Source organism: Plutella xylostella, chromosome 5 (assembly GCF_932276165.1).
Source record: "Plutella xylostella chromosome 5, ilPluXylo3.1, whole genome shotgun sequence".
NCBI lineage: Eukaryota > Metazoa > Arthropoda > Insecta > Lepidoptera > Plutellidae > Plutella > Plutella xylostella.
The window spans coordinates 2,576,910-2,820,702 of record NC_063985.1 but is presented as its reverse complement, the minus strand read 5'-3'; the positions used below and the strand labels follow the sequence as shown (position 1 = coordinate 2,820,702).

The following is a 243,793-nucleotide window of genomic DNA, read 5'->3' as shown; positions in this document are numbered from 1 at the left end:
GTATTTCTCTAGAGGGAAAAACCGCACTTGTTTTCGTGCCTGGAGGCGGCCGAGGAGGCGGGTTAACAGCTGATCGGTACATCACCGACATTCTACTCGGTCATGTTGTGCCCTATGCAGAATTTGTCGGTGAAGACTTCGTGCTAATGCACGACAATGCCCGCTGCCACACGGCACGAGTCAGTCGGCAGTTTCTGAGAGAGAAGGAATTGCGCACGATGGACTGGCCTGCGCTCAGTCCTGACCTGAATCCCATCGAACACTTATGGGACGAGCTCAAAAGAAGAGTTCGGGCCAGGAATCCAGTCCCTGCAAGCGTGGACGAGCTGAAGACAGCTTTATTAGAGGAGTGGGACGGCATTCCTCAGGAAACTGTCAAAAAGTTGATAAGGTCTATGAGAAACAGGCTGCAGGCTGTAATTAGGGCAAGAGGGGGCAATACAAAGTATTGATTTAAATAAATAAATTTTTATCTTAACATTTTTTGTTTAATTTGTATAATACGATACCCATACCCTTTTTTCCTAAATTCCCGTTTTTCCTACAATTGCGTTCAGACATCATTTATTTCAAAAATGATGAATGGATTTCAATAATAATGATATCAAATTAAAGCTGACATCTTAAGCTTTTAAATGACATATCATTTTTATTATTTCTATTCATAATTTTACTTGTATTAATGTATGTTTGCGCCGTCAAGGCTTGAGTCGATTTGGTTGCTCGCGAGTGTAGTTTGCTAGATTGATAGAAAATAAGAAATATATTATTTACAGAGGTTAAAATAATTATATTTTCCAAATATATTATGGTTCACATATAAAATGAATAACATAAAGTTTTAAATAACATCCATATATTTTATGATTTATAGGTAGGACTTATGTAACTTTAAATAAAATATAGGACATAAACTAAACAGTACTTAACTTATACAATTGTTGTAAGTAATATAAATACAACATTATTTAGGATCTGTAAACGAATATCAAATGCCGTCAGGAGCGTTACTCTATACTGACGAAAAACGAACGAACGAGAGCTGTCATGCCATCGGCTCGTTTAACACGACGGGATAGAGTCGTGGCTCGCGCAGCAGCGCTCCGAAACTTAGTTTTTCATCATGTAGAGTGACCCTTCTGATCCGTTTCTACGCCATTTCATGCGTCATCAGCCACCATCCATCGACCACTTCTGGCCAAAACATCCGAAGCTTTGTACTGCCACCGCTATAAACACATAATACCTTACTCAACACAATACGTTTATATACGGTGGCTTACAGCGCAGCGTCGCATCTACCCACCTGCAACACAAAACCTCCACCCAGCTAACCTCAGTCTTCCATCCAGCTTAGACTTGCAGCAGCAACCCCACCCCCGCCAGGGTCCACTTGGCGGGCTTGTCCTTGGTCTTCAGGTTGAAGGTCCACACTGCCAAAGATAAATACCTAGGTACTCAACTAAAATGTATGGAGCAGGAGCAGGTGTTTTCTTTTCACGATTTTTATAATGGCCTGGCAAATGGATGATTTGTGACGAAATTTCACGTAGTTAGCCAAAGAAATTGATGCCTTCAGAGCCCATGGCGTGGCATATTTATCTACGATAATAAACTCGTATAGAAGACAAATTGAAAAATCGCAGAAAAAAAAAGATTCCGTGCTTGAGATCACTATATATTCATGCATCACCTGCAACTCAAAACCTCCACCCCGCTAACCTCTTTCCTCCACCCAACACCAGCTCAACAGCACCATTTTACACTTGCAGCAGTAACGCCACGCCCGCCAGGGTCCACTTGGCGGGCTTGTCCTTGGTCTTCAGGTTGAAGGTCCACACGTAGGTGGGTCCTCGGGTTCGCGTCTTATACACTGGACACTCGTACATGTTGCGGAGGTCCTGCTTGTCTTGGGTTATTGCCTGGAGAGGTAAGGGGTAAGTTAACACATTGAATGACGACTACGCAATATTGCGTAGGTACGTACCAGTGACACGAGGTACAGTCAGCTTCATAAGTTGCTATACACATTTGAACCTTGTCAAACGAACAAACCGCCTATCCATTTATTGAAGCATTGACGGTTCGTCAGTTTGACAAGGTACAGAAGTGTAAAACAACTTATGCAGCTGACCGTACCTTCGGCACTCAATTAATGGGTTAACTGCCAGTTTCTATACTCTATCTATCGATAGCTGACAGTTACTATCACACGATTTTGAGACATAAAAATTTGCATACAGGAGGCATACAGTCAAAATCGTATGAAAGTAACTTTCAGCTATCGATAGATAAAGTTATTGAAAATGGCAGTTAGGGTTAGGTGAGATAAAGAGATAAGTTTTCAGCCTCAGCGCGTACTATTTCGTATTACCATCAAAGATAATGTTTAACCAATTAAGACTTTGCCTATTATATGAATACTTAAAATAAAGAACCTACATACTATGTAATTGTATTTTTTTGTTGTTGCAAAAATAACAATGATAATATAAAACATATTAAAAACCTGATTTGACAGTTAGGTGGTCACCTACCGTACTAACAGTTCATTTTTACAACTTTAATTACAAGAAGAAAAAAGCGTCAAACAATAGAATAACAGTCTAGACACAGAAATACAGTTAAAAGCAAGGTCGAGGTCGTATTCAAATGCAATATATTAATAATTAGGTACCACGCATCACATGTTACTGTCTATCATTAATCATTCAACTTAGCACCAATATGTTATATATTGCTGTCAATAAACATGCCAATACTTTTTTTGTCTACATTACTTTTTGCACGCTCTCGTTTTTGCCTACAGTACCTTTCGAAGAATAGGATAATAGTGTAATCAAATCTAATAAATCCTTTAGTTTGTGCTTATTGGAATGATGTTTGTTAGTAAGATGACCTAAAAAGATTAATCTGATGATGATCACAGAAGTGACGTGGTTTTAATTAATGACTGACTGATTGCCCATTCAAATTCGAGTCAGTTAATATAAATAGTTGACTCTAGATCGACCCAATTCGTGCGTCATCGTTATCATAGTCCAGTAAATATATTATTAGTTATTGTGTAATATGAAACTACGTAATATTTATTGATATAGGGAACTTCCTACTTTTATGACCGAAAACATCCCCTTCTTTCTTTAATTTGTTAACAGAAAAGTATTGTTAAATCTCGTTGAAGTTAAAAAGTTATCGTCACCAGCATTATCTGTGATCTGATAACCAGTCAATTTTCTGTCATAATAGAAAATATGTGCTACGAAAGTTCACCCAAGTGGCACTGATTTGTATGGGAGAAAACTATAACTTTCATTGACAAATTATACTGTCCAACTTCTAGAATATAACGTAGGTATACCTATGCGACCAAGACACAAAAAACCGTTGAAAACAAAATAAAGTCTCACCCTGACATTGATAACGGGCATCGGAGGAAACAACTCCTTTAGCCGAGAGTCCATTATAATGCCGGCCTGGCAGTCCCATCGCGCACCTTCCATTAGCAACCCGTGGACATAAGCGCCATCTTTCGGCGCTGACCTGGAATCAGCAATCCTGTAGTAGGACATACGTCTCATTAGTACTGATAAACTCCGGGGCTGAAAAGTAATACATTCATTTCATTGTTACTCTGTCTACGTGCGGCCCGCTACGATGCTGCTTCTAGAAATTACCAAAAATAAAAGTTCAACTTTGATCTCTGATTGCGGGTTGTAAAGTTAGAGGTGATTTCAATGTTGATGCTGAAATCATCTGCCAATTTACTGCTCGCAATTAGCGACCAAATTTTAGTTTATTAGTGCCTAATTAGTATGATGATAGAAGTGATGTTCAAATTGCAAAATTGGGAGCCTTTCTACCGAAGACGTAACCTTAATAAAATAGATAACTAAGTAGAGGTGGAGTTATTAAAACTACTCATTTATTAGTTTAATTACTATTAAGGGTTTAGTATTAATCATGCTGGGAGTACAATGACTTGCTGGACTACTATTAATGATAATATTGATAATCTTGCTTAATCATCGACTTAAACTTTAACTGCCTACTAAAATGAGTGATTTGAAAGGGATCCAACACTAATTCAATCAATGACCTACCTAAAAGTCTTCATGCTTCAATCCAATACGGTCCAAGCTGTATAATAACTATTCGATTACCATCATAATCAACCCAACTTCTAACCAAAATATACCAGCTCTAATAATGTGCCCAAGAATACAACTCACGTGAATTCTTCCTTGAGTTTCTTGGTGACGTCACACTGCAGACACATCTTGTCTAGCGGCAGCTCGTAGCGGCGCGCCGTGCTCTGCATGATCGCTGTGAGCAGGCTCTGCGGGTTGAAGAACCCAGCTAGCCACACTGATGATGGTAGCTGGAAGAGGACATCATTTGTTTATTTACCTAAAGCTGTATAGAGGACAGAATATTTTTGCTAAGCAGAATGAAATAGGTAAAAGTAGCGCGGCTGTCCCTCCATTTCGCAAGACTAACTGTAGTAACGTTAGTCTTTGGTGAGGAAGGTCAAGTCCTGACGGTTGTAAAGCCTTCTTCTTCATAATCTAGGGTTTGTCATCGTGGTGATCAATGTTAATTGACATACAATCATGATGTACCCGTGTAGTTGTATGTAAAATTGTATGATATCTCACAACAAAGTCAGTGGCCCAAGTCTCGAGCTCCCGAAGTCTCAGCAGCAGGTCCACGAACCAGGCGGAGAGGCCCAGTAGTGATGGATACGCCCTTTGCGTCCAGATGGCCGGCACCTGCAAATTGTATATTGCTGAAAAATTGGCTTATTAATACGAAGTCATTCTGAATAGCATTGTCACTGTGGAAAATAAGAATCATGTATTCTATGATCGATTTTTGGGTTGCATCCAATGTAACATTAGTATGTCAATAATAATTATTACAAATAAGTATAAGTCTTACACATTTAAATTTCATACTCACTTGATCCAAGTATAAGTCTTACGCATTTAAATTTCATACTCACTTGATCCAAAAACAAAGCATTTTCCAGTTCTTCCATGTCTGATGTTATTGTTAATTCACCCTAAAAAAACAAAATACTGAGTTATATTTTTTGTGGTAGTGGGGTTTTCTTCAGTTCAGTTATCGGGTTCTATTGTCGGGGAGGGCATATATTTGTTTAAATACATTAAAATATAGGCACAGGTCCATTTCACTTCGAAAACCTAAGGTAGTACAATAGCACACGGTATTAGTGGTATTACTGGTATAGTACTACCGTGTGACTGTTCAATCTGTTCATGTTACATCGGTCTACTGTATCTACGGTACCTTCAGCCCCAGGTCCAGTTCCCTCAGCGACCTCTTCATCTCTCCAGTCAGGTTGTTCATGCGCTCGCACTCCTGGAAAGCCACAATGACGTACGGCGTGCGCTCCTCCACCTTTCCCATGATCTCCGCCATGTTGAATTCTTCTGGAAGCTTCTCCATTATCTCGTCGAGCATTTGTTTCACCTGGTGATTCGAAATAATAAATAAGGTAGGTATACCAACGCAGTTGTTGAAGCAAAAGCTGTTGGTCAGAACAATGGCGCTAGAAGCTAAACAAATAATTATGGCCAAAGACATTGCAAAAGGAAAATGATATGTATGCGGATTATTTGAAGCTATTTCGAGTTTTCCATGCTTATCTGTCCACGAGGTAACCAATAAGGAGGAAAAACACGAACCTTATCCTCCCTAGTAACAGTAGTAGCCCCAGACGCCTGTGCATCCCTCGGCTGCATCTCAAAGATGGTCCTAAAGAGATTCTCCGAGGTGGTAGTCAGGAAGCCGATCTCAGCGTTAGGGTGTAGTCCGTAGAGGTAGGGCGACTCGGCCGGCATGGCGTCCTCTATGTACTGGTGGTAGCCCGCGTAGTCTGTGTTCGGAGGGGCGGAGAAGCCGGGGGCTAGTTGGAGCTCTCCGTCCACCTTTACATTGAGAATGGGGTAAAAATACACATTAGTGTTACCGAAGAATTCGCATTGCACTTGTTCCACTAGATATTTACATACATTTTTTGTGGCAGCAATTCCATAGAAACTATATTGGTCACGTGACTTTTTACTATGGAGGATGACTTTTTTTTCGCGAATTTTGAAATTCTGATTTCATTTTCTGGATTAGATATACGATGCTGCACATGTAGGTTTCGGCTTAGTATACACTTTTTGCAACATCCTGTATAGATATTTAGGCACTTACAAGATCCGGCTGCATGAGCTCTTCCAAATAGGCATTGCAGAGTCGTCGGTCCCAGTCATCGGTGATGTGACCTCCGTACATGATCTCTCCGAACAGATAGCGCAGGTCCTCCCACGGCACCTTGGAGTTCGCCTCCAAGTAGTTGTATAAGACGAATACGCTGATTGTTAGATCACCTATAAAAAATTATGGGTAGTTTGACGACGGTGTATTCTGTTCTTTTTACAAAAATAAAATGGAAAACACAGGAAAGTCACTGATAAATAATAATAAATTTGACACTCTCCACTCTTTCTCTCTCTCTGACAGGCTCCAACATCACAACACGCTATCAAACAATCTTAAAACTATGCCGAAGACTTACCAACATTAAAAGGGTAGATCTTATTCCATCCCTGAGGACCAAACTTCCTCCTTTCTGCCACGACGGCGTGGAAGTAGCAGAGAGCGAACAGTATCGCTTTGAACTCCGCTTCCTTGCCGCACATTTCCAGGGTTTCCTGGTTGAAATTGTCCAGGGCTTTGTGGATGTTCGCCTGTGGTAGTTAAAAAGGTAGTAGTATAGCTGAGTAATGCGTTTTAAAAAAATGTATGGTGATAGATAGAGGCGATTGGACGTTTACGTAAAAGCCTTCCTGGCAGGAAAAGTCTAGTACAGGTTTGATAGTTTATCGAAAACTATAAAAGTTTACGTTATCTCGCAAACAAAGTGGCGCCTCTAGCGGAAACTATGATTAAACTTTTGACAGACAATGTATGCAGATGACAAAAGGAAACCTAAACTTTTTTCGTTTTCAAAAATTGCAAAACTCGTACTAGACGGTAGGGGAAAAGGGGTAGTACCTGGCCACTTCAGCACCTTGGCCACTTTACGTGTGTGCTACATCTAAATGCATGATCTGATTTAGGTGATTTATATATCTAATGTTTCACTAGATCCTGTTGATTGATTTTTTGATCAATTTAATAATCAATAAGAACTATTTATTTAAATATCTTTATTTTAATGAAAAGTATCACTTTTGTGTAGTAACTGGCCATAAATTTTAGTAACTGGCCCTCTTATTTTGCAGTAACTGGCCACCTAATATAATTAACTAAAATGACAAGTTTTAACCTTATAACTACTGCAAACATTATAAAAAAACCTATTACAATTAATGTGTTATGACGTAGTTAATGTGTTAACACTTAATAACGAGAAATATCTAATATTTCTTAACAAATAAACAGTTCATCATCATCATCACGACCCCATCTGCTGGAGCACGGGTTTCCTTCCAATGAAGGGAGGATTTTCTAACAAAAATACTTCTACAATTTATTTATTTATTTATTTCAACTGGAACACCAGCAGCTTATACAACTAACATTTTTAAGACAGACATTAAAATTATAATTTCGTTATACAAGCCAATTAAAGGTGTACACAACATTCTTAAATTATCAATGACAACTTAAAATAAAAATTTACATAAAATTAACAATTTTTTAAGTTAAATAAAATATATAAAAGGTTTTTCTAAGTACTAAGTACAGAGATCACAGTATGAACACAAATATTTTTATACTTTAAATCTAAAACAAACAATTAGGTAGGTAAGTACTTTTTTTTTTTTTTTTTTTAAGAAATTGTTATCACTCCACAGACTTTATGTCCGTGCCTTTTGAAGAGTGGTAATTTTTATGAGATAGTTTTTAATTCTTTTATCTACTTTCTACTCGGTAAGGAAGTTTCATTTATATATAGGTATATATATTCTATCTTTTATATATATATTGTTCTTTTTTTTTTTTCTTTTTCTTTTTTCCCTTTTTTTTTCCACTGCTGGGGGAAAATCCACATGGACACCTGGGAAGAGGACCCAGGTAGTGTCGGGCGTTAACCGACTAAAAACCCCCAGCCGTGTATCTCATTATACAAGAATTTTTTATTTTTATTTTTTTTCTTTTTTTTTCCTTTTTTTTTAAATTAATGGTTTTCAGAGTCACACATACATTAGTAATGGCAACAAACTTAACAAGGACAGGGCCAATGCCAGCTGTCTTCGGAGAAATTAGTAGACACCTGGCAATTACTGGCTGTTACTAAACCCTACTAAGTCTCAGGCAATTGTAATCGGCAGCATGTTGAACAAGATAGATTTCACAGCTGCTAGAAAGGTCAGGTATGATCAAACAGACATACCTTACGTATCATCCGTAAAAAATTTAGGCGTGATCATGGACATAACCCTCTCTTGGATCCCACAGGTCGACGCAGTGAGCAGGAAAGTATTTGCATCTTTCCACAGTCTAAGACGCTTGCAGTACTTTCTACCGTTTAACACCAAAATTACGCTGGCACAGTCTTTACTGCTCCCGATTCTCGATTACGCTGACGTAAGCTATCTTGACCTCACTGAAGAGCTACTCAACAAACTCGAACGTCTCCAGAACTTATGTATCCGATTTATATTCGGTTTACGTAAGTATGATCATATTTCAGAGTATCGTGCTCAATTAAAGTGGCTCCCAATTCGTCTTCGCCGGAATACTCACATTCTCAATTTGCTATTCAATGTATTGAATAATCCAGCTTCCCCTGAATATCTGAAGTCAAAATTTTCTTTCCTAAGTTCGCATGGACGTGCGTTGAGATCTAATGAGAACAAGATGCTCAGTATACCTGAACATAACGCTGCCTCTTATGGCGATTCCTTTGCTATGAAGGCGGCGTGCCTGTGGAACAGCTTACCTGTGAGCGTGAGGATGTCACCATCAATTGCAACTTTTAAGAAGAGTGTGAGGAATCATTATTATCAAACCCTAGGTTGGTAGATATTATTATATATTTATGTATTATTATGTTTATGTATTAAGTATATATTTATGTATTAAGTATATATTTATGTATTATATTATATTATACATTGTAGGTATAGGTATGTATTATAATTTAAGTATATTAGTAATTATTCTATTTATTGTAATATAGGTAGCTGTTTAAGGTTTAGGCATTAATTAAATTATAGGTAGATATCCCATTTTGTTAGTTTAAATTAAAGTTGTTATTTTTGTTATTGTTTACATACCTAAATTTATTATTGTACATTTTAAGAGCTTACATTACATACTTTCGATAACCACCAATCAAAGGTTGGCTGGTAGAAATTGCTTTTTAGCAATAAGTCCGCCTTTGTGCGCAAATTATAAGCTATGTTTTTTTTAAATGCTTCTGTGTAAAAATTGTTTTTTTGTGTGCAATAAAGTGTATATAAATAAATAAATGGCTCGGCCCCTCAGTCGTTATAGGTCATGTTTTGCCTGATGTTAGTGTGTGACTCTGTTCTTAAAGATAACTTATTTTAATTGTTAGTTATGATATAATAATCAATAGGTTATTTATATAAATTATTTTCCCAATTTGACCTATATTTTGCGCTCTTAACCAAAATTATAATAATGTCCTCCTAGCCGAATTTCGACCACGGCGGCCAATCTCAATTGAGATCAGCCATCTACGCAGGAGTAGATTATAGTGCCCAAGTGTGTGCGCAGTACACAGGAGCACTCTCTGTTCCATCACTCTCATAGCCCAATGGGACGGATTGACCGACACGACTGGAGAGAGCTAGGCGCAGGACCGACTGCTTTACATGCCCATCCGACAGCATGGATCGTTTCACTGTTTCGGACATCAGGTGATCAGCCTTCTATGTCCTAACCAAACTTAGAACCACAATTTAGAAACACAAATTGATGGTCCCACCCGGGAATCGAACCCGGGACCTCTGGGTCATGAAGCGAAGCTTCTGCCACTAAACCACAGAGGCAGTTTTTACGACAACCAAAATTATATTTTATGATTTATTCCGCCCCGTTTTGCCTTCTTAACATTTCCCCAGAAAGTGCAATGACCTCTTCGTCTCGATTCTTAACTGCCATTTTTAGATTGTACTCGAGGATGCGTTTCTTTGGCGCTGTTATTGCCGTTTTAGCGAGGTTGCCGATAGCGTCCTCGGTGTCATCCGCATAGTAGGTGCAGGCGGTGGTGTGCCTCGACAGCGCCACTACTGCGTGAGGTATGCTATCGTGCAACTTTATTTTATCTTTTGTTCTTATGATAATAACGGATTCGTACGTCAATCCCTGTGCTTCGTGTATGGTTAGGACGCGTGAGCCCATTCCTTCACCATACCCTTGGCTGGTCAAGGTCTCTTTTTCTTCCTGTGTATGCACCAGGAACAGAGTGTTGGTTTGGGATTTGGGAATTACTGCGTCTGTTAACCTTTTCAGCTGCAGGGATTGGATGCGCGCTGTGGCTGCGTATATGCCTGAGTATACTTCCTTTAGGGCGTATGCAACATCCATGGGGTTTCTGTATGAGCACAACAGCTCCTGGGTGATGTTTGCTACCAGTGTTGGGCGATTGTACCTAAGCTCGAATAGGTTCTCTCTGTCGATATATGGTAGCTGATTGATGTCTCCGATCAGAGCAATATCACAGGCACGAGACAGGTGGGCGGCCATTACGATTGCCCCGAAATGGTTCATCAGGGCTTCGTCAATTATCAGGCGTTGGCAACCGACATGTTCTCTAAAGCCGTTTACCAGGACTGATGCCATCGTACGCACCCTAGTTTTGACCATGTCACCAATACGATGCGCTAGCCTGTTTCTTATGTCGATGGCCGCCTCAGTTGTTGTTGTGATAATGGTGTCTTTGCTCACATCGAAGTTATTTATCACCCAGGTTGTCTTCCCACATCCAGGTACCCCGTTCACCCAAGTGATAGTGGGCATCGTCCAGTGATTCCAGTTGGCGTTGATGGTTTCCACTTTTGCTAGGATTTTATCCTCTAGCATAATCCTGGTGCACTGGGCGACGACCACTATTTGGTTGTTGTGTGGCACAGTAAATTTTGAGGAGTTGCATTCCCAGGGTACAAATCCGCTTTCCTCGCTGTAAGCCGCCATATACGCTCCAGTCATTTTGCCTCTGAGGACTTGGCAACTACTGTTATCGTATATGCAGGCTTCGGCCTCCTCGAGTAGAATTTTTAGCCGGCCTTCGTTTTCTTGCCTGTAGGTCTGCATGATGGTTTTGCACGACAAGAGGTTTACCTGCTTTGTGGCGGTTGTTATTGCCACAAATTCTATGACGGCATTCTCCAAATGCTCTTTAGGGGAGGTTGCTGTTTTTAGCTTCGGTGGGACCACCTGACCCATGTCGGCTCTTGTTATGGTTCTTTGGGCCGTTCTTTTTCGGATGGGGCCTTTGGGGATTTGGCGCCACTCAGGTGTCCTCTGTGGTTTCCCCATAAGGCTTTGGGCAGCTGATTTGAATGCCTGAAGGAACCCTTGTGCGCGCCCCTGCGAGATTCTGCTCTGCATCCTCATATTTATTTCCTGCTGTAGGTAAGTACTAAGAACATTTTTGCATACATTGAATTTTTTTCTTAAAACAATAATAGGAATCGTGAAAAATGTCAAGATTATTATCCAATTTGTTGCTATAAATGTTATGAAGATCACATAATAAGTAATTAGTGTAACAACGTCACAATTCACATATTATTATGACAAAAAATAAGTTTCTTATCTATAAATCATCACATACATCTTTATTAACAATCATATTGAATTATTTCAAGTTTATATTAAGTCAAATTCTTAAATCTTAGCTTCTTCTTGAACTAATTTTAAGATAAGCACGGACACTGAGAGAGGACGAGAAGATGGTGTAACACGAGGTAGAGCTGGGCAAAAAAAATAAGGACATCTTAGGGCTATCGGAGAGCGGTGATGCGGGTTCGAATCCCGGTGCTGACATGTACCAATTAGTTCTTTTAACTTAAGTACAATGTATACCATCACTCTTACGGTGAAGGAAAACATCGTGAGGAAACCTGCATGTCTAGATTTTGCACATCTAGATATGTGAACCCACCAACCCGCAGTGGAATGCCAGCATGGTGGGAAATGGTCCAAGCTTAGAAAGACAGTTTAGATCTTGGGGTTATGCACAAAGATTCCATTCGAGAGAGCCAGGTGCAGGCACTGACACCCCCACACAGAATATACTAGAATAGGGCTATCGGAAATCCTTAGAGAGAGACACGATGACCCTGAAGTCTGGCCACATGCTCTACCATCGGGAGGGTAACCAACTGTCCCAAGGTGGCGTAGGATTTCTTGTCAACAAGATCCTTGTCAACAAGTTAGTGGAGACCAGTAGTGTGTCGAATCGGGTAGCGTACCTTGTACTTAAACTAACCGAGAGGGATTCCTTGAAGGTCGTACAAGTATATGCACCAACCTCGACACACTCTGACAGAGAAGTCGAAGCAGTATAGTTACGAAGATATCTCTAGGGCTATCAAGTGTACTGCTAAGACCCAATACACCATTGTGATGGGGGACTTCAACGCCAAAGTGGGAGTACAAGAATGCAAAGAATTGAGGGTAGGACCCCATGGCTTTAGTAGCAGAAATCGGAGAGGGCAAATTCTTCTTGACTTCCTCGAATGAGACAGACCAGAATGGGCTGTACTTGAAGAATTCTTTCTATGAGAAACATCCCCGGAGGAAGTGAACATGGTCAAGCCCCGATGGTGTAGGACGAAAAATGAAATTGATTTCATTATAACTGACAAGCGGCACATATCCAGAGATGCCTCAGTGATTTACACAATATGATTTATACATTTTAAACTGGGAGTAATCACCGACTTCTTTAGGCACTCTGAATATCAACTTCAAGCCGGAGAGAAGACTGATGAAGCAGGCCCTTCGTCCCACGCTGCACCAAATTGAAGTTGGCATGGCAGCACCAGCTTCCAAAGAGAACAACAGAGCCGTTTATAGTGAAGTGAAGGCTGTTTGTGGGCTGGGCCACCATTATCTTGAAGAGATTTTAGCATATATCCTGAAACATAAAATAGTTCTCAGTAACTGACCATGTAGTAACTGGCCACTAGAATACCTATGCCAGTTACTACTAAATATTGAACGATTTTTACAAAATTTTTACCACAGAAAATGCTATTTAAAACCAAGGTAATAAGCTGTATTTTAAGTTAATTTACTTGCAAGTGTAGCAAATTGGGGTAACTGGCATAGGGGGGCCAGTTACTAAAAATACTATAAAACTGGAACCAGTAACTGGCCAAGTCGAAGAATGCAATAAAAAATCAAATTAAGGATTAAATCAGTACAAATTATAATTGCTTACCTCAAAATCTATCGTTGTCACTATTTAAAGTCACTCACAGAAGCTGGGGACAAAAAATATCGCCTCTCGAAATAATGTCTTCGCTTAACGTTTTCTTAGCGCACAATCATTAAAATTTTAACAGACGCACTGTCGCCGACTGTCAGAAAATTGCGGGTATTTTGAAGACCAATCCTTCAAGCGGAATGAGTGTGAACTAAAATGAACGACAACTTACTAATGGTTAGTGTCAAGCTGTAACAGATGGCGTGCTGTCATCGTATTTCTTATTTTAGGCGAATAAAAAGCCGTGTGGCCAGTTATTGGGGGTGGCCAATTTCACCAGTGTTTACCCTATGTTTATTCGGCATGAAATTACTTGTCACAGGAACTGTTCGAGTCAAACATTATTAATGCTTGGCTCAAACACTATAGGTATTTGATGAAAATATCGATAACGCTCAACATTCACGTGTTTGTTGAGAGAAAACATCAAATTGAAACTATAATATGAGTAAAACCAGAAAGCATACCTCCACCAAAGGTTCACAAACCTGCATCCCAGTAGGCGGTTCATTGGTAATCTTGATCGAAGACTCCAGGATGCCCTGCGGTATGATGTGCGCGGCGGGCGTGGCGGCCGGCTCAGCCGACATGAACAGACGGAAGTCTGGGTGGCAGCCCGTCTGGAAACTCTCCATCTTCTTCTCGAGGCTCGGCAGCCATCGGTTCACTAAATGGATGTTCTGGGAACATTTAAAATATGAGGTTAGTTAATCACCACTCCTCGAGGTTGTAAGAATCAAGCACCTATCCAAAACTGCCTCAGAAATTTACGAAATTCGACTCAATAACGATTATATTTTCCGAAAAATATTCATTGTATCGGAAATATTATAGTATTATTACTATTACATAAGCAAAAAATACTTACCCTTTCTTTGCTGCAATACTACTAATAATAGTAGTATTGCAGCAAAGAAAGACTAAGTTTTTTTGCGTTATCCATAATCCATATTATTTTATTTACAGAATATTTACCTGCAGTACAACCCAATGCCCCTTCGCAAATGCCTCGTCCATGGCTGCCTCAGCCACAACCTCCTGTCCTTGTCCAAGCGACACGTTGTGAAAGTTCCCATTATCAGCTGTAAAGCCCATGACCTTGCCTAGAGCCTCCACGTCTTTCAGAGGATTCACTCCAGGGGATAGAATGAAGAATATTGGAGTAGACGAACTGGTTTCCTCGAATGACTTGCTAAACTCTACCGTGCGGTTTTCCACGTATTTTCCACCCATTTTTTCTTCGATGAAAGCTCTGGTAAATAATAAAATTCATTAATAGGGAATAGATCTTGGACATGAAAATATACTGTATGAAATGGAATAAGAACTACTTACGCTACAGCGTATGTCATTCTATCAGGTCTCAAAGCTCTCAACATGCAGAGTCTTTGAATTGCTGTTTTGTTCTTCCATTCCTGCGTAGCCAAATAAAATAATTGAGATTGTAGGTCCCAAAATACGCCCTCATGGCCTTTTATGGATGACTTATTATAAAAACTACTAATTTCAGATTTACATTGGTACAGGAGATTTTATCTATTACAGCTTCATTTTTTTACATTTAATTTGTAGATTAGGCTACAAAATGTAAGAATGTGCGGTCAATGATACTTATATGATATGGCATGCGTGGTCTATGATAAGAACTATGTTTTGTCTCTTATCAATTCATATCACGCATTATCTACGATAACATTTTTACAAATGTTTTAGGCGTTTTTTAGTAGTATCACATCACTCAAATCACTAAGACCGGTTGATCAAGTGAAACAATCAAGACTGAAGCCCAAACTATGTCTACGAGAGGAATCAAGTTTAACACGAAACACCTAAGAAAAGGTGATCCACTCCCACCCTACACTGGCAAGCTTCGTCTGTACAACATGCGCTACTGCCCCTTTGCTCAGCGCACTGTGCTCGCACTCAACGCTAAGAACATCGACTATGAAGTCATCAACATTAACCTCTTCGACAAACCCGAGTGGCTCACCAGCAAGAGTGCATTCGGCAAAGTACCATCGCTAGAAATCAAAGAAGGCCTGTCCATCTACGAGAGTTTGGTAACAGTGGAATACATCGATGAAGTGTACCCTCAGAGACCCTTGCTGTCGAAGGACCCCGTGCAAAGAGCTTTAGATAAGATCATTGTTGAAGCGAGCACACCGATTCAGAACCTGTACATCAAACTGATCAGGTTTCCCAAAACTTTCACAGAGGATACAGTCACAGCGTACAACAAAGCCTTAGAATTCCTTCAAGAACAGCTGAAGATCCGTGGTACGAAGTTTTTCGGGGGGGATAAGCCAGGGTTCGTGGACTACATGATCTGGCCCTGGTTCGAGCGAGTCCTATCTTACCAGAAGATAGACTCCAGGGCCAAGATCGACGCGGAAAAGTTCAAGTTATTATTGGATTATTTGCAGAATTTGAAGCAAGATCCCGTCGTGAAGCAATATTTGATTGAAGAAGACGTTTTGTTTAAATTCCTGGAACCATACAAGACCGGCGGCGAGCCTGACTACGACTTAATGTTGGATGCATAGACTGATATTAAACTGTGAGAACTATTTTGAAAGAATAAATCATTTTTATTAATATTCATTAAAAGTATTATTCAGTTATATTTCATACATTTCAGCCATTACTGGCAATAGGAGAATTGAATGTTACAGGCTAACTATTTGTTCTGTTAACTAAAATCACCTGAGGAAACTTCTCCCGTTCCGGACAGTCCATCTCCACAATCTTCTTCCATCTCTTTTGCGACGTCTCTATATCCCTGTCTAGATTTCTAAACTCGTCCTTAGTGGCTAGGGAACAGATGCCACCCCAACTGGGGTTAGACAGAAAGTCTACGGGACTGGTCACGTGCGGCTTGATCGGGAAACGCAGGAAGAAATCTAGTTCTACAGGGGATATCTCTTCGTTCATTAGTAACACCTGGAAGTTCACAGATTCGTGTAATAACAATGGTTTAACAGTATCAAGAGGTTACAGCATTCTTTAAAATGTAACATTGCATTCAGAACAAACTGTTCTTTGACAGATAGGGAGTTCAATATGTAAAACGTCCTATAACTTTTCTATGAAAAAGGGGGTAAGTGCATAAATGTGTTTTTCTCACCTGGAATGTCATTTGAGAAGCAAAAATCAGCTTATCACACTCAAAGAGACCTCTCGAAGTGTATTGAAATACTGAATAACTAATGCAATCAATAAGGTTTTTTATTCTTTGGCTGACTTCCTCAGCTGGTTCGGCTCTGGATATCGCCTTTTGGAAAACTACACTGAAAGCCTGTCGAAATAAAATTAACCATAAATACAGTAGGAAACTCAAAAAGGCTAAAAATTATATATGCGTGAGTGAAGAATCTTACCTTGAGGGAAAATTGGTAAATAGGGTTGATAGTATTCAAGTCGTTCAGGATGAAGTAGAGCAATGACGCTCTGGCGGCTGCGGGCCGATAGAATTCACGGGCTAAATCTATCTTCTGTGATGTTATTTTAGCTTCTGCCACCTAAAACAAAAGAAAAAATAATGTTTCTGTACAGCGACTTAAAAAAAACACAAATGGTGATTGGCGAACAATAGGTTACGAAATAAAACGGTATGATTATAGTAATAGTAGGTGTGGTGTTATCACCTTTCTTTCAATATCAGCAGCAGTTTTCTTCGTAGTCTCCAAATTCTCAACTAAAGCGGTATCACCGAGAATATTTTCACCAGCCGACGAAAGTCTTGAAAGGAGATCATCTTCTAACCCCTTAAGTTGGATTTTAAACTGGTTTTGCTGTTTTGTTAACTCCGCTTTTAGCTCTTCTAAATCTGGTCTTTCTGCCTTGACTACTTCAGCTAATAGTTGGTCTTCCAAGCCATCCCTGGTAACGGTAAAGTTAACCAGGGTAGTTTGAGCTTGCATTTCGGGCTTGTAATGTGGATTCGCTAACTTCGTGTGGAGTATTAGCCTGAAGTTCGTGTTGTATTCTATTTCTTTGTCACCTATCTTTATAGCCCTAGAATATGATAAATAATATCAATAACGAAACTCTTTTTCCAGATTCCAAGAGCCATCAGTTAAAATTTTATGACTATAGGTACTTTAAACACATAGGAATGATTATCTATTATCTATCACTTACTTCCCCTTTTTAATGAGATTTCTTCCCAATAAAGGATCAAGTACAGGATCGACGGTTTCCCCAATATTCTCAAACAATACAGTTTCTCCTTTTATGATAGCCTTTTCTATAGATTCTAGATAGCCTTTTTGACCGAGACGAATTACTTGCAAGGCGTCTCCGTACTTTTGTTTGATCCATTTTACACCTTGGAGCTGGAAAACGAAGGATAAATTTAGTATTGGTTGGAAAACTGAGAGATTTGATGTACTGCTTCTTGGGAAAGCTTATGCCTAAAGTGTCTAATTACTGAATCATAATTATGAAACAAATGCTAGTCTTCGAGATGATTCATACATACCTGAGGGTCGATCATGAGCGGCCATCGATCAGAATTAGACAGTATAGTAGCGTTCTCCGTGCTCATCCTATCTGACGGTAGCCCTTCGTTCTGCCACACCGCTATCGTCGTGTCATCTGTCAGCATGTTTAGAGGATCCAACCCCTCTGTTATGGGAATTGGTGGCTGAAAATATAGATTTCAGCAATAGTTACCCTATGTGCAATCACTTTCACTTGGAATTTAAATACTAGCTAAAACATCAGATGAAGTTTCTTACCTCGAGAGTTTTCATGAAAACCAGCCAATTTTTATGTAACAGATCCAATCTATATTGTTTCGTGAAGCACCCAACGTATGATATGAACGCGCAAACTAGCAGAACATCTCCCGGTAGAGTTGTATTTTGTTGCATAAAACTGTAAAAAAGGTGTTTGGAAACATTTATTAAATGCCTACTTATGCCTACAAAAAACGGTACACCACGCTTTGCTCCTTTAAATAAATAAGTTTAGATTTGTTATAAGCGTAACGATAGATGACGAAGCTCTTAAGGTGTATTACCTATATACGCATCTGCAACTTACTTAGAAACGGCCTCAGCCCACCGAACGTTTTCACTGGCCAGTCCGTTGACGAGACGATTGGCCAGCTGAATGGTTCTGTTAGTCGCATCGGCTTCTTGTTGACATTTCAGTTTCTCAGCTGTCGCCTTCTCGAAGTCTGCAGTCAACGTTGCTAGTTGCTCTTCTAGAGACTAGGGTGGATAGTAGATTTATGCATTTATTAGGCAAACTTTAGAAAATAAAATCAGAACAGAAAGTGTTCTAGGATATAATACTTCGTAAGATATAATATTAACTAAGTCTATTATAGGGAAAGGTCTTTTAACTAAACGCAGTTCAAAGGGAAAACTTACAGCAACTTTAGACTTGATAGACTTGAGTTTTTCTGTAGCAGCAGCTAATTCTGCGTTTGCTGCAGCCAAAGCCTTTCTTTTCGGCTCGACGTCGCAAAATACTTCAAAAAACTTTATAATGTTGATAACCCAAGCGCAAAGACCTGCGGCAGCTCCGGATTTCGACCTTATGAACTCTGAAAGGAGAAAATAATTTTACTGATCATTGTAATTGCTATACACCTAAGTATTACAAAATATATAAGTCGTATTTGTTTTTAAAAGTAAATAAGAAGTAGTACACGAATTATGTTATCTGTGTCTACCTGGTTCAAACTCAGCATCCTTCAGATACGGTTGTATGGCTTTGATGACATCAGGATGTATGTTTTCTTTGTCATAGTTAATTAGAGTTTCCAGAAACACGTCTACTTTGGCCATCATCATCTGCAGAACAAACATTATGCTGATACAGTTATCATTGTCACACTTCAGTTATTATTATTTAGATCTTGTATTTCGTACAATAAAAAACCTCAAGATTGAAAGCAAAACAAACCTTAGCAGATTTCCAGCTCCGGTCCTTTGGTATCTTACCGCCTGGCGCCAATAGCACCATGACAGCTGCGGTAACATTAGTCACAGCTCCAGGAGGGGATCCGAAAGACTTCAGCTCAGTCAAGTTAGCTTTGTTCAGAGTGTTCAAGGCATCTTGTGCGGCAACCAATGCCGGTTCCGCTTTTATTAAATCTTCTTCGCAGTCATGCTGCTTTTTAGATACTTCCTCGGCTATCACTGCTACTTTTTCTTCTTCCTCGTCGGCTGAAATGAGATCGAAATATGTATTTAGAATATGGTCTTAGGTAACTTAGCAAAAGTATCAAAGGCTACTGTCAGTATTATGGGGGACACAATCTATAATGATGTATCTCGAAGTAAAAAATAATAAGGTATATCAAGAAACATACTGTCTCATTACTGACACAAAGACCGAAATATCATAAAAAATAAGGTTTAAATCCAAAGCTTTACCTAGAGCTTTTTCGCTCTGCACCTTAGCAGTCTCGACTCCAACTCTCTCAATAAGTTTATCCGCAGCTTCGTTCTTCTGCTGCAACTCTATTTCTTGAACTGCTAACTTTGCTTTCAGCTCATCTACTTGGCAAGCTGTACTGCGAAGCTTTTCCAGACCATTTTCCAACCTAGAATTAAAATATATATTTATGTTTTATTTTATTTCAGTCGCAATATGCAGTACCTTATCGCCAACACTCAATTCTGCAGGTCATTTGAAACTTACCTAACAATCTTAGCCTGTAGCTCATCAGTTTTATTCCTCACAAGTTTGGAATACAAACTAATCTGTTCCAAGTAACTTTTTGGCGTAGTGTAGTTGTATCTCCTTTCATTAGACAAGTACGCTTTAGATATTGTATTCACTGACGTGTGAACATACGCCATGAATCTCGATACTGAATCACGAAGCGAAATCTAGAAGAAAGTTATAATGATAAATCACCCAGACAAACACAACTCTAGTTGATAATTTATGTTAAACATATACGACGACCGAATGGCGTAGTGGTTAGTGACCCTGACTACTGAGCCGAAGGTCCCGGGTTCGATTCCCGGCTGGGGCAGATATTTGTTTAATGACAGATATTTGTACTCGGGTCTTGGGTGTTGATATTTATATTTAGTATGTATCTACCTATTTATTTGTGTAGATATATCAGCTGTCCGACACCCATAACACAGGTTCTGCCTAGCTTGGGGTCGGATGGCCGTGTGTGAGATGTCCCCATATATTTATTTATATTTATTTTGCATTAACTTACAGGTAGAACCAGCAACTCTTCTAAGAATCTCATAGATACAGAAACCAGAGCCTCTTGTGGCCATTCGTGGAACCAATTGATGGAAGTGCAGTTGATCAAGGCTGGGAACTTTCTGGACCTGACGCGAAGAGTTGATCCAACGGGTGAGAAACAGAGGACGACCTTCAACTGTTTCCTCACACGGTCTATGAAGAACTTCCAGCAGATTTCACGAGTATCTGGCAGGCCAGCGCCTTTTACCTGTTGGGAAAGAATCATGGTCACCACCAGTAAAAATCCACGCAACCTTACCTGTGTTCTATACGTAGATAGAGAGAGGCTTTGTAAATCCATCGTATCCCTGTTTCAAGATTTATTTCTGAACATTTATTACAAACTCACCTCATTCCTCACACCAGCAATAATTTGTTCAATTTCGTCATCAGGGAAGAGATCTGACACCTCTCCAGATGCTAGCAAATCGTTGATAAGCACCAAGAACTGTTCATTGGCCACCTGAGCATCTGTCATCAGGAACATGATTCCAACATTCTTCAGACCAGTCTTGATGTAGAGTCCGGACAGTTCTTTCTAGAAAATAAATGTAAAGATAAAAATGTGAAATTAAATTCGCATCAAATAAATGTTATGTGATGACTTCATACCTTTAAGTCTGTGACACCATATCCCTTCTTCAACTGTATCTGCAACACTTCTAAACTTGATATAAAAGCAGCAAGACGAGACAATGATTGTTTTCCAGAACCTCCTACACCGACAAGCAAAGCACTGCCTCTGGGACTTTCTAGGATACGGTTTATTCTGAAAGAAAGTAAAGGATAAGTTACGAGATTTAATTACACCTTTATTTATTTCCTTCTTTATGCTTAGCAAGAGTCATTTAGAAGCTATAACATTTGGCAAGCCAATTATAATTGCCATACATACTACAGCTGCACTTATATTTTCTTACCTGCAAATATGCATCATGGCGTCTTCAAAAAGCACCAAATTCATAGCTGCAATGAGATCGTTGTAACTTGCCATGGCCTCGGTTAATAATTTGTTAAGTTGTTCCCAGGACAGAATAGGCATGTATTTAGGTTCCCCGATACCACCGGCGAAGTGACAGAAGATGTTTGGACGCTCAAATACTGTTCCTTCGTCGATATCCTAGATGAATATGAAATATTAGTTAGTTGAATGAGTTAGTTAATGTACTAAGTGAAACAAATAATAATGTTTCGGTGAGGATCTTGTTATTAGATTCAAACGAAGCAAATACAGTTTTAGAAAACAAACACTTACTTCAAAGTTCTTTTTACAAAGATCAACCTGCATTTTCAGGAATGCATCAATATCTTTGTCTTCCGTCAATTTGTCTCCGTACACTCTATGAGTCTCATGAAGCCATAGACGTATCAGGTCTGATGGATTCTCTAGACACTCATTTGTACTGAAAAGGAGACCCTGAAAACAACAGAATAAGAAAGTGAATTCCTAATTTATATTTAACAGCAGCTATGACTAATGGTCATCAAACCATGCCTAGCTCTAGTTACTCTAATTAATTTTGCTCTATGGTCAATAAAATGATTTAGAATAACTACAACTAGGCATGTTGGCATGGTTAGATGTTTGACTTACTTGAAAGATGTTAGAAAGGTCCCGCAAATTGAAGATGTAGTGAAACTTTATGGCAGTTGGTAGAAAAACTTGCGATACTTTGTTGTGTAGCGCTATTGATGCTACCACAACATTATCTGAAGTAAAATATATTATGTAAATTATTTTATGTATGTAAGACTAAGTAAATTGTTATAATGTAATTACAAATGGCAAAAAAAACTCACCTGCTAATTTAATAACATGAGGATTAATCTTCAACTCCGGATTAGTAACATGCTGACTCAATATCGAATGATAGATATTCGTCAAAGCATCTGAATTAGGAAAGCTTATTGCAAACACGCAAAAATGTCTTTGTAGTCTTGGATTTATTGTAAAACTTCCCGAAGTTGGGTTCATACAGGATACATATTGCGTATTATGTATGTCTTTGAGGGACAGTTTGGTACGGTCATACCAATGATTGTAGTCCATATGCTGCCTAATGATAGTGTGTGGTTGGACAGTGCCATAAGCATCTACTTCAGGCATGTTCATATCGTCAATGAAGTAGATAAGGGTTTTGCTGCCAGGAGGACCGTAGTTTCTACCAGCTTTCTTCTCCAAAGGCTTCTCTAAAACTTTTTGCAGCATTTCTGATGATGTGTAAAAGTTGAAAGGCACTGACTGCACAGCGTAGTTTTCGGGAAGTCTGAAAATTTTCATCAGAATTAAGTAATTATTTGTGTATTATCATGGTATAAATATATATATATAAATATATATATATATATATATATATATATATATATATATATATATATATATATATATATATATACAGGGTGTTAACTAGAATGCGTTTGAGCGGGAAATGGGGGTTAGTATTAGTCTAACCAAGCACGTTTCTAAGAAAAAAAACATCAGAATCTCGAATATTTATGTTTAAAGTCTAAAGTAAAGTGGAAAGTTTTACCTTAATCAAAAACATGGTCACCCTACACAAACACATAACCAATGAGACATTCGATTGCAAAAGAACACACACTGTAAATTTGTTATCAACTTCACTTTTCATAATTTATTTGATGTAACTATGATTGTAATTAATTACACAGTAGGTAATAACAATTGTTAAATAAAATTGAAATTATTCATGGTGATTAATGATATACTAATCAACAATTAAACAGCTGATTGTCATAAAGTTTGATAGATCGTACAGAATATAATTTATGACTTTCTAGGAGCTCAGAACAATAATTAAACCTTTTTACTCAGAATAAGGTAAGCGTTTAGTATTCACCCTTGATACTCACCACATTTTATTTTTCTTTTATTACCTAAAGATGCGTACAGACCGGCCCAACGAACGCCCACCGATGGACATTTATCATACATAATACAGGGGCAGATTGATAAAGATAAAGATAAAGATAAGATAAAGATAAAAGATAAAAATTTATTTATTGTAAACATGGGTATACAAAATGCTGTTACAAAAATATCATAGGTAGTTCTCCATGCTTTGCACTATACAGTACGTACAACTTTTTGCTTACACTTTAAAATTCATGCAAATTGAGCAACGAAGGTCAACAAAACCCGTTCGTTGGCGTTCGTTTGGCCGGTCTGTATGCAGCTAAAGATAAAAGACCACTATGCATAACAGGATGATAACAGGGTCTACTTCAATGACGAATTGGTTTACTTACACTCGCTCATCTCGATTTGTGTTGTGTACTTGCGATTGAGACGTCTTTGATGACGAATAGTACGGAAATCCTCATAATAAGTATGGCCTCACTTTAAATACCAGTAGAATAATAACAGTCTTGCGTATCATAACCATCGAGTATTTATGATAGTCATTACCTTCTCTGTGGATCTAGTCTGTCAGTCAGTCATTGTTGTTTACTTGTTTACAATCATTTTTTACAATTATTACCTAAAAGGGAAAAGGTACCTACAATTCTATCTTTTGATTACCAAGCCTTGTTCCTCATTTCGTTTTATGTTGTGCTGTGCTGTGAATACGTGTGACCTATGTTATGAAGCATAAAATGAAAATGTTCTGTATTCATAAAAGATAATTGTGTATCAATAAAGTGATACTTATGGAGTAAAATGAAATGTCTACAATGGATTGGGTACTTTGAGTACCCAAAATCTCGGTAGGTACCTTGACGATGTGGCTCCACGAGTGTGGTGCAGATGCACGCATACTTTTTTATTGACCTTGGCTTTGAATTGTTTGGCCTTGATCTTGGCTTTCAAGTTCATGGTCATTCTGTCAAACGTACCTAAACCTGAATAGGGTGACTATGAAATTTTAAAATGTACTAAATAAAACTGTTTTATGTTGGTCAGCTTAAAGCAAATAAAATACGTTTTTTAATGTCTTATCGTGTTCAGTATCATCAGCTGTATCTACCATTTCCCGCTCCAACGCAATTAAGTTAACACCCTGTATATATATATATATATATATATATATTATTTATTTTGTATGGTATAGTACTTATACTTACGTCTGCAGTTTTTCATTGACCAGAACAGTTTTGCCACATCCTGCACCTCCTACTAACATGACTGGATGTTTGTTTTTCATCAATAGGTCTAAAAAGTATCGTATTCTGATGGTCTCCGCTGTTGGTACCAAAACAGCCTAAAACAAAATTCATAATTTTAAGTATGTATCTAAGGGCGACTTACACCAAAGCTTTAAATCTAGATTTAGTGTCTAGTCAATCCATATAAATTTATGGCATTAATCGAGATTTAACGCTAAATCAATTTAATATTTGGATGCATGTCGCCCGTAGATAAAAAAATATAAATAAAGTATGGATATACTATAACGGATATATATATAACGGATGTTATTAATTCTACCTGCAAAGGTATATCTGGATCGAGTTCGAATTTTGGTACCTTTTCGGTCCAAGGTACAAACTGTTTGGTTTCAGGATCGATGTAATAATCGAATACTGTTCCTCCGGTTGGAAACTTCACGTACTTGAACTCATTTACCCACCATTTAGTGAATTCTGTAAACGATTATCAAAATTGAATGAGTTAAGAAAATCCAGGTTTCCTTACTTTACCAAACTTAGGTGCTTAACCAGATGGGACATGATGTTATGTTATATCAAATAAACGTACCAACTCTGTAATCTACAGCTGTATCTTGAAACATGGCTGACCCGAACGCCCAAACACATGCAAAGGCAAAGTAGATATCGTGCCATTCTTTAGGACAATCTGCTGGAGTATTCTCCGGTACAAAAAGGCAGTGCAACAAATGGCATAGCATCTGGACATGGGCCATTTCCGCTATCGGCGTGATCTTTTTGAACCTCGTTCTGACAGTTTCGAGACATTGCGGAATGTATTTATCGAATAGCATCACTAGGTTTGATTTTTCAGATGGTATCTTCCTTGTCTCTACCCAGCTCGTAACGTATCTAAAAAAAAAACATTGAATGTATGTATTACTTATATACTTTTCCGCCAGGATTTGATAAATCAACCTGTAGTGACTCTTAACTTATGTACTTACGGATTCCATCCCAAATCTTGAGGATTGATATACAAAATTCCAGCACGAGAAACTGTAGCAGGTGTAGCAGTTCTAAGGTTAGAAATCTCGAACATCAGTCGCATAGTTGGAGTCAATGCTATCCTCTCATTGCTTGCAAGTGTTAAGATTTTATTATCATCCATCACTGTGTTTAAAGATTCAATCCACATAGGATCTATGTCACCGTCTAAGACTATCCATTTCGGATTTTCCCCAACTAAATTTGCTTGATCCCTCATAATAACTGAGAATAGCCCATCTTTCCACTCTCTGGTTGCTGGATTGATGATGCCAAATAATTCATCGTTGGTCACTGCTTTAGGATTAAGATCATTAAACATTGGTTTCTTTCGTAAATTTTGATATGTCTTGAATAAGGTTTTCCACACTTGTGTCTTGCCGGTACCTGCATTACCAACAATAAAGATTGAATGTCTAACTTCAAGTAGCTCTTCAAGCTGAACTACTTTAAGAATGAAGTTGTCCTCTGGTTGGAGTGACAAGTCCATTGCAGCTTGTTTGACAGTTCTTTCAAACTCCAAGTCCCGCTTTCGAGGGACTTCCAGAGCTGGGAATAGGTCACCAATAAGACCCATAAACACTGGCATATCATCTGTCACTATTTTGGGAATATTGAAGTCTCGTAAAGCTCTCATAAGCACTTCTTCTTCTGGTCTTCCAGGGTCACCACGCTATAACAGAACGGGATTTATTTATCTATTCTTTATTTATATATCTATTTATTTAACCGAATATTCATATCATATTTGGATGCATACCTTCAAAGAACCAGCTACTACCAAAACAGACTTAATAGCTCTTAGACCCCAATCATAATGGTCTTGTTTTGACAGCAACTCTTTACACAACGTATACAAAGTAATGAACTTCCTTGCAAGAATTCTGGCTTCCTGAAACCCTTCAGCCACCAACATGATTTCACAGATGAGTTCGAAATCAGGAACCACCATAGCGCATGGACGGAAAAGAGCCTTCAAATTCTCTGGAAGTTCAGTTCTGCCAGCATAACCAGGGTTCATTGTAATAAATATTCCAACTGAAGGGACTAGAGCTATAATTTCTCCCATGAAATTGAATCTCTCTTTTTTATCCCTGAAATATTCAATCACACATTGAAGTTTTAATATGGCGACCTTGGAAAACAATCATAAGGTTTTCCCTCAAACATTACCGTATAGCGTCTTGGACTGATTTAACTTGTACAGCAACTACAGACAATACTTCCACTGATATCCTATTGAACTCATCAAAACATCCCCAAGCCCCAGTTTGCGCCAATCCTTTATAAATGTTACCACAAGACTGAAAATGATCAAAATGTCTTAATATCGTGGTACAATATCAAAATCAATCAATTACAAAAACAATTTCTATGAAAACAAAGACTTTTAGATAGACTAACCTGATAGTCCATCTGTTCCGAACAGTTGAACACATAGACCATAATACCTAATGCTCTGCCCAAATCTTTTGTGGTTTCAGTTTTGCCAGTACCAGCCGGGCCCGCTGGGCCTCCACCCATGATGAGATGAAGAGACTGTAATGGACACAAATAAATGTTATGAAGATGTAGTTCTGTGAATCATCTTTAATTTATGGACTAGTACCCACGTTCAAGATTAGATTTTGTACCTGAGTCAATGTAATGTAGCAACGATCAGTCAAAGGAGTGATTACCAAGCGAGGAGTATTACCCAAGTATTCATAGCTGTATATGAATTGAGCGTCACAAATGTTGGCAAAGCAATGGTATTCTTTCTCGTCCCATCTGTAAAATTACTTCATAATCAATCAATTACCTAAGTCAACAAATTATTATAAAGGTTAAATTATTGGTCTCTTAATTATTATAATACTTAATGCCAAAACGAAACATGACAATGATCGTGATTAAGATGAACATGAGTAAAAATAACCTTTAACAAAAATGTGCTGATGACATCTACTTCTAGGTTTAAAACCTGTGTCTCAGTTGCGATTGCCACTGGAACGCTGATCCAGCTTCAACCTTCGCTTGTATCATCTTGCTCACAACATCTCTTGAATGCACATCTATGGTACAGATTGTCATAATTTTCTGTCGGTCTTGCTTACTAAGCTCTCCAATCAGAAGAGTAATCAAGGTGCTGAGCTGAGCAACTTGTTTTTTGTAGTAGTCCTTTAAAGCATTATCATAGCCTTCTTCTAGTCTGGCAAAAGCTATATTAACTTCAGTGGTCCACCAGATCTGAGTGCCACAAAGGGAGACTTGGGCCATGAAGTCGAAGAGCCATTGGTCGCGAGGCTTCTCTTCATATGTTACGATAGCTTCTCCAAAGTAATGACGTATTGTCGAACGCATTATGTCTTGGAGTCTATTTAACCAGATCTCTACCTATGGAAGTACATATTTATCAAGGAAATTATTGTGGTAAGTATGTTGGAATGTTCATCACTATTTCGTTAATAATACATGCACACTTACTGGTCCAGTGCAATCACAAGTACCATGAAATGGCACTAATTCACCATCTTTTGCTATCATACCGGACGCTACTTTCTCAGCCGGATTATCAGATTCAATAAATTTCAATTTTGCTATAGAATCAAATAGTTTTGTGAGATGCCTGTAAAATTATAAGTTAATAGTTAAATTATATAGTTGCAGATAACTGTCCATGAAAGTAGACGCTATAACTTACCTAATAACCAATTCAGCTTGGTTACCATTAGACAAAATATCCAGCAGATCAGCAGACGATACAAAGTAAAATCTGGGGAAAGCTAATCTCTTGGTTTCCAAATATTCAGCTAAAGCTTTTTCGCAAATGATCAGGTCTTTTTGTAGACCATCAAGGTTTTCCACCAAGCCCTCTTTGTTTGTGGCTTTCACTACATTCGGTGTTTTCGACATTTCCTTGGAAAGGATCTAAAATATAATTATGAATTGTGACATGTCAATTAATGTAAAGTAAAATCAATCTGGAAGACATTAGAAGTTTCTTATAAATTACCTTGAATTCAGCATCAATTCTGTCAAATCTAGCTGAATCATCAGGAAGCTGCTTTCTTATATCTTCAGAACTCATAAAGATACTTTCTAAATGAGTCCAAGTTCTTTGCACCTCAAACCACAGTGATATAACTTGATCAGCCACAGATAGTTTTTCTTGCCAACCAGAAACTTCTTCCAAGAAGTGCGCTATGAACTTCGATGTTATTAAATTTTGGAGTTGGACCTAAAAAATCATAGAATTGATCAATTTCATATCTTCAAGAAAATCATATCTTAACATGTAGAACTAAAAGAAAACAAAAAATACTAAAGCATTTTCAATAAACCAAACGTTACGAAATATACCTGGTTCTCTTCCAGGGTCTCAATCAGCTCTTCACTGGCTCTCAACAGAATGCATTGGGTTCTTGGATGAACGTCTTGTTCAAACTCCATCCCACTCCAAGTGTTGTCCAAGTCTTTTAGAGTCTTCTCCATGGACATTTCCTTGACGGCCTTATCCACAATGTTCTTGACTTCTTCTTCACACTCGTGCAGGTTTAAAGCTAGTAAGTCTGCTAGGGTGGTATTCGCATCCATAACGATTCTTACCTAGGTAAGTAGATGATTGTGGATGAAACATTTAAAGCAAAAGATTTATGCAGTTACATACGTATCATGTTACAAATGATCAACAATACGTTACAGATGACAACGAAACATGAATTTATTTACAAATCAAAATATTTACTTTAAAACTTTTAGTAAACGACTTTTTTTCTAAAAGAAAATTATATCTAATTTCTAATTTACTAAAAATAAGATAATATGAAGGATAACATGAGTTATGAATATTTTATGAATCACATTAATAATAATAATATACAATCCCATTTAAAATAGAGAAAGGTGCTACTACTAAAACTAATCAAACATTTAACATGCACTTGAAACATACTATTTATATCAAATACATCACACAAAGCTAATGCTAAACATTTGTCCATACTTACAGTGAGCTCTGGTGGCAATGCGGCTAAGCTCTGTGAACCACAAACATATTCACATTCCCCAAACATGTTCATTACAAATCACACAAACACAATGCACCATGGTTCATAATAACGCAGCCAATTTTACAGCAAAATCAAGTAAGAACTGTACAATCCAAAAGTTTCATGGAAAACACATGCATACTTTATGGTATCATGCTTGCAAGTGGCATGCTATTTTTATAAGTATGTTGTACATGTACATATTATAAATAGTATGGATGCATAAGTATTATTCTCAAAAACATACAGATATACAGAACCCAATAAACAATCCAATCTCGGTGAGCAGTCCGTAAAACAGTCGTTAGAGAATAAATGTACAAGTAAAATTGATATTTACAAAATATTTTGGAATTTTGTACAAGAGGTACCAACAAGATTATGTTACAAATATTCCACAATTTTACCTTAGTACTTCTCATTAGCTGATCCCAATGCCGTTCCCGTATAGCAGGATTTTGTAGTTCACCAACAGCTCTTAGCGAAGTTAACATGTTTTTTACTGTTGCTTCCAAGTTGGTGTAAGTATCCCAACTAAAAATACATTTATGTTCATTCATAAAATATACCAATCAATTCTAATAGAAACTAGTCGAATATGACATTTCTACGAACCTTCTCATTTCTTTATCTAAAAGACGGATTTCTTTTGCGAATTTCTTACATTCAATGTCCATGTTTTCTACATCAATTTTCCTCCATGGCGTCGTCTTCCAATCCTCAATGCTAGTTCTGACTATGCATACATAATCCCAAAGTTGCTATTCACAAAGATATAAAACGTTTATTAGTATACCTAGCAGGTATTGTTTTGTTTCATTAATAAATTTAAGTAATGTTGGTTGCAGATGGTTACCTTTAACATTCTTAGTTCTTTTCTGCACTGCTTCAGTAACTTAAATTCTGGAATGTTAACTTCGAATAAGGAACCGGATTCTTGTATTCCCTTCATTTCATCCTCAAGATGCGTCAGCTCAAAGTCAACTCTGGACATTAGAGCGTAAGGATCTTCACAATCATATTTGAAGAACTAAAATATATTTTATACATTACTATACTAAAATATATTTTATACATTACTATACTATATCCCCACTGCCCCAGCAGTGGGGACGTAATGGGTCGTGATGATGATGATGATGATACTTAAAAAAAATGAGACATTAATAAGTTTTTTGAAATGTATACATACTCACATCATATCGTTTAAATACTTCTCGGTAGTAAATGATATGAGAATCGAAAATGGCAATCTTTTTCCTGATACAAGATACTTCAGCCGCTTGCAATGGAGCCACCTGCTGCTTTACCGTCAGAGCTAGTTTCTTTGTAGCTTGCCATTGCTCCGGTAATTCCTAAATATGCAATACATTCGTGTTATGATAACACTTTTTTGCCAAACACAAACATACACATTAATTATTTTTAATATTGTGTTTACCTGCAAAAGTACATTAACCTCTTCCGGTATATCCATGTCATAAAACTTCAACAATTCAATGGTCTCTGTGAGAGGTTGGAACATATCATCAGTTGTTACTGCTCTATCCTTGACGTGCATCAGATATCCCATCACCGTCACTAGGGCCTCGTAGTCACCTTCAGGCACTGGCTGAAGTAACCCTAGAAACCCACGACAGTTTTATGCATTGTAATGTCCGATAGTTCTCCTTTTTTTCACTACAGTGACCAACCCTAGTCTAGCTATTTTCTTTATTACCGACTCGATAAAAATATTTTTTCACTTATGACAAAAATAACTTTATTGGACCTAAAATACAAAAAAAAAATACTCGCCTTCGTCAGCCATCCTAATAAAGTTGCCGAGGTCAGTGAGACTAGACGTGACGTTGTTGACCAAATGCTCCTTATACATGTTGCCCCATTTCCTCACAGTATTCAGTAAAGCTTGACGAAATGGTCTGACGTCCACCTATATTAAAACAAAAAACTTAAAACATCACTTTTTACAAAAGGTTCAAATGTAAAAATTATTTTAAATGTTTGTAAATCTTACTTGAAACCAGCAATTAAATATTTTGAAAGGCTCCATCTCTTCAATATCCATGAAAAGGTTTTCATAATGGTCGATTTGTTCCCTAAAAGCTTCCATCTTTGGAGTGTTCGGCTGAGGTCCTTGATAATCTTTATCATCCGTGCCAATCTTATCGATTTCATCCGGAGTTAAGATCCTACCGTATGTAAGAAACATTTCCATAATAACGTCACGTTCTTCTAGCCAAAGGTAAGCATAGTTCTCAAATGTTTTACAGAAGTCATTTGCATCTTCTATAACCTGTAAATAACCATATTTTATAGTATTCTATCTCAGTGGCGTGAGTGGTGAGTGTTAGTTGTATAATGCCATCTGTGATATTACATCTGTCGGCATAATAATCACTACTTACTCTATCAATCCCGTTAAGAATATCTTCTTTCATGTCATTTATGTCTTCACTTCGAACTATCTGCGTCTCGTAAGAGTCTTTTTCTCGAGGATTAATTCTTTCAACCAATGAAGACATCTTTACTACATCGTTGATCAAACTTTTGACCATGGCCATGAAACCTTTCTCATCAGTTGGATCTAGGCTTGGTGCAAACACCATGTCTGGTTCTAATAATTCCAATTGGGCTTGGAAAAGAGGAGCTAATTTATTTTTGGGGTCCATGTGTTCACAAATGTAACCCAAACTGTAAATGGTATGAAAATATTTATAATATGCAATCAGACTCTATGTTACGGAAAATAGGTGAGTATAATTATTTAAAAAAATATAACCTGCAAGCAATACACTTAAACAAAGCTTCTTCAATCATCTTATCGATAAATGCAACATAGTTGATCCATATCTCGCTGTCCTGATTGTCTTGCATATTGAAAAGTTGCATGTTCTCATTCAATAGTTCTTTGATACGAGCTGCAGTAGCTTGAATATCTCCATAACGTTTAGTTGTTCTATCTTGTCTTTCGTCTAAATTTAGTAATGTTTCCTGAGACAAAATAAATAAGTTATACTTAAAACTAATATTGTGGAGTAGGTCGACGTCAAGTTTTAAGCAGATATGAGACAGAATCTTTATGATGTGCGCCAAAAGGTTGTACGTACATGTATCATGAAAATTACTTTGATATCTTACCTTTTTACCTTCTTTTCGTTCGAACAAAGGAAGGCTAGACCATACAGTCAAGTCAGACTTCATTTCTTTCAGATTATCCTGAATTTTAGACATTCTGTCATAGAGGTTGCCGACCAATTTATGAAGCTCTTGGAGATAGTTCCACAAGTCTGAAGAATAAACAATATAGTCTTAACTTCTGAAATTTTGAACCAGATGTATGTATTTTTGCTATCCAAAGTTTAGACTTACCTTGAGAATTCCAATTTAATTCATGCTGAGCCATCTCAATTCTTTGGTCTATAGCTTTTATTTCATCTTCTACGAGATCAAACTCCACTTTCTGGCTATCTCGTCTGATTTGGTTGTACCAATCAATAGTAATACCCAGGTTGATTCTATACTGACGATATGTTTCATATTTATCGTACAGTTGTAAACTTTCTCCTGATAACGAATTCTCGACATCAGGGTTTGTTTTTAGATGGCGGACTTCTTTCATAATGTCTAGCAGCTAAAATATTTAATTATAGTTAAGAAAACGAAGTTATACCTACTTTCAATCTACCCAATCGTAATCACTAATATTAATTTTACATACCGTTGGACTGAAATTCAGAACCAAATCTCCACCTTGTCGAGATAAAATCATTTTGTTTGTATTTTCATCGATCAATTTCGGAACATTAACGGTCCAATCGTTGAAATACTTCTTTTTGAACGCGTCTATTTCCTCAATCAAATTATCGTACCTCGTAAAGATTTTCTTCGCCTCATCCGTATCTTTGATCCTAGAGGAAAAATGCTACATCGGAAACTTGTCTATACAGCAGTGGTCAAAAGTGAGCGCACCCGTTAACTACCTACTTTAAAATATATACTGGATTTATTAAAATTGAACAGGTGCCAAAACAAAGAATACGTTACTGAAAAGTCTCAAACTACTCTACACTGTGATAGCAAAGTGCTCAAGAATAAGAAGGGAAAACCTCACAGTGGAGTGGAGACATTAGAAGATGGCACGATATTTCATAAACGGGGGAAGATTATAAGCAAATACTCAGCTTTCGCAATTGCCCCACCCAGATACACTTACGGGTGCGGCAAATTGCGAAAGCTGACTATCGGCTTGGTGATCCTGGCGGCCAGGGTCGTCATGTACAGCAGCCCGCCGGCCACTGGGTTCAAGTACGCGTCCACTTCCATATGGCCATATTTTTCCAACCGGTGCGATTGCTCTCGAAATAATTCCTAGAATAACACATTATTTTGTAGAAACTTTATTTATGGTCCAGTCAATCAAAAGTAAAATAGAGTATCAGTCTTACTTCACATATTGCAATTTCCTGGTCCAGCATGTTGATTATTTCGACGTATTTTGCAGTGAATTCGTTTTTGATCAGAGGTCGCTCTAGAACTGATCCCACTATTTCGATTAACTGGAATGAAAATGAGGTTCAGGGAAGCTACTAAATAAAACAATATTAAGCAGTTAATGTCACAGATTATATCTAACTGTACCTTGAAAATGGCTTCTAATGTTGATGCATTATCGAACGACTCTACCAAAACTGTTGAAAGCTTCAAGTCTAAATCAACAATGTTATCCTGAAACTCTTTGAAATCATCATTGAATCTGTCATCATCAGGATCTAAGACATCATAAGATTTGGAAGCAAACGCATGAAAATACCCTTCGAATTCTGCAGAAATGTCTCTAATTTGTCCACTCAAGACTCTGCCTTTCATGCCACCGATCTCTATCTTTTCCAGCTTTTGGAACTCTAGAACTGTTTTGAAAAACCACTGTATTGTATTGAGCCGGGCGGAAAAATTATTCATTCTCTCAAAAACTGCGTTAGGGTGGAAAGTCCAAGGTATAATGAGTCTTCCCTCAAAATACTTGCTAAGGTTTTCTTTGAAAAAGTCAAAAGTGGTTCTGAATCTTTTTATAATGTTGATGGTAACTTGTATTCTTTGCGTAGCTTCATCAATATCACTATGAAACAAGGTGCTTGGATCTAAACATTTTTTAGCCTGTAAATATAACATAAGAAATTATAACAATTTCATGATCATATTATACAACCTTTGATATACGATATTTTTACCTAGAATCTAGCTACTTACCTGATAAATCAGCAGATTACATATCTGCTTCAACAAAACCATCAGTTTTGAGGAGCTACAGTAATACTTGGAATCCCTCCACACCATGCAAATAACGTGAAACAGTGGTCGGAAAAGCGGCTGACATTCTGTAAAGTCTGTATCTTCTAACGCCTGAAAATGTTTGACTAGCGTCCTAAGATAAAGGTCGATTTCTTGCGCTTCGGCTAACGCTGTAAGACAAAATGTTAATTTACTACTTTTCTCAGTAAGGTAAATAATATTTTGGTTTATTAAGTTTGTAAGTTAACCTTACCAGACACAATATTCTTGAAGAGCCGACTGAAGCAAGGGTAGTAAGCTGAATTAGTCTTCTCCAGTATAACTGCCATGCAGCGAACTCTATCGCTCCGGAGTTGATCATAAATGTAGTTTAGATTACTTAGTCTAGATTTCCAGAAGGCTATCTCTGAAATTAATTAAAATAGCATGATAACTAGGTATGTAGTACATCTACAGTAGATATAAAACCTAGCATAGAAGGTAATTTTCTTTTTGTACACAATTCACTAATAGGTTGAGATGTTAATTTCACTTCTATACGTTTCCCAGATACGATCGAAGCTTTTAAAATCATTTAAGTATAAAAACAACTAACCAACAGTAGGCAATGGATTCTGTCCATTCTCGAAGGCTTCCGCCGAGTCGTCCATCATGACGTCATTGATCTGCTGGGCCCACTTGATGACCACACCCTCGATGGCGCTCTTCAGGTATAAGTCCACCTCTTCACCACGAAGTAACTCCTTTTCAGCTTCGTATACCAGCTCTACGCCTACCGGCATTGGTAGGACCGTTTGACCGTTTACTTTGCCTTTTACCTACGTTTGAACACAAGAGTTATAAAGCGCATTTGTGAAATTTCAGGCGTAATTTTAACTACCCAACCTGATTTTATTTGGTAACTACCTATGCATGGGCAGGGGGGAGGAAGATAAACGTGGATCGCCCTTTTGCACGATAAACAGTAGCCTTACATAATTATAACACCTATGCAATGTTGAAATTCGTTCAGAACATACCTACATGAGTTTCTTTTAGCTAGTAACTACAATACGTACATTAGGTATCATAAGAATTTAAATAATTACAAATAATTCATAGAAACTGCAGCAATAACTTACCTCATACACGGTACTTTTGAGGCTGTGTATCTGTTTCAGAATATCCTGGGAGACCACGAGCGGCCATCCTTCGTGGTTTAACGGATTCGACAGTAAGGGCACGAAAACTTCATCTACTAATGCCGCCAACTCATCTATGAGCCTTGGCGCTAGATCACCTATTAGGTACAATAAATAATACTCTAGTAATATTGCTTGATATACAAACACCATACAAACCTAAAATAAATTACATGTAACTTTACTTACCAAAGATTACAAAGTCAGAACAATTTTCCTTCGGGATAACATCAGCGCGCTTCTTCACAAAGTAAACAGCTTTATTCTTCAGGTAACAGGGAAACGATACGACTGGCACCAGCTGGGCGGCGTGGGTCAACACCACCACCAACAGTATCGGCATTGGCTTGTCCACAAAGTCCTTCAAAGTGGACCGATGCTCCTCTATTCCCAACACGCGCGTCCATTTCTCTGGCTTTAGTTTCAAAGACTTTACAGCGTAGGACCCTATGAAATCGAACCGAGGGTCCTGGTTAGACGTCGAAGGACCGGCTTGGTCCATGCTGAAGATTATGTAACTTTCATTCGCTAAAGGGTAGTGTATCCTGCGGTGGTCGGATTGTTATTGAATAAACCGCTGTGGGTAAAAGGCAGAGGCAAGCAAATGGCAAGTCACGCGAGTCGCGATGGCATGCCATTAGAGCGATGTCTCCTTTGTAACGAGCTACCGGTACAACGACGAAAATACACGTAGGGTTGGCAAATAAATTGGAGTTTTAGAAGTTCAGCATAAATGATGAAATTGTACCTCGATAGGTCGTTAGGTAGGTAGAAGTCTCTAAAGGTTGATTAATCACATTCATACAGATAATGCCTTGCAAATATGTTGCTTATCTAGATTTCTCTCCGCTTCCGCATAAATAACGTCCAATAATAGTGCAAGTGGGATACAGATCGGACCTTAGCCCATTACCAGAAAATGACCTGCCGAGATTATAATCGGATTCCATCAGATATTGCATTTCAACATGGTGGATATTATGTGAGATTGCTGTGCGGTTATTGGCAGAGAAAGTTGACACAGCATTAGATTATATTGATCTTGTCTGATCGCCTATTGTATTGTATTACAGAATTGCATTATTGGGTAACTTACGGAAACGTATAAATTTAGTATCACATACTACAATACATAGGGATAGCAATGCTGCAACTTCCATATTCTACTTGTTTAACCAGAATAGTCACAATCTGATATGGAATTACGTTATGTTAAACAATCAATAACGACTTCTGCTAAAAACCGATCAAAACCTTGCAAAATCGAGCCCAACAAATTCAACGGCAGCAAGTTTACGAGAGCTGATAAAGCGATTGTCAGGACAGATAGTAGCAGTCCTACCCTGGGCGCACGCAAGTTGCCTGTCAACCGTACCGGGCTGGTGCGGTGCCAGCCCGTCCCCGCCCCGGCTGATGACACTCACCGAGTCCCACCGGGAATAAGGTCAAATGTCACGCCGTATCGTGACCAACCTCATAGCTAAACTTTATTGGCCCTAAGTAAGTCTTTCGCGGGCCGTATTGATCCGCTGCTTTGCTGTTTTATTTTAAGTTTTCCTTCGATTCGCGAATATAAAAGCCGATTGTGGCCTGAGTTATTGGATTGGATCATGCTTGAGCTATTTGAATTAAACTGTAGTTATCTAAGCTAAATAACCTACTCTAATCGTTTGTCATGCATAATGCAAATCTCTCTAAACTACATATGAATAGTTTAATAATGAATAGAAACAAAATAATGTTTTATCATACATTTATTTATTGATAATGACAGCGATGGTTGACTCGAATATGCTACTTATTGGCAAAAAATATTTCCACTAGAAAGTGAACTATTTTTGTATTTAAATATTAAAATCTCTTTACTTCATAATGCTTATGTGTACATGATGAAAAGATGCAACCATCTACGCTACAACGTAGCTGCCTATAACTTCACTTATCACATAAAATAATTAAAAATACATTTCATTTGTGATCTATCATACACAACTTCAAACTGGCAAATTAATTACATCTGTTCTAATATTTTTAAAAACATGCGAGATGATTAAACATCAAAAAAATATTCCATTGAATAGAAGCTCACATTTTGTTGAATTGACTGTAATAAATAAAAAAGACTACTTGTTGCCATAAAATAAAATAATAATACAAAACAAATTCATTTACTTAAAAACAATTATTTAAAACAAAAGCACAGCACATGGTCAGCTTAATTCTAAATTAGGACCTAATAGACGCTGCTTTAAAGGTCACTATTGCCTAAACCTACGAGCCCTGGTGCTATCCCTCGCCACGCCAAAATACTTGCTAGTTATTCTCCTTCTGCCTTCTCTACCTTAACTACTGGACCGAAGCGACACATTGAGAATTCAAAGGCTTTCCTACAATATCTGAAAATACTTTATTTACTTCCTCTGTACTTGTAACATCGACTACTCATTGAGCTGTCTTAGGGCCAAACAAAACTAGTCTTTATCCAACTGACTCCTCGACTCTTTAAATTGAAATGCAAAATGAATGCTCAAAGTTGCGTCTGTTAATAAAAACCTAACTTATCCATATGACTATCACTACTGAAATCGGCTAGGATGATAAATGTAGAAAAAATGCTATTAATGGAATGTTTAAGTACAAATTGTCTACTAAGCGTTCGGTAAATATGAACTACCTGAGGGCCATACCTTCGCATACTATTCATGGATCTTAAAGTACACATTTCTTGTACTACAGTTGATTTATCGTAACGTCGGAAAGCGTGTGACTAATGACATTTTGTTTCGTCTTTTATTTTAAGACCGATAAGATCACTTCCTTCAAAATTACGAACGTAACAATTTATTTCAATGTTGATTATGTAGTATTACGAGTAGTCTTTGAAATAGTATACGAAGTTTGGAACCCCACTAAGTTACATGATTGAGACAAATACAACGTCAGTCAATTATTAATAAATACATACGTAATTGAAAATGCTGTTACTTCGAGTGCTATTTTGTATGAAGCCGTTATTTTTTAAATATTTTATCGATTGTTACTTATTCTTATTATACAATGGTTACAGAAATGAAGGCAAGTGGCGGGGTACATGATAGTGAAATTAATACAAACACTAACAATTAACGAGGCGTTATTATCTAATTGTGTACTCAATAAATGTACTTACGAACAATTTTCTAAGAGGATGGAATATACATTAGTGATTATAGACCGCAGGCGGCGACTGCCTGTGGTCATTATGGAACTACCATTGCTTTTAGATCTATCAACGTTTTAACATACTTTACCATACTCAAGTGATGTACGCACTAGTAATGTTAAAACTATAACAGACATTATTAGGACATCGCGCATGCGCTACGTTTCACTATAGTTATACATTTCTGATATTAAATTTAATTTACCAAAAAGATTTAGATATTAGGCAATATTATTAAATAAATCTAACTACCAAAACATACATTCCATAATATGGAAATACGCACAAGTATTTGTACCTAAATAATTTACATTTCTCATTTGATTTATTGTTCGAATGTGGATGGATATAATAAGTTGAGGACATTACAATTATTGCGAAACTTTTATATTTGGTTTTTTTATTTATTTATAACAAGTACAAGTTTACAAGAAAGTTGCGTTTACATTAAGTACGAACTAACATTTACAGTGTTTTAACAAGCGTTATTAAATCCATTTGGCTGATACAATTCTACACAACCTTTGCCTAGAGCTTGATTTACCACTGACTAATCCGTTTTCTCTTATTGCTCAAAATATACGGCCAATATATTTTTAAACAAAATGGCAGATATCAGATAGTACTTGTAATTTGCAAGACAGGACCATCTCGTCTTTAAACAAACCGCACGGAATGTCACAATACAGTTCATCTGATCCACAAATATTATTGAACGTCGTGAACGTGTGATGTCAGCGTACTAAGTACTGTAAGTCTTTGACAAGGACGAAGATGTAACATTGGACGATACAGATTTCAGTAAAAATGTCTAAATTCAAAAAGGGCAAACCGTCACCGGCGAGAAATTTAAAAATACAACTTCTTTTTAGAATGTGGCAAGAAGCATATCACAATTGACAATGGCAAATTGGGTTACGAACACAAACCAACTGAGCAAGGTGTCAAATAGGACGGGGGCGAATAACACGTTTTATAGTTTAGTGAAATGTCATAAATCTGTGCGATTCATAAGCGAAATTCACGTGGAAAGCATTGGGCAAAGTCAGCTATAATACAGAAATAAGTTAATACACCTAACACACAAACTATACAGTTGAAACAAGTCTATACACACCATCTTCTATCTCTGATCACATAATTTCATTGGTTCTAAAATAATAATACACGTAAAATTCACATATGTACAACAATTAATTAAATCAATATAAAAATAAAATTACATAACGTAATTTCGTTATCTATTTACATAATTTTCTCTTGCATCGTCAGTAATGTAAAATTGTAAATAAACATGAAAAATCTGGTGTTCTCATTGTAAATATATTAACTAGCAAACGGTCAACTGTAGGAAACAATTGCAGTCTCTGCGACAATTTCTTGATACTTGTCAATAAAAGCGAGAGACGTTTCCTGCGCATCACCCGTCCATCGATATAACAAAGAACATTCAAACTGAAGGCGTAATATTGCTTGCTGATCACTCGATAACTTTACTGGCAACCAATCAAACCACAGCAAAATGGTATAATAGGAGTTGAGACTATATTATAGATAACTCTTATAAATAAAATTGACGTAAAAACGAAAACATTGCATTTGCTGCTCAGAAACGACGTGCGTGTTCAGCGTCAAAAATCAACAATTACAATACATATAAAGCACCATTAAAGTTACAAGACTGCAACGAAAAAGACAGTGTCATACAAAGTGTATGGTGTGTTTGTGGACGTTTACATAAATTCGGTATCGATACATGGCTGGTTTATTGAGCGAAGCTTTAGTTTTAGCGTTTAGCGCCACGAATTAGTTCACATTTCTGCCGCCAGTCATCTCGTGGCGCCACCGTTGATTGTATCGTCTTCGCCGTAAGTTATCTCGATAAGTTGTGGGTACGCTACGGGGCGTCTCTACCGGTAAATTAAATGTGGTGTGAAGTATTGATTGCTTATTTGCTCCGAGTCTTCGTTCCGACGGTGTTTATGCTGTCGCCGCGACTCCGCGATCTGTGCAGGTTGTTTAGACCCTCACCTGGAAGAAAACTTATCATTATTTACATGATTCTGTTTTATATGGATAAGTACTTAAGTACTATTAGATCTACAGTATTATCTATCTACGTCTAACTACGAAATAATAATTTGTAATTACGAAATTAAATAACTTAACTGTGAATTTTGAATTTTGAAAGGATTTGTTAATCGTTTTGTTAGTGTTTTCTAATCTTCTGTTCCGAAATATATGTTCTTTAGAAAGGTCTTCAGTTGGTGTAAAATTGCCGTAAGAATAAAAAAACTCATAAAAATATAATGATTATGTTGATGAAGGTGCCAACTCAAGACAGTTTGTCTTGAGTTGGGTTTTCTTTACAAAAAAAAACACCATAATATGCTGAAATCAGTTTGTAAATAAAGTTTGGTTTTCCTTAAAAACAAACAAATGACAAATATAGAGCTTCCACTATGTTTTGTATTTTTGATGTTTCCTTATGTCTGGTAAGTAAAGTAGGTTTTCCTTTTCAGTTATCAAATATGTATGGGATTTCGAATGTCAAAAAACCAATAATATAATGGACAGAGTATAAATAAAATGTATGAAGTTGACAGCTCAGCTGTCACAGGGCTCATGCTATATTTTAACAAGTATTTTTTCTGAAAGACCTTTTCTACCGGACTAACCTTTGCTAGCCGACTTCTGTCGCTCGCTGTACGCGCGGGCGGATCGGCCGCGGCGGTCCTGGCTCAGCTTGTCGGGCCGCACGAAGATGCCGTGCCGCGGCTTGCATTCGAAGTAGCGGGTGCCGCCCACTGAACCGTCGTTCTTGCCTGAAGAGAAAACATGGCTTGAACATAATATATAATAATAATATATATAATAATAATAATAATGTTGTCAAACGGGCCTCTACATGTTGGCTTCGGCCCCATGCACGCCTTCCAAATGCCCGGGACCCCATGGTCCCGTGATGGTAAAGACACAACATAATAATAATAATAATAATACTCTTTTTTATAACTCAACACGTAGCTATCTTTATTTAACTTCAGCCATCTTAATTGGTGACCCCGACGTGATAAATCAAACAAAACTAAAAACAGTCAAAACATATTAAATAGATTGAATGAATGCCGTTTAAACGTTTTGTAAAGAAACTAAAAAAAACTTTTCGGTAAGGCGAAAAGTAGATACATTATTAAAACACCCAGTAAATATGTGAAATGAGCTATCATTTCATTACACCAATGTTGTAAGTCGGGTGCGACCTGTGTCGTTTTAAAGTAAGTCACGATCCTAGTGCATTATACACTCTACGTCTATTCAGGGTGTTGCGGTTAGGTTTCGGCTTAGTATTCCCATTTTGCAACAGCATGTAGACATAAGATACATATCTCACCAGTAGGCGCATCCAGCTCCACTCCGACCCACAAGCCAGGCGCAAAGTGCGTAGAACCGATATACGCCACGATGCCGGTGCATTATGTAGCTTACTACTCTATACAGGGTGATTGGTAAGTGGATGTATTCCTTTAAATGGGTTGTAGACGAAGGCATTTCCAGTCAATTGAACCCCATAATGCATTATCCGAAAGTTAACCATTTCTGAGTTATTTAAGTTTTAAGTTTTTTGAGAATTTTGGCAAAATTTATGTTTAAAACCAAAATATTTCAAAAACTATCAATTTTTAAAATACTTTTTTGATTGTTTTGCATTGGTGACACCTAAGCCAAGTAATTATAATCATTTATTGCGCAATATTTAACTTAATTTAGAGACAGTGCTCCAAAATAGATGAATCGTTAAGAAAATGTTACGAAAGGTAAAAACTAAAAAGCTAAATTAAAAAAGAATTTTATCTGACAATTTTTCAGGCACTACAGCTTGAAAACATAATCAATTTATAAGCTTTAAAATGACATATTCCAATCTAAAATCGATTAAGGTATGACCAAGATATAGCCAAAAACAACCGCATAGGCAGACAAATTTCAGTACAGAAACCACCAAGATTTTGCTCCAATTTTAAGGTAAAAAGTACTGTAAATGGACTTTGTAGAGATCCAAACCGTTTACTAATTATTGTGTTCAAATAGTGCGGTTCCTCAAATGCACAGATCTAGGACAAGGTTGCTTCACCGAAATAATGCTTGTCCGATTACACGGTTAGCCGATTGTAATTTTCAATTATGATTGGTAAAATAAAATAATTCTTCACAACCCGGTTCACCAAAACTACTGTTCGACGACGGTCAATTCGCCGAAAACATGATTGGCCAGTAGCACGTGACAATAGCACTGTTTGACAATTATTGTTTTAAATTCAACGTGTTCAAACACTGTGCCAAATGTTTTAGCTGAAAAGTTTCACCGAATAGTGTTATAGGAGAGAGTGTTTGGTGGTTAAACAATTTGACAAACTGTGCAGTCGAAAAAGCATTATATCGTTGTACCTATCGTCATCGAAAAGTACTTTCGGCTACCCATGTTATCGGACAAGCATTATTTCGGTGAAACAACCGAGCAGTCGATCTGTGCTTTTGAGGAACCGCGCTATCGGAGAAAAATAATTAGTAAACGATTTGGAGCTCGACAAAGTCCAGTTATAAGACATTTTACCTTAAAATTGAAACAAAATCTTGTTCGTTTCTCTACTGAGATTTGTCCCCCTATGCGGTTGTTTTTGCTATATCTTGGTCATACCTTAATCGATCTTAGATTGGAATATTTCATTTTAAAATTGATTATGTTTTGAAGCTGTAGTGCCTGAAAAATTGTCAGATAAAATTCTTTTTTAAATTAGCATTTTTGTTTTCACCTTCCGTAACATTTTCTTAATGATTTATCTATTTTGAAGCACTGTGTCTAAATTAAGTTAAATATTGCGCAATTAATGATTATAATTAGTTGGCTAAGGTGTCACCAATGCAAAACAATCAAAAAAGTATTAAAAAAATTGATAGTTTTTGAAATATTTTGCTTTTACACATAAATTTTGGCAAAATTCTGAAAAAACTTAAAACTTAAATAACTCAGAAATGGTTGACTTTCGGATAACGCATTATGGGGTTCAATCGACTGGAAATGCCTTCGTCTACAACCAATTTAAAGGAATACATCGACTTTCCAATCACCCTGTTTACAAGTTATATATCTCACCAGTAGGCGCGTCCAGTTCCACTCCGACCCACAGGCCCGGTGCAAAGTGCGTAGTTCCGATATACGCCACGATGCCAGTGCATTATGCATACAACGCTATAGACACAAGCTGTACTACCACAAAAAACTTTAAACACTGTTTAAGAAGTGTCTAAAACGAAATTTGACAGTTTTTGTAGGCGTTTGACAGCACTAAACACCTGTTAAATACTGTCTAAGTTTTTGTGGTAAGGCCCAAGGTATATATCTCACCAGTGGGCGCATCCAGCTCCACTCCGACCCACAGTCCTGGTGCAAAGTGCGTAGTTCCGATATACGCCACGATGCCGGTGCTGCTGGTGAGGCGCAGGTGTACGCTTTCGCCTAGAATCAGCCAATCGGGGGGCAGATGCTTGCCGTTGCCGTTGTCTGATGACTCGTCTGTGGGAGGGGTTAATGTGATGGAATTAAAATAACCAAAAATTATAGATAGATAAGTACAGAAGGATTCTAGCACCCTCAACTATGGCATTTCTGGGCTCCTTCTGAGAAGAACTTTGGTGAGGGCATAACCTAAAATACTACACACATGGCCCAACTCAGAGACTAAATGCTCTATAATGGTCAGAATTATAATTAAGGTGTTTTTGATGGATCTGGATACTGGCAGGTTGATGAAGTTTGAGTACATAATGTTAAACTCCACCGAAGAATCTATGCCTATCAAAGGCTAATAAATATAAAGTTTACCATCAAGCATTCGCTCCGATGAAGAGTTGGGCGAGCGTCTCAGCGAACATTCGCTCCGTCCGCTCGGGAACGACGCTCGATTCGCCCTGTTGCCGCCACCGCCGGCGCGACGTCGGACCACCTGCAAGGGAAAATATACATAATTATAACTTAAAACGTGTATTTTTTACTGAAATCAACAAATTTCAACAGTGAAAGTCCGTTGACTATGACGCTGGGTTAACCATCACGCAATGACCAATACATCAAGTCTTTCTCATTCAAACTATTATCATATGAGGGCAGATCTCATGTATATAAATACATACAAAATAGCTAGAAAACGAGACTTCTGAAGTACGCGCACTTTTCTAGTGCTGCTCTATATTACAACCTTCCTGCAAATCTTTAAATGATTATTTGAATGCATACCTTCCCAGCAGCCAACTGCGTCTTGACCCGGCTGCTGTGCGACGAGGGACACTCGCAGTCGCCCGACGACTGGCTGCGCGCCGTCGAGTGCGTCGACTGTTCCGAACTCACTGACTCTACTTCATCCGCCATTTTACGATAATTTGGCAGTGTTTATAGCAACTCGTTACAAATATCCACGTGTTTATTCCGGCTGTGTCGTTTAGGTAGGTTACGTTAGTTATCTACAAAGTTCATATGGCCACGTTCTGGTTTTGTCATCAGCTCAGCTCCATATTACGATAATTTGCCAGTATTTATAAAGGCTCGTAAAATAAATGATTCTTACCTTCCCAGCAGCCAACTGCGTCTTGACCCGGCTGCTGTGCGACGAGGGACACTCGCAGTCGCCCGACGACTGGCTGCGCGCCGTCGAGTGCGTCGACTGTTCCGAGCTCACTGATTCAACGTCGTCCGCCGTTGTGTCTATCGATGTAAACGAATATTAAAGTATAGCATTTAAATATACTGCATTTGACAGCTGGGCATAAAGTTACATTTGAAATTAGATTAAAATAGATTTGACAAAAAAATTGTTTTTGTTTTTAATTTGCTGAAATGAAATGAAATCGTTTATTTTTTCGACGTAGAATATTAGAATTACTTGTCAAAAGTCATAATCTACCACCATTTCACAAAGGCCCCGTCATTAAGGAGGAAAGAAATGGCGAAAGAAACTCCTCGAGTATCTTTTCAACTTTATGCTTATAACTAATATATTTTTACTTATATCTAGTTTATACAATTTTACTCAAACATATCCATTTAATTTTTCCAAATGCCTTAGCTGAGTTGGACAAGACCACGCGTTTTTGTCGTTTAGATAATCATTTATGCTATAATAAGCTTTACTAGCTAGATCGCCTTTGCGTCTTGGAAAACAAAACGATATTGGTATGTAACCGTTTTATCAAATAATTAAAGCTTGATTTAAAAAGGTTGAAGAGTTTGATCCTAAAAATAAATAAAAAAGATACTAACCAGCAGAAATATCATGCGAGACGTCACCATTAGACACCGACATGACAGACACATCAGCCACACCCTTGTGGCTCATCACCACATTATTCTCCACTGGAATCGCCCCCAACGGATCCACCATCGTATCATTCTTAGCCTCCTCACAATCCTTTAAAAACGGGTTGATACGATTCCGCGACCCTGGCGTCAAAATCGGAGTCTTGGCCACTTTCTCCATTGACGTTTCGTTCAGTTCGTTCTTTGACTCAACTATATCGTTCTTTAGTTCAGTGATGTCGTTCCGCAGTTCGGATATTTCGTTTCGCAGGCCGACCACGGAGTGTTTTGTTCGGGAAAGCGTGTAGTCTTTGTCGAAGTCTGGTGTTTCGTCGACGGACATGCTCCGAATGGAGAGCGTGTCGTCGTTCGTCAGGTTAGTGGAGGATACCGCTTGGGAACCTGGAAGTGAATGAATTGAGTGAATGTTACAGACGCAGCTAAATTAAATTCTAATTAAATTTCCTATCACTATCATCACTATTCGCCTCTGTCTGTATGATGTATGTATAGTATGCATGCTTAGATGCTGTGTTTAGTAAAAGACAGAGTCATTTAAAAGCAAGGTTTATAATTATGTACTTTTTATTCCGAAATTCCCACGGAAAAACCTTTCTGGGCAAGACGGAGCTCGCTGGAAACGCTTTAAATGTAATTATAAATAGCAGGGTCGAAACAGGGTGGATTGAAACTTACCATAGCCACTTGAAGAAATAGAAGGCGAGTTCTTGCTGGGCAGGCGTTCACAGGCTAGCTCGTGCAAGGAGTCCAGAGTCTTGGAGGTCGGCAAGAATCCACGGCCAGCACCTCGAGTTTTTGATCGCTGAAAAAGAAAAAAAATACATTGAAAATATTGAAGGCGCCTATTGGCTATGAATAAGATAAAAAGGACCTTAAGTGTGCTGAGGTGACTACTGGGGCAGATTCTGGTGCCTTTACACGAATTTTCATTATAATTTTGTTGTTGTAGTCCTATGGCACCCGAGAGGTGTTGGAGACCCCCACGAACTTCTGCCATTTTCGCTTATGTACTTTTTGCCTCGCTCCAGCTAAGAGTCGGCCTTGCGTCCCGGCTCCTCGTGAAGCGTCGTCATACGTACGTGAGATCGCGGCGTAGTGACGGCGTCCCGGCTCCTCGTGAAGCGTCGTCATACGTACGTGAGATCGCGGCGTAGTGACGGCGTCGAGCGGCTCCGACTGCGAGTCGTCGTCCGCCTTGCGTCCCGGCTCCTCGTGAAGCGTCGTCATGCGGAGGCCGAGTTTGCCGCTCGCCGGGGATGCTGTGGAAATGGAAGGCTGGATGAGTATTTGATGGAGGAAGAGTTCATTTGTGTGATGGTGAAAAAAAATATGGTTTAGTGATTATTTTGTTATGTCTTTAGGTATATTTGATTGATGAAAATTTTAATTAATTTTGAAACTATGAGGGTGGGTTGCACCATTTAACTTTAACAATTACAAACGTCAAATCTCTTGAAGATTGACCTCTCTCGTTAAGGGATTTGACGTTTGTAATAGTTAAAGTTAAATGGTGCAACCCACCCTAAGTGTTTAAAACAATAATGATAAGTTTTTGTTACACTATAAAATGAGTCATAATCATAAATTAGGTGTAATGAGTGAAATCATAAGTCGAATGATCCATACAATAGTGCAATTATGTTCAAGCCTACCAGTGCGTTATTCAAAATAATTGCATAACCAAATCTTAACCTATGCCAAATTTGCTACAGAAAAATAACAAAAAACAACCAAAATTCTGCTTATTCGAAATCAAAACAACAAAAACTAAAAAACTCGTCATCAAGAAAATAACTAAAAAAACTTTACCCCTGATTTTATAAAATTACAGGCATATTTAGACATAGAAATAGATTCCTACAGCCTGTAATAACTGGTTATAAACTAGGGGTAAACAGGTGATTCAATTACGATTTTCTTTGTCCATGCCATTTTTATGTGCCTCTTCTGCCACTTCATAAAGGCAGAAAATTCCAAAAAACGCCATAGACAAGTCGCATGTACTTCACCAAAAAAAACTACAAAACAAAACCAAGCGAACTCATATTCTACTGTACTACTCGTATTACGACGTACACTTGTTCGGAGTCTGGAGCCGCAGTGAGTTCAAATTCAGGTTAAGGTTCAAGAACGTCGGTCGTGCTGCAAGAGAACGGTGTTAGTCACATCAGTACCGGTTAGTAGGGACATGGAGACTTGTACTCAATGTTTAATGCTTTTTAGTACACGTCTGCCAAGAAGACAGGTAGGGAAAATCTTGGAAAAATGTTTTGGACTGATGATAAACGCATGAGAAAGAGATCTAGATATTCTTGTAAGCTGGAGTAAAAAAACCCTTTTTTAAACGTAGTGTAATTTAAACTCACTGTTCCAGTTAACACTTTAGCATTCCAAGATTTTCTTAGACACATAACAACATCACAATTTTGGCTTAGATATCACATTGTTACAGGAGCACCGTACATAACTGAGAGCTTCTAGCTAGACAATCTTTCCAAATTATCACAATAGGTTACACTTCTAGACCATGCTTTACTCCATTTGTACTTTTATTATCAGTTACTTCTGTGCCAACACAGTTGCAAATCACTACATATCACATGCACTTGTTTACCTAACACACATACATTCCTAGATACATAGATATATGACAATACATATGCTACATTATTCTACTGGTACATTACACTCAATATTGTATACATAGATATAAACTGTTTCTGAAGTTTTTTTGTTTGATAAATCAAATTAGCGTTGCAACAAGATTATATTTCATTGTTTTTTAGATGTGACCTACGTTACGCTAATAGAGTATCGTACAAAGTTCTTCATCTTTCTACAGTCAGTTTGGTAGAAGCAAGAAGTTGCCTAAAGAAGAGGTCCTTTTTCACAAACATTGCGTAAATGTAATTACAAGTCAAACGTTCGCAGTTAAAAAATCTTTGCCGAAAAGTAATGATAATGATTACGAAAAGCGTAATGTTCGATTGCAATAGCGGTGATTCGGCCTTGCAGCTTTAAGCTTTTTATTAATTGGAGGTCCAATAAAATTTCATCTATTATATATTTTTAGACTATAAATTTTATCTTGGTTGGTATTGTATTGGGTGCATACACATGCACCGCCATGAGGCCAATCTAATAGTTTGTCTTGTATATTACATAGACAATACGATACTTATTTCTTTTGTGAAATAGGGCTCGGACATTACGAAGAAGAAGGGAAAGGTTCAAATAATCACAAGACATGCTCGGTCCATGCAAATAAAACGAACACGCAAACAAAACATACTTCAAAACAACAACGAAACTCGCTTGATGCCCAAAGCTTGCAATTCGTCCTTTATTGCCAATCCGTTCAGGACTAATGCTGAACAATCTTTAATGCGATTTTGCTTGATAATCAGTTTTAAGTTTTTATTATAGACAGTTGATATACAGTTTGTTTTGGGAAGAATCACTTCTAAAAGTGATGTTCGATAATTTTGCATTACGACGACAGCCAATAACATTGAGGAGAAAAGTTCATAACAGTAAATCTAGACAGGTCCAAATTAAAACATTCGCCTAATACAATTTCGGTCATACAGTTGCCATTCCGACTCAAGACAATATTATTATTTTCATTTTTACCTGATAAAAATGAGCCTGCAGGTTGCGAGGGGTCAAGATGTAAGAAAATATGTTAGTCAAGCTGGGAATCACTTGTGAGTCATATGTGAGAGATAGAGAGAGAGGGGAGATAGATGAGAGAGAAGTAGTGATGTCACTGTCATAGCTAGAGCGTTGCCACAAAGCAAGTTGTAAAAAACAAGTGAAAGATGAATGTATTGAAAAAGAGTAAAGATGAAGGCATTTTATTGTATGAATATGGTACTATACTAAAAAAGCCTAACCGATATTTTGGTTTGAGTTACAATTTGATTGTCATTGTGTTACAGTTAAGAGTTCGTTCGTACAAATCTATTCTATCTACCATAATAATGACCTATTTAAAATCCGTGCATTTAGTTATGTATATACATACGCTAAGTTAATACCTAGACTAGATAATGCACTAACTTCTGTTACAATATATGTTCAACTCTGTACATTCTAGTCTAATTTGTTTACAGAACTCACTATCAATTATATGCAATCTCGTTAACAATGCATGGTGTTACATGATATTATGTTTTTCTTCATAGAGTAGGTATTAGTATCTTAAGCATGACATAACTGTGAGTGAGACAGTAAGAGAAGATGAATGTATCATATAAACAGAGGTGAATTAAATAGTGTTTTGCAGCTATTTGTGAATTCTTCCAACTGAAAACAAATAACTTTTAATACAAATACCATGTTAAACCTATAAGTTTAGCGTCGAAGCACAACTTTGGTGATACACACAGTTTAATTGCAGTGTCAAGGAAACCCACACAATACACACTCAGACCATAAAGTATAGAAAGACGGAGCGTAAACAGCGATTCAAAAAAGCGAATAATATAAGAATACATATAAGTACAGCCAGCTTAAGTTATTTAGAAGAGTTAAAAATAATTCAAATTAAAACAAAGTTAGTGTTAAATAGTTGAATTTAAAAAAACTCGTAATTCAATTCGCACACGCATGCAGGATATTACGATCCACAAAACCCAGGGGTCAAAGGATGACAAAATCAACCAAAGAGTTTACTTTCAACAACTGTCAAATTTAAAAAGGATCGAACCCGAAAAAAAACTATTCCAAATCCCAGCTCCATCGTTCTTTCTTTCCGGCCAGTCACCCCAGCAAAGATTAATATAAACTCACCCAGTCCGAACGGCTTCGTCGGAGTAGTATCGTGATCGTTGTGCGAGGGCGCTGCGTAGGAGTGGCGGTGGGCGGGGCGGCGGCCCGTGTCTTCAGCAAGGTCGGCGACACTGCCTGATCGTCCCGAGGCGAGCCCGACTAGCGACTCGAATGAAGAGTCCAGACGCATTATCTGTGTGGATTGGGGATAAGTTAGAAGTAGAAGATGGAGAAGAGTAATAGAGAATTGTTGGTTACGGTGCTGACTACTGAACGTGCGTCTTGTGATTGGTGCATTTTATTTGTATTTACAATTTAACTAAAATGTGTCTACTGAATACAACTTATATCCACGGTCACAATATGTACAACATCGAAATTAAAGCGATAAGAAAATAATTATGTTGCCACATCCATTCCGTGCCTTAGAACATGGTATATAAATACGTAGACCGCACCTGTAAAACTAGCAACTAAAATGATGCATCTAAGGAAATATACTTACACCAACTTCACAGAATATTTATACAGTTTATTTACAAATTAGGTACATTGAAGTGTCCTCAGCTAAATTAAGGGCCAATTTAAATTACAGGAGCACAAGATGTTTCCAAGGCGCCGACTAATATCTGCTCATGCTATTCTAATGTAAATCGACCCTTATTAACGTGCTTTGGATAACGCAAACAAAAAAGATTTCGATTTCATTCTATCATTTATTTTACGAAAACAACCGCTAGGGGCGGTGCGTTACAAATTATGTATAATGCAAGAATGCAGAAAAGTTGCTCTGTTTGACCAAAACAATACAACGTACACTTCATTTAACACAACAAGGTTGAGTAATGTTTAGCGGAGCAGCGCTCCCAAACTTCGTTTTTCGTAAACAAAGCGGCGCCCCAAAGACTTTTTCGTTTGCGTAGACCATGACTAAAACCTCTAGGCATACTGTACAAGTCTAATACATAGATACGACAGTAAATGCGTGGACTCACGTTGGTTCCGTTCTTGTTGGCATTCTCGAGCGCTTGCGACAGCTGTCCGCGATCACAACATAGATGTTAGCAAGCGTTGTGCACAGTTAGGGAATGGTTTGCTGTTTAGTTTTAGTTATGTAATCATATGCTAGATTTTTTTAAGATAAAAGTTTTACATTGAATTGTAAATTGATTCCGAAGTGTTTCTAGTTTTCAGTTTTTCTGAACCACTAGATGTTGTAAGATTTATAGACATAAATAGCATTTGTTTTAAGTAGCATAGTCTGAAACGTTCAGTTATCAATGTTAGAAGTAAACTAAACAGCAAACCGTATAATTTTATAGCTTTTCACACAATTAAAATTAGTATTGGTGTGTTAAAATGTTAGTGTACTAGGTAATTAGGTATATTAGTGATGCGGCTAGCTATTAACTGTTAGTGTTGTTGAAAGCTGTTACAACATCTATAGCTGGTCCGCTAGTCAAACCTGTGGTGGTCGCTGGTGGCTTAGCTTAGACCTATTTGTAGAATCTAGTGCCGCTATAAATTTTGAGCTCTAATTTGGTGATGTAGCTAACTGTTGTGTGTTCAATGACTACAATTATTAATTGAGCAAATAGTCGCATCTTTGATACGTCTAAATAGATTAATTTTCTGGCAATATATTTTTCCCATCCCTTTCAGCGCTACAACAGACAGACACACGTCACACACATATTTTCCACCGCAGTTATATATTTATACAGTTTAACTGGTCCTATTCCGTGGAATTTCACTACACAAATAAAATCCACTATTTTCCACTAAAAACTCCTCCAAGCTTCTAGGTCTATTTCCTTGAATGTTCATTAGGTCCACTTCCTCGAACGATCATTCGTCGAATGTCCACTTAAGAAAAAGTTAGTTCCCTAAATATCCAATATTCACACAAACGAATCGTTACCTGCGAGAAGTTAGGCACGGACGCGGTCTTGCGCATCGTGATTGGCTGTCCCCTAGCCTGCTCCAGTTCTTTCACCGCTACACTCTGCCGCAGCCGGTCTAGTGTCAGGATGCTCTCGACTGCGCTCACGCCGCGAGTGTACTTCTCTGTAAGGGGTGGGGTTGTTTGTGAGAGAAAAACAGTTTGATAGTGCTGACAGTAAACTGATTTTAGCTAAAGAAAAATGGCCCTATCTATCATATAGGATGCATGTGACCAATGGTCATGCATGTGTAAGGTTCCCTTTGATGAGCAGGCGGGATGCATCTAGATCGATTGGAGCACAATATATGCCGCTCGGCCGCTATTCATCTATTGTGGTACTGACGATGACGCGTTCTGACTGTTCTTCTTTTGTCTTTTGTTCTTCATTGAACTGTTTTCTTTTTCTTTGCTACTGCTACATTAGAGTTGGACTAGGTTTGCCGTCGTAGTGATGAAACTTATCAATCTTTCGATGCCGCGAAGGTTCCATGCATGCACCAACTGAACTATAATAAGTGGTGAAACGTACCAATATAAGTTTCTCCGTCAGCGGCGGAGGCTTCCTCGCCGGTGGCGGCGATCTGCGCCAGGCTCTCGCGCTCCTCCAACTCCTCGGAAGCCTTCGGAATGTTCGAGACCACTTCGTATGTCACGCCGGTTTGGGTCAGCTGGTCCGTCCTGTTGGGTGGGGATTAGGATTTATAGTATAAGTGAGTTAATAGCTAAGATGTGGAAGAAGGATAACTACCTATCGGTTAACGGTAGATAGAGTAATTCACTCTGGCCAAAAGAGGATTATTGTGAGCGATACCGCAAACAGGCGAATAGAGTAGATGTCACGGTAGCGGTAGCGGCTTTATGGGAAAGACCTAAGTCTAGACATACCTTTGGCACTCCTTCCAAGAGACCAACACACAGGAATAGACGATTATTGCTGACAAGCTGATCTCCGCCAGCTCATAAACCTTCATGTTTATAATATTAGTAGGATTATGGCTATATACCTGACGATCCGCTTCCGTATCCGGTCGGTGAGGCTCTGCCGCTTGTAGATGTTGATGCCGAGGCGCTTGCGCAGCACCAGGTCCATGGGCGCCGGGTGCGACAGCCGGATCGTCGTCTTCAGAATGAGGTACACGCGTTCGTTTGCTGCAATAGAGTAATATTTGAAGATTATATGGGAACTCTACTGCGAATAATAGTGAGAAAACAGATTCTGTAAATAAAGTTAAGAAAATCTTAGCAATAAAAAAGTAGGATGTTTTTTGGACTGTCTAAAGTAATTATAATGGAATGGACGAATTTGAAAAGTGAACCTCTTGAATGCCGGGTCCGCGGAGTCTTGGTCTCATGAAGAATTGTGTTTTATATGTGAGGTACGTATTATATTGACCTGCCTCCGGGAAGAATACTTATAAAATTCCAATTGTAACACCACACCAATACATAAGTTTGGAGCTACAGACTGTCAACGGCCATCTCTTTTGTTTTAGAAGTGGTTCATATAGTCCTTATTATGTCTTGGTTATGCAGTATCAGTTATCTGTACCGTGCACAGTGTAGTTTACCGTCAATGAGTCTATGACACACTATCTGTACCATGCACAGTATAGTTTACCGTCAGTGAGTCTATGACACACTATCCTGTACCGTGCACAGTGTAGTTTACCGTCAGTGAGTCTATGAGACACTATCTGTACCGTGCACAGTGTAGTTTACCGTCAGAGAGTCTATAAGCCACTATCTGTACCATACACAGTGTAGTTTACCATCAGTGAGTCTATGAGAAACTATGCTATACCGTGCACAGTGTAGTTTACCGTCAGTGAGTCTTTCATATACTATCCTGTACCATACACAGTGTAGTTTACCTTCAGTGAGTCTATAAGCCACTATCAGTACAGTGCACAGTGTAGTTTACCGTCAGTGAGCCTGTTGAGATAGTGCGAGTCGTGTATGCTGGAGTCCCAGCTGGCTACCGCCGACACGTCCTTGTCGTGGTGGTGTAGTATCTGCAGCTCGTGTAGTTTGTTCCCGTGCTCTTTGGGCAGGATGGAGTGGAGGCCGGCGACTGTGACCTCTTCGCCTGATGGGTGGGTGGTTAGGTCGTCCGCTGTGGAAGAGGTGTTATGGGTTAGGTCACTAAATTAACCGAGAAAGATTGCAAGTATGAATGGGTGGATGAATGTGTGTTAATTTTTCACGGGGAAATGGCTGGAGAGATTTTTATGAAGATTTTTATTTGTACGTAAGAAGCTGACACCCTGGATTAAGTGGAAAAGCCAGTATATATTATAGCATGTCCTTCGCGCCGTTGAGAGGACACCTGAACAAAAGTTATATAAGGAGCCCTAGATTTCTTCTTTACACCTTTGTTGCTTCATCTAAACGTGTCGGTGGAAAACACTAGAGCTGGTCTAGGGTGAGTCATCTTTGTGAAAGTATTGCCAGCCAGTAATACTGTCAGTCGCTGACTGTTCAGGGTGTACCGAACGTGTACAAAGTACAGGTGGACACGTCACTTTGTGAGCTCCCTTCTTTTACTCTACTCTATGATAGCAAAACCTTATTCAGGGTGTTACAAAAAGGGTATACTAAGCCGAAACCTACGTGTGCAGCATGTTATATCAAAAAATCCCTTTGTAAAAAAAGTCACGTGGCCAAAAAAGTTTCCCCTTTTGCAACATCCTGTATAGTTTTCAACATACCATTGAGATCAAGGAACAGCACGGGTATATATGCTGCTCCATGCAGGGCGGCGGGTTCCAGGCGGCCGGCGCGCCCGGGATAGGGCAGATTGTCCTGATTGTTCAGATTGCCTTGACTAGATTGTCTAGGGTACGCCGGACGTTACTGACGTATACAAAGTACAGGGGATACGTCACCAGAGACTCCTTTCGTGCACTCTACGTGTATATCTATGATACCAAACCTCATCTAGATATATTATGTTTAAACCTGTGATAGCGAAACCTCATCTAGCTATATTTCAACATACCATTGAGATCAAGGAACAGCACGGGTATATGCTGCTCCATGCCGGGCGGCGGGCTCCACGCGGCCGGCGCACCCGGGACAGGGCAGATTGTCCTGATTGTTCAGATTGTCTTGACTAGATTGTCCAGGGTGCGCCGGACGTTACTGACGTATACAAAGTACAGTGGGTACGTCACCCGAGGCTCCATTCTTGCACTCTACATCCTTACTAATATTATAAATGCGAAAGTAACTGTGTCTGTCTGTCTGTCTGTCTGTTACTCTTTCACGCCAAAACTACTGAACGAATTTGAATGAAATTTGGTATACATACGGTCTAGACCCTGGGAAAGAACATAAGCTACTTTTTATCCGGGAATTCCCACGGGAAAACTTTTTAAGACGAAGCGAAGCGCGCGGGAACAGCTAGTAATTTATATATCCATTGTAACTGTATATCTGTGATAGTAAAACCTTATCAACATACCATTGAGATCGAGGAACAGCACGGGTATATGTTGCTCCATGCCAGGCGGCGGGTTCCACGCGGCCGGCGCGCCCGGGATAGGGCTACCGGGGCTCGGGACCAGCACCTGCGAGAGTGGAGCTTAGTGTCAGGGGGGAGAGGTGGTATTGGAGTAAATTATCTGACGTACTTATTATTTACGACTTATTATTATCTTCTGTACCTCCTGTAGGTTGGCTGGTAGAAAATGGTTTTAGCATCAAGTCCACCTTTTGTACACTTATATTTCATATTTGTGCAATAAAGTATCAAATAAATAAATAAAGGCAAAAGGCCGCCATTTTACTAACGAAACCTACAACACACCCTCGGAATAATAGGGGCGTAACTCAAAAATAATCAAATTTCTAGGAAATCGCAAAAACTTATTTGGATTTCTATAAATTTTAATTTTGACTGTCAAATTTTTCTCATTGTTTTTAATGTTCTACATATATCTTAATAAAATAATAACAGTAACTCACAGCGTTCCGCTCCTCGGTGAGCGACACCCACTGCTCGACGAGCGACTGCTCGCGCTCCACGTCGCGCTCGCTCTTGAGAGACGGGGACATGTTCACCAGTTTCTGGAGGTTAGGGGAAAGCGCATTTTAGTAAATGTAGGTATATAATGTAAACTTAGGACTCATCATGAGCAATATTTATGGTAGAAGATTTATATCACGTGATTAATGAAACAATCCCTCCACAAGTTAAAATCGGTTTCACTGAAAAATCTCCTTGTAGCAACATTATAAAAATTTTGAAGTCACGTCACGTCATAAAATGCGACGAAGGCGCTCTCCGATACTTTTCTTTCCGCTTGCAATAATTACAATCTTTTACTGTGACGACATTACAAAACGGAAGCACTAAAGTCCAATAAACAATATAAGAGCCTTACCACACAAACTTAGACAGTATTTAACAGGTTTTCAGCGCTCTAAATCTGTCAACAACCTGGCGACGTTCTGTGGAGAATGAGGCAAAAGTTGTGGGAATGAAGTGGGAGGATCTCGCAGCCGCTGCCCAAGATCGAGACAGATGGAGAAATCTACTCAAGGCCCTTTGTCCCTGCTGAGGGACGTCAGGATGGATGTATGTATGTATGTAAATCTGTCAAATTTTGATTTAAACACTTGTTAAACGGTGTTTAAAGTTTTTTTATAGTATCACAGTAATTATTTTAATAGTTAAGAATATTATAATTCATTTCTCACCTGTAGTTGACCGTGCAAGTGCTGCCGTCGCCTCGAGCGCACCGCCAGGTCCTACGAATCCAGAGGCTTCTGGAGACGCGACCTGGAATATCATTATCATCATCTCACCTGCAGTTGAGCGTGCAAGTGCTGCCGCCGCCTCGTCAGCGCGTCGCTCCAGCGCTCGCGTAGAACCGCTAAGTCTTCCTCCTGATACGAGTCTAGAGGCTTCTGGAGACGCGATCTGCAATATCATTATCATCAACTCACCTGTAGTTGAGCGTGCAAGTGCTGCCGCCGCCTCGCCAGCGCGTCGCTCCAGCGCTCGCGCAGAACCGCTAAGTCTTCCTCTTGGTACGAGTCTAGAGGCTTCTGGAGACGCGATCTGAAATATATAGGGTTGTGTTTAATGCTGTTCCACATAACCATTTACCGCCAAGATTGGCTACATAAGCCACATCCGGGCACACCAACGAACCCTAAATCTCCACTAGCAGTCGCCGTAGCCGTATCGGCATGGAAGACATCATCATCATCATCATCATCATCATCATCATCATCATCAACCTGGAGTAATTCCACGCTGGCCTAGTGCGGGTTGGTGGACCCCAACACAAGCAAGCTTGTGCTGGGAGAGTTGTCGGGTAAATGGGCAACCCGACAGATGTTTTCAAGCTGCCCGAAGCCCCAAGGTCTCTGACTAGGTGTTGGCAACATGAATAAATTGTCATAGCCTTGTTGGCCACATTCATTTGAAAAGTAAATAAAAAAGTTAATGCACGGCAAATTGTACCAAGCGGCGAGTTTCATTTTGCTTCTCACTCAATTAATTACCAGCAAATAGCAGTAAAGCCCTATTTCGTTCATGGTCCTTCGTACCGGATATGAACCCAGCGACCTATAGATATACCTACAGTCCACAACCCTATTTTGTTCACTAGGCTTAACGACTCAATAGGTGAATATTTCATTGTAATCCTGACCTGACGCAAACAGAGCCCAGCTCCACGGCGGCCACGTGCTGGCAGATGATGGGCAGCGTGCCCGAGTTGTATACAATGTGTGAGTCACACGCGAGACACGCACCTGACGCACACGGAGCCCAGCTCCACGGCGGCCACGTGCTGGCAGATGATGGGCAGCGTGCCCGAGTTGGCGGCGGGGCGCACCCGGACACGGACTCGGCGCTGCTGCCCCTGGCGGAGCTGGTACACGCCGCCGGTTAGCATGTCCGAGCGGGGCGTCACCTGGGGGAGGGAAAGAGAGGGAAGGCTTGAAAGGACGGTCGTTTTTTTTATTTTTCAGGCATTGTTAATTTACATTCTATTTGAACTATTACTCGTTGTGTGCAATAAAGTGCTAATAAAATGTGTTGTTATTAAAATGTAAAGCTGTCAAGCTCTTGGGGAAGCGCCTTTATTTTGACTGCTACTGTTACATGTGGCACTAAAATAACCATTTCCTATCTAGCGGTCAACTATTGTTTTTTTATTACCTATCTAGCGGTCAACTATTGTTTTTTATAGCGAGTTCAGCGTTAACCTAACAGTTTCAAACATAGCTAACCCTATAAAACATCCCAAATACATAAACTAACTTTGTAGACCAAGACAAGCATACCAACTTACCTCAACCGGCGCGTATTCTCCGTTATCATTGAGCTCGTGTATCTCGACCCACAGCTCGATCTTCCTCGTCAGCTCGGCCCAGCGGTCCGCCAGCGACCTCGCCTTGGCCAGCTGCTGTTGTTCCACCTCCCAGTTGCCGCGGCCGCGACTGAAGCCGGCGGAGCGGTGGCCCCATACTTCGATTGAGAGGGCTCCCTCTGTAGGTTAATGATAGAGAGTTAGATTAGAGAAATAAATAATGTTTTTTGTTGTAAAATTACAGTATTTTTTATGAAAGTCAAAATGTAGGTTGGTCTATTGTCTTATTTATTTATTTATTTAATACTTTATTGCACAAATATGAGATATAAGTGTACAAAAGGTGGACTTAATGCTAAAAGCTATTATCATGCTATTGTATATTGTGTAATTACGATGTAAATAAAGGTCGATTAGGTGGAGTATAGGACGTTTTGAGGCCACATAGCAGGATGAAGGAAGAGGCAAAATAACTCGACGAAGTCGTATCCATGGCAATATACATAAAAAGACCTTTATTTACTCTGTACAATATTATTATAAGGCGCGCAGGTAAGTGTACAATAAAAAAATGGCGGCCAGACCCATGGTTACCTTATCCTACTCTTAAATGTCTTCAATACCCTATACTCAAATTGCGCAAATTACTCACCAGCACAATGCTCAATAAACTCGTCAGTCAGCGGCACGGTAAAGTCCTTCGAGTGATCAAATCTAAACGCCAGTTGCGGCGCTCGCGGCGACGACGGCGGCGGCGGCGTGTCGGCCGACACTAGGGGGGGTACCACTACTGGTTCCCCCCCCCCGAAGACGGAGTACTGGCAGAACACGAAGTGGGAAAGAGAGGGCGGCAGGCCGGACGCTTGCTTGATCACTACGCGTAGGGTCACCTGGAATATTAATGGTGTGTTAATGTTAAGGTGGTAAGAAATTTAAAGTCAGTAAAAAAATAGATTGTTAATTATTTTTATCAGTGCCTCGATTCGATATTTCGTTGTGGTTTTGTTACTTGAATTGAGGTCCATTCCATCACTCAGCTGTCTATATCGCACGTAATCGCGCTATCGATAAATTGATCCGTGACATATCGAGGGATCGATCGAATACATAATTATGACGAGCATAAAATGCTTACGAATTCATAACAACCAGACACTCTGTAGGCTTACGAGTAAACAGTTTGACAGCAATACTTACTTGTTGTGAAGAGTTGTCACTGCCTTCGTCTTCGTCTCTCATGTCTCCCGAACTGTCCGAGGCAGCTTCACATATACGGTCTTGAGGAAACTGGCCGCCAACGCGACTTATTTCCACCTAGAATAGAAATATAATTATAATAGATCATGATTTGTTTTATGAGCATAACTATAATATTTGTGGCTAGTTAAAACGTTGATTCGGATCTTAACCCCTAAAGTTTTACACTTCCACCTTTTTAACGTCCTATAACAAGATATAGGTTTCATTAGATAGACCACAATTTCCAAATTCCGCATCACATTATTTATTGCCCATCCTATGTTGTTCTTTTCTGTGCGCGTGATTATCTCTTCCGGAACATTTTTAACGGTCCAACATTGCTATCGCCTTTGATGACAAACTAAGAACTGGTTTTATATTGACTATGATTTAATCACAAATCTCTTTACCTGCAGCCGCCCAGCCACTTCCCCCTGCTGGCTGATAATAGGCGTGTGGTAGTCGAGCGTGACGTCATGGAACAACGCTTCCAGGAATATGTTCGCGACTCCAATCAGGTTGTGGTTCTCCTGCGACTCGTAGAACGGGTCGTGCGCTTTGGCTGGCGGGTCCTGGGGGAAGGGAAAATAGGGGTAAAGATTAATAAAGTACAGATACTTGAGATCCTTTGCGGAAATCTGCTATAAAACATAAAGATGTCTAAATTTATGCTAATCTTGAATTTCGGATCTCTCTGAGAGATATCATCCGAACAGCGGCAGTGCACTATGCCAATCGAATGCGCAGGCGCAGAAAGCCGCCATTTTTAACCATCATATTTGTTACCGGGCGATTATCTGGCGTTTCGCTAAGCTGATTTTGACGCGGTTTTTAGAAACATATAGGTTTGTTTGCTATTATCTTTCATTTAGCTGAACCGATTCCGACGCGGTTTTCACAAGCACACAGGCACTACACCCACCTCGTCGACGACGGGCTGGTCCTCGGCGCGCTGCTGGCGGCGGCGCCACTCGTCGTACAGCTCGCGCATGTCCACCAGCTTGTTGTCCAGCTTCTCCATGGACCACACCTGCGCCGGCCGCGCGGGACGCTTCACCATTATGGCCGGTTCGGAGACGAATGCGCCTCGCTGTGGAGTGATAAGGATGTTTAGAAATAAGCTTGGCAACGGACAATGATGGGAAAGAGTTCTTAAAGTACCTAACCAATAAACAATGCTGATCAAGTTAAACAATGGTCGCTGTTCCATCTCTAATAAGCTGTCTGCTGGTCCGTCGACCTAACCAAGGCAAATAGGATAGTTGGTTAGATCAATGCTGATAATCGTAATTATGACTGCTGTTGATTCCTCGAAGGAGGCTATGCTACATTATTGTCAAATCAGGGTGTTATTTTCGACAGCATTCAATACACAATATAAAACCTAACATTATACTTCACTCACCTTCCGATTAGGGCTCAAGTTCTGCGGCGGGATCTGCAGCGTGACACCTCGTGTTCCTCCGCATCTCCTCGGCCAGGAAGTTGGCCTCCGGTACTAAAGCGTTGGCCCTCAATATGTCCGCCTTGAGTCGGCCGAGCGAGCGCTTGAACGTGTCGTACACTTCACTCACCTTCCGATTAGGGCTCAAGTTTTGCGGCGGGATCTGCAGCGTGACACTAAACCGTGTGTTCCTCCGCATCTCTTCAGCCAGGAAGTTGGCCTCCTGTACTAAAGCGTTCGCCCGCAGTATGTCCGCCTTGAGTCGGCCGAGCGAGCGCTTGAATGTGTCGTCGCGTTCGGCCGCCCAGCGCTCGACGCGGGCCGCTGTTGTCGGCGTGCAGGCTGTCATTTTACCTGGAATAGCAGTGGGAGATTGAAATATGCCGATAGAGGAAGATAGTTGGGGGAGATTGCCGTACATTTAAACGATAAGACCACCGTTTGTAAAATCGTCAATTACTTAAAGAAATTGGGATTATTTGCTGTTTAATGGCCGCCATTTAAAACTAGCCTTTGACATACTTGACTAGCGTTTAACGTCCAAATACTATTATATGCTGCATTTTAACATCCTCATCACCTAGGGCCGTACACAAAACTGGAGCACTTACTACTAGTAAGAAACGAGCTATGCAATGTACTCATAAACTCACCTAATTTGAGTGGATCGTAAGAGTAAGGTGGATACGGAGTGGACGGCGACAGGATGTTTCTGAGCTGCTGGAACTGTCTCTCGTATTCTTGACGCTGCTTCTCCAGTGCCACTGTAAACAAATTAAAAAAAAAATTGTAGATTGGCATTATACTTATATGGTTAAACTTACGCTAACTTACTTGATAAGGTAACTGAAGCGGTAAACCTCTCATTACAGTCAGCTCTAATACCAATGACCAAAACTGAAATCTGTCAGGTGGACACTGTAAACCGGTGGACGATGGCTGGTGATGATGATGAGGAGCACTTGGAAGTGCGGGGTGACAAAGGGTGGAATGTGTCAAAACTGCACGACGCCATTGGCTATGCCGCTCCGTCGTTATTGGTCGCTTTAACCTACCGGCAGCAATTTCAGTAAGATGTACTGACCTTGTTTGTCTTCCTCGTGCTGCTTCTCGAGCCGGTAGATGGCGGTCTGTATGGGGTCGTTGCTGAGCTCGTTCAGCATGATCTCGTCGCGAGCGAAGTTGTAGTCTATGGGCTGGGCCGGCGTCTGCGGCTCTGATGCTCCCGCTGGAATATGTATTACATGGTTTAGTTTATGATTCGAAGTATTGAAAGTGTTTATATTTTACCTCAGCGAACCTCATTATAGGGGTCAAAGCTGGTAAATGTTACCGAGAGGTCGCTAAAATATAAAATGATTTGACTTGTTTGGCGAGTTCTACTGCTAAGTAGAAGCTAGGTCTCCGGTAGACAACTTAATTGGTGAGCAATCATGACGTAATTTCTATAGGAAGCTGAGATTCCAAATGGCAAAAATGTCAGCGAATGCATTAATACACTAACGGCAATGGCAGGTGGTACTTTTTCATTGTTCTCGAATGTATATACTAACGTCAAAGTATTATTTTCAAAAACTCACCGCTGCTCTTCGGACAGTTAACCCTGAAGAAGTGATGGTTCCCCCACAGTATCCTATCCCCGTGTCCCAATAACAGCCTATTCACCACGGGGGCTCCATTCACAAAGCATCTGGCTCCTCTCAGCGGCTCCAACTGCAGGCCGCCCGATTCCACGTCGATGATGCAGTGTTCCGGTTGGATGCCCAGGCCTGAGAGTTGGATGTCCGCTGAGGAGTCCGCGCCTACTAGTGTGCGGTCCTGGGGAGGGATGGGTTGAGTTATGTTGGTGTTGGAAGATAGATGTGGTAGGTTAGTGATAAGATAAAGAAGTTTATAATTTGAGAATCGGCACTACATTAGTCACTTTAGGTAAATACGTTACTCACTAATATTATAATGATTCATTGATATGGTTTCATAGAATATGTAACTAATACATAAAAATATAATAGCGAACAAAGGATCCGGCACATAGAAAAATTCATTTCCAGACAGGAGTGAATGTTTATTAGCTTCTGATGATGCATCAGGCCCAGGCCGTAAGTAACCCTTTCCTCTACTTCCCTCATCCACCCACAAAAAGCTACCTCTTCAAGAACGGCGATCCAACGGGCCGGAAAGCGTCCCTTGCCATGCTTGCCTGTTCGCATGGCGCATACCGATCATAGGTTAATCATGACCAGCCCAATACCACTTCAAATTCCCTAGTTCAAGAGGTAAACCCATACCTTCAGATAGTACACAAGCAGCTCATTCAACGACGGGTCGGCGTTGAGGTTGACGAGGTAGTACTTGTTCTTCTCCACCTTGATCCCGCTCGCCTGCACGCTGATGCCCATCTTCTCTAGCGCTTGGTGACGCTCGCTTTTTATGCGACCTGGAAAATTATATGTTGAGTAAAATAGCTAGGCTAGCTTGATTTAGATATTATAGGATATCACATAACGCTGTAGTCTAATATTATAAAGATGAAAGTTTAACATTAAGTTACCCTTTCATGGAAAAAACCCAATGAAACATATTTGAGCATATTTTAAATGTAGGAAGCTGACATTGTAGCAAAACGCATAATTTTACTTTTATATCGCATTTCCCATCGGGAAACATTTCAATATCAAGATCTAGTGTTACATGTAAAATTATTTAAATTCTCAATATTTAGTCATCTAAATAATGTTTTAATACGAAAATACGATCTACGTTTAGGCATGAATAAAACATCTTGTACGAGTAATCACCTTATTCACATCAATCATTCAATGTCTTTATGCGCAGGTAACATTAGCCTCACAACATCTACTGAATACTCATCAATAACCTATTTGTATTCTCATTATTTTGTCCGCACTTTCCCTTACAAATGTTGTAAATTGTAAAACTGGTATAGTAAGCCGAAAGGAGGTAACCCAGGTCATCATTCTGAATAAGAGAACTAAGTATTGGAAATAAGTAAAAAAATACATCTAAGTACTAAAAATACTAGAACCATCAAAAGAACTATGAATAATCTTTTTACCCGACTGCCGAAGGAGGAGGGTAATGTTTTTCGATTGTATGTTTGTATGTTTGTATGTATGTATGTATGTATGTCTGTTTCTTTGTTCCCTCCTGTAGCCTAAACGGCTTGATAGATATTGACGATAGATTATTTATTATTTATTTATTTATTTATTAACTCAGTTACTTACCAGTTTCGACAAGCTTCTCCTCCCAAGTCCTGGACATCTCCTTCATGAGGTGCTCGCTCTGCGCCAGCTGCTCGTGCACGTCCTCGCCCACCGGGGAACCCTGGAACATTAGCAGATGTTTGATACGGAACCCAGATAGCATCATCAGACATTTTATATAGAACCAACATAGTTAAACTTTCAGTAAATATGGAGCCCTGAAAGTTTATTTATTTAACTCTTTATTGCACAAATATAAGATTTAAGTGTACAAAAAGTGGGCTTAATGCTAAAAGCATGTTTTACCAGCAAACTTACAGGAGGTACAGTAAAACTAGTAAAAATAAAAAACTTTAAAGTTTAATTTAGTACGGAACACTGGAAATTAAAATTTCAATTAATACGGAACCCTGAAAGTTAATCATTGATAGCCTACTATGTTATGTAGGAAAATATCGATCCGAGTAAGGTTAAGGTACATAATTGCAAAATTATGCCATTTGTTATTTTGTTCAGACTTTCTATGTTACTGAACTGGACGTAATTAATTGATTTTGCTAAAACTCTACTACATACTCATCCACAGCAGGTATCAGTCGAACCATAAAAACCTCAATGCCTTTATCTTTTTCATCAGGTTTGTTGGCGAATGGCGTAGTGGTTAGTGACCCTGACTACTGAGCCGATGGTCCCGGGTTCGATTCCCGGCTGGGGCAGATATTTGTTTAAACACAGATATTTGTTCTCGTGTCTTGGATGTGCCCGTAAAATGGCAATAGGCCCGCCCCCTATTACATTGGGACTAACATAACACTCTGGCGAAAAGTGGGTGCAGCAATGCACCGCCTACCCCGCGGGAGTACATTAGTACAAGGCGTGAGTGCGTGTGTGTGATTTTTTGGTTTTTTTGTATAATAATTTTCGATGCTTCATAAATAAATAAAAAAATATAGCGTGTCGGCGATAAACACTAGAACTCCTCGTGAACTCTGCGCGCGGCAAACTATCCAATATTGGCAAGCGCGGCGGCCGTTGCCGTACGCGTGTACATTAGCTAGAATTACCGTGGCGTGCTTCAGCATCTCCTTGAGCGCCTCCACCTCCTGGCGCAGCTCGCGTATGATCCTGGCGTTGGGGTCCTCGTTCACCACGGCGTGGTTCACGATGCGCTTGGCTCGGTCCGCGTAGCGCAGTGTGGAGAGGGTTTCCTCATAGTTGTCGGCTGCTGGGGATACTGTCGCCACCTGGGGTATAGAGATGAATTTATTATTATATTGTAACTGATCATGTTTTGTGCAGTCTCTGAAGATGGTAAAAGGCTTAAGGGCAGGCATATTTGACTAGAGGAGACGATCAACTGGGAGACTTAGCGAGGGGACCAATAACCTAAAACAGTTAAGTAGTGGTTGAATAAGAACGACAGCGGACAATAATTGACTCATGATGATCTTCTTCTGGTGTCTGTTCATCACATCCTCTTCTGGTGTCTGTTCGTCACCATGGTGAAATTAGCACAGAGTAGCCATGGAGCTGATGGAGCGCCTGACTCACACTAGTGACACAACAAACTCACCATAACAGTCTTGCTATTCCCTCCGAGGTTGTCCTTCAGCAGCCACGTCAGCACGGAGTCTCGATACGGCACAAACTTGTCCTTGTTGGGACGCGAGGACGACTGGTCCGCCAGCTTCGATATCACCAGCCCAAGTGTTGTTAGCGATCTGGGGAGAGGGATGAGAGGGTGAGAAGAACGTATTGCAAGAAATATAATATGTCACGGGGGCGATCTATAGTATATGCTGGACAGTGGACAGCCATCTTCTAAATATATTATGTATAACCTTGTCAGTTGAGAAATTAATATTCGATAGCATTGTAGAAACTATAAAGATTTTCAGCAGAAGGGCATTGTTATTTATTCAACTGTGCTATCCAAGAATAAACAGAACTCCAATCGCTTAGCCAACATATAAATCCAATTCCTCTTTACTCTCTTACAGACACACTCACTTGTTAATATTAGATCCTTCCTTCAGCCGGTCGCCTACCGCACCCGTCTTCACCGCCCGCTCTGACCCAGCTAAATCCACCAGCGACAGTCTCGCGACCTTCTCCCCGGTGACTCCAGTAGCTGTGTCACAGAGGGTCTGCGTCAGCACCACGCTGAAGACAGCATGGGACCGCGAGGATTCGCTGTTCATGTTCGTGGCCGCGACTGTCCGGGATTTGTTGCCTTCAGTCATCAGGTTGTCGATGTCCTGTTGGTGGGAGGTAAGGTTTAGTTAAGAATTGTGGATTGGTGACATGTTTATTAGAATTCCGCAGCTGGTTACCAAGATTCGTGTATTTGTTAGTTCTTTTGCTCCATATGAATCATTTTTATGCCTCTACTAGGCATAAAAATGAATTTGTAGTAAGAAAATGTATCTCTTTCCTAGACGTGTGTTCTGGTTTAATATATTTTATTGTTTATGTACACATATTTAAAGATAGTATAAAAAATGTGTCTACAAGCCTCATTATTTTATTATGAGGGTACGTTACCCTTTAAAAGAAATGCGTGCAATGTAAATTGAAGAAAAACGGTAATTAAAAGACCCAGCGAAAAGGACCGGAATAAAACTAATTACAGAAAGAAACACGAGCCATCTGTCCTGAGCTCTTTATGAGTGGCTTTTAATTCTAATTATGTATTTTGCTTTATCCAACCGTAGATTTTAGTGGCAACATAGAATCTATTCAAAACAATTTAACCTATATCATGTCTTCTATTTTCCAAACATAATTATTGCTAAACATATAGCAGCCTCCTCCATTAAGCCGCCAGACGAAGCTATTAATCTAAGCGCGAATTAGAACTAGTTTAACTTGTCAACGGGCGCTTTGCAACTTTCAAGAGCCCACGCGCGTAGGCCCTCCAGAAATAGCTGAGCAAACCCAAGGAAGGCAGCCGCAAACAAACTTGAAACCTCAACTTAAACGTCCCGAAATTGAGAAGCTTTGCAAAGCGAAAATTAAATTAAAACCATTCATAAACAAAACAATTAATTGAAGCGGCAGATTAACACGGCTTTGTTGGATAATTTCAGTTCGAGTTTGTATCCAAGATTAGGTTCCGAAGAGACTGTAGCATTTCCACTTGGTATGGAGTAAGGCTATCGAGGTTTAACAGTCTTCGAGATTAGCTATTAGGAAAGACGTGAAATTTTATGGCACGACTTAAAACTCGGATTGGCTCCCTCAGAAAGCGGCTCGCTGTACTTCACTCGGAAAGTTGAGGTTTCATAGCGCCTTCTGCTACATTTTCAATGATTCTCTCAAATGAATACTAATGCAAAGATTTATTCAGCCTGTATGAAATATTTCATTTTCTCTGGCAATTCGGGCGCGATACACAGAGCCGTGGGTAAATCAATTTGAATATAAGCCCCGTCATTCATTTCGCAATGAGCTTTTTATCCTTTTAGATATATAATTTCAGCATTCATATTTTTTAAGCTGTGACTGACCCGAATCGGGAATAACGCTAATGGATATTTTCATTGAATCGTGACAACTATTGATCCGATAACACGCGATGAAAAATGGGTGGCTTACTTTTGATTCACCTCTAAGCTAACCACGCCGTTGATAATGGTAGTATGTAGTGCGCATATTATAGGTATTGCAGACATGAATGAAACTCGGAAACGCGAGTGGAATACGAATACCAAAATCAAGTTTCCGCCGGTCCATTAAATCTAAATCTGTAGCGAAAGCGAGCCGGTACCGAAATACCGTGTCGGTTTCAGGCGCGCTGTCCATTTCAGTCACCCCAACAAGTTCAAGGGCAGATCTGACCTGAACCGAACCCTCCGAACGAACCGCTACGTAAAATAAGAAGGGTCCAGGAGGGTCCCTCCAGATTTACGAAATACGAAAATTCAGAGCGGTGCTGCGCAAACCACCACTCTATCACGATGCGTTAAACGCACCGATTGCATGTCAACTTTACGACACTTCGTATTTCGTCAGTCAAGAGTAGCGCCTCTGCCGTCGACGGGCAAACGAGCCACCACGACGATCCTTGTCAAACGAGCCGACAGACTTTGTGCCACAGATTTTTATTTGATAATTCGCACAAGAGTGCTCTTGATAAAAATTTAAGCACTCAAGATCGGGGACGCTGATAGAAACCCGTCAAATGGTTGAGAGAAAAGTAGGAAGTGGAAGAGCTTTTTAGGCTTTGAAAACTCATCATATCTACGAAGCAGTAATATTGTACAAACATCGATCTTCCGAGGTTTATGTAAGAAACACGCAATGATTAGATTGTTAGTAGATGGATTACCCGTCAATGGGTCAAGCGGCCTAATCTATCAACCCTGAGTTACTCGAATACATGACGCGACGTGAAATACTGGAGTTTGGAAAATATTACTAAACATTGCTTTTATGTTGTACGGGTCAGAACAATTTTTATATAAATTATTATACGTGCTGATTGCCTATTTGTTGTAAGTATTTAATTCTGTTGTTTCTATTTTCAATTAAAACTGTTTCACAGGAATCATGAGTCGGAATATTCAAAATAGGGCTGCTGAAAGTTCAGCCGCGATCTGAATGATAAATTTCAATTTCACAGAATTTGAGATTAGCTACTACAGCGAATATCTAATGGAATATTTAGCTATTGTACAGATAGGTATCATTTACCTTAACAGAAATTATTTGCTGATAATAATAATAACACCTTTAGTTAGTATGCATGGTATGAGACATTAAAATACATGTTATAAAATTAAAAATTAGAAATTAATCAACTTAATAATCTTTTTTTATTAAAACAACTTTTAAAAATAAGATTACGCCCTATTTCAGGACGTTCCAATCACGGATCGACCAATGGAAAAGAAAACAAGAGCACGGAATCGTTCAGGGATCGGTTTAAAAACTATTCCATTTTTAATTAACCCTCCTCAAAAGGCTCCAACTCGCCAGGTACAATATTCATCTAAGTTTGCGGCCAGCGGCAGCGGCTGTGCTAACAAAACTTCGTACCCCTTCTTTTGCCGGCAACTACACTCAACTTCCATTGGGGCGAAGTTTCCTAAGATTTTAATAGAAAAGGAGATTAATCTGTACTTTATTAATGAGCCACTTGGACACCGGAGTCGATGAAACGAGCAGAGTTTATATCTGAAACAATGGCTATTCTTCATGTTTTATTAAGCTTCTTACGGCTTTCAACGATCTATTCGTTTCGGTGGGAGTCCGTAATAAAAATACGTAAATACATTTAGGGTTGAAGTTGGTACTATTTATGAGTACAGCGAATCGATCTTACTGAAACCGCTTAGATAAAAAAATATTCGAACAAGATGGAGTGTCACATACAAAAACAAAATCCGCATTTTGTTTACTGTCAAACCGTTTTAAGTTAAAACTAATAACAATCATTGTACCAATAAAAGGTCATAAATCTACTAACCGGGCCAATTCAAAATAAAATCTCAGTGGTAGAAGTGGGGTCCTGTTTGTCGAGACGTTTCTTTTGCACTGACACTCCATCTTCTTCGTATATTGTTAATCTAAGTGAAACCTTATCTAATGTCAGAGTGGACGCACTACCAAATACGGTTAGTGACGGCAATCAGCGTGTGTACTGTGGACAAACAGACATTATGTCTATATTGCTGCCGCGCTGTGGGATAGTTCCATATACCAATCTATTTCATCGACTATTGAAATTCAATAACCACTGATAAACGGCTCCAACTCGACTGAAATTTCGTTAGAAATTCGTAGAAGTGTGTTTACTCCGCCGCCACCGCTATAACACGATTAAGACCATCGTATATTTTCTAACAACTTTCAGTGTTTCCACGAAGTTACTTTCAGAGATAACAAACTTCCATTATTCCAAAAATGCTCGTTTATCAAAATTAAGGTCAAACAAAGTAGCGAACGTTTGACATAGGATTGCAATTAAACAGGGCTACAGTCGGAGCAATTAAAACTCTTAATTAAATCTAGACTGAGAGTAACAAGCACTTAGCCAAATTGTATAACGTGACTGGGAAAATACTTTGTGGATCGAAACACCGGAAAATTTGGTTATACCATTATTCTATAATAGACTGAAACTCATTGACCTCTAGACGATTATTATCGAATATATGTGCGTAGCTACCTATTATTAATTATGGATTTAACGGCCAATGAAAGCCTTGAAGGTCGATGGTGGGTTCCGTAATCCTATTCGGGTCAAAGTTTTATTTCTTTTACGGGACTTCCTCAAGTAAATGTCGTGAAAACGGAGTAAGTGTCCCAAGTTCGAAGACTGAGGGGCCGCGAGGGAGCGACTAGGGAACCTTTCCGTAAGGACTATTCGGCTCTAAAATCACGACGTGCTTAGTTAGCAAAAATTTTATAAGTTCAAAAATATATATTCGAATAACAAGTGAAAATAGAGGTACTAATAATTATTTAATATTAGCTCATTTATTTAAGTATGTGGAGCGGAGATTGGGAATAAGTAAGTATTTAAGTATGTAACATTACATAATCTTTAATCTTTACCAACAAACAATAAGTAATCCCTCATGTACTATCGGATACTTTTTACCCCAAAACATCCACGGTTGTTCGGACAACTGTGTGTCACCGTCGGCATCACTGTGGCGTAGATTTGCCAACTTACACGCGGGGCACAAATCAGTGTACTTTTAGCAATCATACGATTCGGGTGCATTCACATCAAATTATTAGAATATAGCATAGTATTTTCGGTATATAGTGTAAAATAGTTTATGTATTATGTACCTGGAACGAGGTGACAGCCAACTGCGACAGTCCGTCCACGTAGGGGTCGAGCACGGCGTGCTCGCGCACGCGCAGCGAGCGCCGCGTCGTCTCCGGGTCCAGCAGGTCGTGCACGCGCTCGTTGTAGACCTCCATGTACGACACTGCACCTGTGCAGCAGTAGATGTACCTGGAACGAGGTGACGACGAGCTGCGAGCCGCTGGACATAGCTCGAGCGAGGCCGGAAGTACAGCTGAAGTTATGCGGACGTTAGTGGAGACCCTCTGCACATCTGGGGTGCCATAGGACTGCAACAACAACAACAACATTTACCTGAAACGAGGTGACAGCCAACTGCGACAGGCCGTCCACGTAGGGGCCGAGCACGGCGTGCTCGCGCACGCGCAGCGAGCGCCGCGTCGTCTCCGGGTCCAGCAGGTCGTGCACGCGCTCGTTGTAGATCTCCATGTAGGATACTTCCACCTGCGAGGGAATTGAATGGAATAAGTATACAGACCATAAAGTTAAAATAACAACCGCAGTAAGAGAGGGTTGAGCAGTATCAGGTGACAACTGAACATCAGCATTCAGCATGTAAGCGACTGTGATACGCATGCTTTTAATGCGCATCTTTGCCAAATCAAAAGTGTAACCGGAATTATTGGGGTCTTTTTATACAGTACATAGATATTAATAGTTTAGGTTTCACACAAGTGTTGTATGCCAGCTGTAAAAAGGTAGCAGTGCGAAGGTTTGATTTCATTGTAGGGGAAATCGGTGTGAAAAACTGTATATACCTATGATGAAATAGCATATTAAATATCAAATCAGTCCATCCAAAATGGAAGCCGATGGCAATCGTGTTGTGTGGACCTTTCGTCACAGAAAGGTAGTCGCTAAGACGTCATTAACGTCTTCCATTTTACCAAAATCTACGTTTAAGTTATGGCGTAACTCAAACAGCACACAAAAACTACAGTTACTTCCTATTCAATAAAGGTCGGGGCATTTCCTCCGAGAGCCTAAGTCGTTTACCGTGCTCATTAAGATCGTATTTGCGGCTCACAAGTCGCTGACCCATTTCTTCTCGGACTCGGCCCTCGTAAGATAAACCCAACTTTACACTGTTGGGTCAAGGCGGTTGTACTGCCATTTGTTGAGGCCGGACGCTGGAGAGACTGAATTGGTTCAATGGGAAACAAATGAAAATGGACAGTAAAGGGATTCGTGGAGGAAGAACGACCGTCACATGATATATCCTTTACAAATAACGCAGTATGGTATCTCAGGTCCAATAACTCGATGACATTCAGTCCGATGTGTACGTATAACTATGTTAAGGTAGACTTACATTTCTTTTGATCCTGTGACACGCGTTCGCCCATAAATATGTTTAACAAAACAGATTCTACGCTATTCAATTTCAGGCTAATATTTCACCCGCAACAACATACCCATACCTAAATTACAAATGCAAAAACCATATTTTCAAAACCCTTTACACACCCGGGATTACAAAATTGGATGTTCGGAATTTCCCCAACCGCGTTTTAACATCCCAAAGTTGGACGAACAAAAATAATGTAAACAATGTTCATCGCATCGGTATTTCTCTATTCCCTGCGGCGGAACTTAATAACCCTTGAATTGGAATCGACGGCGATAAAAAAAAAACAAACAACTTCGTCGGAATAATACTCCAATGGAACAATAAACTTTCTCGTATAACTTTTAAAGGACAGTTGGCGAATGTAAAACAACTATCAAACTAGATACGGAATACGTCAATAGCGTGAAAGCAATATATTACCGACTTACTTCTGTAACAGATACAGTACAAACAAACTCACTACAAGCAAAGTTACTCATTGATTGATGAATAGGATGCTAGTAAACTGATGTTCAGCTTCTTACGAAAATTATGATAAATTATTTTCCAAGAAACTGTTAGGAAATTATTATGTACCTGCGCTGTATGACCGCTTGTTTTTTTTCATCCCTGATACGTGAATAAATGCGATATGGCTTGGACAATCACAATGTCATTTCAATCGAGCTATCGGGCTGCTATTGCAAATATTGTGGCGCAATTTTCGGTCAAGCTACTTAAAACAACCCCCTTGTCCACATTACCTTGTAGGTGAGAGCCGGCGGTGACTGCAGCACGGCGATCCTCTCGAACAGCGTGTTGCAGAGCCGCGGGATGATGCCGCCCTCGGCGCCGGGCGAGCCCATCATCGTGTACGACTTGCCGGATCCTGCGACAAACGAAACGTTACGGTTAGAAAAAAATACACGGGAGTTTTACCTATATTAACCCTTAATGGGGCATAGCGTATACTATTGGTTTTCACCATCAAGTTAAAGTGTCAAAGGTAAAATCAATATGCGAGTCATATACGCATAGCCTTATTAGGATTAAAAGATGTTACAAACATGTGCTTCCGACCAATACATACATGAATATTACGATTTAAAGAACAAGACCTACACGAACATAATACAGAGATAAAATTTTCACTGACATGAAAAATATAAGAAGGGACGTCCAGCGGGACATGGATGTTTTAAATGAATTGTCTTCTTCGTCATAACTCCATTTTGGCTTTCAACTTTGAAACATTATTAATTCCCAAGAGTCATCTCCTGTAACGTAATAAAGTGGCTGGCATATTTTATTAAGCCATTTTACTGTTGCTAACTCATATTGTTGTTATAAGCCTTATTTTAATAATACGTCATAACATGATACAATATGATTCTTTCAGAAAAACATCGAAACACCGAATAATATAATTTCTAATAAAAACACTGTGCCATCAGAAAACGATCAAAGGATTCCTGCCGGGCCCAACACAGTATGCATGTAAATGTATCGCATTTACCTACTCTGTAAATCGAACTGAGATAAAGGAACGTTTAGATTCTGACTGGGTAATCTTTCTCTACGGTGACATATCCTAGAGCAGCTGTATTGTGTGTTACCATAATGTCCTCCTAGCCGAATTTCGACCACGGCGGCCAATCTCGATTGAGATCAGCCATCTACGCAGGAGTAGATTATAGTGCTCAAGTGTGTGCGCAGTACACAGGAGCACTCTCTGTTCCATCACTCTCATAGCCCAATGGGACGGATTGACCGACACGACTGGAGAGAGCTAGGCGCAGGACCGACTGCTTTACATGCCCATCCGACAGCATGGATCGTTACATTACACTGTTTCGGACATCAGGTGATCAGCTTTCTATGTCCTAACCAAACTTAGAACCACAATTTAGAAACACAAATTGATGGTCCCACCCGAGAATCAAACCCGGGACCTCTGGGCCATGAAGCGAAGCTTCTACTGTGTGTTACCATACCACACACGTAACTACAAGATCAACCTATGCGACTGTGGTACCGCCCCCCAGACTATGGAGCATTTACTCTCCTGTCCCCTGTGCCCTTCCACCTGCACACGGGAAGACTTACTCCAGGCCAACCAGAATGCTATCAAAGTTGCTTCTTTTTGGTCTGGACAAATATAAAAAATCGCATTTCACTGACACGAAAGAAGAAGAAGAAGAAGACTACAAGATAGGATCATATTTCCAGAAAATATACACGACGACCGATGAAGTTATAACAACAAATAAGATGTTTTCAAGTCAAAGTTTCATTTGTTTCAAAGGCAGTAACCATAGAAGCCGTATTCAAACAAGTTTCTTAATTGCGAGCGGCAGCGGCGTCTTCAGACAAGGTAGAGGTGTTCATAGAAATCACGACGCCAAAGATGACAATGCAATCAAACTGGGATTCCAACTAGTTCTACAAAGTTTCGAGCTGTCGCGAATACTTGTGAAACAATCAACAACTGTTATTGTTGTGGAGCCTTGTAACTTCACTTGCGATCGAGCCAGCAAAGGAATTATTATTTTTATTTACTTCATATTACGTAGCTGACACTGAATTTAGAAATTCTGAAATCGGTTGTCCCTCATAACCCTTATCACCACGACTCCATAATCCGTAATATAGCATAAAAATACTTGTATAGGTATATAGTTTACGACAAATTGACTGCCTGAAAACTGCGTCACAGCTTTCAGGTAACGCTGCTGTAACGGTGTCGGGATTGTTAATTAACCGATGTATTCAGTAACATATACGTATTTTTTCCTCACTTTTATTTGTAAGTTTGTGTTACGGCTAAAGTACATTCACACATTTCCCAGCAGCTGACTGTACCATGCAGCATACTCAGAACAGTGAACATTATGGGCACGCTCGTGAACGTCTAGAATGTAAAGATTCAATATTTCATACAAAAGGTGGAACCGTACATGAATTTATGGTTAAATTATACGATACTTTAACAGGGCACGACAGGGCGGGGACAAAAAGCACCTGCCGTCTAACGTGATTACGATAGTATGGTTTGTAAGTATACTAAGGTTTTTAAAGGAAAATATTTTAGCTATTGATAATGTACCTAGCGCGAAGTGGATGCCTGAGGAAGGCTTAGGACAACGTTTTGTCGCTCGGTGCGAGAGGCCTACGCCAGCAGTCGATGATGATGACACCCAGAGACATGTAGACTTAACTTTACAATAATGAAAAATCCACGCTTTCAATTCAGAGCGGTGACATCCAATTTCGCGAGTAAACAAACGGAATCAAATATTTTCATTTAATAAAACCCCAGCTTATATTTATTCATATTATTCATAGCTTCATTCACAATATATGAAACAACGAATAGCTAGTTAAGCAACTGAATACATTATTTAATTCCTACAACTGGAAAGGTACATATTTTTTAAACCCAAGCGAAAAAATGTGTCTGTGTATTTGTGTGTCTACCCGTCCGGCGAGGGATGCGGATGGAGCGATTCGAATAACTATTTGTTATTTAACCCTTTATAATTGAAACCAGTTCATCCGTTTAAGAACGATGCCCTAATTTGTTATCATAATTAATTGTTAGTTTTAAGACTACGACTGAAAAATCTCGTCTCAAAATTGCATTGCACTACCATGATGTTGGTGCTATTAAGGGGCCGTCCATTAATCACGTGAGGTCGTTTTTCTCTTTTTTTGGTTTGGGACTAAACCCCCCTCCCTCCCCATGGATCACGTGTATTTTTTGGAAGTCTATGTAAAGGATATTTTTGACTAGAAAAAATATAACGAAAATTGCAACCACTCAGGGCGGTCTTTCGCGGCGCGCGGGGAGTCGTTGCTTAGCAACGGCGGGCGAGTCAATCAAGGTCATACTAAAAATCGTTCAAATTTTTGGTTCAGAAATACCTAGCGGTTTTTGAGAAAAAATTAATACACGTGATGTCTAACGATACCCCCCCCTCCCCCGTCGTGATGTTTCGTGAGGTTTTCCGTACCCTCTCCCTCCCCCTTTGAGCCTCACGTGATTAATGGACGGCCCCTAAGTACAAAATATGCAGCTTTGGTAAAATGAAGTAAAATTACATGACCGGTCCAACTTTAACCAAGTAAATCCAATTGGCAGTCATGCATATTAAAGCGCGATTTCAGAACTGCAAAGGGATAAATAATGAGGCCTGAGATTTGCATGCTTTTTCCTGGAGCTAACTAGAGCGTAAGTTTTCTTTGCAAAATCCGCGGCAAGGCAAAGGCAACCAACATTCTATGTTCTTTGCGCTGTTTGAAGTTTGTTGGTTTTCACTGCGAGGCAGGTGGCATCACCGCGACACTGCAAACGGGGATATTAAGTATGACTTTATATAACACATTTATGGCAAAAGGTATTAAATGAAAACTATACATAACATTGACAAAATGTGTGGGCAAAAATGCGTGTTTTTGGGTATCCGAAAGGGCAGAGCGAAGAAACTTGGTATCACATTTTTAACGACTTGTATGCAATATTTATTTATCAGTCAGCAACCTATTTACTTTGTGTACCTACATAACAGTGCATCAACCTAATCTCGCACATTCAATTTGTGCGGCTTCAGTTACAATATCTAATCCATTTAACCTGGTCGCAAGACAAGTGAGTCAGGTTAACATGATGTAAGAAAATTAATGTTGCATCAGAGCGACGCACCCCACAGCTTATAATCGGGGAAAGCCATAATGTTATTGCGAATAGCTACACCATACATCTCAAAAACAGATAGACGGGAGTAGGGAGTAGCCTTTTCAAATTCCATTACAAAAAAAACATAAAGACACCGTGTTAAGAGGACAGCTATAGGCTGCAGGTCAATTTACAAACCCATAAGCTAATCCCTACGAATAATCTCAAAATCTCGACATAAAAAAACGGACTATGAAGGAGCAAAGTGAAAATGTAAATGCGAGCCGGTGAGATATGGCGATGTGCGGCTGGCGGGCTGCCAGCAGCACTCGGCGTCACCGGCGTCATTGTCAACATGTACCTAGCAGATAAGGGCTGCTGGCCTAGAAAAATTATATCTATGGCATGTAGGCGAGGCTCACCGATCGATATATTCACTGATAAGGGTCGTCATTTTATAGACCTAAAAAGGTCATTTTATGGAAACGCGTAGCTAATTCCGAGTTGCAGAAAGCAACATTAAGGTAATGTTATCATTAAGTATATGTCAGTCTCTTTCTGTCCGTATACTGTCAAAGCAAGGCAGCATTGCATTAATGCTGACATTAGCTTTAGTTCCTTGCAACCCAGTGTAAGCCTCATTTATTTGTTAAGCTTCATTATATCAGAGAAGAAAAGATAATGATTGTATATTTATAGATAAGTATAAGCAGTAGAAAGATGAGGCTCGGCATACCATTGTCGATTCCAGGTCACCGGAACTAGGTTTTGCCCTAGGCACACTCATTGTGGTATACCGTAATGTAGAGAAAAGACAAGGAACGACCTTATTTATGGTGGCATAAAGGTGGAAATTGTTGGGGTGGCTATAATGAAATGTGTTAATATTCTCGTAATAAGCGGTGAATGTTTTGTTTGTCCCATCCTAATCCTAACTTAATATTATAAATGCGAAAGTAACCGTGTCTGTCTGTCTATCTGTTACTCTTTCACGCCAAAACTACTAAACGGATTTGAATGAAATTTGGTATACATATGGTATAGACCCTGGGAAAGAACATAGGCTACTTTTTATCCCGGAATTCCCACGGGAAAACTTTTTAAGGCGAAGCGAAGCTCGCGGGAACATCTAGTATCAAATAAGGCTTCTATGACGTATGTGGACATTAAACTTCTACAGAAAAGCCAAACAAAATAAAGTATGTACAAAGGTTCCGTAAATTCAGTTCATATTTGTTTTGCTTTAATCTTAGTATTTGCACTAAATAGTAAAATTAAATTATTAACGAATGTTTGTATGTGACAGTGTTTTGTGTCGAAATAATTACAAGCCCATATAAAAAAAGCTCTCAAACTGTGCGTGTGTGAAGTCGAACCTAAACGTTAGGTATCGCTTAAGGACCTGAAGTTTGATCGTAAAATTTTATGTACCTACTCTCTATATAAAACATAACACTGGCGAGATTACCGGAGACTTCCAAGTACTCTCAGCTGAGTACTAAGAAGCGAGTTTGTTTTACCTACTTCGTAACCGTCAGCTGAATGATAAAAGTTGCAAAGGCGCTAAATAGAGTTATAAACCAGAGAAAAGTTTTATAATAACGCAGCTGAACACACAAAGAAAATAATTCTGAAAGTGACCAACACGTTACTTTATTGCACTCGAATACACCTACCTATATATGGTATATTCAGCCATACATGACTTCCACTTCGGCTAAACTCAACATAAACTACCAATTAACCTAATTTAGAAACAAACCTTAATTAGTTCTGGAACTGAGTTTCGAGATGAGAACTCATGCGCTCGGCTGCACTCCTGGTGCCCACCACTGACACCACTGATCCCTTGGAGGGGAACTATACTGGAGCAGTATACAACTATACATACATTTGTCCGTGCACCGTATCGAACACAAGACTACTTAGGTTAGCAAATAGATTCATTTTAAGCTAAAAAAAGAAAGGGATATCAACGAATGTTTCATACAATAGCTAACTATGCTAATTTTTCTTTTTAAACACGGTGAGCATATATTTTTAATAATACAGGTAATTGATCATGATCACTGAAGGTCTGCTAATTCCTCATATATTTATGTTAAGCTTTAGAATACAGTCAAGATCTAAAAAACATGTAGTACAACCCTTTGAACCTTCAATACAAATCTCAAGAGGTGTTCATACATTATTTTTATTTCCAGCCTACATTAACACAATATGGGCGCTAAAATTAGGCCGCAAAGTGGCGGTAGAAGTGATGGGACAAAGCTCCGGTGACTTTTCTAGGTCGCCTCGACACCGCAAAGCCTGTGGTTCTGTGGTTTCATTATGAGGTTCGAAAACTAAAACGTTTGCCAACAACAATAATTCATCGTCGTGTTAAATATTTGCGGTTAAGGGTTTATACAGAGTGTTGATAAAGAGGCGTGGAGAGACTTTTATGTATTTTCAATTCAAACCTTTTTTGGTCCTTTCGTTCAGGAACTATAGGAAAGACATACCCACACACAAAATTATAACATCTATTAACCTGCCTGTGTTTGAATCATATGTACTCGAGGTAGTGGCAATTACTATTTTACTAAGCTACTGGCTAATCCTTTCACACAAATGGCAGACCCCTAGTATTTATCACCGAAACGCTAATAAGAAAAAGATTCGATGAAAACCAACAGAGAAAGAAACGTATCGCTTGAAAACCCCTGACGTTTTAACCGTGCACTGTCCTCTAACCGCTGAAAGTTTCGTGAAGCGAACAAAACTGCAATGAAGACAAACGAATATTGCAATAGGGGTGACGCTAACACGGGAATGCACTTACAAGCGGGAGACATTGCAACGGAACGGGAGGTTACAACTGTGGATCTGTGCTGTTCGTAACTTCGCACCTAGAGGGTGGGAACATGGTAGCTATTGATTTTTCAACTAGTTCTAGTACTAGTGGTACACAGATTCTATCGTAATACATATTACAACGAATGAATACTACACGTTTGCAAACTTCACACTAGTACATACTACCAAACTAAGTAAAACAAACTACTGAAGCCAACTTGATATTAGTACAGTAGTTATGATGGTCTTAAAATGTAATCTAGAGCTGGACGCTGGACACTGAACTGAAAGCCTACAAAGTGAAGAGTGTAATAAAATGTTTATGCATAATTGAGAAATATTCTCAAGATCTGCGGCCCGCCAGAGCAATCATTCACAGACAATTAACTTAACTGTCCTTCGTCAAGGGGACCCTTAAATTAAAAGGCGGTGAAATTGTACGCACAAACCGTTTATTTTGAAGAGCCATTTTGCTATCTTATTTTATTTCGTTGAAATCATCAAAATATTTATAATTGCTTTGCAATCCGAAGGTCTTGCTACTTTGTTACGATCAAATCGGATATACTGAAATATTATTATGGAAAATCTTAGAAAACTGTTAAAATGCTTATAAAATCACTGTATATATTTTTGAAATGCATCCTATGGAACCAAATAACTCATGAAACAATAACATTGAACCGTCGAACAACGAGTTGGAACTACAGTTCACCTCTGAACATTCACTCGGTAATATTCAACCATCGTTAGTGTCCGAACTTCATCAAATCCAACATAACCAGCTACCAGTAGCGACGTGGCCGTCCCAAACATTGCAAAATCAATTTCCCACACCAGTATTCCCTGTCGGCTGCAGTTTGATCAGGAAATTAAGCAGTCACCTTTATAAATTGCTGACGTTAAATTCAATTCGTGCTAAGTTCACGGTCGGAGCTCGCAAAACGATTAGTGCAAACTTTGCGCAGTTACCCAGTAAATAGCACCTTTATTACGCTCTACGTATAGGTCAATTAAGATTGCTTTGAGATATCAGATAACTTTTCACGCAGAATGACCAGTCCAATTCTAAAAAGCTACTGCTACTATAATAACTTTTACTGTTACCCGCGAGGTCCTTTAAAAGTTTTCAAATATAGCCTATGTGTTAATCTAGGGTGCGTCCTCACTGCAACATTCATATTTTTTATTGAATCAATTCAACCATACGTTGGTTTCAGCAAACAGTTGTAGAACAGCAAAGATATTGTAAAGAGAGCTGCTTAAAATAGAAACTGAAACAAAACTGATAATCAATATCTGAGTGTTAGCGAGTCGACGCTAATTTGAATATCAATTTACGAATACATAGCTGAATTCAAGGTTGGAATGGAAGTAAATATCATACATAATAACCTGGTCGTCGTATTTTTATCAACAAATGTTAATGTAAATGTGAAAGTTGTCTAGTAGAAAAGCAAAAAGAAATACTTTTTAGCTATGTAAAATTTTGTTTTAACTGTATCCTTGAAATCGTAATAATATTATTCAGAGGGCATTTTAAAAAGCGTACAACAACGTATCTCGCAGTATTTATATTTCGGGACCCTCTACCATTAACTTGATACATGTGACGTAAATTGCGCATTTTCACCTTATTATATTTTTCAGGCGCAGTAATGCGAGAGTGTGGCAGTGTTTACGACGTTAGTTAGTTACTGTGCCACATAAGGCTGGAGTTGTAAAAACTACAGTCCCACAAAAGCAATTTCAAGCTTAAATAATTTACTTCATAAGCGGTAAAACAATTTATTGAAGCGCGGGCGGGTAACGACGCCCACGGTAATCCATTTCTCTTTAACGTTTGTTTTTAACACCTAGTTGTGATTTTCGTTAAAAACTGTTTTAACAAGAAAAAATACGGCTGTTTTCTAAATCTAATTAATTTAACCACTGACTTTGAAAATAATTCAATTGAAGAAGTCAGTTACGTGAAAGTTTCCCTAAAAAGCTTGTTTACATGTAATGGTCGAATGTTAACGGAAATAGAGCGATCGAACCGGTTTGTCATCAATAGATAAAGTGTACAAAGTGGACGAAGTGAGAAAGTGGACGAAGTGGGAAAGTGTACGAAGTAGGAAGTGGACGAGATGGGAGCAATAAGTGGGCGAAATGGGAAAGTGGTCGAAATAGGAAAGTAGACGAAGTGCCCCTGAAGGATAAATAGAAACTAAAACATCATCCATGATAAGAATATCTTATCTGAAACTCTATCATAGTTTTAGTACAATAAACGTACCTATGGCCTATAAAAGGTGAGAGGAGCTTTTATCTATATCTACCTACATTTGTGTTTCAATACTATAGGCACAACAAAGTTTACTTTTAATTACCGACCTAAGCCTTTTCACGAGCCATTAAAAGAAGAATATTATACCAGCTTCTAAAAGTTACGTAAAAATAAATATACCTAAATTAAAATATACAGCCCTGTTAATCACGGGAGCGCTAATAAAATTTTAGCACAAATAAAAAATAAGTAAATTTTAGCCTTTCTGCAAAGAACCGGAACTTTGTTAAGATTAATTGAATACACAAAAGAAAGGAATAATATTTTCGTCCGGAGAAAACGCTATAAATAAGATTAAAGTTACACGACGAGTGGGCTGGCGGCCCAGAGAAATATATTTCAGACCCTGTATTCGGTCTGTAGGGTAAATATTAACTATGCACTTCAGATATCCGGCACCGCAATAGATCCTAACATATCGAATACCGCGTGTTCATATATTGTGTAACAGAAACATGTTTCCTTCAGAATTTCGGGAAAAAAACTTTTGTTTCTACTCCAATAACGCAATGGCCTAAACCGGGCTGTACTCGCACAGTCCTTTGCAATTTATAGTTCCGGATGCCAACGCACATAGAGTAGAACGTAACTTGTTTACGACTCAACTCCATTCACTGAACTACGTCCCCCAGCTCTACAAATGTCCACACAAAAACGGACACTACTGCCTGTGCAAAACGAGCTGCGATTTCTTATGCAGAGGTTACAAGTTATACGGAATGATCAGCTGCGGAGGAATTGGCAGCGATCTGGGAACAGGAGCCGGCGACGACTTCCCATTTTCCTGTTTTGGAGACTCCGGAGAGCGTAAACGAATCCAATACGATTCCGCCGTGATTTACCGGTGGCCGTGTAAATATTGCAGAGACTGTTTTATTTATCCATTCCACTTCGTATTTCTTTACTTCATATTTTATCCTTTAGATTAGATATTATAAGTTGGATCCTTAATGTCATTGTGTCTAGAGATATTGTTCGGTTCGGTGTATATCTAGCCAAAAGTATAACACTGACCTGTCTGTCCATACGCGAAGATGCAAGCATTGTAGCCGTCGAAGGCGTTGTCCAGGATGTCTTGGCCGAGACACTCGAACACCGTCTTCTGAGAGGCGAAGTTCGGTAGCGCCGAGTCCAGGGAGTAGAAGCAGTGATCGAAAGCGAAGGTCTTCGGCTGTTTTCTGAAATAAAAACAGGATCCGTTAGGCTAATGCTAGAATAGGTTTGTTGAAAAGAAAAAAAACTAAACGGTCCCTGAAGCAAGAAAGTTAATTTGTACGCTTAGATATTGGCGTCACGTTCAGAACACTATTGGTCTACGGAAAAACGCTGGCCCGCCAACTTTAACCGCTACAGTCAGTACAAAACCATTACTCATCTAAAAGTTGGATTGTTCGCAACAAGTAGGGACAAAAGGCTGGAGAGCTCTACAATTTGTGTCCGGTTTTTACTTGTAAAAACTGGATAAAACCGCTTCCAATCGGAAAAAGGCGGAACATTGTGACAGAGAGCACTTTCAGGGGTCGTTAGGCCTCGGGCCCGGTCCAGCTATGCGGGCCGAGTCTGAAAACCCCTGCAATAGCAATTTCGCCGAGCGTGCCAAACATGACATTATAACTACGATTTATTGAGCTAAATGTCTTACTTAACGCCGCAATGGTAGAAGACAAAATAAAATAGCAATTTCAGAGTGCAATGTTCTTCGGGAAAGAATTGTATGGTGTCTCCTAGTTTGTGTAATATTTCTTCTGGGTGCTGGTGAGTTTTAAGTAACTTCATGATTTTTTTATTTTGACTTATATTGGTAACAATGCAAGGGTATAAATAACCTGAACATATATAGATACTGAATGAAACATAGAATAGAGCAAGAATAGAAGAGTGAGTTAGAGGCAATTGTGCAAATCACGGAACTCAGTTTGGCCGCGCGACAACTTGATTAGCTCGCGTTCGTAATCAACTTAGAATCATTCCACATCGGCGAACCTCAGTTCATGCCATGGTGTCGGCATTATATTGGCTGGAACTATATAGTTCGCTGATGTAAGGCACATTCAATCTCTACTCAGATATAGTAAGAAAAGTCATCAAACATCAAACACCTATGAAGTTGAAGGTGCAATGTTTAAATTATGTTCATAGTCTCTATCTATGTATTTGTGTTGTGTATAAAGTCAAAATAGATGAGAAGTGCAGAAGTGAAGAAGTGGGAGAAACAATAAACTTGAAACAACAACTTGGCACCACCATGCGGGGAAATTTTATGATTCAAGTCGGACCCAATAACTTCTCAAATCTCATAACTACGAGTACTACCTAGATGTGAGGGTTCAGTAAATCTTGTTTACTTTTTTAGCTTTTTATACTTACTACTTTAATTATTATTTTTATTATATCGTTAATCTCGAGAAACTCGAGAAACGTTTTGAACTGGATCAATTTGGCAAAAATTCAGTTTTGAATTATATATGGAATTCCAGATAATTAATAAAAGAAATAAAGGTAAGCAAAATATTAAAAAGGCTGACGAACGACTACTTATTTACTTCACTGGCTCGAGACCCAATGTGGGTGTTGCCCTTAGATACTGTTTTTAGTCAAGGCGTTCCTAATAGAGTGTTAGTCATAAGACACGATAAAGAAATGGCTACATCATACCATCCGTGGCCTTGTCACTATAAATGGATGCCTAAAAGTGTGACATTGGAAATTAAAGAGGTGTAACGAAAAATTCACCGTAAAAATAATACACGCCGTCGCACACGTATCATACCTTGCGTGGCAAGACCAGTGAAGACTTATCATATTTAATTTCTGTTATTGCTTACACTCACATGTTATCGTGACTTCAAACCGTTATACTGGCGAACACTTTTCTCGTAAAGTGGGAGTAAGAATCATGCAGAGTCTAAGCCTGCAGAAAGGAGCAGTAATAAACCCATTGTGATGGACCTCTTCGGGCCAAACTACACCTTTATCACGTAGATTTACGATCGAAAACCCATTCCCAACTCTATTTGCAGGGAAATTTACTTACTCGAGGTCCTCACTTAAAATCTACGAGCCCGTGACTAGAATATGATGGGACATTTTGTATAATTTCACAACCTTGCCTAACCATTACCCAGTCACAAAGTAATACGATAAATTGAAAGCGAATGATCCTAATTCCCTAAAGTGCTTTTCATAAATGTAAAAACGGCAGGAATGGTAATTTCATTACACGAACACCAGCATTGTGATAATGTGTGTACCAGAATCTACATACTTTATAGTAGAAATATGTTTTTTAGATCTACGATAACTACCATAACTGTGATACAATACATAACAAATTTATGCAAAGACCAGGAATGCATGTCCGGATCCCAGCACACCGGAAGGCTACGAAGTCGCTATGGAAGAACTGGCTTATTGCCAACTACATCCATTCACAACGTCGTCGAGCGGATTGCTAAGAACGCCAGTCAAACGGTTTGATGCGACTGCTAGGTATATGCAGTTATAGCAATCTGTACTTAATAGTCTACTTAATAATTTATAATCTATAAACGGGCTATAAACCTACCAAAACCGTCACGCTGAACTTTGTGAATTGAACAAAATATGTACACTCGTGAAAGCAGCACAGTTTTATTTATAAAATTTATTTTCATTAGCAGAAGGCGGCACGTACGTGTACGTACTTTATCTTACAAGACGGTCTAATTCAAACATATTGTAGTGATTTTTCTCACCTCCTCGTGAATTCATCGCCGTAGCCTTACATTCCAGCGGCTTTCCCTACAAAGAACGGCTCATGAGCCTCATGACATATTTACGTACAAGAGAGGCGAGAAGATTCAGGGGGTTACTTTATGCTGTCGAACGAGAGCTGTTGTGAAATCGGCGAGTTTAATACAACAAGGCAGAGTCGTGGCTCGCGCAGCAGCGCTCTGAAATTTAGTTTTCCGTCTTAGAGAGCGACCCCCTGTGAAGCCTGCGGCATTCACGGATCTAACGCGAGCGGCGCGACGACGCGACATATTATGTACATTTTTCGCAATGTCATCTCAGACTATGTGGTCGTATTAACATATTGACTCGTATTTTGACGATAGTGATAACCATCCCGTGTAGTTCGTACTTTCCTATAACTCCATTTATATAGAAATACCTAATATGGCAATTTGTGCCTACTTTCCTAGAACTCGATATATTTGTACCTCAGGGTAAGTGCAGGGTATAAATAAGTGAAATATAAAAAAAAATGAACTAAAAATGAATAAATGGCTGGTATCAGATAGATATGTAGTAGTACGCTGATGAGGGACATTATGTTTCATGCATCGTCCTTCGAGATTACATAACATGTAGTAGTACGTCTAGTGCTTACCATTGCCACGATATTCATAGACAAAAAAGAAAAAAACTAAATCTTGTCTATGCCCTAGTCGACCGACACTAGCGCCCCCATCCGGAAATACTTCAATTTACGTTTTCGTGCGACGCCATTGCACACGCTCAATTTTCACTCCTGCAAATAAAATAATTATAGAGGTGATAAGCAATGCCGGGAAGAAGATCGGAGAGGCTGAAGAGGCGCAGACTACCCAGCTCTGATTCACCTTCTAGCGAGGAAGATCCCATTCCAAAAAATCGACGCCGGTTTTTTCCCGTCCTTGACTCGTCGTCGGAGGACGAAATAAATGATAAAGGACAAGAAAATGAAGACATCGTATCCCCAGGTACTATTTAAATATTGATATCAGTGATTGATTGCATAATCCCGAGCATGAAGGGGGAATATACATTCATTTTTCCTAAATGCTCGCACATGTGGCGCTCAGTTTGAGGTTATGAAAAAATATTAATTTACTCGCATAACATGCTATTATGTTATGAATTAATGATAGTTCAAGTGAGTCTGAAAGACTCGCCTACTAATCAGTTAAGGCGACAGTTCAAGTGCAGTCTTGAAGGCTCACCTACTGATAGAGCCTATTTGCGAGGATTCAGGTGTAAATGCTCTTTAAGACGCAATAACACTAAAACATAGTTTTTTAAATACTGTCCTAATCAGTTAAGGCGACAGTTCAAGTGCAGTCTTGAAGGCTCACCTACTGATCAAGCCTATTTGCGAGGATTCAGGTGTAAATGCTCTTTCAGACGCAATAACACTAAAAACATATTATTTTTTTTAAATACTGTCCTTTTTTGTTACAGAGGACCATCCTCACAATGATTTCTGCAATCTGTTGGGGGAGGACCCCTCAAATATGAGGCGTGGGGAGGACCTACACCTCCAACTATGTAACCGGTGGAATGACACCCTCACGCATGGTTTAAAAACCCTAAAGAAAGAAATTAAAGAAAAATATTTGTTGCCGGACAATTGCAAGGCTCTTGCGGCACCCATCTTAAATGAAGAGGTCAAGATCGCCGTGAACGATCCAGCACTTAAGAGAGACAGAATTCTAGCTGCCAACCAGCAGCAGTTGGGTATTGCCCTAACTGCCGTGGGACAGGCCCTGGGCCTAGCCTTGAAGGACAAGAATCCAACAATGATAGAAAAACTGAGTGATGCGGGCAGACTACTCTGTGACCTCCATCATCAACAGACGGTATCAAGACAGAGGTTAATAACGAATGGGTTAAATAAAATCACAAAGGAGGGGTTGAAAGATGCCCCACGGGATGAATACCTTTTTGGTGAAAACCTTAGCGAGAGATGGAAAAATTATAGGAACTTAGGTAAAACTTGTCAACACTTCTATTATTTATACACATTGGGTACTACTGTTTATGTATAAGGTATTTATATATATTTTATTGTGTATTTTAGGCAAGTCAGCTTCCGAGATGAAGGCTTATCAGCAACGACCTGCTCCTGCACGGACCATTTCTTTACCTCAGCGGCCGGGAAACTTCAGAGGCCCACCTCAAGCTTCACCACGGCCACAAATGAAGCCGAGTGTGGGCAGGCAGAACCAGTTCAACCAGCAGTACAGGCCTCAGAGTTTCAACTTCAAGCAGGGACCACCGAGACGAGGCAATCAATTCAACCGGACACGACAGAGATACTAAACCCACAGGTATTTGGGGGCAGACTACGTTTCTTTTATAAAGATTGGTGCAACATTACAAATGATCCTGTTATTCTATCTTGGATACAAGGTGTACATATACCTTTTACATGCTCGGTTCACCAGCAATCATGTTCTAAAGCCAACATTGTTTCCATATCAGATGAAGTTTACATGGACACTGAGATACAGTCTCTTATTGGAAAGGGTGCTGTGCAGATTTGTTCTCCTTCACCCAATCAATATGTATCCCCAACTTTTTTAGTTGATAAGTCCAACGGTGAAAAGAGGTTCATCTTAAACTTAAAGGGGCTTAACAAATTTATTGAAACCAAACATTTTAAATTAGAAGATTTGAGGACTGTTATCAAATTAGTAAATCCTAATTGTTTCATGTGTACATTAGACTTAAAGGACGCTTATTTTTTGCTGCCTATAGCCGCACAGGACCGCAAGTACTTAAGGTTTAATTGGAAATCTAATTTGTATGAGTTTTTAGTCTTGCCGTTTGGTCTTAATGTTGCTCCATACATCTTCACTAAACTTTTGAAACCAGTGATGAAATACCTGCGTTTGCTTGGTTTCATGTCTGTTATTTATATCGATGATTTGTGTCTTATAGGCAACACATATGAAGACTGCCTTACGAACCTTAACATAACTAAGTCTCTTTTACAGTCATTAGGGTTTATAATTAACTATCAGAAAAGTAACCTAACTCCAAGCACATACTGTAAATTTTTAGGATTTTGTATTGACTCTCAATCAATGAGGGTAGAGTTACCCTTAGAAAAGAGATTAAAAATAAAAGCAAAAATAATAAAAATGATTCATACTTCACATTGTACAATCCGAGAATTTGCACGGTTCCTTGGTCTTATTACTTCAGCTTGTCCTGCAGTTTCCTATGGTTGGGCCCACACAAAACACTTCGAAAGAATTAAATATTTAGCCTTACTGAAGAATGATAACTATAGCAGTAAGTTAAATATTCCTAGATCTATTCAGGGTGACCTTTACTGGTGGTTGCATAATATTGACACTGCAACTCATCCTATAAGAGGGAATAACTTTATATTAGAAATATTTAGTGATTCTTCTAGAACGGGTTGGGGCGCAGCCTGTGGTAACGATAGAGCTAGCGGAAGATGGACGGAACAGGAACTAGATAATCATATCAATTTCTTAGAGTTAAAAGCAGCTTACTTTGGGTTAAAGATATTTGCTAAGCACATACAAAATTGTGAAGTACTTTTACGCATCGATAACACAACAGCAATCTCATATATCAACAGAATGGGTGGTGTCCAGTTTCCACATCTAAACCATATTGCACAAAAAATCTGGGCTTGGTGTGAAAAACGACGTATTTTTGTATTCGCATCATACATTGCTTCGCAAGAAAACTATATTGCTGATGCTGAATCTAGAAAAGTCTCTACCGATATTGAATGGGAGCTGGCAGATTATGCCTTCAGCAAAATAAAACGGAGATTTGGCACTCCAGTCATTGACCTTTTTGCAAATAGAATAAATTCAAAGTGCAGTAGGTATATTTCATGGCATAGCGACCCCTATGCTTTAGCTATAGATGCATTCACAATCAGTTGGGCAGATGAATATTTTTATGCCTTTCCTCCATTCTCTGTAATATTAAAAACATTAAGAAAAATCGTTAATGACCAGGCAGAGGGCATTGTGGTTGTACCTAACTGGCCTAATCAGCCTTGGTATCCCTTGTTTAAAGAACTGCTTGTATCTGATACAGTAACATTCAAACCAAATAACAAACTCCTATTGTCTCATTCCAGCCTTCAACATCAACTCCACAGGAGCCTGTCCCTGATTGCAGGTGTATTATCAGGGAGGCGTTTGTGAGGAGGGGATTTCCCTCTGATGCACTTGACATCCTATATTCTTCTCTTTCGCAGAACACACATAAACAGTATAGTCATTGTATAAGGGAATGGTTCATTTTTTGTAAATCTTGCAATTTTGATTGTTATCAGCCATCTATAGCTAACGTTATTGCATTTCTTACTAAGCTATATCAACAAGGCTGTAATTATAGTTCGCTAAATACATACCGCTCAGCTATATCTTTTCTGGTGGGTTCTGACATTGGAAATAACTTAGATTTAAAACGTTTTTTCAAAGGAGTTTTCAGAAGCAGACCCCCTCTCCCAAAGTACGATCTAACTTGGGACCCAGACCCAGTATTAGACTATCTCAGTAGCTTATATCCAAATGATAAGTTAACTCTTGAGATACTTTCTAAGAAACTCATCACATTACTTGCTCTAGTAACGGCACACAGAGTACAGACGTTCAGTTTGATTAAATGTACAAATATTAAAATTTTAAGTGATAAAATATTAATAAAGGTTCCAGACTTAATTAAAACATCTAGACCAAATAGTCAGCAACCACTCTTAACTCTGCCTTTCTTTGTAGAAAAACCTGAGATATGTCCTGCAAAAACTTTAATATGTTATATGTCAAAAACTAAAAATTTAAGGTCAGAAGAAGAAGGGTTGTTTTTAAGTTTCAGGAAACCTCATTCTGTGGTAGGCACCCAGACGCTTAGTAGATGGATTAAGTTATCATTACAGAATGCTGGCATAGATGTTAGCATATTTACTTCACATAGTACCAGACATGCATCTACATCTAAGGCTAAGAGGTTAGGATTAAACATTGACCTGATCCGGAAGACTGCCGGATGGAGTCAATCTTCACAAGTGTTCGCTAGATTTTATAACAGAAATGTTGTAGACTTAAATAATGATAGTAATCTATTTGCTAGAACAGTGTGTTCATAAGTATGTTCCATAAAAGTATGTTTTTTATGTTATAATTTATAAAAGCAGGTTTGTTAAAGATACAACATAAGTATTATATACCATGTTTTATTACTTGTATTTTTGAATAATTATAGTAATCTATTTGCTAGAACAGTGTGTTCATAAGTATGTTTTATATTATAATTTCTGAAAGTAGAAGAGATATAACATAAGTATTATACCAGGCTTTCTTACTTTTATGTTAAATCCGAAGAGGGTAAAAATATATGTAATGTTATAAGGGTATGTTTGTTAGAGATTTAACACAAGGATTATATTTGTATTTTTTAATAAGAGGTACAAATTAAAGATCTCATATATGATAATCTTATTGGTTTTATTTATTTCACGTAACTCTAAACATCCTACATGTTATGTAATCTCGAAGGACGATGCATGAAACATAATTAAAAATCAAACGAACTTACCTTACGTGAAGTTTGATGTTAATTATGTGAACTGCATCGTCCGAGAGATTACAACCCACCCTAGAAGCCCACGTATCCTAGGTATAGATAGGTAAACCAGGATACTCCCTAAATAGTGAAATAAATAAAGGACTCTAAACTTATTGAAGTATTTCCGGATGGGGGCGCTAGTGTCGGTCGACTAGGGCATAGACAAGATTTAGTTTTTTTCTTTTTTGTCTATGAATATCGTGGCAATGGTAAGCACTAGACGTACTACTACATGTTATGTAATCTCTCGGACGATGCAGTTCACATAATTAACATCAAACTTCACGTAAGGTAAGTTCGTTTGATTTTTAATAAGCGATCAGATCGATAAAGCAAAGTGAACGTCCTCACGTCACGATGAAATCGTAACATAAACTGTCTGCGAAAACTTGATTTCACTAAAACACTAGATAGGAAAACAGTAAGGTCATCATCCGATAAGAAATACTATTTACCTTATTTTAGTTTTTTACATCCATTGCCACTGTGCTGTACCGTTTGTTTAAATTAAAATACTTAATGAGAAATTTAAAAGAAAAAAACAGATAATAAATAAATAAATTTTAAAGAAAAACTCATAATGCCCAACAAGGACAAAAAACTGGATACAAGCTTAAGTAAAAACAACTCAAAATAACATTAGGATAATACGTAAAGCCACAAATAAGATTAACCCTATAAAAGGTTTACTTGGATCGGTCGGATGAAAGGCTGAGATGAATTGAACCGGTATTTTTAAAAAATCATTTTTTATCGAAAGATGCTGTTTCTTTTAGCAAATATTTTCGTCACGCAAATTTCTCTCATGTACATGATAACAAACATCTCTTATTAGACAGTACACCTACTTTGTTCCAAATTTCATTAGCATCTGAAACCCCCCGGTAAGAGTTGAGACTGAAGTAAAACGGGGAAACTTTGTCCATCGCCAGATCAAACTTATCCCCGGGCAGGTGAGCCTTCGCACCTCCCAAATGTAATATACTCGCGGCCCGCCCCGTATTATGTTGTCATAGTCCGCAAGTTATTCTGAGATCCGCAGATATTGCTTTTCGCCATAATACCCCTTTTCAATTCGAGTTGCCGAGGCTCATTTCACATCTTTTCCAGAAGACGTAATCACTATTTAAATAGTTACGTTTTTCTGCGACACAAGCACGGGGTATCAACGATCAAGTCACTTTCTAATGACTGACCGCGTAATTTTTTCGTCAGAGTCGTTACCGTGACGACTGTCGCCATTTTGTCAACCAGTTCCCATTTTATTGCCACAAACCTCTGTTTCTGCCCGCCCACTTGGAACTAAACACTTTCGCTTTAATATACGACGGATCTGTCCTACTTTATAGGCATTCTCAGATTTATTTAAATGCTCTAAGATACCGAAGAACAAAAGGTAAAACCAGAAAACCGGCAGGTGTCCAAACTTTGAGACAAAACAAGACATCCCTTGGGAATTACCGATAATGGTTGTAATGACTAAGAACTGGTAGATATAATAAATTCAAGACCGGTTCTGCATACATAGTATAACTGGGTTGCGTTGCGACTTCTAAAACTTCGAAATGGATTCACTCTAGTTTGGAAATGTCAGCGTAGTGTGTAGGCGAGCAATCGCAAAGGCTAACAGACTCAATGTGAGCCTTCCTCTACTTCGTCTTTCCAAAATGTATGGATTTATGTTCGTCAAGCCATCCCCGCGATGCCTCCACCACACTACCCCACCACAGTTACCCATAATCCTTTTCCGCTAATGCTTACATTCGAATCAGATTCAAACAGAAAAATTCACGTAGCACTGTAAAGCAAACATTGCAAATAATGCTTGGTTTCCCGCTGCATAGATAATGGGCAAGCGGAGTGGAGGGTGCGGTGTGTGACGTCACAGGGCGGGGCGGGGGCGGCTCAGGCAGGCTTAGCCTGAAACGCTCCCCAGATGACGGTGCTACACAATATGCTTCCTAAGCCCTAAATTATTTCGAACCTGACAGGCGTCACAACACATAAGAGGCAGCATCACATGAAACACATTCGTATTCTTACCGCATTTCGAATTACGGCCGCAAAACAGCGAAAAGTAATTTCTGATACAATTCGGAATTATCACGTATTCGTCGCTTTCGCTGCGATCGCGTAATAACATATTTTATGTAATGTAATGACAGTTAATTTCGTCTCGACAACAACGCGGTAAGAATATTGGAGTATACTATACCCCACATAATATGACAGGCGGAAATGTAATCTTTGTGCTATTTGTACCTGTCTAGCCAGCTTAACCCTACGTGTGCCGTGAACGTAATGATAATAAATTGTAGCCTCTGTGGCTGATCCCGTACATTAGCCACTACAATAAGGCTAGCGCTGGCTCCTCGCTGCTCAACACATGTAGGGATGCCTTTGTTAGCAGATTAACCGTTGATCCGCCATACTCGCTACTTAAATAGGATCAACCTAATGTCTCGACAAAGGCCGTGGGAAAGTATTGAACTGCTTAAGAAAACGTAATTAAAGGACAAGGGAGTTAAACAAGAAGCGACTGCTGGAAGGTCAGGGTCGTACCTAAATGAAGTTAGGGTATGCTTCAACGACAGACTATCAACAACAATAATATTACAGTAAAGTGTATAAAGAGGAAGAATGGCCCTTAAAACAGGTACCACTTAAACGATATTTTTAGAAACTAATTACAGGTGGCGATTAAAGAAAGTGGTGAATAGAATGAGGCAATTAAAACAACAAAGACGTGTCAACAGCATCGCACGGTGACAATAGCGAAGAAAAACTCGAGACTATCGATCGACCCATTGATAGTGAAAGCATTTCTGAGAATACCTTTGAAAGAGAAAAGCGGTGTTTAAGTTATAGTCAACAGAAAGTTTACTCTATAACTGCTTGGTCTGTAAGAAAAACAAACGAAAAAATATGCCTTTTGGAATAACTGGGTTCAGTACCTAATGTAAAATAAAAATCGTATTTAAACAAACCTGTCTTATCTGCCTGGGACCTTTGGCACAGCATAGTCATCATTCATATTTATTTTAATTTCAAACTGAAACTGTAGCTCGTGAGATTTACCCGATAGAGCTTTATGATAGACGACATACACATAATTAACTTTTTTTTTCAAAGTAGTACAGATGTCATAAAAAGGTGAGAAAGACGGAATTCAATATTGTCCCGAGCAGAGATTGAATGAAACAACCTGTAATTGTTTTAGCCATAATAGACAAGATTATCTATAATTAATAGTAGTCGTGTATGTTTTAACATCATAACAGTTCATAATACCAGTAATTACATACAATTGACAAGGAGATGGCAGAATCTTTCTCACGTTTGCTAGCGGTACCCTGAACCCCAAAGTTGGCACTTCACAAATTAAAGGGATAAATTAAATAGCTCAGAGACGGGGAATTTATATTAATTTGCTCTCCCACACTGCTGTATACATCCTGGGGAAGCCTTAGTATAAATTAGCGTAATGAGTCACGTTTTTCAAGAAACAACAAGCAAAAATTTGCAAGTGATGTCGATTCTGAAGGCAGAAATTCTAATTTTAGAGCTGTCAAAACCTTAATTTCTTTAATTAAAATTCGCGTCTATCATCCGTGTTCACGTAAATGTAATTTTTTTGCTAGCAATTTATAGTTTGACAGCTTCAAAATTTCAATTCTTTCTTTCAGAATAGCTGCCAATATGTATGTAGGTATTAAATAAATATTATTTATTTTATGTATTTTGTAGGTATTTAGGCGTATTATTGGTTTATTTATATTAGTAAGTAGTAGATACACGGCACTGTAATTTCTTTACTTTTTTCTGCAAATGACGATTATCTGTAAGAAATCGGACTTAAGAGTAGAGTATAGCACTTGCTCGTCCATACAAAAAGAGAAAACGTTTTACTACTCCTAAATATTATCCAATCTCCATGATTTTTTTGTATGTTATTGACACAACGAATAACTAGGTTTATAGCTCTTTCTTTTTTCGAAATTTTTTATAGATTCAAACTTATAGGCACCTCAAATAACGTAATTTTTGTGTGTTGAATGAAGCCGTTTTTTGAACAATAACAATTATAAGTATTTTTTAAAAGAAAGCGAAACCTATAAACCTAGAATATATTATGCTGAAGCGATTGACACCAAAAACTAAGAGATTGGTTAATATTTAGTTAGTGTAAAACGTTTTCTCCCGAAACCAGAATTTTATAAAAAAAAGTACCTATTGTCAGTCGCGAGCTGCAGTGCATCTCTATCGCATCCGTGCCCGGGGCATGAGAGCGCAAGTGATAACAAATATTTTCCTAAATACCTATTTCGCTAGAATCGCGAAGGTATACTCTCCTCTTAACGATAAGGACGGATATTGTTCATTGTGTCTAGTGTATAAGTATTTTTTGTAGGTACCTATGTTCTGTTATTTTGGTGACCAATAAACATAAGTATAATATTATTTCACTTTAACTACATTCTATAAGTCCTACGTAATTGGTTTACTATATCGGATTATTGCGGATTAATTCTCAAAAGAATGACCGAAATTCAAATATCCGACATAAATTTCACCAAGATATTCTCTCGGCAAACTTTAATACAACTTCGCAAGAATTGAAGAAAATGTACTTGCGGTTCCATATTCTAACATTTGTATTAAAACTTTGGGAAAGGATGAGCTGAAATATATGTTTCAACGTTCTTATGGCCAGCTGAAAACCAGCACTGTGGCCTCACTGTCCATAGCATATGCTGAGCTGGTGCCGTTTTGACACTCTGGACAGCAACCTTTATTTGTTTTGTTTGTTCTGTATTAAGTATTCTCTTTATTTTGTTGTTGTTTCTTTTTCTTTTTTTGTCTTATTATTCTGTCTCAGTGTGTCAAATAAATGTATCTTTCTTTCTTTCTTATCTAGCATAATACGCTGGAAACATTAATGGACCTTGAAAAACATCGTCAAAATACTTTCAGTGTAATAGATGGTGCGACGACACCTCCAAGTGTACTTTGCGTTAATGGAAAACCGCCACCATACATATATACAGGGTGTCCCAAAAGTCAACGTCATCCCTTAAAGGGCTGATAGGTCAGCTCATGAGAGGCCAGAATATCACAATATGACCTTAGTAAAAACTCGATAATTTTCGAGATATTGACACTTTTATAAATTTGCTGAAAATCGACATCGATCTTAAGACATAAAATCATATGTACTGAAAAGTATAACAAAAGCATGTACATTGTACACTTCCATTTACGAGTAATAATGTCTTATTTTTCCGAATTTTCGGTCCTAGCTTTCAGCAACCGCAGTCTATACAAACTCACGCCCAATATGAGAAAATGATAATGGAATACAGCATTCCGCGGTTCAATTAAGCCTCAGCAAGGATATTGCGAAACGCTCGACACAAGCAGGCACGATAGCGCCGAATATATTGAAATTACCTCCCAGCCCAGCTTATACGATGATAAATTCTAAGCTAATCTTAATATTTTGCAATTTAGGAGATAGGATTCTCGATAGCGGAAGTTGATTAAGATTTAAAACGGCTATCATCTGCAATTTGTAGAATTTACTGGGAGGAATATATTTACTGGATGGAATCTTTTTTTAGGGATTTCTATATCCTCCTTGTTATTTATATTCCTCTAGTCGTCGAGTACAGGTTTTGCAACATGCGTAAACGAAATAAATTCACGTTTTCTTTTGTCATTTGCACGCATATCTCCCCAGAATTAGATAATAGTTACCGTTAGAGGCGCCACTTTGTATTCAAGAAATATAAACGCTTTTGCAAACTATCAACCCGTAGGTACTAGACGTAGGTAGGTATTGCTTGTCACTTGCGATACCGGTCAAACACAAAATAGGAAACGGTAATTTGTAGTAATCGAGGACCTTGCTCGTTGCGTGTCAACCTGACCGGGCGGCCATTACTATCGACCCGTCAAAATATTCCGCTCCTATCGTCATTATTAGATACACGCGAAGACCTACAAAGACTACGATTTTATGAAGCTTAGTCTTTCTGTTGACTATCCCTCACTTTAGTCTTTCAGTATCGTACGGTTTTATTAACCTCCGTTTGTTTGATTATCTGTTAGTATCCATAAAAGTATTGTATTCCTTGCGTGGCGCCTATTTCCAGCAGTAGACGATTATCGGCTGATGATGATGATCCATAATAGAGCACCTCATCCTATTCTACCTTCCATATTCACTAAACACTTTAGTAAGTACCTGAAACAATAAATACAATGTTGTTAATAGAATGCTAGCACCGCTTACACAGTATCTACTGTTAACACTCGTACATTGTACGTAACCGAGTAATCTTCAGTCCCTCCCCTCACCTCCTCATCAGAGACGAGGGTGCTCGAGAGCGACCGCACAGGCGGGTGTATCCACCACCGCCACCACCGCCGCCGCCGCACAATTACAAACTTCTCCGCCCTACTGTTACACCTCTTGTTGCTTAGACATGAAACCTGAACTGCCATGAGAACGTATAATTGAAAATATTCTAAACCAAACCTACTTCATTATGAAACTAGTAAACAATTGGGAGTTTATTTCTAAAACATAATTAGACTGTTTGTTTAGGTAGTTTGTTCATATACGAAATAACAGAGAGGACAAACATAGTTAAATACAAGTTCGTAAAGATGGCATGCTGCTAAAAATAAACACAATGCGAAGTAGTTTACGTATTCCGTTTATACTGAAACGTGGTGCCATGCCAAGCGGCTGTAGCTGTAAGGCGCTACATTTGGCTTCGCTTACATTGTATCTTATTGTTATGTGAAAATCTGCAATATTGTTCCCATTGTAGTGAATAAAGTGGAAGCTTCTATACAATACGTACTATAAAAGACTTGCGCTGCATCTCTGCAAGTTATTTTAACGATGAAATTATCTTTGTTAATTTGATTATTTTATATTTCAGTTTATTCATGTATAGTAATTAAAGAATTGACATCGTTAACTAACCTTTCACGGTTATATATATACCTAACTATAAATGGAAAATATAAAACAGAACCTAACTTAGAACGTAAGTTTAAAAAACGAAAACCGATTTCGTGATACCCGACCATAAACTTAAAGCTCATTTCCGTACCGATACGCAAGAACTTTAGAAGTTCCAGCCTAACCATAAGAAACCTCAAGGAGTCGACAGTTGTGGCCCCAGTAGGGATATAACTGGCTCGGTCGCCTAGAGACGCAATTGTACACAAACAGTACGTGTACATACTATAATTCTTCTATACGTAGCCTTTTATAGCAAACCAATCGATTGGTAAGGCGCATCGACCCCAAACAAATGTATTTGTGAGAAAAACTACCACTGAAAATTGGGACTATTTAGGGAAAACGTATATTTGAATGTTTCTTCAATGTATTATATTTTATTCTATGTTTCGTAAGAGACAGATATTTGCAGAGAATTTGTATCAAACGAGCTTAATAAATTGCTTTCATTAAATTGAAAATATTCAGCGCCTGCGTTTGCGAAACACCAAATATCCACTTCCACCAGCGATAAGATGTTACAAACTGAATGTAAGGTAACGCATTGTGCTTCCATTGCCCAACAGTGCCCATCACTTTGGACCAATTACTAATTCGTGCAAGGCCTTGCAATATGGACGGAATTGAGGCCAACGTTGCGACTTGATCTAAATACTTTGGGATGCTTACTTGTTATCACATAATGTAAATTTAGGTATACCAAATTCCTAGTAATGCTGCAAAAATACTTTGATCCAGCTCAACGAAGATGACGCATTTGGTTGCTACTCTTAAGACGTATTATAACAATCCTAATCAGAAATCTGACGTAAGGTAAACAAAGGCACATAGAGCTAGAACAACAATGTAACCTGATACAACAATCAACATCAAATCGGGCTGAGACAAATAAGAGATAAGCCAAGCGTGAAGAAGGCTAACCTTTAGGAATCAGAGAAATCAATAACTTGATATCAATTTACGAGGTAACCAATAACATTTAATAATTTACTATTTATATTCGGTACCTATAAATCGGTTCAACGTACAAATAATATAGTCGTATAATAAAATAAGATTGCTACTTTTTGGTGTAAAAAAATGCATTGTAAGAAGACTGAAAAAGATTCAAGAGAAAGACATTTCTATGTGTAGTCCAACTTAGTTGGTAATTATCGCCGGCGCAGTCGTAAACATGTCGATTAGCACTTCCCGGGAATTCTCCACCGAACATGCGAGCGTTTAAACTGTCTGGCTGCTTTAAACCTTCCTCCGTTCTGTATCCCATTCTACGAGTGAACTTATAGCAAATGGAGTTAGAGAGAAGCGTAATTTGCTGTTAAACTGCGCTTTTGGCTGCGGTTTCTGATCAGCATGGTGAAAAACCACACGTCATAATCATATCAGCCCGTATTAGTCCACTCTTTCTATTAAGTCTTAAATACAAAAAAGAATACTTAATTTTACTAAGTGAATTGCATGGGTTTTTATAAATCGAAATCCCAGATCCGTGGAAAATGTCTATTCTATACCATTTTATTATCTACTTTGAAAGTTATTTTGGTGTTATCTTGTAAAGTTTCATATAAGTACTTACGAAATAGACCCATTTTACTGAAAATTTAAGACACTGTAGTAGTCATTTCAGTTCTAATATAAAACCCTAACCATCCGAAGTTGATTCCAAGCAGGATTACAGCAAAATAACTTTGAGGATCGCCTTACAGATGATAGCACAAAGAGTGTAATTCTGTCTGTGAAGATTACAGATGCTTTATTTGTTACTTACATAAAGTTTGCCCTTCTAGATTACTACCCAGCCTTTTGTTAGGAGTTTCCAGATACTTGTAAACTAAAGCTGTCAAACTTTGCGTTATTTATAAGAAAATGTTGCAGTTTCAACATTCTATAACGCAATAACTCATCTAGGATGAAGGTAAATTTACATGGTATCAGGAGCGCTTCAAATTTAAATAGTTTAACATTTACCGTAATGCAAAACTAGTGCTTATTTGTAACGTTAAAAACAGTTAAATTGTTACTATGTTAACAGTCAAGTTACTATGGTTAACCTCCTTCTACTATTACGAATCCGTTAAGAAAGGCGGGACACAACGAAACCTGCTATTAACTTGACCATATCGCTACCTAATAGTAGCCGTGTAGCAGTGAACAATATAACTACCAGTACAATAGTGCTACCTGCAACCTCAGAGCCTCTCCCTCCTCGTGAAGGCTTGAAACGGCCCTGAACCGAACACACCCTCATAGAAAAACTCATTATGAAAAATAAACGAAAGGGGAGACAAGCGTTTATTCACAAAAATGAATAATGATATGTGACTAAGTAGCTACTGCAGTTATTTATCGATCCAGTGCTGGTATGCTAATGCTAAGTGTAGATAACATACCTTTAATACATAAAAGGTTTAATCATGGCTGAAGTACTAGACTACTGTGTAGATAGTTATGTGTTATATTATATTACCAGTTCAGCAAATAATAGAGAATAGTTATGGAAAGTAATTAATACAAAGTGACGTATGACAGCTCACAGTAACAGTCGGGAGTGGCCTAATGAAACGCAAACACGCGAGCGACCGCCCGACGCGGCGCCAGTCGACACCAAACTTTGCCAAATGTTCGGGAAGCGTTGGCCTATGCTCCCAAGAATACATAAAACTGGTTAATAAAGAAAATGGTAGCTCGTATTTACTAGACTCGACACAAATATACGTAGTAGCCATGATCTTCACAAGCAATGGCGGCGTAATAAAACAGTGCACTGAAACAAGAGCATCGTGCATCGTGCGATTAAGTAGCATAACAGCTACTAAAACCATCGTAAGATTTATAGATAGATAGATAATAGTAATATTTATTTATACCCTCACCAAAAAGAATAAAATTAACAAGTTATAACTTAATCAGGGTACAAAAGGTATAACACAAATACGAAAGTTTCCAAGCAACCCATTGAAGACAGCCGACGTGTTTATTTTTTCGGGTTTGGAGACAAAAGCGGGTGCAATGTGTGTGGGCGCCTATACCTCGGCGTTCCGATTTATGGCACAAGCGATACGTCCCGGGACGTCCTTCAACAGATGTGTCCGGGCGGAGATAAACAGTTTACACAGAAGCACCATTTCACAGGAACCAGAAATAAACGGCGAAAGGAACAACAACTCGATAATTGCGGGGGAAGTCTCTGCGGGATGAATTGTTGACAGAAAAGGTAATTGGGGCGGGACAAAATTACAAACAGCCGTACATCTGGTCTGCATCACGTAGCCTAGATTCTAGGACAGCTAAATAAACACTCGTAAATTAAAGACGGATATCTAAATATAAAAACGGATCTTTGCAGGGCTTGCTGTATTTATACCCTCATAGCTATATTAATAAACACTGTTTTCTTTACTAATAAAATAATAAAAGGATAGGATCAGAACATCAAACCCTTTCAGCCGTAACATCCCTAGAGTCCACAACTCTCAACTCAACTCAACGCCAACAAAATTCTTCCAACTCTTTCCCTAACAAATTTCATTTAGAGGTGTACGTGCTACGGCGTTGAAATGCGTCCTATTTCCAGAGGGTCTAGGATTTAGGTGCCAGCTCTTTCAAACTTATTCCGACGAACGAGTGCTACAATAGCAGAGCCTCGTTGGCCCGGAATTGAAATTAGGACCGCCGACCTATATCACTTCAGAGTAAGCCGTTTCCTATAGCCGTAGCTCTACACGAGGAAATAAAACTTCTGTGTACAATTCCATCCCGCGTGGATCAGTGTTTCGAGAGCAAACCAAATTCGTAAGTTATTGGAAAGATTTTCGGTACTGAATTTGCCTCAATTTATCAAACTGGTTACGCTCAAACAATGGGAATACAACAAAAGCGTGCACAATGGCGCGACCTTGGTCAAAGGTAATGTCTTTGTGAGAGCAGATTATAGCGATCCCGCGAGAATAATGCAGCTTTACTTCCATTGTTACGACTTGCATTTCCAGGCAAGTGTCGCAGCTTGTGGATTCAACACCTGAGACTTGAACATAAATATTAATAGTATTTTCTACTTTGAAAATGGTATGTTCTGTAGAAACAATTTTGCCATAAAAGCAAACTTGTGTTAGACCACAGAGTGCCGTTGACTCACTCCAGGGTTGCGTAGGTGCCAGCTAGTTAGCACACAGACTCCTTGAAGCACTACCAGCTGCCGCATAGAGGTACCTATTGTTGTTCACGAATATTGCGCAAATTTTCTCCAAATGGCAATTAAGTAAGCCAAAAGTGCAGTTGAGAAATCAACTTAGAATATCCAAGCCATTGCTTTCGTATCCAAGTTTAAGGACATGTTTAAGCTGCATTTTAGTCATTACCGTCAAAACTTTTGTCATAAATATCGAAGTTAGCATTGCGGTTATTCGGAAGCTTTGTGTAGACGATATTTTATGGAAATTTTGTTTGTAAAGCTTAGCTTTGAAATGCTAAATGTAACGCTGAGTTTGAAGTGAGATGCGGAGGAGGTGGGATGTAATTTGAAATCACAACTATTTTCCATTTACACGTATCTTCTTGCCGTGGGCGGACCAAGGTGGGAAATAAATATGCAGATTACTATCTCGGCTAACAAGGTATAGAACTGGATAAATTCGTGACTTGCCATAAGGAGGCTCAACGACATGTAAGGTCTAACGACGAACGTCTGCTTTGGGAATTGGATTCATTTCCATGTCAGTTATAAATTACGAAGCCGTGTGACGAAGATGCTTATTTTATTTTATTTATTTATTTATTTAAGGATCACAAAACAGATAAGTTACACTTTTAAAAACAATTTAAGAACTAGAGTAAAATTATTGTAATGTGTACTTTCTAAATACATGTGACCACAACACGAGTAGGTAAGTAAAGAAAACTTAAATGTAAAATAAACAGACTTATTTAACTAATTAGCTGTGTGTATATAGCTAATTTTTTAAATTAACCATATAACGGGATAAGGGATCATTGAACTAAATAAGGAATGGTTCGAGTTCAAAGAATCACACTCAAATACCTGAACAAAAGTGGACACGTGCACAGAAGGATCCAAAAATCGATGTTAACATGTCACGTGCCCCCAAACATATCCATACAAACATGACATTTAGCGCTACTTGTATCACATCACGTGTCTACACTATTCTGGGAGTGGAAAGCCATTCTGTAGCAAATGAGAATCCGCATAACACATGCTGGGGGTCGTTGACTGGGTTCAGCTGAAGACTGCAATAGAATCGTTTAGCGAACGAGAATACGTCAGGTCTTGAGGTGGTTTCCCGCCTACGTGAGCTAAGCAGCCAGGCTGGCTGGCTGCCTGCTGATTCACTTCAACTGGCTTATAAATAAAAGATAGCCATTGTGCCATTGGCGAGACAGTTTCAAACTGCATAATAGTAATTCTGAGATAGTTCGTGGCTTTAAAGTTATGCATATTATAGCTACGAGAAATAATTTAAAAAGCCAAGCACTAGACCATTATTATTATGAGCTAAGTCTTATCTACACAACTACTTATCAGATTCAGGATGATTAAAACACAACTTAATGTCAACTGGTCAACTTGTCGAGATAATCATGTCATGAATCAGATAATCATAAAAAAGTTATGTACATAAATAAGTTGTAGCACCCTCGCTACAACTTATTTATGTACATAACGTTCTCCTCTCAATGCCACCTAGATACCAGAAGTGCATGAAAACCATAATCATACACTATATCATTTAGAAGCGCAGCCCGCTACACCGCCACCGGCTGGTTTGACGAGCCCCGTTGATTGGACGCACTGATCCGTTTATAAAGAGCTGGTTTCCATACCGGGGACAGGGCACAAGTTATAGATTATGTTGTAGGTATAGGTTCGGAGAAATTATAGAGACGACATAGGTAGGAATAGTTTAACAATGGACAAAATGTTTTTACATTACCAAAGCCAACCTTAATCAAACTAAAAATGAACTTCGATAGTAACGAATATGGACTAAGTAAATTGTTTGCTAAACAAACATAAACCAGCTCAACAAAAACAATAAACAACCAGTGCTCTCGCCACGTATCTGATTATTATCAGCTAATAACGCTAAAAGCATTATTAACATGTAATGGTGTGATTATAGTACAGAACGGTTGATTACACAACAGGTACACACAAGAAGCAAGTAGCTATTACGTATATGTCATGCAATAGGATGGATGTCGTGTTTCCGACATCGCAATATACACAGAGTACCTAATGTTTATACACACAATATTTTTTTACAGGAATCTGTTAGAACTGCTAAGATCTAAGTACCTACCACTTACAACTTAATAGAATCAATATGATTGAGCGTAACTTAGTATACAGGCGCGCATTCAAAGGCAATATCAATCTTTTTATTACCACGACCAATGCCTTAAATAGGCAAGAAATCTTGGACCAGCCAACTATCGCCTTGCAGACTATGTGGAATGTAGAGTTTTTATACACCCCGTTATTTTCGAGGTACACTAGATGGTGTCTTTAAGTGCCAATTCGTTATTTACCCTGCAGAGAATCTATTGATTGTTTATATTTAGTAAAAAAAAATGGATGTCAATTTTACTCTGGTACTTATGAAGTACCTACGTGAATTTTACGGACACAATCATACGCTGATAGCAGGCTAATTAGATGGTATCAATCAACGCCAATTATAAATCTGTGAAGAGCGTAAATTGCAGTAACCATAGCAAGGTCATGATAGAGTAGGAGCCCCACTACTATGGTGGCGTGGTGACCTCCGACCGATATCAGAGAATAAAGGGTCGTTCTTTACTTAGTGTGCGAAGGCCGATTTCCAATACATTTCTCTTATTTATCAATATCAGGCTTTGTTGTCAATAGCAGTGTGAAAATACAAACAAAAAAGCTGATTGTTTTGTTATTGAACCACAAAACTCATTGTTTAAATTTGGTTAATAATGATTTCAGTATCATCTTTGAAGTTAAATTGTACAGTATTTTATTTCAAATTATCAAGACGAAAATACTAAGCAGAAGCCTGAAACAAGTTATAAATAAATCCGCGCGGCGCTGAAATATTAAAACTGCCATCACAATGTAGGGTAAAGGCAAGGTCGTGACTTCGAGAGGCTTTCCGCTCCGATAAGGCCGCTGAGCTCAATAATAAACATTTGCATAATATACACAGAAGCCTTATTACCAGTAGCAAACAGCGTAAATTGGTGTAAAACGGCCATTTACGCGAGTGACGATGAATCGAAATTCACGTCACGAAGAAAACTCTTCGTGTTTGTTTATGTACAATTGTACAATATATTATGTACTCGTAACATAGCAATATCTGCAACTAAGTTTAGGCGACAACTAAATAATACCAACAATCCAACATAAAAGTATACTTACTTGTTATTACTAGGTACCTATAAATCATTAGATGAAGTCGATCGACTACTATTTTGTATTCGACGCAATAAAAAGGGTGGTACTTATATGAGAGTGAACGTGCACTAAAAGTATATCAACGTCAAGATTCAGGAGGGCGACTTTTCACGTAAACGATATTTCGGATCACTGCTGTGCTAACCACGACTTTATCTCGTTGCTTTACACGTACCGATTGCATGGCAGCTCTCCGAAACTTCGTATTTCGTCAAACAAGAGTATCTCCCCAGTTCCCATGTGAGTGAACGCACGTTCCCAACATACATCATTCACTTACTCGGATACACCGAACGGCACACTGATAGTTTTACAGCTTCATACGAACGCGACCGAGACGTTGACTGACTGATACCATTCCACTTGTCTCTTTGATCAAGTGACGATGTTTCTTAATGGAATGTTTATATGAATTCAAGTGAATTTGATAATCTGCCTGAGAGATAACACGAGTATTTTTACCGTTAATATTTGTGAATTCTATTTACCTGTAAGGCATATCAGTATACTTTCAAGATACACTTACTAGTATTAATAACAAGTGTAAAACATTTGTATAACGGACACGGTGACGCTTTCACGGTAGACTGTATCTGTAGATAACACTCTTCAGTCCCCCGACCGGTGCACAGCTAGAGGCAATCCTCAAGAGAGCGGGTGCATCGCTCCCCATTCCGCCGTCTGCTTATCTATTCAGTGGGCGTCTACTCGAATGATTGTCTTGCAATAGCAGATAGCAATATGCACTGCACAGCCGATCACACAGTTTCTGTTTGAACATCGATTTCCACTGGAAAGTTCAGCGAGACGTTTGCTAAAGGAAATTAATGCGGTAGCAGCGTGGTATTGGAATCTGCAATTTTATTGAGCAGATGAATATGCGAGTGGATAAGTGGGTGCAGTCCTGATATGCTCCGGCTAGACTATAATAGTGCGAGTAGTGGATGACTCACAATGGTCACACAATGGGTTGTAGACTTTGCTATAAATAGAGTGCTACTAGTAAGAATAATTACTTGTAAGTGCGTTTACCTCTACTAGATGAATATATTTACTTTTCTCGTTACCCATAAAGAGAAACTAGCACAATGTAGCTTTAACATATGGTTTGTAGAAGAAAAACCCACTACAATCATGTAAGGACCGATACCAATAATGGCAGACGCACGTGTCAACAGCAGAACGTTGCATGAAGAGTAACTTATTGTACTTTCTTAGTTATTTAAAGCTAAATGTATTTTTGTCACCGACACGCTTAGAATCAGTCAACATTATTATTGTTATTGCATCCATATCCAATCCATACACTAGCAGGAGATTAATTGTACTGTTGTTGATTGAATTAATCATCTGGATTGAACGTCAATAATAATCTTGGCGAGTGCAAAGCAATCAAGTGATATACAATCGAATCCCAGTCAATCGAATGACCATTGATACGAGAACTCGTTCCATTGTTTACGGTGAGCAAGTTTAATCAGCGACACTGCTCCAGATTTACGAATTTGGGCCGTTATCCTATTGTGTAACGTGTTGTTTACTAAGTAGCCATAGCATTGTATAGCATAAGCATAATCGTACAGTCGGAGTAGGCACCCAGCGTAGTTTAATGCGGCGTGAATGAACGCATCCATTGAGTTACTGCAATCGCTTTATTCAGTTGTAGGCGGTTGTGCTTTCTGGAACTAGCTGCACTTGCCTTGTCAGACGCGCAGTTGCGTGGGGAAAGTTTACATCTAGCTGCGTTTAATTTATGGCTTCATTAGAGAATGTTTCCTAGGTAATGCCGCTTTTTAGACTCGACCATTGTATAACAATAGAAATATATCATCTTTATCGTTCTAAATATCGTACGCTTCCCCGAAACTCATAGTTGTACTGCTCCTGTAACTTTCAGCATACATAACTTAAAAGTGAGCGTGGTAGAAATATTTAAACTCTGTGAGGATATTATTCTAACAACGAAAACAACCGCTAGAAGCTCACAGACTCATAGACAACAAACAAATAGGCCCATAACTAACTGGTCAGCCGGACATCTTTGTTTGAAGAACAGCCATTACTTCGCATGTCTGCCGAGCGTCTAGAACATACTCTGAGCGACCAGAAAATGGGAAAATATTGACACAACCTCACTGTTAGAACCAAATTATATCTTCTAAAGATTATGCCGAAGTTTTAAAATGTTATTCGCTCTTATACATAAGTGAGTGACTGTGCTAAATGATTAATTACGTTAGGCATTACGTTATGGATTTATCTATCAAACCAGAATATCTAATCAGATATTTTATACTCAGCCTCTGTAAACAAGTTACTTAGCATCTGGAGTCTGAAGGGCCGACTAAAGAGTAAATATTGAAATAGCATCTTCGATTTTGTTTGAAATTGAAATGAAACTATCGCTATTTGGACAGCCGCCATTACTTGTCTGGCGCTGGTCTACCAGACTAGAGACCAACAAACAAACTAATATTGACGTTGCATAAACTCCGCTACTTCTATTTTCTGGCTAGTGTTTGCGCTAACCTTAAGAATATTTTCGACGGTAACTTACAACGAATCTGACTGGCTAATCCTTTCACCACAGTGGCAAACCTCATTAAAATGCTAAGAAGGACCCATTAAAAACAGCCGTAGACCAACCTTCAAAATTAGATTATCCAATCATTGATCGACCCTAAATAATGTACCAATACAGAGGTTATATGAAACTCCCGATACGACGTTATTAACTCGTATAACTTCCTACATAGCCTTGTTTATTCAACAGCGTTTCCCAAGCCAGTCTGCGATGCGTCTGCATCGATCTAACCTAACGGCCCAGACACGCACGGCCCCGCCGCACGCCAACAACGGAAGATATTCCTATATCACCTCACTTCATGCTATATTTCGTACCACATTGGTTAAAAGTAAAGTTCAAGCGAAACAATGAGTCATTCTTGAACAGTTTTACGACCCTTTTATTATTTTAAACACAACATTATTCATACAAAACGAGGGTTTGCCGCAGGAGACTGACGCATTCGACACAAGAGTCCACACGTGCTTAGAAAACAAAAAAACCAAGACCGACCCCGAGCACTCAACTTGATGAGAACGGATGAGAGTGAAGCACTCCACAATCTTCATAAATAATTCCAATGTCTCAGACCTGATGAATAGTTGACGGCAGGTCGGAATCAATGTCCACACTGCCTACTGCATCGTCCACGCAACCTTGATACAGTACCGTTGTAGAATACTTCAACGATCTAAATATAAATGCCACCGCAGCAGGATATCTGGACCGTAAAGTACTGCAAATATGTTGCTCATATCCTCCGCGTTTCAAGTGCATTTCCGTTTCTATTTGTAACTGAATAACAAATATATATTTTACAATATAAACATTTTGTTTTATGTAACTAACCAATTTTGATGAAATAGCTACATTATTGTAGCCACTTCATAATTTACAAAAATCCTGTCAGTATTGATTGGTCCACCCGTTTCAAACAGTTAAAAATAAAACCAAACAGCATTGTCGAAAACACGGCTAACATCATTTATCTTGTTTGCGAACCGAAAACAGCCATTGCTAAGCCATTAATTTTATCAGACCCTCTGAAATTTCTCAAATAGAGACCTTTTCCAGCACATGCTGAACCACATCGCACCCAGCTTGACTATTAATGAACGCAAATAAATCGATTTATTAGGGCTACTGGTAATTTACAGGGAAAATGGCTACTAAAGGTCGAATTTCGTTCGCACCAAATTGGATTATTGGGGAATGAGAATTTAATGAGATCGTTCTTTGAATAACCTCTTTGACTTTTTGAAATCAGGCCCTCAGTGAGTAATATTTTTTGATTCAACGCTTCATAAAGACGAAAGCCAAAATAATATCAAACATTATTTTACAATAGCTTTATGTAAAGGAGTTTAAAACGTTATAATTTAACATTCTAAATCAAGTGGCGGTACTTAAATGCAGGTGAAGTATTTGCGGAGCTAAATTAATTTCGAAGCGCACACGCTCTTCACGTGGCAAGTACATAAGCACCAAGTTTACATTCAAGGAGCTGGAACTCGTTAGGTACACACGGGGATATTAGACACTGCGCTCATATTATAATGAACCTAGGTGGTCTAGTACCTCCACCGTGTACCTAGACGGCTGTTATGTATGTTTCCTACAACCATAAAACCAGATGTTTACGAGGCCGCAAAACTCTTCGACTCAGTTTTATGTTAATTAATACGTTCAAAATATGTTCTGGCAGCAGGAAATTTAACTTTAGTCGGTGTCTCTCTTAAAATAAGATAGTGGAAGACTTCATGCACAACTGCAGTTCCCAGAGAGATCATACAGCTGAAAGTTCCTCTGACTGTGACAAGGTATCACCATTAAGACCATACTCTACAAAATGAGGTCGGGCTGAGACAGTTCGGTCGCCCTCCTCAGAAAATACGGTCTCTGCTAGATAGGAAAAAATACGGAACATTCTTGAATATGACATCGCCATTAGCCAGTTTACAAGCTAATTTACCAGTTTCCTTCCCACATGCATATATTATATTCTCGCTAAAGCCATAATTTTGCCGAGATCTAATTTTCTGACACTTATTCCAGCTCGAATACGCAATTAACTTTCCAGAAGGGAAAATTAACTCTATTGCCATGTCAAGTTGAGCGTAATTAATTCCGCTGGCAACCTCGACCCGAAGACAACCTTCTAAATGTGCGACTAACAAGGAGTGGTGGAGAAAACTCTTCAGATAAATTAATAATATACAACGTAGGAGTAAACACGGATGTTCCACTTTACCGATACGTTATTAATATGGAATTATTATATAATTTTCGCCGTAATGTTTGACACAGAGCCTGATTGACGATGCTGTCTGGATAAAAGTTATCTGTGTGATTAAATTGTACAAAACATAATAACAAAACGTACGAGACAGCCAGCATTTCTTTTGTACAGCATAACATCTAATATAATTTTCTTCTTATTATATAAGAGGAAAATTATGTACATATTCATTATTTCCTTTGATACAATTTACTAAATGTAAATATGTATTTTGTGTTTCTTATATCTTAATTTATTCGCTAACACAGTGCTAAGATGAAAACGAGGAAACAGTATGTCTGAAGACACGACTCTTGGTTGTTGTTGCAAAAGAAAGGCGAATGAACCACTCCACACTGTGAATAAATATTCAAAAGTATGCGTGTGACACCTGCTTTGAAGATTACAGGCTGGCTGAATGTGATGTCACGGGAAAGGAGGTCCTTTGATGGTAAGCCATGAACTCGTGTATTTTATAATAGCTATAGTATTCAAACTTTTTATAAAAAATACACTAGATTATCTATGTGTAAAAGGGTTGGGTAGAAGGAGGGTAGAAGGTAAGATTGTTATTGTCAGTGGTAAGAAGGCCACAGATTACAGCTTTCTCGCAACTTTAAAAAGATGCACCCGCTTGCTGCTATTATATTATCGCTTGACACTGTTCAATTGAAAAGCAGAAAACAGAGCAAACATTTTACATACCCGACAAATACCACGTATTAGAGGTGGCAAATGTAATAGAATTCAGGACATTCGCTGATCCGGTCCTCGAGACATAGAAATGTCTGGAACATCCGTGGATTGAATACAAAGAGGCTTTATTCGGAACATTGTTTAAAATCGTATTAAAATTTGCGTATCGAGATAAAAGACGAATTTAAGAGAAAATTAGCGAATGTTCATTGTTCATTATTTAGATTGTTCATTATTTCAGAAAGTTTGTTACTAGTTTATCCTTATTATTGCACGAAATACCTATGTATCGAACTATTTACGTAATATATTTTTTAGTTCCTACGACTAAGGGTGGATTCGACCAACGTCGAGTAACTTTTTACTCACGAGTAAACTACCAGTTACTCGGGAGTAAGCAGATTTTGCATTCTATCAAACCTGATAGCAAGATAAGTAGCTTATCCCAAGAATAAAAAGTTATACCGCCAAGATTTACCGTGTAACGAGCTTATCTGAGAGTAATTTTGTAATGGCGGCGGCACATCAGTACCCGTATCATGAAAAACCGCAGCATATTCTATTCGATAGTCTATTCGAAAGTGCTGTCAACCTGTCAACAACAAAATGGCGGTGTATGAGGCGTTTGTTAAAAAAAAAAAAAGTTCCTTTTTGGAGAAATAGATGGCGTTGTCTGGGGTTGTACCAACTTTCAAACCCTCAGAACACACTCAGATCACAATATGTTATTCTGTGAGGCTAACGAAATGTGAAAGTGACGTAGGTAGGTAGAATTGTAGTATTATTTTCTCTATGATGTCGATGTCACTGTTGCTTCAGCGTTCAGTGCGATTGTGCGTACAGCCGTTCTTTTCAAGTTTTCTCAGTTTCCTTGTGTTTCTCCTGTATTAATTGAGTTGTAGTTGAGCTATCTGCTCCTCCTCCCTTGATACTGTAGAGTTAGTGCACTTGAGATAGTGACTCTTTTGAGATAGTGACTCTAGTGAGATAGTGACTCTTGTGATAGTGACTGCTATACTGTAATAATGCCTAAGGACTATGGATCATGGTCCCTTGCCAATCTGAAGATAGAGTTACGAAAACGGAATGCCAAACTAACTGGACGGAAAGCCGGTGGTAGCATTCACAGAATACTTAGCACTATCCCAAGCCACATGCAGTCTGAGCCTCGGAAGGATGGCTCGCGCTACCACCCGACATTTAATCACAACTAGTGAGTTCTTATTCTGAGTTTAGTACTCTTTGCTCTCTATGTAATTTTTGACAGTTGGTACACTGCGTTTTCACGCCATCTATCGGCTTACCCAAAAGCTCTACTGACAGCTGTCAAGGAAAACGGCTCATTGCGGTGTACAGATTTGAGAAAGTTTGACAGCTATCATTCCATAGGTCATTGTCAGAATAATATTATGTACTCTGTGGTCATTCTTTTCGAAACTCATTCGAAAGGTAAAAAGTGTTCGAAAGTGCTGTCAAGTTGACAATAGTCGCACTCGCATTCGATTCTATTCGTTAGCTCGAATTTTCATGATACGGGTACAGCTGATTAGAAAACCGTCATATGACATATAAACAAAAGCACGTTAAAAGGCAAATTCTCAAAATAACAACAGCGATTCAAATATTAAAACCTTATTACAACATAAACAATTTCATACTATTATAATCCATTCAAACTAAGTTGGCATGTCATTTCTATTGTATGCTTTGAAAACGCAGGTATTTTTATTTTAGTTGCAGTACAGTTTCGTTCCTCGTTCATTCAATTAATCATGGTATAACCAATATAACTTGGTAGAATGCAAATGTACTTATCCCAGATATTTACTCGCGTATAAATTTTATTCCGGTATAGTTATTCTCGTGTAACGTGATGTTTGGTCGAATCCACCCTAAGTGCAATGGTGATTTATTAATGATGCGTAGGACGTTACGTCTAGATTGACTCATGGAGATAGGATATCATCGGAAACTCTGATATCAAGAGACGGAAATTAAAAACGTATGCATGTACGTATGAAATTAAAAAATTTCAGCCCATGTTGATTTTTCCTGTAAAATTACAATCATGAATATTCTTCCACATCAACATTTATTATAAACAGATGACATTTTGTTGAAATAAAAATGTTACACTATAAACACCGGTTTTTCGACTCATTCGTCTCAGATAAGGATGACATCAGCAATACTTTATTGGTCTGAGCCGTTCTTATACCTCCTGATACTTAGTATGAGGCATCGAATGTAATACTATTATTGTTTTGTTTTCCAACAGTATAAAAGCTAACCTACGCGTTCACGGCAATGAAAGTAATAAAGAAAACAAGGAAAACCTTAACAAGTATTCCAAGTAACCCGCTGAAGCCTGAAGAAGGTTATCTTTTGGCACCAAGGACGTACCCGCCGCTTATGTATGCATGTACATGCTACGTTTTTTTGGAATTCTGCATTTGAATTATTTTTCAATTTGGCCAGGACGTGGTGAAAAAGTTAACTTACTGTTGGCTTCAGGGTACCCGTGCCGTGTTCCTTTTTCGAATCCTGCATTAGAATTGTTTTTAAATCTGGCCAGTAAGTACGTGGTGGCACAGTCAGGGAGGCATTTGGGTCAATCGATACAACGGCTGGCGTGTCGCGAGTCCGATCGCCGGCCGACGACACGTGGGCCGCCTCATCAACTATTCATTGAGGGCCGATATAAACTGTAGCACCGGCCATTGCTGATCGTTTATGGAGCCGCATTGTTGACATTATAAAACTAATAAAATAAAATAACGGAAACAGTGTATGAGACATTGTAATAAATGTTACCTTACAGAGTAGTCAAAGGCAGTTCAATCTAAAGGTTGGTAAATACGTAAACCCAGTAAATCACCAAACAAAGCCTGAAAAAGAAATGTCCTAACGTGTAATTAGATAAATTACCGGAAAAGCAAGAATAGCTTTCTTCGATATCCTGGCAGACGCGAACTGCAGACGCCAGAAACGAAAGAAAGATCGATGACCTACGAGAGCAGCCAAAAACTACGTACAAAAAATATGCACTAACTTTAACATTGAACATACGAAAACAGTTCCTATTGATACTTTTAAGCTAAACTAGTCGGGCAACTATAATCCTTACCGATTAATAAAGCCGTTAGAAAGAACAATGACCTTTAAACAACAAAAACGAGCCTTGAATTTTGGTTAAGGCGGTGGTGTTTAATATACAGTCTTATTTTACCGCAAACTCGCCAAAAGGGATTTGCATAATGCGGGTTGCAGCAGTACTTCTGGCGAATGAGCTTTAGGATTCATTTTAAAACATTTGTCGGAATCGTAAAGTGAATGAATGAGTTGGTGGAAGGGTCTAAATCAGGACTAGGTCAAAGAAATAAAACGATATATTTCTACCTAAGTATAAAAAGTACCTGATAACTTTTCTGTACTCCTCGAAAAGGTCTCATTGAACACCTCTCAACTTAATTGAGCCACTTATAGTGTCATCCAGAGAGCACAAGGTTTATTCGTAGACGCCGCAGGAAATATGATGGATGTGGAAGAGCGAGTTGGTCCACAAAAACTGGAATAGCCGTGTGTGTCAAGTTTCGTAGAGCACTCCGCAAGAACCTGTTTACACGGGCCAAGTTTGTCACAAAAAGTGCCAAGTTCGAGGAGCTTCTAATAATAGAGACAAAAACACTAAAGAACGGACCACCTTTGACTTCCTAAACTACATTTCTATTCAAATCTAGTCCCCAAATATTCTGGATTTACTTTTTCCACGGCTTTTATTCAAATCCAGCGGTGGACTTTTCTCCTTTACTAAACTGACGCTAAAAATAAAATGTATTTTCCTGTCCAATGCAAGAGAGTGCAAAATGCAAAAAAGTATTCTGGCACGCGGCGGCGGCGGCGGCACGCTGCATGTAAACTCGCTGTATGTTCCGCCCGATACTTTTTGTTGTACAGGAAGTGCCCGGTTTTAGTTCACTGGACTGCTTATTCTCTATAGCTGTACCCGCGCGCTTCGCTTCGCCTTAAAAAGTTTTCCCGTGGGAATTCCGGGATAAAAAGTAGCCTATGTTCTTTCCCAGGGTCTAGAGTCTAGACCGTATGTATACCAAATTTCATTCAAATCCGTTCAGTAGTTTTGGCGTGAAAGAGTAACAGACAGACAGACAGACACAGTTACTTTCGCATTTATAATATTAGTAAGGATAACTAACCACAGGATTGCTATTGTACTAAAGATGCGCTATTCTCGGAAGTAAATTAAACTTCTCTTGTGAATAAATAGCATAATAGTATTCATATTATATAGGTTAACTACTTATATCATAGTCCCGTGAACTAAGCTTATTTAATGAATACATTTGTTTACGCACTGTGCAATTCAGATACCAGGGTTATACATACCTACATACTTATTTAAAATATTAAAATTGTTATAGGATCTCTTCGTAACCCAGAATATATAGCGGACCGAATAGATGTGAAAACTGGCAGGTAAGTTAAACCCACTGCCGGCAGAGGCTATTTCATTTCGGGTATGTAGAGTAAAATACCTGCAGTCAAAGTTTTACCATTCACATCAGTATATTATTTATAGCGTACAGTGATGAAAACACATGTAGGTACTCATATTTTTTGAGTATATTATGTGTATGTATATACATACGCTGGCTATGTATAGTGCATGCAAATTAGTCTCCATATTCATCCACAACATAATTTTGCTTGTCTCATTTCAATAAAATAATCTTTAAATTAAATAGCCTTATAAATTATGTGCACGCTTAATTATTTTGGATTGCAAGCAATTTGAAACAACAAACATAGATGTTTTCCTATTTTTTTGAAGTCGGTTAAATATACCAATAATCTCGAAGGATGCAGCCAGACTGTCGGAATATTTACATTCCTCGCTGAAGAGAGGATAACGCCCACCTAATATCGACCTGGAATTACCCTGAACTACTGAATAACTTCTCACTAAAACCTCAAGTCGGTCCTCGGCTAGGAACGAAATGCAAATGTATCTTTTGAGCTTTTTGCCGGCGCTGTATAATGGAGAATCGGAAATCGCGGAATCTGGACTTTTTCCTCGACTGCAAGCGGAGCCTAAATGGCTCTATTCTTTAACTTTTCTTTATTGCAGATGGCAACAGCAGTGCTCACAGCCAAGAACATACTAAGGTCCTCAGACAATACTTTAATGATGTGATACAAGATCATGTTGCTTCCATGTGCACGACCGGAACCATTTTCATTCAATTCATATATTATGATAGCATCACTAATCTCTGCCGCATCAAATTACCGCTATTTTATCCTTTCTGATCAACCTTACCTGTTTAAACTACAATTACAATGAACACTCAATTAATAAATCAGCACGCAAGGTATACACAGTTCGATACGGAAGACGCAATTCGGGCTGCCATAGACAAAGGCTAACGATGAAGCCTTCACATATTTCCGCCGGCGCTAAACGGAAGCCACTCTCCGCCAAGGCCTAAGCAATTAGTGCCAGCGCTGAGGAGCAATGGAGGCTACTTTCATATAGGCCAAGACGCGCCTTCAATTTCTAGAACGTTTCAAATTCTCTAAATCGGCCTTTGTTTATGTACGTACCTACTGTGGCAAAGCTCATATCAATACATGTATACAATTTTGAAAAATCCGTGGTATCATTCAAAGAAAGAATTAAGTTACATTCATCTGACAATCAATATCCTACACATTTTTATCTGTTTCTAGCAATTTGTGGGTTTCATTCGTCACGTAATAGTTGTCCGGCGTTGTTTTCCACAACAAACAAGAACGATTGTTTATTTTGTTAGTTTTTGGGACAGTGATCATCGGAAGATTGCACAACGGCGGCTGTCGAGGTAATATCTGCTGTAATTGGAGCGTGGTTATTCGCGTACTTGATATATTGTTAATTTGGCAACCAATTGTTGCGTACTTAAGCTGAAAGTTAAGCCACCATCCATATAAATTGGAAAGGACACATTTCAGAATTAGGTAAAAGTAATTAATGGAATAACTAACAACAATAACAGAAGAAACGGAGAAAATAATACAAACCGACAAACAACGCTTTCCTCGGCTATCAATCACATCTAAAAGACAATTAAATTGTATCAATCACGAAAGAGGTCAATGCAATATTAACTGCTCACCACTGTAATTGTGCAGAGAGCGTTATAATTATAATTCAGCAATTAAATATCCGTGAAACATGTTCCAACCTCTTGTCTCTTTGTTGTACAGTTACGGAAGCGGGGCCTTGGGAAATGCAGTGTTTAGTGTTCAACGTTTAGTGCTAACATGACTCACGATCACGCCAGTGTTAAGTTAAGAAGGACGAGGTTCTATTCTAGCTCATGCTACAATTGCCGCGTACATTTGTGCATTATTTATTGCAATGGCTACTAATGGTGATTAAGTAAATGGTTGTTGTACCTGTCCTTGTCGTGTGGCGACTGCGGGTATTGCAGGATGGTCTGCTGACCCTCCATTTCGATCACACATTGTGTCCCGAGTTCGAGTTCTGAAAAATACAAAAAACTATTAGTAGGTGACTACTGCATGATTACAAAACGTGGTTACTTTGCGTCCATTCTTATTGTTATCGTTGCGGTAAGAAACACTCTAGCTAGTAGAGTTTATCACCGTGGTGAAAAGATTAGCCAGTCAGATTAGTTGTCAGTCCCCATCAAGCCCATTGAGCTCCTTTTCCGTGGCCCCCGTGGGTATCATTGACAGTATCCCTCGTGTCGCAGCATGCAGTCTTACTAAATGTAAAAGGATCATCATCGCATCGAGATCGAGCTTATCACCTAAGATTCGCACTTGCACACGCCGTAGTCACTAATCAGTTACGCGTGCTGGGCGAGTCTTCGACACTGAAACGTAGACGCTACAAGTCAAGGTGAGGCCAGACGGTATGTGTTACAAATCCGGTTGTACCCATGTACCTATGTGCCGCGACAGATGTACAACTAGCCTTATTAATAGAGCTTACCATAAATGAAATTAACACGTTTATTCTAAGTGCTTTCGTACTTTATTTACATGTCCATCCAAAAGGTGGACGAATGGATTCGTTGCACCTAAATTAGGATACTATGTGCTGTAAGTAGATCTGATATAAATGGTGCTGTACAGATTTAGTTAGCAATACATAACATAACATGACGCACCTCGATTCCTAACTTAAGGTTATTCCACGTTAGTGACGTCGTACACGTACTTACATAGGTATAGAAAACTAGACACAATAGGTATCTGAGGGCATTTTGTACATTGAGTGACAAAGAGAAGGACGGCTGCCACGCCATCATGTCATTCGCATCCGAGAGCGCTCAATACACAATTTCTGGTGCTCACGGTACCCTAAAATCGTATCTGAAATTGACACCTGTATCCGATAAGGGCAAGAATCCAACAACGATAGTAATGATCTTTGAAGGACTTGCGCGTAAGTAAATAATGCAATGTATGTTAGATGTGTGTACTTTACAGGCTACCGACAAATGACGGACTCTCTGCAAAATCACTATCATTACATCATTATGCAACTTCAAATTGATCTTATTGCGACCGCCACTGCAACCACTATTCATCGCCGACAACCGACGGGAATCGATTTAATCATTTGAGTGTAAATTACGTAAAAGACATTACATCGAAAGTGGAGCAATGCTACAATTCTCTGTGCAATCACACAAACATCGGAAGAGCCGTAGCGTGACGAGTGAGTCGCGAGCGAGTCCCTGCAGTGTAGAGTATGCTTGATATTCACAAATGCAAATTAGTAACGCTGAATGTCGTATCATTTCTCAGTCGGAACAATGTGACCATGATTTTCAGAGCGTGTCGGCTTGATTGACGCGTTCTTCTATTAATTGATAACACTTGTTACATTCTTGTGGCAGGTAGAGACTGGATGTAAATAACTTCTGATCACATCACATTTCTTAGACCCTCTGAGGAGAGCAGGCATATTATGTTTATGTCCAGCAATGGACTGAGATTGTCTGAAGACAGCAATATAATTTTACACAAATTTTGTGTTATTCATATTTATTTGTGCAAGATATAGGTACATACGTACATATTACAAAATTTATGAAGTTGATGGAGTTAAAGTGTTGTAAAGTTAGTTACTTTTTCTTGGTTTCCATAGATATATTTTGTCATTACCTACATAAGAGAGAATCTTAGTATGAAACATGGTACTTACTAGCATTTTTTACACCAGCTATTACATTTAAAGCCGAAATTAGCTTAAAGTCCCTTTTTTCAACTCGGTATATGCATGTTTACATAAATCTTATTCTTTATAAAATATTTTTTTGTTACTTCAGAATAGACATCATATTTATTTATTTATTATTATAGATACACCAACATTCTACAGCATATCAGATCAAATTCGGTCTCATGAAAATTTGAGAAAGAAAACTTGTAGATAGTAGCATTTGGGCTGGTATATTTATGAATACCCAATTAAAGGTTGTCCTGAAATAAACACTTTAAGTGATAAGACCCTCATTTTTGAACCAATCTGATAGTACATACTTAACTTCTTTTGTTAGAATAAATGAGTACTAGTTAGTTGCAATGAGAATTTATACCTATTCTTATTTTTATTATGTTGTTGACGTGGAGTACAAGGGAGTGATGCAAAAAAATATATGAAAATCAATACACAAAGGCATCAATGTTCTCATGCTCAAAGTTTTTTGAATTATGGATGGCCACTGTTGTCCTACATGTAAATGATTTTTGAGAAAATGCAACTTAAGGATGTAAGCTTAAATAATTCAGTTTTAAGAATCTTTTGAGAGAATGATGCATCACACCAGTAAAAAATTGCTATACAGTAATGCTTCATAGCATGAATGTCCTATGTTCTGTGTTTGGGATGGTGTTATGCTATGGGTAGGTATTTGATTGGTTGAATACATGTTTTCTAATATAATATTCAAAAGCTAAAATCAATCCAAGAGGACTATTATTATTTGAACTTCATAGTTAGATAGATACTGATAACTTTTAATGGTAAAATTAATTGGCTTCACACAACACATAAAAATATATTTTAATACTCAATTTGATCATAAAAACTGAATAATTGTATAATATTATTCTGTTTTGTTATGGTATTTTATGACAATGGCTTGATTAGCTATGTATCAATAGTGGGTGACAGGGGTAAACAATTATGGGTAAAAATTCATGCAGAATATTCCCAGCTTTATCTAGCTACTTAAAAACTTATCATAAATAACTTGTTTTTGTAAATAGTTGTAGGTACATGGCACATAAAAACTAATATAAACCTAGACGTCCAAAAATATTAACAAAGGGTTTACAGTTAAACCGTAACATACATTGAATATGAAAAATAGTGAAAATTAAAAGTTAACATGTGAAAATTTAAACAGAAATAGGTAAATCACAAGACTACGAAGCCCAGTTCAAAGTAAAGAAAACTCATCATAGCCTTGCCCTACTGCAATTTACAGCTGTCGAAGCAAAGCCACAATAATGTTAATCTTTTATGCTGATAAACCTAAACGTAAGCAGTACTGGAAAGATAGCAAATTATTTATTAGAAAAAGATCTGGTGCTGCTTACCTCGCCTGTTAAAGGGTCGAACTCGGACGGCTACTTTTATCTTATCCGAGGCCATTTTAACACTAAATTCACAAATTCAATTAAAACACAACACTTTGCACATGAGAGTATGATAAAATTATTGCACTTGATCACCCATATTCCAAAATAACAAAATCCATTATTTCACGTTATGATTTCGTCGTTCCCGAATTGACACTGGCGGCCATATTGTATTAACTTTTTTTCTGCATTCTACTCCTGATAGTGATGTGGTAGTAACGAATTATAATCGATAAAATATATTGATTAAACATGAAAAAATACTTTGTCTATTATTCTATGAACTGTTGTTTGTCCATATAAATAATAAATAAATAAATAAGACTGTTTCAAGGGTAATGATTGCAATTTTTTCATCCTCTACATAATCACCAACACGCCCATGAAGACCGTAAGCCACATGGTAGAAATTTTTACTGGCTACACTGGATATGTTTCATTCGACGTAATTTGTTTTACATTTTTGTGAAGAAAATAAAAATAAGATGACTGATTTTGATGTGTTGAGAGGTCGAGACTCAATAAATTTATATAATTTATAATGTAGGTAATGAAATGACTCTAATGCCCTTCCTTATGTAAATGTATGTATACACAAACACAACAATCAAACGTCGATAATTTACATGGGAACGGAACGTTATTATGTTGTTTTTATTTTATTTGACGTTTTGAGAAAACATCAACATGACAATCGGTTTTTTGTAAAAGTTCTGTTGCGTATTTTTTTCATTTTCCTAAAGTTATTGAAGATGAATTAACTATTGAATCTTAAAAATCCATTCCGATAAGTGTATGACATAGACAGCTTATATCTAATCTTAGTAAATCAGGGATAAAGCAATCTATGTAAAATGTCGGCGGACCCACTTTTTGGCTGGGATCTAACTTTCAAGACTGTTGAAAGAGATATAAAGAGAAGTTCAGATGTTCTAGTTGCGTTTATTCACTGGAATTTGACTAAGAGAGGATTTCGTACAATCGGTATAGGTGACGAGGTAATATTTGTAGTTTACCCTTGTCAATTAAAATGTATCATAAAATGGATTAAAAATATATAACTTTATTACAATTTCAGAGGACCCTGACTGGAGATGAAGATAAGAGCGAGGTGCTTCCTACAGGGTGGAACGACAATGACAACTACACCCTGCGCTATGTGCTGGACGGGAAGCTCTACATACTGCATGGACTGATTACTAATGGGAATCTCATTGTCAACTTAATGGTGGGTTCTCTTTCTATCCTTGTTATGTTAGGGTCCATTCACACAGGATCCATTTAATTAGATGCACTTTATTTATTATTTATTTATATAGGTAAACTTACAGCAAACATATCTAGACAAATCAAAAACTATTCTCATACTACTAATAAACACATATATTTTAAATAAATAATATTGTATGTATAATTTTTGGATAAGTTAGATAGATAGAATATTCTTTATTTGCACACACACATGAAATAAACTTACATAACTTAAATACTAACACATATGTAAGTTAGAAATATTTGTAAATCACACTTTAAGCCATAATCACAACTTTCCCTCAAATGTTTCAGAGATCTGAAGATTTAGCCGTGTCAAACTTGGCTGTAAACATTGAAGACACTGTTAAGGCTATGTCGGGGTCCATCGACAAAATGATACCCAACCACAAGGAATTGATGTTCAATATCAAAAGGGACCTTATAGGTTCCATTACTGACCGTCCAACAGCCACTGTCGAAACACAGACTTCTAGAAGTGAGTAAAACACCTTTTGTATAAGCAATATCTACCAGATAATGTTGAATAAAAGTAAAAAACAGATGATGATTGATTATACTAAACACCATAGTCAGAAATCCGAATTAGTTTACTTAGATAAGTTGTAATCTTGTGGAAGTTTGGCGTTGGCTAAATGCCTGTAAAGTGATGGTCTGCATACTATCCGAAAACATAGTACATTTGTTAATTAATAAATGATTTGGTTTTTTTTCCAGATGAAAACAACAGAAGGCCACCTGATGATCCTCTGAGGGTGCCTCCCCGGCCCGGTCTACGCCCCGAGAGCCCCACCAGGCCAGACCTGTGGTAAGAATAAATTATAACAATCACTCTCAGTATTCCTGACTTAAAAATATGCAGCTGTTTGTGTATTCCATTATAGGTACACCCAGTGAAGCATATTGCATTGCATAGAGATTATGGCTAAATTCCAAGTTTAAGGTAAGGTAAGGTAGTATTATTTTACAGTCTAATAATTTGTATTATTAATTTATAGAGGATAGTGTTATTTTAAATAGTAGCCAGTTGTTTCATGTCACTCTCTGATTTTAAATGCCTATAGTTTATTTGTGGTGTTCAATGCTTTCATTAGCTCTGTAGTCATCACAATATCAATAGGCAAATAAATATGTGTAACTTAGTGTATATCCTACCACATTCTAGTATAGACATATACAGTGTAATAAAAAAATGAGCCTTATACAACACACAAACATAAGCATTCATTTCTGCTATTGTGCTTCACCAATCTAGGCTGGTACTAAGGCTAACGAGAAATGCCATTAATTATCGCGATAATATAATCAATATTATTGATGGTTATATTATAAAACAATGGAAAATATACCCTTGTAGCGTTGTTTATACTTGTAGGGATAAAATTATACTTAGGAATAAACATCCAATTTCGCGATAATTAATGGGAGTTCTCGTTAGTGTAACCCCTGCATGAAGGGAGAAAGTAAACGATCATATAAATGAATCTCTTTTAACGTTTTACCACACACTCCTATACCTTATATACCTGCCATACTTATACTTAGACAAGTCTGCTGCCATAGCATCATGCTGAGCTAGAACCCATTTCGGCACCGAGAAGCAACATTCATGCTCATTTTTTATTTAGTTTTATTACTTTTTAACCTTTTCCTGTAAATGTATGTGTTGTTTCTGTGTGTGTTTCAAACAAACGAATTTTCTTTCTTCTTTCACTTCATTCCAGGCACATGCCAGAAGTGAACCCGTACAACGTGGGCCGCAGCGACCTGGACCCGTTCGCGGCGGGCCCGGGCGTCGGCGGCGGCGGCGGCATGCTGTTCAACCCGTTCGGCCCACGTCGCGACCCAGAGAACCCCGGGCTGGGCATACCTGGAGGATTGCCCAGGTTTGTGCTCTCAACACCTTATTGTTTAGGCTCATTTATAGTATACTAGCTGTTCCCGCGAGCTTCGCTTCGCCTTAAAAAGTTTTCCCGTGGCAATTCCGGGATAAAAAGTAGCCTATGTTCTTTCCCAGGGTCTAGACCGTATGTATACCAAATTTCATTCAAATCTGTTCAGTAGTTTAGGCGTGAAAGAGTAACAGACAGACAGACAGACACAGTTACTTTCGCATTTATAATATTAGTTAGGATTTTTTTAACAAACGAGTACTGAAATAGTTTTACTGCGTTGCGATTGGTCCACGAAATTTATTACTGCGTTGCTATTGGTCCTAACAATGACCCATCACACTCTGTCAATACCAGAAATGTGTGAGAGCAGTATTCGTATGTTAAAAAAATTTGCTTGTTTTCTTGGATGGAATTAAATGTCGGAAACAAATGATTGCAAAGACAACTCTGTGGTCTTAGATAAACAGCATCATCTGACTGATTGTTCTCTGCTCTCTGTTCGGGCAAATTTAACGCTACTTACCACATCCTTGGCTCATTCCATCACCACTCTGCTTTCCACATCCACTTCATTTCCATCCTTGGCTACGCATGCCTGTCTATTTGATTGATATGTTGGTTATAAATATGCCTGCCTATTACCGATTATATTGATCTGTTCCATATCTAAAGCTGCGTACGGACCGGCCCAACAAACGCCCAAAGATGGATATTTATCACACATAATACACGGAAGATTCCAGCAATGAAGGTCAACGAAACCCGTTCGTTTGGCCGGTCTGCACGCAGCCTAAAACATGTTTTGTCTCTGCCTTTTCCAGGGGTGCAGTGCCACCGGGAGCCAGATTCGACCCATTCGGGCCGCCGGGCGCTCCGCCAATCAGAGGCCGAAGACCGCCGCCTGATGCAGACCACTTCCCGCCGCCCGGGAACTTTAATGACCACATGTTTATGTAGTCTATATGAATTAATCATTGAACACAATATAATTTCCATTAACGTTTAGTAAGTCATGGGATTTAAATGATAATAAAATGTTTTGTTGGTATACTGAACCAGGTTTGGTTTTATTCTATTGTTCACAACCTAATTATAATAATATGGCATGAATTATAATAATATTATGTAAGCTTGAACTAAAATATTAATAAATATGTACTATGAAAATACATAATTAGGCATTTTTTTCAATATTAATGTTAGGGTTAGCTCGGGTATGCAACAGTATGCAAAGGTAGGTGCGTCGAGGGAAAGGATCTCTGAGCCAGGACCCGACTTTAGCTAGCGCGGCGACGACGCACGGCAGCAATGGGCCTTGCCCTTATTTATGTCATATCGTACAGCCCTTTGTGGTTAGTGAGTATTAAGGTATTAAGTATAGCCCAGGGAAGTAATAAGTACCTATATACAATACTTATTACTTCCATTGTAGAGGTTAGAGCTAGACCCTCAGAATAATAAAAGCGAGATGTTCTCCCTTGGTCCTCCACCTCCTTAAGCAAAAACTTTGAATTTATTATTCTGAGGAATGTTCTTGGGGATACCACCACACATTAATATTTTTTAATGCCAACATATTTTAAAATCTACCAACATCTACATCAAAATCACATTGAAGAAAGAAATCGCAATGAGGTTTTAGCATGGAAGTAATAATACTTGTTGTATTATTACAGTGAAACTATAAAGTCCTGAAATTAAATGAGGGCGCAGCCATCTTTCATGTAGCAACCCTATATAGCGAAACAAAACTGACTTTGATACTTGAAATTTTGCCTGTGACTACCTACCCTATTTCTGTATTTAAAAACAACTTACCATCCACAAAAAAGCTCATTATTAAAGCTAGAAGGTGTTAATATGTAGGCTAATAGTGAAACCAATAAATATTTATTTAGATAACGTTATTACAACTGTATAAAATATCCGGATTTGTTGACGAAGGGCACACACATATTAAAATCATCAATTTCTCTTTTTAGACGGCCTGTTCTGTTTCTTCCATGAGTTAGAAATATTCCATTATAGAGCCCTCTTTTGAAATATGCCAGAGGGTACTGTCCGATACTCCTATAAAATAAAATAAAAATACTTATTTGAAACTACCCTTAAGTTAAGAAAAACAGAGTTACAGAATGAGAATTTAGTAAGTAAACAAAAAATATAACTTCAAGTATCAAAATGTTATGGTTTGACTCAACTTAAACCAGCTCAAACCTACAACCAGCGGTATGTAAACAATGTTCGACTTGGGCTCTAAACCTAGGTTTATCGATAAATGAAGCTTTGGTACTGATAAAAAATGAATTATTACAATTTGTACACTTATACATACCCGTCATAGACGCTGTACGAGCGTAAACATCCTCCAAATTCGACAAAATGAGTCCAGCTTCATGTTCCGCAAAACATTGTAAATAAACTCGATAAATAACTTCCCTAGCTTGACTACGAATATTTTTCTTCTTCTTCCTAATTGCAAACAAGCGTAAATAGTTGTTTTTATCTAGATTATCCTAATAATTAATAAGAAAATTGAAAAAACAGCCAACCGCCAACTGCCATAAACAATTGTTATGACTTTTATGTTTCTTTTCTAATGGTGCCAGGCTCCTGAAAATTTTAGTTCCTCAAACATTAATTTTATGAATTAATAGTTTCACTGTACTTCCATGGGTTTTAGAGATGGATCATAGAGAAAAGAACACTACGTTTTATCGGCCATACAATGAGAAGACACGAGTGTAACCATGCTGAAGTTGCTTTCGAGTGGCAGCCTGGCGGAAGAAGGAGACCAGGTGGAGAATCAAAGAATCAAAGAATAGTTTATTTCTTTCTACAAATTCAGTAACAAAGTAGTGACCAGAGCCTCACTTGTAAGTTAAAAGAAATCTGTGCCAGTGGGGCCCCGTGGAGAAGGTCCGTGGAGGCGGAAATGATGAGAGCAGGTGTATCGTGGGCCCAAGTGAAGGAGGTGGCTCAAGATAGGGAAGCCTGGCGAATAATTTCTGTAGCCCTAAGCTCCACAGGGGAGTAACAGGACTATAAGTAAGTAAGTATAACATCTACTTGCTTTTGCTTATTAAATTTCATGTGGATTGTCACAAAAAAAATTGCAAGCAGTGAAAGGCTGTTTGAGACACTGGCAGCGGAGGGGACAGAATATCGATTTATGAAACACACGAGATACAATACAATCCACTTCGGCGCTTTTTTCTTGTATTTTGGTTTGTTATCTGCATATTTGATGATGTTTTTTGCGTAAAAGGTAGAATATTTTCTATTCCAACTGGCAATACGGCAAATATGGCGGTTGGCAGCTTAAAGCTGGCAACCCCAATAATCAGTTTTGTCAATTTTTTTGTGCCGAGCACACGTTTCTGGCGTGTGTGGTAATTTGTGTTGAGGTGCCTACGGCTACACCCGTCCAAGTTTTATTCAATGTGTATGGCTGTGGCGGTAAGTGAAGCAATTTTATGATAATATCAATTCTCTTAAGTGTAGCGCTTCATAATTTCTTGTCAGGAGCAGCCCCTTTGTTCAATGCCCGATGTTACCTACCTACGCGCACGTCACTTTTAGCCACGGTAAAGCGATATGAAATTCCACTTTTTATGTCGATATCATTTATAAATAACTGGCGTAAAGTATGTATTTCATTAATATTATTCTAGTATTCTAACAGACCAACAGAATTGTTTAAATAGTATGTAGGTAGATTTCGATCGATTTTGTGCTCGCGTTACTTGGTATCTTCAGTAAAAATAAGGTCAGCAAGACAGTATTTTCAGCCTTTATGTTTAATTTACCACTATAAATACTTACCTAAAGTGTAAAGTAGTCGATTGGTTTCTAGCAAAACCAGGAAACTTTATGCGTTATTGGTTATTGAGCTGGCAATAGGTTAGGTAAATCCTGAGTAATTTTTGCTACCCGTGGTCTACAAACAACATTAATAGATCTAGGCATCACCTAAGACTATTCACTTACAGGAATCGGTAATTTTGCTTGTCAATTCCTAAACAAGAATAATCATAAGTTGATTGTGGATAAATCTTGGTAAATTTTCTATTGCTTGCTCTGTCACAACATTTTTGTGCTATTTCTAAGCCAATGAAATCTACATGATTTGTGATGATGCTTGTAATTCATGTAGGCACATAAGCTATTGTCTTTGATTGTACTTGATTCAAGACAAAGAAAAGCAATGACTTTTGATCTTATTAACCAATGTGTAGGTAGCTACCCAAGTACTTATACAATACTTGATAAGAACTATGGTATTTTGTCAATCATTATTCAAACTAAGATTACGTAGGTATATGAGGGGAAACATTATAATTATGTAGAGGTATGTTTCCAACAAATAAACTTGAATGAACTGTGGTGGCCTAATGGATAAGAGTTCAACTCTCAATCGAGTGGCCAAGTCTCCAAATCCTGGCATTTATGTACCAACAAAATATTTCAGTGCAATTACTTGCTCTTATGGAAAAAAAATATGAGGAAACTTGCACATCTAGATTTCTAGAAGCTACAGGAGCCCTAGAAGCTAACATTTTATGTATAACATTGTGGTAAATATACTTACCCAGAAATATATATCATTGTTGAGGATTGGAGAAAGACTTCAATGGTTGGTGTTCAAAACAATCCTCTGTAAATGTAAATTTATGGTAAAAAAAACCTAACATAAACATCCTAATCCTCCAGATGTTTTCTTGTTATTATTTCTACCTGCCTGCCCTTACATCCAACCTTATTTTTTTCTTAAAGCAGGTAGTTTATTTGGAAAAGAATGTTGCTATAATAATAATACTAGGATCAGACAGATCTATGCAGGATTTTCAGTAGGTATGGTGGTAAATAGTAGTAGTTTAAGACTGATTTAAATCTACCAAAATTTTACATTATTGGATTGACATAACTTAAAAGGGTTGTTAAATTTTTCATTTTTACTACGACCATAAATCCATTGAGATAACTTTAAATATAAAATTGTTGTATGTTCAGGCCATGGCCTTCCACAGGATAAAAAGTTGCATATTATATGTAGTACTCAGCTATCAATTTATTATTTGGTACCTACTGGTTGATGTAACCACACCATCTAATTGATTGTTATATCATACCTACTAAGTACCCACAATGCAAACCATTTCAAATATATTATTGTAAAAAACTTCATTGATTAACTGTTTATTAACCGGTAGCTGTAATTTAAATAGGTTTATTAATGAAATAAGTAATTTGCAATTTGATCACATTTCTTTAATGTGTTATCATTTATTTTTATTATATAACATACAATTAATAATTATGATTACCAAATAAAAGTAATTCATAAGTCAATAACATAATTAAAATCATCATTCATCAGTACTGTTTAATTTATGAAAAATATGCCAACTTTTCTGGCCATCCACTCACTCCATTGACTGTCTGCCTGAAAGCATTATCCTTGCAGTATCGTGCCCTATGACCATCTGGCAGGTTTTTTACCACTGCTCCTCCTCTGTTCGTTGGTTAAAACCATTATGCCACTATCATTGTCAAACTTAGAAGGGTCCATCCTACCATGAGAGAAATTGATAGAATTATTTCTATAATCTTAAAATAATAAAAAGCACTTCCTCAGTCACATAGGAACAGAACTCGTCTCTATTTTTGGTCGCTTGGTGTTGTGTCGTAGAAAACTTGGCTCCCTTATCACATCGCACTAATGTGAGTGTCCACAATAAAAGCGGCCGCGTAGCAACCGTTGACTTTCAGTAGTCTTTCGAGTATTAAGGCAAGGCAGTTCAGAGCCCTGGAAATCTATGGCTAGGGCGTCGGCCGGCCTTCGCGGGGGGTGTTGACCCTGCGCCGGCGCACCTACCGCCATCACGTCCGATCGTTCGCGAAACGTGAGGATCGCCACTCGCCACGTCCGCCATTTTGATTTTATTTTGGTTATCTACTTTTGCTTCGGCCAAAATATTTTCGTATCGCGACGCTACTGATATAATACCTACTTACATATCACATAAATGATTATGATTGTTATCTAAGAATTGAATCTTCTTGTGTTTAAATAAAAACATACTGGTGCGTTACTTCGTTTTTTATGTCGTTGGTCGGAGGAGGCCAGCATCAGCTATGTTGATGTCAACGAGTTAATGCAATACACAAATAATACACAAGAGCTAATATTCATATTGTCAAAGTCAATCATACTTAAAAAGCTTAAAATAGTCATCATCATCATCCTTGATCCAAGAGAGGCATTTCCCCGCAACAGGAATATCTTATCTATCTATTTAATTCAAATTCAAATGGTTTAATCGACGTAAAATTTTACAATTATTTGTCGATAGTCATCTACCACCATTTCACAAAGGCCCCGTCATTGAGAAGGAAAGAAATGGCGAAAGAAACTCCTCGAGCATCTTTTCAACTTTTTCCTTATAATCTATTACAATTTTTACTTATATCTAGTACCTACAATTTTACTTAAGTACCTATATCCATTTCATTTTTTCAATAGCCTTAGCTGAGGTGGACAAGACCACGCGTTTTTGTCGTTTAAATAATCATTTATACTATAGTAAGCTTTACTACATAATGTAGCTTTAACATAATTCTTAAATTTTTGCTCAGTAAGGTTTATTGCTTCATTTGATAATAATTTATTATAAAAACGTATACAGTTCCCCATGAATGATGTGTTTGTTTTCGAAAGTCTGAGTGTGGGGAAAAGCAACTTATTTTTGTTTCTGGTCTCAATACCGTGAGTGGCTCCTACTTTACTAAATGAATTTAAGTTTTTACGAACATACATAATATTTTCATAGATATATTGGCATGGAACAGTTAGTATACCTATTTCCTTAAACGTATCTCTTAATGAAATTCTAGACCCTAATACATATATGGCTCGAATTGCTCGTTTCTGCAGAACAAAGATTTGATTAATGTCAGCCGCTCGTCCCCACAATAGAATTCCGTAAGACATAACACTATGAAAATAACTAAAATACACAAGCCTGGCTGTATCTACATCTGTTAACTGTCTAATGGTTCTATTCTAACCGCATAAGCTGCAGAACTCAATCTACCGGCTATCCTCTCAATATGGGGTCCCCATTGCAACTTTGAGTCAATTGTAATACCCAGGAATACCGTTTCATTTACTAACTCTAGCTTATCGTTATTCAATGTCAAATATGTCTCTACTTGTCTTACATTAGGCAAAGTGAATTTAATACATTTTGTTTTCTTGGAGTTAAGAGCTAAATTATTTACAGTGAACCAATTAGCAACTATGGAAAGAGTACAGTTTGCATTGTCAAAATTGACTTCTTGTCGCTTCAACTTAAATATAAGTGAACAGGGTGTCCACTTTCTGGAAAGTCAGGGATAGTCAGGGAAAAGTCAGGGAAGCTCAAGGTGGTCATGGAAAGTCAGGGAAATTGATGGGCCACCTGGAAAGTCAGGGAAAAATGACTATTAAAGCATTTTTTTTTGCAAAATTGTAGTGCTTTCCTTTACTAGTTATTATTTTTATTCTACCATTTTCAGTCATAAAATAAAATCTCGTAAGCCAGATTCCAGACTCAGTTCATAGATTCTTAATTCAATTTCTTTCAAAAAAGTGTGACTCAGCTTGCCATTATGAACAACTTTTGTTTTAAGAATTTTAGGAGTTTGTGATGGAAAAATAAGTCCCCATATAACGTGTTTTTGTAGACGCGCTTTATCGGCGCTAATTTCATCGATCAATTCTCATACTTTTAGCCGGCAGCGGGAGCGCATGCAGAAGCGCTGCCTCCACGCGGCACCTAATGAAAAAATTTAAGGCGTCGCGCCAATACGAAAATATTTAATTTCGGGTTTGTTTTAATTAAATTACATACATTTATGCTCACGACTGTAATCCCCAAAAGGGGTAGTCAGCACTTTTCGCTGTATTTGTACTCACATAAAAGGTCGCAAGCCGTATTGCCGTTTTTGAATGAGTACAATCATACAATGCAGTGAAGTTGTCGGGTGAGTGGGAAACCCGACTGTCAGATGTTCTCAAGCTGCCCGAAGGCCTCTGAGGCTTTACGACTGCAGCCGAAGCAGTAACCGGGACCCACGGCTTAACGATCCGTCCGAAGCACGGAAGCGTCCAGAAAAGAACCACTTGAAATCCAGTGCCAGTTGTTGCTTAAAGTCAGTGATCAGTTACGATAACTGAAGCCAGCTCTACACGCTATATACAAAGCTAAACAAGCTTTATATATTGTGGTTTTGAAGACCCTTACATAACTATACCCCTGGCACTAGTACAAGTTTTATACACCAAATTATAAAGTTTATTTAATTTACCTGCATAAAATTCTCTTTTTCTGAAAAATAAAATGAGGAGGCGTACTTTCAAAGCACTCTGTACTAATCCTACCATCAATACGTGTGCTTTAAATAGTTCTAATTAACGTCTTTTGCAATAATAACCAAAATTTCAAAATTAAAATGTTTTTATGAAAATTAAAAAATATTTCTCTATTTTGCGAATTCAACAAAAGAATTACACGTTGTGGCAAAGTAAACGTATTTAAACTTTGTTGTACAAAAAATCAAGTAGGTACTTATTTATACTTCATTTATCATTGCTTTCTATGTACAGAATGTTGCAATAGGGGTAGGTGTACATAGCCGAAATGGGGTGACACAGGGGGTCACGCGAAACAACTTTTGTTCTACGAGATTTTGAAGTTCGCGATTATTTATATTGTTTTCTCAATAGTAAAACTTCACCTTGCTAACATAGTTTGTATGGAAACGAATTTAATGTTGTTCAAAATGACCTGCCTGAGTCAATATCGTCTCTTTCGGCTTAATATACACTTTTTACAGCCCCTTGTATAAATATTTTACGCAGTCGAAGTTTTTTTAATAAGGGTGAAGTGTGAACAGAAAACTTTAAAATCAAGCTTTTGTTTATTTTGATCTCTGGTCAGGGAAAAAATCTATAATGGTCAGGGAAAGTCAGGGAAAAGTCAGGGAATTTTTTGGAGCATTCTGAGTGGACACCCTGGTGAAGTATCATCAGCAAACAGTACTATCTCACATAATTTATCTACCAAAAACGGTAAATCGTTAACATATACAAGAAACAAGAATGGTCCTAAAATCGAGCCTTGGGGAACACCCATACTGACAGGACAGCCAGCCGAACGCACTCCATTTATGTCAACTAGTTGAGTTCTGTTGCTCAAGTATGATTCCAATAATGTAAGAGCTTTGCCAGTTAGCCCATAATATTTAAGTTTCATAAGTAGAGTGGCATGATCCACACAATCAAATGCTTAATAATAATCATCGTTTCATTTGAATAGTATTGAATCAGTAAGGCATATCTAAAATATTTTTTTTTAAATTAAGTCGCTTAAAACCTAATTGTTATCAACCGATAAAAAATATCGTATGTTCCAAACATAGGACGGTTGCGGTAGGACCTCGACCGGTTGTCTATCTATACGCACTATAGTTATACTACAAAAAAATACGCGAGCGGTTATTCAGCAAGGGTCGGGGTCGTTGCTCCATGCTCTTTAAGGATCCCGAGTTCGAACGAAGGGCGACGCGTGTCGTAGGGCTACTCTAGTTCCACAAACAACGAACGAACGAGAGCTGATATGCATTCGGTACGTTTAATGCAATGGCACAGAGTCCTTGTTTGTGTATAAGCGCTCCGAATTTCGTTTTTCATAAGCGGGAGTGATGCCCTTCGGCTTACGCATGCATCGCACTTTCTTGTCTCATTTTATGAAAATAAAAACTATTCAAGACTCGTTTGTAAGAATTGTAACTCACAAAAAGTTGTCATAATGTGGCTAGACCACCACTAATATTTTATTGGTTTATTTATAAGAATAGTGGAGATTAAACGTAGCTCCTATAATATCTGTATAACGTATCTGTAATTGAAAAGTTCACTCAATTACCGCGCAATTTGCTATTTGATATCGATGGATTTCAGTGATAAAACTTCAATACGAATTATAATTGATGACGGTCGGAACTGGGTATGCAGGTTACAGTGCCGGCCACAGAATTAGGACAAGCTGACCCAGCCTAGGTCACCGGTCGGTGCCGCCCAGACCTAGTTCTTGCTACTTGGTACCTAGTCATAATATGTAGGTACGGAACCTAAAATAGGTAACACACTTTAAATAAAATACCATACATTTATACTGTTGTGATTTCATTTCAAAAATATTCTGGTCCTGACCCAAATATCTACCTTCAAAGTTATAAATTGGGCTGTAAATGTCTTAACCTAAAATTGGATGCCAAGAACGGCTCCGTCTTTTAGGAACTTTACCCAGAAATAGAACAATTACGAGCTCCACTCGAGGTTTATATGAAATTCAAATGACGAATCAATATTGAGGCCTCCTTTCGCCGCTGAATAAACAGATTCCTTTCCACGAATAAGATTCATTGTTACGCAACATATCTAGAATTCTAGGTATTCTATTGTTTCCGGTGACGTCATTCCTGCGGTTCTGCGTCACCAATGGATGCATTATACAAAATCCTGATAAGGTGCTTTGATTGCAAAATCTTGAATAAACATTAATTCATTAAAGTTATTGATTGGACAGACAGCGTTCGTAGGAAAATAATTACTTTAGCTAGTTGTCCGTAATCGACAAATTGCTGATAAAAAATAAACAAAGCACCATCCATCACGCATATCAAAATTATTTATCGAGGCTTCAATGAAATTCAGTTTGATTTCTCAGAAACTGATAATAACGATATACCTAATGGGACTTCAGATAGCTGAAAAATCGGTAAAACTTTCTTATATATTCAGCTACAAGCTGTTTCCTTAATATTGAATGACTTTAAACGTCGACAGCAGGGAACTTTCCAGCTAGAAAGCGTGAGATTTATGTACCTATCTATATTATGTATCAGTAGATTTATGAGCAAAGTTCATCAATAAACGAGCACTCAACGTTATCTAGACATTGGACGTTGCGATACTCATGATTCTAGGTAGACCAGTGACTTGTTCACTATGACCTTAGATGATTGCGGCCCCTTGAACTTGAACGGGCTGATATTCCATTCTTCCGCGCACGGATGAAACGCTCGCCTCGGAAAGTGAAAGAGACAGTGCTAGCCGAAGACGCGGGGGTTATCCTGACGTGTTAGTGGACCCCGAAGGCGCGGCCTGGAGTCGATGACCGAGTATTGATCCCGCAATGTGGGTCGCGACCCGCTCCGCTGGTGCACTCCCGGTGCACCCCTCGTCCTGAACCTGAAATAGCGGTTCTAAAAAAAACACTACACCGACCCTTATAAACCTGTTACTACGTCTTCAAAAGCGGTGAATGTGAAGCCAACTTCGTGACAGAAACAAGTGCGAACACCAAAAAAGATCTCCCGTCTTCTACTCGTTGCACTTGCAATATCTGTATTTTAAATGCTTGCAAAACTTCGTCACTCAGCTCAGATTTCCTTTCGTTAGTGGGCGGTTGTGGATAAATCAGGTTATCCCGTTTCTCATCAGAACGTTATATTGGTTTTCGAATTGGTGCTCAGAAATTCATAGCTTTACTAAGCTGAATTTAAATTCTCCAGATTGCAAGGTAACATTGTAATGTGTCAGACAGTCGGTAGTTTGGCATCCGAATATTTGAAAACTTTGGTGGGCAGTTGCCAACTACCAAGATGTTGACTGGAGTCAACATGCTGCTGTCTCCCTCTGTCGCATGCTCTAGTATCTGTACTAGGGCATGCAATACCGTAATACCGGTTTTCGTAATACCGGTATCAGGGACAAAATTCACGCTTTTTTCAATACCGGTATTGAAAGTTAATACCGGTATTGAAGTAAAACCGGAATCGGACTTTTTAAGGCTATAATAAAGCGATTAAAATATAGTATTCCTATGTACTGTGAAAGCGCACTTGTTTCCAACCGTTTGATGCAGTTTTCGGCCGTTTGATATCTACTGTTTTCCATGCGTAAACGGACACTGGATGTAAAAATAATAATTTATTGCAAAATTTAAACTCTAATACTCAATTCTCGTAAAAATCTATTACAAAAAACTGAATTTCATTGCTTTTTCTCAATTTATTTTGACCTATACGACCTTTAATCACAATATATCCAATTTATTACAAGGATATCTAAAACCGGTATTAATACCGGGATCCCGGTATTGAGTTGCAATACCGGAACTCAATACCGGTATTGAAAATAGTTCCGGTATTGCATGCCCTAATCTGTACTTTGTTCTAGTACAAATGTACCTACCGGCAATTATGTAGAACAGAATTGCATATTGCATTACATTCTAGATTGTTTCCCGGAAACTGGTCTAAGTCGGTCTGGGCTGGGCCACACCGAAGCCACAGTGGCTTAAGTACTAAAATATTCTAATTGTTACATAGTTTCTGCGTTTCCTATTATAACCGTACAAAACCTACGGTTATTATGATAAGGATCTAAACGATTAAGGGAAGTCCAATTAAAGTTGGCTCGTGCCATCGACTAATGACAATATTAGTTTAGTCTAAATATACATTCCTCCAGTTCTACAATTAGTATAATGTTTACGACAGACAGTAATTTGTTTCCATTAGCATTCTAAAGGTTCGAGGATCATTACAGTATGGTACGACCTTCAGGCGGTACCGGCGACCGCGCTGAAAGTCAGGGTATGACAATTTCGTGATTTGTCGTACCGGCGGGTACCACGGGCCAAGACATACGCCGGGTAAATATTATTTGACAATGCTAAAAATAGAATACTTTTGGTTCCGTATGGAAAGGAGCTCATTGCATTTTGTGCTCTAAAAGAAGTAGCTTCTTGGGATTGGTTGTTCTGTTTCCAATGTCCGTTCTAAACATGTACATATAAAAGGATATTGAATTAACCAAATTAATACATGGTAAGCAAAACTGGTGCTTTAAACGTGTCAATGTTAATTTGCGTGTTTGTGTAGTGGCCTGCTGCCTCGTGATTGGTCGAGAGCGAGGGCCAGTACAGTGTATAGTGACGTATATACAATGTACATGTTGTTGTCGTGAAAGTAGATTTGCACTTGGTTCTCCCACCACAGCACTTGCAGTATGGAGAGGGATAATGCACGCTTGGTTTTTCACTTTCCAATTGATTTTCAATGACTGCATCTAATTGTGGCTCTTCGTCGTCGCTAAGAACAACAATTGTATCGTTCTCGAATTTGATTTACGTGGAAAATACCACGACTTATCACTACAATTCGGATTTATATCTCCAGTTAGGTACCTAATCTGACACCAAAATGAATTATTCCCATACTTATCTGTTTTTTTATCGGCAGCCGGTCGATTCTAGAAGGAATTCAGACGTCATCACATCAGTACGCTGAAAATAACTCTTCTTTGGGTTTGCAGCCGTTCGTTTTTATTTAAATAGATGTTCGTTTGACATTGCGGATGTTATTAACAAAGACAAAACGTAATAATCCAAATATTTACTTCAACGCGGGACTATTTGTCGAATGGCTTGCCAGTCTTGCCACACACGTTCCAATTAAGCAAATTGAATTTATTATGAAACAACTCGACTCTTGATTCCTACTAAGTATTTTTCTTTTTACCTGAAACTCCCGTTAATCCTATAAATTTTCCTCAGGAAAATATTGCGAAGTTAAAGCCATAGTTTCGATAAAAGCTTCCTTTCCTGCCAGTTTGTCAGCACGTGTTTCAGTTCGAACACAATAGGAAACTTTCAACTAAGTCTAAACACGTTTTACGTGGGACTTCGCCCTAGAAACAATGGCTCCATGAGAGAAGTAGAGTTATATGGTTGGCTACATTGTAGGTACTGCAGGCTAACACGTGCAGCGGTCACGTGACCCAACTATCGAGAAATCAGTTATGAACGTTCGTTAGTTAGCTATATGAAAAGTGAATTCATTTATTTGCCATCGCCTGGTACATGTTAAAGTGAACTGATTTGAAATTCGTTCAGATACTGCGTTTGTGTAAAGTATCTCTGCCAAAAGAGCTTTGGACGGCACTGCTAAAATATATAAATCTGCAAGCCCTAAATTGGCACGTGCACCAGCAGCAATAACCCTGAACAAAGTTACAACGTTTATAAAAGTGGTTTCAGAATACCTAGTGAAACTATACGTATAATATCACCGTGAAGCAATCTCGTTATCAGTTTTAATAAGCCTTAATGACCTGACATGTTATCCGGCCTCATAAAGCGTGTGTGGCACACAGCATTAACTGTTGCATTTAACACTCAAATTGCAACGCGAGTCGGCAACACTGCAGGCAGCGGTCCTATTTGGGCCACAGCGCTTTCGAGATCACCATCTATATTACAGACACCACTTATCTGCTTTATTTTCCGTCGTATTTAATTAAGTAACTGTCGCGAATGTTAAGGCATGATTGAAGTTGCAGTGGGCGATATTGTTCCGTCTAGATCTCAGTCTATCCTCCCTCTGTAGAGAATCCAATTTCGTGGGTGTGTTACATTTTCCTGTCTACTGGCTCCAACTAACGACTGCGTGGGCAGTAGTAGGTGACGTCTTTTGAAATGTATTTTTCTCTATGCCAAAGTGTCTTTAAACCAGTAAAACCTTATTTTTCAGCTACGGGGTTATTGAAAATACATAAAATCACTCTTTATTCACTCAGGATTTAGTATCATTAACTGATGGTATTTGACAATGATAATGATTGTAAATTCTTTTATTTTATTTTATTTTATTTTATTGGGAAAAGCAAACAATTGTACAATATATAGCACTTAAATAACAAAGATCAAATAAAATTAGGTAATTGTACAACCAGCACCGCTTTCCACAGTTAAATCATACACAATGAAATACTTAAGATACTGTTTTTGCTACAACAACAACATAAAAGAATACATCAAGGTTGTTTCATAAACACTGTTGACTAATTTATTATTAGGTAGGTACATCCTACATCCTCATTCAAACATATAAGCTAAACCACTGTTTATCCCATACGTCTAAATGAAAATGCAGGCTACTTGTTAGAAATAATGTTTAATATTGCCAACTTGTATCTACCAGGAGACAAATTAATTATGTCAACATCGAGGAAATCCTCGTTGTAGGAGTGCACTAGTCTATACAATGGAGCTCTCTTGCCTGCATTTGTTCTGCATAGGTTGGTCACAAACAATTGATGAGGATATTTGTCTCTGATGCGCTGGGAAGTACTGGGTATTCTATAGTATATATTGTTTGTGATGTAAGTACAATCAAATTTATTGTGCGTTACGTTGTAGAGAAGCATACAGTCCAAAAGAAGTCGTCGATCTTTCAAGGAAAGTAAAGAGTACTTAATAAGCGAGTTGTGGTATGAAATTCTGGAATTATGACATCTATAATTTACAGAACGAATGAACTTACGCTGCACCGATTCAATACATTCACTGTACTTATCATAGTAGGGGTTCCAGATGGGCGTGGCATATTCTAATTGAGACCTAATTAAGGATTTAAATAAACTTAGGTATGTAGTTGAGCGTTTAAAGTTATTGCATGTGCGCATTACAAAACCGTATAGCTGGAAGGCTTTATTAATAATATTGTTTATGTGTGCATCCAAGTTAAGCTTAGTGTCCAAAATTATGCCGAGATCCTTTATATCTGAAACCTTTTCAAGTGGAATGTTAAGTAAGCTGTAGGTATATTTTACTATATTTTTCTTCTTTGTAAAGGTTATAGTTTTACATTTAGGTATGCTAAGCTGTAATCTATTTTCAGTACAATAAGTAGACAAACGGTCAAGATCTTGTTGAATCAATAGTGAGTCCTGATCTGTATAAACCCTACGGTACATTTTATTTATTTGAGATATCAGGAGTTTTTACAGTGGTTATGCTATATGGTGTAGATAACTAATAAGGAATATATCTGTTCTTTGCAAAATATGGCTTGTTCCCATATAGGTTTTAGTGCTATTTAAAAAGCGTAGGCGGCCCATGGGTTTTCCTCATTTAATTTCGTACTATTTTTAGAATCTGAAGCGCTCGTCTGTCTTAAAATGAAATTGCAGCTGCGTCTCGAGTTTCTACCACATTAACATCATTTGCATCGTCCAGAGCACTTTTAACGATGTTTATTCTTTAATGACCGTCAGTGTCAACAGCCTCTGTCGAGACGTCTCCGATATCAGCCCGGCCTATAGCGCCATTAAATGGTCTGTTTGAATATTAGTGACAATGTTTGGTCTTGGAGCAGTTGCTATCTGCTTCTATTTCACCGCTTTTCTGTAAAGATTTTGAAAGTTGTAAACAATTGAGGAGCAGTTAGGGGGGTGGGCGGGTGTGACGCGTGGCGGCGGCGGCGGGGGCGGGGGCGGGGAAGCGGCGCCGGCTCGCCCGCAGTCCTCGCCTGACCACGATACAGCGCTGTATCGAGCCGTTGCGATGTGAACGCCTAACCTCCTCCACTGTCTGAAACGACAGCTTTTGTTGCGTGTGCACACAAGTTTTTTGTTATCGGCACCAGTTTATTAACTTTTCTGTTGGACAAAGTTTCCCCCCCATCCTAGCCCATGTGAGTAGAGTTGAAGTTATTTGTGTCATTGTTAACGGCTTCTGTGTCCCGCATTACTGACACATTTGGGACGGGGAAATACTTGTAGTGTTGGTCTTAATTTAGTAGCAGATAATATGATACGTACTTCAGAATTTATGAAGCTTCATTTATGGAATATAACATGGAAAAAAAATCATCGGTACAATAATAAATCTCAAAGAGTCCTTCACTTTCTTTGCTTCCATATTCGACTAATAGGTATTGAACTATCCTATCAATCAATCAATGTTTAAAGTGGCTCAAAATTCTCGATCCTCGTACACTGGTTATTATTAAAGAATATTCCATTCATCTTTAAATCTCTATATCAACAGGTGGTTACACAGAAGTGCTTAACATTAGAACCTGTCGACAGTGGTGAATACTGGCGACTTGTAGTACCTATAATTTGTTGTAATTATTCTAAATTCCTACCGCTATTTGCGGACGAGCCGCCATCATCGTGCAGTCAATGAGTCTAGAAAGCGTATAGGTAACCTTTGACGTCATGGGCAAACTCGCCAGTGTATTTAATTATTGTATGCTTCACTAATTGAAATTAATTACACACATTGCGATGGGTGCGGCTCATCCAACTGTTATTACCGTTTACATTATGATCTATCCCTGTGGATAGGCTGTTGCTATGCCAATTTCATCGAGTATCGTTAATGTAATTATTGGGGCATGTAGTATACAAATATCGACTAATTGTCTCGCTATCGCGTTTGAGTTGAACTTGGGTCTGTTGAAGCCATTAAGAGCCAAAATAATTAATATTGACTTTTCATGTATCACAAGTATTTTGGCATCAATGAAGGATACTATATGTATATTTTACCAGGCACCTAATTGGATTTATTGAATCAAGTCTTAAGCATCTTTAGACACTTCTATAAAACATTTTTTTAAACTTCACCGTGTTATTTAACGTTCAATAACTACATGACTTTCCAACTTTGTTTACTTTGTAGTTGAGGACAGCTCTTCATTTAAAACTTATCCAAAGAGATTAGCTCGAGCACCTACAACGATGTACTTGAAGGATATCTGCTATTTACTGTCCCTGTCCATGAATCGCTTTTTTGACCCTGACTTCATTATCAGCCAGACTCTGACTTCTATTGCTCCTCGGGATGTTAATTCACCTGGAATGGAACCTTTATGCATAAGTCCTAAACTATAGATAGTTCTTCTCTAGTGATCTTTCTTAGCTTTGATTATTTTCTGCCCTTGGTTTGCTGCTGCTTTAGCTTCTCCCGTAATCGCCAAATTCACAAAGTACTGTACCACTCTTTTGAATTCTGTTTGACCAATTGAAACAGCCATTTGTAAACTTGTTGCTAGCCAAGTCTGATTCATAGCCAGACACGATCCAATTTATTTTATATGACCCTTTAGTGAATAGTTGTGTAAACATATTTTAGTCTTCCGATTGCGTTACTGGTTTCCATGTCAGTGTATAGTATAAATTAGTTTCTATAAATAACATCCTTCCTAGAATAAGATACCACACCTAGGTTCTCTATTACCTAGCTGGCTAGCATTTCCTATTAGCCTACATCCAAGTGGAGCCCTCTACGAGCCTTAGTCACGCTACTTTGTCCCTTGCGGCATCGATTAATAATAATAATAATAATAAATAAATCTTTTATTAATCCCATAAAAAGTGCACAGTATACATGATACCCCAAACAACACAGTTGTTTCTCGGGGTTAATTAACGCTTCTTATTTACTTATGTACATTCACAAAATTTTATGTAGGTACTTATATCATGTTAACACTTATAGTACTTAGCAACACTAAGATTAAGATCTAAATTTGCAAAAAATGGTTTTTTAGCGCAGTGTTTCTAGCTCTGATTTTATTTGGCATAACATCTTTTGTTAAAGTTGACATCACATTAAATATTTTAGGCACAACATATTCTTTAGTTCGATTACCATATACATTATTAACTTTAGGTACAAACAACCGTCCCTCAGTTACTTTCCTCGTATTAATTTTGGATTTAGGTTTAGATTTAAAAGTGTCCTGCCAATACTCAGCCTTAGCAACTTCAAAGGAGTATTTTTTATCAACAGGTAGAATTTTACATTGTTTAAACAAACACGTGTATTGAGAGTACATATTGGAGAACATTGACTAACTGCGATATTGCAATTAATCTGAAACAAAACTTACATCACATCTCAACTGACGCAGGTAATCAGACTAATCAGCTTACTCTAGCTTGACAAAATGTAACGAAAGTTAGCCGTGATCCTTTTGTCGATACTTTTGATACAAGTGGTTCCGCTTGACCCCCTAGGTTCTATATCGCCACATTTTATCGGTTTATTTACACGGCAAAGTATTTCGATATTAATTAAGTTACGAAAGAATGTATTTAATTCATGACAGATTTAGATAAAATTCTATATCTACCTTAATCCCTTACCGCAATTATCCGTAAGCTTATATTTTACAAAGCGGTTGTTATCCACGTGTAAGCTTTATAATATGCTACGGTGTAATGTAGACTCATTATAGCTGACATTGCCGAGCTACAATCAAAACAAACACCATTGTTCTACGCTAATTGTAGATAATTGCATAGGTAATGTTTAGTCAACTCAGTCTTATTGTATCACTATGGGGTAGAATATCAATGGATGTAAAGTTAACACTTAAATCGTTAATACTTAATCTTCATACATTACAGTTGAAAAACGATCGTCTAGCGTTTAAGTTCGGCAGAAGGTTCAACAGATTCCCCAGCTGCAAAGTCAGCAGTGCAGGTTATCGACCCTCCGTCCGTAGTCGTCTCGACCTCGTACACATATTCTCTAAATTTTATGCTTTTTACCATAGTCTAGTTAGGTAGCTAGCTAGACCATTCCACTTTAAGGTTTTTAGGGTTCCGTAGCCAAAATGGCAAAAACGGAACCCTTATAGTTTCGTCATGTCCGTCTGTCCGTCTGTCCGTCTGTCCGTCTGTCACAGCCGATTTACTCGGAAACTATAAGTACTACAGTGATGAAATTTGATGGGAATATGTGTTGTATGAACCGCTACAAAAATATGACACTAAATAGTAAAAAAAAGAATTGGGGGTGGGGCCCCCCATACATGTAACTGAGGGATGAATTTTTTTTTTTCGATGTACATACCCGTGTGGGGTATCAATGGAAAGGTCTTTTAAAATGATATAAAGTTTTTTAAAAAACATTTTTCTTAAAGTGAACGGTTTTTGAGATATCAGCTCTCAAAGTCGTAAAAAGAATGTCCCCCCCCCTCTATTTTTATAACTACGGGGTATAAAATTCTAAAAAAAATAGAGGTGATGCATGCTAATTAACTCTTTCAACGATTTTTGGTTTAATCAAAGTATCTCTTATAGTTTTTGAGATAGGTTGATTTAACTGTAAATTATATTTGCTGCTACGGAACCCTTTGTGCGCGAGCCCGACTCGCACTTGGCCGGTTTTTCTTTAAGTTATATCGTATCATGATTTTACTCTCGGTCTTTGTTAGTTATTTAATAGTGTTTGGTTTATCTATTTCGTTTAAATCTTTAAAGTAAATATTAAAAGTAAGACTTGTCAGCTCACTCAGCAAGTTGGCAAGAAATTAAGTGTGGCTGGAGTTTGTCGACCGTCTCGTTTGTAAACGAAGCTCAGGTTGCAGAGGTTAACACAGGTTCAAACGATGTTTTACAGAGCTTGCTCATTTCTGGGGACATAATTGAATAAATTATTCAAGGCTATATAAAGGTGGCTTCAATTAAATACGTAATTGAGTTGTTTGACGACGTTGTTGCGCGATAAAGGTCCAATAGACGCGAGTGTTGACCTCGCTCTTGGCCATGTCGATGGTCTTGTTATAGCGAGCTCGCTAACACTGCGCATAACGAGAAGGAAGTATGTAAAAATATATTAGACCAATTCACACGTCTACTTTATTTTAAGAGCCATTAAATTCGTTACGCACCTAGTAATTGTTTTAACAGTTGACGAGCCTCTGTTATTAAACAAAGCGTTAATTATTATTGCACGGATTTCAGCGTCAAAAAAAAGATGTAGGAATTTTGGTTTAGAGGTTTTAGGTTTGACTCTTCATGAGACCGGATGCTAGTGTTATTTCGCTAGATTTAGCTGAAACAAACATGTGTGAGTTAGGCCGATTGATTTTCCTCAAGAGTCTGTAGTACTTTCGATCTCTGGAAGTCCGGCCCGTGATTACAGGCAGAAAGCCAAAGATAAACGTAAACACATGACGCGTCAGTAATTCCCACGCCCGTGTCCCGTTGCCAAAATCTGTTGCGTCGTCGACCTTTCGAGTCCCATTCCCGGCGAGCTCGTATCTCGTTGTCTTTCTCATTATTGCGCTTAAATTTTTGTTTTCGTGTTGATTCACCTCTTTTTGCGATTCAAGAATGATGCCAATATTGTGGATTCTGGGGACCGGACCGTTTACCGCTGCACAGTCCTCGCCGCGTACTCGGCTGTAGGCCACTTCGTGACGTTCTGCCATGATATTCAATTCTTCAGGAACATTATGATTAGCGCTTGAACATTTTACGTGCCAGTTCGTTATGTAAGTGGTGATAGCATCGGTTTGCGAGCGTCAATGCACGGCTCCGAAATGATAAGTGGGCGATGGGATATCGTTATCGGGTAAAAAGGTCGTCAATCATGTAATGCTACGTGTAATCGGATTATCTGTTATCAAAATTATTCTTTTGTGAAATAACTGCTACCAAGTTGAAAATCCTTTTTTACCTAGTCCGGTGAAGTAACGTGTTTGTCTCTTTGTCCACAGCTGGAGATCTCTTCTGTGGCGACATTGATGGAGTTCCGCTTGGACAGTGCGGAGTATTGCCAGGCCCAACACAAATAAACGCGCGGCGGAGCGAGGACCCATGCGGCCGGACACTCGGCACACGCACCCCGCGCGACTATCGAACTCACACCTACTGGTAATTATTAATCGTTCATCAGCTTCTTGTAAGCTACACACCCATACATTCTATTCGTATATGTATAACTCATTGACACCAACACAACGTCCATGATAAGAGACGAGTATGCCTAGGTTAGAATCCGGGACCGTCCACAGTTGGACCAGCTCTTTAAATACTAGATTTTATCAACCCATGCACCAACGAACCAATATCCATCAAACTTCAACAGTTTCACCCTTACTAGAAATACAGCAAAATTTTGGAGTATTAAAAGCTTTTTTACAGTAAATCGTCTGATATTGGGGATTCCGGCAAATAACGAACGTCTGGTTTGAAGTGCAGTCTCGCCATAGTCGCCATTGTTGTCTCACCCGTGTGCCGAGGGGCTCCAGTCCCAGCCATTCCAAATATTCATTTTGTTGAAAACTTTCGATGGAACATTTTAATTTTCCACTTTATGGTTACGATAAACTGAGTTTCATTGCTCAGCTGTCCAATAAAAACAGTCTGGAAACCATTAATCAATTGGGCCAGGGATCAGAAACAGATTTGGTAGAGAAAATATTATTGAAGAGTAACGAGCAAACTCGCTAAATAAACGTTTTCAGTTTGAGCCCAATATTTGCACAGACTATCAATTCGTTGGTATTTATAGTGATTTCGATAGGGTGTTTACCATGACAGTTATCGGCACATATTTGCGCAGTGTGCATGCAGATCTAATCGAAGCGCTAACTGATGACGTAGCTGCCTACGGCACGCCTTGGCACCGCCAGTGCCGCGCATACTCGCAGTATGGACACTCCTCACTCACATGACCCAAAACATCTCCACAAAAAATACACTCACATCTATTTATAAACCTTGCTTTTGTACAGTCTCTGTTCCGATCCCATTGCGAAAATACAACAACACAATGATGCCGCCAAACATAAATCTGCTCGACTCACACGAGTGTTCACGTAGTGTAATAAACTTTGTATTTTTGTTTCAGTTACCCTAAATTCGGAGCCCCCGGACGAACGGAGCATATCATTTAGTTGCCGAAGTGTTATAAACTTATGTTTTCCGCATAATTTTCTGTTAGTTCATTCCACATTTCAAGCTTGCGCGGAGCCGGTACCGTATGCGCTCGAGCGGTTGAAAGCGCTATCCATGCGGGTGGTTCTCTTTATATAATTGGACCTTTTCTAAATAAAAGTTTGGAATCTGCGGTGTGTTGTGTGGAAATAGAGTGACAATTTGTCTGTTGAAACATTGACGGACTGTTTACCTTTCGCGGACGCGAGTGGCCATAGAGCGAGTGTTTGGAAGTGTTGCGCGCGCGCAGTCTAGTCGTCCCCGAGTGAAGTGCGAGCCGCCATCATGAAGCAGAAGGACATCCGGCCGGCGCCGTCGCTCATCGAGTACAAGACCATGCGGTTCCTCATCACCGACCGCCCCTCGGACGTCACCATCCAGTCCTATCTCCAGGTAACATACTATTTACTGATCACCCTTATTTGTAATCGTACCACCATCGACCATTAGTAATCTACAATTATTATGCAACATCGGACGGATGTTTGACAGTGAAGCGATGCTGCGGATTATTGATTGCTTATGTCTCGTTCGCTCGTTGGTGTATAGGCAGGTGTTCACCTTAACTGTCCAAAAACGTTTGCTTTCTTCCTTTCCTTTGCACTATAAGCGTACTCCCTTGCAATACTAACATTGCTGCATTGTTGTTATAAAAGTTTTATGGGTACGAAAGATTTGATTTATCGTTGCTCATTGTAGTTAATATTCCTACCTGGTACGGACTGACGAAACAGAATATGCGGTACTGGTACTACCGCATATTTAAAGTTGATATTGTACCTACACTAACAAGTAGCCTTATTTTTTTTATATTTTGTTGTTTTAAACAAACGAAGGATACGGATCAGTCATGAATTCTTTTGTCATAGCGTTTGTTTATCTGTCAGAAAAAGGATCAGATTAGATAAAAGGAAGGGTCGAGAAATCTGTTCCCAAGTCCACGAAGATAAGATTGTTGAAGTAATCTGAATGCTTACCTAAATATGAAGACATTGAATATGCATAATTAAACATAATTTTGGAAAACATTATTTTTTACTGTGCGTAACTTTTTATAGTTTAAACCTGGTGATGTTATCAGCTTGATGATTCACTGAGATGTAGTTTGACCTACACTAAGCTATCATGAGTAAACACCTCTTATCAGTCAATGATGCATGCGTTGACCATTTCTGTGCACGATTTTTCCCTAGTGGGATAAAAAACTATAGGTACGTATAGTTACCATCTTTACTTATTGCCATCGTCTTAGTTAATAGGTATAATGAGGAATGATGTTTATGACATTTGATTTGATTCAAGCCTTATAATAGTACACCTTTTTTCACACACACACACACACACACACACTCACGCCTCACGCAAAAACCTGCGCCAGTAGCGCAATCATTCGCCCAAAAAAACTGCCAAAACAGTCGGTCTTTTTGCGATGCGACGTCACAACGTACAAGCCCATACCCCTTACTCCACAGGAGCTCCTCCCGTATTCCGTGCTCACCAGGTGCTGCAAAAATGCCTTCACACTTCTACCAATGTATTTTTTCTAAAACCACCCCTCTCCCCCACTCCACAGGAGCTGCGCAAGCACAACGTGTGCACGGTCGTGCGCGTGTGCGAGCCCAGCTACGACACGGCGCCGCTGACGGCCGAGGGCATCGAGGTGCGCGACCTGGCGTACGACGACGGCACGTTCCCGCCGCAGCACGTTGTCGACGAGTGGTTCGAGATCCTCCGAGACAAGTGAGTGATGTCACTATTGTAATCATCAATGAATGTTCGGCTAAACAGCTGATAAACCAGCTGTCGTAGTGGTACCATGAGGATTTCCACCTGGAATCTTCAAAAATCTTTGTGAGATATGTATTTGTACCCCAGAATTCTACATACATACAGTCCTGTTGTCATTACGCAATAGTAGAACCATGTAATAAAAAAACTGGCAAAAGGTTTGAATAGGATAGATTAGTGTTATAATGGCCAGAGAATGTAATAGATGAGGGAATTCTACGAGTGAAACATGCGTTTAGGGATACACTGGACCGAACCGAATATAGAAATAGTGTGGAAAAATCACTAGAATTATGTGCACAGCCGCCATAGCAGCGCGATAAAGACTTTAATTCGACATTCAATTTGCCTGAAAACAGAGTCCTAATTGAATTTACATCGCTAGAATTTGACCTTGTCTATAGTCCTTTATGTCCGATCTTTAATCGTCCGCTGCCGTTGTGACGAAGCTGAGAGCTTCATTGGTTGGAATTTCAATATCGTGAGCGACAAATAACTTTGCCTCCCACGTCATTCCATCGTAAATTGATACTAGCTACCTACTCTTGGGATCAATTTGATGCGAAGTTTGCTTCACGAAGTATATTTTTGCCATTTATAAACATAATTAGTCCCTAGTTGCAAATACCAACATGTTTTCATTGTTATTGTACCTACTAGCTATTTCTTTTGCTTTCCTTAAAGGGCATAAAGGCAGGATACAGACCTTATTGATTCTCCGCCTCATAACTATTGACTATGTCCGCACCACACAAGAAATCATCACAATAGGTTGCGGCCGACTTTCGCACTTATAACAAACCCTAACTCATTTGCAGTACCTAGGTATAGATAGTTTATCAACTCTTCAATGGACTGTAAACAAATTGAAAGGCATGCCCCTCATCACTTCCCAATTGGATGTCATCAAACAGTCATTAAAGTTACCCGTGCGCGCGCTGCGGTCGTAAGTCGTAACCACTTCCTGTAGACCACTTCTGTACTCGATCTGAAGTGACCGCCGCCATATCAAGGTTTCTATTACAGACTCGTTACCTTGCCTAGGACATTAGGTATTGTGCATATAGCTAGTTGTTTCCTAGCAAAATCTAGGCATGACCTTGTATGCGCTTTCCTTGATGAAATTATTATGTCTTTGAAATGCGGTACCCGTCGATGCATGGGTGTTGAAATAAACAAGTAAACTGTACGAATAGATTTTCTTATTATTTGTAGTCTTACTTTATTATTACTTACTATGTTAACTTATACAAATCTTAAGTATCTTTATCTGAAGTTTAATTTGCTCAATAAAGTAGTGATAATTTTATCACTATCGTAACATTTAACTATTGATAACAATTAATAATGAATAAGCTATGCGAATCTTCCTGATGGATGAAGATGATGTCCCAGTTTTAAAACCGCAAATCTGGTTAAGTCTTGGTTGCACACATGTGCCTGTTGCTTTAGTTACCAAGACTATTTACGTACCACACTCTATGGTTACACTATCAAGTTAATACGCAGTTTCCACATGCTCTCAAGTGCACAAGTACCTACAGCTGTGACTGACGCAAATAGCATCACTATCTACACCTACATTTACACCGTGACGCAAACTTGCAGGTACATGAATTATGTAGTTGAGTTGCAGTATCACGTCTCCATATTTTCAGTCTTGAGGTAAACAGTTTTCAATTTCTGCGGACTTTCTGCTCTTACAATCTTTTGCTATCGACGTGGTGATAATGCATGATTAGATAGTAATTTGTATTATTGATGAACAAGCTTAACTTTGATTATGATTATGCATATAGTTTGTGTTACGAAAGAAAGATGTTTATTCTGTGCACTGGACACATATCCAACACAAAAAACTTATAAAAATCCAAATAAATAACAATAACTTATCACATACAAAAACAAATAAGTACATATCTTTTTTTACTATAGGGCTGTGTTAGCGGTGGCATGTAAACCTTCGAAACTATACTTTCTTCATATCGCAAAATACATAAACTCTCTCTTGACTCTGTAACTTTCGCAATAATCGTGTGAAACTGGTTGAATTGACGGTAAAGGAACGTTTGAATCGGTATAAATTCGAGTTTATCGGACCTGATATCCCTAGGCGTGGTAATAACTTATATTAAATTACTTAGAAAGTTTAAAGCTATTAAGTACAGGTAGGTACTAGATAGGTCTATCTACATCTATAGGTTTATGTTATCATAATAACATAGATATTGCGGCCGTGGAAGCATAATTATTCTAGTCCTTGTATAAAATTGATCATGTAGGCGTTGAAGCATAATCATGATATTCATGATCCACAATATTGCACTGAGGTGGTGCAATAACACACATGACGTGCAGTCGTGATTTGAATTTGTTTACATTCATGGTCAGCCTATTGTCATGTCTGGCATGGTAGACCGAGCATCATAATTGCATGCTAAGGTTCCTAATAAAAATATACAATAAGAGTACTTCTGAATAAGTGTTATTGATAAAGTAAATGTTAGGCATATTGGCCAAGCTTATTCTCATTATTATTTATAGTCTCTTGTCTGTTTTGGAATTCTATTTTTTTTAAGTATTCGTCTTTACTGGTCGGTGACAAACAAAACAGCTGCAGCTGGTCTTACTATTGCTGAAAGGATCAATGACTCAGATTAGCCTGGGTCGCTGACTGTCTAGGCAACCCTGACGCATAGACGATACAGTGACAGCTGTTGATGATAGGTCCCCTCTTTTCAACCCCATTTAGTAGAGGCCCCATTGATGCGTTGCGTCGTCGCAGCTTAGTCGCTGCCATTTTTTTATATGAGGACGCAACGCACCAATGAGTCCTCGCTCTTATTTGCGCTTAGCAATACTTTCTGCGATTCCCATCTACTCCCCCCCACTAAACCATTCCTTTCTCTCTACCCCAGGGCCCAGAACAAGCCGGAGGCGGGCGTGGCGGTGCACTGCGTGGCGGGGCTGGGCCGCGCGCCGGTCATGGTCGCCATCGCGCTGATCGAGCTCGGCATGAAGTATGAGGAGGCCGTCGAGACTATTCGGGAGTGAGTATTGTGCTATTTTTTATTTCCAATTTGCAAATATGTATATATAACTGAAAGAGGCAGCCACGGTCCAAATAGTCTCTCGAAATACAAGACGCTTCTTTTAATGTGACCAATCGTGACTAAAAATCTATGATTCAGCCAGTCTACTAGAAAACAACTGCCCACGCGCTCCCTATACCCTAAAAATATGATGAAATATGCACGCTCTATTGCACCATTCCTGTATTTAACTGTAGCTTTAGTGGATCTCTATTTACTTAACCGATTCATAAATATTCATAATATTGCATTGCATAGTTTTTACACAAAAAAGATCCCCATCAACTACTACCTACTCTTATTTTAAATTTTACAACCGTAATATTGAAGTTCATAATTTACAATTAATTAATTATTTATTTCCGTCCTCTTCCAGCCAGCGCCGCGGGGCCATCAACTCCAAGCAGCTGTCGTACCTGGAGAAGTACCGGCCCAAGTCTCGCCTCAAGAAGAACGGACACAAGAACTCGTGCTGCGTGCAGTAGCGGCCGCGAACACCGTCCCGCCCCGACAGCGAATGTAGCTCTGCTTTCACACACACACTCACCCACGGAGCAAACGTACATGTAAACTAACGATAAGTTTTAAAACGTAGTCGCCCTTTAAACCACCCGAGCAATTTGGTTTCTTTTTTATGAGGACCGTATAGTAACCGAAATCTAGGTACTAACAGCAACATTCCCTTTGTTACTTTCGGGTAAAGGATCTGGTTATGATGACGGAAACCTCGGTTTTATTCATTTGACTTTGATAAAAATATCTCGAGTTTTTTCTATGATTCGGAAGCCTTATATTGCTATTGTATTGTTCAAAGTAAAGGTATATAACCCTTGTGCTGTATTGTGTATTAGAGGAACATGTAAAATAGAAGCGAGCCACAATTTGTGTTCATAGTTGAAACAGTTACTCGGGTATTTATATACTTAAAACATAATAAAATACAATATCCATAATAAATACAATGCAGTCAATGTCGAGCCTTGTATATTTATAATAAATTGCTTTCGATTCCTTTTTGTTTGTAATCAGTTGAAATATGAAATCATGTTTATAGAGTATTGTTTTCATTTGTATGCTATTATTAGTTTTAATGAATACAGACATAATAGTGGAATGTCTTAACGTTTTTGTGTTTCTTCAATCTGACATAAATATGTATCTTTATTGACGAATTAACCAATTTAAGTTACGGAACTTCACATAATAAAATATTGGTTTCTGTAACATTTGACTTATGTACTGAAGATGAAATAATTATAATAATATACTGTTCACACATTATGAATATTGAACTTGACTCACTTTAATGTTCCAATATAAAATAGCTCTTTGATATTATTTTTCTATTTCTAATTTTATGACGATTATCTAAGTTTGTGATCGTGTAAGGAGCAGTCACATTCATAAATAAAATGTTTATAAGCTACACATCATTCTTTATTTTCACCAAGCTGTAATCCCTTGTCTCGTAACAAAATTTTGAAGGAGCTACCTAGCGAAGGGATTTGCTCCTCTTAACAGTCTGAAAAGGTTTGGAGTAATTTGGACCATTGGATCAATTGGATGCTCGAGCGTTCACGGATGGTTCACGGAGACTATAACTATATTATACATCGAGTCACCCGCGTCCGCGTTCTGTATGTGGAAGTAAGATACATGGTAGATTAATTAGGCGCTCCACCCTCCCACCCATTGCTAGAGTCTAGTCGTTTATAGCTGTAACTGCCTGGTAATATACTAAGTCTATGGTAAATGGCAAACTGGCAAAAAAAACTACTAAACGGAAACGGATTTTTTTTACTTTCATTTATAACTCTTGCCGGAAAACGGAAACGGAAAATAATATTCCCTCGTCCTTTTTTATTTTCTACCTAATAAGTCCTTCTTATCTACTGTTTTCTACTGCATTCATAAATTTTTCTTGTCTGTGGCTACTCTGTACAATCTGTCACTGTCAAAATCAACAAAAGCAGCCAGCGCCAAGCAAAGCAAGTGATTTGTTTTCGTATGTTGATTTTAAATAATTTAATTTCACTTGCTAAACGTATCCAATTTGTAAGAATGGCTTCGTCAGCAAAGAAGATTAAGTTATCGGCCCCGTCTGCATCTAGTGGATCCGAAACCGGCACGAATGTGGAAGAGTTTATGAAAAAAATTCAAGCGAAACGCGAGGATACCGCCAAGTCTATTTTAGACTACAAGTTTAACAAAAAGCGTGTAAGAATTATATCAGAGGAGCAGCTGGTCCCTGAAGGATGCGAAGGGATTGTTTACTGGATGTCCAGAGACAGCAGGGTTCAAGATAACTGGGCGTTTTTGTTCGCCCAAAAACTTGCTTTGAAAAATGAAGTTCCACTGCATGTGTGTTTTTGTTTGATTGCAAAGTATTTAGATGCTTCCGTGAGACAGTTTCATTTTCTTATTAAAGGTAAATACTGTTTTGTTTCATAATATTATTCTGTTAATCCACCTATAACCTATTAGGTGCATGAACACTGAACACAAATCCTCCACCTCTCTTTCAGGTTTAGAAAAGGTTGCAGCTGATTGTAAGAAACTCAACATATCCTTCCATCTTCTCGAAGGCAGTGGGGCTGATGCCCTGCCTCAGTGGGTCGTTGACCACAAGATTGGGGCAGTGGTCTGTGACTTCAACCCTCTACGGGTGCCACTGGGATGGTTGGATGGAGTTAAGAAAAAGATAAAGAAAGATGTGCCTCTTATTCAGGTAGTTATTTTTTACACACTTTTTAATGATGTTCACATAAATCAATATACCTAATTATAAGAAAGAAGTTTAAAACACTATATGGTATCCGCTAACCACGTGATTATGGTATCATTTACTGTTTCTGGTAAATTTTAAGTGTGCTCTTTGACAATTACTCATGCAGGACCTGTGACCACTATGCTATAATTTTAAGTAAATTTTCCATTCTGTAATTCCAGGTGGATGCCCACAACATAGTGCCGTGCTGGGTGGCTTCCGACAAGCAGGAGTACTCTGCCAGGACCATCAGAAACAAGATCAACTCTAAACTAGATGAGTTCCTCACTGAGTTCCCGCCTGTTATCAAACATCCTTACACAAGCAAGTTTGAGCCTGAGGTAAATAAAAATTTTTTTTGTAACTTACATTAGATAGAGTAGAGGTACTCTTTATTTGTACTCACACAGTACAGTTTAGTGTATGTTAAAATATATATTGAGTCTAAGCCTCTCCAACAGTGGAGTCTAGCACTAACAATAATAGTCCCATGCAAGCACATTGCCATATAACATGGTTTGCCGCTCCGGATTCATCCCCAAGAAACCAATTCACCCTGTGCAACAGAAACCCTTGATATAAGTACCTCTGCGATAGATAGATAGATCCAGTTTCCAGCAACACAAAAACATTCTACAAAATTTCATCTTATCTGTATCCATTTCCAGCCAATAGACTGGGATGAAGCCATAGAGTCAAGAGAAGCGGACAAGACAGTGGGTCCAGTGGAATGGGCCAAGCCCGGCTATGACGAGGGCATGAAACAGCTCAAGAGCTTTCTGGACAAAAGACTCAAGATCTTTGCCACAAAGAGGAATGACCCCACACAGGATGCTTTGAGTAATCTATCGCCATGGTTCCATTTTGGTAAGAATTATGTATGTACCTACCTAGACTTTGGTGTTTTGTAAATACCTTGAAATAGCCACTTCTCTTTTGAAATCAGTGGGCACAGTGAAAACGAAGTGCAGAAGATATTTATAGATAGAGCAAACTGAGGGTGAAAATGTGTAATTATTTAACTGATATAATGTAAACTTATTGTAATTCTTAACTCTTCCATTTTCAGGCCAAATATCATCGCAGCGCACTGCACTCTGCGTCAAAGAGTATAAAAGCAAGCACACAGAGAGTGTAAATGCATTCCTAGAGGAGTCCATAGTGCGGTGTGAACTGGCCGATAATTTCTGCTTCTATAATGAAAACTATGACAGCATTAAAGGAGCCAGCAACTGGGCACAGAAAACTTTGGATGACCATAGGTATGTATTCGTAAACATTGTTAGAATGTCCCATCTTCGAAATTTGGTTGGTGTATCAGGTAAAACCTCTAGCACTCTAGAACATGTAATGTAATACTCTCAGTAATAAAAAATATATCTAGTAGGTACAAACTACGAAAAGTCCTCCTTATCATCCTCCTAAAACGTTTCACAGAAAAGACAAACGCACACACATCTACACTCTGGACCAGCTAAAGAACGCACAAACACACGACGAGCTATGGAACTCCGCGCAGATACAACTGGTGAAGGAAGGCAAGCAACACGGCTTCCTGCGCATGTACTGGGCTAAGAAGATCCTAGAGTGGACGCCCAGTCCTGAAGATGCACTGAAATACTCCATATACCTGAATGACCACTACAGTATAGACGGCAGGGATTCTAATGGATATGTCGGTATGTATTTGCTTTTTGTTTCTTACTCTATGGCTTTTGTTTCTGGATTATGTGTATTAGCTATTTTATTGCTTACAGATTTGCTAATTAAATACCAAAAACACAATAAAATTGATTATGCTTACTAAAAACTGCCTACTAAAACACTAAACAAAATCCAACGCTCATCCCAAAACACATCAAAACAGAAACCGCACATTCCACCAACCACCTCAAAAACCCGCTAACAAAACACAAAACGCTTCCACATACCACAAAACTCACGACAATTTCTCCAATAAAACGTGACGCAATACATTGCAGGCTGCATGTGGTCGGTCTGCGGCATCCACGACCAGGGCTGGGGCGAGCGCGCAGTGTTCGGCAAAATACGCTTCATGAACTATCAGGGGTGTAAGCGCAAGTTCGACGTGAACGCGTTCGTTGCGCGGTACGGGGGCAAGGTTCATAAGTATGTGCCGCCTAAAGATGCTAAGTGAGAGGATTTAGGGGGTTTTAAGCTACTCCTACTGTTGTTTAGTGGGTGAATTGTGTTGAACATATTCGTTTCGATTGTCTAGTTTTAATCCTTTATAAGGTTAAATAGTATTTCAATCTTAACTATCATGGCCTAAAGTTCAAAATATTTATATCACTGCCTGTAAAAGGGTTAAAGAAGTGTCCAGCCAATAAAAGCGCGTTTTAAATGTATTTAGGATATCAACTGTTGTGAAATAATAACGAAAGTACAATCTCAATTTGAATAGAAATTTAAGGCCTACCTCATAGAATTATGTGTAAGGATGTTTGTGGTCGATATTGTGTGATTTTAATACAAGTATCTTGTTTAGTAATGTTTATCGATGTTTACGTAAGTTATTTTATACCTTAATGCCAGTTGTTAATTTAATTAACGTACTTAACTTATACTTAAATATAAATTCTTATTTTTACGTATTGAAATTATGAATACGGTACCTGAATAAGAACATTTTGAATCTATTTTTCAATGAAAATAAAATACATATTTTCGCTTTTAATTCTACATTGATGTCGATTCTGAAGGCAGAAATTCTAATTTTAACGCTGTCAAACTAAATATTTTTTTAGCATAAAATGACATTTACGGAAACAATCATAGAGTCTAATTTTAAACAAACAAATTAAGGTTCTGACAGCTCTAAATTTAGAATTTCTGCCTTCAGAATCGACATCATTGTCTTATTTATTTACAAGGGTGACATAGTTCAAATTATCTCCTGTTCGGGAAATAACTTTTGTTTTAAATATTCACTGCAAGGGTGGCAGTTAGGTCTTCCGCAATTAACCTCAAGGCAGTTTAAGTTACAGAAGAACACTAGGGAACAAAGTTCGCATCGAATTCTGGACTCTGGCAGTGGCAGGTAGCATTCGAAACATACGTTAAACTTTTTGTTCTGTAAAGAAAATGAAATAATAATAATAATCATCATCATCATCAGCCTGTAATCGTCCACTGCTGTACATAGATCGCAAAAAGAGCGCCACTGTGTTCTCGGCCGTCCTCATCTAGCCAAGTAATTATTAATAATGAAATAATTTAAATTTTAACTGTCTGTCTACCAAGAGATTATAATACGACACTTTATTATAGTATAATACGACAGCCTATTTACCTAGGATACTCTATTGTTTTATCGCAAGGTCTCACCTTACTAAACAATTCCGGTTTAACGTAATGTTGTTGTAATGCCGCTTCGTTAGGTACTTTGTTCAGTGCGTTATGCTCTTTAATGAGACGAGATACTGTGGACTCTATTGCTTCCTTCTCTTGTATAGTTATCTTTTGGCCCTGAAACATAAGTAGGTATGTACTTGCAATAAACAAATAAAAGAAGAGAGAGGCTACATGTGTGTGCATTTTTGTGGTTTCAGGACATATAATTATAACTATTGCTATAAAAGAATTATAACTATTGCTATAAAGACTGTGTTGCTTATTCAAATACAATATATGTTGTTAGCTTCTTATCCTTCAATCATGGAGCAGGACTTTCAGACATAATTATCATTATATTCAACTAAAAAGTACATACTTGGACATGATAATACTGCACTATGCACATCGTATCTCTGAATACACCATTATCACTGTAAGTATTGTTCTTTGATGTCCGCAGAATGTCCCAAATGTCCAGACATCGCTCCGTCTTCAACCAGAGGCGGACTTGTGTTCTGTGTTTGTGCTCCCTCATTTTTAAGTGCCAGGGACGGTTCTTATGTCTACGGAAAGTCTAAGTAATTATCATAAGTACGACATTATTAGCAGTAGGATAAAAAAGGCCAAGGATATCGTAACGAAGGCCAGTAAAATAGGTGCACATAAATTATAAAGCAAGATATCGATTACCGAATCTTGTAATCTCTGCCATCAAAAGTAAAAGAAAGCTCCAAAATCCAGCCAATGTCTACTCACTTGGCTACTAGCTCAAGTAATTTCTTCAAGAGATTAGCTGCGATCCACCGCACATGTAACACCCTGAGGCAGTCGGCTATCAGGGCAACCGAAAGTTTGTATTCTGCCCTATAGTCTATGTGTTGTGTGCTTTTGCGTGGCTTTATATCTTTCCCTTTCTTGCTCTTCTCCTGAGCTATTGGCTTGGCTTTAGCTCTAGTTGACTTGCCTTTAGACTTCGTGGACTGTTTTTCAGATGCGGGAGCTAAATTAAAATAAGTTCATTATAGTAGACCTCTAAAGGCTAATCTAACCGTAATCTTTAAGTGCTTCGGTTTAGATACTATAAGACAAACGAATTTACCACTTTGTTTTGTAAACTTCTCGGCATTTGCTTCAGCATAAACGAAGAAGTTCGCATATTTTTCATCCCCATCCTGACACTCTCTCAACGGATCAGCTCCGTACAGTATAAGGGTTGTTAGCTGTGAACCAATTATAAGTGAATACTATTTATTTCTTTGTTGTCTCTTAACTATTCCACAGATATCACTATAATTGAATTCTCATTTGAAGTTAAGTATTCGAATTGACTAAGTAACTTTATCTTACTCACTATTTCTTGTCTCATAGAACTATCAAGAACTTTAAAATATTCCACATCGAACGTCTTGACCAGTACAGTTTGATTGGCTTCGTTGATTGGGTCATTCAATTTAGCTTTAGGGCTGGTAATGAATGTACTGAGTAGATCAACTCGTCGGTCCATGGCCGCATCGATCGCTGAATATCCGTGGAATAATGCGTTGGCATCGCAGTCGTGCTCGAGAAGTAGCCTTATTAGGTCTTTCCGGATCTAAATATAAATTAAAAACTGTAAGAGAGGTAATGTAAATGCTGATGATGTCCAAGTGGAGTCATTTTGTTGGATTCTGCTAGCGAAAGATTCTTCTGAGTTACCTCTTCTTGACTTTCCGGTAGTTTCCTCTCTAGCAGGGCGTGTAGCAGTGTAGGGCCCAAGGCCTTTGGGTCGCAGGGATCCGCATAAGGCATCCGGTGCTGAGTACTAGCTCCTTTTTCCAGCAGTATTTTCACTAGGCTCAACGTATCTTCAGAAAGTTGCCCGGATAAAGCCATATCCAAGGGCCGGCTTCCTGACGACTTTGGAAGAGAAATGAAGATTAATTCTGTAGATGGTAGGTATAAGATTATGTAATGGAATGATCACAAGAGTTGAGTACTTGAGGACGGTAAATCATAACTGCCCAAAAGATAGTTTTACACTTCATACTGTTCTGAGCCACGACCCCTCTGGGCTTAGTCAGGAATACAAACCTTGGGATCGACAGCATTGACATCAACGAAATTAACCAGGCTTCGCACTAGTTCTGTGCTTCCAGAAGCCAGGGCCATGACCAGCGCTGGTTGAGGACATGTGACGAGGGTAGGATCCGCCCCGTCCAGTAGCAGTTTCAGAATTGTTAACTCTATCTTGTCTAACCTACAACAGGGATGTAAAAATACAAGCATTTAAATTCGAATTTATATGGGATAACCTTGCTTTATTTAGATTGTTTGTTACTCTATCGGAATCAAGCGTTAGGATATCTTACATTTCTTTTTTTAACTTTATTTTGCTCTCATCCTCAGTTATCTGTTTAATTTCTTTAGATTTTGCCTTTGCACTTTTGTTTGATGCTTCTAGGTTGGATTTTGGTTCTTTCTTTTTACTTTTGCTGGTAGATTTTTCAGATTTCGTAGCTTTCTTGTTTTCTATTTTATTTGCACCTGTTTTCTGGACTTTATCCTTAATTATATCATCGACCATTGGATCATCGAATATGTATGCCTGCCGTGGAGTTTTTGCTATATCTCTGGGTTTGCTGCTGTCTGGAAACACTTCGAGCACTCTAGTTTGATAATCGTGGGACACTGAAAGATAGCCGTAATGGTCATCTGGGAAGAATAGCTCGGAATCGTAGGACAGTCGTCCTGATTGTGTTCTCTTTATGCTTTTCCTCTTGACTGATGCCTTGGACACCTGTGAGGTGCGAGGCCTGAAGGTTCCCTGGGAGGAGCGCCGGATGCTCGAGCTCTTCTGTCGGTTCATCGTGTGAATGCTGGTTGCACTCTGTGGCTTTGTCAAGAAGACTTCTTGCTGCCGTGTGATGTTCCAGTCGATTGCTTTCGGCTCCGTTACAGCTGCAATAAAGTAGGGTGGCTCATACTAGTCATAAAATAATCTGAAGATCTTTATTACGTGCTGAACTGCTGATGCATTGTTAACTTACGTATTAATGGCACAAATGCTTCTTCTATCTGGTCCATAGGTACGTCTTTTGAGACTGCAACATAGAACATGAGTGCTACACCTAGTGGAGTGAGACAAGCGTCATTGTAACCGTTTATTGAGGCACCAGCTTCTATGAGAAAATGCATTATGTCTGTTTGATTGCCGCACTGAAAAAAAAGTGAATAAATTGCATGATCAAAAGGTTTGTTATACTTAGTTAAAACTTTGTGGGAGAGAAATGAAAATATACGAATTAAAATGATCTTGAAAATCTATTTTATCAAGCAGTTGCGATATAACTGCATTTACACTGCTATCTAGTCTTCATAAATGAATAAGTTACAATACTCTTTAATACCATATTTAAAGAACATAAATTATGTGTTTTGTCAACGCAAACTTACTGTAGCATACATCAAACCTGTGTTTCCCTGCACATCTGCAAGGTCTGGATGAACCTGTTTATTATTTATCATGTCGGCCACGATAGAGATGTCTCCCAAATAACTAGCCAACAGTAATGTCCTGCAAGAAACTTCTATGAACAATACAGGTCTTGTATATCATTCTGCTACCTTGTATGCCTGGAAAAGCAGTTTGATCTGATTTTAAGTACCTAGCCTACTCTAACTTCCCTAGTTTATCTCTAGCATGATATCAATAAACTATATTAGAATATAAGTTACTGCACCTGCAGTCAAGTTCGTGATCTCCAGGAGGCTTAAACTTCTTTCTCTCACCAGATAGAAGATGAGAAATATCCAAATTGAAGTGACTTATCTGGAAGTCATGAGTGAATGCGTGTTGCATCATATGGAACATCTGGGGATTATTGTTCCACGCAAAATAAATCACCGGCTCCACAATTTCATCGTCATTCGAAGTTGGATCCTTAAAGAAACCTTTTGCTTTAGTCTCTCATTAATTAATTCTTGATTTTATTCACCTTTTTTACTTTTAATTACCTTTTTCGGTGCTCCTTCAACAACCTTTAGATATTGTATCATTTCGCCGTAATAAGCTTCTTTAAAAGCTTTTCTATGGCAAAGCTTACTTTGTATATCTGTACAAGTGTTAGCATACAGCTCTGGCCAACGGTTTGCCGCTGTTACCGAATCGACTCCGTTACGTTTAAGAAGATTTAAAGCACTATTTGGTCCTTCCATCTGCAGAAAATTCGAAGACACTAACGTTATGGTCGTCGTCGCTCGTTTAATGACAGTGGACCACAGCTTTACATACACCTTCAAAGAAAACGACACAACTCCTTCCTCAACCTGCCTAAGGTCTTAGTACATAGAATACTACTGCGTATACATATTCAACCATTCCAACCGTGACTGCCTCGGCCACCAGCCTCACTCGCCTCGCATCACACACCGCCCTGCCTTCAGCCGTAGCGGCGAGGTCTGGCACCACGGCCCTGGCTGGAGGCCGCCACGCCAGCCGCACCAGCTGTTTCCCGCGCCACAACCCCGCGTCGTCGCGGAGACCAGGGTGATGGTCTACGCCCGGACCGTAGCGGCTGTTGTTGAAGAATAGGCCCTGGAAGATGAGCGAGCTTCTGTTGTTCATTGTGTGATTCACTCATTTAATTTATTAATATCCATCAGATACTTTCGGATTGGAAGATATTGAGCTCTAAACTTCAAGCCCTATGTCCACTTTCCCTAGTAGATAAGGTACCGATAGTGAGGTAATGACAGTGATGGCTTATTTCAGTTAGCATATTTCTCTGGCGAACCTTAATTCTCATACAATTCACGAGTGGCTGTGGCTACAAATACAAATGTATAGGAACTACTGGTTACAACTTCACCATCATCATCTTCAGCCTATGTAAAGCCACTGCAGGGTATAGGGTTCCTCCATGATACGTCAAGTTCTACGGTCCCGTGCCACCTTACAGCCATAAATGATAAGTAGATAGGTAGCCAATAACCGTGAAAGTCCGTCCATCATCATAGGACATGACTCCGTATCCATGCATCTCGTTAGCGTAGAAGTGGCCCTCGTACGTATTAAAAGTGCCTTCAGGTCCTCGGAACCGCCAGAAGTATTCTCCAAGACCATGCATCGTATCGTGGAGGAACTGGCCAGAGTACCATTCTATAGACTGAGGAATCAGGAAAATGTTAGTTTCGATATCTACGTTGGCTTTACGAATGTCTACAATCGGTAAGATTATATCGGAAGACTGACATGCTTTTTCCAATATACAAACTTTTGAGCTTCATTTCAGTTTTCAGTAATTTTCAAATGAATCTTATCAGAAGACGCCTATAACGGTGTAGGTCGTAGGCTGGTTTTTTTTTCATTGATATTGCTGTTATATGTAGGTATTCAAACCGCGTTACAGTCACATCATTTCACATTTCAGTGTCTACTTACTATCTTTATTAATGTAGAGAGGTTAGGATAGTTTGTATTGTTTGTTATTGTGTTACTTACATTGTTCTTCGTCTATCTTACCTTGGCACTGGTCCAGTGGTTCTCCCCTACCCCCCCTCGTCTTGTCTCCTTATCTCTCTCCCCTATGTAGTATTCATCATAACGCCATAACTTCTCTACATTTGTTGGTGGCTCAGTACACTGCACTGATGATTCTGACATAGCGGGTAAAGTTCAAACGAGAGGCACAATAAAACAATAATTGATAGTTATTTACAAGATTTTATTGCAAAAAAACCTAAAAAATTAGTATAAAATATTTTATTATTCAAAATTATTATGTCAAAGATATATCTGGTCACAGAGTAGGTACATACATGGTACATATTCTGGTTCAAACTTTGACTTTGACAGAAGTTGAACCTTGGACCTTCCCTTGGGACGCTTGTGGGACCTTCCCTTTGCCTTGCTTCAACCACCCGAGCGAAATCTTCTTTTGGCGCTTCGTTTTCATAATATTATTGACAACTAAGGCCGTGTCCGCACCGCGAATATTTTTACGCGCGGAATTAATTCGCAATTCTGTAACACATCGAATACTATAGGAGTATCCACACTTGCGGAAAAAAATCGCAAAAAAAATCAACAGAGGTACTTTGATCGCGGAATATAATTCGTGCGAATTAATTCCGCGCGGAAAAATATTCGCGGTGTGGACACGGCCTAAAGTTTCTATAGGCCGTGTCCTATAGGCTTAGGTAATTTTTGTACCTATATTTCAGTTGATGTTTTTATCAGATATCGAACCAAAGTCCTATGAATGATGAATCATGATGATTTTGATATTTTTTTTAAGTATAACATTAGATTGATTTTTAAGAGTAAGTATAAAAAAGTATGTATATTTTATAGAAAGTTGCCCCTAGTTAATATGTAGGTAAGTACTTTTAAGGACGATCACTGATGAAAATCCAAACTATACACCTAATTTTACAGTTTGGCAAGGATATAAGTTTTGTAAGTCATAGCTGAAAGATTGCCAATGCCGTTTTCTTCAAAAACAGTTACATCTCATACAGGTGCTCTTTGCTCTCTCGAAGTGAGTATATTCCTGAAACAATTAATACAAGTAGAGGTCAGTGAAATCTCGGCTCCCTAGCAGGCACAACCAAAGTTGATATAGATACTCGTATAGTTTTATATTTTAAATTGAAACATCGACCGTCTATATACTGTACACGGTAATTGACTGGTTTCATAGTTACTTGCACGGGCGCCGGCAGCGAATCCGTATTGAGGAGTCATTCTCTCTATGGTGCAGCACAACGGCCGGAGTCCCGCAAGGTGGCGTGTTGTCCCCTCTTCTCTTTGCCATATTTATTAACAGTATTTCTAATCACTTATCTTCTTCCTACCACCTTTATGCAGATGATCTACAAATATACAGCCATGCGCCTTTATCAGATCTCTCCGTTGCAATCAACAGAACAAATACTGACCTAGAACATATTTTGACGTGGAGCAGTGACTTCGGCCTAAGAGTCAATCCGACTAAAACCCAGGTGATCATTCTTGGCAGCCCTAGATTTATTTCCATGATTGACTTCGATTCCCTTCCACCAGTTATTTTTGATGGTGTACATATAGAGTGGAGTAAAGAAGTTAAAAACTTGGGGGTGTATCTGGACAGATCCATGACATGGAAAAAGCAGCTGGAAGTAGTTAGTAGAAAGATGTTTGCTTCAGCAGGTTTGGCGGAATTTCTTGCCCACTTCCACCAAAATTGAGCTTTCTCAGTCTTTACTTCTACCTATTTTAGATTATGCCGATTCTTGCTATCCAGATTTAACTGAGGAGCAGTTAAATAAGCTTGAGCGACTCCAAAATTTTTCTATACGGTTTATATTTGGCTTACGCAAATATGACCATGTTTCCGACTTTCGCGCGAAACTCAAGTGGCTCCCTATTCGTCTTCGTCGCAATGCCCACATTCTTTCACTTTTATATTCCATACTCTTTAACCCAACATACCCCGCTTACTTAAAAGAACGCTTTCAGCTTCGTTGTGAATCTCACAACCTGACACTGCGCTCTACCCACAATCTCCGCCTTAATATCCCTCCTAATACCACTAAATTCTTCAGTGTTTCTTACACAGTACGCGCTATCACTTTGTGGAATGATCTTCCTTCAAAAATCCGACAAGCACCAACTCTGGAAACCTTTAAGAGAATGGTGAAGGAACACTACCTTAAATCAACTGTTTAGCTGTTATCAGATCATTAAATATGTATTAAAAATCATGTATGTAGGTATAATATGTATGATATGTATGTGTGTGTATATGATGTATGTATGTATATGTATATATGCGTTTGTATATATTTATATATGTATTATACTGTATATAATTGTGTATTATAATACATGTAGTAGGCGTATGTACTTGTGTGTATTTTTATTATTTTTTTTTTTGCTTATATTTAGTGTGTAGTAGATAATAATAACTTAAATTATACTATATTCCTTGAGTAAGTACACTGTACCCCTTTTATATCTCTAGTCCATCCAAAGGTTGTCTGGAAGAGATCGCTATAAGCGATAAGACCGCCTTTTGTACCCTAGTTAAGTGTCTATGTAAAATTGTTAATCATTTCTTGGTGTACAAATAAAGAGTACTCTATCTATCTATCTATCTATATACATATAAACTGACATTTTTGCATACAATGATAATCCGACCTCCGGTGGAGCGCAGTCAAGTGTGTGAATCACCTAATCGGATACCAATAAACCTTCTAACCCCTTTTACTACATACCATGAGGAAGGTGCAGGGTGGTGGTGAACGACACCAGCTCGCGGTCCCAGCCGTGAACGATGCTGCATCCTGTACAAACCTTACAACCCCTACATACCCTTAAAGGAAGGTGGCAGCCAACAGCAGCGCCTTATGCCATGGCTTGCTGACTAAGGCTGGCACCTGCAGTATGGTAGGGAACGAACGAAACCAGACTATAGTCTCATACAACCCCTACGACTCTAGTCTCAAACAACCCCTACATACCATGAGGAAGGTGGCAGCCAGCAGCAGTGCCTTATGCCTCGACTGGCTGGCGGAGACTGTCACTTACAGTGTGGTATTGAATGAACCGGAAAAAGTAGGGATCCTATACCTTTTATCCTTTAAGCCCAACATACCATAAGGAAAGTAGCAGCCAGCAGCAGCGCCTTATGCCGCGGCTGGCTGGCGGAGGCGGGCACGTGCAGGGTGGTGGTGAACGACACCAGCTCGCGGTCCCAGCCGTGCACGATGCGGCCCGCTACCCGGAGACCGTCTGGGGACATTATCTGGAAAGGGTTGAGGATGAAGTGTGAACAAAAAGCTGTCCTTGTCGAAACCTAAGTGAACTCTCTTTATTGAAAAGTCTTATACCGAATTAATTATTAAATTTTGTATAGTGATGGTATTGGATTAAGCATTAAGGGTGCGTATTTTTTTTATACTGAAATAATTTAGATTGCCTTTGCGTTGTACCTATTTAATTATATTTTTAGTTGCTTTGATAAAAGGTTGCGGGAGTGAGGCTTTTAAACATAGAAACAACGCGGATGCGAGTATATCATCCCTTTCAAACTATAACTGAATCAACTTTCTGTTTTTGTTATGCAGGGTAATCCGAAAATGGCTCTTTTGTCGGAGCTTTCCATTATTCACATTGTCTGATTTGCAATCCCGACACCCACGCAAACCCACGCCAAACCTTTTCAAGATGATAGACAATACAAAAAACGTGCTCTGATTGAATTTCATAAATAAATAAGACAAAACAAACTCCGTTCATGCTGATACTCGTACGTACATCTTGAATAAAAAATATTGTCTTTGCTTTGAAAATAAAAACTTGAGTAAACTTTGGCCCACTTAAAAAACTTCGTTATTGTGTAGTTAATACACTCGACTCCCCGTTGTTCTATATGTTAAACCAGTAAACAGATAGATAGGTCGCAAGTCATTAAAAACTATTTTAGGAAACGTAAGCAAGCAAAACGCTACTCATTCTTTAGATCAGGCCTAGTGCCAAGGCCAATCGCTCATCCCTTACCATCCCAAAACCCTACTAACCTTAAACTCCTTAACTTGCGTCACGCACCAAGTACAGTCAGCTACAACTACAAGGAACAATAGTGTACAGCTACTTATGCAACTGACCGTAAGCGGGCGGCAGTCACGAGCCCTGCTGCTCCTACTGACTACAAACTAACCTTAAACTCGGACTGCACCAGTGCGCTCCGCTGGAACTGCGCGGGCCCCTCCACCACGTACAGGACCTGGTCAGTGGCGTCCTTCACCAGGTACGCCGGCGCCAGCCACGAGCACTGCTGCTGGACGCGCCCCACGTAGTCGCCGGGCGGCGTGATCACCAGCATCTCCTGCCGTGCGTACTGGTATTATTGGATTTGAGAGGATTTTGCGGATTGTTTACGATTGCCCTATGTAGGTATATCTTACTGGATTGAGAATTTTAAAGTGAAAAAACAAACATTTCAGAAGTTATGTACAACACACATTCAACAAGTTAAAAATCTTGTTCCTTTTTTGTTAGGAATCGTGAAGTCACCATGATGAAATGAATTGTAATATTATTAAGTATAGGTACGATAACATTAAGATTATAATCTCACAAACACCAGAGGAGCGTTCTATTTACCTGAAGCCGGCATGGGAAGCAGCAAGACGCGGCAGCGAGCCGGCGCTGCAGTTGTAGCGCTTCCTGCCTCGTATTATCATGCAGGTGCATAGTGAACGCCCGCCCGGCGCCGCACAGGCAGCGCTGCGTCGCTGTGGAGACCTCGCTGGCTATGTAGAGAGACTCGCCCTGAGGGATCTTCACCACGTAGCGGTTTTCTGATTCGATTTTTGAAGTCACTGCGGAGAGATGTTTATGAGGTTATGTGTTCGGAGGTTTAAAGGGGGTTTTGAATAGAACGGTAGCGGTTCGCTATTGACGATTTTATGTCATGTGATAAACGTTTATTTTGATCTACTTCCGTTCCTAATGTTACAAACTTAGAAAACATTTGACGACTTGATGTGTTGCTGTTTTCGCTACCGGCTCAGAAAAACTGTCTGTGGCTATCTAATAGCCTGCATTCGTTTACTAGCACCATCAACAGAACCACCCCTAAACAACACTTACAGTTGAAGAATGTTGCTATTTAAGCTTATAGGTACCCTTTTTAAAATCGTAATAAGTAAACTAACTTTCATTGATCTCGACGGTCTGTTTGATGAGCAGGCTGTTGACCCCGATGAGGAAGTCGAGTCCGCTGACCGGGATGAACTGTCCGCGCGGCACGGACTGCCAGTCCACCGTGGACACCGGCAGCTGGGCGCGGGACGCCCCTGGAACGGATTGCATGAGATTCTTATGAAAACAGTTGTGTAGTAATTTCAAAACTTAGGGTAGGTACAGACGAGGTTTTTAGATTAGTAAATATTTCTTTAGTTACTTGGTCACTTCAACTATCAGTTGTTTGTAGACTTTGATGGTGCCGACAACGGCAAGTTCATCATTTATTTAAGGAATATTAATATAATTAAAGGCATATTTTAAAGGTCTATCAAAAATTGACACAGGCCACCCATGCTCCCGTGAGATCTGGCTTGCAGGTAGTGTAGAGTTTTAAAAGAGGCATAATTTATAACAGTATTTCTGCATTATAATCGATATGAAATCTACCTGCCCTCATTGTTTATAACATTTTAAAACTTACCATAAAGAGCTTGCGGTTGGACGCTTATGACTAAATCCGGTCTCAGATTAGATCCGTCATCTGGAATATGAAATAACATTACAGCCCGCTGAGCACGGATCCATTACTCGACTCACTTCCCTCGATTTCATGTAAGGTCTATCAGTCTTCCGAAACACTGGGTAGGATTACACGTATTGGTATAATTTAAATACCGTCACTATTCCATTGTTGGTGTTGTATCTGTTATGCTCTCCAATATATCTTGTTTTGCATTTTATGTACCTATTGGTAGTTTCCTATCTTATCCAACTAACGATACGTCTTCGCCGGTACTTATAAAAAACAGCACAACACTTTTATTATCGGCTGAGATGACACCATTCACACAGTTTTTAATCTTCATACCTTCAGTTGCTCCTGGATTGTCGATGCCTTCTTTGGGGTATTGATCTCGCTCCATCGTATGAAAATATACTGTTTAAATTGGTTTACTTATTAAATTACATTTCTTAATTACAATGTTCTTTGTTGTCTGTTTGTCGCGACACTGCGTGTTATCGATACCTTCGTGTTTTCTGTTATCGTTATCAATTTTGTCGATAAGTTAATTTCTAACCGTGGATCACGATGTAGTCTGTTGCGGATTTCGATTACCTAGGTACCTATATCGTATTAAGGTCTCGTTTTTATCGATACACCAGTTTTAGATAGTTATTTTAACTATTGTTAAATTTCATAAGGGGTCTGTAGAGGTAATAGAGATAAATAAAACATGTATGTAATTAAAACCATTTATTTCATGAATTAAGGATAATGTTATTAAAGGTTCGGTAGCCTAGGACTACCTTTTCGTAAAGTTGCATTTATCAAGTTTATATACTATCTAAAGTCTTTGTTTGATTTTAAATGTGTTTGAATTTAACGCAGATTTTTAACAAAGTTTTGGTAACATTAGCAGCTACAATAATAATAATATCAGCCAATATTGGATCGGAAGACGATACAGAAGAACCTCTAGATGCTTCAGTTAGTTATTTTTGAATAAATTTACTTTCGTGTAAGCCGATGAAAAAGTTATTGTCCTAGTAAAGTCTAATGTGCCGTGTCGTCTAGTGCTAACTCGTGCGTTGCAAGTTACTTCTTTGTGAGTTTTATGACTGAACCAAAATATGGTGTCATTATCAAACATTATTTAAATTTCCACGTCTTGGAAGCAACATACATGCTTTTAATAACTTATTTTTTTTGTTTACTTTTTAACCTTTTCTTCTAAATGTATGTGTTGTTTCTGTGTGTGTAAGAAATAAATAAATTTTCTTTCTTTCTTTCTTTCTTGCCTAGAGTTTTCCAAAGGAAAGTAATAGAAAAATAGTAAGTACTTATAAAATAAGTTTTACATTCAATGTCAGGTGATATATTATATTGGTAGGTATATATCAAATTTTAATGGATAAAGTGGTTTATATATTTATCTCCAAGTAAGTAGTTAATATTTTAAACAACATTTAATATAGGTACACTTATAGGTTATATTTAGGTTGACACAAATATTTAGATATCATTAAGTAATCGATTTAAAACACAAATAAGTTTTAATACTTAACAAGGATAAAATTACATTTCATACATAATGAATTAATAAAATACCTTTAACATCTAGTCCTGTCCCAAGTTCCATTAAATATAAATTTATAATATACATACGTATAATCTAAATAGACGACTACTTATAATAAATACATTTGCAAAAAAATATTTAAACGGTTACAATTATTTTATGAATGTAAATATTTCAACTATATTTAACAATGAAAGCTTTTAAAAGCAAAACATGGCAAATATTTAAAAACATCGACAACGTGAGATCAACAGATCTTTTCATCCCTATGCATCTATGGCTGGTTAGATCCATACGGATGAGAGTTACCACTAACTCGAGTGCATAGACTCGAATGATAAAATGTTATAAAAACTTCAGTATTCTATTCTTCAAAACACTTCAATGCATGTTCTCAAATTTCAAGGAATGAAATAGCAGTTTGATTTCTATCAGCATGAGCGGCCACGCCATGCCTTCAGAACCTGGTTCTTTGAGACCTGACGTGACCTTGGATACGATTCGACGGGTATTTATCGTTGGATGGCGCGTTGCCAGTTGAGGTTCATCTTGAGGGTGGCGGAGAGGCAGGGGCTGGCCTCGCACTCGCCGTCGAGCTCGTCGGACAGGCTGTCGTGGAGCTCCCTGAGGGTCATCAGCGCCGCCCGCGCCGCGCGCTGGCACCCCATGTCGCCCTCGCACGCCGTGTCCGCCTCCGACAGGAATACCAGGTCGCAAGTTGTTGGCGGTGCCTCTCCCTGCAATAGACAATAAATTAAGTCTTATTTCGTTTCGTGTTAGCGATTCGACCAATCCATATAATAGGTGCCCAATACTAGGCCACTGCAGACCCAAAAGTGTTAGCCTGGGTTGGGTGGGTCCTAAAAAGGGCACAGTGGGTATTGGAGTCGGTACAAGTCTTTGAAATGCAATTTGGATTGGAATAATAAAACTTACACAAAGGTAGCAAATCTGATGAAGGCTGCAGAGGGGCAAGAACAGCTGTCCGCGGTCTCCGGCGAGCAGGTCAACTTCGCGGCAACGTTGAACAATCTTCGTGAGCACGGGGCAGGTTCCGGATGCTACAGCTGTAAACAAAATTAAAATAAGTGAGTAAATGGCTCAGCAATCCGATGTTTTGTTATAAATTCAATAGTCTGCATGATTACCTGGGGGTAATTCTGGGATACGGTATCTGCCACTGCCTCCCATGTACCCCTCAAACAGCTGCTTGTCCATTTTGCCATTCAAGTAGTGTCCCGCCCCCTGTTCCTCTTCGAAATCCTCGTTCTGGCTCTGATGGTGACGGATGTCATTTTCTAGATCTAGGTTCGCCTTTTCTTTCTTAACAGCAACTCGTTTTGCCTTGGCTTCATCAGTTGGCGTTGGCGAAGATTCAACGTGAGCATCAGTTTTCTGTATCTGTAAACTTTGCTTGAACTCTTTCAAAGCTTTCCTCATTTTTTCCAGGCTGTAAGCAGCTGCTAGTTTGGACAGCAGCTTCTCTTTCATCTCCTGCTCCTCTTTTGAGTCAAGTTCTTCCCCGATATACGAGTAGTGAAGAGCATCATCCACGATCATACCCTCCATATTTTTCAGTTTCTTATCGATGTTGTCTATTTTGGTATTATCATCATCGGAAGTATCGCGTTTTTCTTCCGACTTTACTTCAACGGCGTGAGCACTGTCAACCTGAAATTCTGTTTCTTCATTGGGCCTGGCTTCAACGAAGTTCCTTTTGACCTTGCTGTGCTGGCGAAAGGAATTCAACGGATATATGACTTCTTTGTTAAATGTATTAAAGTATTGTTTCTTCAGTTTTTCCTGTGCGTAATCGTTTACGAACGCTTTATTTTTACGTTTGTCTATTCCGAAATAGTCTGACCAATCGATGGACTTCTTTTTCACATTTATAGGTTTTTCTGCGTCCGCTGCATGGTCGTGATGTTCGGGAGGGTGCGCGTGGTCGGCGTCCTTGGCCAGCATGCCGGGGTGGTGCAGGTGGCCGTGCTGCTCGTGGCTCTCCACGTCGTACACGGTGGCGTTCATGTCGTGCGCGTGGTCGTGCGGGTGCGTCTCGTTGTGGCTCAACACCGTCACCTGTGGTGGTTTATACGTTTCAGGTTGCCCTTGATCGCTGCTACGTTTAACCGGAGCTTTAATCAAATCATCCGAATCAACTTCACCAAATATCTTAGAAAGGTCTTTAATTATTCTCGGATCAGTGCCGGAGCTGCTGCGGAATGATTTTGATGTTTCCCGTTTGTTATGATCCTGTGCAGATCGTTTCTTTTCATATTTCAAGCCATATTCATAAGACCCGCTGCTACGTTTGGTAACTGGAAAACGTTTCTCAATCACCTCGTTGTCGAACGCATACAGATCATTGTCATTAAACGGTGAGGGAGTGTCGTCTTCTAACGGCTGAAATGCGATGGCATATTCTTCACGTATATCATCCTTATCTTGTTCTGTTAAATCATATGCATTGTAATTAGGATCAACTGGCATTCCGTCGCCATGCGGCTTCCTGCCTCCTGGATATTCTTTCAAGATAGGATGATCTACTGGATCTGGACCTGAACTTCGTTTACGCTTAAAAGCGATCGGTCCCCAGTTATCTGGATAACGTTTCTTGACTACTTTTTCGTTGTACAGTTTGACCACTCCTTGAGGAGACGATTCTGCTCGTTTGTTACGATTGTTGCTCCTGTACTTAGACCACAGTTGGCTGAGCAGCATCGCGTATTCAGCATCGTTTTCAGCTCCCTCTTCTGGTTCTTTGGGCACTTCAATATCGTTTCTATCCATAAATAAATCTTTCAGTCTGTCGTTGTCCGAGTGGTGACTCCTTTCACGAAACGCTGACTCTTTCTTAGCTGATTCTGACCTCCCCATTTTCTTCTTAATGATCTTGTATTCAGTGTACGCTTCGGGAGGTCGAATGTTGGCATCCAAATACTTGATTATATACTTAGGAGGGGACGGTATGTCATCATCTTCTTCCACTTCGGATATGTAATCAGGGTCTGAAACAGAGACGATTTTATTAAGTAAGTACATATACCTTTTTATCAATACCACTTAGGTACAGTGTAGGTATCGCTTTAGTCCGTCTTACAATTCCATTACCTAGTTTAAGGGGGAAGATATTAGACTCATACAGTAAGTAAGTTCTTGGAACTTTGCCCAAAATCTATGAAGTCGCGACGCTCCAGCATTTAAGATGGCTAGCTTAAGTGTAATCTAACTCACACAATACTGTCGCTATCTTAATTCTTAATCTTAATGTTAGGCAATTAAATGGCCAAGAAACAAAAGACAAACCCTCACCAGAATACGGCTGAGCTTGCGGCAAGTACTCATAGACGGCGTCGTAGTCGGGCAGGGGCGCCAACGGTCCGTGCGAGCGCCCCCGCTGCCGGCGCTGCAGGGCCTCCAGGGCGCTTCGGAGCGACGCGCCCCCGCGCTCGCCGATCGCCCCCGCTACCATACATGCTGCCGCCAGCCATAGCCATAGAAGGCCCATGCTGATGCGCACCTGGAAAGACAGGGATGAATTCATTAAGTGAATGCTGGTGAATGAAAGAGATAGGCAGAGACCAGGAGGGCAATGTTAATATGCATCTCCTTGCCAGCCTCCAGCTTGGCCTTCATGCGGTATGCATGAGTCATGCATGCATGACATGATTGTGTCCATAGAATTTCGTCGATACGCTCTGGAATACCTATATGCTCATACAGGGTTGCATACCATACAGTCGATTATTAACGAAGAAGTCCCTTTTTCTTACCACTCCCGTAGTTTTATATTTTCTTTCAAATAGATCTCAAAGCCAAAAGAAACGTTACTGTCACACTAGACTCCCTAGGACAACTGAGAAGCTAGCCTGTTATTTTACGATCAAACACGTAAATATAATTTTATTGAACTTGTACCTTTAATACTAAATTCAAAAAAAATCTTTTATTAATTACTTAATTCATAAAAAATTCATGTAAAATTTGTTTTTGTAAAATGTTTAGTTTTAACTTGTATAAATTTAAGATATTAAGTTATATGCCGGCTATTAGTGCATAAGTTTTGCTCGATTGTGTTGTAAATGTTGTGTTTTTCTGTAATTGGATGCCCACTGTGGCATGTATTGTGATGTTTTCTTTTTATAAATGTAAAGTGTGTGTCTGTTGAAAAACCTAATCAATAAATAAATAAATAAATAAATACCTACCTCATGTTAATAACATCAAGAGCTCGTTGTGTTGTTTACCGGAATATAATCGTATTAAATTTGCAAACAGCCGCCGTCGTCGACGACGGGAGATGCTATCAAAACAACATGAACGCTAGGGCATGCAATACCGGCACTATTTTCAATACCGGTATTGCAACTCAATACCGGGATCCCGGTATTAATACCGGTATTAGATTTTCTTGTAATAAATGGGATATATTGTGATTAAAAGTCGTATAGGTCAAAATAAAACGAAAAAAAGCAATGAAATTTAGTTTTTTGTAATAGATTTTTTCGAGAATTGAGTACCTATTAGAGTTTAAATTTTACAATAAATAATTATTTTTACATCCAGTGTCCGTTTACGCATGGACAACAGTAGTATCAAACGGCCAAAAACTGCATTAAACGGTTGGAAACAAGTGCGCTTTCACAGTACATAGGAATACTATATCTTAATCGCTTTATTATAGCCTAAAAAAGTCCGATTCCGGTATTACTTCAATACCGGTATTAACTTTCAATACCGGTATTGAAAAAAGCGTGAATTTTGTCCCTGATACCGGTATTACGAATACCGGTATTGCGGTATTGCATGCCCTAATGAACGCACAACGGTGTTGTCCAACCTGTCCACGTATGAACTGATGGACAAATAAGCTACCATTCTGTACGGAAGGAATGAAATGCCTGTTTACGTAAACAAGTAATTTATTCCTTCAAGTCCTCTCCCTATTTAAACCATTGAAATGTATAATGTACTTGTACTTATATACGGGTTTACTAAGCTTATTCATATTATAATATTTAATCTTGGTTTAATTCGCGTAGTTTCTTGCGGCTTGAGAAACTAAGAACATTGTCGATCGCGTCGTTATCGAACGTAAAAAGGAAATACAGTAAAACTATAAAGTCCTGAAAACGGAAGTGGATCCTAACTAATTGTTACAGACCTTATTTAATCGATGTATTTTATTTATTAAAGGACAAATCCGTTATAAAGCCATTGCCAAATGGTTTTTTTATGTATGTAAATGTAAGTAAATAAGTGATAATGATAAAAAGTCTTTGCAAAATCGCACTCTTTAATGTCAGGACTTTATAGTTGGACTGTACATAATACGTATCAATTAAATTCAGTGATGGATATAGGTAGAACGAGAGTTCCACCTATATGGGTAACCAAATAGCGCCACAAAACCCTGTTCTAAAAATAGCTTATATTGTATATAAATATATACGCTTCCAGCTATGTCCAATGCCCATGATATAGGTCGTCGGGACGGGCCAGCAATCCGTATTGCATCCCGAAACCCGAGATCCTGATAAGGGTGAGTTTGGTTTTATCCAAGGCTATATCTCTATCCCAAATCGCCCTGATGCTGTGAGCTATAGCTTCCAACAATATTCATTGGTTAATTAAGTGATATAACCGATTCTCCTCATTGAAAAAAACCGGCATAGTAAAGATGTAGCAATTTCAGCAGACAGACGGACAACAAAGTGATCGTATAAGAGTTCCGATTTTATACATACTTGACGAATATTGGCTCACGTTAAACTTTCAAAAAGATCTGAAATTATGATAAAAGTGAAGCATTTTTGCTCATAAAATTCGTAAGTAAATGTGTAAACATCAAAGGAAATTTTGTTTGCTTTTGCCTTTATGAAGCAAGAATATACACAGAAGCGTGCCACTGACTGTTTATTAGAAAATATTAAGTTGAGTTACGTAAGTGAGTAGGTAAACGTTTTGTAAAACACATTTTACAAAATTCTAAATTGCTGTTCATTTATGAACTATACCTATCAATGAATGTCATAATAGACGACCGGGGCGCGGCACACCCTATGGGCAGTCAGCCACTGACAATAGAACTAATCTTTTCACCACGGTGTGACACAGCCGGGTCCAGCTCAGTGGGAGTCTAAGAAAAGATTTTTTTAAATTCGTTTTATGTTCTAGCAAAAAGTCTAATCCCGGAATTCCCACGGTAAACCCAGAAAACGAAACTATCATAACTATGAGTTGTTTTATAAAATTAATGTTGTTCCTATGGCACCCCAGAGGTGCAGAGGGTCTCCACTAACGTCCGCCACTTCCGCCTATCTTCGGCTGTACTTTTGGCCTCGCTCCAGCTTAGTCCAGCGGCTCGCAGCTCGTTTTCGACGCTTCGGCGCCATGTCTGGACAGGGCGTCCACGGGAGCGCTTGCCATTTGGTGGCCTCCAGTCAAAAGCTACGTATGCGGCATTCGTAGCTCCTCTTCGTACAGTGTGCCCAATCCATCTCCACTTTCGCTTCGCAATTTCCTTGCCGATGGGAGATTGTCGGCACAGCTTCCACAGATCTTCGTTACGTATTGTCTTCGGCCAGAAAACGCGCAGGATCGATCTTAGGGACTTATTGACGAACACTTGCAGTTTGTTCGTCAGCCCTTTCGTCACTCTCCACGTTTCGCAACCAAAGAGCAATACGGACTAATAAAATTAATACTTACAGTTAAATGACACATTTTTTTTTTAAATGGCGGCCAACCTAAACGTGATCATTAATTTTAGTACCTTAGTACTTAGTATTAAATGTGATGAAGCGATCAAAGATCATAAAATTTCATTAAAAAACCAATATAATTTATTTGCGATAAGCAGGAAGCATGCATAAAAAAATACCTCACAGCATCTTATTTTTCTAAAGCGTGTGCCAGATAAGTATAAAAATCCAGTGTTACCCCACGTCCTTCATCCAGCATCAGTACTTATCGGAAATGTATTGTGTCTGGGTACAAAAGCTTTTTTTGAAGTGGATTAAAGGATTATCCATCCAATATCCAATGCTCTCCGGCTTACATAGCTATTCTTTTATTTTATACCTACGCAGAATATCATTATTTTATTAAAAGATCGCAATAGTTAGTAGCTACACTAAAAATCCTAACTAATCCTAATTAACCAGGCAAAGCTTGCAGAAACTCGTGGATATCGTCACCGTAGCAAGTGTGTCATACGGCATCAACATCAATGCGAAAAAGACCAAATACATGGTAGTAAGCCGAGGACCACAGCCAAACTCCTCCATTAACATTGAAGGTACAGACCTTGAAAGAGTGAGCCGATACAAATACCTGGGTGTTATAGTCAACGACAAAGGAGATCACAGTCTCGAAATTAAATGCCGAATCGAACAAGCTCGTAGCGCCTTCCGAAAAATGGAAAAAGTCCTCTGTGACCGTAACCTGAACCTCAATCTACGCACGCGTATAGCAAAATGCTACGTATTCTCCGTCCTTCTATATGGAGCTGAAGCCTGGACACTCACCGAGAGAATGGCCAAGCGCCTTGAAGCGTTTGAGATGTGGGTTTACCGGAGAATGCTCAAAATATCGTGGGTCCAGAAGGTTCGGAATGTAACAGTCCTTCAAATATTAAATAAGAAAGGCACAGAGGTACTGAATACCATAAAAAGACGCAAGCTGGAATACTTCGGCCACATAATGCGAAACCCCAAATATGAACTCCTCCAAATAATAACCCAGGGGAAAATACAAGGCAGGAGGAGGCCTGGGCGGCCAATGACATCATGGCTGCAAAATCTACGCCAGTGGTTCCAGCTGAGCACTGGAGAATTGTTCCGTGCGGCGGCCTCCAAGACGGAAATCAGCAGGATGATTGCCAACCTTCGATAGGAGACGGCACCAGAAGAAGAAGAATCCTAATTAATAATATAAATGCGAAAGTTACTGACTTAATTTGTAGTAAATTGTTATTTATTTGTTTTATGAAGAGTACAAGTTGAATTTTTGTTCATAAAAGTCAAAACAGTTAACTATGATATAGCTCGTTACTCGTAACATAATTATAAGTCTTTATTACTAAAATGTTGTATATTACTTCTTCTTTACTCTTAGGTTGAAATTTGAAACCTTTGATGCTGTCCTCAACTCCTCACTGTCACTGTCAAGTATTTAGATATTAGCCTCTAATTACGCCCAGATTCTAAAGGGCTTCTGCCCAGTCCATTAAACATTTTGTAATGCCTAGATCTCAATAGATTCCTTTGTCTCAGCATGACTGTAAAGCCCCTTGATTATATTCACTGGAGAGCTTTAAAGCAATATTGAAACCGCCATTGTTTTAACTTTCCTTTTAATTACAAATACATTTGTTGGCTTTCTTACTTCAGTTAATGTAAATAACTTGTTATCTCTCTAAATAATAAGTGAGTGAATGAGTTTTGCTCGGAATCAAGATTAATTCAAGAAACTTGCAAGATATTACTTATCAAAAGTACTTTTTTCGCACGAATACCGGTTAAATTAGCCTAGTTTTAAATCACTGTTTCAAAAGTTTTATTTTAAAGTGATTATTACAAAACTTGCTACAGTACAGCTTTACATGTTCTTAAGCTTTACCTATTTATCCTTTAATAACTATCAATAATCATATTTTTCATATTGTATTGGCTTGCTACGTAACGTGCAAAAAATATATAAGTAGTCTGTTAACGTTGTTATGGGCACTTATGGTCGAGGGGTATTCTCCCAACTTACACAAGCCTACTTATTTACGGTCCCCAGTTTTAGAGTAGGTAATTACAGAAAAAAAATAATATACATACGTCCTACAGGTTATTACGTGAATGCTAGGTCGATGTACGTAGCAACTGTAATGGGTTGGACGCCTGAAAAGTAACTGAGTTTAGCGAAAACCCCATAAACCCTTAATTATATTGACCGACTGTTCATCAATTCATCTCGCCCGCCCTAAATGAAGTTTTACTACCGGCCGTTATCGTGATCACTGAACTACATATGCCTATATAAGCGTCATAAACCATTATTTTCATTAACTTCAGCGCATTAAATAGTTCCTAACATTTTTTCGGTAGATGCGTGCTTTTATAACGTACAAACGGACCCTAACTCATTGCTAATTAACTTTCACTGCATTTTTTATCGTCCTTTCCTTCCGTAAGTATACGTCAATTGGAATGCATAAACGATCTAAATTATGGAATAATGTGAAAACAACAATGACTTAATGAAAGACAAGGAAACCGCAACACAAGCTCGCATTCGCCGACAACCACAGCCACGACACAAAGGCTTACCTTACACCATTTATGTCCGGACGGCAAAACAAAACACTGATCTCTATTTATGTAGATAACAACTGGAGGAGCGGAGCACTTGCGCAGTGCCTGGCGGTGAGGAGCAGGTTGTGAATGATGGGCGAGGGTCGCGGCGCTGGGCGGGCGCGGGGCGCGGGGGGTTACATAACGCGGGCGGATCGATACAGCGCCCGCCGCCCGCCCGCCCCGTGTGCACACCGCCTACACTATGGTGCACGGTTTTAGAGGCTCTATTTGTTGGGTTGATGTTTGTTTGTTCCCTTGTTTAATAGGTGCCTTTGGACTTTGTCACGAAGTGGGTCCGGCAATGTTTGCAAGTATTAGATATGCGAATTTTGAATATTATTTTTATGAAGTGACCCTATTGCGCCTTACGTTCTTACTACAGACGGTTCTTACCATATACATATATGCACTTATCTCAGCTATTGGAATTGGTAGTAAAATTAGGAAGCTATAAATAAATTTGAATTAAAAATTATACCTAAATCATCATCATACACTGAAAACCAGATATTTTTAAATTTATTCCCTAAGCTCTTCAAGTTAATCGAAAGCTCCTTGCCTTCTGAAAGCGCCCTTACAAGAGCTAGGGGGGGGGGGGGGGCGCTAGGAATGGCGCTCCATTCTTCTTCGCAGGCATTTAATTGCTCCCTGATATGCCGCCGCCGCCACGAGCATCGCATTGAATCATAATTAAATGGACAATCCGACTTACCGCTGGTTAAACTCGCCGCATACAACATTCTGCAACGGGTTTCTTTTGTTAGCAACACATTATCGAGGGGAATTTTTAATATTGTGTTTTCCTCGTAACCGGGGAAATTTATGAAATTTTTGAGAAATGTAATAAAAATGTCTTTGAAGTAAAATTCTTTGCGCATTTTTGGAGCATTGTTTAAATGGGTTAAGTTGTTGAAGTAGATGGTTGTTTTGTTTAGTATAATATTATAGGACGAGTACTTACTTCTATAAAGTTGTTTAGATAGGGTAAGGTTCTATCGGATTTGCTCGGTACCGACCATCACTCAACGTTACCAAGGAACATAACTACTTCTCTAAACTCTACACCAATCTGCAAGCTTGAAGGTAGGTTACTAAGTTTAACCTTGGATGACAAGATTGATAAGTTCATAAGGACACTCACGAGCAATAAAAAAGTTTCACTCACAAAAAGGCCGATTCCAAAAGACCGCAATAAAAATATCTATAATTTTAAAATAGAACAAAGTATGTATACGTTCTTGGTAATATTCTGATGCGCTGTTCTTACTTGTGTGCTTTAGTATTACAGTGGGCTTCATTAGTAATTTGGTGCTGTGTCACTGAAACTTTTTCATCGCTCGTGAGTGTATTTCAATAGAGTCGCCGTAGCCGTATCGGCTTGTAAGACATCATCATCATCATCAATAGAGTGCATGAAGCCGTGTACATTTCAGATATTCCGTAGTTATTCAGCGGGCTTAACTTACCTATCGGTAGTTACGTAGGTTGTTATTGCGTTGTGACTTCTTGGAAGCTCTGTAAATAAGGGTATACTCACTCGTATAATATCTAGACTGCATCCGCACGCTTCCTGCAAATTATCTGTATTTAATTAAACTTTCAAAGCTATCTGGTTTCCTGTTGTAATATACCTAATAATGAACATTGCACTGGTAGGGTAGGAGGTCGGTGGTCTGTGTGCAAAATATACATGTTTTTGTGGTCCAGTGTTAGCACCTTCTCTCCCCTCACACCAAGAGTTCCCATACAGGTTCAAATTCAAGATATCATATTTTTCATGTCCATATTTTTTATGTTGGTTTCGACATAAAAGGATGTAGAGACAGTAATGAGAGAGATCTCAATGAGATTGACCATGGTCGTGGTTCGTTGTCGAAATACTTCCACGAGAGTCCTGAGACCACCATATATACCTACTTATAATAATTTGATTCCGTATCGAACAGAAAATATCCAGCAGGATTTATTCTCATCAATTTCCTTGTTTCTGTTGCTAAGAGAAGTTACGAGTTCTTCGATATCAAGGAGTTATAAAGTTCTACGTAACTTAATACTGAGAAAGCTACCTTAATTGAGTCTCTTAATTGTTTCATATTGATTTCTACCAACAATTTTCCACGTTGCTACCCGATACTTGTTTATCGTCTGCGAAACTTAATCTGTCGTACTTAATTAATGTAAGAGCTTTAATCATGTGAATATAATATGAGAAATTCGGGAATTTCTCTATATTATTATGAGGGGTCTATTAACATTCTGTTCGCGCCTGGATGCCGCCCACATTGCATTCTGAACCTCCCCCCCCCCTCCCCGTCGATGGTACATAATGTACATTCATTGTTCCGTATGAACTCCCATTCCAACAATATTCCCCTTTTATTCCCACTCCGATTCACTTAAAAGTTCAACGATTCAAATAAAACGAGCGCCGCTTCATAAAACAATTTTATTTCTCACTTTAAACAGTATTATATTTTGTCCGCTCCGTACGCTCTTTATCTTCATATTATCTTCCTAGACTTACTCTAACATTATGTAATAAATTACAATATTAAACCTAAGTATATTAGTTCTTATCATATCAATGGCATAACAGATCTTTCTAGTTAATTAATCTGGGCGAAACAGATCTAAAGTTATGTTAACTATGAGTGTTATTCTAGACAAATCAACAATGGCACTGTGTGACTTAGGGCCGGTGTCTGAATAAAGAATCTAGCATTGTAGTAACTGCGCCATGCTGTAATTATTCTAATTCTCAATTCAAAAACTGGGCATTAGTTTAAAAACTACGCAATCTAATCTACCTGGACTAACATTTACTAGACAGTAAAGAACCTATCTGATCAAGCTAATAAAATTATTACGTATAAACAATAAGTAAGTATACCTAAATAACAAAATACAAAAAGGAGAATTGCAAAAAATTAAAGCATGAATCTCTAAACACAAAATGGCGACGAGACAAAATGGCGGTCGTTGAATTATAATTCCTGGTCGGGTTCGATCGTGTCGGCCAGTTGCACGAGGCCTATGAAGCTCTTCTCTGGCTGCATCAGGGAGTGTCTGCTGCCGCCCGTGTTCCTGACGGCCAGGCGGTCTCCCTGGCGGAGGAACAGGGCGGCGGCGGAGTAGCAGGAGTTGGGCCGGTCCACTGGCTCTGAAGAGTGCGAGGTCTGTGCGCACTGGAGCAGCGTGTCACGCCCTTCGGTAGACGGGTTGGTGCGGTGCAGCACCCACGATATCACGTCGTGCGAGTCTAGGTAGTATATCTGGAAAATATAGAGGTTGTGTCATGAAAAGTTTTTAAAATCTCTATTTAGTTTACTGAAGAGCAAGTTGAACACAAAGTCTTTTCCAAGAAATATCTTGAATGTTTCCTATTCCAGCACCTGTACCGATATAAAATTGAAGCTCACAAAGCGCGAACTGGGCGGGGGCGGCGTCAGAATCAATTCAATTCAATACTACTTTGTAGAAAACTTTACTGCCATCACACAGCATTCGCTGAGGTTTTATTTGTGGAAATAAACCGAGATGGTTGTCGTGATAGCCGGGCGACTTTGTAAACAGTTGGATGCGGCCGGCGGGACTTGTGGCTTCTACTTTGAACTTGTGACCAATTAGTTTAACCGCTTCGCCTAGACTAGAACAACTTCTAGAACTGCTGTGGTAGTTTTTGAACTTTCAGGCGAAAATAGTGTATAAGTCTCGAGGATTCTAATTATGAAGTTTTTAATTATCCAAGAGCTGGTGCTATAAGTAACTTAGTTCGCTGCCAGATTCATATAACTGAGAAGCATTTTAAGCAAAACTTAAATATGGGTAAAGCTCTGTGTCTGTGGCATGCTGAATATTTATAGAACTGCAGGATTTATATAGAGAACAGGGCTTCAGTCAGAAAGGTGTCGTGGTTTGTGAGATGTCTAAACATATTCATAATCATCTCCCATAGGACGTCCACTGCTGAACATAGACCTTCCCTAATGTTATCCACCTTTTCCGATCGAAGGCGCCCGCATCCAGTGCTTCCCTGCGGACTTGACTATATCGTCCGTCCATGTCGAGGGAGGCCGCCCAATGCTGCGAGCAATGTGTGCGGCCCACTGCCACTTCGGCTTAGACTCGCTTAGCTATGTCGGTTACTCTGGTTTTGTTTACGGATCTCTTCATTTCTGATTCGATCACGTAGAAACATACTGGAGACACGCCGAGCATAGCCCTTTCAACACATGTCATTATTATTATGATATTACCTGGACATAGACGAGGTAGACGCCGGTGTGGTGCACGTGCACGTGGCCGCCCTGCGTGAGCGTGGGGCGCCGCGGCGACGCCAGCGTCCAGGCTGACGGGTACCACACATCGTGGTGGGCGCCGTGAGCGAGGCGGACTAGGCCGTTGCCTGGAAATGGAGAAAAATTTACTTAAAATATCTTTATTGTTTCATCAAGGAAAGTACCTATTGACAGTCGCGAGCTGCAGTGCATCTCTATCGCACCCGTGCCCGAGGTATAAGAGCACAAGCGATAGCAAATGTTTTTCTAAATACCTATTTCGATAGGATCGCGCAGATATACTCTCCTCTTAAGGAGTCTCCAAGGGTGATGGTTATTCACTGTACTATCGGGGAATAGGCCGTTGGCTGCGGTAGGTACCTACTGTTTATAGCTGGACCCCTTCGAACAAATAGTTGTTCGTAGCTGGCTGTTATACCCTAATAAATACTAAATTAATAAACTTTCAATCAGTGTTTGATATTAGAATACCTACCTACTTATAAAATAATTGATTTCAATCATATTATTACCTATACGCAAAAGTGCTCTAAGTAGATACTTGAGGTAGTTATGTGGAGTATAATAGCTGTATTTCCGTCGAAGGATCGATAAACATTGTGTAGAGTTCGCCAGGAACCATGTTATATGTTCAGCACCTAACAGAAAAATACTTACGTATTCTATTCTCTGTGGGGGTGTAATTATCTTCACCTGACTCTCTCGAATGGAACCGTTGTGGATATCCCCAAGGTCTAAACTGCCTTCCTAAGCTTGGACCATTTCCCCACCACGCTGGTCCACTGCGGGTTGGTGGGTTCACATATCTAGATGTGCTAGATCTAGATATGCAGGTTTCCTCACGATGTTTTCCTTCACCGTAAGAGCGATGGTATACATTGTACATAAGTTAAAAGAACTCATTGGTACATGTCAGCACCGGGATTCGATCCCGCATCTCTGGCGTGAGAATCGGGCGCTCACCCGACTGAGCTACCACCGCTCTGATACTTACGTAATTACATTATTTTTATTAGAGAGTAAATAAACTGAGTCTCTATAAGAACCTATACAAAGTAAGCTCTTGTCGCTAGCCGAACAAGCAATTAGTTAAACTGTATTATGTTCCGTACTAAGTCATTAAGGAAGTTAAGTTCTACCAGAAAAGTTTGGGCTTTTGTAAATTAAGTGTATCATTAGCCACTGTTATTGGGTACAATATTTTCTTATATTTTATTTGCTGCCTACACAGGCGTAATGAGGGTTACACCGACAAGGTTACCTAATGGTTGTTGTCGCCCAATGAAGTACGTACTTGTAATAATTTATTACTCAGACATGGCTGCTGAAAAGATAAATAAGGGATATAAATAAATTTAGACACGACACGTGTAAGGAATCCTTTTTCTCTAGCGGAGAAGCCTACAAAATTAATTCAAACTTGTAGCTCATTTCCACGAATTTCATGTGGAAAATGACGGATAAATCGATTTCAGTTCTCAATTTAGTTGTACATGTTCGATATCGCACTTCAATTTAGCAAATTAGTTTGCCCGCCGTGCTCTTTCGATAGCCAGTAAATGAAAACGATTTGTTCAACCGATTGGACACATTCGTTACATAACTGACGGTGCCTTTTCATATATAATCTAATATAATATAACTGTATGTTTGTAACGAATATCTAAATCTAATCTCAAAAACTACTGAACTGTATAAACCTTGGAGAGTATACCTCTACATTTAAAACAACTACTTATTTCAGACGTATTTCATTACGTACGCATTACACAATAATTTAAAGCGAAGAGAGGCTCGCTGGCAAAAGCTAGCTCAGATTAATAAAGTGTTCAGCTATCTGCAATAAAACATCAGGGCTTCTCGTCCTCTGAACAGATTTAATAGTTTCAGACAGGTTCTCGAAATACTACCCCCAGCGCTCGGCTTCGCCGGATATTAACCGGGCCATTCCGAATTGATTCTATTCTTTAATTATTATTTTAATATTCTGACATAAATAATAATATTGTTTAAACCGATAATACACATAGCAGAAAACCTCATCATCATCAGCTCGTAGTCGTCCACTGCTGGACATAGGCCACTTCCAAGAATAATAAATAAATAAATAATAATAAATATGTGGGGACATCTCACACACGGCCATCCGACCCCAAGCTAGGCAGAACCTGTGTTATGGGTGTCGGACAGCTGATATATCTACACAAATACATAGATAGATAGATACTAAATATAAATATCAACACCCAAGACCCGAGTACAAATATCTGTCTTTAAACAAATATCTGCCCCAGCCGGGAATCGAACCCGGGACCTTCGGCATAGCAGTCAGGGCCACTAACCACTACGCCATTCGACCGTCAAGAAACGAGACAACTAAAAATTAAGACACTATGTCCTTCCTCATTCAGCCACTACCGGCTACTCATTTAAGGTATATAGTGTAAGAGCTAAGGTATATAGTAGAAGTGCAAGAGTCGCTGTTGTCAGATATGACGAAGAGGACATCATCATCATCATAATTTAAGGTGTAGAACCACTTATCCATCTATGTATATATGTATACATCTATGTGAATATTCGTTTCATTACGTTCATCGTAAAGCTTGATTACATAGACATACTTACATAAATATACCAAAAGCAGGATACGGGAGATAGACGCCCGAATTCGTACGACTTATGACGAACTTTCGTTTTGAAGGCGACACTCCAGCGAAAGAAGTCCTCGTTACTCGAACGTCTATCATCCACTTTATATTAGTTAAGTAAAGTAGGTAGGTATATGAGGAAAAAATAAAATAAGTACTTACCTTTATAATGCTCATGCGTCTGCGTGTTGAGATGCGAGGTGTTGCCGTGGAAGTGCGCTGCGATGAAGGGCCTGCGCTGCCCCGCCTGCAAGACACATATCGGATAAACTTCCATTCCACTAGCTACTGCACCATGTATGTGTGACTATATAGTTGTAGCTTTATGGACATACGACCCGTGGCTGCTGGGGTCAGTATAGATTGCGAAAAACTAGTTTCGGAGCGGGTTACTACAGAAATCAAACGAAAGAGCGAAAGATAATTGTCACGCAATGATTGAGTAGTTTTTAGTTCCTAAACTTCGTTTTCCCTTAGCTTTGAAGCGGATTCTATGGTGTAATTGGTGAATTAAACGTACCGGCATAGATTAGTGTATTAGTCTATGGTACCGGTTACATGACAGGGTCTCATTCGTTCGTTTTTACCAAGCTAAAGTAATCCTGCCTGGCTACGTGACTCCACGTTAATGTGCGCTGTAAAGCTATAGGCATAAAGATAGGATTTACGAGGGAGGTGGAGAGGCGTAATGAAGTTCTATAGGTTTTATTTGTTTTTTAAAATTGTGTTGAAAGTCCAAACTCGTGGACATAAGTACTCATATAACAAAGGAAGGCATGGAGCGGGTAATGAAATGACTCATTCTCCTTCATTACTCTTGCTTTACGAAATACGAAGTTTCGGAGTGCTGTATGTACGTTAATCAATGCAACTGTCGTGATTATTGGCTGCAAAATACCGAAATACCGATATCGTTTTAGGATCGCTGGCGCGCGTACTGTAGGTATACGCTGGATAAGAAAGTTTGACATCTGGTGATGTAAATGATCATGAACGTATGAGTACGTGTATGTGTGTGTGTGTACCTCGTCCTCACTGTTCCTCGCGATCCTCGAGGCGTGCGTGACGGCGAGCGGCAGTGGCGCCTCCGTGGCGGGTAGCGAGAACTTCTTGGGCACTCGTCTGTAACAAATTGGATGAATTTGGTTAAATTACTAAAATATAACTTAATGCAACATAGTTTTATAGATGTTGTAGCAAAAGAGGACTATTCTGAACAACATTAATTGTTCAACGACTTTTGCAAATAAGCGATAAAAATTTGATTCATGATAGATCACACTTTCGCCACAATCTGTGACGCCAAAATGAGTCGGGTATTTCAGCCATTTACTTTTAGTCCCTAAATTCCCATTCCAATAGGAAAAAACATTTATTGAAATCACCACAAATGGAATTATACCACCATGACTAGTAGTAGTAATTCCATAGTAACTCAGCATACCTAGTACTCGTATTATGGTCAAGTTCATGTTACATTTATAACGCAGCTTCTGTGTTCTGTAACCCGACACATGACGTGGTTACGTAATGAATTAATCCATTAACTTAGTAGCTACACATGATGTCTAAATACCTAGATTTGCCTAGCCTGTAGTAGAGCTAATGCAGACAACAAAGCGACTCATTATTGGATGTAATTAATTTTGTAATTAATCCGCTAATGAGATAACATTGTTTACTGATGCATAGAGGGTGAGAGCGGGCGTTATTGTTATAAATTAGTTAATGGAGCGGTAAATCTAGCTTACAAAACAAACTGTATTACTATAAGTATACCACAATAAACTTTAAACATTGATTAACATGTGTTTGAAATAATTTCAAAGTATTTGTGGTAGGCCCTAAGTTACCGAGTACCTGTACCCTTCGCTTTTAAGATAACTGTGGTCTGTGACGTTTTAATTTTGCACTGAAGATGCTCTCGTTCGTTCGTTTTAATCCTGATCCTAACTAATATTATAAATGCGAAAGTAACTGTGTCTGTCTGTTACTCTTCCACGCCAAAACTACTGAACGGATTTGAATGAAATTTGGTATACATACGGTATAGACCCTGGGAAAGAACATAGGCTAAACTTTTTATGGCGAAGCGAAGCGCGCGGGAACAGCTCGTTGGCACTGTAACTGCAAAACTCGGCAGAATAATGTGTACTAGTAAAGCAGTAGATAAAATGAGATTCTTTTACAACAAACTTACTAAGAGATTGGTTTAGATTGAAAATAATAGGATTTGTCAGATTGATAACAGTAAGGCACGCTACGATAAGTCAACAATATTAATTTAGTTTGAAAATGATAGGTATCCTTTTCCAAAGTTTGCGTAATCCATTGAGCTAATTTGTTTCTCTCAGTATTTCCCAAGTCAATGTACAGAGTTTTTAACCGAAAGACCTTCCTTCTCTTTCGGTCCCTTAAGTAATTAAGCCGCTCTTTGATCTTCGTTATTTGTATATAAATTGGAAGTAATGTAATCTAGAAGAGAGATATTATACCATTTTGCCGTAACTAGTAGTTATTTTTTTATCCTGAGTCCTGACCCAGAAATAATTTCTTGCTTATATTTTTTAGTATTGAGACATCCTTTGTACACTTATTTATATATCTTTAGAATAAATTAAATAAGTAAATTATATAAGTAATAGAGAAAATGAAAATCCCCTGACCCAACTCTTCGATTTACAATCCATAATAATTATCATGCATGGCTGAACTCATTGTACTTTATGAATAAAGGCGCCTATAGATTACCTATTGATCTTCTTCTTATGATAATTATGCTGATGAACATGAATTCCAATGTTGTAATGTAAATTTATGAAGTCTAATTTATACGTTCATACGGATTTCTTTGCTTTAAGCCATTTAATTTAAACGTGGTTCGAGAGAGGATCGATATATAGGATTCCTGGTACTGTCCTTTTAATGAAAATTTCATTTTCATTTCAATTTCTGCGAATATTCATATTTAATATGTACATATTCACAGAAATTTCATTACTGCAACGATGTAGAGCCTAGGTACATGGTTAGTGCACCAGATGTCAAGGTATACCTATCTGTCAGTGGTAGCGAAGCCCCCAATGGCGTAACCGTTTTTCGATTTGATTTCGGGACATAGGTAATGAATATTACATACACTGATAGCTTATATTTTATCGAAATCGGCTTAGCCGTTCAAAATTTATACGACTTTCAGTGTTGATTATCGGGATTGCCACTGACTACTGATAATAAAGTGACAATCCTCCTGCCCTTACCGTTGGTCATTCTTGATCATCCTCGGGGCTGCGAACTCGTCTACCGCGTCCAGCGGGGAGTCAGGGAACACGCTGCGCCTGCGCCTCTGCGTTGCGTCGGTCTGTTCTGCGTCGTTCTGCCCTGCGTTGTTCTGTGCTAAGTTGTTCTCTGCTAAGTTGTTCTGAGCTGCGCCCGCTGCAAGTGCCGGCGGGGTCAGCGCTGCTAGTGCTGAAAAAACGTGGGGTGTTTAAATAAAGTAACAGAAATGTATTTCCCTCAATAATGTAATTTAAGCAGTATTAAATTACGGTACCTAAAATGCAAATGTATTTCCCTCTGCTAGGAGGGTTACTCTAGCTTATCTTTTGCAACGAGATAAAGTCGTGGTTAGCGCAGTATTTTAATGAATACCCATTGACCCCCAGTCTTCTTATGTATACATTTTCACTCGTTTTCACTCTCAAATTTAGCTAAGCAAATATCGGACGCACTGGCTCGTTGCTCTTGGCGTCAGAATTTATGTAACTCCAATGTGAAGTTAGAGTGGAAATGCAGGTGTAGGTTGTATTATAAATTATAAGTTATACCTATGTATAACCCCTTGTTATAGTTTAGTACAAAGACTATATGGAAACTACAATTTCAAACTAGCAAACTGTAAGGAAATTCTATTGAGCAAGCGCTAATTACTACGGCTGCTTTTCAGTTTGCAGCTCATATTTGAACTAAACTTTCCTTTGCTATTTGTCGCTATACGTACCATACGGCACACCCAGATGATAAAATATGACTTATTTATATATTATGTTAGCAATACTTAAAACTATTCGGTCCTAGATAAATCGGTCCATAAATTTGAAAGACCGCTCATATCTTTCCTCTCAATAGTAATAGTACCTATCCATATTAAAGCCAAGTCCAAGTCAAGAGGTCTTCGAGCAGCTTGAAAAAAATCTGACCGTCGGGTTGCGTACTACCCGACAACCCTCCCAGCACAAGCTTGCTTGTATTGGAGTCCACCAACCCGTACTAGGCCAGCGTGGTGGACTATAAACCCTTCCTTCATTGGATATACGCATACGCATAACGATATACGCACCCCGGTTTTTTGGATATACGCATAATGGGAATCCGGGTAACCGTGTTTTTCGGGCTTTTCAGTATTTTTGATATTTACTTAAAAATAACTGAGGACTTGATGATGATGACTCACCTATGTCAGGCATCTCTGGGTTCTCATTGAGCATCCGCTTGATCTCCCGTATCTTCTCCGAGTTGTCGAGCCGCCCGCCCAGCGTCACCACCGAGCCCGACAGGTCCTCCGACTTCAGCATGTTGCTGTTCATCTGAATCAATTACAATTAACTACATCAACAAAACAGAAAAGTACAAAAATAAAACTTAAAAATAAAAACAGTACAAAGGCGGCCTTATTGCTTATAGCAATCTCTACATTTGAATCAGTCAAAATCAATTCAATCATAGTAGAACTTTATTGAGGAATCATCGTCATCGTTAGTCTGTAATCTTCCACTGCTGGACATAGGCCTTTCCAAAGGAAAGCGAACAACACTTACAGATCCATCGATCTCCTTCAACCATTTCAATGAAGTACCTAACTAGTTAATAAGCTATTCTGTACCAACCTTATGCTTATCATAATCCGGATAGTAGTCGCCGCTCTCTTCATCGCCGTAGTCCTCATCATCCAGATCGTCTCCATCATCATCATCATCATCATCGTCCTCAAGCACGGTCAGGCCGTCCAGCTTGCCCTGAGGGTCGAAGCTCTGCCGGTCCTGCCCTGACGGGTGGTCTTCCACCGGGATACTGCCGATGTCTTCATCCGCGTATATCTGTAAGGTAAATGAAAATATTGTATGGTCTTTTCTAGAGATGTAGTGTACACTACAGTGTTGTCAAAATAATATTGAATACAGGTGACAAGGCTAAAAATGCTTTCAGTAAACAATAGGTTGAAATGATAGAGATACTTAGTTCATTATGACATACCATAAAGCATACGTAATATTCACACACAAGGCGTGAGTGTGTGACTCACGCCTTGTACTAATGTACTCCCTTGCGGGGTAGGCAGAGGTGCATTGCTGCACCCAATTTTCGCCAGAGTGTTCTGTTAGTCCCAATGTAATAGGGGGCGGGCCTATTGCCATTTTACGGGCACATCCAAGACCCGAGAACAAATATCTGCGTTTAAACAAATATCTGCCCCAGCCGGGAATCGAACCCGGGACCTTCGGCTCAGTAGTCAGGGTCACTAACCACTACGCCATCCGGTCGTCGTAACTACAATTATTTGCGAACCAACTCTACATATTTTTAGGTACGAACGCAACAAACGAAAATTTTCGGTCCACATGGCAGCAATTTCCGATTTCAGAAACGCAATATGAAGGCACAGGGTTATACCGATTCAATTTAATTCGAGTGCCAAATGCATGAAGCTTTCAGTGCTCAGATAAGGAAGCTCCAGTTGGTCCTAAAATACATCACCTACATTTAGAAAACGGAACGTGCCGTGTTATTGAAAACATCACCTTGTTTGTTCGTCCGAGATTTATTACTGATATACAAGTAATTACCGCTGTGATGTTACGGGAAAGCAATTAAAAATACAGTGACATGTATATTTGTTGCCAATCAGTTGGAAGATGGGAAGAAGCAGTACGTTTTAGTGAGTAAACAGCTCTTTTATTGAACACTGTGAGAGTGAGCTAAGACAGTAACGGTCAAGAACCAGAAAAGGACAGCGATATTTGCATCTCACCGACGGCCTTGTTGAGTGACGCTGTCAAACCAAGCGGCCAATCAAATCTCTTCGCGCACTGTCAGTGTCACTTGTCACTTGTCAAATTTGACGTTTGTGACGGATGACGCTCCATTCCACGCAGTCAAATATACATTCTGTTGGTGCCTCGGTCCGTGTGATGTGATACCCAGAGATGTCTCGCGGCGAATTCACCCAGTGCCGGTGGGTTACCAGTGCTTTCCGTTGCTATGCATAGACAATGCTTTATTATGCGGTCAATGCTTGTTTGCTTCATGGACAATGCTTTGATCTTAGTTAGACTCTGATTTTTGGTTTTATTAATTTAATCTATATTGTACCGCCTCTTGCTTAAATGGCTATGCTTTTGTTTTCCATTGTGAATTGACATTTAAATATTATTTTAGAATTTTATTGTTTAATTTAATGAATTTTTATGTATTTACTTAAAGACTTTAATAAGCCTTAAGTTCTAAATAGTATATTTTGACTTTTTATAATGATGAATGAATAATAATTATATTAGTAATCTGTATTCAGACTTTTTTGGTTTGAGCATAAGGTACTAAAATTCATATAAGTATATATTATTATTATTATTATTATTATTATTATTATTATTTTTTAAATGTTTGTGTTCGGTCAAGTTTGACAATTAATTAATGTGACATTTTTGTTAAAAACAAATAGTTTAAATATACTTTTTTGTTATTTATCGAATATTATGAATGTTTCTAGGGCAGTTTGTCCCCACTGCCCCGGCTCCTCAAGACAGTTTGTGATTCCCAGAGGGTTGAATGTTCATATAAGCCGAGTGCATAGGGATGTTGCTTCCCAGCCTTCAGTGGATGTTCAGGGTGATGATGCCAGTAATTCGCGTTCCTTGTTTGAGGATTTGCCTATGTGGAAAAAAAGGATCCGTATCCTTAAACATATCCCGAAAGGCGCGAGATGTTTGGCTGCAGAAAAGTTGTCTCAGGCTATTGAGAAGTGTATTCAGTCAAACACCACCCAGGATTGGTTTGAATTGCAGTCATTTGCTTACACATGCCTGAGAGTCCCCTCTTCCGCAGACAGGGGCAGGTCTCTGACGTCCAAGGTAAAAGAAAACCTCACGGCTGGTGGCTTGGGTGTGCCTTTGCCCACTGACGTCACGTCGCGGTGTGTATCGGCGAGCGGAAGGGCTCTGTATAAGCTAGTTGAGACCAAAGTTTTCGATGGTGATGTTAGTGGTGCGGTACGTATTTTACTGTCTGACTCTTCTTTGGCGGATGATAGCGATGCTACGGTAGAGGCACTTCGGCTTAAGCACCCGATACCGAGTAGGGATTTACAGTTTCCACCTGAACCGAACCTTTCTAGCGTATTTCTGACTGTGGAGGTGAAAGACGTTGCGCAGGCGATTGAATCGTTCAATAGTGGTTCGGCAGGCGGCTTAGACGGTATTCGCCCCGGTCATCTCAAGGAATTGACTTCATCTGCGGCTGGTGATGCTGGTGCGATTCTTTTACGCTCGTTATGCTCATTGGCGAATTTTATGCTGAAGGGAATGGTCAATAGAGAGGTATGCCCTTTTTTATATGGAGCCTCGCTATGCGCCTTAAATAAAAAGGATGGTGGTATCCGACCCATCGCCGTAGGTAGTGTGTTTCGCCGTCTCGTGGCCAAGCTCGGCTGCAGCGCTGTCAGAGAAGAAATGTCTGAATACCTGCAGCCTTTGCAGTTGGGGTTTGGAGTGCCTTTAGGGTGCGAGGCGGCCATTCACGCCGCTCGGTCTTTTGCCTATTTAAGGGATGGATCGGATAGCATCATTTTCAAGGTTGATTTAGAAAATGCGTTTAACATGGTGGAGCGGGACGTATTTTTAAAAAGGGTTTTAGAGCGCGTTCCGTCTCTCTTCCCGTTTCTCCACCAATGTTACGCAAGGCCCTCAAACTTATTCTTTGGAACTATCCCTGTCGAGTCTCAAGTAGGGGCGCAGCAGGGTGACCCTTTAGGCCCCCTAATTTTTAGCCTGGCCATACATGACGTGGTGTCTTCCCTCCGGTCGCCGTTGAACCTATGGTACTTAGACGATGGCACCGTGGGGGGTGACGCAGATGAGGTTTTGAGCGACATTGAATCTCTGGTTCAGGGCTTGGCTGCATTGGGCTTGCGAATTAATCCACGGAAGTCAGAGGTGTTTGCGTGTGCTGGTCAGTTGTCGCCGGCTACCCAGGAACGGCTGGACGTGTTGGTGCCAGGTGCTAAGCTCTTGGACAGGACAACATTCATGCTTTTGGGTGCGCCAATTTTTCCCGAAGGAGTGCCAGCTCTGGTTCTGTCCAAGATGCGTACGTTGGCTGAAACCAAGTCGCACCTCTGCCAGCTTTCAGCACACGTGGCGCTTTCCATCTTGCGGGGCTGTTTGTCCATACCGAGGCTGACATATTCGCTGCGTACAGCCCCAGTTTGGCTGCATAGAGAGGAGTCCAAGCAGTACGATGAGGTGTTGAAGGACCTCCTGGAGGCTATTGTCAACATCAGCATGTCCAATGAGCAGTGGTCTCAAGCGGCGCTTCCTGTGAGGTATGGTGGGCTGGGTTTAAGGCGCTTGGAGGACACTCAACTGCCGGCTTTTCTGGCGTCGTCTTGTGGGGTGCTGCGGCTTGTCACTCGCATTTTACATGTTAATGGTGATGAGTTCAGTATTCCCCACGCGGCAGAGGCCCTGGAGTTATGGCAGTCTGTGTGTCCTGAGAGTGCTGTGCCGGTGCAGCCTGAGCGTCAGCGTGCTTGGGACGAGGAGCAGTGTCGCTTGCAGTTGAACATGCTGATGCTGCGCAATGCCGGGGCTGAGTTGGCGCGTTTGCGGGCGGTCTCTCAGCCAGAGTCAGGGTTGTGGCTGCATGCTTTGCCATCGCCACAGTTGGGAACGTTGTTAGACAACGATTCCTTGCGGGTGGCGGTGGCTCTGCGTCTCGGCTGCACTGTGGTGGAACCCCATGTTTGTGTCTGCGGCGCGCGGGTGGATCAATCGGGACGTCACGGGTTACACTGTGTGCGTAGTGCGGGCAGGTTCTCACGGCACCATGCTATCAATGACATCGTCCGGAGAGCTCTTGTTTCTGCGGATGTCCCGGCGGTCCTGGAGCCACCAGGGTTGTCCCGGGCTGATGGCAAGCGTCCGGATGGACTCACCATGGTGCCGTGGGAGAAGGGCCGCAGTTTACTCTGGGACGCGACGTGCGTCTGCACCCTCGCGCCTTCTCACGTGCAGTCTACAGCGGCCAATGCGGGTGCCGCTGCCGAAGCCGCGGCTCGGCTTAAAAAACTTAAATATAGCCAGCTAATGCAGCGGTATCTGTTTGTGCCCTTGGCTGTGGAGACGATGGGGGTGTGGGGAGAAGAGGGCAGGGCCTTCTTAAGGGAAATCACCAGACGCTTGAGGAGTCGTGGTCTGGGATCTTCTTCCGGGGCACACCTGATGCAGAGGCTATCCCTGGCTGTGCAGCGTGGTAACGCTGCCAGTGTCATGGGTACCTTTGGGTCGGGTGTGGCTCGGAGGGGTATTTTTGATTAGTTAGTTATATAAGTAAGTAGTAAGTATATTTGTAGGTATATTATAATAATTATTAATTTTTTTTGACGAAACTTCTAGTGGATATAATGCATGTTTGTGACTTATATTTAGAATATCTCAGCAATACCACTTTACACGTCAGCCGCGTATAATGCAACCCTTGTATTGATTGACGCAAGACGCTCATCGGTTTTCCTAATAAACTCAAAGTATTCATTATTTGTTATTCATTTATTTAGTGAAAATCAGGTTTAAGTTTTGTCTTATAGATTTTAACCAGTAAAATAGCGTAATAGTAACCAGTTAAATCCATTAATGTAATCCGGAATTTATTTTTCTAAGCTCAAACCATATCTTCATTTGCTTACATTTCTGTAGGATATGAAAAATAAAGTCAAAAGGCCAGGCCGTATTAGCATAAACCCGTATAAGCATGCAATCGAAAAGTCTAATGCAAGTAGATAGAGTCGCATAGACAATTAGGCAATCCGTAGAGCCAAAACAAATGGAACGGAACGAGCGATGTCTCCTGCTTATAGTCTTCACTAGCCGTTCCCGCGAGCTTCGCTTCGCCTTAAAAAGTTTTCTGTGGGAATTCCGGGATAAAACGTAGCCTATGTTCTTTCCTAGGGTCTAGACCGTATGTATACCAAATTTCATTCAAATCCGTTCAGTAGTTTTGGCGTGAAAGAGTAACATACAGACAGACAGACACAGTTACTTTCGCATTTATAATATTAGTTAGGATTCATGGCATGCGACATGGATTACCGAATAGGTACATACGGGAATAGAGTACGGTACGCGTGGTTAGATTGATAAAGGTATGTAATGTCTGTCGTGAGGATCTAGCGCTAAAATAATTAATAATATGTTGTTTCATAATATAACATTTCAAAAGAATCTTAATTTTCTTTGCAGTAGCATCTATGATCGTATTCATTACCAATTCAATTCAATTCAATTCAATCATTTATTGGTAATAACTTAAATAATATTACAAGTCATTTACATAGGTATAGGTAATTGGTAATTATGCACTAGGTATAATTAAGTTACTTATACAATATAACATAGACTAGCTAAAGTAGGTAGTTATATAATTTTATTCATAAAGTAGAAGCATTGATAGTTAGGTATTTCTTTATACATATAAATAATTTAGTTATTAGGTAGTACATCAATAGTTTTTAGGTATTACTATTAAGTAACAACATTTCAGCATTATTTGCATATTAGCATTGTGTTTTAGTATGATAGTATCTTATTTGAAAGCTTTATACACACTGTTTTTCATCGTTATGAGAGTTACTGTTGGTAGTAGGTACCAATAGTGCATGGGGTGGCGAGGTAAGGTCAAAGAACTCATTTATAGTATAGCATGCCGAATTAAGCAACATATATTTAAGTTTTATTTTTATTTATTTTATTTTATTTATTAGCGAAACAAACAGCATTATTTTAAAAATAAATTATCACTAAAGAACTTACAACTAAAATGCCAATTACATGTTTCGACTGTACACCAAAATATAAGAGCTTAAATATTTTAAATAACTAAGGTATCTACATTGAAGGCCAAAAAATATCATAATAATAATATATATACAATTATGAAATTAATATATGTATACAATTATAAAATTAATTAATTTAGAATAAGACTATGATTACAATTTACAAAAACAAGGAATTTAAAAATATTACAAAATTTTCATACGCAAGCGGGGGTGAGTGTGTGTGTGTGTATGTGTGTTTTTGTATGTATGTGTGCATGTGTGTGTATGTGAGCATGTGTCTGATGAAGTGTTTGTGGGAGACTAAATGCAGTTTGTCTGTAAAATAATAATACTGTTAGATAGGTATTCCTTCTGAATTCTCAGCGATAATTTCCCTGACGTTATTAATGAAAATATTTCTGGATGTTGCAAATATGTCAAGACTGCTAAAGTTATTATTATAGGTTGTCATTATTCTTTTTAGAGCGTTATTAGCACAGTAGTTAGTCTGGTAAGGCAGAGGTTTAAAAAGTGGAGTTACTCTGGTACGCTTGATTGGAACACACCATTGCAATGAAGACAACAGTTCAGAACAATCAATATTGGCATGAATAATGTCATACAGTAATTTCATATCCGATGTTACACGACGGTTTTCCAAACTATCCAGACCATAATATTTTTCTAGGTATTGGTAATTATCTTTGTAGAAAATTCGTTCCCTATATGCCAGCTGTCTAATAAATTTGTGTTGAACTGCCTCAATTCTTTTCTTATAAACCTCATACTGGGGTGACCAAACTGGTGAGCCGAATTCCAGAATGCTACGGACATGAGTTATATATAGAAGTTTAAGAGTTTCTGTACATGAAAATCCACGACCTATCCTCATTATGAAACCCAACATTTTATTAGCACGAGTTATTATGCTACTAATGTGTGCATCAAACATCATTTTGCTATCCATGATGACACCCAAGTCTCTAATTTTGTCTTTCTCCGTCAAAATTGAATCAGCTATAGTGTAGCTATGTAAAATTTTATTAGTTTTTCTACTATAAGATATTTTAAAGCATTTTTTAGCATTAAGTTCTAATTGGTTTACCGTACAATAATCCTGTAGACGTATTAAGTCATTCTGCAATCTGTTACAATCATTCAATGAATCGATAACAAGGAATAGTTTTAAATCATCAGCAAATAGATTGAAGTGGGCATTTTTAAAGCATTTGTAGATGTCAAAAATGTATGCATTGAAAAATAGTGGTCCCAAAAGTGAACCCTGCGGAACACCAGAGCTCATTTTGACTAATTCAGATCGTGCCCCTCCTACAACCACTGACTGGCTTCGATTGGTGACATAAGATGTTACCCATCTCAACAGACTGCCATGTACACCCATGACGCTAAGTTTCGACAAAAGCACGTTATGGCTCACTTTATCAAAGGCTTTTGAAAAGTCGGTATATATAGCATCCACCTGATTACCGCCATCAATATTATTCAGTACGTAGTACGATGACTGTAACAAATTCGAAACAACCGACCGTTTGCGCATAAAACCATGCTGGTTTTCTGGTATGTTCTTAGTTATTAATGGATAAATTGAATCATAAACTATTTTCTCCAATAATTTGCTTATACACGGCAGTACAGATACTGGACGATAATCAGTAGCCCTTGATTTAGATCCGCCCTTAAAAATGGGTGCAACCTTCGCTGTTTTCCATTTAATAGGCATGATGCCTTCTGTTATTGATCTATTGAACAGAATACACAGTGGGACAGCTAAGGATTCCTTGCACCTAACAATAAAAATCGGTGGGATGTTATCAAGACCACTTCCCTTATTTATGTCGAGTTTATCAATGTATCTTTTTACTATATCCGGTGTAATCTTGATAGTTCCTAAGCAATCAGTATTCCAACATTTTTCATCACATGCGGTGAAATGATTATTGTTGTCTACACTATAATTATCATTGCCATTAAAAACACTACCAAAATAGTCTGAAAAACAGTTAACTATCTCTGCTGGTGAGTTTGCCACATTGCTCCCACATGTAATTCTATTAGGAATCGACGAAGTGCCCTTTTTGACTTTAACAAAGGACCAGAAATTTTTCGGATTATCTAAAATGTTACATTCAGATTTAATAGTAAATTTCCGATAATCCTCCTTAATAAGTCTCTTTTGTCTAGTGCGTAATAGAGCAAACGTGTCATAGTCACGGGGATTTTTGTAGAGCTTATACAGTTTATGGTACTTGGCTTTTTCCCGAGTTACTTTTCTTAGGTTATGAGAGAACCAATGTGGATAACCCTTAGCGGTTTTTATTTTAGTGGGAACATGATTACCTATAATTTCGTCAATTATATCATAAAATTTATCTACTGCTGCATCTAAATTACAATTATCGAATTCAGTTTTCCAGTCAATATTAATTATTTCTTCATTTATAACATCATAGTTTGCTTTAAAAAATTGTTTTATATAAGATTTAGTTTTTATATTGGAACTAGGCAAGATGTCAATATGCAAAGAAAGAGTTGGATGATGGTCATCTTCTTTCACCAGTGACTCCGGATTCTTATTAACAGTGATATGCATGTTGCTAAACACTAAGTCAAGGATTTTATTTGACTTATTTGGAATTGCATTAAATTGGTCAAGATCAGCATAAGCCATAGTATCTAATAATGCCATACTGGTTTTACCACTAAAACAGTCAGTACTGCACACACCTAAGCGATCACAGTTCCAAAATATATTTGAGCAGTTGAAGTCACCTAGCACAATAAAATCATCATTAATATATTTATCTCTGTAAATCATAAGAGCTTCAGTAAACTCTAGCATCTGCTCATGGTGATTTGGACCTGGTTGAACATAAACACAGCAAATATGTAGCACTCGTGAACCTGCCAATGACATTTGCAACCATATACTGTCAACAAAACAAGACACATCAACAACGGAAGCGTTCAAGGACTTTTTTATCCCAACCATCACTCCTCCACCAGTAAGCGCGACCGAAGCGAGTCTATCCTTTCTAAAAACATCATATTTACTGATGTCGAAAAGTTCACCATCATGAAATCCATCATTTAACCAACTTTCTGTAATGAAAAAGGCATCACATTCTAAATTTAATGTACTGAGGTAGAAGTCATTAATTTTAGTGCGCAAACCGCGCACGTTCTGGTAGATAAAATTGAATTAAATTAAAATATAATCAATAAATAAAAATTGCAATAAATGTCAAATCGCAGCGAATCCATATCCAATGAGAGTGGTTTATTTATTTTACAGACAAGCGTAAGGGAATAGTGTGGTGAGTTCTGTAGTGGGTTGTGTTGTGTATGTGAGTTTGCGTATGTGAACATAATATAACGATAATAAACAACAATAATAACTACAAACAAATAACACTCAGAGCAAATATTTAATTTGGAACGTTCCGTGACAGTTTTGACAGGTCGTCCTCGGAACTTATCAGTGTTTTGTCCGCACCGTCGTTGCGCCTTACAAATATTCTGCAGTTTCGCACCCAGACATACTGAAACCCCAAGTTCTTACACAGCGTCTTAGTCTTCTTTAACAGGAGTTTGTTGTTAGGCGTTAGGTGCTCGCTCACGAAAATGTCTGCAGATTTTCCAGGCAGTCCCAGTGCATTTGAAGTAAGCCGTTTTTTTCTGGCAGCAGATATCAGACCATCTTTAATGAGCTTGGATTTTAATTTAGCTACTATTGAGCGGGGACGGCCATTGCCTGGATTAAATTGAGCTACACGACTGACAAATTCCACATCAGCGCTATCCATTGGAACGTCACATGTCTTAGCCAGTTTCAACAGCATTGACTGAAGATTCTCATCTTTAGTTTCTGGTATTCCACTTAGCTCAATATTAAGCATTCTGTATCCTTGCTCTCGATGCTCGTTATCATTTTGTATTCTCTTTACGGTATTAGTGAGTTCAATTATATTCGATTCCAGTTTTTTTATCGTAGAGATTTTTTTATCATGACTCAGGATCTTCTTCTCGACATCAGTAATTCTATCACTCGTATCCTGGGTAGATTTCCTTGTCTCCTCCATATCGGTTCTTATGCTTTTTAAATCATCCTTAATAGTTTTAATTTCCTTTATTTCTTTATGAATTTCTTGTAATTCTCTCATCAACGATTCAAGATTAATGTCCTTGGTACTTGGACTACCATTTCCCATCCTCCGGGTAGTTGGCCTTGAAGACATTTACTTAAATGATTGGTGATTGCGTAAAATGGGACGTCTTAATAACACGCTACCTCAGAATAAGGATTCGCGGTGCAGAAACAAAACGCAGCTCTCAAATTTTAATCTGGTCACACTAAGTGCTGTCAAATGCCACCTGACAGCCGTCAGCTGGTCCGAGTTAGTGTGAGTGCGTGGGTTATGCGTCCGATATTCTATTGTTTTAGCAGTACTATCAGTGTGTGAGTGAGAAATTCAAAACCAAAAACTGTTATTGAAGTACCTCTTTGTGTTGTGAAGTCCGTAAATACTGAAGTAACCGTGGTATTTTCCGTCACAAATAGTCACTTAAGGTTATGTTGTCACTGCTGCACAATATGGTTACAGGTAATTGACTTATATATTGTATTTTAATTAATTATTTAAATATAAACAAAAGCTACTGTTTACTATCAAAGGCGGTGTTGCCATATCTAAGTTTTTTTGTAAAGGTGGCCTCATTTGTTTCGTTTTTAATGTTCTCAGGGATTACGTTATATATTTTTGGTCCTATTATATGGATGAGTTTATTAGACTTAGTTAGCCTGCAGCCGGGACAGTACAGCTTATCTTCACGGCGAGGGCAGGTGTTTGGACGAACATCCTTGTTTGTTGGGAAAAGGCTAAGATTACGCCTTACGTATTTAGCTATTTCTAATATGTATAGACACGGCAGCGTTAATATTTTAAGTTTTATGAATAGTTGCTTTGCTGGGGTGTCCCAAGGTACGCCCGCCATTATGCGCAGTGCACGTTTCTGAGATCTGAAAGCACGTCCTGCATCAGTTGAGTTGGCCCAGATATCGACATATTATTAGGTATTGTACCATCAGATTATTAGTTATTGTAATGATTTAAATTTCATATTAATATTTTGAAGCTTAAGCTCCCAAAATAATAAAAAAAAATAATACCTATCCAAAATAACAGAGCAAAAGGAAGTTGAGCTAATGAATTTATTACATCTAAAAATGTGTCGTAATATTTTTCCATCATAAAATACAAAATGTTATGAAAGTTCGCAGCCAAAACAAACTTGGCCGTCATATTCCCGCTCCCCTGAGATTTGTGTAAGTGCTCTGCGCCTTGCGGACACTCATATTTCGTGCCGCTTCTTTACATAAATATTCTTCTAAGGGACCGTTGGACCAAACGGTCACTAATATATTACAAAATACTTAGTTAGGTAATACATGCTTAGATATTATGATATTCTACTTACATTTAGACTGTTAAAGGTAAACGTCCATCTATCGGTATTGTACGTATTCGGATTTTTATATAAAAAAAAACACACACACACAAAACACGCACTCACGCCTTGTACTAATGTACTCCCTTGCGGGGTGGGCAGAGGTGCATTGCTGCACCCACTTTTCGCCAGAGTGTTATGTTAGTCCCAATGTAATAGGGGGCGGGCCTATTGCCATTTTTCGGGCACATCCAAGACCCGAGAACAAATATCTGTGTTTAAAATTTTAATATCTGCCCCAGCCGGGAATCGAACCCGGGACCATCGGCTCAGTAGTCAGGTCACTAACCACTACGCCATTCGGTCGTCGGATTTTTATAAATACGAGTATATGGAGAAACAGCGTCGGCAATGCCGATGAAGTGGACGCACAACTTGTGGAAAAACTATCCAAAACGTAGTGATTATTTGCTTGCTGTTCTATAAAAAGAACATAGGTAGGTACATATAGTGAATGCGATGCGTCCGTAGCAATACCCTTTTGAGTCGAGACGTAGTAGGAGTAAGTATATAAGATTTTCATACGATAAGTAGTACGCAGCGTGGGACGCCCTCCTGCCCGCTGGACTGACGACCTTAGGCGGGTGGCGGGTAGTGGTTGGATGAGGAAGGCCGAGGACCGAGTGTTGTGGCGCTCCTTGGGAGAGGCCTATGTCCAACAGTTGATAATTATTCGCTGATGATGATGAAGTAGAACCGGACGTTTTGTGACAAGACAAGTCTCCATTCACTCCAAACCTTCCACTCGGCACAGGTCCAAGATCGAGTTTTCAAACACAAAACTATCAGAATATATTCTTGGCATCTTTCTGTGCATAAATTACATACGTTATCTATCTTTCATCGGATTAATGAACAAAAGGTCACGGATGTGGTTGCAATTAATTTATTAATTCCTCAGATCATTAGCAGATTGGAAAAATAAATTAGTACATTGTAGCTATATCAAAATTAATATGGTCGTAAGGCGGCCCTTCGACGAGTGATACTAGGATTTAGGCTAAAATGTTAACAAATAACCAATTTTAAAATTGTTATTTTGAACTAGCGGTTCCCACGGGCTTAGCTTCGCCTGAAATAGTCTTTCCATAGGAAATCTGTGATGAAAAGTAGGCTCTATCTACATGTATACATATAAATTTAATTCAGTGTATCGGCATACCAAATGAAATTAAGTGCATTTACCCCCTAAGTGTTGCAACTAGCATGTACCACCTACCTACCATGTGGCCAAGCTTTTTAGTTTTAGTGCTTAGATTAACAATATAGATGGTGTGTCACATACAAAAGCAAAGCAAAAAACTATCCGCATTTTGTTTACTGTTAAACCATTTTAAGTTCAACCTAATGACAACCATTCTACCATTGATTCATCAATTAATAAATTCATTAATATTATATAATAATAGCCACATGCGAGCACACGAGCGACGAGTCTGATCCTCGAAGCGGTCGCCGTGACCGAAATCGGTCGGACCGCATCATCATCATGTTAGTCCCAATGTAATAGGGTGCGGGCCTATTGCCATTTTACGGGCACATCCAAGACCCGAGAACAAATATCTGTGTTTAAACAAATATCTGTCCCAGCCGGGAATCGAACCCGGGACCATCGGCTCAGTAGTCAGGTCACTAACCACTACGCCATTCGGTCGTCAAATTCGAAAAATTCGGTCTAACAAAATTAATTCAAAATAAGAGCTCAGTGGTAGAAGTGGGGTGTAATTAGTGGGCACATTTGTTTGGCACGGACACTCCATCTATTCGTATTAAAACATCGTTGTTTCAGTGAGACGAAATGCTTCGGTCGCTATTTTAAGATCTAGTTCTACGAATTCATACTGTAGTATTCTGTCTCGGCTCTTGCATTATTAATAGGACATTCTTGAAACGTCTAATCGAATAGGCGATACTTTGTTTTCAATCGCTAGAATAAGTATCAATTCCATTAGGTTAGGTTATTTTATAGACTTAATTATTATTGATTCGTCGTAGCATATTCGAGAGGCCGTGGGCTCGAATCCTGCCACGAACCAATGATTTTTTTAGAAATAAGCAATAAAATATAAGCACAATTATGGGTTCCGCTCATCTCGCATAATCTTTATTGACCAAAACTCATTTCGCATAACTCGTATGGTCTAAACTTTTTTGGCCGAACCATCACTTTGCCAAGACTTATGTGGCATAAGGCTCGTTTCGTCTAAAACTCTTTAGGCACAATCTTTAAACACCTAAGTTTCGTTTGCTCAAATTTATGTTCGTCTATACCTATGTATAATCTTGTTTCTCCTAATGTTATCTTAATAAATAATATATTAAGTATGTAGTAAATGTACAAATTGTGGTATTTTTCTCCTACATCCCGAAAATCACGATATTGTATGATCAAAAAATCGAAAGTTAACGACCAATATAATTATTACAAACCCCATGAGATCGAAACCTAAAAATAGGTGCGACGACGAGCAAAGCGAGGAGGAGCGTGTTAGGTGCACATGTTCATCAAAACCAAAGCGAAGCGGAGCGGAGCGTTTTCCAAACAGCGAAAACAATACCAGTTTGCGCTATGTAGGGAGACGCTCCGTCAAAGTTAAAGCCAAACGAATATGATTACTTTGTATAAACCTATGCCATAGCATTTTTAGGCTATTCAAGATTTGGCCATACCATTATTAGGCTAAACAAGATTATGCGAAATAACTTTTTACTAAACGAGATTTATGCCATACGATTTTCGGCGTAACGAGACTTTGACCAAACGTTACTATGCAATACGAGATTAGGCAAATAAATCTTATGCCAAAAAAGGTAGAACCGCACAATTATACTACGTACTCTTACGATGAGAAGTCCAAAACTAGACTATCATACATTATCTTACCATCTCCCCCAAAAACTATTTGCAATAATTATAAACTTGACTTAGCATGGCAAGGATAATATGTAGGATATTAGATATTATATATTACTTATATGTATTATTGTAGTATACAAAGGATATTACATTATAAATAATCAACAACACTCTGGTTCTTGTTCCCCTGACTAACCTTGAACTAATACCGCTGAACAAGAAAGAATCTCTGTGTTATATTTTTAAATCTGACGTTTACGACTGTTCCTCGGATCGAAACAATTTAATGTGCACCGAAATTTAGCTGGCATCGCATCAAGCGTGACGTTTAGTGAATCGTATAAATAAATAAGTTGCTTTGCTTTTTTCACAAGCATGTTTCCGGATCGTTGAACTGTGCTAAAATAAAACAGGATTCTTTTGATTCTTCAATTGATGAATTTAGTGTATGAATTTTGAATGCGAACCACTCTTTTATCTGATTTTGGATATTAGAGTTCAAGCATAAATTTTCCTTCCATGCATATTATTATTATGTTGTGTCTTTACCATCACGGGACCATGGGGTCCCGGGGATTTGGAAGGCGTGCATGGGGCCGAAGCCAACATGTAGAGGCCCGTTTGACAACATTAATCTATATGAAATGTGACACCAACCGACGATTTTCCCTGTGTAAACTATAGAAGTAAACCCAAGGAAAATCCCCGGTTAGTGTAGGACTATTGCAGGATATGGAGAAAACTAATACAGGGTTATGGAGTGGGGTGCTAAATGGACTGGGTAACTGGGGCTATGGAAGGACTATGGCCCCTGACTGACCTATATGTTTTACATACGGATAAAAAGGCAGGGGGTGACTTGCACACACATTAAATGGGCCCCCCAAAACAGTCGCTAGCACATTACAGTGACGTAGCAACAAGGGGGCAACATGGCATGAGGTGCTGAGGATGGAGAGGTATACCAAGGCTCTCAGAGCAATCGCAGATGCCGGTCAAGACCCCTACAAGCACTTACTGGATATACTTCCTTCCTCCGAGCAAAATGCTCTAGCGGTACACCACTCAAGCCAGCCAATGAAGGCAAGCAAGAGGTGGGAGATCCTGTTCCTCGTCAGTGTTCACTCTGGACAACCAATAAAGGCAAGCCAGAGATGAGGAACAGGGGTTCTCCCCGGCAGCGGGTGGGTGGGGTCGCTAATGCCCAACAGCTCGCCACAAGCTGCCCTGCCGCTTTATTATTATTATTATTATGTTGTGTCGTTTCCATCTCGGGACCATGGGGTCCCGGACATTTGGAAGGCGTGCATGGGGCCGAAGCCAACATGTAGAGGCCCGTTTGGCAACATTAATCTATATGAAATGTGACACCAACCGACGATTCTCCCTGTGCAGACTATAGAAGTAAACCCAAGGAAAATCCCCGGTTAGTGCAGGACTATTGTAGGATATGGAGTAAACTAATACAGGGTTATGGAAGGGGGTGCTAAATGGACTGGGTAACTGGGACTATGGAAGGACTATGGCCCCTGCCTGACCTATATGTTTTACATACGGATAAAAAGGCAGGGGTTGACTTGCACACACATTAAATGGGCCCCCCAAAACAGTCGCTAGCACATTACAGTGACGTAGCAACAAGGGGGCAACATGGCATGAGGTGCTGAGGATGGAGAGGTATACCAAGGCTCTCAGAGCAATCGCGGATGCCGGTCAAGACCCCTACAAGCACTTACTGGATATACTTCCTTCCTCCGAGCAAAATGCTCTAGCGGTCCACCACTCAAGCCAGCCAATGAAGGCAAGCAAGAGGTGGGAGATCCTGTTCCTCGTCAGTGTTCACTCTGGACAACCAATAAAGGCAAGCCAGAGATGAGGAACAGGGGTTCTCCCCGGCAGCGGGTGGGTGGGGTCGCTAATGCCCAACAGCTCGCCACAAGCTGCCCTGCCGCATTATTATTATTAAATTCTTTATTGCACATAAATTAATTTGTACATAGGCGAACTTAATGCTAAAAGCATTCTCTTCCAGTTAACCTTGGGCGTTGTGGAGAAAATGATAGGTAGTGCGAAAGACAATGAGAACAGTTTAATTTTGTTTAATATCTATTGTTTAACACTAGAATATATATACTTACTTATACATAATATCATAAAATAAACGTAAAAAATATACTTATATACATATATACCTACATACATAATTTAAATATATAGTTAAAATAACAAAAAATAATAATATCATCGTCACACTTACAAACTACAACAAAACAGATAAACTATATATTAGATCTGCTGCTGATTGTTCTGTTTCTGGAGGTAGTGCAGACGAACCTTAGACTTAAAGGCATAAATTTTCCTTCCATCTCGATCGCCGCTTTAAAAGCGATTTGTTTAAATGTCTCCCAATAAAAACTCCCAATTAAATGCAGCTAGTTCAAAGCGTCTAATAAATATTCTACCAATACTTACCTCAATCTATTATGATGTTGCAAAAGTGGTATGTAAATCCGAAAGGAGCTCATCCTGAACACGTTTTATTCTAGAGCTTTTGGAAATTCGCGAAACAAAATTTTGCTTGCCTTAGTAAAACAGTCACGTGACCAACTACCTGCCTACTAAAGAGGAAGTAAAAAAAACGTGAATTTTCAAAAATCGTAGATCTGAGCAACATTTTGAAATATACCTACTGATTAATACTCGTACCGTCGGTAAATTGGTACGCGTGATGATCGATTATAATAATTGGAAACGTACCTGAACAGTTATACATGAAAATCTGAAACCTAAAAAGTTATGCAAACTTTTAGTAATGTAGCGTAGGTAGCGTTCTTAATTACTACGTGTAATAACAGCAAAGTTAGTTTTACAAATGAACTTTTAATTAACATTTACACTTAGAATTTGCTATAATTTTCATATTACATAAATAAGTAGAAGAAACTTAAATTTCGCTTAACTGAGTATCCGAGCATGCAAAGCTCTGGTTATCCTTAAACGTATCAACGACTCAGCTCTATAAACATGTCGGTACTTCTTATACATTGTCAAAGCAATCATCATCATCAAAGCAGCCTTCTATCGCCCACTGTTTCGTATTATATAGGCCTCCGTTCTAAGTCAATTCTTCCGGTCCAATGCGGTGATTGTTCAGCGACAAATATGTGCGATTGATTTGCGGCGCACAATCTATTTCGGCCTGCGGTGGCGCCACGCGTGACGCAACCAGCGAACCCCGTGGAACCGTATTAACCCAGTTATGCGACTGAAATAGCACCCGTGCATTCGCCAGCCACTTAATAAAGATGGAACCGCTGGATTGACCACAGGTACTTGGCAGTTTGACGCACAGACGTGTTCATTCAGCCGTCTCGCTGGACATAATCAGCTTATGGGGTCTATTCCGGACAACTAAGCTTTTCTAAAGCGGTCGTGAAATCGATACACTTGATCATAGCACACTATTAACTGCTCTGGATGAAAGCGGGATACGCGGGTCACTTCAGGGTTGGTTTGCTAATTACCTAAAGAACCGTACTCTAACGGTAAAAATTTCAGACGAATACAGCTCAAGAAAAATGGTTAAATATGGCGTTGCTCAGGGCTCTGTGTCTGGTCCCGTATGTTACATAGTTCACGTGAACAGCATGGTATCTATAATTAAAAAATGCCAGAAGTACATGTTTGCAGACGACACCTGTTTAATGTACGCTGGACATGATCCCGTCATTATTCAGAACAATATGCAGAGTGACCTGAATAATATTATGATGTGGGCACACGATAACGGAATTATTATAAATAATCAAAAAACTAAAATAATGAACATCTCTTCCAGCTATCGCAAAATAGATATCCAACAAATTGAGTTAAAGGGACACTCGTACGACTGTTTACATCTCGACTTCAAAAACTGTAAATGTTTAACCATCGAAAGCGTAATTAAATATAAATATCTAGGCCTAACAGTAGACAACCGTTTTTGTTGGAAATATCATATAAACGAGGTAAGTGATAAACTTCGAGTATTGCTAAGTAAATTTAAAAGCCTCAGCTATTGTACCCCCAGATCAATTTTATATATGTTGTACCACGCTTTAGTGGATTCAGTTTTATCGTATGGGATAGAGTGCTTCGGATTTACTTTCAAAACCCAGACTAATAAAATAAAAGATTTACAGATTAGATTTCTGAAGGTAATTGTGGGTCAGAAGACTAAAAAGCAGTATGCAGAAAACTATGAATTATTATTCCAAAAATGCAAAGTTCTTACAGCACGCAAAAAATGTTTTCTTTTATTAACACTCGACGAATTTTGGAATGACGAATATAAAAATAAAATAAAAAGTAACTATAATACGCGTTCAAAAACCCAACGTAAACTTGTAGTGCCAAAAGTAATTAATTTGTATGGTAGACGGACTAAAGACTGGCTAATTCCAAAGTTATTTAACTCAATCCCAGATAAGATTAAAGATATTAAAGGAACAAAAAATATGATAAAAAATAAACTAAAACAATTCTTTCTAAACGATACGGAACTTTCAAATCTATAGATTTTATTAAAATTTATAAATACCAATTATACACCTAAAACAGCGTACCTATACATCTAAATAATAATAAAGAAATACAATAATAAAAACACATTAAAAAATATACTAACTTACAAAAATAATTATACACCTAACTAATAGTAATTATACATGGCACTGCCAGCGCGACGCACACACAATTATTTTTGTGAACTGATTTTATGTCTACCCGCAGATATCGGTGCGGCTTGGCCGCTTTGTACTACTGTTGCGATGTACCATATTTTTATTTATTTTAGCAAGTAACTTTAGTAGTGAATAGATATTACCAGTAAATAGATTAAGATTAAGTAAGTAGTTTATAATGAGAGCATGTCTGCCGATAAACTGTCTTAACAGTTTGGCGGAATATTTGTGTATTTTTCGTGTTTATTATGATAAAATAAAGTTTTAATAATCAAAAAATCAATCAAATAGCATTATTAGTAGTCCTGCCGAGTTTTGAATAGACATTGGTAGTTTGCAGTATCAAAGCTTCCAGTTTAGACGAATTGATCTTGAAATATTTGATGATGATGATGATGATTCTGTCCGACCGGATTCGGTCACGGCGACTGTTACGGCTGGGGAGGGCGTCGGTCGTGTGCCCTCATATGACTTATGTAGCCGATCTTGGCTGTGAACGTGCGGTTGCACTGGCTACATGTCAGGATTCCATTGGAGTAGTGGTATTGTATGGCAGCTGGTGGTCTACTTCTGAGTTCGTCACGTTTGGCATCAAGAGCAGCTCTTCGTTTAGCCTCAAACTCGAAGATGTTGGTGTTGACAGTATGCCGCCACACGGCTCGGTCCTCAGCTTGCTCTTCCCATGTCGAATGGTCAATTTCGCAACTCTTCATGTGGCGTTTCTGCACGTCCTTAAACCTAAGGTACTGCCCGCCCTGTTTGCGCTTCCCTTTCTGAAGTTCGCAGTAGAAAATGCGTTTAGCCATTCTCTCCTCGGGCATCCGTCGCACGTGGCCACACCAGCGCAGCTGACGTCTCATCAGGTAAGCTTCAATTCCCCCAACATTACAGCGACGCAGTATTTCCGTGTTTCTGACACGGTCAGACCATTTGACGTTCAGAATGTTGCGGAGGGATCTCAGATGGAATTTGTCTAGCGCGCGGATGTGCTTACGATATGGGCACCAGGTTTCGGCAGATTAGAGGAGATTCGGGAGAACAATTGCCATATAGACAGCAATCTTGGTTGAGAGCCTGATGTCATGCGAGCGGAACACTTTGGCCTGCAACTTCCCGAAAGCTGCAGCAGCAGCTCCGATTCTGCTGTTGACTTCAGGGTCAAGATCGTATTTCGCCGACACAGTACTACCCAAGTACTTGAATTTGTACACTTGTTTCAGAGAGTTTTCTCCGAGCTTTATGTCGAGAGTCGAATTGACGGTGCCTTCTTCAGTGTCCATCGCCATGACTTCCGTCTTGCCAACACTGATTTTTAGGCCATACCTGCGACATGACTCGTCGAAATTGGTGATCCATTCTTGCAGTCCCTCCACTGAATCTGATACAAAGCACAGGTCATCGGCGTACATGATCTCTCTAATTGTGTCACAGGATACCTTGGTACGCGCTTTTAACCTGGCAAGGTTATAAAGATTCCCGTCTGTTCTGAATCGAATCTGGACACCGGCTGTTGAAACGCTTAGTGATTCATTCACTACCGCTGCAAAGTATAATGCGAACAAGGTAGGTGCCAGTACACAGCCTTGCTTTACTCCACAGGTGACGGAGAAGAAGTCTGATTGTTCACCGTCTGTACTGACGCAGCACCTCATGTCATCGTGCAGCAGTCGGAGAATGCGGACAAACTTATCGGGGCATCCTAGTTTACCCAACAGCATCCAGAGGGCTTCGCGTGGCACACAGTCAAGGCCTTCTCAAGGTCAACGAAGCAGAGGAACAGAGGTTGACATTGCTCCCTACTCTTCTCCTGAAGTTGCCGCAGGCAGAAGATGGCCTCGCATGTGCCTCTTTGTGGGCGAAAACCAAATTGTGACTCAGGTAAGATCTTTTCAGAGACAGGTACAAGGCGATTGAGTAAGATGCGTGCAAAAATCTTTCCAGGCGTGGACAGCAGGGATATTCCTCGGTAAGAGTTGCAGTCAGAACGGTCACCTTTGTTCTTATACAGAGCACAGATCTGCGATACGGTGAAGTCACCTGGGGCTTGTTCCTCATTCCACATCCGTACAAACAGCTTCCAAAGATGGTTGTGAAGCTCTTCTGTACCATATTTGAGCAATTCTCCTGGAATGTTATCGATCAAAGTGGTATAAAAGGGGATGACTCAGGGTGTCTTTCTCAGCAACGTTTGTTTTACGCTTTTGAAAATTCGAGAAAATCTTAATTATTTTCATCTAATCTGCAAATTTTGTTATTACATTACTTATGTAGAGACGATAAAATCTGTAACTTCAAGATTTACTCAAATGGAATATAATTTAATTCAATTTTAAACGTGCTTGTGAGTGGAAAGTTGAAAAGGTTTTATAAACTTTATTGAAGCTTTTCAATTTTCGCCGTAGTTCAGTAGTTGGCAGTTTTGTTCGCTAAGTTTCAATTTTCATGTGGGTTTCCTTTTGAAACTATATTCAAGAATATGTATTTCAATAGAAGTAAAGTAGCTACATAGGGATTTTTTCTACAGGTAAAGCTTTTGACTGTTACGGAAACTTTTCAAATACTACTTTACCTTATGTACTTACCAAAATTATGTATAGTGCCCAACTTACATATGTTTTATTGACATTACATGGTACATAACATATATGATAAGAAAGAGGATCAATAAAATTATACTTTCCTACTTCCCCGTAAATTCACGTCGTAGGATATTTTAGTTTTTAGTCATATTATTTGTGGGGTGGGGATCCTAAGCTTAGACTTTAGAAGTCAAATGCATTTCTGCCATCACTTTGTCCCAAATTCAGGACCTAAACCTAAAGGCTTCCAGGTCTATACAATACACACAATTGTGTTACACCAACGACGGAATGTTTCCTCTAATTAAATCTAGACCTAAATCTGAAGCGTATTAATTAGGTATTAACATTAACAGTAGCCGTAATAAGGTTATGAGAATCCGAGCTCGCTTAATTATCCGATACAAAACCATGTGCACGTGCGACCTATATCTGTTCAGTACATACACTTATTTACTGAACATTATGTAAAGGTTATACTGATATGATAGGAAAATCTGAGATATCTGTAAACAAGTGAAATGTTAGTGCGTCAGTCGATCCGGTCTATGTTTGAGGTATTTTGAAAAGTTTCGCCCGGCACAAATGGGCCAATTTCTACCTTCCACCCTACTTTTTAGATAGATACTCGTATATGTTTATATTACAGGTTAAGTTTGTATTATAGGTTAATTGAATAAATATAAAATGTTGAGAAGTTTTTACCCCTGAGATAGTTAATCCTATTTGGAAGCATACAGAAATTAAGGAGTTGTCCGAAATCGCGCACCATATCTAGAGTTATGGGCATAAAGGATAACTAAGAAGCTAGACTAACATAAAACAAACTGAAACCTTTTAATCAAACACCTACTTTGAAATGAAGAGACTGTATTGTGTTTCACATACGCCCACGATCATAAGAAGCTGAAACCTGTTGACTGGAATCCATTAGTGAGGAACAAAACGTTTCAGCACTGAAACTGAAAACACCTCGGGGCGACTGCAACACGACACGTGCCCTCAACGCCCTTGATGTTAGCTACTTTAATGCCAATACAATGTGTTTAAATAACAACCAAACAAATATAACCGCATATTCGTGCAAACGGAGGCAGTTATGTGTATTATTTACTTTAGTGCAACTGTTAAAATATGTTTTTGACACAAATATGACAAAGGTTGGTCGGTCAAATTACTTTTTTCATACGACAACAAAAGAAGGAGGGGGTTCTCAAATCGTCTGTATGTATATTTTTTTAGGTATGTTCACCGATTATGACAGATATATTTTTGTTTGCTGATCTTTTCTGAGTGACATTTTAATCCAGATATACAGAAACGGTTATTAATAGGTATCTCGATTAGCAACCAATTTTATGTATTGAGTACTTTCTCGGTATATGTATTGCTATTACATAAACAAATTCCAATAATTTTATGCTGTAAAACATTTTCAATATTCCTTTTAATCCGAGAAATGTCTGTTATTTGGAAATACCCACGTCAGCTTGCGAGGTTTCAGACACTTTTCAGAATTCAGGTAATTTCGTTACCTTTCCGTCGGTATTACCACGATCCGGGATTTACAGGCCCGGATTTCAGCTTAAAATAGCTTTATAATAATTGCCTTACTGAAAATCCTTTTGTGAAGTTTGTAAACATTTTATAAAGCTTCATATATTTTGTCAGAATATTAGAATAGGTACCTACTATGATCTTAATAATAACTGAGGAACGCTAAACACAAAGTTTTTCAAGTTTTGACAGGCCAGAACTTTCGTGAGCTTTTTAACGAATTAGCTAACAACACTCGATCAAAGCAGCTTCCAATAATTTTTTTCGCAATAAAGTAGTAGGTAGTTGTAAGGGGCCGTCCATTAATCACGTGAGGTCGTTTTTCTCCATTTTTGACCCCCCCTCCCCCCTGGTGATATTTGGTGAGGTTTGGGACCAACCCCCCCTCCCCCCCCCCTAGATCACGTGTATTTTTTTTTAAGTTTATGTAATGGCTATTTTTGACTAGAAAAAATATAACGAAAATTGCGTTTTGAATTGAAAAACATTTAAGAATGTTTATTTGCAATAAAATGTGCACAACTCGTACAAATATTTGCACCGTTCAAAATTTCGGTTCAGAAATACCTAGCGCTTTTTGACAAAAAATTAATACACGTGATGTCTAACACGATCCCCCCTCCCCCCTCGTGATGTTTCGTGAGGTTATCCGTACCCCCTCCCCCCCCCCTTTGAGCCTCACGTGATTAATGGACGGCCCCTAAGTTAGTAGTAATTGTTACATTATTCGTTTTGGAGTTCCAAGTACAATAATGTCGATATTATATACTCACGAGCAATGAAAAAGGCAAGTACAACTTTTTTATAGCACGTGAGTATCATAACACACTTTTTGCTTGAATTTCAGACTACAGTCAAATCCGATGAAGTATGTATTATATTTTGAGTTTGTAGGTAACTTGAGTAACCTGACTACTGTAACGTGAAAATTACATGTGCAATTTTTTTTCCTACATAAAAAATATCTTCTAACACTATAAACAAGCAAACACATGAGTAGCTAACAACAAACAAGATAGATGCGGTCTACAATGTCAAAGCTAAACAAATAGAGTGATATTAATTTCCCTTGCTCTTTGGCCGGCAGTTTAGCGGCACTGATTAAGGTCAATATAGAACTCGTAATGTTAATAAGAGATAAGACTTCCTAGGAAATACCAGAGTGCAGCGGGGCAGTGAATGTGGCCGTTTCAATTACATCTAATTAGGAGCCATCCTAGATAAATGCCAGGACTCTAACAATAGCCTGGCCAGACTTCTATCTCGGATCTTGGTTCAATTGGATCGGCAGTTGAAACCGCGGTTTGAATAAAGCAGGTTATTCTAGGCGCCAGTGGCGAGCGGTCCGTACAGCTCTATTTCCATGGGCTTTAATTATTTTATATGCACCCTACGATATTTTATCATAGCTTACCTATATTGTTTTCATACCGGATTCCCTTACAAAGAAATTAAACTTTTGTATCTGCTAAAAGCTGACTCTCTTAGCAGATACAAAGGCACACATTATATATTATATGGATGGGAGGGACAAAAGAAGTACATGGGGTCCCGGGCATTTTGACGTCATACAACAGACGTGCTTAATACCTATAGACTACAAAATATCACGGCCGTGGGCGCAGGACTTCAGGAGTCGTTGTCCTCATGACATGTTAGTCAATTACTGTAGTTGGGCTAACCCTCATCCATCGCATGACTCAACCGCATACCCACTAACTTACTGTCTTTCTGCTTATTCTCACAATGGATTAAAAGGCAGTAAGTGCACTTTGTGATTGAACAAAGACGCAGATTGCGTCGGGTCGCCAGACGTAGGCGAGAGGTCAAACGGTGGACCAATTGTTGACTGTTCAAGTAATTAGCTGAAATGCTATGAATCAGCGTAGATTACAGATAGTGTCTGAATGAATGGACGAGGATAATACAAACACAGTTTAATTGAGAATTTGTCATACACGTCCCAGTTTCAACCAGGAAAATAATTGAGGCAAATCGAAATTACGCATGAATTACCCAATTAATATCTCATGCCCAAATTTAATTACAGCTGAAGAAGAAATTCCCAAGAACCGACGACTGGTAGTTTTAATAAGGCAATAGATTTAAAATGCCTTTTATAGTGCTTGATTTTATATTATGTAGTAATCTATTGTCTGTTAAAAACACGTTTTTTTTAAGGAAATAAAAAAATAGTTCTTGAGTGGAGGCCGCGTAGCCGTCCGCCCTCCGGCCGGCGCGTGGACCGTGCGCATCATTCGTCTTCCTACTTGATGTACTTACCAATTATAGTGCAACATTTGAGTTCAGCCCCAATTTTTTACAACGTTTAATTTCAAATTTGTACACAATACTGACGTTTTTGTTTGGTATTATTCTGATGTACTTCATTATAGCAGACGGCATAAGGCTAGTATACTACCTCTACTTTAGTAGCCTTTTTCCGTTTAGGAGTAATTTGGTGCTATGCCACTGGAACATTTCATTGCTCTCGACTGTAGTCTGTATTGTACTTTTTTATGAATAATATGGTAGGTTCATAGTACTTATATGCTTTCAAGATTTGTAGAGATACTTCAGTAATACCGATCGTACTGTCCAAACCTGGCTGAGACCCAAGAACCGTGTAAACATCCGTTCAATGGTCTATATTTATTTACAGAAATTTTATGAGACCAAAGCATAGCTGACGTGACTAGTGGTGGGAAAAACGGCTACATTTTGATAACACGCTACAGACGCTATGTTACACATTTATAGCAGGTTATTTAATCCGCTACATTATAACGATATTGAAGAGCAAAAAAAAAAAATTATGAAAAAAAAAATTGATGAAAAAAAAAATTGATGAAAAAACCAATGAACTTTCTTTCATACTTTACAGGCTTAGTACTGTCTATAATGGCACATCACTGTTTCCATAATGGCACATCACTGTTTCTCTTCATTTTTAGGAATTATTGTCAAACGTTCTTTAATTGCAATAACTATTTACACAAAACACTTTAAAACCACAAAGTAATATCCTTTCAATGTTTCATCCACTTACGAAAACACACGTAAAGTAAAGATAGGTAAATTGTCCAGTCAAAGTTCAATCACACACAATCACAAAACATTTAAAATACGAAATTGTCCTCAGAACCAAATTGTCCGTTAGAAAGTACCTATTTACACTTACACAAACACTATTTATTTTCAATTTTACACTAAACCTAAATAAACACTATACCTATTTTAATACGTTACTATTTAAACTATTTATTATTATGTATATTTACAAATATTTATTTACAGCACGCAAATGCAACAAAACAAACAACGCGATCGTAATTCGTAACGTTGCGCGAGGCACAATTAGCATAGCGGCCACCCGTGGCCGTTGCCAAATCGCGACTGCGGAGCTAATTTCAGCAGATAGCGGAGCGCTATTGCGTAGTGAAGCTTGCAGCTTCGCAGCGTCTCGCTCTCTCACACGCGAGTCGCGCGACGTTGCACCGTTGAGAGAGCGAGACGCTACAAAGCAAGTGAATATCGCCTGCGCGGTTATCGCGCGCCACGTCTCGCGGCTGCGAGAAATAGCGGAGCCGCTCCGCTATTTCTAGCAGTAGCGTCGTGGCAACGGCCGCGGGCAGACGCTGTCCAATTTTGCGAGCTAAGATCGCGAGGGCGCGTCGCGTTATAATTATAGCAGCATTTGCGCGTTCATAAAGCGAATGCTATTCGTTGCGAGCAAATCACTTGCTATGTTTTTTAGCTATATGTTATATTAACCTCCACTAGACGTGACGTGTGTTACTATAATAAAGTTTACTATAGACTTCTAAACAGACTAGTTTTATAAAGGTACGTTAGGTTCAGAGAAATTATTTATCGCCAACACGAGTTTTAGGTTTAACGACTTAAAAAAAAACCTTTAGTAAAAATATTAACTTTTATGTGCGTTATGTATACGGTAAGCATAGGTAATATAGGTTATACGTAATTTACCTCTATGTACATGTTATATGTGTTAGGTATTTACTTATTATACAAATCCTGCGCGAGCGTCGCTTCGGTTTTTAAGCGGTCTCCAGACATAATTCCGTTAGCTGACGAAGTAGCCTAGAGCTCTCACGGATAACGTAGCCTATAATCGTAATTTTGTTTACAAATAACTATATATTTTTTCTTTATGATCCTAAAAAGTATGATTCGTGATCTTTTTTAAAAAATATTACATTAACATTACGTATTCGAAAGTTACAATTTATAAAAAAACCCTACCTATTTAGACAGTTGATTTTTAATAATTAAGCTATCTAAGACTTTTTTCATACTAAATGCAAACTACATAAAAGTTGCAAACTTCCGAACCTAACCATAAATAAAATCAATCAATCAGCTTTAATCTGATGTAATTCTTAAAATAACAGTCAGTAAAAAAATTATAACCACCCAGTTAAGACTTGGGAGTAAGTAGCCATTAAAGTTTTATGGATTTGTAATGGTTTTATCTTGCGTTTAAGCCGCTTTGCCACTTCTTAAACCCTTTTAACGTTTGTTTAATTGCTTCTTTAATCTCAGATCATCGTTTTTACTGTAAGGATTAAAAGCATTCTGCGATTTTCTCTTTCTTATTTCTATAATAATCACTTATAATTTGTGCTTCGCTAATTGGTTGGTTTATTTAATAAGCCTATGGAAAATACAAAAACCGAAAATCACTGCGAGATTTAGCATTATAGCAATATTATTAACTGTATTTTGTTTGTGCATAAATAAATAATATTTATAATGATAGACATACTTATAAATCTGTCTACTTGGTACCTATGCATGTTGTATGTTAGTTCAAGTTTAGCGGTGACCTGCGCCGGCGCACATCGTGTCTAACATCGACGCGACGTGTTTACATCTCGGAACCGGTTCGTTACGCGAAAAACCCGTCCCGAGTCCGTTCCTGTGCAACCTTAATGATGCAAAAAAAACATTTACCACCTCAAAATTAAGGACCAGACATCCAGGTAGCCACGGAATTTCCCCGATTTCGGGCTAAATTAGCCGTTGAAACTATACGCAGAATCATGCTATACTTCATTCCACAATTAAACAGATCATTGTTTTCTTGTCACACAATTATTAGAAGCGACATTCATCTCAATTGAGTGTAACTAGTGTGTGTTTAGTGCGAGGCCTTGGGCGAGCCGGCCTGCGTTATCTACGGCTGATTGTTACGTCATGAGATGCGCCTCGCACGGGCGGCACGCCGGCCCCGCCGCAGGTACCAGCCCTGGAAGTCTATACTGGCGAAAAACTAACAAACAAGAACTGTCGTAAATATCGCCACGTTTAATACAACAAGATAGAGTCGTGACTCGTGCAGCAGCGTTCCGTAACTTAGTTTTTCGTCATACAGAGTGGTCCCTGCAGGGTGCACTACGGGGTACCGCGCTCCACAATACACAATAACTAGGGTGCTGTACCTGCACGATTGTTTGCGTTGTTTTATGCAAGATCCTACTGTCGCAACGTAACCACGGGTAGAGCACGCAAGATAACAAATTAATACAATCCAAATGTAAATAAAGCTATTTAGTCAGCTCCGACACACATCTGCTATGCCAACACCGGTTGATTAAGTGCGATCCTGTTTACTCCGCGGCTCCCACGAAATTCTTGAAGCACTTCATCGTTGACGTGCGACATAAACAAGCGAGACGTACCGTGTCCTCGAGGGTCTTGAACTCGTCGAAGAGCCTGTTGTTGGAGATCTTCTGCTGCAGCGTGTGCACGGTGGCGTCCACGGCCAGCAGCGAGGCGGACAGGTCGGCCACGTCGCGTCGCAGCCGCGCCAGCTGCAGCTCGCGCAGCACGGTCAGCACCAGCAGCCACGCCGCGCACGCCGCCACGCCACACCACACGCCCGCCACGCCACACCCGCGCCGCGCGCGCGCGCCTCCGCGGTAGCCCCGCTCGAACTCCCCGCTCACTAAGTTCTTGGACGAGTCCTTGTCCTCGCTCAGCACGTTGGCTTGTGTGTACATGTTGGCTGCGTCCGCCTGCACTCGCGACTAGGCCGGCATCCCGGGAGCGACTGGCGACTGGCGAGGGTGCGCGCGCGCAGCTCCCGCGCGCCGCCCCACGTGCCTGACTCGTCTTTTATCAATCAATTATGCACCATATTGTATAAGGGCTCCTTTACTATTTGATTTATTTCTCTATAGCTGCATTAGGGGGTCGCCCGGTCCACAATGCATTAAACTAACAATGAAATTGTCTCTCACATAAAACCAGCTCTCACTGAGAAATTTATGCGAACAGTACGTTATCATAATCACAGTTTTTTTCTATGTTTAATTAGTTAATAACAATGTAATTACCTTCCACCTTTGATCCTTGAGAATCAAACGTTTAGAACGATAATAAAGTATGGGATTAAATTTATCTTTGACTTGCATAGAATAAAATTATAGTGTTATAAATATACGCATTCCTGAGGCTAAAGTTAGAATGCGCATACATTTAGCAAACTACCTACAATCTAAGCGCTGTATCTATTTACATACAACAAACGACGTACTTACCTGCAATTATACAAATTATAGTATATACAAACAATATAATTATTATGATTATTACCTATATATTAGGTACGGGTAACGTGGAGCAAGTAACCTGAAGCCGACGACATCGACATCCGTATAGGTCGTGCGTTGTAATCACGATAGTATTTCAGACATTTGCCGCATTCAGCGATTTCGTGGGTAGAGTCCGCGCCACTACTGGGCTAGTAGCACGGGCGCATTTAAGACGTGAGATAAGTTTTGCATCGCGCTCACTCACATCGAACGGCCTCAAGAGCGAGCGCGACGGAGGACATTTGTCACGTTTTAAATGCGCCCCGTACTAACCCTTCGGAGTCCGATACCCGCGACGACACGCTCTAATCAACGTAGCAGTATTACTCTTTGGCTGTACTCAGAGACGTCATTTATTAACGTTAATTTAAAATGTACTGACGTCTATATATTTTTTTTCTTAATTACCTGTCCATTTACGTTAACGGCCGGTTTCGATATCCTACCCTCAGTTATAGATAGATAGCTATCTGGGATAAAAAGTAAAGTTTGATCTATCTGTAATTCTGTAACTGCCTTTTCTACAGGGTGTTGCAAAGCCGAAACCTACATGTGCAGCATGTTATATCTAAGCCCGAAACTGAAATCAGAATTAGGAAATTCGTGGTTTTTTTTTCCATAGTAAAAGTAGCGTGACCAACCAAGTTTCTAGGATTCGGCTTAGTATACCAATTTTGCAACACCCTGTATAACAAAATGTCACTATGCCTATCTAGGATTAACGGTAGATAATGCTGTTACCAGCTGTTCTATTTCAGCCCTCCCAAACGTTTTATTTTTGCCCTCCCGGTTATTTATGGCATAGTTTGATATCGTAATCACATATCAAAACAGTACTACTAAATATACGTTAGGGCTAAAATAAAGGTTTCGATACCCGGCTGGGAAATATGTTATCTGTCGTATTGAAAATGGAACCTACTGCCTACTTCGCAAGAAAATTTGAACATTTTCTCTTATCAGTAGAATACCATAATATCGGCGATTGTTTTAGAAATGCTTACAAATTCAAATAACCCGCCTCGGCTTTGCTGAGTAAAAAGTATGTAGCTAGGAATAAACCACATTAATACTAGGTACCTACGGATTATGGCGATCATTATAACTAGACTAGACATACCGGAATTCCGACATAACAAGCCAGGTTCCCGTCAGGCTAGCTTCGACTTATTATTAGTAAGCACCTAAACCAGCATTGCCCTTCGGCATAAAAAGAAGCGTTCGTAGTCGAACGAGCTTCAGTGATCGCAACTGATCACTGAGATTAAGCAACACATGGCACGGTCAGCCTTTAGATGGGTGACCTTTTCAAGTGGTTCTTTTCTGGACGCTTTCGTGCTTCGGACGGCACGTTAGCCGTGGGTCCCGGTTGCTGCTTCGGCAGCAGTTGTTAAGCCTAGTCAGAGTCTGTTAGAGGCCTTCGGGCGGCTTGAAAACATCTGACAGTTGGGTTGCTCACTTACCCGACAACTCTCTCAGCACAAGCTTGCTTGTGTTGTGGTCCACCAACCCGCACTAGGCCAGTGGACTAGGCCTAAAACCCTAAGCATTTTGGGTCGTGATGATGATGATAATAAAAAAATATATCAATTAAATCATTAAAAAAAAATATGGTACCACCTTCGACTTAAAATGGTAATTCACACCTTATTTTTAGCTACCTTTCTTCCCATCCTTTAGAGGTGGAGTTTATTTTTGAGGTTAAATTGGACCACCCCTGAGGTAAACCCAATAAGTACACAAGTGTTAGCACATGCAAAGTATTTTTGTTTAGGTATTTATTTTCTTTACCGTTGCAACTTGCACCTCTGTGCAGGCACTTCACAGAGTTGCAATAGAGAGGTTACAGAGGTTTAAAATAGCACTATGGCACAGACAAGTAACTTAGCTTCCATTATTAATATTATTATATTATAAAGAATGTTGCAAAAAGGGCATAACCAGAGGCGCGAGCATAGGATTCGATACTATTTTCGAATCTACACGAAGGGTCGCTTTTACCAAACGCTAAACGTATTTAAATCAAATTTTAAATACATTTTGTACTAACTGACAGACGTATGACAGGCTACTAAATACGTTTAGCGTTTGGTGAAATTCCACCTAACATTGAAAAAACAAATGCCACTTTTGGAACTAACAAATTTGCCTTACATTTTGACAGTGACATTTGACGATACGCAACCAATACGCAACGTAAACGGAGGTTTCGAATCCTGTGCTCGGGCAACAGGAAATAAAATGAAAATGACACTTTCGTGAAAAAAATTTTTGTTTCGGCTGACTATAAGGTGAAACGTGATATATGATTATTAATGGTTATGTTTTGTTAGTTTTGTCTGTTTACGTTTAGTTAGTGTGAAAGAGGTAGGTAGATACCTACATTTTGATTAGTTTTTAAATCAATTATTCATCGTATCGAATTAAAATTATATACATCGTTTTTTAAATTAAATATTAATCCTAAACGATACCATATTTTATTTTATGAGTAGGTATAATTGAATTTTCATGTATTTTCTATAATTCATTTTAAATATATAATCGGTTTACCGCTCCGGAAAATTAAAGAATATTCTTTTATGGGTTCTCTGTATATTGAAAAAATAAAGTAGAAAAATGTTGAGTATTTTATATTATCATATTAGTTGGTATTAGTTAATTTGGTACCATTGTACAGGTGTCCAGAGGGCCTTAGGTATATATATATATCGTTTTGGAACTAACAAATTTCACGAAACACCGGTATTTTTTTCCGAGCCCAAGTAATTTTTGAGATTGATTTAGAATTTTTGAGAAAGCAGGCAGAGCTATCGCCGCCACTTGAAAGAAAACCATAACTTTTGTTTGAAAGCGTTTTACCCAAAACTGCCACGTTCTTTCCTAAGTTTGGAACAATCCCACATATAGATGTATCAGGGAGCCGACTGATAGCCAGCCAGCTTCTAGCTTAAAACCTCTTGAAGCGTGTCCTTATGCTCTCACAACTTGTGATGTTCATCCGTTAAATTTTTTTTATTCATTTATTTTGGACGAGGCAGGAAGCGCTGCAGTTACAGCGCCGGCTCGCTGCCGCGTCTTGCTGCTTCCCGTGCCGGCTTCAGGTAAATAGAACGCTCTGGTGTTGTGAGATTATTGTTCTTATATAATGAGTTGATGATTTCACGATGCCTAACAAAAAGGAACAAGATTGTTTATTTCTAAGGTTTCTACATAAACCTTCTGAGACTACGGTGGTGTGTGGGTGTGCAATATAATTATCATCCAGTTTTACTGAATTACATTATTGTATTCTAATTAGAATAAGACATAATTAAATGTAACTATGTCACTCTATAGTGAGCCTGAAACTTGCGATGCTCGTTAAAAAAAACTATGTCCAACAGTGGATAATCGACTCTCAAAAATGACGATACCATAACACTATTAACAACCAAAACTATCCGCAAAAATCCTCTCAAATCCAATAATACCAGTACGCACGGCAGGAGATGCTGGTGATCACGCCGCCCGGCGACTACGTGGGGCGCGTCCAGCAGCAGTGCTCGTGGCTGGCGCCGGCGTACCTGGTGCGGGACGCCGCCGACCAGGTCCTGTACGTGGTGGAGGGGCCCGCGCAGTTCCAGCGGAGCGCGTTGGTGCAGTCCGAGTTTAAGGTTAGTAAGGTTTTATAAACTACGTCATACATTTATATTCTAGCTGTTCCCGCGAGCTTCGCTTCGCCTTAAAAAGTTTTCCCGTGGGAATTCCGGGATAAAAAGTACCCTATGTTCTTTCCCAGTGTCTATACCATATGTATACCAAATTTCATTCAAATCCGTTCAGTAGTTTTGGCGTGAAAGAGTAACAGACAGACAGACAGACAGACACAGTTGTGTTTTAAAGGACATGAGCACAGTGTCCATACTGTCCATAGTACAGGCACAGTGGAGTAGCGCGGGCTATAATAATACTGTACCGTAGGAACTATTTCTGTATAGAACCCTAAAAACAGTAAGTAGAAACGCAGAACAAATTCATAAACTACAAAAAGGCAGGTTTGCAGTCGCTACCATGACACTTCCAACACACACTCCTCAAATAGTGTATTAAATGTCACAGACATGTTAAAGTCAATCGTTATTTTTCAAACCATCTTGATCGTGGCTTTGGCAAAACCGAACTATGGAAGAGGAGTTATCGTTGCAGAGAGTTGCCCAACTGGAATGGTGAAGGAATTGGGGAGGTGCGTGTGGCCTGACTCTGACAGATTATGGAAAGGCAATGCCTATGAACCAGGCAATAGCGTTGGGGATGTTGATCGTTGCCCAACTGGAATGGTAAGGTATTGTATTGAACGGTGGTGCGAGTGCGTTAACAAATTTTGGAAAAGCAATGCCGTTGAACCAGGCATTGGGGATTTTCCATCTCGCCGAGGGAATTTTTCTGCGGGCCGTTGCCCAAGAGGAATGGTGAGGGTATTGCATAAGTGTGTGTACCCTGACAGATTGAAAATCATGATCAATGGCTAAATTGTCACTAAGGGCGATTACCTATTGCTGTGGATTGTGTGGTTCCTGACAAAAAAAACACTTAAGACACATAGATCTGAGACCAATTATTGTCATGATTATATTATACAATAAATTCGTGATTGTGATGATTTTTTTTCATTGTTATTCTATGTTTTTATGTTTAAATAAGCTGTTTACCTGCTAGCTACGCTTCGACTTAAAAAGTTCCCGGAATTCCGGGATAAAAATAATAGGTCATTTACAGTGTAAACTCCATGTAACGTCACTCGATTTAACGACAAACTCTCTAAAGCGTCGAAATAAATCGGTTTGGGTTGGTTTAGCTTGTTTTCCATACTATGATACAGTCTACATAGCATTACACCCACTCTCGACGACAATTGAGTAATAAAGTTGCTGATTTTAGTTAAAACTACGCATCTGTGTACGTTTTTTTGTCGCTCTATTATCCTAGCCTGCAATAAACTCGATTGTGGGCATCCCGCATACCGAACTTTCTAAGAAATCCGTTCTTTTGTTTGCAAACTGGGATTGCTTGCACGTGTAGACTGATCTTGCTTGACCATGACTAATTCTCAATAAAAAAATCTCCTCTCTATTTAACGACAACTCTCTATAACGAAAGAAAGAAAGAAAGAAAGAAAAATTATTTATTTCTTACACACACAGAAACAACACATACTTACATTTAGAAGAAAAGGTTAAAAAGTAAATAAAAAAAATAAGTTATTAAAAGCATGAGTGTTGCTTCTCGGTGCTGAAATGGGTTCTAGTTCAGCTTGATGCTATGGCAGGTATGCTAAACCACACCATAGCGCTGGTTTTCAACTAGAACCCTTGGGTGAAGTCACGGACTGACTTGACTGACTGACACAAAAAAACATAACATAAAAAAAAAATAACAAACAGAATAAAAAACAGTAACATATACTTATATGCTTAAACAAAGCGTCTCGGTTGTCGCGTCGAAACCATAGAACTTAAAATTGGGTCAAAGGGGAACGGGCGGGGGAAGGGAGGGCAAGCGCGCCTCTGCCTCGCGGCGCGTCGAGCCTTTTTCAGTCTGAAAATGTCGCCCACGGCCGGAGCACGTCCGTGCGGCCAGCGCCCCACCCCCCGCGCCATAAAATGCACAGTCCCTTCAGTGTCGTTATATAGAGATTACACTGTATGTCCTTCTCCTAGTTCTTAGCTACTGTAAGCCTATTTTCTACTGTATTGCGGGTGGTGAATGGACAACGAAGTGGGAAATAAAAATATCAGATTGTTGTACAATTATGCCAAGGTGCCCAATTCTAAAACATTGGCTCTTTGTACAGTTGACCGCAAATCGAAAATGACCCTACCTGTTTTAGGTAGAAAACTAGTGTTTTAATTCTTTTTATATACCATTGTATGTATTATTTTAATTTTAATGTATAACTTTTTATGTAATTTGTGAACTATGAGTAACTGCCTGCAATAAACGTTTATTATATTATTATTATTATTATTATTTATTCATCAATATCCCGCCTCACACAGTATGTTCTAATTAAAATAGGTCTAAAATTAGTTGACAAATATTTCTGTCACCGCAGTTCATGCTATGGTGGTAGAAAGCTGGTATTAACCACAAAAAAAAACTTGTATATTACTTCAATGAGACTATCGATGAAGTCCTTAGAATTGTATATTAAGAGTGGATAAACCAAGATTTCTATCACCGTGTTTCACGCCACGGTGGTAGAAGGATGGTATTAGCCACAAAGAAAATTATACAGGGTGATTGGTAAGTCGATGTATTCCTTTAAATGGGTTGTAGTCGAAGGCATTTCCAGTCGATTGAACCCCATAATCCATTATCCGAAAGTCAACCATTTCTGAGTTATTTAAGTTTTTTTAAAGAATTTTGCCAAAATTTATGTTTATAACCAAAATATTTCAAAAACCAACGATTTTTTAAATACTTTTTTGATTGTTTTGCATTGGTGACACCTTAGTCAACTAATCATAATCATTAATTGCGTAATTTAGACACAGTGCTTCAAAATAGATTAAACATTAAGAAAATTTTAGGAAATATGAAAATAAAAAAACTAATTTAAAAAAGAATTTTATCTGACAATTTTTCAGGTACTACAGCTTAAAAACATAATCAATTATAAGCTTTAAAATGACATATTCTAATCTAAAATCGATTAAGGTGTGACCAAAATATAGCCAAAACAACCGCATAGGCGGGCAAATCTCAATAGGGAAACAAACAAGATTTTGTGTAAAAAGTATTGTAACTGGACTTATCCGAACCGTTTACTAATTATTGTGTTCCAATAGTGCGGTTCCTCAAATGCACAGATCTAGGATAAGGTTGTTTCACCGAAATAATGCTTGTCCGATAACACGGTTAGCCGATTGTAATTTTCAATTATGATTGGTAAAACAAAATAATTCTTCACAATCCGGTTCCATAAAACTACTGTTCGACGATGGTTAATTCGCCGAAAACATGATTGGCCTACTGGCCAATGCTACTGCACGTGACAATAGCACTGTTTGACAATAATTGTTTTAAATTCAACTTGTTCAAACACTCTGCCAAATATTTTAGCTGAAAAGTTTCACCGAATAGTGTTATAGGAGATGCAATTTGGTGGTTAAACAATTTGACAAACTGGGCAGTCGAAAAAGCATTCTATTGTTGAACCTATCGTCATAAAAAAGTACTTTCGGCTAACCGTGTTATCAGACAAGCATTATTTCGGTGAAGCAACCTTGTAGTCGATCTATGCCTTTGAGGAACCGCGCTATTGGAGAACAATAATTAGCAAACGGTTCGGAGCTCTAAAAAGTCCAGTTATAAGACATTTTACCTTAAAATTTAAACAAAATGTAGTTCGTTTCCCTACTGAAATGTGTCCGCCTATGCGGTTGTTTTGGCTATATCTTGGTCATACCTTAACCGATTTTAGATTGAAATGTGTCATTTTAAAGCTAATAAATTGATTATGTTTTTAAGCTGTAGTGCCTGAAAAATTGTCGGATAAAATTCTTTTTTCAATTAGCTTTTTTGTTTTCATCTTTCGTAAAATTTTCTTAATGTTTCATCTATTTTGAACCACTGTGTCTAAATTAAGTTAAATATTACGCAATTAATGATTATAATCAAAACAATCAAAAAAGTATTTAAAAAATCGTTGGTTTTTGAAATATTTTGCTTTTAAACATAAATTTTGGCAAAATTCTTAAAAAAACTTAACACTTAAATAACTCAGAAATGGTTGACTTTCGGATAATGCATTATGGGGTTCAATCGACTGGAAATGCCTTCGACTACAACCCATTTAAAGGAATACATCGACTTTCCAATCACCCTGTATACTACTTAAATGAGACCATTGATTAAGTCTTTAGAATTGTATGGTTGAATTACACAAGGTATTGCAAGGAAATTATATTAAGAGTGGGGAAACCAAGATTTCTATCACCGTGTTTCACGCCGCGGTGGTAGAAAGCTGGTATTAACCACAAATAAACTTCTATATTACTTCAATGGGATAGCTGGTTGAACGTTAAGGTCGTGTAATCAAAGGACGTTGATAGCCTAGCATCTACAAAGTATTCGAAGCGTAATTTAAAAACCACCGCCCGTTCTGATGGGGCTCCATAAGAAATAAAAACGATAAATAAAATAATAAAAAAGTTTTAACCCGCTAGAATCCACCCGGGTTTTGCCTTTGCAATCCTACACCCAGCAGCGGGCGTCAGAAGGCTGATGCCGTTGAAGATTTATTTATTTATTTATGGATCACCAACAGATGGTACACATTACATTAAAAAACAGCTTAATTAATTTAACAATAGATGTTTCAGGTCAGGTGACCATCCACTTATAGGTAACCACAGCTTACAAAGATAGCAACATGAAATAATATAAAATATGAAAACAAAGATTAGTTAAGTAGGTACAACTAATTAGTTAAGGTTGGTTAGTTTACAGTTTAATAATTATTAAATATGTTTATCCAAATTTGTGAAATAGGTGATTAGTTTTCGTTTAAACGCATGCAAATGTTCACTAAAAATATCAAAATTACAGTTTTTTGGAAACGAGTTATACATTTTTATCATCCTGGTTATAGGGCTGTTCATACCGAGATTGGTCTTGTGTGGTTTCTCCTTGAACAGTTTGTAGACATGAGCTCTAGCCATTTTAAAAGGAATGTTTAAATTTATGCTACTTAACAAAGGTGGACAATCAAGCTGATTATTTAATAGCTTAAAAAAGAAAGACATGTCTAGTAATTTTCTTCTATTGTTAAGAGAAAGTATTTTAAAATAATTCAGTCTACTGGAGTAAGACCTCAGAGTGCGTTTTTTATAAGAACAGAAGGTCAAATGATTTAAAAATCTTTTCTGTATGCGTTCAATCCTATTTTTATGTACATCATAAAAGGGAGACCATACCTGACAGCAATACTCAAGGGTTGACCTTACCAAGCTGTTATACAGGATGAGTTTAGTTTTCGGCTTAAAGTTCTTGCTGTTCCTTATAATAAATCCCATCATTCTAGAAGATTTTATAAGTATGTTATCGTATTGAGGCCTGAATGTCAACTTACTGTCAAAAATCACTCCAAGGTCCCTAATGATAGATACCTTTTCAAGTTTCACATTATTGATGTGGTAAGATGTTGGTAAAATATTCTGATTCCGTGAAAAAGATAAGCAGTAACACTTGCTGCTGTTTAGAAGCATTTTATTAAGTCGACACCAGTCCTGAAGCCGCACCAAGTCTTCTTGTATCAACTTGCTATCATGAATTGATTTAATAGGTCTTATAGTTTTAAGGTCATCTGCAAACAGATAGGCGTCGGTATGTTTAAAGCAATTTTGAATATCATTAATAAAAATTACGAACAGCAGTGGGCCAAGGTGTGAACCCTGTGGTACTCCCGAAAACTGCTTAAAATTTGATGACTTATATCCATTAACTACAACGAAGCAAGATCGATCCCTTAAATATGTCTCAAACCATTTCAACATGGGTCCATCCACGCCAAACACTGTACACATTTTATGAAGGAGGATACTATGTTGCACAGTATCAAAAGCCTTAGAAAAATCTGTGTATACAGCATCTACCTGAGTGCGATTGTCAACATTTGAATTAATATTTTCACAAAAAGTTACCAGATTAGTGCTGCACGACCTTCTCTGAAGGAACCCATGTTGCTTGTCTGTTAGCTGACCTTTAACCAGGTTATATAATTGGTAATACACAATTTTTTCAAATAGTTTGGGAAAAACCGAAAGTATTACTATAGGCCTATATTTTGAGACGTCAGTTTTTAAACCTTCTTTAAAGACTGGTACTATTTTACCTATTTTCCAGTATGATGGAAACACCCCACTTATAAGAGACTTATTAAATATAATTTTCAATGGAAGAGACAGTTGAGCTGCACATCTCACCGCAAATCCAAAGATAAATGAAAATCCTAAGGAAATTCCTCAGTATCCGCTCAACGAACATATAACGGCCAACCTGGACTGCTGGACGGGGCCAGGACTGACGATCGGAGCTCCGGATGGCTTGTGACTCGCTGATGGCTCCAGTCACCAACGACACCTCCTGGAATCGCGAGAAACAGCCTTGGGTCAAGGAGGGGTCGGGTAAGGACAGTGAAGGCCTAGCTAACATGTCTCAAGCGACGTGTCTTGAATGGCCACTGGGTATTTCTAACCTAAAACCTACTGTCAATCACCAATCCAAACGATTATGAGAAAGTTAGATCTTGTCTCAAAGGCAGTAGCTTTGCTGTTTAAACGCAACACTTGCAAAATAACCTAATCGACACGTGGAAGGTCATGGTGCTTACCTTGGAGTTGGGGTCAGGTGAGTCGCGTCTGGCAATCACACGCTTCACCGGGCAGGGATGACAGCGCTGCAAAAAAAAGGAACGCGGGAGTTAGACGTTGCTACGTGTAGAAATGAAGACAAGGCAGATGGCTTTTCGAAATTCAAAGCCATCGGAAATCGAATAACAACGAAATGCTAGTATACTCACTCGGCAATTCTGGTTAGATACACGTGGTGTGACGTTGCGTGGGTATCTGTGGCACGTATCTGGTAACGGGAAATATGAAACAAGGAACTTGGTAGCAATACGGCCTGCGCCACGCGGACTAGCACAAAATCACAAACCCAAACTCGAGACGTTCTGACAAAGAAAAAATCGCCTCTTCTTGAAAGTTCCGAAAAGCCGTCACCGGGGATACCAGCTCATCGTGGGATACCAGCTCACAAAACTACTCTGTGGCCAGTCAACACGATCATTGTTCTGAGCGTCATATCGCCACTGACCACTGTCACCACTGACTGTTCAACGCTGGGCTGCCTTCAGCTTTCAGAAATCCGAGGACGATCTAGCACGTAGATCTTTGACAGCTGATACTTGACGAGACTACATCTACGAATGTTTATTGTAAACAACAAACAAAAGTTAAGTTACAAAAATAATGGTGTTACACTACCTCGTAAGTAACAAATCTTGTAAGTAACCATTTTTTGATCCGTCTTTTTATTATCTACCTATACTAATTGGATGATAATATACAGGGTGATTGGAAAGTCGATGTATTCCTTTAAATGGGTTGTAGACGAAGGCATTTCCAGTCGATTGAACCCCATAATGCATTATCCGAAAGTCAACCATTTCTGAGTTATTAAAGTTTTAAGTTTTTTCTGAATTTTGCCAAAATTTATGTTTAAAAGCAAAATATTTCAAAAACTATCAATTTTTTAGAAAGAAAGAAAGAAAATACATTTATTTCACACACACACGGAAACAACACAAAAAATAAATAATAAAACAAATAATAAAAAAAGGTAAAGTAAAATGAGCAAGGGTGTTGCTTCCCGGTGCAGAAACGGGTTCTAGCTCAGCTTTTAAATACTTTTTTGATTGTTTTGCATTGATAACTGCCATGTACCATGATAGCATAAGAATTGCGACTGGCCTGCGAGCCAGTAATAAACGAGTTACCAAGTTAACCGGTCGTATCATTTGCTCCGTCTATTACACTGGCGAACGAGTGTGTGATTACCCGCGTTATAAAATATTAACAGTTATGTCTTTTTTGGGAAATATTTCCGTTTTCGACCATAAATCCGGCGAGTGGTCGATATTTAAAGGTCGATTAACGCAGTTTTTCAAAATAAATGATGTAAAAGTTGCAAATAAAAGTGCAGTGTTGATAACGCACCTATCGGATGAAACCTACAGGTTATTACGTAACCTAGTTTATCCAAAGGACATAGACGGTTTGAGTTACGACGACCTAGTTCAAGTACTCGATGCTCATTTTAAACCCAAGCAGTGCTCATTCGCGGATAAGGCCAAGTTCTACGGGGCCACAAGGAACCCAGGTGAATCCCTCGGAGAATGGGCGGCACGTCTCAGGGGCCTAGCGAGCTTCTGTAACTTCGGTACCGCCCTGGAGTCAACGCTTCTGGATCGCTTCGTTCTCGGACTGGGAATGGGGCCAGAACGTGATAGGCTCTTCGAGCAAGATTCATCGGACTTGACGTTCGCGAAGGCGCTGGAGATCGCGGAACGGGCAGAGTGTGCTAGAGAGGCAAAGGCGTTGGTGACCAATGGAGCCGGCGTGGTGATCCAGCAGGAGCCGGTATACCGCGTGGCGAGCGAGCGCGGGGGCGCGCCCCGCCGCCCGCCGCCGCGCGCCGCCCCTGCAGCCGCCGCCCCCGGGGACCAGCGCGACCAACATGTCTCTCGATGTTCTGTGTGTGGGTTGAAAAACCATAGTGAACTAAAGTGCCGATTTAAGTCATTTAAGTGCCAAAAATGTGGAGTGAAAGGTCACTTGCGTAAAATGTGCAAATTACGGGTAAATAACATAGAAACCGAGGAGAATGATTCTACCTGTGAGGACTGTAAGGAATGCAGCTTATTTAACATGAGGTATGAGAATTATGAACCCATAACTTTACCTGTTAAAATAAATAATGAACAATATTGCATGGAAATAGATTCTGGTTCTGGTATTTCGGTCATGTCACATAGTTTTTACAGTGAAAACTTTGAGGGAAATAACTTAAACCCATGCTCAATTAGAATGTGTTTTTACAATGGTCACAAACTTACCCCACTTGGATATTTTTGTCAAACTGTTACGTATAATAATATGTCAAAACCAATCAAATTCTATGTCATTGAAAATGGAGGCCCCCCACTTTTAGGTAGGGATTTTATGGCAAAATTTGGTGTAAGTTTTATATCAATTAATAACAATAACATCATTGTAAACCAGTCTGATAATGAAATTCATAAATTTATGACCGCATATCCTGGCTTGTGGAGCGACGGCTTAGGTAAATTTAGCCAATTTCAAATAAAGCTACGCTTAAAAGAAAATTCAGAACCAAAATTTTTCAAAGCTCGTTCTGTGCCATTTGCACTTAAAGATAAAGTCGACCAAGAATTAGAACGGTTAACCGACCTAGGTATATTAGTACCTACGAACTATTCCGACTACGCCACTCCTATTGTTCCGGTATTAAAAGATAACGGTAAGGTACGAATCGCCGGGGATTACTCGCTGACATTAAATAAAGATATGTATATCGACAAATACCCGATGCCGCGCATAGAGGAGGTGTTTGCCAAAGTAGGTGGGGGAGAAAGCTATACTAAAATTGATCTCAGCAATGCCTATAATCAATTTGAAATAGAAGAGGACTCTCAATCTCTTACCACCATAAATACGCCCCGCGGACTCTTTAAATATACACGGTTAGTGTACGGACTGGCGAATGCCCCCGCGATCTTCCAGCGAACAATGGAAACATTGCTGGCCGGAGTAGAGGGAGTCAGCTGTTGGCTCGATGACGTATGTGTAACGGGACCTACTAGGGAAATACATTTACAGAGGTTACGACAGGTATTAGAAAGGCTAAACAATGCTGGGTTAAAATTACAAAAAGATAAGTGTGAATTTTTTAAACCCAGCGTCACATACCTCGGTTACGTTATCGATAAAAATGGAATCAGAACGTGCCCTAAGAAAGTTGCAGCCATTATGGAGTCCCCAGCGCCTAAATCTGTAACGGAAGTAAAACGCTTTCTAGGTATAATAAATTACTATCGTAATTTTATACCTGGAGCGTCAACAATACTGAGTCCGTTGCAAAATTTATTGCGTAAAGACGCGCCGTGGACTTGGTCTGACCGCGAGGAGCAAGCGTTCCAGCGCATTAAGCGGGAGCTGGCTTCAGACAGAGTGCTGACTCACTTCGACCCGGAGGCGCGGCTAACGCTGTGCGTAGACGCGAGTCCCACGGGCCTCGGCGCCTACCTTGCGCAGGGGGAGGAGGGCCACGAGCGCCCGCTCGCTTTCGCTTCCAGGTCACTGTCAGCAAGTGAACGTAATTACAGTCAGATTAACAAGGAAGCTGCTGCCATTATATTCGGTGTGAAACATTTCCACCAATATTTATATGGTCGAGAAATCCCTTTTATTTTGAAAACAGACCACAGGCCACTCTTAGCTATATTTGGCAAGAAAAACGGTGTCCCGGTAATGACGGCGTCACGACTCCAGCGTTACGCAATATTTTTGAGTGCGTATAATTACGACATTCAGTATATAGCCGGCGATAGGAATTCCGTCGCCGATTACTTTTCTAGAATGCCCGTGAGTGACAGTTTTGTTGAGCCGGAAGAATGCGCAGGAAGATCATTAATAAACTTTATTGTTAATGAGACATTGCCTATATCTTTTCATGATATAAAAAAAGCCACAGCTTCTGATGCAACTCTGAAAACAGTTATAAAATATTTATTAATTGGATGGCCTAAAAAAGTAAAATGTAAAAATATTTTACCATATTTCAACTGCAAAAATGATTTAGAAATTGATAACGGTTGTCTAATGCGAGGTCACAGAATAATTATCCCGCAAGTTTATAGAACTCGGATGATCCACGAGCTGCATAAAGGTCATTTAGGCGTGGTTAAAACCAAGAGCTTAGCGCGTACAAAGATGTGGTGGCCCGGCATCGACGGCGACATACAGCGCAGCGTGCTGGCCTGCAGCACGTGCAGCGCGCTGCGCCCCGCGCCCCCCGCCGCGCCGCCCGCGCCCTGGCCGCGCGACCCCGCGCCCTGGACCCGTCTGCACATTGACTACATGCAGTTCGCTCAGAGATTCTACCTCATTGTTGTAGACAGCCATAGCAAATGGGTTGAATGTTTACACATGTGTAATTTGTCCACGAAGTCTCTAATTCAGAGATTAAAATTACTATTTTATACGTTCGGGATTCCCCATGTCATCGTATCAGATAACGATCCTAAGATATCCAATGAGGAGTTTACCTACTTTTGTTTATCGAACGGGATCAAGCATATAACTTCCCCCATCTATCACCCATGCAGTAACGGCCAGGCTGAGAACTCGGTAAAGACGTGTAAAAAAATGTTAAAATGCATATTTGAAACTAATATGAATGCTTCACTTGAGCAAGTGAATGAGAAGTTGTCCAGCTACCTGTTTGAATTTCGCAACAGCGTGCACTGTTCCACCGGTGAGTCACCGGCCAAGCTGATGTTCGGCCGCGAGTTACGCGGGAAACTCGACCTTATTATGCCACCTCAGAAACAAACAATAGTTCCGAACATAGATAAGGCCGACTGTAGACAATTTGATATTGGACAAAAGGTATTAGCGCGATATTTTGTATCAGGTAAGCCTAACTGGACATTAGGAAAAATTATTAATAAATTAGGTAGTAGAATGTATGTGGTAGAAATTAATGATATCGAATGCAGGAGGCATGCTGATCAGTTAAGACTTTACCATGAACCGATAGCAAGCTCGGAATGCTTGGTACCTTCCGCCAGCGCTCCACAAGTTCAGCCTCGTAACGACACATCATTATCGCCAGCATCAGTAAATCCTGAAATGGCCTTAGAGACATCGGGACCTCCAACAGCTCCGCCAAATTTAGATAATGAGTCATCAGTTGATGAGTTTCACGAATGTGACTCGGAGGTTGTTGCCGGCCCTAGATTAGAGTCGCCCGCGACGCCGTAGCGGTGCGGGGGGAGGACGCGCGGCCGCCGCACTCGCAGCTGAGGACAGCTGTCACTGACAATGTAACTGCGGAAAGTCAGAGTGCGGCCACTGCTGCACCTCATGGCCCCTATAATTTAAGGCCTAGAAATAAAGTTATTACCTATAAGTAAATTAAGTATTATTGGTTTATTGTTTACGTGTATATTTTATATTGTTGTCAGGTTCGAAGACTAATAAGGGAGGAGTGCCATGTACCATGATAGCATAAGAATTGCGACTGGCCTGCGAGCCAGTAATAAACGAGTTACCAAGTTAACCGGTCGTATCATTTGCTCCGTCTATTACAATAACACCTTAGCCAACTAATTATAATCTTTAATCCGCAATATTTAACTTAATTTAGACACAGTGCTTCAAAATACATGAAACATTAAGAAAATGTTACGAAAGGTGAAAACAAAAATGCTAATTTAAAAAAGAATTTTATCTGACAATTTTTCAGGCACTACAGCTTAGAAACATAGTCAATTTATAAGCTTTAAAATGACATATTCCAATCTAAATCGATTAAGGTATGATCAAGATATAGCAAAAACAACCGCATAGGCGGACAAATGTCAGTAGAGAAACAAACAAGATTTTGTTCAATTTTAAGGTAAAATGTCTTATAACTGGACTTTGTAGAGCTCCAAATCGTTAACTAATTATTTTTCTCCGATAGCGCGGTTCCTCAAAAGCACAGTTCGACTGCTCGGTTGCTTCACCGAAATAATGCTTGTCCGATAACATGGTTAGCCGAAAGTACTTTTCGATGACGATAGGTTCAACGATAGAATGCTTTTTCGACTGCACAGTTTGTCAAATTGTTTAACCACCAAATTGCATCTCCTATAATATTCGGTGAAACTTTTCAGCTAAAACATTTAGCACAGTGTTTGAACACGTTGAATTTAAAACAATAATTGTCAAACAGTGCTATTGTCACGTGCTACTGGTCAATCTTGTCCCCACCTATCGCGGCAGCCCCACTCGGTGACCGCTGGCTCTCGATCATTCGGCCACGGGCTACGGCATCGACTGCGCGTGACCCTACCTCACGGCAGTCCTCTAGGTGCCTAGCCCGCTCTAAAGTGTCGAATGACCTAGACATTACCAGTGGTATCGTGTGTGTGTCTTCCCCAATATTGGGTAAGTGTGATCAGACTTGCTTAGCTCATTTTAGGAACCTATTTGTGCTTTAAACGTTTACTTATTGTGTTTTAAACTGTTAATTTAAATGTGTCTAACTTAGCTTCCATTTTATTTTATTCGCTGCTTACGCCGCTTACGAGTTAGCAAATAGCTAACGTAACTACTTACTAACTGCGCACTTATAGCAGCCAAGATGGCGGACATGCAATTACGCATTATCATTTAGACTATTTTAGACATTCCATCATCATCAGCTTTTATATTTCTTTTATTTTAATTACGCTAGCTTGCCTAAATGCATTAACGTAGTTTTATCCAAATTATGCTGCAGCTAGTGTACCGCTTTCGGCCTTTCCTAATTGTTTCTATTTTTATTTAATTTATGTTAGGTATTCCGTTCTGGTTTCCACTGCCGCCTCAATCAAGCTAGATTAGGTACTCTGCTGTAGGTCTTGATGACGGTATGTGGAACCTAGACGATAACGGTGTACTGATGCGTTGGATTTCCATCTTTTCCAGGGTCCAAGGTCCACGCTTACATCCACGGTACGGTTTACCGACTACACGGATCTGCTACGTGGCTTCTACGGCTCGCCCTCTCCGTGCTGGTTCGGCAACCCCCTACCTCCGTGTTGCTGTCCACGCCGCGCAGCCGAGCTACACGCCACGCGCACGCAACGGCCACGTGACCTGCCTGCCTACCTACCTGGCCACTGGAGAAGAGGACTTCCACGCCGGTCGCGTTATCGGGATTCCACGCCGATACTCTTCGACTCAGGGGAGTCCCTATCCGTGCCAACTGAAAACTGACTGATCGTGTAGTGTAGGCCTAACCCACACGTTGACCTTTAAATAAATTTGTGTCAAGCTGAACCCTGGCTTCTCATTTCTCCTCTCCCGTTAGCTAGCCATTTTCCAAAGCGCGACACTGGCGCCCTCCACGTGGTTCTAACGGTCAGTCATTTCTTGGTTGGTAACGTAGCTTGTTTTGTGTGCGTGCAACTTGTAAAGACTTATTTTCATCAATTTATTTTATTCCCGCTTCACCTCGTAACTCATGTACTGTGTTCCTATTCTAGTGCTGTAGTAAATTAAAACTTTTGATATCGATAATATTTTCCTTTTAAAATATTGATTTGATTGATCTCTTTAATATTTATTGTTTTGTATTGGTATAACACAGTACAATAGTTGCATTTTTGTTTTCAGCTGCATCTTTTATGCTTTTGCTTATGTAATTTACTGTGTACTTGAGAAAAAACTGTCTACTTTAATTGATTTTGTAACAGAACGGAATCAATGAGTTAAGTAGATCTGATCACACAGTAGTGTTATGTGGTATACTGATATTGCAACGCACTCCTCGTATCGTGTACTGATATTGGAACGCACCCCTATCTCTGCCTCTTTCCGTTTGGACTGTTAATAACCATGTGTGTGCGCGATAATAAAACCTTGATTTAATTAATTTCAAAGCGTTTTACTCAGTATATTTTATTGGCGACGATTGAGCAAAATCCAGTGTGCAAAGTGAGCAATAAATTTCAGTGGAAAACAAGTTAAATTCCTAGAAAAAGTGTAATAAAATTTGCCGGCATAGCTTCGGTGTGAAGTTTTTTTTTTTTTTTTATAATCTTTTATTTTTATAGAGAGCTTGGTACACTTGATGTGACCATGTCGCCCTCGTAGGGGCAAAACAAATCAGGCTTATCATCTATTCTTAAGTGCTACCTTAACTAATTTATAAAGAGATCGAGCCTCATCAGACCAAGGGATAGTTAACGCCAGATTACATCCCCCTACGAATCATTTTCGCATTGCTGCCGAGAATTGCCGCGAGGGGCCGCACGTCAACTGTCAATGGGGACTACCGTTTTTTTGCTCACCAGTTGGCGCCACTGTCGACTGAGGTTAAGAGGTACCATAGCTGTCAAACTTATCAAAGGCGACTTCATCAAATTGGCGCGAAATAAAGTTTTAAAATCTTGAATCTTATAAGCTTATTCATTATAAAATAACTATGATCATATCGAGTTACTATCCCGCAATGTTGTGCAGATGCGTTATGTTCGGAAAGAAAAGGAGGACATATGTTACCAAGTGATAAAACTGTTCTAAAACAGTGGCTTGTGAAATAATTATTATCCGACAATCTCGTGTTTGTGAAAATCATTATAACCAATTTCAGAAAGAACATAATGTAAATAAGGATTAGGCATTTAATAAATACAATAAAAATAATAGAGTTACACACTAATTTAACTTTTATTTATCCTTTCCGTTTAAACACACTGCTATACAAAAAATATAACACATTAGTAATCCACACAATGAATGCTGGTTGAGTTGTTAGTTGAAACTAAATAATGGTAGTATAGTATACTAAGTATTCTATTATTTGTGAGGGTGTCAGTACCTGCACCTAGCTCACTCGAATGGAGCCTTTGTGCATATCGCCTTAAGGTCTAAACTCCACTCCTAAGCTTGGACCATTTCCTACCACGCTGGTCCTCTGCAGGTTTGTGGGTTCGAAAATCTAGATATGCAGGTTTTATCACGATGTTTTCATTCACCGTAAGAGCGATGGTATGTACGGTGGCCTGCGCCTAAAAGTATACAGGCGGAGATTTTAAAATGGCGATCTCAAGCTCACATGCTGCTCAAGCACATCCACATAAACACCACTGCTACACACATCACACACAACACGTCCCTGGATTTATAACAGATGTAGCTGGTCCCTTCATCATCAGGGATCGCTATTTTAAAAACTCCGCCTGTATACTTTTAGGCGCAGGCCACCGTACACTGTGCATAAATTCCAAAGTAGTTACTCATTGGTGACAATATCTAGATCTGGAGTTTCATTTTTAGTGTTCACACTGCTATACAAAGTTTCTGAAGGCCACTCAACAGCATACACTGAATCATTTTGTTGTATGATGCTGTCCTCTACGTTTCCAACCAAGTTACTGTTACGGTCATAGTCTTGGTGTCTGTAAAAAGAAAAAACATAGCTGTTATCTAAGCAAACAAGCATACATTTCGTAAAAAATAAGTTTGTAAACAGTAAACAAACTAACCTCTGAATTAGCTGCTCTTTGAGACCGCTTATTTATGCGCCTCTTTTCCTTAATTCAGCTTTCAAAGCATGCGCAACTGCAAATTCATCGATAAATAATCCATATT

At 39.0% G+C, this 243,793-nt stretch overlaps 11 protein-coding genes and 1 long non-coding RNA gene across 13 annotated transcripts; 7 read left to right on the top strand and 5 right to left on the bottom strand.

Annotated features, from left to right (window-relative positions):
• Positions 1–1,285: 1,285 nt before the first annotated feature.
• On the bottom strand, positions 1,286–37,081 carry LOC105392036 (dynein beta chain, ciliary). The gene is made up of 67 exons (XM_048633366.1): positions 36,567–37,081; positions 36,318–36,475; positions 35,792–36,014; positions 35,450–35,602; positions 35,155–35,366; positions 34,546–35,061; positions 34,353–34,463; positions 34,121–34,275; positions 33,626–33,815; positions 33,277–33,538; positions 33,046–33,194; positions 32,687–32,898; positions 32,313–32,598; positions 31,922–32,200; positions 31,702–31,837; positions 31,346–31,527; positions 31,101–31,259; positions 30,761–30,934; positions 30,520–30,665; positions 30,312–30,438; positions 29,863–29,892; positions 29,216–29,461; positions 28,869–29,093; positions 28,557–28,783; positions 28,340–28,481; positions 27,837–28,249; positions 27,508–27,643; positions 27,278–27,412; positions 27,047–27,177; positions 26,634–26,967; positions 25,834–26,546; positions 25,437–25,738; positions 25,167–25,321; positions 24,803–24,939; positions 22,517–22,983; positions 22,311–22,426; positions 21,972–22,133; positions 21,637–21,836; positions 21,329–21,485; positions 21,066–21,254; positions 20,685–20,924; positions 20,147–20,337; positions 19,879–20,048; positions 19,406–19,668; positions 19,173–19,293; positions 18,868–19,043; positions 18,536–18,705; positions 18,229–18,367; positions 17,970–18,134; positions 17,630–17,823; positions 17,134–17,503; positions 16,867–17,007; positions 16,614–16,784; positions 16,193–16,429; positions 14,825–14,904; positions 14,465–14,741; positions 13,978–14,169; positions 6,593–6,764; positions 6,229–6,404; positions 5,712–5,954; positions 5,314–5,496; positions 5,006–5,065; positions 4,659–4,772; positions 4,233–4,381; positions 3,411–3,543; positions 1,723–1,922; positions 1,286–1,433 (listed from the first exon to the last, which is right to left on the bottom strand). Exons 1-66 carry the CDS (start codon positions 36,877–36,879, stop codon positions 1,761–1,763), a joined length of 13,449 nt encoding a protein of 4,482 aa, XP_048489323.1. The 5' UTR covers positions 36,880–37,081; the 3' UTR covers positions 1,286–1,433; positions 1,723–1,760.
• On the top strand, positions 15,211–16,088 carry LOC105391501 (pyrimidodiazepine synthase). The gene has a single exon (XM_011562985.3). The coding sequence runs from the start codon at positions 15,283–15,285 to the stop codon at positions 16,030–16,032; it is 750 nt and encodes a 249-aa protein (XP_011561287.3). The 5' UTR covers positions 15,211–15,282; the 3' UTR covers positions 16,033–16,088.
• A 1,035-nt stretch (positions 37,082–38,116) lies between the features above and the next one.
• LOC105392026 (kinesin-like protein KIF13B) lies at positions 38,117–123,145 on the bottom strand. The gene is made up of 40 exons (XM_048633201.1): positions 122,929–123,145; positions 119,746–119,833; positions 84,915–85,078; positions 74,823–74,947; positions 73,023–73,172; positions 67,916–68,163; positions 67,479–67,626; positions 66,970–67,149; positions 65,927–66,026; positions 64,967–65,115; positions 64,259–64,496; positions 63,763–63,906; positions 63,332–63,442; positions 62,809–63,032; positions 62,157–62,324; positions 61,645–61,806; positions 61,193–61,309; positions 60,648–60,885; positions 59,978–60,174; positions 59,436–59,596; positions 58,620–58,734; positions 57,636–57,737; positions 57,133–57,238; positions 55,591–55,782; positions 54,674–54,818; positions 54,199–54,347; positions 53,646–53,791; positions 52,720–52,761; positions 51,746–51,917; positions 50,585–50,599; positions 49,028–49,093; positions 48,089–48,210; positions 47,627–47,753; positions 46,895–47,332; positions 46,203–46,339; positions 45,875–46,012; positions 45,464–45,584; positions 44,987–45,154; positions 42,258–42,404; positions 38,117–41,610 (listed from the first exon to the last, which is right to left on the bottom strand). Exons 1-40 carry the CDS (start codon positions 122,981–122,983, stop codon positions 41,528–41,530), a joined length of 5,898 nt encoding a protein of 1,965 aa, XP_048489158.1. The 5' UTR covers positions 122,984–123,145; the 3' UTR covers positions 38,117–41,527.
• LOC119693959 lies at positions 88,238–93,131 on the top strand. The gene is made up of 4 exons (XM_038119022.2): positions 88,238–88,624; positions 89,103–89,630; positions 89,722–89,971; positions 91,774–93,131. The coding sequence occupies exons 1-3, from the start codon at positions 88,447–88,449 to the stop codon at positions 89,961–89,963; spliced, it is 948 nt and encodes a 315-aa protein (XP_037974950.1). The 5' UTR covers positions 88,238–88,446; the 3' UTR covers positions 89,964–89,971; positions 91,774–93,131.
• Positions 123,146–123,640: 495 nt separating the features above from the next.
• LOC105391491 (proteasome inhibitor PI31 subunit) lies at positions 123,641–127,192 on the top strand. Its single transcript, XM_011562973.3, has 6 exons — positions 123,641–123,968; positions 124,049–124,198; positions 124,537–124,720; positions 124,960–125,050; positions 125,967–126,128; positions 126,959–127,192. Exons 1-6 carry the CDS (start codon positions 123,825–123,827, stop codon positions 127,092–127,094), a joined length of 867 nt encoding a protein of 288 aa, XP_011561275.3. The 5' UTR covers positions 123,641–123,824; the 3' UTR covers positions 127,095–127,192.
• A 2,249-nt stretch (positions 127,193–129,441) lies between these two features.
• LOC105391472 (PRL-1 phosphatase) lies at positions 129,442–155,084 on the top strand. 2 transcript variants are annotated; one of them, XM_011562955.3, is made up of 6 exons: positions 129,442–129,596; positions 147,555–147,711; positions 148,691–149,169; positions 150,350–150,516; positions 153,483–153,614; positions 154,033–155,084. In XM_011562955.3, the coding sequence occupies exons 3-6, from the start codon at positions 149,062–149,064 to the stop codon at positions 154,139–154,141; spliced, it is 516 nt and encodes a 171-aa protein (XP_011561257.1). In that variant the 5' UTR covers positions 129,442–129,596; positions 147,555–147,711; positions 148,691–149,061; the 3' UTR covers positions 154,142–155,084. The 2 variants fall into 2 exon arrangements, with proteins under 2 accessions (XP_011561257.1, XP_011561264.1); XM_011562962.3 differs by lacking the exon at positions 129,442–129,596 and adding an exon at positions 142,553–142,727.
• A 531-nt stretch (positions 155,085–155,615) lies between these two features.
• Positions 155,616–159,122, top strand: LOC105391466 (deoxyribodipyrimidine photo-lyase). Its single transcript, XM_048633104.1, has 7 exons — positions 155,616–156,084; positions 156,182–156,384; positions 156,606–156,764; positions 157,092–157,290; positions 157,493–157,685; positions 157,861–158,102; positions 158,406–159,122. The coding sequence occupies exons 1-7, from the start codon at positions 155,664–155,666 to the stop codon at positions 158,579–158,581; spliced, it is 1,593 nt and encodes a 530-aa protein (XP_048489061.1). The 5' UTR covers positions 155,616–155,663; the 3' UTR covers positions 158,582–159,122.
• Positions 159,123–159,190: 68 nt separating this feature from the next.
• Positions 159,191–165,543, bottom strand: LOC105392015. The gene is made up of 16 exons (XM_048633200.1): positions 165,281–165,543; positions 164,751–164,924; positions 164,144–164,353; positions 163,774–163,974; positions 163,500–163,699; positions 163,213–163,333; positions 162,807–162,975; positions 162,129–162,717; positions 161,851–162,016; positions 161,476–161,676; positions 161,132–161,371; positions 160,880–161,000; positions 160,537–160,780; positions 160,157–160,343; positions 159,772–159,912; positions 159,191–159,517 (listed from the first exon to the last, which is right to left on the bottom strand). Exons 1-16 carry the CDS (start codon positions 165,419–165,421, stop codon positions 159,329–159,331), a joined length of 3,294 nt encoding a protein of 1,097 aa, XP_048489157.1. The 5' UTR covers positions 165,422–165,543; the 3' UTR covers positions 159,191–159,328.
• A 524-nt stretch (positions 165,544–166,067) lies between these two features.
• On the bottom strand, positions 166,068–182,031 carry LOC105391449. Its single transcript, XM_048633198.1, has 12 exons — positions 181,896–182,031; positions 175,888–176,095; positions 173,724–175,583; positions 173,512–173,642; positions 173,090–173,312; positions 171,363–171,431; positions 170,976–171,035; positions 170,464–170,604; positions 169,910–170,127; positions 169,464–169,631; positions 168,399–168,548; positions 166,068–166,310 (listed from the first exon to the last, which is right to left on the bottom strand). Exons 2-12 carry the CDS (start codon positions 176,081–176,083, stop codon positions 166,254–166,256), a joined length of 3,273 nt encoding a protein of 1,090 aa, XP_048489155.1. The 5' UTR covers positions 176,084–176,095; positions 181,896–182,031; the 3' UTR covers positions 166,068–166,253.
• Positions 182,032–184,354: 2,323 nt separating this feature from the next.
• Positions 184,355–223,318, bottom strand: LOC105391430 (protein eiger). Its single transcript, XM_048633083.1, has 8 exons — positions 222,906–223,318; positions 193,758–193,967; positions 193,325–193,457; positions 192,132–192,339; positions 189,897–189,993; positions 189,034–189,118; positions 186,179–186,327; positions 184,355–185,194 (listed from the first exon to the last, which is right to left on the bottom strand). Exons 1-8 carry the CDS (start codon positions 223,224–223,226, stop codon positions 184,907–184,909), a joined length of 1,491 nt encoding a protein of 496 aa, XP_048489040.1. The 5' UTR covers positions 223,227–223,318; the 3' UTR covers positions 184,355–184,906.
• Positions 223,319–235,305: 11,987 nt separating this feature from the next.
• LOC125491384 lies at positions 235,306–239,431 on the top strand. Its single transcript, XM_048633197.1, has 4 exons — positions 235,306–236,708; positions 237,543–237,741; positions 238,306–238,598; positions 239,283–239,431. The coding sequence occupies exons 1-4, from the start codon at positions 235,448–235,450 to the stop codon at positions 239,429–239,431; spliced, it is 1,902 nt and encodes a 633-aa protein (XP_048489154.1). The 5' UTR covers positions 235,306–235,447.
• Positions 239,432–240,434: 1,003 nt separating this feature from the next.
• Positions 240,435–241,477, top strand: LOC125491433. Its single transcript, XR_007268299.1, has 2 exons — positions 240,435–240,601; positions 241,124–241,477. It is a non-coding gene; the product is annotated as an uncharacterized LOC125491433 (long non-coding RNA).
• The last annotated feature ends 2,316 nt before the right edge of the window (positions 241,478–243,793 follow it).

Bases quoted from the DNA above. Each gene is read 5' to 3' on its own strand.
- LOC105392036 (XM_048633366.1), bottom strand. From the start codon at position 36,879: ATGGACCAAGCCGGTCCTTCGACGTCTAACCAGGACCCTCGGTTCGAT. The intron at 32,201-32,312 runs GTAAGTAGTGAT...GGTTATTTACAG, and splicing joins TTCTTAACGGGATTGATAGA to GTTATAGAAGATGCAAATGA. The intron at 31,528-31,701 runs GCGAGTATTTTT...GTGGGTTTCTAG, and splicing joins TATTAGGATGGCTGACGAAG to GGTTACTTCAGCCAGTGCCT.
- LOC105391491 (XM_011562973.3), top strand. From the start codon at position 123,825: ATGTCGGCGGACCCACTTTTTGGCTGGGATCTAACTTTCAAGACTGTT. The intron at 124,199-124,536 runs GTGGGTTCTCTT...CAAATGTTTCAG, and splicing joins ATCTCATTGTCAACTTAATG to AGATCTGAAGATTTAGCCGT. The intron at 126,129-126,958 runs GTTTGTGCTCTC...TGCCTTTTCCAG, and splicing joins ATACCTGGAGGATTGCCCAG to GGGTGCAGTGCCACCGGGAG.
- LOC119693959 (XM_038119022.2), top strand. From the start codon at position 88,447: ATGCCGGGAAGAAGATCGGAGAGGCTGAAGAGGCGCAGACTACCCAGC. The intron at 88,625-89,102 runs GTACTATTTAAA...TTTTTGTTACAG, and splicing joins TGAAGACATCGTATCCCCAG to AGGACCATCCTCACAATGAT. The intron at 89,631-89,721 runs GTAAAACTTGTC...TGTGTATTTTAG, and splicing joins GAAAAATTATAGGAACTTAG to GCAAGTCAGCTTCCGAGATG.
- LOC105391430 (XM_048633083.1), bottom strand. From the start codon at position 223,226: ATGTACACACAAGCCAACGTGCTGAGCGAGGACAAGGACTCGTCCAAG. The intron at 193,968-222,905 runs GTACGTCTCGCT...TTTACCTTACAG, and splicing joins TCAAGACCCTCGAGGACACG to ATATACGCGGATGAAGACAT. The intron at 185,195-186,178 runs GTAATATCATAA...TATATTTTCCAG, and splicing joins TCTACCTCGTCTATGTCCAG to ATATACTACCTAGACTCGCA.
- LOC105392015 (XM_048633200.1), bottom strand. From the start codon at position 165,421: ATGTCAGAATCATCAGTGCAGTGTACTGAGCCACCAACAAATGTAGAG. The intron at 163,334-163,499 runs GTGCAGTAACTT...AGTTTCTTGCAG, and splicing joins GATCACGAACTTGACTGCAG to GACATTACTGTTGGCTAGTT. The intron at 162,976-163,212 runs GTAAGTTTGCGT...CTTTTTTTTCAG, and splicing joins CAGGTTTGATGTATGCTACA to TGCGGCAATCAAACAGACAT.
- LOC105391472 (XM_011562955.3), top strand. From the start codon at position 149,062: ATGAAGCAGAAGGACATCCGGCCGGCGCCGTCGCTCATCGAGTACAAG. The intron at 150,517-153,482 runs GTGAGTGATGTC...TCTCTACCCCAG, and splicing joins TTCGAGATCCTCCGAGACAA to GGCCCAGAACAAGCCGGAGG. The intron at 153,615-154,032 runs GTGAGTATTGTG...GTCCTCTTCCAG, and splicing joins GCCGTCGAGACTATTCGGGA to CCAGCGCCGCGGGGCCATCA.
- LOC105391466 (XM_048633104.1), top strand. From the start codon at position 155,664: ATGTTGATTTTAAATAATTTAATTTCACTTGCTAAACGTATCCAATTT. The intron at 156,385-156,605 runs GTAGTTATTTTT...CTGTAATTCCAG, and splicing joins AAGATGTGCCTCTTATTCAG to GTGGATGCCCACAACATAGT. The intron at 156,765-157,091 runs GTAAATAAAAAT...ATCCATTTCCAG, and splicing joins CAAGCAAGTTTGAGCCTGAG to CCAATAGACTGGGATGAAGC.
- LOC105391501 (XM_011562985.3), top strand. From the start codon at position 15,283: ATGTCTACGAGAGGAATCAAGTTTAACACGAAACACCTAAGAAAAGGT.
- LOC105391449 (XM_048633198.1), bottom strand. From the start codon at position 176,083: ATGGGCCTTCTATGGCTATGGCTGGCGGCAGCATGTATGGTAGCGGGG. The intron at 170,128-170,463 runs GTTAGTTTACTT...ATCTCTCCGCAG, and splicing joins GACCGTCGAGATCAATGAAA to TGACTTCAAAAATCGAATCA. The intron at 166,311-168,398 runs GTATGTTGGGCT...TAATTGTTTCAG, and splicing joins TGGCTGCTACTTTCCTTATG to GAATATACTCACTTCGAGAG.
- LOC125491384 (XM_048633197.1), top strand. From the start codon at position 235,448: ATGTCTTTTTTGGGAAATATTTCCGTTTTCGACCATAAATCCGGCGAG. The intron at 236,709-237,542 runs GTAAATTTAGCC...TATTGCGTAAAG, and splicing joins CTTGTGGAGCGACGGCTTAG to ACGCGCCGTGGACTTGGTCT. The intron at 238,599-239,282 runs GTAATTTGTCCA...CATTATCGCCAG, and splicing joins GGTTGAATGTTTACACATGT to CATCAGTAAATCCTGAAATG.
- LOC105392026 (XM_048633201.1), bottom strand. From the start codon at position 122,983: ATGGCCTCGGATAAGATAAAAGTAGCCGTCCGAGTTCGACCCTTTAAC. The intron at 119,834-122,928 runs GTAAGCAGCACC...TGTATTTTTCAG, and splicing joins TCGACCCTTTAACAGGCGAG to AACTCGAACTCGGGACACAA. The intron at 52,762-53,645 runs GTAACGATTCGT...GATCGCGGACAG, and splicing joins CCGTGCCTAACTTCTCGCAG to CTGTCGCAAGCGCTCGAGAA.